This window comes from Tympanuchus pallidicinctus, unplaced genomic scaffold (assembly GCF_026119805.1).
Source record: "Tympanuchus pallidicinctus isolate F22 unplaced genomic scaffold, pur_lepc_1.0 scaffold20, whole genome shotgun sequence".
In the NCBI taxonomy this organism is placed as follows: Eukaryota; Metazoa; Chordata; class Aves; order Galliformes; family Phasianidae; genus Tympanuchus; species Tympanuchus pallidicinctus.
The window spans coordinates 13590584-13876138 of NW_026294722.1; the positions used below are offsets into that span (position 1 = coordinate 13590584).

General features: G+C 51.3%; 3 protein-coding genes across 11 annotated transcripts; all 3 read right to left on the minus strand.

The window, feature by feature from the left end:
- Positions 1–3848: 3848 nt before the first annotated feature.
- On the minus strand, positions 3849–158854 carry DLGAP4 (DLG associated protein 4). 5 transcript variants are annotated; one of them, XM_052683687.1, is made up of 15 exons: positions 158777–158854; positions 136298–136441; positions 74658–74751; positions 67367–68408; positions 65864–66034; positions 60428–60645; positions 57570–57684; positions 54724–54774; positions 53407–53650; positions 13053–13414; positions 11551–11642; positions 10702–11111; positions 8912–9003; positions 6415–6567; positions 3849–5651 (listed from the first exon to the last, which is right to left on the minus strand). In XM_052683687.1, exons 4-15 carry the CDS (start codon positions 68315–68317, stop codon positions 5436–5438), a joined length of 3075 nt encoding a protein of 1024 aa, XP_052539647.1. In that variant the 5' UTR covers positions 68318–68408; positions 74658–74751; positions 136298–136441; positions 158777–158854; the 3' UTR covers positions 3849–5435. The 5 variants fall into 5 exon arrangements, with proteins under 5 accessions (XP_052539647.1, XP_052539649.1, XP_052539648.1 ...); XM_052683689.1 differs by lacking the exon at positions 65864–66034 and adding an exon at positions 66719–66772 and having other exon boundaries at positions 158777–158853; XM_052683688.1 differs by lacking the exon at positions 54724–54774.
- Positions 158855–207177: 48323 nt separating this feature from the next.
- Positions 207178–213142, minus strand: AAR2 (AAR2 splicing factor). Its single transcript, XM_052683702.1, has 3 exons — positions 212330–213142; positions 211429–211658; positions 207178–208322 (listed from the first exon to the last, which is right to left on the minus strand). The coding sequence occupies exons 1-3, from the start codon at positions 213078–213080 to the stop codon at positions 208155–208157; spliced, it is 1149 nt and encodes a 382-aa protein (XP_052539662.1). The 5' UTR covers positions 213081–213142; the 3' UTR covers positions 207178–208154.
- Positions 213143–214016: 874 nt separating this feature from the next.
- Positions 214017–283217, minus strand: EPB41L1 (erythrocyte membrane protein band 4.1 like 1). 5 transcript variants are annotated; one of them, XM_052683693.1, is made up of 25 exons: positions 283110–283217; positions 273772–273821; positions 247015–247213; positions 246091–246255; positions 243204–243308; positions 243079–243121; positions 242010–242085; positions 241461–241679; positions 241277–241364; positions 240035–240187; positions 239097–239194; positions 238403–238578; positions 237830–237978; positions 237073–237108; positions 234823–235014; positions 233551–233649; positions 225513–225620; positions 223982–224380; positions 222488–222595; positions 222003–222083; positions 221753–221815; positions 221357–221452; positions 219472–219552; positions 218393–218509; positions 214017–217103 (listed from the first exon to the last, which is right to left on the minus strand). In XM_052683693.1, the coding sequence occupies exons 3-25, from the start codon at positions 247186–247188 to the stop codon at positions 217095–217097; spliced, it is 2835 nt and encodes a 944-aa protein (XP_052539653.1). In that variant the 5' UTR covers positions 247189–247213; positions 273772–273821; positions 283110–283217; the 3' UTR covers positions 214017–217094. The 5 variants fall into 5 exon arrangements, with proteins under 5 accessions (XP_052539653.1, XP_052539654.1, XP_052539655.1 ...); XM_052683694.1 differs by lacking the exon at positions 233551–233649; XM_052683695.1 differs by lacking the exons at positions 225513–225620; positions 233551–233649.
- Between the last annotated feature and the right edge of the window lie 2338 nt (positions 283218–285555).

The window sequence follows — 285555 nt, forward strand, 5'->3', positions numbered from 1 at the left end:
CGAGATCTGAGTCAGGCTGTGTTATGTCACACTTGCTCCTCCCTCACCTCATTACAAAACATGCTGACGCGCTGCAGTGCCAGCCCCCAGCTCCTGACACTCAGCCAAAGCAGCTTAAGAGGTCTAAGAACCACTGCTGGGTGAGGGAAAAAAGGGGCCTGTGCCTGGCACCAGCCTGCACCTACCCCATTTGGTCTGGCCATGAGCAGGCCATTACCTGCTCATTGCCACAGCACTGGGTCCTGATGTCTGCAAGCAGAGAGCACCCTCCTCTGCCTGGCCTGGATCAGAGAAGTTGGACAACAACACTGTTAGACCTTTACTGATGGGGAAAAAATGATAAACAGTTCATGTATTGACCCTGCCTGATGCTCAGGTGACATGCAAAGCTGACCCCAGTGCAGCAAGTCTTTCTCCTTCACGTGCAGCTGTGACACAGTCCCAAAGGTAGCAGCAGCAGCACCAGCAGCACCAGCAGCACCAGAACCACCGCCCTGGGCACTGGGACAGGGCTGAGTGCTGAGCAGAGCTTCCCAGCCTGGGGCAGATGGTGGTGGTGTGCACAGTGGTACTCCATCTGCCTCCAATGTTCACACCCTGCACCGCAGTCCTGATGGTTCCTGCTGCCCTATCCTGTGCCCCAGGCCCTAGGCAGGGCCATAGAAGGATGTAAGCCCCTAGTCCCCTTCAGAGCCTCACTCCTGCAGCTCCAAGGATGCCTTTTGGCAACTCTGGGGAAAGGAACAGCAATGATTGACCCCACCTTGTGCCTTCTGCTGCTGATTTCTGTTCTTGATGATGGGTGTGGGCTGGGGTACCCTGGAGGCAGGGAGGTAGCGAAGGACTGAGTGTCAACAGGGCCAACAGCCCAGCATAGGGAAAACTGTGCAGCAATGAGGACTGTGGCAGATTAAAACACAGCTGGTGCTCTCCCACTCAGCTCTGCCTGCCTCTCCAGCAGCCCCAAGAGACACCTCAGGCTCCCTGAGCCCCAAGCTGGGCTCTGGGCTCCCCTCACAGCTTGGGCAGGATTTGGGCAGAGCCTTGGGGACCTGCATTCAGCCCTGCTGGCATGGGGTCACCAGACTTCAGCAGAGCTTGGGCTCCTCAACACCTTCCCTGTAAAGAGACAATGGGAAGGTACAAGAGGCTGGGCACTGGGGCAGCAGAGGCTGTTATCTGCCTCTGAACACAGCCGCAGGGCTTGGCTCTGCTCTGCCACTGCCCGTCACCTGCTCTCCTATGCAGGAAGAGGAGGGCAAGAAGCCATGAAAATGAGCAGCAGAGATGGCAACAGCTCTCACCTCTGTCCTACGAGGCAAGAAGTGTGGATTTGTGCTCCTTGGAGGGGTCCTACCTCCCGGCCCCAGCCACGCTCTGTTCTCCATCTAGCTAAAAAAAGCCCCATTAACACAATGCTTTCATACCACATGTGACGTCACCACTACCCTGAGAAGATACGTGTGGTGGGGAGGCCAGGGCCAGGCTCCCAGGTGAACGCAGCCCCCATGGCTGGGGCAAAGGGGCAGAGCAAGGTGGCATGCTCCACAGCAGTGCAATCAGAGGGTCAAACTACAGGTGGTGTCACCATCTCGGCAGCACTGCAAACTGCTCCATTGCTGCTGTGCTGCTCTCACCGGCTCACCTCCCGGCACTCCCCCAGCTAGGAGCTGTGCACTGCCGCAGCGTCAGAGTTCTGCAGGGTGCTCGGTACGCTCGACTTATGCTAAGGGCACTGCTGGTGTCAGGGGAATCCCACAGCCATCCCAGCTGACACGCACGTTATTTACAGGAAAACTGACGCGGCAGAGCTGATTCCAAGTAAGTTTGACCAAAGCACAGCTGACACAAGGGCAGCCCTCATTTAAAACAACAGCCGCGGAGATTCGCACGAAGCCAGGAAAGAAAGGCGACCTTGCGCCCGGACGTGGGCACAACGTGCCCGTCCCGTGCTGCGGTGATGCACGAAGACTCTCGGCCGGCCGGGCGGCGCGCACCGCTCGGTCAGACGCGGGGCAGCAGCTGAGCGGGAGGCTCCGCCAGGCAGCACCCGGGCTGGGGAAGACGGCTGTGGGAGGAGGCTGAGGCCCCGGCAGGCGGGCACGTCTCCACCCGCGCCCCACGCTCCTGACCCTCAGTACCCCGTTCCCCAGTACGCGCCCCGGAGAAGCATCGACGCAGCGCTGCCGGCGGGGCTCGGACCCGGCCAACCTGAGGGAGCCGCCGCGCCGGGCCGGGACTGCCCGCGAGCACAGGGAGGAGCAGCGACTGCCGCACCGCCCTCAGCAGGCGGCGGAAGTCCCGCCTTTTCCAGCCGTCTCAGCGGCCACTTTTCCCGGAAGTTCCTCCCCGGTTTCCTTCATGTTGTCTGTTGTCATTGGCTGGCGGGTCCGGCGGCCTCTCATCAGCTTACCCGAAATTACACGGAGCACGGAAAACCCTCCCCCCTCATACACGGGAGCAGCCATTTTGTTTTGACCGCCATTTTATGGCGGGAGCAGCCATTTTGTTAAACGTCACACTGCTCTGTGATTGGCCGGCGGCCATTCTTCACACCCCATGCCCACGTGTTCTGAGGCAGCACTGTGATTGGCTGCGCTCCTTCTTCGCACCGTGAAGCGCTCGGACGCGAAGGTGGCTGCAGGTAAAGAAATAGTCGTACAGAAGCGTGTTTATGGACATGTATGAACGTCTTATTTATCTACTTTTCTCTATTTCTATGTACACGCATATAGCTTTACACAGATATGCATTTATCGAGCTGTAGAAATTAAGCGCAGAGCCCCCAGGCCCCGGGATGAGTGCAGTGCAAAGCACACAGCCTGATGTGCCTCCATGGCTGCCCGCACTGCACAGCACAGCACAGCACCACACAGCATTGCACAGCGCAGCACTGCACAGCACAGTGCAGTCCTGCACAGCACAGCACTGCACAGCACAGTGCAGCACTGCACAGCACAGTGCAGCACTGCACAGCAGAGCACAGCACAGCGCAGTGCAGCACTGCGCAGCACAGCGCAGCACAGCACTGCACAGCACAGCGCAGCACTGCACAGCACAGCACAGCACAGCACTGCACAGCACTTCTCAGCACAGCGCAGCACTGCACAGCAAAGCACTGCACAGCACAGTGCAGCACTGCACAGCACAGCACAGCACTGCACTGCACAGCACTTCACAGCACAGCGCAGCACTGCACAGCAAAGCACTGCACAGCACAGTGCAGCACTTCACAGCACAGCACAGCACTGCACAGCACAGCGCAGCGCAGCACGGCACACAGCACAGCAGGGCATGCAGTGAAGCACAGCACAGCACAGCCTCAGTGCAGCAGAGTGGCTGCACGGCTGACAGAGCTGCTACCACGTGTCTGCCTGCTGCGTGCCCAGGGGCGCCTCCCAGCAGTGAGTGCTGAGGCCCAGCTGTGGGCCTCTCTGGGGCAGCTGCAGCTGGCTATGCCCGGAGCCTGCAGGTACCTGCTGAGGGGCAGAGGAAGAAAGGCCGTCGCCTCGCAGGCAGACAGAGCGTTCGCAGCACGGTGCAGTTGCACGCCCACCCCGAGCAGCAGCCTCAGCACTCTTGAGAAGCGCTGTATCACACAAACGCCCTTCCCCTCACTTGTCTTCCCAATTTCAGTGCTAGAGATCTCAAAAAATGCAGAAGCTTCCCAGCCCGCCCCAGAAACCCAACGGTGTAATCGCCAAGTGAGTCTCTCTAGGCACAAAGTTGAGTATGTTACTTTACAGCCAAACTTTGATGGAAATATACTTCCGTTGTATGACTATGAAGGCATCTCCAAAAGCACACACATGCACCCCACTGGTCAGTACAGAATGCTGACTCACACATCGTTCAAGGTTTCACTTTTATTTATTTTTTTGCCTTCTGGATCACCAACACCCTCGCTGAAACTTCTTTGGGATTCCACCCCCACCCCCATGAAAGTAGCAGACCATCTCCCAACTCATTCAAGCAAGTGAACAACAACAACAAAAAAAGTCCCCAGCAAGATCACTCAGAATAGGACCAAATGCTTATTTTAAGGGGGTGGCAAAGAATTGGGTGGTGACAGCTCTGGCTTCAAGAAGCCAAACTGAAAAGGAGCCTACAAAGGGGAAAATGGGCTAAAAAATACTTAGCAATCCTTTCTCTACCCAAAGAGCAGGGAGATAAGGAAAAAATAGTCATCTGATTACACACAGGGTATATATTTTTACACACACTTTTACACACATCTAGATATAGTACATGTAAAAATATATGCTATACATATGCCCATCCTCTCAAAGGTGCTTCTAATCTGCACTGTGTATGGGCATGTATACGTGTGTATGAATTAAATGTACAGGTACTACTAAGTGTATATGTGCATATGTACACATACATACAGGCAGGCAGCCTTCCTTTAGCCACCCCTGCCTTCCTTTTTGTACAAAACCCAGTCCTTCCACCCTGAAACACCAGCACACACACCCAGCCCACTTTGAAACAGGTCCCTCAGTGTTTAGCAGCTTCTTTCTAACAAGCAACTCAGGGGATATAATTTTGGGGGTGGGGGGGGGCATAGAAATAAAACTCAAAGTGAAGCATGTGTGGATTGTGTCTGTAGTTGCTCTGTGGTCCTTCAGCTCCCCTCCTGTGCCTGGGGTAGGGCACTGCCAGCCAAGCACCATCACTGCCCCCTTTGCCAGCTTATTGCACGTTTGCTTTCAGGCTGCATTTCAGCAACTCTGCATTACATTCCACAGATCCTGTCATCCTCTCACTTCATTAAAACAGGAATACGAACCCAATGCCCTGTCCCTGCCCACCCATCCTCCCCCCACCCCCTATCCCCATCAAAAGGAGAACAAAAAAGAAAACCAAGAAAGGCTGCTTGCTAGCAGAGTGCAACAGTAGTACACACTGAATAGGTGTTCTCTTCAGGAGCTCTGTGGAAGAGAGGTTATTTCTAACACAGTAAACAAAGCCATGCAGAGGGAAGGAGAAAGGGTGCAGAAGGGGGAAAAATAAAGGATGAGAAGGAAGAACAGAACTAAGGAGGAAGAAAAACACAGCATGGCAAGTGCTCAAGGCTTCATGTTTTGTTGTCCTCTTCTTGTAAACAGGCTAATAATTCTCGTTAGTTAGAACAAGTAAAAAGATTGAAGTTCCAAGTTGAGGGGCTGGAGGTTCCAGGAGTCTGTTCAGTCCATTCAGCAACACCACAGCCAGTGAGAAAATGAGGGGTATTTTTTTTTCTTTTTTTTCTTTTTATGTTTAAAATCTTCATTACTTAAAGCTGAGAGAAAAAGCCAACTCAGGAGCCCTTTTCAAGGATGGCTCATTGTCTCTAGACTGAATAAATCACACTAGTTTAGAGAGAACCTTTTTTTTTTCTTTTCCCTTTTTAATGACTTATAAAAACCACACGGTTCCTTCCTCTGCCCCTTCGCTCAAAGGCGTGTCTGTGCCTCGGGGACGTAGATCTCGATGCTGTCTGCACTCTCCGTGGCCGAGTTCTGCCGCACAGAGGCAGCGCGCTTGGCTGCCATGAGACGCTTGCGAGCTTCCTGGCGCTGCTTGTCTGAATCAGAGGCTTTGTCCCGGTTCAGTTGGGATTTGGACTTTGCTGGCTTCTTTGGCACTGGAGGGGGTGGTTTCTTCTCTTCCTTTAGGGAGACAGTAAGGAAAAACCCAAACATAAAATAAAAATGCACATACAGAAGTTTGCTCCCTGCTATGGTGGGGACTCTCGAGGCCTGAAGAGCTAAGAAACAAGGTTATGAGTGACAAGTGCAAGAAGTAGGAACAGTTCCAGAGCAAGACATTCATGATAAAATAAGCTCTCTATTTTGCTTTTCATGATATGGACTGGGTTTCTTTTTTTCTAGCTGTATCTGCGGCCCAGTTGTAAATCAGAGCACAGCACAGCACAAAGACTGAACATCATCTAAACTGCAAAGCCCTAATACGCTGCGCTGCCCATAGCCATAGCATTCTTTCTTCCCCTCATATGTGGTCAGACAGGGTGGCCCTGAGCTGCAGCCTTCCCTGGATTTCCAAAGGCTCCAGCAGATGCTTTTTATACCACCCAGGCACCAGTACTTATGCAGTGCTTGTAACACTAGAGGCCTCTGCATCACTGCTTTGAGTGTACAACACTCTCCCCATCTTCCTCTTGTAAAAATTGCTTCCGCTATTACTCAAGAGGCATGAAAGCATGCACTGGGAGGATGGCTGATTAACAATACAATCTCATTACTGCAAGTGCCAGAACTATTATCACAGGCAGGTAGATTACATGGAGGGATTATGCTGCAGAAATAGAAGGTAGAGAACATCCTAGAGATCTTCTGTTTGCAGACAGGAGTAGATATCATACTGGAAGTATCTGTGAAGTGCTCTCACCGCTCTGAACTGCCCCACGCTCACCTTTCTCTCCGGTGTCTCTGCCAATTGCCAGCTGTTAGCTTTCAGGTGGTACAGCTCATCAAATTTCATGCTGATGTCTTCAATGGACAACTGCAGGAGGTCCCAAAACCCAGCTAGGTCCTGGGCTGTGGGTCTGGGATTGGCATTAGGGTTCTACAAGGGAAGGCATAAAAATACATCATAAAGAATATGCCTGTACAGCTTACATTTACTCTTTTCTAACGACTGAAGCCTCGAAAACCCCTTAAGAAACTTCAGCCCTAAGTAGGCACAAGCATGAGGCCATCATTTACAGACAGAAGTTTTTCTTGCAGCAATCAGGAAGAAAAGATCCTGACAGAATTTCTTATATTGGAGACTGAAAAATAATCCTAAAAGGTACTCTGCAGCAGAAGGCAACAGCACCTTTCTCCTCATGGCATCCCTGGTTAAGTCTAATCCCTCAGCAGCAACCTCCAACTGAAGATCTCTGGCATGCAATTCAGAACTACAACACTTTTTTTTTTTTTTTTTTTTTTTAAAGTACATAGATCATAACTTAAGGGAATGGAATAATAGGAACTGATACAGCACAATGCAAACCACAGCTGACAGCTGGAAAGCTTGCATGCCAGTGTTTTCACAGGCAAAACTACTTTGCTACACATCTGAAAGTATCAGTACAGTTAAGGGATGACATGCTGGAAAGAAGCTCTGTGGTGAAGGACCTGGGTGTTCTGATGGCCAGCACTTTGCCCATGAGCCAACAGTGTGCCCCGGTGGCCAAGAAGGCCAGTGGTATATTAGGGTGCACGGCCAACAGAGTGAGGGAGGTGGTTCTTCCCTCTGCCCTGCTGAGGCCAAATCTGAAGTTCTGTGTTGTTTTGGGTGCCTCAGTTCACAAAAGACAAGGATGTCCTAGAAAGAGTCCAGCAGGGGGCCATAAAGATCTCCAGGGCCTGAAGCATCCCTGTACGATGTATGAGGAAAGACTGAGATTGCTGGGGCTGTTCAGCCTGGGGAAGAGATAACTGAGACTGGGGGGGAGGCAGAAAATCTATGAGTATCTGAAGTGAGGAACTCAAATGGGGCCAGGCCCTTTCCGTGGTGCGCAGTGACAGAAGGGGCAACAGGTGGGAACTGGAGCACAGGAAGTTCTGTCTGAGCACAAGGAGGAATTTCTCTACAGCGAGGGTACCTGAGCCCTGGCACAGGCTGTGCACAGGAGGTGGCGCCTCCTTCTCTGGAGATATCCAAACCCACCCGGATGCTTTCCTGCATGACCTGCTCTAAGAGTGGGGTGGGACCAGGAAACTCCAGAGAAGCCTTCCAACCCCTTTGATTTTGTGATTTCTTAGACTTGCTTATAGGTTCATAGAATTGTAGAAGGGCTTGAGCTGGCAGGGACCCTACAATCCCCATCCCCACTCCTGCTGTGGGCTGGCTGCCCTACCTCAGCTCAGGCTGCCCAGGGCCCAGCCATGGCCTTGGGCACCCCCAGGGATGGAGCACCCACATTTTGCTGGGCAGCAGAACCAGCGCTTCATCACTGTAACTTCTGAAAAAATTTTAAAGGAGCTGAAGTAAATTTGCCACCATTAAAAACAGAAATTCCCTAATTCTCAGGCACCTAAACTGCCAATATAGGCCTTCACTGTCTCAGGAAAGCACAGGATTAAATCAAAGCAACTCAACACAATGTGTCAAAGGAAAATTTCAACACAGAATATTGCTGAAAGCCTGGCTGCTGGTGTTGCTGTTGCTCTTCTCTCAGCCATGTTCCAGGATCTGCAAGGGAACATTCACATCCTTCTTCTTCTCGAGTTTCTCTGAGTTTTTTGCAAGTAAAGGGGAATACTTCTCAAGAATTCTGCAAAACCCAAAACCTTGAGAGGAAAGAGACAACCCCCAAATCCTAGATTCCCACCCATCCTCAAGTTAACTCAGCAAGGGCAAACCTTCGCATTAATTTGAAGAGATCTGATTCAAGCCACGTTTTGTGATTAACCAGAGACAACTGTGTTGGGACAGCCCTACCATCCACATTATCTACATGCAAAGTAAGCATCTTTGGAAAACAACGTGCTTTTCAAACAACCCCCCATTTGGTAAAAATCTGTGTTTCACCTCAAAATGTCCTTTAGAAGCAACAAAGAAGTGGTTTCCAGGACACACAGCAGAACAGCTACATGACATCAGACCTACAGGAGACTCTGCAGGTGCCCTTTAGTGTGCCTGAATGGCAGTTGAAGAGAATTTCTGTGCCACACAAGCACGAAAACAAACTGCAAATATTCATCCCTGAGCAGAGCACAGCTAAGAAGTGCCTGTTCAGCCACCCACTGCTCACCTGCTATTTGGAAACAGCACGAATCCATCACAGCACAGCGGTCAGGTTGTAGGCTACAGCCGCTCTGGCTTTGCTCTGTACCGCTGTCAGCATAACAATATTCCTGTTGTGCTGCTGAAGCAGCTGTATTTCACTCCCAGAAAGAGGCAGGAATAAAACCAGACTCACCAAGTTTTGTTCACAGAGGCCATGGAATTGCTGGAACTTCTGTGACATTAGTAGCTGTGCACTGCCCACTGCACTCAGGACTTTTCCTAAGACTATTAGAGGGTGGAAAAGAAAAGAAAGGGCTTAATTGAGCAGTCCATAAGTGCAGCAACAAACTCAGGCATTCCTGGAGCAAGAAATAATCATTAGCAGTTACAGAGATCTGTTAAGAACTAACTACTCTCAGGCAACAAAGATGCACTGAAACTACAGTCTGTGGTTGTCTTTGCCATCCATCCTTGCTCCTTCTATCTAGAGCAGGTCAGAAGCAGGACAACAGAAGAAGATCATGGCAACAGAGCTTGCAGGAAGTACCCTGTGGCTCGTGTGATGGGCTGCAAGCCCAGCCAGAGGAGTTGAAGCTGGCACCTGCTCACAGATCATCATTGCCTGCTCTTCTGCCCATGGACAAAGGAAAAGCAGCAATGTCCCTTGCTTCTCCATAGAACAGTCTCCAATCTCTATTTACCGGAATGGATTAAAAGACTGTCAGGCAAGTGTTTTTAATCACAATGCTTCTAAAACCCAGGGCTTTATGCTGCTCTTAGTGGGCCTCCAAGGAGCCTCTGAGCATAGCAACATTCTTCTGGTTGATTATGGAAAAGTGCTAAATATGGGCTTTTCCCTTGCAAAGGCAGGGATGAGACTCACGGAGCACACAAATACGTAATGAGCACATGTGGAATGATCTGCTTCCTTCTCCCTAGCCTGATGCAGTTCTCCCAAATCAGTTTGAATCTTTATAGATCTGTGCTTGACCGGACAGACATAAGCAGGGCTTTTTTTTTTTTTTTTATACCCACCACATTCTTTGTTACAAAACCTACTAGGAGATTGCTCTTAAGGTCACAGATCTAACATCACATCAATCTGTGTCTCTTCATACCAAGGCAGTGTTGCCACAAGCAGAGCAAGAGCAACACGACATGCTCTGTCCCTCTGAAGCGTGCAGAGCCCCAGCACTGACTGTCCAGCTCAGGAGCCAGTGCAGCATCACAGTGTGATACAGTTAGAGATCAAATGCCCCCAGCAGTGACAGCAAGCTATAACTAAATCTCACCACCATTTCACCTTTCTTAGGTATAAACAGGCCTTGAAATTGTGCTCCTTGCAGCCCAGGTACTTGGTTCTGTCACTCAGTACACACCTAAGCATGATTACCATTGTAAGCAGCAGAGCTTTTGCCAATTCATTTGAAAATAATGGAACAAGTCCAGCTGTGACTGAGCCCAGTAAAATCAAGTGCCCTTGTGTTTCCTGTGTATGTGACTTTGGTATACTTCACAGGAATTCAGTGAGATGTTCCCCTACAAAGAAACCTACTCTTTGCCATGAAGACAAGCCAGATCACACAGGCACACAGTTATGGTGCCTTCCACTCCACCACCAGGTAAACTTTTACTTGTGCACTTAATCAAAACAGAGTGGCCAGGGAGAAAGCTCTCAGCCTCTCTGAAAACAACCTAGTCAAGCTTTTAGCTGCTTTGACTTCTTAATGGTGATGGCAGCTTCTGAAATCTTCTCAACTGCGTTATTTCTTACCCCATTTGCTAAAGCAAGTTGCCTTATCCTTCCTGTCCTTCCCAAGGACAAACTGTTCCTTGCTGCATACTCACCTCCAGGTTCCACTGTGACCCTGTGGGAGATCAGCAATTTAACCACAGAAAGCCAGCCCAGTACTCTGCTTTAATTCTTAAAGGAGGAGCTACTGGGCTGCTCCAGCATTGTGTCCAGAGGCTGGCAGCACCTACCTTCTTCAGAGAGATTGTTCTCTTTGGTCTCCTGGTCCATCTGGCGGCACCAGCCCTCTAACCGCTCTGTTTCTGCCTGCAGCAGCTTCAGAAACCAGAACCCATCCCGCCGGCAGGCTCCGGGCTGCGTGGGTTCCGATGGCGAGGCAGATGATGTCTCAAGCCAAGGGTCAGGAGGAGGGAGAGAGGAAGGCTCCAGGGCTGGGTCAGTGTTGTCTCCATAGGAGAGGTTTCTCTTAATCTGTGAGGGCTTGGCTGGTTGCCTGGCACTGGTATCAACACCAACAGAGTTGTTGTGTTGGGGGCACTCAGCAACGCTTCTCTCAGATGATTTACAGCTAGAGTTGTTGGGTTCCTGCGTGTCAGAGTCTGTATCCTGTTTGGAGGACATACTGCGAGAGTGGCTGTTTCTGGAGAGATCAAACCCAAACATATTAAATAGCAGAACTCAACCTGTCTGGTCGCACAACTAACCATTAAAGACATTTGCTTATTATGCCTGCAGTTGAGCCTCCTCTTCCCCTTCTCACACACAAACACAGTACACATTCGGACAGACAAAATCGTAAGGTTGCCTGCTTACTGCAATAGGCCATTCAGATGAGAGGACTGATGCACAATTCTAATTACATCTTGGACTATTTTATTTATTTCAACCTGCCACTGATTTGTCTGTTTGCAGACTAAGTGCTGTTTGCAGCAGGTGTGTGCTGGGGAGGAAAAGCTATCCACGGGCCCCCACTCAACACCATTCATATTAGAATAAGGGGAGAAGGTGATCTAAGAAATGGGAAAGAGCAATTTAGAAGAAAGGAGTAAGAATTACAAAAGCCCGAGTCTTTCACTTACCGCCACTCGTCTTCTACCTGAACCCCGATGGACTGGAATTTGGTGACTGGTGGAGGAGGCTCCTCTTTGACCACTGGCTGAAGGCAGTCAACCTTATTAAACAAAAGAAATACAGACAAAAACAGACACAAGAACTTGCTGCTGGAATTCACATTAGTAGACAGGAGGAGTCCACACACGCACACACAGCATGCAGACAGCACACACCAACTGCAGAGCTGTGTTAGGAGAGGTGCCAGGCTGCTGCATCAATTTGCCTCCACTTGAGCATCAGGGCTGTACCCCACTGGGCTGCTGCCAGGCACCTGCTCTGAGCGCACCCGGCTCTGCCATCTGCTGTTTGCATGGCACTGGCTGGGAAAGGGCTGCATGTCCCCAGGGGAGCAGCTGCACGTGGCACCTGACATGGGCAAAGGCCACGAGCTTCACAATCCAATTAAGACTGACAGCAAAGCCTAGCTTCCTCTTTTCCAGGGACTGACACTCTCCATAGCTCTGGATAAAAGGCTTAGAAGGTTTCAGGAAGGAAATCCAGGGAGTGGACAGGTGGCACAGGAACAAACTCAGGAAAGGAAGAGGAATGAAGTCAGCCTCTCCAACACAACTTTTCTTGCTCATGGCTGTTAACACATGCTTTGCCCCACCAGTCACACAGGGAAGCCTTTGCTGAGCTGCGTACCTAACTGGTCAGCAAATCCCAGTGTAAAGCCATGGAGAACTTGTTCAGTACACACATGGTGACCTGCAAAGCCCAGCTCCTGATCTGGACTTGCTGAAGTGCTCACATTCCTGTCTGCAGTCTATAACTTGCAACACTAAGCCAGCAGTTTGGGACAGAATTGCTGTTTGCAGGGACCAGCCACCTGTGCCCAGGAAATCTGCCCACAAGGAGTGCAATTGCAGGTGACAATATTAGCTGAATAAAGCACAGGTTTATGCTACTCAGTGGGTTCTCTTTTGCCTACAGAACAAACAACTTACTTCCATTAGTTTCCATAGAGTTAAATGCTTCCAGCAGGAACAGCAGCAACCTGCTGACACTGCCAGGCAGCCCAGGGGAGCAGAGGCCACCAAGAAGCACTCCCATCTGCCTAGAGCTCTGCACATCACACTGCAGCAGATGGCAAGTAGAGGGGCCCATCACTCCTAAGAAATTTGTCCCACGAACCACAAAGGACAAGGAACAGACTGGCACTAAGGAGTGGGAGCAGAGCACGGGATCAGTGCAGGTTTACTAGCACCAGAACGCCTCTCAGAGAGACCCACTCAGTTCATAGGGTCCCCCTGATTCATGAAATATTTCAAAGTGAAATAGCTTGTAAGTCTCTTATAAGGTCTGTTACAGAAAGCTTCTGCCCTACCTCCCCCAGGAACATGGAAGTTAGTATAACGAGCTATTCTGAGTGGGTTCAGATGCACACCTGGTCACACAAAACACACGTGCTAAATAGATGGGTTAAAGACATTTCTTAGGACACAAAGAAGAACAAACTGCTCCATACTTGTATTCCTATAGATGACAGTTTTCTTTTGGGGACGTTCTCCACTTTGGGCTCTTCACTCGTCAGAGTCCCTTTGTCGCTTTTCAAAGTTGCATTTTTCTGCGGTAGCTCTGGAGTGTCTCTCGCTGGAGTCACGATGCTGCCCCTCGTAACACTGGGTGTCCTGGTGCTGTCTAAGCTGTCTGAAGAATTGCTCAGTCCCGACTGGCTGGTCACCTCGCTCTTGTGGTCCTGGCTGTCCAGGTAGGTGTCCTGTGCCGATTCAGTGCTGCTCTGCACAGTGACAGAGATGAACGGCTTTGATGTGGTCCGAGGTGGGACAGGAGGTGGAGTCTTTTTATATGCCACTAGGCATGATGAACCTGCAGTGATGGAGGTGGGGAGAATGAAGAATAGAAGAGGCAGACAGATACAGTGAAAGAAAGAAAAAGCAGGTCAGTCACAACATCCAAGAGGAGTCTCCAACCAGAAGCTGAAGGCAGAAATGCAGACAGCCTACAGCCAGCAGCTCATACCGAGTAACCCAAACCAAAGCATAATGGGAAGCAGAAGGCAGAGCCAGAGCTAGCTTGCAAAAGAAGTTAAAAGAAATACCATGATGTGTGAAAGGCTAGTAGTAATGGAGAAGAGGTACAGAGAAGCCTCCCAAGACTGCTACAAGGTTTGGCAGGTGTAAGTCTCCAAGCTGAGGGAACTCTTTTTGGCTAAGCCCTATGTTTTAGTGTCCTAGTACAGCCAAGTGTCTCAGCTCTTTGTCCCATCAGTTGACAACTTTCAGTATCTGGACCAGGGTGGTGTTTTTTCCTATAAAAATGGAAAGAAGCCATAAAATTTATTAGATGTAAGAATATAAAAATCTAGCTGCTGTACATTACAGGAAAATACATCACACCAGATCTAATAGCCAGAGAGGTGAGGCTGTGCTGCTCCACACAGCAACGGAGATACACGCACAGCTGCAGACACATAGGCACACAATGTCAGACACACAGACCAGAAGAAAGTCCCCAAAAGACATCAGCACCAGCCTCATCAAGGAAGGTCCTCCAGCAGCTGAGCTGCCTCTGCCTGCCCACTGCCCGTCTGCACTGGGGGCTCCTCAGTCTGGGGACACAAGCCAAACGCTGAAGGCCCTGCAGACCCACTCGCCCTGCTCCCAGCCTGCATCCCCCACTCACCAGCTCAACCTTTCCCAGCAGTCACACAGTCATTGCCCCTGGACACGAGGACGCTGTGATCTGGCCTCGCTGCAGCCCCCTGCAGCCTCATCCCACGATGTGGGGAGCACAAAACCCTCACCCAAGTCAGGATTTTCATATGAACCGTACAGACCGTGCTGGGCAGGGCAGAGCTAGCAAGCATGACACGCACCTGGCCCCCGTCATCCCTTCACCCCTCTTTTCACCTTAGTTTTATTCCTCCCCCAGTCACCCAAACCCTGCCTTTGTTCCATCTCTGGTCTAGCAAGCCGTGTCATCCCAAACCATTCTTCCACTACACCTGAGTACCCATGTGGGAAGGGGTGTTTCAGGCAACCAAGTCCCACAGCTCCTCCTTTTTTCTACCTAGGAATGTCCCTGCATGCCACCCTGTGTGCCCCAGGCATGTGGCCATACCGCTTGCAGACAATTGCACAGCAATGCATTTTGCATCATGGGCTGTTTACACACTCCACAGGTACCTTTATTAATGGCTAGAAGCTCTATTTCAAAGGAGCTAAAAGAAAGGGGTTACAGAGGAGACCCATGCTCCCACAAGTGTTTGCACAGCTAATGGTCCCAACTGCTGCAGGAAAATGAAGCCCTAGAGGAGCTCAGAAAGGCAAATCAATACCAGTTCCCTCCTGCCCCAATGCACAGACTGAATACAGAGTGAGCAGTGACCTGGACGCCACCAGAGCTCTCCTGCCAGCTCACCCCAGCCCTCACACCCCTTTTGACACAGGTCCCTCCTGCAGCCACGAGGGCCATACAGTTGGGAAGCACACAGCTGAAAAATATTCAGACAAGCTACTTTGTATGGGCACTGGGCAGTTTTTCAGCTTGACCTGTTCCTGCTGCTATTCCTTACGGTGACACAAGCTGTGTAAACTGCTCAGGACAGCCCAAGCCTGGAGCTGCTGTACGTCCTGCCAGAACAGGAACATATTAGGCTCTTGAAAAGCCACCCACAGTGATTTCCTAAAAGGTCAGACAAGTGTAGCAACTTCTCACATTTACATGCCAAAACACAGCTACACACATCCTTCAGCCAGTTCTTGATTGGTCACATAAACAGTGCGCTGCTGTCCTGCCAGGGCACTGCCAGCTGCTGACTGTAATCATACCAGCATTTGCTTCCAGCTTGCCAGCCCCACACCACCCCCGTTCCTTTGCAGGGCACAAGCTCACGCACCAGGACAGCAGCAAGACATGAACAGATGCTCAAAGCAGCATCAGATCAGAACTGTTTAGCATCTCCAAGCAAGTCAACCTTGAACCCAGGATGCTGAGTTCAGCAGAGGTATCAGATTCAATGGCAGCACTTGCACAAGCGCAGGCTGAACTGCAGCATGGCCTCTGCCCACAGCAATGCTTCTCAGCACCGTGCAGACATACAAACCAGGAGGCCAAAGCACCAGACACTGCATAACTGCTGCCTCTCTCCCCAAGTTCCCTACTGCAAATCTCCTCGGGTGCACTACAGATCTGGCCACGTTAGAACTTCGCTTGTTACAGATGTTCACCTGCTCAAACCTCTCAGGACAGGTCTTGGCTACAACTATCTGGTCACAATGCTAGATGGGTGAAGCACTTCTCATGTGAGCATGGTCAGCAGCAGCTCTCCTGGGCAGGGAAAAGGGTGCCATGGAGCACCCCACAGGTAAGGACTCTGCCCAGGCACCTCAGCAAAGCTATCCTGATACAGGAACATCATAGATTGTTACACCAATTTCTGGGCCAAGTCTTACACCCAGCCTGTACAGTTCAATCCTGCAGAGCACTGTAGGACGATCAGACTGAATGAAGCAAGAGGAAAAGCCCCTTTACACAAAGTAGGCTACACCACCAAACACAGGATGCTCACAATGCCACATGTCACTGTACCAGGAACTGAGGCAGCTATTAACCAGGACAAGCCAAAACTACCCAAAAGGGCAGAAGAGAAAGCCTGCCTCCCATAGCCCTCTTCTCCTTACATCACACATCCTCTCAGTTCCTCCAACACTGTGCCCCCCTCCAGACAGCAGTGAGCCTTGGGCAGATCACACCACACAGGGCAGAGCTGATGGCACTGACTGCTTTGGCACTTCTGCTGCTGTGTTTTCAAGCAGCACAGCTTGGGTTTCCCAGCTGCTGTTTATGCCCACAGGGCAGTACTGTAATTAAGAGAATAAATCAGCTGCTATCTGATATCGAATACTGCAGCTAGGCAAAACAAGGGGAGGGCAGCACATCAGCAGAGACAAAAAAAGGGCAGATTTCTTAGGGAAGACAGGTGGTGTTTAGGGTCAGTTACACAAATTCAGCTTTCCACTCACTTATAAGCAATAATACTGTTTGCAATGCTGTGTACACAGAGCAAAGCAGCAACTTCTTGTTCCAGGAGATGCTCAGCTGAAGAGCACAGATTTTGCTAAAAAGGAACCCTACTGTGCAGCAACAAAATGCTCCACTGACTAATGCATGGTCAAAGAGCTGCCTGCGACTTCTTAAGAGCCTACAGCCCATGCAAGTGGAAGGAATGCATGAAGACCTGGAGCCTTGGAAAACTAAGAATGCTTCGATGAGTGCAGTTACAAATTAATCCCACTGAAACCCTCTGCAATCATAAGGCAGGGACTTTCCACTGCAAAGCCAGAAACCACAATGAACCTAAACCTAACCTAAAATGGGCTTCAAAAGCCATGCAGGATAAATCGACCTGCAACAAGCAGTCCTTCTCCCTCAACGCAAATACGAAATTTCAGTGTTTCTTGTGTCTGTGGGAAGAGTTAAGAAGCCCTGAGGAAGCCAAGTGCATTGTGCTATTTCTGCGGGGGAAACGTTATGAACCAACCAGGCAGCAGCATGCCTTGTGCCACTGGTCAGCCCCAGCAGTGAGCAGCTCCTGATTCAATGCAGGTCACAGCCTACTACATTGCTGTTTCAGTTTGTGATGCAAAACGGAGCTGCAGCCCAGGAGGGCAGTGGAGCAGGTACACATTTTACTCTGCTGTTTGTCAGCACCACTCAAATTTGTGAGTATCAACCAGCACTGCAAAAAGGCGCTGAAGAACAAGAGGAAGGGAAGCTTTGGTTAAGCCTCCAGCTCTGCAGCACCAGACCCTTTCCACCCATAGGATCTCCTACAGCTCATTTAAGGAAGTCATTAGAATTTACAACTGCCGTGGATGATTGATGGGCCAGGGGAGGGCTGTCTGTTTATAGCCTTCCTTGTGCAATTGTTTTTAGAAAGCAGCATGTTTCAAAATTAGCATCTTCCACATGGCATTACCTGCTGCTCGCAGGGCCTTGGGCAGCACCCACTGACTTCAGGCAAAAGAGCTTCAGATTCAGAGCGTTAACCTGGAGGGCTGCTCTGACCCTCAAAGCAGCTGGGCGTACTGGGATCCTCTCCTTCTGAACTGGGTAATTGCTTCTTGAAAGACCAAAGCACAGGAGTCAGAAAAGAATATTAAATCCACTGCAGCCTTGAGAGGCCCCTGTTCAAACACAAGCAAGCTGAACTTACCTGCTCAGTACCTGCAGCACTGCCAAGATCGTAGCCAAGGTATTTGGGTCTAGATTTAAACACTAATGCCGCTGGTGTGTGTCTGGCACAAAGTGCAATTACTTTGTTGCTCCGGTCGATTCAACATAGACCAGTGGTATTCCTTGTCAATCCCCATGGCTTTAAAGACCTAATCACACCATCCCCAATTTTACTGAACTAAAATCTCCAAGTCACAATCGGTTGTGAAGGTGAGGTGTATTAACAGAGCTCAAATTGCTAACCACTTTTGTGCCCTATGCATCCTCTTTCTCCATAGAAAGATCTGAAGAAATGACATCCCTTGCATAAGGCAACACACGTCAAAATAATCTCTCCCACTACAAGACAAACTCCTTTGCCTTTTAAATGAAGCTTCCCAATAATAATGCAGCAAACAAGAACAGCCCTAAGTTGCATTTTGGTCACGTCTCCAGACTTGTTTAAGGGGCATATTTACAGGTAGCTTTTAACAGCAAACAATACCAGAACAGTCACATTCCAAACAGCCTAACCTCTGATTTCCATGAACTTGCACAACACAAGACTGAAGCTATAGCGACCCACAGGATGCCTTGTTTGTAGGACGTCCAAGGAAAAATGATTCCCCCTAGCAATTGCTACTGGAAGCAATACAACTGGACAGACAGAAGGAACTTCTGTTTCCTCATGCCTACCTGTTAAGTGACCATCTTCATCAAGAATCAGTCCAGTGCTTTCTTTAGATCCCTTCTTGCTCTTGACATGTATAAAAGAGCCTTTTTCCTTTACAGTAAAAATTCTGAACTATTTCACCATCACCCCAGCCAAGACAGCCACCTGCTGTCACAGCTCCCACAAGGCATCCTCTGCTCTAAAACATGTCTAGGAAGGCACTTTTCCTAGCTGGCTCACTTGGTACTTGCAACACAAAGTTATGTTTCACATGCTCTAGGAACATCCCAGGCTTCTTAGTCACAGCAGTACAATATTCCCAGTTTAAGAAGTTAAAAGTCTCTTGTAAGGATGAAGGCAACCATTCCAGAAGTTTCCCCCAATTTAACTACAGAGTAGGTCATCCATGCCTGCTCTTGCTGCACTCCAGCCTGTGTTGCTTCCTTGGAAACTGAATGTGCCTATCAAGACCTGCGTTGTGACCAGCCCAGGCCCTCTGAAGCTCTCAGATAATCAAAACCAACACCTTCAGCACCAAGCCAGCCCCTCCAGCTTTGCTCACTGTAACTGTAGATGCCAGGAAGGAAGCACCACCAGTTGCACATGACACCTCCTGCTTGAGTCCATGGACTCTGGCTGCACGTAGGATTGTTCTGAAGGAGGTCAGAGAAATCCAAGCTCTCATTCCCCTCCTATCAACTTCCTCATCCTCAGCCCCCGGGCAAAGCACAGCTCTCCAAGTAGGGCAGCACACCGAGCAGCTTGCTTGCACACATGCAATGACAGCCACAAAAAAGCAGCCACTGCCCCACCGCTGGCTGGGTGCGATCGTTTCTCTCCCTACCAACTATACTGCCATTCTGAAGACAGATACTTGCTTTCAGGACAGACACAGTGATGTCTGGTGCTGGTGCCCACTGCCCCATCCCTCCCAAAGGCACGGGCACCCCCTCAAGCCAGCCCTGGGACACAGTGCCAGCTTCACCAGCACATCCAGCCAGATGTGGCAGCATCACAATGTCAGGGAACACAACTGAAGCAGGAACGGAGATGGAAGGCAGGTCTGCAGATATGGGAACTGACTATTTCCACCTTACATCAACAGCAGTAACTCACCTGTGAGATGAGCATGCCAAATGGACGTGCCCTTACTAACAGGGCCATTCTTCCCACACGTCACGCAGGCTTTCCCCAGGAGCACCCACCATCATACCAGACATACTTGATCCACACCACAGCCTCCTGCTGCCCAAGGGTACTACGGGGTAGTAGGCTTCTACATTTCAACAACCTGACATTTCTTTGCCAGAATAACTATCTACTTAGCTTTAAGGCAAGAGAAATATCCACTTCCTTAAAACCGAGCCAGCAGTCAGCCAAAGCAGCTAACACTTGTATCCTCCTCATCACGAAGAGTAAGTGCTGCCATGCTAATAAGTGCTACAACATTATGAAGTCACGTGCAAACACATCTTTGCTTCCTAGCTTGGAAAACAGTTGCTGGCCAAGCAAGCAGAGATCCAGCACCTGTTGCTTCTGGTTCACAGGACTTTCCACTTTTATTATAAAAATGTCTCTTGCAACCAAAAAAAAGGTCAGTACCCATCTTGGTCACAGCACTCTTGCAGATCTGCAGGGCTCAGCTGGCATATTTATTCATCTGCTGCCTGTTATTAAGACACAAGCAGCTGCCTTGCATTTACCTGTCCATTACTAGGTACATTAAGTTCCTAAATATTACGGAAACAAAAGAAATGAACATATCTGCAGGAAAAGGATCTTGAACGCAAGGGAGCAACTTCAAAGTAGAACAGCCACAGTAAGAGCTCCTCCCCACCATGCAAATACAAAACCCAAAGGCTGTCCTTGAGTATTAGCTATGTATTTCTTGACTAAAGGTACAACCTTCATCCAGAAGCTCACCACAAAATGGCCTGTTCTACCATCTGTACTCTGCTCATTTGTGACCGAGATGGTCCCAGGTGAGAAGTGAGTTAACAGTCAGGGGAAGCTGTGCTGCTGGGCCAGGGGCCACACAAGGTGAGGCATGGACAGGCAGGAGGGCACAGCACTGCCACTCAGGACTGCAAGGCACTTTAATGGCCACTTCTGACCGGATGTCCAGGCCCCAGTGCTCTGCAGAGGGAGATGGAAAACTCACCCAGGGAAAGAAAGGCTGAGGTTTGTGACCCCTTAAGGAGCTTCGGATTTTTCAACATACCAGGTTTGAGCACTTTGGAGATGCTCCTACTCAAACTTTGTAGCAACACTCAGAAGTTAAATAATAAGCACTTACATACCAAAACCTGCTACGATGGCAGGGCACAGCAGCTTTTTTTTCCTCCCCTTTCTTGCAAGGAAGCCTTTCAGAAGGTCACGGATTTAAGGAGAGGCAAGAGGCATCAGATGACACCACCCAAGAATGCTGGGGTTTAAAAATACAGCATCTCTCACAGTTGGGCTTCTGACCCATCTGGTCACCTCCTCCCTTCAGGGCACAGTTAATGTTACTGTGAGGACAACACATGCTGCAGAGAATGCAAGCCACAGACCTCCCAAACACATCTACAGCAACTGTTACTGGAGCTTCTATTTGTATTAGAAGCGACACTGTAACTTCTCCTCACCCTCCCTAAGTCATTTCAGCACAGGTTTTTTTAAAGCAAGAAAGAGCAGCTATATGCAACTCCACCCTGCTCCACAGCCCTGCATCAGCAAGCTCGCCATCTGTATTGTGGACTCAGGCAGCTCTCCAACTCAGCTGGCAGAGTAGCAATGTACAGGAATATTTTATGTTCAAGCTGTTAATTCACTAATAAGCAGCAAAAGTCTTAAAAACTGTCACTGGTGCCTAGATGAGCTCCTGGGCAGCAACATGGGGTGACTAAGTATCCATGCTGCCAGCTTGTCTGATACAGCTGGGCAGAGGGCACTCCATCCGATTCCTTCTGCTGCTCACTCTGCCCTGCAGTTCCCACTGCTGTGGCTCCACCTGCACAGCCCTCCCCTACCTGGAGTACTGTGACCAGTTCTGGGCTCCCCAGTACAAAAAAGACAGGAATTTCCTGGAAAGAGTTCAGCAGAGGGCCACAAAGAAGATGAAGGGCCTGGAGCACCATATCTGAAAACCCACCTTCCATCCCTGCTCCTGCTTCTGTTGTGCTTCCTGCCCACAGCACCATCACATTGCAGCCAACTGCCTGCCTGTGCAGAAGTCAACAAGCAGCTACAGAACAGCCAGCATCATCCTAGACCCACCAAACAACAACAAAAAAAAAATCAACCATGCTACAAGTGTGTGGAATCCCACAGGGACACAGGCTCAGCGTGGCTGTGAAGCCACACTCAGATGCACCGTTCTTCCTCTGCTTTTGCCCAGGGGATGCAGAAGCAGCTGAGAGCACACTGCCATGGAGGCACCTGGGGCTGGGAGAGCAGCAGTGCCACAGCACGGGGTTCACTGCATCACCCAGCGCAGCGTGGCTGCACACCCACCTCAGCGTGCCAGAGTGCCTGCCCCAAAAAGAACCTGGGCCGTGCCCACGCAGTGACCATCCGTGCAGAGCAGAAGCACACAGAGCTTAGCGCTGAGACCACCAGTCAGTCAGGAGATTAGAGACCACACTGATCTGCTGCAAAGCAGGAGAGAAAGTGACTGAAGACACCTGGAGCCCTATCTTCCATGGAATATGAGGACTGTCCCTCAGGAACAGTGCTTACTGCAGCCCCATCCCTCCTTTCTTGTACAGGAACACTGCAGTGATCCAGAAGTGATGATTCCTTCACTGAGGAGCTAGAAGAACATTAGTGCAGACCTCCCACTACAGCTTTTATCTGGGGCAGCTTTGACTCAGCAGCCCCAAATGCATTAGGGAGGCCTTGTGAAGAGTGAGAGTTGTGCAGGACCATCCCAGGCCACAGACAGAACAGCCAGAGGCACTTCAAAGAGTGCTGTTCTGAGCTGGCTGCTGTGATGTTACACAGAGCACTGACCATGTTGGAGCCTCTCTGTGTTCAGCATCACTACTGTAACTTTTATATAGAGAGACTAAGGCAGCACACATTAATTAGAGGCACAAATGTGAACCAGACACAAATTATTAGCCAGTGCCACAATGTTGCAGGCTGCTTCCCTTCTCCACTGGGGATGTTAACCTAGCACTGTCAACTTACCTACTGCTACAGGAGCAACTGATGCTCCACGAAGTGTCAAGCTGCACTAGTCAGGGTCAGGCTATTCTAAGAAGAAATCAGTGAGCACCCTCTGTTCATCCACTGCTATAGCCACTTGTAAGTGAAACAAGAGTAATAGCATTAATCTTCAGTGTTTAAGAAAGATTTTATTAGATTTTCCTCCAAGCTAGCAGTTTCTAGAATATCCTGCAGAAGTAGGTCCCACAAGCTGATTATGCATCATATCAAATATTCCTTTCCATTTGCCATCACTTTGCTTTAAGCGATAACACACCACTCTCAATCAGAGGATTGCATTGCAGATGCTTTCAACTATGCCACTGTAGGAATCCAGGGAATCTTAACACCTCCTCAAAGTCACACCCAGTCAAAAAACACATGGCTAAAAACCCATACGGGACTGCTTGTTAACCCAAGTCTGTTCCTGCCCATGTCAAAGCTCGACAATTCAGACTTATTTTAGCATCTGCTGACCTCTCAAGTACCAAAAAAAAAAAAAAAAAAAAAAATCTGAAGCATTTATTCCCATATCAAATGAGGAACACTGCAAGCTTTCAAAGTAGAGGCAGTAAGTTGAGCACCAAGTGCAACAACCCAACTGCTTGTCTGCTAGGAAAGAGGGATTCATCCACCTGGCACATTACCAATAGCTACTCTGCAGTACTTCCCATGTATCTCCTGTTTGGCTGAGTGAACATGCTCCAGTCCCACCATAAATCACAGAATTTCTAGAGCTGGAAGGGACCTTTAAAAGTCATCTAGCCCAGCTCCCCTGCAATGCACAAGGACACCACAGCTCCATCAGGTTTCCAAGGGCCTGATCCAGGCTCACCTTAAAGTCTCCAGGGATGAGGCATCCACATCTCTGTGCAACCTGTTCCAGTGCCTCACCACCCTCACTGCAGAAGACTCTTTACTTATATCTAACCTAAATCCATCCTCTTTGATCTTGAAACCCTTCCATCTTGTTCTGTCACCACAGATCCTGCTGAAGAGTCTGTCCTCTTCTTTCCTGTCGCTCCCCTTTAGATACTGACAGGCTGCTCTCAGGTCACCTCACAGCCTTCTCTCCATGCTGCACAGCCCCAGCTCTCTGTCTGTACTTACAGGCATTCTATCCTGGGATCATTTTTGTGGTTCTTCTCTGGATGCTCTCCAACAGCTCCATGTCTCTGCTGTGCTGAGGACTCCACATCTGAACACAGTACTCCAGGTGGGGTCTCACAGCACAGAGCAGCAGGATTCCCCCCCCTTGCCCTACTGCCCACACTTCTTCATCCATCCCACTTGTTGTCCAGGACTTTTTGCAGCTACAGGAGCATGGCAGAGCCACCCCTAGAGCTTCTGGGCACCCAAGCACATTGCCACTAGCTGGTGCAGGATGTTGGGGGAATTGCAGTCAAGTGTCCCCAGTGCAGCAGCTTTTACTGTACTGTCTTGGTCCCACCAGCAGACAGCTTTAGAATCAGTGGGGATGGGTTGCCATTACTTTAAGTGTGCCATTTAAATGCTGTTCACAGAAGAACCAGCTAAGAGGGTGCTTAGAGTGCTGATGGCAGCCAGCAGCAGCTTGTCAGCAGACTGCGATAACAGGAACAGGGCTGCACTGGTGACAGCAACATCTCAGTTCTTGTTTGCTCCCCTGGTATAAGTGGGACTCCTCAGGGATGGCTTCACTACCAGGAGCAGCAGTCCTCCAGCCTACCTCAGACAGCAGACAGAACAGGTAGAAATTGTCACTGATGCTGGCGAGAAACCTTGAAGCAAGAGGAGAAATCCTCTGTCACTTTATTCTGCCTCAAGATTTTCTCCACAGCATTCAGCTACTGGGTTCCAAATGTTATCCAGCCCCAGAAGGGGACTTGGTGGCATCTGCTCACACAAGATGAAATTCCAGCTGTTTTAGGCTATGGCAACTATTCAGTGATGCCACCAGAAAAGCAGCAGAGATGGTTTTGCCAGAACATTATGGAAAAAACTCCCCCCACACCCAGAGATGAGGAATTCTTTGTAAGCTCCAAACAAACCACACCCTGTACCCACAGGGGCAGGGAAAGCACATGTGTCAGCAGACAAGCAGAACAACAGCGCAACAGTCTCTGTGCAAGGGAGATGGGAAAGGCATCAGGCCTGGATACACTTCTCCCCATGTTTACCTACCCTGAGAAAGTCTAAACATTACTCAGGAGGGTCTTCTTGCTCAGAAATTTCCTGCCAGGCAGCCAGCACTCAAGATTTACATTGTCAAAGCTATAATCGTCTCAACAGGTTTTAATATTTAGATTCAATTGAAGCCATTTCCTGCCTTAAGAACGTACAAACCAAGATGTGGCAACATTATGCCACATTATTCTGAAGAATCAAAGTCAAAGTTGCTGGGAAACTTCTGTTAGCTGAAGCACAGGACAAGCTTTCCAGGTTGAGAAAACTATTCCATATTCTAATTCAGTCTAATACAGCATTAGTTGAAAGATACACAACATGAACATGCAGAAAAGGCCTCCTATAATCAGGCTCTCCTTCATCATTAGCATTAAATTTGACAGCAGTTAGCTGCTGCGCCAACCAGAACTGGCAATGCTGCGCACCCCTCATCTGATCTGAGGAGACAAAGTCAGTCCTCAGAGCCACAGCAGGCAATTAAGCAAATATTTCAACCTTCTAATCCTTTTGGATAAGCTATTAGAAAGCTTCTGAAAGCACAGCTGTTATCATCGCTTGGTTTTCAGCATACTCCTTTACGAACTAACCTATGTTCCAACAACGCTGCACTTCTTGAGCTCTAACATCCCTTCTCTCTGTCTAGGCACAGAGGAGGCAGACAGACAGCACAGACTGTCTCCAGTGACTTCGCTCACACCGCCCTCCTATAGGCCTAGAGTCCTCAACTGTGATTTCCTAGGAATTTCAAATATCACAAACACTCCCAGGAGAATGCTCTGTTCTCCCACCCTTCCAAAGGGAGGAGGTATCAGGACTAAACTTTCTGGAATGCTTTGTTTGGGAATCAAGGAGACAATGAGACAAAGAAACCACTGTTCCAGGCTCCAAAATGAAAGAGCACAACAAACCTCAGCCACCAACAGAGTCTTCTGCAAGCATACAGAGCTAACTCTGACCTGAACAGCTTCAAGCCATTAACAAGCTTTGCTTTTTACCAGGGGCTCCAAAACCCCAGGCTCCCATTGCACTGCCTTGAAGAGTCCCTGCAATCTTTCAATCTGAGCCCACACCACTGCATTTCAGCCACAAGTACAGGCAGCAGGAGAAAGGCCTGGAGTCATGCATGCAGTACCTGCTCACCCACACCCACGTCAGCCTGGTCCTCCAGCTTGCAGAACTCGCCAGGAAGCACTTTGAAGGCTTGTAACTAGAAAAAGGATGCAAAGGAGAGGCTAACAGTCCTACCACATCAATTTAACAGACTCAGTTACTAGGCAACAAGTCTGAACAACACTTAGTTATGCTGCTTCTCACGCCATCTTGTCTGCCATGGTGCGTTCAGGACTTTGCTCAGCTGCCCCACGCTGTTTTCCTGTCTTGAAAGCTACATGCTGCAAGACTTAAGGGCTTCATTTCCCTACATTGCTTTTCCCAGTTTGAGCCCTGTTTTCTGCTTGGGACTTTCTTCCAGTTGACAGACCACCAATTTCTCTCTGCACCCTTCAACCCACTTCTTGCACAGCTCCAACTACAAAGCAAACGCTGTCCAGATCACATTCTCAGGAATCTTAGGGCTGTTCCGTAGATTATTCAACATATTTGCTGCAGGGACTCCACCTGTAAGGCTGAAACATCAACTAGTAAACCAAGCAAGGTTTCCAGCATTGGTGCTTTGGTTTTCCTCATCTGTCTCACAGCACCAATGGAAGCTGTTAGTCTGGCCGGGTTGGAAGAAGGCAGCAAGCATTGGTTTAGAGTGGCTTAAGGAAGGTAAAGTGAATGAACTTGAGCCTGACAGTTGTGAAGTTGGTCCAGTGGAAGACAGTTTACCAGAAATGCTTTTGGAAGAAATCTCTCCTTACTCAGCCACAGCTATGCAATCTCACTGGCGTTCCCCTGACTGCCCAGGGCTGCATGAGCCTTCTGGGAAGGCACTGTAAAACCTCCTCCAGCTGCTCTGTCAGAAGAGTTGTAAACAGATGTCAGGAGCTTTCCAGGGAGACTCATTTAGAAGCATGGAACAGCCTCAAAAGTCTATCCAAAATGCTCCTCTTTCCTATTCGTCTTTAGCTTCCCCTTCCAGCATGTACATCAGTTTCATCAGGGCTGTCTCAGTCATCTGCACTTGTCCAAGCAGCACAAACATCAGCAGGTTTTTTTCTTCTTTGGTTGTGAAGCCCTGCTCTAAACAGATGCAGAAGCCCTTCTGTTAATTACAAAACCACCTAAGCAATAACAGGAGCAGTACAAAGGCAAAAACACAAGACCTGTGGTATTCAGTTTGACACAAGGCGCAAGTCACACACCAAAAATAAGGTAAACAGCTACGGCCCTGCTTCTCATACCAGGGATTTACCAAGTTTGAAGTTCTAGACAGCAGATACAGGTCTTTTTGCAGGGGTCTTCAGGGTCCCAATACGCCAAAGAGCTGTGCCACCAACCCCTTTGGAGATCACCACAGATACTGACAGGCAGGTCTTGGGACTTGTTCACAACCCTGTGATTCCAACTGGCAAAGCTGGAGCATTCAGACAGCTGCTGGAATACAAAGGTAGAGACAACATAAAAGTGTACAGGCCAAGGAGAGTCTTCCTGCAGGAGCTGAGCAAGCTGCACAAACTGCTCCTTGTGGAGACTTCCTCACAAATCAAGGATAAAGACGCTTGCAAGAAAACCACTGTGGATTTCCCTGGCTAAGGAGCTGGCCTTGCAGAAGCACTGGGTGTTGGCCTGACCTTGTCTCACACAGACACCAAAGGGAATGATGACCAGCTCAGTGAACAACGCCACCTCTCCAGCTCCCTGAAAAGCAGAGCCAGAGCAGACAGTCTGAGGACTGCCCAAGGTTGGAACTATTTCTCAGCTTGGCCATTTTCCCCACACTTGGCCAGGGAATAATTACAGCACTAGAGCACATCACTATCTGACCAGCCACTTCATGCCAATGGTCAAACACCAACGCTGGCTGTAGGATGAAATTCACAGTAGTAGCTGCTTACTCTTCCAAGTGAAATGCCAGTATTCTGACGCGAGCTTTCCCCTCAGCTCAGCCTTTGCCCTCTCTAGCTCAAAGGGATCTCTGAGCACAGAGCTATAACGTAGCTATTACAAGAAAATCCCCAGTATAGACTGGTACCAGGTCAGGTTCTCTGAGGTTAGTCCAGCAAGTGCTTTCATCTTGTGTCCTTAGAAAACAAGAATTGCTACACAAAAATAATCAAGCTGTCATCATGTAGCCATAGGCCTAGAACACCAGTTTTTAACTTGTAAGTTTGGGTCGAGGTGAGACACAAGAAGCACCTCTGTCAGAGATGGGCACAGCACAAGGGCAGAGGGAGGCCGTCATCATCTCAGGCTGAACCAGGAGCAAACCCCTGGCCAAGCCTTCAGCTCACACTGCAGCGCTCTGTGCCCCCAGCACTCTGACACCGCTGCCAGGGGATGGAACACTTGAGTAGCTCAGGTCACTTCTGAGGCCAGTGATATTGGACAGGGAAACATAAGAATCAGTTCTACATTTTCTTATAAAGCACCTCCAAGAAAACATTCAGATTGTTTAGAAAACAAAGCCACACTTTCAGAGGAACAGATACCAGACACGTTCCTTGCATCAAGGCTGCCAGAAGACCTGGGACATCTGTTAGATTATGACTCATGATACCAATTGTAAGCAACTGAAGACCATAGAGCTCCATCCCTTACAAGAAGGCTGCTCTGAAGTCTCAGTCAGGGTTTAGTTAAAGGTTGGTAAGAAAGGTGTAACTCCACCAGAAGCCCCTCCTCTGCAGGCATCAGTGAGAGAAATGCTGTCAAGAAGCTGAGGAACTGGAATGCTGGAACTGATCCTATAACAAGAAGTTACAGGCCTGGAGTGTATGCTGCAGAAATCAATTTTCATCCTCACATATACATATATAAAGAATTCACCATGCTGTCAGCACTGTCACCATACTTCAGTATGGGAAGAACATCATTTACTCCCTATCAGTCTTTCAAAGGCCAAAAACAACTACAGTGCTTCTGAAATTAATAGTCCTGTGATAAGTAAAGAGGTGGGAAAGCACCAAATTAGAGGTGGGAAAGCCCTTAGTTTTCAGGTGTCCTGTGTGAGCAGAAGATAGAAACCAATCTGATGACATGCTGGACACTTTCCCACTTGCTCAAGCTGTGGCTGTGATGTTAATCCCCAGCACGTGGGGTTGAGGTGTCTGTCAAATCAACAAGGGTCCAAAAAGCTGCTCCTCTTCAGCAATCAACACATGGGCAGCCTTGGGACCCACTTTCTCCCACTCCCACCACACACAGGACTGCTACGCTCTGCCTGTTTCATGGGGATCCCAGCACCCAGCTGCAGAGGAATCATCCTCCTGTTGACTGCCAGGGATGTACCAGCACACAGCCAGGAAAGCCCTTCCTGCACCACTGGCTATTCCCTGCTCATTAGGGCTGGTGACTTCAACACAACCAGACCAAGAGTGAATCCCAGCTTCAGGCAGTGCTGTAAAACCATCCAGTTTCTGGCCAGACTTGCAGAAGATGTAAGATGCCCATGAGCTGACAGCAGACAAGCTTCACCCCAACAAGCCCAAATCCCAAATTCCAAGAGACAGAAAACAACGCTGCATTGAAGCACTGATGGGTGAAAGTCCAACCCACCCCTTACAGCAACAGAGATTCAGTTCTTCTATTTTTTCATCTGTAACCAAGATGCACAGCACAGCTGTGGGAACAAAACAGTAACAAGTTATTTGGGATACCACTCTGTAAATAGATGCGTGGCCAGTTATCTAATTGTGGGAACATTGGAACGAGGTGGCTGCAACAGGGAGCAGCAGAGTACTTGTGGGGTTATTTAACTACAAGCTTCCAGCAGATTGCATCATCTTCATCAGTAGATTTCCACCACTGCAACATCAGCAACTTATGCTGCAAGACACCTGGAAGAGTTTGTGAAGTAATTCTGGGTGCCATAGGACTGTCCCCTCTAACTGTAAGCACAACCAGGAGGGCAGCTAGAGGAGATAATTCTACTGCAAACTGTTAATTACATTAATTGATTAGATATCTGACTCAACTGCTATCAAGTCCAGTGCAACCCGGGCCAGCTCCCTCATCTGGTTCCCATCACAGGGATGCCTTATCCTTGGGGAAAGGGTGTAACAACAGAAGTGAGTCACCTTACACAGCAGCCTTCATGCTGGGAGAATTTATGCCAGGACATGGTCTGATTTCAACATGATTTGCCTACCTTAGCAGACTTCTTACCAGAAAGTCATTATCTGAACACTTGAAAAAAGCTGTGAACTGCTCATATGGGCACCAAGAAAGTGAGCACCTGAGCAACATTAAAGAGAGTGTCTGCCATATAAATTCCCATAGCGAGCATCAGTGCATGTGAGATCTGCAAAAAGGCCAGGAACTGCACTTGTAAGATCCACATTAGCACTGCATTAGATAGGCAGCACAATAGAGAACATGAGCTCAGTCAAGCCACTCTGTCCACTGCAACAAGAGCAGCGTGGCTGCAGACCTAAGGGACAGCAGCCAGAGCTCCAGGCTGGAAGACAAGCAGGGCTATAAAAGCAGTCCAGAGGGTCAAAGCCCTTTCCTACCTACTGCCTCCTTATAGTTGCCACCTGTTCCCCATCATGCTGCATGTGACTCCAGTTACCTCTTAAAACATGTCTGCACATCACGTGGCCACAGCCAGCCATGTCACTGGTCTACAGGGATTAACACCAGGTAGAAAAAAAGGTAAATATCCACCTAATACGTGGCTTCTGTAGGCCAGAAAAGAAAGCAGACAGTAATTTGCAATACAATTATTAGCATTCTGTTAATTTAAGTACCACTTTTGCTGACAAAATCAAACATTTGAAAAATAGCACAGCCTCCAAAACCACAGTCCTGCAGGACACATCTCTGGTATGCTCAGTCTCTCCCCCAGGACTACTCTGTGTGACAGCTATAGAAACACTCCCTGTTTAAAGGAGAGAGTTCACATGCTGTGGCAGTGCAGAAGGAAATAACTAGATCCAGCCCTTCCACACATTTTGAATGAGCAGGAAGGTTTTGCACAAAAACATCATGCACTCAAGTTCTGGGGATGCTGAGCTGCCTAGGCATGTAGCACTATTTCTGGAAGATGCATTAAAAAAAAAAAACAAAACCAAATCTCCCTGGAAGGTCCAGTAGCATCACTCACCAAGCCAACAACTCCTGAATGGATAAACTGAAGTCTAAGGACCCTGACCTGTTCTCTCTTGGCTTGCTTCTGCAGCGATGTTCAAAGCCAGAGCAGGATTTAAGGAAAGTGTTTGACACGGTGACAATCTGCACAGTGACTGGATTTCTCACTTGATTAGAGTGCTACTTCTTTCCTCAGAAGCCACATTCCAGGACATTCCACCCTCTCCTTGTCCAGCCAGGTACCAGGAGCAGCCACCTCCCTGCACACACAGCACTCAGTACTGAGTAAGAGCACGGGAAGATGACAGCATTTAAAGCTAGAGATGAGCTTGGTTAGGCAAATTGTGCTATTCTCAAACCCAGAATGTTATTAGTGCAAACTCTCAGTAGTCTGACTAACTAGAAAATATATATATATTTTTTTAAATCAGAATGAGCAAACTTGCCTCAGGCTTCAGCTCTTGCGCATTAGAGGCAAAAAGCTTCGGGATATTAAAGCTTAAGTTCTGACACATCCTTTGATCTCACATGTAGAATATGTATGCTCTGTGCATTACTACTCATTTCTGTTAGGTACACATGTGAGAGCAATGACATGGAACAATTGCTTCTGAAATTTCAAAGCAAATGTGCAGTCTGACTTATCACCTCGGACAACCAACCCCCAGCTTATGAGGTCCCCTGCCATCCTGAACATTCAGACCTTTCACAGAAAGGGAAGCTGACCTGATGGCTCTCTGAAGGTGCCGGAGAAGGGAAAGGTGGCAAACAGAACTCAGGCGTGAAACAAAAAGCAAAGTGTGAAACTGGAGGGTGACACTTCAAAGAGCCCACAAACAAAGCTTCCCTATGAGATTACGGCCTCCCATTGACCCCTTTTCCATCCCAGTTGTACTTACAGCTGGTGGGTTCCACAGACAAGTCCACAAAGTGTAATACTATGGTGAGCAATGGGTGCAAGGTAAGAAATATGTGCACGGTAGGGAAACGGGGAGAATTCAGCTACCACAGCATAGAGCATGGGCACAGCTGGGACTGCAGCACTCAGAGCAGCCTGTACCAGGGGAAGAGCAGCCCCGCTTCCCATGCCTTAGTGCCTGCTGGATTAAGGAGTACCAGCCCCAGTGTATCAACAAGCATCCCACTTTCCTGAGTATTTAACAATGCCAGAGAAATCAGACCTAATCAGAGATTTCTTACCATGGAAAGAAAAAGAAATAATCACTCCTTTGTTCTGTCAGAGGGATTTTACCATAAAGCCAGTTACAAAAACTACTCATACATCTTATTTGGAAGAGGAAAAAATGTACTCTACCTTTAGTCTGTAATTAAAGACAGAACCAAGTACAAACTGTGCAGAGACAGAGCTCACATACGAACAAGCTGCACCGCTGAGCACACAAAGTTTTGTAGATCCTGCTGGACTACTTCCTTCCTACATTCGTGACTGTACATACATAGAAACCTTAGCTCTGACCCTCAGCACTGCACACCACAGGCTAACAGCACCAGCTCACCAGCACCCCTGGCCACAGACTGCCCAGCCCTGCCCGTGACACCAGGCACACTTCGCCAGCACGGCCAGAAGCTGTCACAGTCAATCAGATCAGAGCTGAGCCCAGCATGAATCAGCTGCTGCATGGATCAACAGGCTCAGAGAACCTCAGTGCTGGAGACCAAACAGCAGCCACAGGCCCTTCAAATTAAGGCTACTAATAGCTCAAAACAACTCTGTGCAGTAAGTAGACTAAATATACAACACAGGCATCTCCAGCATATATTCTCCAGGAAAATGACAAAGATACGGAAAATCTGGACAAAGACTCAACAAGAGTTTTGCAGCTTATGGGGACAGGTGATGCAGGAGGTTATGCTGCCTGCAGCCAGGCCTGCAGGTTTTCAGACTTGCTTCTTCCAGCCCCACAGAGGCTTTGGAACCAGGCAGGCTCATCAGCACTGTGGCAGACTGGCAGTTCAGCTTCCAGCAGCAGACCATACCACGCAGCAGAGCCAGCAGTACTGTTCACCCATTCTGTCCTAACCCTTATTCTGTATCCACCCCATCCTATCCTTACTCACCACTGCATTGTGGTTTGGGCAGCAAGTTTTTTTTTTTAAAAAAAAAAAAAAAAAAAAAAAAAATACCACTGATACAACTGATTCACATCCTTGAAGTGTGTCATTACTGGCTAGACCAGGAAAACTTCAAGATTGAAACAGCACAGTACTAACTACCCCTGCCTCCTTCATGCCTGCCCTGCACGTGACACCTTACTGTAAGCAGCGCTCAATGCAGGTAGAAAGATCCCAGGAAGAACAAACCTGGGCTCAGTAGTTATTTCCCCTTTGGTGAGGGACTGGAAAAGAGCAGGTAAGATTCTTTTACGATTCGCTTACAGGCAGAGGGAAGGACTTCATTCTCTCACGTCACTCACTGGCCAGCTGTTACCAAGCAGTGAAGAGACAACACAAAACCTAAGGCCTACCCTACCACTCTGAAGCATGGCGGCTTAACCTGGGACTTTCAGATGTGCTTAAATGACTCCCCTTTTAGCCATCTTCTGAACAACATCTGACAGCTCTGCATCATCTGCTTTTCTCTACAAGCTTGCTTTGAGCACAAATCCATACCTTGTTAACCTCCATCTCCATGGGATGTCTGCAGACACTCTGTTCAGCTTTGACCACTGCTGCTACAGATCAGGCAGCTCTAGTGCAGAAGACTTTATCAGAGATCGCACAAGATGACTTGATTCTCATCTCCAGGCCCTGGCTTGCAGCATGATCTGATGACTTGCAATCTGAACAAGCATTTGGTGTCACAACCCTTAACCAATCGCTGCTGAAAGAATGCCTGAAACTTCAGTGCTGGAAAGATGCCCAAACTTGTAGCAATTTTCACTATGCTGTCTTTCAGACAGGAACACTGTTTTCCTTAATACATGAGATACATTTTGCAGGGTCATCCTGCAAAAGATGCCAGTAGCCCACTATTCCCTCTTAAACCTGGAAACTGCTTACCATCCCATGGGCAATCATCTTGCCAAACGTCTTTTTAAACTTATCTGAGTGGCAGATACGTGCCCTTATGCCTGCATTTCAGGGAACACAGCAGAACACATCAACTTGCAGAATATTAACTCGTTTCTGGCCCTACCCTGAAGTGCTTAGGCAACCTTGGCTGGCATCTCAGTTTTTCCTCCTGCAGTACATCAGTCGGTTTACATGCCAGCCAATCCAGCCTGGCATGTAACATTTGAGAAAACTGCGAGTATACTGAGCAGAAAGGGTTTGGCACGGGGGAGGAAGAAATCACAGAAGGCAAAAACAAGTTAAAGTATCTGAAGTCCAAGGTGGGCAGCATAGACCTGCCACCAGGAACAGAGGAGAGGCTGGAGCACTGGTGTCTCTGCCTTTCCTGCCAGCCCCTTGCTCTCCAAAGCAGCACTATGCTGACCTAGTTTTCCTTTGGCTGTGTGACAGCAGCCATGGAGGAACCTATCACGAAGTATGCAACACAGATTTGTCACTCGTGAGAGCTGCTCCTCTTCTGTCTGTTCCAGAGCTGGATGAAGCTCTTTCCCACTGGCAGAAGTTACCTGTTGCATAGACAGGGAAAGAAGAGCTTCCAAGCTGCCTCTTCAAGGATCACAACATCAGTCAGGCACTTCATATTTTTGAAAGATGGGAATACAAAGCAGCCTCTATCACATATTCCAAGCTGACTACGTATAATGGATTACTGAGAACTCAGCAGTGGAAGTTATCTAGTGGTCAGATTATCTGATGTGTATTTGGTATTCAAGTGTGCCAGAAGTCATCGCTGGCATAGGAACAAAGCAGCTGAGAATATTAGATCATGGACTCATCCACAGGTAACTCCCTAGGGCAGAAACGGGTTTGGAGGATAAGGTACACCACGCATAGCCTTGTTCTGAAGGAACAGCCCATTTCTTAGCCACTCGATCACATAATAGAGGAATTTGCTGGGATAACTGCTCAGACAAGACCACATGTAATAAAAAAAAAAAAAAACCAACAAAAAAACCAGCCTTTAATGGAAATCTCTAAATACTTTGGTATTCGCTCTTTTGCTGTATATAAGGGAAACTGTCTTATCCTTCCCAGAGATGAGGTAGCTTTCCATTCCACACACACAACTGGATAAAAACAGACTCACAGACTAGGCATAATTACAGAAGAGCTATTAACATTTTTTTCCTGAATGACATCTGCCTGCAAACTTTGGTCTTGAACAATTTTAATCTTAGGTATTTTAGCATCCATTCCCTCCTAGTGCAACAGTTCCTCCAGATCAGTTTTTTTTTTAGTCAGGTATCCTCAGTAAAGCTGCTCACAGCCAGCAGGCCAGACCCAGCCTCTGTCAGGTGGGAACACCCCTACCCTTTTCAGCTTGTAACCAAGCTAGCCAGACAGCTAGCTGCAGAATGATCAACCACTACAAATTAACGTGACATCAAATGCATTTGGCCTATTGGCCACAGCCCCCCCTCCCTCCAGGCAGGGTTCTTACAAGGTTCCAGACAGACCCTGTGAAGGACATTGCCTTTGTGCTCTATAGCCTTTCATCTTAAAGGCCAGCAATTCAGAAAGTAAATGAGAAAAAGGCATCTGTCAGCAAAATGGTTGAAAAACAGTTTCGATCCCTTCAGGAAAACAGCCAGAAATTTCTCACTCTGAAAAAGTCAGCTTGTTTTAGTTTCCATCTTACATGAAATTGTATCCCTTTGGTCTAAACACAAGGCAGATTAAAACAAGCAAAGCACAAGGGAGAAGATGTACTACTGTGCTTGCCAAGCAAGTACCAGCCCTGAGTGCTTAAAGCCCAGAACAGCCCAAAGAACTGCTACAGCTGCAGTGCTCGAGGTCCCTGCGCACAGCAGATGAGCACCCCGGTCTCATCCCAGAGCTCCAGGCACAGCCCATGGACAGGGAAATCCACAACACAAGGAGAGAAGTTACTGGCAGCGTGCTTCTGTGGCAGCAGCGACGAGGCCCCTTTTCAACGACGAAAAATAAAAAAGTAGCTATCTGCTTGCCAGCTCAAGCACCAAAAATAGAGTCCTGCTTTCCGCTAGCCAAGAGGAGACTATTTAATATTTGAGGAGGCTCAAGACAGCGTACTGTGCCACGTGCTCAGACAGCCTGACAGCTTACAGCAAATGGATAAAGCTAGGGACAAACGCATGCAGGACTTTGTAGAAACCAGGACACATTCTCAAACATTGTCTTAGCAATGATGAGTCACGGCATTCCAGGAAATGAGATGCAAGTTCCCAGCATTTTGGCAAAAGACAGAATTAAGCTATGAAAGAAGCCCGATTCTCTCCTACACTGCCGTCTCCACTGAGCTCACGCAGGACATACAAGTCAAATCCTGCCGGCCTTCATGAGCTCACTGTGTAGCAGCACCCTGCTACCCCTCGGTGCACTGAAGTAATGCCACAACAGAAAGAAACTTCTGTCTCAGAAGTGCTGGAAAGCTACTGAGACCCCTAAAGAAGTCACTCTGACCGCCACACCAGCATTTTGGACTGACATCAGAGCTATGCAGACAAGCTCAGGGTACCTGTTACCCAGCCCAGACCCACCACAGCACCACTGGAATGCAGCCGAGTGGGTACTTGGGATTTGGCATCACAAACATTTGTTAACAGAGCTCGAGTGAAGTAGCACTGTGATAGCCGGAGATTTTGGGCTTCCTGCCATATCATTATTCTTCTTAAAGTATGCTCAACACAACAGACATACTGATGAACAACTTTTAGAAAGCAGTCATATTACCTCTTCCATCGTGTCTCTCTCAAAGCAACAGCAGCCCGGCCCTGTTTAAAAGCTGTGTATCATTCCCGAGTTCTATCCAGCTCTCCTCCCACCTATTGACTGCTGGGGCGAGGGTGAACATTAACAACTGCCTCCCAGCCACTTGTCAGTGATGCCATAGCATGTGACATCACGATCGTCTCCATGGCAACGGAGCAACACAACGGAATCAGAGCAGGAGGAGGCCAATTAGAACCAGAAAGCTCTTTTGTGGTTGGAGCCATAGTAATTGACAGAAATGAGAGAAGCTGTTAGAGAAAGCACGTCTCTCCAACAAAGAAAATCTTTCTTTTAGTTTGCCAGGTGAACCCAAAACCCCCCAACCAAGGCTATAAATAAGAAGTCCTTGTAGACTGGAAGATCCATGATATCATTAGCACCTTTCCCAGTTTTAAGAATGCTGAGCACAGCCTGGCTCAGAGATACCATTTTTCCCCTCTTCCCTCACACTGAGTTCCCCTTTCCATTGTAGCCTGCCCACACGCTTCGGAGGCTTCTCAGCCCATTATTCCTCAGCAAATCTTCTCAAGTGCCTTTCAGCTGGTTATAATTAGCACACACGTGGGGGCAACACAAAAGAAACCAACCCAAGGTTGCCAACCCATGCAGTGAATCACGACAGCTAAGACTAACTTCAAGGATGGCACAGCTCCGGGATTTGAAATGGCTGCGAAAGAGATTTGCACCTTCTAGGCATCTATGTTACACTGCTTTCAGCTTCCAAAGCAGTAAGAGACACACAGAACCAATCTCCACTACTGTAAGTGGACGCGCTCCCAGCAAAGCCAAAACAATTTAAGTCAGGGAAGATTCCCTAACTGACCTCCACTCCCTCTTACAGCATACGCTGACCAGGAAAAACTTATTGCTACTGGGGAGCCCTTGGGACAGAATGTCAGTTTGCAGTGTGCCACAGTTGGGCTTTAAGTCACAGGCTCCTCTACTTGTCTATAAATTCAGCCAGCCACATTTCTCAGGTAGCCCAAACACTGCAGCAAGTTACATGCTTGGTTTAGAGGCAGCAAGCTTGAAGGTGCAAGCTACAGGACAAAGGCTAGCTGGAGTGAGAACATCTGCACCCAACACAGCAGCTGGAGCACAGCAGTACTGACCATGTTCACCACCAGCAGTGGCTAAGCCTTCTAGGATAACACTGCACTGAGCAGACCTACTCTGTTCCTGTGTGATTCAGTGGGAAGGAGATGCCTGTCACCCTTGGCAGGAAAAACAGTGTGCAGTCCTAGCACAGGCTGACTTGTGGCATGCAGAGGCTGGGCAGTCATCAGGATGGCAGCTGTTTTGTGATAAGGCAAGCTGGCAAAAACTGAGTCAGTTCAAAGTGATGCTGAAAAATCATCACATCGTAAGAATTATAATAAAACACACTGAACAGGTACCCTTAACAACTACAGCAGAAGTATAAATCCACCACCCAAGCGAGCTGCTGTACACAACACTTACCAGCTCCTACCTCAGCTTGGTGACATCACTTCACATGAAGAAGCCCGAGTCAAGGCCTTAACAGCAACCCATGTCACTGACATTAAAACAAGCTGTCCTGTGATACTTCCAGGTCTTAGTCTGACACCTGCCACCTGCAGATACCATTGGCTCAAGCTGCAGAGGAACACAAACCTGCATGCTTCCACCTGCAGGATAGCCTCTGAGGGGCACCACATTTCATAAACCACTGCTTTACCCCTCCAGAACAGTTACTTCATTCTTCAGTATGGCTTCAGTGTTGCTGGCACACAAATTCACTCAGCAGAGCTGCGACCACATTTGCTGGCTGTGAGAACAACTGCCATCACCCATACCCAACCATGTTCGCTAGGAGATCAAGAGCTAGAAGAGAGCAGAACGTGTGATTTAGTGTGAGCCAGACCTTGCTGCAGTGCAAAGACATTACCAACAAAAGGGAAGAATCTGAGAGAAATGGAAACAATATTTGGAGATAACCAGTCTCTGAAGTTATTTTGAGAGCTGCCTCTCCCAGCAGCCTAAATATTCAAAGACCTTAAAAAACAGGGGAAAAAAAAATAAATCAAAGGTAAGCACACAAATAGCCAGAAGAAAGCAGACAGCATTTCAAAGTTTGCTGCTGTCACAACACCAGCAGCATAAATGGCTGGCCCCATTCTGTCCTAACAGGAGGAGAGAAGCTCAGCTCAAAGCACAGCACTCTGAAGAGGCAAGGCGACAGACACACATCTATGTCACCCTGGACAGGTAAGGAATGGGTTCCCCTGCGCAGCCAGCAGCCTTCTCTCCAGGTGAGCCAAATGACCCAAGCACAATAGCAGCAGGGTGAGGGCCAGGTTGTGGCTCCCACTGGTCAGGGGAGGCTGCCCCAGCTCCGCACCTTGCCCTGGGCCTCCTGCAAATGGGCTGCAGTCAGAAAGCCACATCCTGCTGCGGCAGGGAGCGTGCAGGGCAGCACTGTGCATCCCCACCTCCCCAGGGAGGGCCAATGCAGCAACCACTGATGCCCTCACACTGGCGCACCTGCTGGCAGCCACGAGCTGCTCCCAGGCAGTAGGGCCCCCAGCCCTCACACCATTACTGCTCAGCAGGCTGGATGCTTGCACTTAAAAATGACCTGGCTCCCTTTTTTTTTTTCTCCTAAATCTGATGCCTTGCTTTGATTCAAGGAATAACTTCTGCAAGAGTAGAACTGCACCAGCCTGCATCAGCAGCCTCCTCTCAGCAATACAGAGCTTTTTGGAGCACTTGTCTCTAGTATGCAAGTTAACAGAGAAGTGATAAAGGCTAAAGTATGGCATAACATCACTATTAGCAATGGCAGCCAACAGAACGCCCTAAAGGCTTGCCCTAAAAGATTTCCGTGTGTCAGTGAGATGCAAACACTGGAGCCTGGTGCCAACTGCAAATCCAAGGCCAACAGCAGCAGCACTGTGGCTGAGGCAATAGGCTGCAGGTTACACCTCTGCACTGCCTGCTACTTGGGATTTCCCACCTCAAGACCTTTCTCTTGGCACACTGCAAACTGAAAGATCAATAAAATTCAACGGTTTCAGATCCCAGCAGCTACTTTGTCCAACACCACAGCTCTGGATGCACAAGCACTGCCTGTCACTCTTCTCCCAAGTGACCAGGACAAGCAGCTGCTCAGGCACTCAGGGAAGAAGTTCCCTGCCCTGAGTCACCAGCACCAAAGCTGCCTTCTCCCAGGACAGTCACCCCACACACTCTATGGGGCTGGGCCATTACACCAGCTGCCAGGGAGCTCGCTTCGCTCTGACCAGCAGTGCTAAGAGGCATAAACCTGAGCCCAGGGTTGTTCCTAGAGTGGCAGGTCAAGCAAGAAAGCGCTGGTAGTCTTTCAATACAGAGCACAAAAACCTGGAAAAGTTCCTGGACAAAACCATTGTGACTCGAGACCCCACGTTTAGGCCAAACTGAGGGACTGAGAAAAGCCTCAGGGTTCAAACAAGAGAAGGTTTCCTAACAAAACAGGGACCAAAGCAACCTTCCAGGTGGCAGGGAGAGCAGCTGCACAGCAGTGTGCTGGCACCCAGGCTGCTCTGATGCACGCTGCCCTGGCAGAAGCAGACCCAGTAGCCAGGCAGCAGGGCAGCTCCTCACCAGCACCTTCAGAGGAGAGCTCACAAACCCCACAACTCTGCCATGCCTGGGACATTTCCTCAAGCTTCAGACATCAGTAGTTACCTTATTCATAAGGCTTAGGAGAGATGGAATATCCACGCTGTAATTTCTCACTTTTGAGTCTGAATGGAATGCAACCATAGATATTCCCACCCTGGCTAGGAAGTCTGGGATCATCTGCAGCTCAGTAACACCTCAGGTGGGCTACATTCAGTTAGAACCTCAATTGCTCCCAGAATATAAAAAATAATGCAAATAACTTCCTCAAAAGTTTGACTAACCTCAAGACAACAACTTCCATTGAAAATTCCCTTTTATCAATTTTTAAATACCTCTCAGCTTTCATTAAGTGTCACCTGCACTGTGACAGCATCAGTAGGAAGTCATACTCAACTTCTAGTCTTTGCTTTAATTTTACACTCTGACAGGCTCACACAACTAAGAATTTACCTTTGAAACACTCATCACTGGAGTTTCTTGGTCAGCCTCAAACTGGAGGCACAACACAGTAACTTAAGCTTTGATCTCTTACAATTAGGCTTAAAAGAAAAGATCACTGAAATGAAACCTGAACTTCTTAATGAAGAGTGTTAAATAGGACGTGCAAGACAGACAGTCAGCATGTCCTTCATGTAAATATTAGAGGTAATTTAAATTTATGTATCCTTATACTATTTCTCTTCAAGCACTGCTGTCTGATGGAGCAAGCTATGTCCCGTTTCTGTTAAGTCCACCGCAAAGAGACTTTAAAATCTTTGTTGGTGTTGCAAGAAGAGGTGACAAGCTTAACCCCTGGGACCCTGTATGCCAATGAGGAGCATCAAGTTCCTGCGTGCACCCTCTGCTTAGGGGGAGCAGCAGTGTGCAGGCTGCGGCACTTCAACTCATGCAGGTGTCAGGCGTCCCTCCTGCATCTGGTATGCTTACATGGGGATTTCACATTGTGAGACCAAGCAAAGGGCCTGGCAGGGCAGGAGGAAATCCAAACTTATCTTCCTCCAGAGTACCCAAACACTGCAAGGACAAATTCAGGGAGACCTGGCAGAAGGTAGCCAGAGTCTTATCTCCAACAGAAGTTGGAAGAACCTCCAGAAGGAATTTCACTTACTCTCCTGGGTAGAAAAAGGCATGTTGAGTGCACTTCCCTCTCCAGCCCTGTCCAGCAGTCACCTGCTCAAGTTTCAGACCTTCAGTGAAGACCAGCAGCTCAGAGAGCAACAACACAGTGCTGCATTCAAGTCCCTACATAAGCTCACTGTTAAACAGCGCTGGGTCAATCTGTCCTTCCCCCGCTCGCATGTTCCAGGTGACTATACCAGCATATCCTGAGATAAACTTCCCCACTGCATTCCTGCTTCAGTACCACCTGCAGGTGAGGACCATCACCCCAGGGCTGCTCCTCACCTACCCCAGACAGTGACTGTCAGCCCATCCTGCAGTACGGAACCACTGGTACTGCCCTATCCTGGGGCAGAGATGCAGAGGGCTGAGCTGAGGCCCAAACTTCAGTTCTGGAGTAATCGCTCCCTTCACCTACTGCTCCTCCAGGGAAGGAAAGGTTCGCTAGCATGCTCATCTGCACCAAGTGCCCAACAATTCATTAATGCTGCAAAAGGAATTGACACAGACAGCACCAGCATGCCTGCTCTCTCACCAACAAGCACAGCTGCAAATAGTTTTGACTTCCGCTTGGTTAAGGACAATTTACTTCCAACACTCCAGCATTGCTGTCCCCTCACTGCACCACGAGGTGCAGAGCAGGAGTGGAGGATCAGCACCTTCTGGGAGCTGTACCAGAGGGACCCAAGTTCACTGCTACTGTCCCAAGTCTCAGTACAGCCTTCACTTGATCCAATAGCCTGAACACTAATCTCCTTCCAAAGCAAGCCACAATTATACTTAGTATTTCTCCCCTTCCTTTCTAAATCTGCTCTGACAGAAAAAACAGTGACAACTTTCCACTGCAGATATTAAAGTGGATTTTTCTTGAACAAGGCCACCCGCCTGCACAGCCTTAATCCTTCCAGCTCACATATGTTACTGTAACTTGCACTGCGCTGAATCCAATTATGCCTCCTCAATCCATTAAAAACATTTGAGGCTGTTTTGCAGGTTGCACACAGCACCACTGAGGCCCTGCAAATGGACACAGAGAGCACCTCTAGGCCCAGCAAGTAGTTATCTTCCAGCCGCGAGGAGCTGGGCTCCAACAGCACACATCCATGCAGGACACAAATAATGAGTTGGTTCTTGTGAGTGCTCAGCAGTTATTAGTTCTCTATTAAAAGCACAAAGAGCTCAGAGCTCACGGAGCACCAGGTCTCCAGGCACAGCACAGCAGGTTGGAGCTTGGAGCAGCAGGTGAAAAACCCTGAGTTAAGCAGTCAGAAGAGCCCATGGACCTGATGTGCACATGCAGATCTGGCAGCTGAGCTCCCAACTGCTGACCCACCCACAGCTGCAAAGGCCAAGGCAGCTCAGCCAGCAGCTGACTGCCTGCTCCACAGCCGGGGCCACGCCACAGGCACAGCCCAGCGTGCCCTGCAGTGCGCCTGTTGGACCTGGAGCTGTGAGGGCTGCACGACTCCAACTCTCTCCCCCCATATTTTCACTACCCTCCAGACTGCAAATCCACAATGAGAACTCTGAGGCCCGCAGTGTGGACACATCTCTGCTACACAGAGAAGTCAGGTACCACCCTGAAGAGATCTACAGCACTGTAACTTAACAAAGAACGTGCTTCTAGGTTCTCCGTGCCTCCAACACCTGTCCAACACACGTCCTCCTGACTACCACTGCAGAATACACGCACACAAATTACCTTTTGGATGTGAGCCCTGGTTGCAGACACTTTCCCCACACGCTGACAGCAGCCTGACCTCCTCCCAGCACCCGCTGCAGGAACAGGCACCAAGCAGACCCCACAGAACCAAGTCTGCCGATTGGCACAAACTGGCAATCTGGCTCATTACCATTCCACATGGTTGGACTTATTTTTAGGATCCAATGCTACATGGAGTAGGATTTTTTTTTATTTTTATCTCTTAACTGGGGAGTTACAGCCTAGGAGCCAGAGATCCTGATTTCATTCCTGACTCAGACACACATTTCCCAGGGTCAAGGTCCATATTCTCACAGAATAAGTGAAATGGGTTCTGGAAACAATGCTCTTCTTCGAGCCTTTCAATAAAGGCTGCGGTAGAAACTAAGAGTTACAGTCACTCAGAACTCTAGATGTGAAACCCACCCAGCCTTGACACCACGCTGCCTCCAGAGCTATGTGTGCTGCTCTGTTGTGAAGCACCCAGCCTAAGGCAGGAGCCCTGGAGGAGGACACTGCACCAGGCAGCCCCAGCCGAGACCCGGCCTCGTCCCAGGCCAAAGCAGCACTTCCCAACAGAGAACGCCAGCCTGGCACACCGCTGAGCGTCAGCCTTTAGCAGCAACAGGCACGGAAAGCATCAGCCTTCGGCACCCAGACAATACCCTTCCTCAGCGGGAGGCAGAGCCCCACCGGCTCCCTGAAAAGGATCAGCAGCACATCAGGAAGCGCGCGATCCAGAAAAACGCTATTTCGTTTCCTTCGGCATCGAGGGGCCGCTCGACGGGCCTAAGCGGCGACCCGGGGCGGCCGGCCGCTGACCCCCCGCGACCCCGGCCGGCTGATGGGAGCGCGGCACAGCCCGACCGCCCGGCGCTGCCGTTCCTCCCCGCCCGCCGCAGTCCCGCTCCCGCGGGGAAGCTCAATAGCAAGCGAGACCCGGGGCCGCGCCTCCCGCTCCCACGAGAAGCGTCCCTCGCGCTCTGCCGAGCAGCGGCACGGCACGGCCGGGAGCGGAGCGAGACTCGGCCGGGAGCCCCGGAGCAGCGAAGAGCCAAGCGGGGGAGAAAGGAAGCGGGGAGGGCGAGGCGCGGGGGAGCCCCGGGGGCGGCGACCGGGGCAGGGAGCGGCGGCAAGCGGAGCAGGCGGGGAGCGGCGGCCGCCGCGGAGCCATGCAGGGCCCGGCCCGGCCCCCCGCCCGCCCGCCGCGCCCCGGGCACTCACATTGCTTCAGGAGCTCCAGACACAAAGCCATGGGAGACACAAAGGAGGGGCGGAGGGGACCGGAGAGACGGGGAGGCGCGGGGCGGGGGCGGTCGGCCCGGCCCCACCGAGCGGAGCCGCGGGGCCGCTCGGCGCGGAGAACCGGCCCGGCGGCAGGAGGAAGGGCGGGCGCCGGGCGGGCCGCAGGCTCGGGCCACGCTCGCTGCTCCTGCGGCCGGCGAGACAAGGGAGGAGACGCGCACCGCCAGCGCCGCACTCACCGCGCCCGCCCGCCGCTCCGGCTGCGCGCTGCGGGCGGGGCCGCGCCTTAAAGCCGCGGACCGCCCCGCGCGTCACCGCCCGCACCCCGCGCAGGCGCGGCGGACCCGGCGGCGGTGCCCCTGGCCCGGCCCGGCCCGGCCCCGCCCCGCCCCGCCCCGCCCCGCCCCGCCCCGCCCCGCCCGCTGCCCGCGGGACGTTCTCACGCCCGGTCCGGGGCCGTGCTGGCAGACGACTGGAGCGCCACGTGGAGGACGGCGGAGGGAAACCGGCGGGCGGGGGAAATAGAAACAGAAAGCGCCCGGGCCGGAGGTCGCGGCGCTGCGCTCGCCTCCCGCTGGCGGCCGCCAGAGCGGGGCTGGCGTTCCTGTTCCAGCCCCGCTGCCGAGCTTTGTCCTGGCCATCCCCAGCTCGGGGCCGCTCCCGTGCGGCCGGGAGCATTTAGCAAGGTGGGCTGCTCTTGGTGGTCCCGTTTCACCTTTGCATGCACACGGACACAACTACTGACTGCAGTCAGCAATAGTGGTACGCCGTGAGAAGGATGTGGCTTCTGAGCATGTTACTGAAAGGAAATGCTGGCAGCCGCCTTCCTTTCCTGCTTTGTGTACGGCCACTGCTGGGAGGTGGCTCGGACCACAGAGCCATGCTCACTTCTCATCGTTAAGGCTGAGCCACTTTTGCCTGCCCTGCATCTGCTGGCGCGTGTGCGGGGAGCACCAGGGGCAGCCTCACTGCTGCAGAGGACGGAGGTGCTTCGGTGTGGAGGTAACAGCAGGGTTATGGCCATGGAGCAACATCAGGGACTTCCTGGGAAGAGGGAGCAGCTTGGGCTTGGTTGTGGATTTTCCATAATAACGACGAAAAGAGATGAAAAATGAGAAGATGAGTATGGAGAGAAACAGTTGTTACAAATTTCTTTGTGTCTTATGGTCATATGAACAGATCACGGAACACTCATACCTTCCCTTATTCCTTACAAGCAGTCATGGAGCATATACCATAAATCTTCTCTGGTGTGCGCACATGCACAGACCACTCTCTCTCTAATCCCTTTCCTGCTGGTATGTCAGAGAAAGCTATTTCTGGAACGTGAAATCTAGGTCAAAAAGAAGGAGAAAATCTAAAAGCACTGATAACAGTCCCTCTCCTCAAAGACCATACAGGATGAGCCCTGGTCGACACAGTCAGCTGCTCAGCGCAGCCTTTCATGCCCTGCCTGCGCTGTGTCCTGGCTGCGCTGCGGTTCCCTTTGCAGCCACACCACAGGATTTTCTCCCGAAGAGGAGAGTGCTGTTCTCCAGCTCTGGGCATGCTGGTGGCCTCTGTTTGGCCAGCTGAGGGAGCACAGTGTGCCTGCCACCCTGAGAGCTGCAGAGGGGGAGGAAGGATGTTGGACCCTTCCTCCCATCCTATTGCTACATAATTTTCCTGGAAACTATGGTAACTCTTTCCTCAGCGAAGCAGCCTTTGTGGACCTGCTCAGCTGCACAGTGTGGGCATTTTCTCACTGTTCTCCTCCCTGCAAGAGCCTGCATGGGGATGCCTGTGCCGGGGCTGGGATCTGCCCCTCCCAGTGCACGGTTCTTGGTACAGCAGTGCTGCTGGGAACCATGTCACTAACTCAGAGATGAAGAAAACAAGCCAACAAGCAAAAAGCAATGCAAAGAGGTCAGAAGGGTGACTGTTCTGTCATGCGTTTGGGGGTTCTGTAAGCCAGATAGAGCTCTTGTGAACTTAGCAAAGCTGCAGCCTGCAGATAGGCACAAAGTGTGCACAACCCTGGTGGCTGCTGCAGGGACAAGGCTTGTGCCTGGTTCTGGGTGGGGGGAAGGACTGGCCTTCCCTTGGCTCCTTCAGCTCTGGGTATTGCCGTTCCCTTGCTGAGCTAGGCTCAAGGCTTGCACTCTCTGCTCCACCAGATCTGCTGCGTTGGGGCCAGCAGAGAGGAAGAACTGAAGGGCCGCTGCCCCTGGAGCTCACACACTATCAGGGATAGCTTTTGTCTCAGGGATCTGTAGCAAAGACAGGTCAACAGGAGAGGCAGATCTGCATACCCTGGCCTCCCTGAAAGAGCTGGGCACAGTGCAAGGAGATGGGAAACAAGACAGGCTGATGAATCCCAGGGCAGGGTGTCATCATGAGCAAGACTGATACTACAAAAAGGATTAGAGAAGAGCTCAAGTACGAACTGGCCTGGTACAAGACTTCCCTGCTGCCACTGTGTCATTGCTTGGAGGCTGGGATTGGGTCTTGCCCTATTTTGCTCTGCTTTGCTTTCTGCTTTCCCTTTTCCCCTGGACATCAAGTATCCAGGGCCCTTTGAGGGCAGCTCGGTATTACCAAGCAGTCTATTAATCATGCAATTCCTAGTGATACTTCTAATAGAAAGGCACTGGAGCTCTCCATAACGCACAGGGGTGAGAGGGCCGTCGGCAGAAAGCTGGCAATTAGTTGCATAGGTTTCACAGGGCTTCTGAGTCTCCTGCTTTGAGTCTCTTGCTTTTCTGAGTCTCAAAGCTTTGTTTAAGGCTGATCAAGGGCAGCTCATCATCTGTCTTGCTGGCTGTCAAATGGGAGCTAATTGCCCTGTAATGCACAAGTGACACCAGTTTGTGGGAGGCACGAGCAGCTTGTCAGAGGGGTAACAGCTGTCAGGCCTCTCCCACCCACCAAGCACATGCAGGCTGCAAACACCAGGCCTCCCAGTCCTCTGTGACATGGAGCTTGCTGCACGTCCTCAGCTGGGGGCTGAATCCTCACAACACTGCTTAACTGCTTTGATTCAAACCCTGCACATTCCTCAAAGACAGAGAAGTCTGTGGGAACTTTGGAGACCTGCTCTACAGCACAGCAGCCACCAGTCACAGCCTCACTGATACACATGGGTGTTTGCAGGAGGAACTGAGACCGGGTGACTGACTAAAGATATGACTGCTGGCCAGATATGCCTCCTGCCTTTCCTGTCATACATGCATACAAACACAGATGCCCCTCTGGTGGTGCTCCCCACCCCCTCCATCATATCTGCTTCCCCCTCGAAGTTCCTGTAGCTTATACAAAGGGATGGAGGATATTTTGGAAATTAGCAAGTTTCTGCTGCTTGTATCACATGCGCAAGGTGGCAACTAGTGCTTTGCTTGGCCTGATCATGTTTCCCAGCATTCACCTGGGCTTGTGGCAGAGCTGAGCCGTGCTGTTAGGAGGAGCAGGATGGGAATGGGCTGCACTTCTCGGCTGCTCGCACTCCCCTTTCCGCTCCTGCTTCTCCTGCCCACTGCTGGCAGAGTGGGCACGCTCTCTGCTCTCCAGTGCTCTGCCAGCTGTGTCTGCATGGAGTCTCCTCTGATGCTGCCCTATGCCCCTGCAGATGGGTGCTAGTCCCCCTTTTGCTGGGATCAGCCTGCCCAGCAGGACCTGTCTGGGTGTCCCTGTGGGTGACCGCTTGCTATTTGCCTTGTGTCTCCAGCAGCATGGCGCAGCCCTGGTGGGACATTGGCACCTGCTCCTCCTGCCTTCTCCAGGATGTGCCTGGAATCCCCATATCAAAGGCATCACCTTTTCTAACCTGTGTTCCCAAAATGTTTTAAATGTTTTCCAAGAGTTATGCAGCCTCCTTTCAGCCCACCACAGAGCTCTTGGCTCTAGCCAAAGCAACAAGCTGGATCTACAGCCTGAAACCACATGTCCTTAGCAGCCTGGCTGAGGACAGTGAGCTACTGCTGTAGTCCCAGACAGGTGACACAACAGAAAGAATGCAGCAGGTGTGTAGGGTGGGCAAGATGGGAGCCCTCAGCTTCACTGTTGTGGACAATCCTCACCTCCGAGCTGAGGCACTGACACCCAGAAAGGAGCTCAGAGGGACATGGCATGCCAGCTGAAAGGCTGCAGTGAGAACAGAGCTGCCCTTGCCCTGCAGCTTCATGCCATGATACCTGCTGGCTCTGCCTTTGGGAGCCATTAACAGAAGCACTGTTTCCAGAGCAGTGGCCCTTCCTGTCCCTCACTATCACATACAGAATCACAGAATTGTAGGGGTTGGAAGGCACCTCTAAAGACTGTCAAGTCCAACCCTCCTGCTAAAGTGAATTCCACACCACAGGTTGCACAGAAAAGAGTACAGGTGTGTCCTGAGTATCTCCAAAGAAGGAAACTCCACAGCCTGTCTGGACAGCCTGTTCCAGTGTTCCACCACTCTGACAGCAAAGAAGTTCTTCCTTGTGTTAGTATGGAACTTCCTCGGTTTCAGAACCCACTCACCTTTTGCAGGAGAAGAGTGGACCACTGGTAAGTGAATTTAAACTGCTGCTGCAGGCTGCATGAGGTTAACGCAGCCACCAATGTGTCCCTGGGCCAGGCTGTGCTGGTCTTGTAGCAGGGAGCCAGTACTTGCTTTAATCTGTGCCCTCCAAGGCTTTTGTGATGCCCAGTGCTACTGGGTCTGAGCTGCTCCCAGTATTCCTTTCTGGGTCAGGCTGGCAAGCCCAGTGCCCTGGCAAAGTGGCTGCCTCACTCCAGAGGTGGTGCTTGGGGCACAGTGTGGGGAGTCAGCTCCTGGAACTGCTCGACAAAGTGCTGCAGTGCTGGGAGAGGTGACACCGCTGGTCAGGAACAGCTGGAAGGAGAGGAAGGCATCCAGAGGGACCTGGAGAAGCTGGAGAAGTGGGCCCATGAGAACTTAATGAGGTTCAGCAAGGCCAAGTGCAAGGTGCTGCACTTGGGTCAGGGCAATCCCAGGTATTTATACAGACTGAGGAAAGGACCTGAAAGCAGCCCTGCGCAGAAGGACTTGGGGTCCTGTTAGATGAGAAGCTGGACATGAGGCAGCAGTGTGCGCCTGCAGCCCAGAAGGCCAGCTGTGTTCTGGGCTGCAAGAAAAAGGGGCAGCCAGCAGGAGAGGGAGGCGATCGTCCCCCTCTGCTCGGCTCTTGTGAGCCCCATCTGCAGCGCTGCGTCCAGGCCTGGGGCCCCCAGCACAGGAAGGACGTGGAGCTCTGGGAGCGGGTCCAGAGGAGGCACTGAGATGAGCAGAGGGCTGGAGCAGCTCTGCTGTGAGGAAAGGCTGAGGGAACTGGGCTTGTTGAGCTCGGAGAAGAGAAGGCTGCGGGGGGACCTCATGGTGGCCTTCCAGTGCTTGAAGGGAGCAGATAAACAGGAGGGGGAACGGCTGTTTACGAGGGTGGATGGTGATGGGACAAGGGGAAATGGATTTAAAGCGATACAAGAGAGTTTAGGTTGGATATTAGGAAGAAGTCTCTCACTCTGATGGTGGTGAGGCACTGGCACAGGTTGCCCAAGGAGGCTGTGGATGCCCCATCCCTGCAGGCATTCGAGGCCAGGCTGGATGTGGCTCTGGGCAGCCTGGTCTGCTGGTTGGTGACCTGCACACAGCAGGGGGCTGGAACTGGATGAGCTCTGTGATCCTTTGCAACCCAGGCCATTCTATGACCAGGGCTGCTCCAGCCTCTCCCCCGCCCCAGGGGATGGAGTTACTGTGGCATCTCCTCCAAATGAGAGGCCAGGCTTTTGTCCATTATAGTAATCACTAATTAAAGAGTGGGACCTGTCTGGAAAGAATAATGCTAGCAGAGGCATCTGGAACTGTGTATAGCACAGTCAATCAGGAATAAGAGCACACTGAGGTTGCAGGTTGCTGGGCACTGGACTCAAAAATGCTCCTTACTGCTATGAAATTCAGAGCAGATATGTTTGTACTTCCCACCAGAGATGCTGACTGGGGTGTCTAGGTAAGTACATTTGATGGGCAAGGGGCACATAGGACTAAATAACTATATGGCTGCTGCCATTCAGTGTGTCTCCAGGAGATAAGGCAATTGGAGCCAGTCCAGCCAAAGGATAAATTCCCAGCACCTCCTTGTATGAAGGTTTTGAAAGACCCACCTCCAGGCAGTACAATGCCAGCAACAGCCCAGTGATCTAAGTGATGGAACTCCTCCCCTGTGAGGGCGGGCTGAGAGGGCTGGGGCTGTGCAGCCTGGGGAAGAGAGGACTCTGGGGAGGGTTGAGATTGTCCTTGCAGTATCTAAAAGACAAGTATGAGAAAGAAGGGGACAAGCTCATTAGCAGGGTCTGTTGTGATAGGAAAGGTGGAAATGGTTTCAAACTAAAAGAGAGGAGATTTAGATTGGATATAATGAAAAAGATTTTTACAGTAAGAGCAGTGAGACACTGGCACAGGCTGCCCAGAGGAGTGGTGCATGCCTCATTCCCAGAGACACTCATAGTCAGACTCAGAGCATCTGATGGAGCTGTAGGTGTCCCTGTTCATTGCAGGGCAGTTGGAGTAGATGACCTTTAAGGGTCTCTTCCAACTCAAATGATTCTATGATTCTATGTCTTCTTCCCTGGCTACAGCACAGAGCAGTGCTGGGGCTGCATGGGAAGGTTCTGTCCTTCCTGTCTGTGACTGCTGGGCAAAATCACAGTCCGTGATAGTCTGAGTGGGGCAAAGTTGCAAAATACACACTTTTGTCCAGACCTATTTTTGGAGTATACTCTATGTGAGAATGTGCAAAGAAAACTTGTGAGGAGTGGCTAGGGCAATTGGGATTGTTTAGTCTTAGGAAAAAGAGGCTGAGGGGAGAGTTCCATCATATTTGGAAATATAGCTCTCAGGTGAAGTCTCCAAGACTGGAAGAAGAGAAACATCACTCCCATTTTTAAGAAGAGGAGAAAAGAAGACCCAGGAAACTACCTAATGAGGTTCAACAAGGCTAAGTGCAGGGTGTTGCACTTGGGCCAGGGCAATCCCAGATATATGCACAGACTGGGAGAAGAACTGCTTGAGAGCAGCCCTGCAGAGAAGGACTGGAGGGTCCTGATGGATGAAAAGCCAGCAGTGGACATGATGGACATGAGCCAGCGGGGTGTGTTTGCAGCTCATAAGGCCAACAGACTGCCCAGAAAAGCTGTGGATGTCCCTGGAAGTGCTATATGTGAGGCTGGATGGGGACATGTGCAAGCTGATCTAGTGCCTGATTTAGTGCTTGGCAACCCTGCCCATGGCAGATAGGTTGGAAGTAGATGATGTTCAAGGTCCTTTCCAAACTAAGCTATTCTTTAATTCTATGATTTCATTATTCTCTACAGCTACCTGAAAGGAGGTTTCAGTGAGGTACATGTCAGTCTCTTTTCTCAATTGATAAGTAATGTTGGAGGATATGAACAAATAGCCTCAAGTGTGTCAGGAGAGGTTTAGGTTAGAGGTTAGGAAGAGTCTTTTCATGGAAAGACTGGTTGGGCATTGGAACAAACTGTCCACAGAAGTGGTAGAGTCACCACCCCTGGAGATATTTGAAAGATGTGTGGATGTGGTACTTGGGCACGCGGTCTAGTGGTGGACTTGATAGCACTGGGTCATGTTTGGACTTGATGATCTAATGGGTCTTTTCCAACCTAGATGATTCTAGATTGATTCTATTCTAAAGGAGTTCACAGCTGTCATGGTTTTGTGATTTTTGGCTTTCGGTATTCCACATCATAACATCATGCGGGGCACTGGGACTTTAACTGTTAATGCTCAAGTCCTGGGTACCTGCCCAGAAGAGAAGAAGAACTGCATTCCCCAGGGGACCTTGCGCTCAGGGAGAGGAGGTTGAACTCCTGGCAAGGTCTCCTGATGCTCTTTCTCGCCTGCCCTTCGTCGTGGGCGCTGCTCCCGTCTCCCTGCTGCTTAACTGCACTGCGCATCTCACCTCAGCCTTGTGCTGAGGCCTATCCACCTTTTGGACATTCTCTCTCTCATTATATTTGATTTATTAGCTTCAATTCTGACTATATTGTATTATAGCGTGTTATCTTGCATTCCGATAATATATTTAGTAAATTAGTTTGTTTCTCCTCAGATCTGTGCTGCTGTTTTAATTATTTTGGGTTCCCCTGTTTCCTTTTTTCCTGAGGCGCGGATCTGCGGATCCCTCCGCCCTGCTCGTCACGGAACCGGGCCGAACCAGCCCGCAAACCATTGACAATAGCAAACTCCAAAACGTTGTCACTCCTCTATCACTAAGGGATGAAGGCAGATGCCTTCTGTCCTCCATCTGCCAGTCCCAATTTCTGCCTCTGACTGAAACAGCTGAAGTGACCAAGGTATGCTGAGACCCTGTGGAAATGAATGCCGAGTTCCTGACATACACTTCTGCTCCCAAGAGTTTCAGAGTGAGGTCAAAGCCCAGACTGGAGGAATGATAATGAGACACAAAGTGGAGAGCATGAGGAAGATGAAAGCTATCAGCAGCAGAGACCCTCTGCTGAAGCTTCCTGCTGCACCTGCAGTCCTTCAGTACTTCAGCCAGTGCTCCACCCCGCAGGAGGGCAAGGCAGGCATCCTGCTTCATCACTCCCAGCCAGATTTGTCTTCCCTGAGCAAAGCTGCTGAATTCTCCCTGACCTCTGCAGCCTGCACTAAATCTGCAACCAGAGCCCATCAGCTGTTTCAGCACCCATATCCAGAGACTTCAACTCAGCCATCCTGGCAGCATCCTTGCCCACCGACCAGAGCAAGGTCAGAGACGCTCCCCCACAGAAACCTTCAAGAGATACCCCACGAGATGTCTGAGGGCAACTGCCTGCACTCCGTGCACCCCCAGTCACTCACAGCCCTATTCCCACCATGGCTGCGCTGGCACTCACTGTTGGTGGGCAGGGTCCTGCTGCCGCTGAGGCTGCCTGCTGGCGGGGGGGAGATGGAGCGGACAGAGCTGGTGTCCTCATCCTGGGAGCAGCCCGCTTGGATGGCTCGGAGGTAGCTGTGGCTCCGGGAGCGGAAGTAACTGGGCAGGGGCAGGTCCAGCACCTCGGCGGCCGCTGACTCGGCCTCGCTGTAGGTAGAGTCGCAGACCGCCTCGTACTGCTCCCCCAGCTCCGGCTCTCTCGCCTGCATGAGAAGAGGGATAGAGCAATCACCCCCTGCCCAGGGCTGAGCCCCTTCCCCTCCCTCCTGCAGCCTTCTCCGCTCCCCTCCGTGCTGTGGCTCCCAAGAGGTTTTGATCAGACACAAGCAGAGCAAGAGGAGCAGTGCTGGCTGGCACAGGTCCTGGGCGAGGGAAGAGGGGACCCTCCTTCCACGTCAGAGGGTCCCTGTGGGAGCAGAGACACTTACCATCATAGCGCTGCAAAGCACTACCCTGTTTCTGATGGAAAGGCTGGGAGTACAGGAGGACAAAATCCCTTCCCAGCCACGAACAACTCGGTTTTCCGCTGCCATGTCCGGAGGACCACAAGCTCAGCTGTGAGACCCTACTGTGGCAGGTGTGCTCCCCAGTGGGGTGCTGTCCCAACCCTGCAGTGGGGCACAGGACTGGGGATGTGTCTCCATGCCTTGTGCCAGGCTGGCTGGCCCTGTGCTGGGCACGATGTTGCTGCAGCCCTGTTTTGAGTGTGAGAGGAGAGGGCCAGCTGTGTGGGCTGAGGCCCGGCATGGCCTGAGCAGGGGCAGCTCCACTGCCTGCTCCCTGCTCTCTTCTGCCTCTGCCTTCCCTGGCCCTTCCCTGTCCTCTGGGGACCGCAGTTAATTGAGTTTCAGCTCAGGACGTTCACCTGGGTTAAAACGAAGCCAGCCTGAAACAACAAGCATTTTGAAATACTGATGATGAGGGACACTGGCGATGGCTCTGTTGCCCACTTCCACCTCTCCGGGCCCTTATTTTGGCTTCAAGGACACTATTTATGCCTGCTGCTGGCATCTGTAGCCTTTTCTGGGCTCCACAGGGTTTGGCTGAAAAAGCTCTTCGCTTCCCCCTGGAACACCTCTAAACCCTCTGCTTAGCCTGGAGAAATCAAACTGCCCAGGTGTGCTGCAGTGCCCTGGGCTGGGCAACGCATCGTCCTCCTCATCCCCTGGCCTTGGGTGAGGGTACCCCACAGCTGCCTCACACCCTGCCGTGGGGGTCCAGGGAGACCCCAGAAAGCTCCATGGAGAAGGAAGAGGGAACGCCAGTGGGACGGTACCTGCTCTCCATGGGTAAATATCTGAGGGATAAGTGAGGGGGGTCCAAAGATCTGGAAGAAAGAGTTGAAGAAGGTTAAAAGCCCAGAAAGGGGTAGCCCTCACACAGACAGCCACTGCACAGGGACCACAGACGAGGGGAGTAGATGGCCCTTTCCTTGGGGCCTGCACTGCAGACACTTTGGTACAAACTTCAGAGCCCATAAGATGCCAAGCAAAATGCTGCCCCTTTGACAGTGGCACAAACATGGCACGGCAAAGCTCCACGGGACGCCTCTGAAACAGAGAAAAGCTGCTGATGCACTTAACCTGTTGTATGCATTGTATATTAATATACACAGGGCACGCTTGGACATTGACAGCAGGAACACAGTGCTGGGGTGCCCCAGGCACTCACACGGTGCCTGTGGCTGTGGGACCGGGCCGCTGTGGCTCCTGGTTTGTACCTCACGAAGCCCCAGAACCTCATGGTGTGGCCTGGAGCAACGACAGCCCTGCAGCTGCAGAGCTGGATGGATGGCAGGCTCTGTGTCGGGGAAACTGTACTTTGCCCTGCCTGGGGTCAGGCTGGCCACCTTGCTGCTGACTCCTCTCTCCCTGCAGCAGGAAGAAGCCCCATAGAATCCATGCTCTCTTCTTTCCATGCATAAGCCATGATATATAATACTTGCCATCAGGACAGACACCTGACAAATCATGCGCTGCCTCTGTGAGGAATCCCACCTTCCTATCTCCTGACAGCTCCCTACAACCCCAGTCTATAGAGCACATTCACCCCAGGTCTTTTTTGCACAGGCTGCTCAAGATGAGCGCTTCTGGGAAAAATCCGGGTTCAAGTGCCAAATGTACCCTTCTGTATAAGGCACAGCTTGAAGTGTGTTTCAGAAAAGTTGGGGGTCAGCAGCCACTGGTCTCCTCATGTTAGAGGTAGATAATGATGCTCTGAAGAACTCCAAATTTCCAGAGGCTTTCAAGGTGGAATTCAGCCAGCAGAAAACCAAGTGGAGTGGACTTTGAGAACTGGAGATGCTTCTGCACACTAGGTCTGACAGGGGAGGTGTTGGGGGGTCAAAATGAGGGCAGGGGAGGAGCTGCCTGCAGCACATACAAAAAGGCAGGTTGGACCTTACAGAGACTTGGGCTTCACGTGAGGTGTCTTTGCTAATTCCTCCCTGAATCAACAGTTATGCAGTTTGTGGGAGGACTTTAGATCCCAATTCATCTGCAATTGGATACTGGTTGATTTGGAGGAAGGCAGGCAAAGTGCAGTCAGTGACACCAGGCCCAGGCTCAAGCTGGTGCTACTTTATGCCTCTATGGGTCTGGATCTGGAAAGGGCACAATTGGGCAGCTCCTGGCACAGTGCAGGCTGCCCAGCCTCTTGAGACACCTCAGATGCCTTTTTAGGATACTGCTCTCAGCTGCTAAATGGTACATATGTGCTGGAAGAGAGCACAGACTCAGCCAGCCCCTGGCAGAGGCCCGAATTCAGACACGGGTTTCCTGCAAAGGACAGGAATACAGTGGCCCTGACCTCTTTCTGTGCTCATAAACACCCAGTATATTGTCTATGTACAAGAAACAAGACTGACCACAAGGAACACGTATGCCCGTGAGCAATGCTTTGCGTCTTTCCCCAAAGCTCTTCACAAATGGCTCCAGCCCTCTGCACTAGTAGCTGCATAAGTCAGCTATGGGGCCGAAGCAGCTGGGTAGAGATGAATGTGGGCTCAGAGCCCTGCACACCTGGAGCGAGTGCCAGCACACACCTCCAGCCCTCCTCTTCAGTCTCTGCTTCTCCGTGTCCAGCCTGCTTCCTTAACTGCTGCCTCATTCTGCCTTGATCAGTGAACACCAGCTGCGTGTGAGAGACAAGCTGCAGCAGCACAGAAAGGGCATGTGTGTGCACGTGTTCCCACGCAGACACACGTGAACAGAGACAGGACATGGCAGAAGCTCAGAGTGGCAGTGACACAACTGGGCAAAGCTCATGGAGCCATAGCTGTCCAAGGCACTTTCACTTGCATCCCAAAAGGAAGGGTCCCACCCTAGGGTGGAGATGAACACGAGACCTGTGCAAGCGCCTCATGTGGTATGAGTGATTTCCTGGCCCTGCAAGGCAGCTGCCTTATAGCCACACAGGCCCCAGGCCCCTCCAGCGCATCCCAAAGGGAGGCATAGTATAGGAGAGGGATTTAAGCCCAGAGGCTGTGGTCAGGGTTTGCCACCCACCATCAGTGCCTCCATGGCATCTTTGGCTCTGCCTGTCCTTCCTGGAGGCATGAGGACCAGGAATACTCAAGGGAGACACCCCTGGTTAGCGAGTCAGCTTCTTGAATCACAGGCACCTCCTTCCACTTCCCAAGGGATGGGGCACTCAGAGTATAGCAGGGCTGCTGCTCCCTCTGCAGGGTCCCTGGTAGCTGGCCACAGACCACGTGCCACCTTTTGCTGCAGTGAGGCTGGCCTGGGCCCTGTGCCCACCCAGTGAGCACATGTAGCTTGCAGCAGGAGTGGGCAGCCTTGCGGGCAGCTCCTGGGTGCTGTGCAGTGTGAGTCTGTACACAAAGCAGCCCTGAGCTCTGCCCACAGTTTTGAAGCATGCAGGGCTCCAGGTGGCCATACCCATGGCCATGGCTTCAGTGAGCAGCAGTGCTGAGAGGAGGTAAAAGCTAGAACAAAAGGAGTCCAATGTGAATAAAGAAGCTGGCTCTGACTCTTTGGTAAAGCTTCCAGAGAACAGCACATCTGCTGATAGAGTGTCTTGTTTTTAAGGGACCACCCCCTCTACCAGCCTCCATTCTTTTGAGCTGAGTATGCAATGGGACTTCAGTCTTTAGCACCTCACCTGGTTGATGCAACTGGAGTCATTGACACTGTCGGAGATCTGGTTGTATTCTTCCTCCCAGGTTGGGAACTTTGGAGGTAGGAGGATCTCAACAGAGTCCAGGCGGTCCAGGCTCCTGCCAGCAGAGAGAGAGGGTGTCAGAGGTGTCCCCAGGGAGCAGAAAACACTGGGGCTGTGCTGGAGCTGTCAGCCATCCAGACCACATTGCCAGACACAGGAACACATAGCAGCACATAGCTGGTGCTTGGTACCAGCTGGGTACACTGCTTGGCCCTGGCTGCAGCTGCTGCAGGAGATAGAAGTGCCTTCTCACCTAGGCGTCTCCTGGTTTAAGCTGGTACAGTGTACATACTAGGTTTGTTCAGCCCAGGGAGCACACAGGATCTGTGCCAGTCTGCAGAGTCACAGTCCCAGCTACAAATCAGCCCCAGCACAGACTGACATTGAGGGCTGTGGTCACAGAGCTTGCTACTCCCTGACTGGACTGGTAGAAAGGGGCAGGGGGAGAGAAATGATTTTTTTGTGATATTTTTATGGACTTCAGTGTTAGAAATATCTGCAGGGTTTCTTCTGTAAGTTCTTTACGGAGAGAGCGGTGAGGTGCTGGAACAGCTGCCCAGAGAGGCTGTGGATGCCCTGTCCATCCCTGGAGGTGTTCAAGGCCAGGTTGGATGGGGCCCTGGGCAGCCTGGGGTGGTATTAAATGGGGAGGTTGGTGGCCCTGCATGTGGCAGGGGTTGGATTCATGATCCTTGAGGGCCCTTCCAACCCTGGCCATTCTGCGATTCTGTGATTCTGTTTTTGTTTGTTTGCTTGTTTATACAGAGGAACCTGAAAGTTTATCTGGAAGAAGCCCAGGGGAAGCCAAGCCTGGACGGCAGTACTGCACCAGCAAAGGGGTTCAGTATTTCCAAAGTAGCTTTTGCTACAGGCTGTGAGGGAAAAATCGTCCCATTGCTGGGGCTCCTGCAGCAGCAGAAGCAGAAGAGCAGGGCTTTTGGTGAGCCCAACCCTGCTGAGACCAGGGTTACTGCAAGAACTGGGTGCATGGGGCTGGGAGTGATGAAGAGAGCGGGAGGCATGTGGGAGGGTATGGGAAGGACCTGGCTTTCCCACTCTTCACTACCACCATAAGACCCTGTGTGAAGCTGGAGTCCTTGTCACAGATCAGGTGGGTGTGTGACAGCCTTGCATATTAGCTCAGCGCCATCTCTGACGTGTGTGTGGTCTGTGTGGGCTGCCGGGGCTCTGGAGCATGCAGCAAGGCACAGGCAGGTGTGGTGAGGGGTGAACTGCAGCAACTCTGCCCTGTGAACCACCTGTGGTTCCCACAGAGCAGTGTGGGGGTAAGACCTGGGGGGCTGTGGGGCGCAGGAGGTCTGCCCTTTGCATCCAGGGAGCTTACAGGCTGTCTCCTGACTGGGCAGACCTGCAGGAAGGATGATGGCATCTCCTGAGCCTCCATTCAGGAGTGTGATGGACACAGGAGTTGCCTCTTCTCCCAGGTGATGGAGGAGACACCAGCCCTACAGGAAACTGCTGCTGAGCTCGACCACCCACTGAGCAACTTGTGCCTGGCTTCACCCTGATCCACCCTCATCAGCTGCCTGTGGAGAAACCGAGTCACAGAGCAGGCAGTGGGCCTTGGAGGAGCAGAAGTCTCCTTTCCAGGATGGGGCCCAGTGGCTCTAGCTGAGGAGACTGAGGCATGCGGCCACGATGGGGTGTGGGGCCACTGCTCTGCTCCAGCTTCTGTCCCACCAGTGTGGCTCTGCACCAACTTGCGTGGCCGCATCTCCAGAGAGCTTTCTGGGGGCGGGGGGAGGGCAGAGTGAAAGGCTGGTCAGCAGATGGCAGTCGTGCTTGCACTCCAGGCCAGCCGGGTGCTGGACCCCAGCAGTCCTGATGAAGTTTCACGCTCTGATAGGCACGACCTGAATGGACAATTAGCCCAAGACAGGAAGAACCTGAGTGTCAGTTATTTTTCATCACCGTCTACCACCAGAAAGCAGCATCTGGGCTCCAGCCTGATGGACCACAAAGGGTCTCCAGACTACCTGCTGCTGCCTTGCTTTTCTGGCTCCATCTGATGAACTGTGAGCAATTCAAGTACAGCTGCTCCTGCCTCCTGCCCCGGTGCTGCTCACATCTGATTGCAGCACAGAGGGACTCGCAGCCCATCACAGCCCCTAGATGCCTTGTCCTGGCGTCACACAAACCCCATTCTGGGAGGAACAGCCCCTCACTCAGTGTGCTTGCTGTGCTGCCTTTGCTCTGCTGTCTATCTGGCTCAAAATGCAGGGTCTTCCTCTCTCCATACCTGGACCCAGGGCTCTTAGCTCATCTCTCCCAACTTCAGGGGACTACTCAGTCTGGTGCACAAAACAGGCCCTTTCTGACTGGTCCCAGAGGCCTTGGGATGCTTGTGGAGCAAAGCAGATGGTACAGTTGCAGCACTGTGTGGCCTGTGTGTCACATGTCGTCAGCCATGCTGGCTAAGCATCTCCGTGTCTAGACAGCACCCTTGGGTTGTGATCTCCACACTTCCTTGGAGTAGCAGACCATCAGCCAGAGAAAACCCACACAGCACCACCAAAGGAGGGCCCTCCCTGTCACTGGGGGACCTGCAGAGGGCTGTTTGGAGTCACCAGGATGGCAAACTCTCTCCTTCCTCTGCCACATCTTCTCCTGTCATGCTCTGCCTGTCCCATGGCCAGCTGCAGCGCGTGTGAGGGAGCCCTGCTAGGCTCTGCTCCCCACATGGGGTCTCTGAGCAGTGCTGCTGACCAAATCCCAAGGATGGCTTCCAGCATGGCCCCCAGGGACACATGCAGAGCTCTCAGAGGAGCTCCAGTTACCTTTGGGTGGTGCTCTGCTCACTCAGGGACTGTTGGGTGGCCTTGAGGTAACTCTGCCTCCGAGCTGCAGTTTTTGGGGATGGTTTGGGGCTGCTTTCTGAGTCTTCACTATCATCATCCCCCATGGCTTTGATGTAACTCCCGCTCCGCATGCGCCGGCATGGGATCTCACTGTCTTTGTCCCGAGACAGCGTGTTGTTCCACTCCCCCTGAGGCACCTGCAAGAGTAAAGGGAGCGTGAGCAGTGATGGACAGAATCTCTGGGACCAGAGGGACCCTGGGGACTCAGGGGATTGATGGCAAGGCCGACTGTAGTAGCCTCAGTTGGAGAATAGTGGGAATGGGCAACGCGATCCCTTTCCAACCCTCCCTTGCCAGCTCATGCCAGGCAGTCTTATGTTTGTTTGCCTCAATTTCAGCGCATGTACCCACATACGTTCACTCGATGACCACTGGACCATGCTTACACAGTTGATACAAGCTGCACAATGCCAGACACAATGAGAAGGGAAGAGCCTCACCAGATTTACGCTGCATGTTGGGACATGAGTGGCACACATTTGTTTAACACAAAGCCCATGCTTACTTAAAGTAAAGCATACACATTGTTCAGGCCAAAGCCAGTAACAGCTGCACAGATCAGAGCCTATGGACCAGAGTCCAATCCTCCCTCCAAGATTTGTAAGTTGAATGAGACTCTCAGTGTCTGAAATTCATTTTGGCAGCCAAGCCAGGCCCTCGCAAGCCCTGGAGCAGCTAGGGAATGTAAGCTTTGTGCTGGTCGCTGCACGGAGATGCGGAGTACCTTGCAACAAAAGCATTTCTAACCTTTCTAATTGTGGGAACTCTGTCATCAATTTAAGGCAGACACAGTCTCTAGTTCTCTCAGTAGAGATGGTCAAGCTAATGCATTCCACAAGGCCTGAAGTTCTGGTCAGATCAACTAATACCATTGCCTGTCTGCCCTGCAAAGGATTTGCGGTTTGCATAGGTTGCCAGTGGCACAGGCAGGGCTCTGGACCAGCAGAAGAGCCAGATGTTAGCCCAAGGCTGAACAAGGCAAGACCACACGCAGACAGGCCAAGAGAAAGATGGGGCAACTGGAGCTGACAGGAGCAAGTCCTGTTTTTGTGGCTAGCTTGGTTTCTGGTTGGCCCTTGAACAGTCCTTAGGATAAGAAGAGGGGGATGAAGAAAGGACTGAAGCAATTGTTCTTACAGGGTTCTCTCACCAGCAGTTCTGCAGTTTTTGCCTACTGGGGGTACAACAGTATGGGCTGTCTGCACAAGAGAAGGGCAGGCGAGCCTGAGGACAGCAAGAGCATTCCTCAGCACAGGATAGCTGTGGCTATCGGTACATCTAGCACCCTGCAGAACTGCCCACTGCACTGCCTGCAGCTGTAACAGATCCAGAGACGGGTGGTGAGGGAAAGCCAGAGACTGCAGGCTCAGAAAGAGATCCTCACTTAGGAGCGTGTGAGACCAGGGCAACCTGAGGCTGCCCAGCCTGCTGCAGGCAGCTGCTGGTTGCGGAGCACCAGAGGGGAGCAGCTGTGTGCCGAGCCAGCTTGTGCTGGTGAGAGCATCCACATTTACTTTGCTGACAGAGCTGTTGGATTTACCCAACTCCCTGAGGGGCTGTAGGATTAATCAGCCAGTTTTTATCTAGTGCTCTGGGAATGCAGCTAACTGTGATCAGCTGGAGATGCTAAGTACCACTCTGTTCCTGTTCCCCTCCTTATTTGCAGCGGGCTGGTTTGTGTGCGCTGCCTGCAGCTGCTGGGATGCAGTGTCATCCTGGGGCTGCAGAGCTGCAGGTAGAGGCAGGGTGTCAAGATGTGGGCTCAGACATTCATAGCAGCCTTTCTCACTCTGCCCTAATGAAGTTGGGAGTTCAGTCCCTACTCCACAACCGGGTGCTTGCTGTGTCTGTGCAGAACTCTCACAACCTGTCGGATCCCACTGGTGATACAATCCTATAACTCCTAAGGGGTTCCCCCATCAGCAGTCTGTTCTGCTGGTTTTTTATGCATCCAGAGAGTGCACCAGTGTGGGCTGGCTGTGCAAGAGAAAGGCAGGAAGGGTACCCTTGAGCCAGGAATGGTTTTAATGGGGAGACACAGTGCAGAGAGCCAGAGGCATTGCACTGCTGGTGGTGGAGCTCTAGGTGGGGACCAACGTAGTGCAGGTCCCATATGTGAGACACAGACCTTGCCAGGCCCCCCTGCTGCAGCAGGGTCGTACAGCTCTTTCCCACTCTGCCTCCTGCAATCTTCCTGTTCAGAGTGGCTTCTGGTCTGGCTGCTTGTGAGCTCTGGAGCTTACAGGGGTATAACCCACAGGCTTCTACAAAGTAAGAGAAGATTCCTTTCTCTCCTGGGTGTGAGAGCTCTCTGCCCAAGCATAGCTGTCTGCAAGGAGTGGCCCCAAGGCTAGCCAGGAGGGGCCTGCTGGATGAGTCCTTGCTGTGCAATAGAAGTCCCTGGCCGACCTGCATCACAGCGGCCCTGGGAAGTGCCCCTGTGCCGACTGAACTGCCTTGGTGTCGGGCCTGACTTGAGACTGGATTGTGCTGCCTGAGGATGGGTCACACATTCCTGCCATCAGAGCTCCTGGGCCGGTGTAAGCTGAGCATCCCAGAGCAGTGCATGCCCCTAGCAGAGCTAGGACACAGGCCTCTCCTCGAGACAGCCCGAAGCAGCTTCCCTGTGAGGACAGCCGTCTGGTCCTAACTCAGCTGCCTTGTTTCTCCTTTCCCTCACCTTGTCAAGGCAGCAAGCTTGGTGCCAGAAACAAAGAAGCTCCCAAGGTGCTCCACATTTCAGTTTCCAAGGGAAAGGACGATGCTTGGCAGGACACCCTTCGACTCTAGTGCCCCAGTTTGGAGTTCGTCCCACATATGGCATGAAGAGAGAATGGGGCCTCCCACTGTTCTTACTGCCCACAGGCCAGAGTGCAGAACAAACATTTCAAGCAGGTGTCCTTGGGGATCTTCAGAAGTGGAGCAGGTATTAGAGGTGCTCATTCTGCATCCTGCTGGGTGCTTTTCTGCATCTTCAGGCACCTGAGGGCTTGAAGAGCCTGTCTCAGACTCTTAAGTAATAGGGGATGGAGAGCCGAGAGCATTTCCTGTTATCCAGGGACAGACCTTGACAGTGACTGACAGCAGGATCTCTCGTCCACAGGACAAAGATGAAACGAGAGCTGATATGTTACACTTAAACCTGGCATGGAGAAACTTGGGGTTCCCTGTTGGCTGGTTTCTCCTGCTGTTTTTCCAAATGTAGACTTTGTTGTGCCTGTGGTGGTTTGGTTGCTGTGAAAGGTGTGGGAGCACGAGAGTGCCCAGGTCCACAGCCCTTGCAAGTGGCCACTGGCCACAGGGGCTTGGGATCCACCCTGCCCAGACAGCTGCATGGGGGGAAGAATGGACAGCGAGGATCTGCCAGGCTCTGGGTGCAGATTCCTCTCTGTCTGGTTTGCACAGTGCCCCTTAGCACAGCCACTTTTCTGTCCCTGAGAGCTGCGCTCCTTTGATATTCTGTGCAGTGCTGCATGTTGTAAAACAGCAGTGCCTTCTGGTTAATCTGTCCCTAGTATCATGAGCTAAGTGTGGAGGGGACACGAAAGAAGGTGCCACACAGGGATTTTTCCCTAAAAGAGCTTTAGTAGAAGGGAGCACGCAGCAAAGAAAAAAATTCCACCTCCAAGGTGGGAGTGAAAGAGCTGTGCTGTTCCTATAACTTTGGTGGGAATGGGGTAGAGAGACCTACAGAGCAAGCAGTGTTCCCATTCACATATAAGCCAGCTCAAACATGCAGCCCCATCCCAGGACACGTGGACATGCACCCAAGGTGAGCACACCCGCCGAGACCCTGCAGAGCTGGGCACAGTGTGCAGGGATGCATGTGCCATGCAGCCAGGCTGCAATGCAAGAAGGAGCTCGCTGAGGGCACAGTGCTGCTCCCTCTGGAGCTGGTCCTCATGGTGTCCTGAGGGCTACGTGTAGCATCAGACATGTCTCCAAGAAAGAAAGCTGGAGCCCAGGCTACCTGTGTCCTACCTGGCCTCTAGGGAGGAGCACTTTGGGGACAACCTGGACTGGACTTCCTTCCCTCTGGAAGCTCTCATGGCAGTGACTGGCACTCAGTGGGCTGCCCACCCTGTCTTGCCAATTCATATTTGGGGCCACTGGGGAGTTGTGGAAGCTTTGATGGGGCTGGAGAGGCATATCTGAATGAAGCTCCAGGCTAACAGTGCTGGTGGTGTGGCCCTGTCCCGTGGGAGCACCAGAGAGGCAGGGGCTGTGCCGCTGGTGCTGTGACCATGGCTCCCTTTCCACAGCTGAGAACAGCCACGATGCAGCCACCTCACTATTTATTTTGGGAGACAACTGTGAGAGAAAAATGACCCAAGGCCTGGACATGGCTGCAGCATCCCTGTGTGTCCCCTGGCTGCACTGAGGGTCACAGAGGTGCCCGGGCAGCATGGATCCTTCCCTTGCTCAGAAGTGGGCTGTCTGCAGCTGAGAGCACTGCCCAGATGAGGCTGAACTGTGTGCGGGGCAGAGGTTGCTCAGCTCTTCCTGCTCCTGCCTGCCGATGGCCCAGGCCATCTCTGGCTCCAGAGACCTCCTTGGGCTCTGGCTGCCAGCAGTCACGCACAAGTCCCACAGAGAAGACAGGAGCTCAAACTCTATCTCTTCAGAGCTGTGCTCCAGTCATTCTCCAAGGTCTTCGCCTTGAGTTTTGCACCACATAACCCCCCCTCTGAGGCACCTGGCTAGACCTGAGTGGAGCTGAGCAATCACCCATTCTTAGGTCTCACAACTGGCTTTTGGAATAGGACTTGAACAATCACAAAGAGTCCTAGTTGTCCCTGATGAGCCCCAAGCCTTCCAGAGCCTACAACTGGTACAGGAAAAGTGAAAAACCTTGGAGTCTTACCCCAGTTTGGGGGCTGGGGGATCTGTTTGTCCCCAACCTACTTTTCGCGTACTTGGGGGAAAAGGGCATTTCCGCAGCAGCAGAGCTGGCTGCCCTGCACTTCCCGTGTGTGGGACCTGCAAGCAGGTAGAAGCATCTGTCTTGTCGCCACTGCAGGAATGGGAGCTGTCAGGGCACCTGTCCTCTTGCAGAGGAACATTTCCTACACGCTGTCTACCAAATGCTGGTGGTGACTTCTCCACATCTGGCTTAGATCCCTTCCCAGATGAGCAGCTGGCTGTAACTGCCATAACCGCCCCAGGCTGCAGTCCTTTGCCCCGCCTGCTGAGTCCCGCATTGCTCTTGATCTTCCTGGGCTTGGTGCCTGGTGCGGCGCCTCTGTGCCCTGCCCGGCCTTGTGGTAGGGGCTGCTGGCCCCATCCGATGGTTCCAGGAGGGTCAGGGAGGGGAGGGAGCTGGGCAAAAGCTTTCCCTCAGAACAAGTTCCCTACCTGGCCGCTGCCTGCGTCGGTCGGCCCGGGGCTGAGGGGCTGGTCCCACCTCCGTGGGGGCTCGCTCGGCGGCAGTGGGGCGGCACCCGTGTCCTCCCAGCCGAGCGGTGGGGCTGCCCAGCTGCTGGCCGGGCTCACGCCACCCAGCTGTGCCCACAGCCCTCCGTCAGGCTGTCAAGAAACGGAGGCTCATTACATGGGTGGGGAACAAACCAGCAGGGCTGTCTCATACTGGGCCTGGCCCCACTGGGGGAGTGAGCACTGCACGGTGGCTGTGGGGTCTCCTATGCCAGCCCTGCTGCCACACACAGAGGGGCTCTGCAGCTCTTAATGCTCCTGGCTGAAAGGAGGGGACAAAGAAAAAAAACCAGGCCAAGGACGTGTCTCCGACGACATTTCTGATACAGCAAGTCTCTCCATAATTTGATTTGCAGCAATAACCACCCAGATATGAGCAGCAGTTTGTGCTTCAATAATTCATGGCTCTTTACAGCTTGTAAGCCCGCTGGCTGCAGCCAGGAGAGCCGATTACACCTTTGCATTAGAAAAGAACGCTAGAGATTTACATCAGGTAGCCCACCTGATCATCCCACCCCCTGCTTTCCCCATCCAGGCCTGGCTTATTTGTCTTCATTCCTCTCTCCTAGGCACAGCCAGGTTTATATTCTTCAGGTGCAGCTTTATAAACCCCGGCGACGTGGCGCTCCCCATGACGGGCATTCAAACCTGCAGCCCGCAGCACTAGCCATGCAGGCCCTGCCATGCAAGCCAGGCGGCTGGCACTGCTCTCCTTGCCGTGCAGCCCCAAGGAGGAGCAGCAGTGGGAGCCGAGCCCCGCTGAGCTGCAGGTCCTACCAGCACTCCAGGGAAGCTCTGCGGAGTGGGGCTGACAGGGCGTGCTGGCACATCCTTGCAACACATGGATATAAGGGATTAACATCAGTTATTACTGGCGTCCTTTGGGCTGTGGGATGATGGCAGCGCTCGGCCAGAGGCCAGGAGCCATCCTGCGCTGGTGGGATGCAGCCAGCTGCCTGGGCACCCAGCAGAAGCTGTGCTTGAGTGTTGGATTTGCCCTGGCCACGGTGGCTGCAGGGTCTGCAAGGGCAGTGGGACGTGTTTGGCATGTGGGGATCCCCCAGCAAACTTTGGTCACAGCAGCAGGTGCTGTAGCTGCTGTGAAGTGGGGAGCAGGGGGCTGGATGTTGCCCTTGTCATGGGCACCACATCTCCCACTGGCACTGCACAGGGCCTGGGGGAGCTTGCTGCAGCCCGACCCCATCAGCGCCACGTCTCTGCGCGTCTGTCCCTGAGCACAGCTGGGGTCTGGGGGATTTACACTTGTGTCCCCCCAGCCCAATGTTGGCAATGTGACTTGGGGTGGCTGCTGAAACATCAGTCTGGTGCTGTTTGATAAGGCCTGCTGGGCAATAGGGTGCCCACCCAGAGGGTGCTTTCTTGTTTTCCTGCATGAAGCAAACCGTAACCCCTCTCTGCACCCACCTGCAGGTAGTGGTAGGCCAAGTCTTGATGGCAGGACTTGGATTTCAGCAAGGCTTTGTCGATTGTGGCTGAGGCCTTCTGGCACACTTCCCGAGCGTGGCTGAGTGTCAGCGTGGACCAGGAGCCCCTCTTAATGTAGTTGGAGTCATTGTTAATGGGGATATTGGTGCAAGGGGTGACCTTGAGGTCGTTATTGCTCTTGGAGGATTTCAGCATGTGCTCGCTGATGGTGTTGTAAGCATGCATGAAGTACTTCGGCTGGCTGTGGTCCGGCTGCCGGCCCAGTGTCATGAGGCCCATTGGGTTGCGGTAGCTGCAGGTGTCACTGTCTAAGTTGTCGTCTGAGCTCCACCAGCCTGATATGTTGGATCTGGTCCTGCGCTTGGGCTCGGAAGTCTTTGCTCGGTCTTTGCTCTTGCTCCTTCGGTTCTGCTTGGGGTCATCAGCCCCTTTCTTACCGTTCACATTGCCTTTGGTGGGGCCCTCCAGAGACTGCGACTTGGCAAATAGTTTCTGGACGGAGTGGACAAGGTGCCGGATCCGCCCAGGGCTTTCACTCCGGTGTTTTGCATCGCTCCTCTGAAACTGGAGGGTGCTGAAGCCATCTCTGTGGATGGGCAGCTGTTTCTCAAACTGGTCAAGGAGGTTTGCAGGCAAGCGGTTGATTTTGGTGGCTTGGGCATGGCTTGGAAAAGGGCTCTCATCTGGGACCTCAAAGTGGGAGTTGTAATGGATGCGGGGGAAAGTGCTGCTATTGGAGATCTGGTTGTTGAGTGGAAGGAGACAGTCACCATGGAGGGTGTTCTGGGCTGGGAATCGAGGGTCCATGGTGAAGGAGTCAGTGGGGCTGAGGAGGTATGGGTTCCTGTCCTGGGGGGCATAAAGAGAGTCTTGAGGGGAGTCCAGGTTATCAGAGAGGTGGCGGCTTCTGTTGTCTCCTAAGCCCTTCATGGTCCCACTGTTTTCTAGAGCATCGCTCACGGATGGTGCAAGCAGAGCCTTTGTGTGAGTGCCAACCCTGTTCCCCCACACTTCTCTGCACCTGGAGAAAGAAGAGAAATGCTCAGAGTGTGCTGAAGAGCTCCTTGGCAGCCCATTCCTTACTGTGGCAACCTCACAAGGGCTGTCCCAGCTCTAAAAACAAATGTCCCAAGGTCAAGGGTTGGAAGAGAAAAACAGGACATGAGAGAGATTGTACAGCAGGAGGGGAGGAGAAGCGATGTGAGAACCAAGGACTGGAGATTACAGGGCACAGAAGTAGAGGATATGTTTATTTTAATGGTGTGCCTTCCTCAGCCAGCATAACAAATGATAGCAGAGCTACTGCCAGCAAATCACTGCTCCTGTCCCATTTGTTCAGGGGGCTGAAGAAAAACCTGCTGTCAGATACTACACATGGGCCTTGCACGAGCCAAGGGAAGCGAGGCGCTGAACGTCCAGTCCTGCTGCATTATGTTTTGTGTTTCTGTGGTTACTGGATCTCCGAGGGGAGCTGGCAGCCCTGCTCTGTGTTGCTTGCAGCTGCGCTAATGCAATATGATGTCAAACGTCTCCTCTCTGACAAGCACTGGGGTTTATGGCATGTTTTACCCCGAAGGAAAATGTTTCAGTAGCTCAGATGAGAGCAGAGGTGTTTTTAAGCTCTCAGAGCCTGACCTGAGAAGCTGCTTTCTGCTCAGTTGATCTTTTCTGCCCTGCTGCATTGCTCCTGGTGGAGCTGTGCTGTCCTGGCTGTCTCTTGCTATGGTGCTCCTCCGTCACCGTAGCACGCAGCAGGTACAGGCATCCCTGCGCGCTGGTGGAGGGGACAGGCTCTGAGATTTGGCTGTGACTAATCTGCATAGCAGAAGGGTGCACCAGGGTGCACTGACCCCATCCTGCTTGTCTCTGATTGACTCCCATCTGTGCGGGGCTATACAGGGGGATAAGACCAACTCTTCTGGGGTAGCTTAAAGAAAATCAGTGATTAGATTTCCCATACTTAAAACCTCACTGAAATCATGTAGTGTATAAACTAAGTTGTTTTTCCTTTGACCTTTTAGTTTAGTTTCTTATTTTCAACTGAGTGTAGTTTGAAGGCAACTAGAAAACACTGAAGCATACTACAGGTGTAAAAATCCCGAGGGCTCTAGCCACGTTTGCCCAAGCTGTGGAAAGCAAAGGTAAGAAATTTGAGGAGGAAGACCTGGCTGCTGCAGGTGAAGATCAAGTTTGAGACCATCTAAGGAACCTGAAGGAGCACGAGTCCGTGTGACCAGACAAGATCCATCCACAGGTTCTGAGGGAACTGGTAGATGAGGTTGCCAAGCTGCTATCATATTTGAGAGGTTGTGGCAGCCTGGTGAAGTTCACACTGATTGGAAAAGGGGAAACATAACCCCCATTTTCTAGAAGGAAAAAAAAGAAGGAAGGGAGGGGAGGGGAGGGAAAAGGAAAAGGAATAGGAAAAGGGATAGGAAAAGGGAAAGGGAAAGGGAAAGGAAAAGGAAAAGGAAAAGGAAAAGGAAAAGGAAAAGGAAAAGGAAAAGGAAAAGGAAAAGGAAAAGGAAAGAAGAAGAAAAGAGCCTGGTTTGCAAGGGAAAAGGAGCCAGGGGGCAGCTTGGCTTGGGGAAGGCTCAGGGAGCAGAGAGACAGGGAGGTAAATCTGAGGGACTGTGGGGACGAATGGACAGGGAGGAAACGAGAAGTTTGTATGAGGGGCTGGAAGGATGAAAACAAAAGGGATGGGGGGCCAGGGAGCAGGGGAGGCCAGGGAGCACCCTTACTCCTACTGTTATTGCTGAGTGTGGACAGTCACTTCTATATGGCAGAGAGTTCAACTTCCTCCTTCAAATTCCTGCAAGGTGAACAGCCAATCTGATTCTGTCCTGCTTGCCTCGGGCATCCCTTCACCTGTTGTCAGCTGCTCAGTGGGGCACAGCTTCCAGGCTGGGCGTGCGTGGGTCAGGACACGGGTCTGCTGGAGTGGTTGTGGCTCCCCATCTGCTGGAGCCCACTCTGCTGTGGCTGCTGCTGCATCCCCTGTGAGCTGATTTCCCTTTAAGATGGATTAAACTGTTTTCATTGCATTTCAATTACTCTCTGCAACTCTTGGCACTTCATCGAGACATGAGGTGGGGGAAGAAAAAGCTCAACAAGCCTCTCTCCCACCTTTTTTCTTTTCTTTTTTCTTTTTTTAATTTGGAAGGATAATAAAGCTGGAAATTAAATCTCCAAATCCATGACCCTGCAGCTCACAAACTGAGCAAGGGCAGTCTGCCAGGACAGCTGCCTGGTCCCTGCTACATCCCACCACACCCTCAGCACAGTCTGACAGGGGAAGGCCCTACTTACGAGATGCTCATAACAGCTGTGTGGAGAAGATGCATCCCTGAGCCCAGGGGAAGCAGCGTGGCCCATTACCTTCCTTCCCCTCAGCCTATTTCTTTGTGTTCCCCTTCCCTTTCCCACTACTTTTGCTGATGCTCGGAGGTCTCTGATGTGCAGCAGATGACCTGACGTGTCCTGTGTGTCCCAAAGGGGTCTACTTTGTCTTGGGCACGATTTGCAACATTAGCACTACAGTCCCTGTTTGCAGCATCCCAACTGCAGCTCCCAAGAGTGAATAGTAGATGAGATTTCAAATAAGGCAGGTGATAGCCTTGCCTGAAGAAGCTTCCTGCTCAGCAGGGAGTCCTCTCCTCCCCTGGCAGAGCAATGCCAACTGCTCCCTCCTGTAGGGCCCATGACTGCTGTGCCCCTCTGCCATGCTGGGAGATGGGGCTAGGCTGGGGGCTGCTGGAGCTGGTGGGAGATGGTTTGCTCTGCTCCAGGAAGACTGAATCACATCTTCCCTGTGAGCTGAAAAGCCTCTGCTGTTGTAAGAGATCCTTCACTGAGTGCAAATATTTGCTTGCCAGTCTCTTTTTAACAGCAAAGAGATTAGGCTGGCCTGAGCTCCGGACAGAGCAGGGGATAAACAAAAGCGAGCAGATGGAGAAGAGGAGCCGAGTGCAGTGTGCATCCCAGCTAAGCACGCTTTCCCTAGCTTTCTTTCCTGCCCTCGCTCCCACACGCCTGCCCAGCTTCTGGCTGCTCATCCACCCAGCAGCCAGGCTGTGCTTGCTGAATTACTGTGACGTGAGTCCTTGCAATTATGGTTCGTAACTCCTGGCAGAAAGTTACAGAGAGGGAAAATGTCAAAATGTCACCTCAGAAAGAAGCCCAAAGAGCTGCCCTGGAGATAGCTGTCTATCTTTGCAATCCTCTAACACCTCTGAAGTTACTGCTATCCAGCCAGGATGCCTCTGGTGGCAGCTCCAGCTTGTGATGTCTTGTCCTGCCTGCCCTCCTCACGGAGCAGACACCTTCCTGCCCCTCATCTCTGGAGATGAGCTCCATGTCCTTCTGGAGGTGTGCCCCCAGACTGTATGCCATATCTTCAGAAGGACAGCTGCCCAGTGGACACAGGTTCATTTCCATCTCCCCATAGAAATTACTCCTGGTTTGCCCTGGCAAGGAGATGGCAGCAGAAGGTTCTCACTGACCACTGGAGACTACACGCAGGCTGTTACTTGCCCGTCGCTCACATCATACCAGCCATGTTTGGAACCACTGGTCTAATCAGCCTCTCTGCTGGGACTCTGTGCTGCAATAGACTTTGAAGAACCAGCTGTTCCTTCCCACCATGCCTCCACACGGTGGGAATTACAGCAGCAGGGCTTTCCAACAGTTTCCAGACTTGTTCCCTATGGAAACACCAAAGCTGTACCCTGCATGTCAGCCCAGGAGCTTCATCCTTGCTGAAGAGCAGAAGGAAGCTGCTGTGGTGGGCGGCTCCTGGGACAGCTTGGCTCTGCCACGTTAACCAGTCACATCCTGACTTTAAACATAACGTACCACCAAATAAATGCATCAGACACCCAACAACCAGACCTTGGCCCAGGTGATGTCCGCAAGCAGTCGGAGACTAGGCTTCCTGGCTGGCATACAGTGAAAACCATAGACTCATTTAGGTCAGGAACTTCTTGCCATCATAACCTTTGAGGAAAGCTTGGCTGCTGAGGCAGGGCTGGCCATGAAGGATTGCTCAGGCACAAGTCCTGCCCAGGAACCAACCCCTGGTGGGCTGCAGGCACTCCAGAGCTGCCTTGTCGTGCCCTCTGCCCATCAGCTCTGCCATGGCCCCACACGCCGTCATCTCCCACGTAAACCTCAGCTCAGCCATTCTAGCTGGCTGTGAACACAGGGGTGGCTTTTATATATAGAAACCTGGCAGCGTGCTAATAGCTAGCTAGATGAGGAAGAAGTGATTCGCAACCTGCACAAGAAAAACGACTCCCCTCACCCTGCCTCTAGAAGCTTAAAAAATTGTATACTGTGCTGTAGGTGACGTAGGTCTGCCTACACGCCTGATTTCAAATGTTCCCCGAATTAGCAGGAACACTTCATGTGGCATTCAGCAAGGGGGGCTGCCGGCCTCCAGGGCGTTGCATTAATGATGATTCAAAGAGTTCAGAATCTAATCGCAAGGCATAAAAATAGCCGACTTCTACTCGGAACGATTCATTGCACAACAGACCTTCCTCCATCCTCCTGCCTCTTGTTCCTCCCCGGGAGCTTCCCCCGGTGCTGCAGCTGAGCAGTGCTGCTTGCCGTGGGCCACCACGAGGGGCTGAAGCCGTGGCAGAGCCCTGGGGGCTGTGGGCTCTGTGCTCTCGAGCCGAAGGGGTGTCAGTGCTGGGGCTGGCACTGGATGCCCACTGTGGTGATGGGGAGGGGTAGGGTCTGGGTAGAGCTTTCACAAAACAAGAAATAACTTTTTCCTTGTATGCTGCACACACTTTGTTTTTTCCATTTTTTTCTCATTTTTCAATTTTTTTTTTCTTTTCTTGTGTCAGAGCAACCAATTTCTGTGAAAATCAGTGATTGCAGTATGGCAGATTTTTGACTTAAGGTGTTGACTAATTTGGAGAGGCAGATGAGAGGGGGAAGCTGTTGTCATGCAAATACCCCTGGTAACATAACCAACTCTCAAGGGAAAGAAATTTTAGAACCTATTTGATTGTCCCTAAATAGACATTTTCAAAGTTCTCCAGAAGAAGCGATCTGCTCTGAAAAAGGAAATGCAAAACATTAAGGAAGTCAAATGAGACAAACAAAGGGAAGTTAAGAAAGGGAGAGTTTTCAGGAAGAAAGCTGATGAAGGGAAGTGGAAGGACCAGGGAAGCAAGCAAAGAGTGCTGCGGTTTGAAACCTCACTGCAGCTCTGTGCTCCCTTACAAGGCTCTCTGTGCACGTGCTGGTGGTGCTGCATGCTCCAGCGTGTCTGCAAGAGCAGCTAATAAGACAGCTTGGGAAAAAATATCATTTCTTCTGCTCAGTGCTGTCCAAGCGGCCAGGTGGAGTGTGTGTGCATTTGCAAAGCCCTCGATGGAGCAGGCAGAGCGCTCCATGTCTGCCCTCCGTCTAATAGTGCATGCTGTGACTCCCAGCGATGGAGATTTTCCACGCTTGCAGCGAGCATTTGTGGCACAGCACAAGGCAGGCCGCTCTGCATGGCTGTCTGTGCCACTGCTCCACTGCAATCTTCTGGCCACATCCTCCTGCCTCACCGTGCTGCCAAAACCAGCAGCAGCCTGGTGCTGGTGCACCGAGGTGATGGTGAGGTAGGGATCGCTGGCAGGACAAGGACAGACAACATTATTTACGACACAGCAGTTATGGGGTGCACTGCGTGGCAATGACTGCTGCTGCTGTGCCACCAGATCTCTGCAGCTTACAGAGATCTTGCTTTGTACCAGAGCAGGTGCTCCTGCTGCCTTCATGTCTGGATGGAGCTTGGTGGGGCCCCAGCTGCGTTCAGGATGTGGGATGAAGGCGCTCCCTGGCAGTGGCTTTGCTTTGTGCCTGAGACAAAGCAGCTCACGGTGCATGAGGGCCTGTGGGGCAAAGGGGTGCAGGTGGGGAAAAGTCAGCAGCTCCCTCTGCCATTCTTTCTGGAGAACAGACCAAAACTAGTCTGCAGCCTCCTGCATGCTCAGAGCTGCGGGAACACTTCCTTTGTCTCAAACTAGGTCAGTGCAGAGGCGTGATGTTACTATAGCAATTGGTATTAGATTTCATAACTTTATTTAGTGATGGGCGTGATGCAGGATTCACTACGAGATGGAGGGAGGGTTGTCATTGAAACGCCCTTGGCAGCTCTCCTGCCTCGGCCTCCCCCTGCCACCACCCCTCCAACCACACGCACACAGCTGTCCCCCCCGGCAGAGATGAAGAGCCCCAGAGGCTGCCCCGGGCTGTGCCGTACCTCTCACAGCTTGCTGGGTTGCAGGACTAGGCCAGATTCAGCATCCCGTGCACTGCGTTTCTCTCTGGGCTCCAGAGTCGCCCCTCATGAAGACCTGCCAGGCAAAGAGAAAAGGGAAAATGTCCTCAGGTCACAAAGCACCACGGACTCTCCGTGCCGAATGTCCCAGCCCAAAACCTGGTTATGTAAAGTCACTGCAACTCCGACTGACACCCGGGTCGTCATCATTAATTCCTAGCAAAGGCACCAGGGAAGTGCTAGAAGGCATCTCGCTAGGGAGGCAACGGTGATACCTGTGTGGGAGGTGTGGAGGTGGCTTTCCTGTCCCTCAGCATCACAAACGGACTGTTGGACTAGAAATCATCTGGGTGGGGAGGAGACTATGCAAAATGCCTGGGCTTCCTGCCTGGAGGCACAGGGCTGGGGACAGCCCCTTTGTGGGGCTTTTCCTTCCCCACACCTTTATCTTAAAACAATCCTTCAAGGACTCCCCTTGTTGCCCACATCTCTGCCTGTGTTTCTAATCCATTCCAGGACAGCAGGGATGGTTCTGCAACCCTTTGTGCCTCAGCCTTTGCGCTCCTCACTGTGCTCAGCGTCCTGGGAGAACAGAGCCTGGAAAGGAGGGAAGGACAGATGTGGGGATGAACACCTGCTCTGTGATGGCAGCTACCTCTGATGCATTTAGCCATATACCTGCTGAAATCAGCATCTTATTCTCACCTATTACACTTGTGCTCAAGCAGACCATGCTAATTTGTTCCCATCTGGTCACTAGGTGCTACTGTATTATAGCTAAAATATTGTGATTCCTTCCTTACTGTCATTCATCATCAGCCACATTGCAACTGGCTGAAAAATAAATACTTCCTGTAAGAAAAGTAAATGAATACATGGAAAAATAACAGTGCTTCTTAGTGTTCTCTAAAACCTATGCATTAAACACAGGTGGCGTTATTTTATCAGTGAGAGTAAAGGTTATTTGGAGTTTTCATCAGTTAATTTCCAAAGTGGGCTTGTGTGCATGTGTTTTCTGTCCCGCACCGAGAAGATGCAGGCACAGTGCCAGGGCAGCCTGGGGCGTTCAGCCTTTCCCTGCTGATCAACAAGGGGCAGGAACAGCATGGGAACCCAGACAAGGAGACAGCCTTCCTGTGCTGGCGTTTCTTCTCACTCCTAGCTGGAGTGCTCCTAACACAGGAGGCACTTGGGTCTCAAGAAGCTGGATATGATGGACCGACAGAGTGCAGGTAGAAGGATAAGAATATTTGGTATTCCAGAGGCACTGGGAAAGTCCTAATGGATATCCCAACAGAGAAAAGAATTTTCCTAGAAAAATCAGATCCTCCTAATCTGGTACAAATCCTCTTCCTCTTCCCACTAGTTCTGCACCACTTGAGTCCACAAAAATGCAGAGGAAACGGCTGTAGGAAAGGCAGCTGTCTTGGGAGAGCCAAGAAGGAGACGGCTGTTATTTGTCATGCCCATCCCCAAAGGTCACCAGCCTTCTACACCAAAGTGCCTGTTCTGAGTTCCTAGCTGCTAGTGGGTACTCAGCTGTGAAACCCAGAGACAGAAGTTCTATCCGGGAGCCTCAGCAAACATGCTCCTGTCCAACCAAGGAGACCTTCGTTGTAGAGGCATTGGCTCTTGAAGACAAGGCACAATTCCATACCCAAAGCGCACACAATCCCGAGATGTGAATGAGGTTTCAAGTTGCTGCCAGCTGGCCACCGCCTAGTACTAAATATAAAGCTGTGTGCATGCAATAAAACTAGGTGTGACAAGTCTGCACAGTTCAGGTGGCCGTGCAGCAGTAATTGCATTGACACTAACTTTTTCAAAACTCTCCCCTCACAAGTAATCTCCAGTTACTGGTGAGTTGGATTAGGTTTGAGACAGTAATCTAGACATACAGAACCTGCAGTTGCCATTAGAACAGCCAATATCTGTGCCTGGTGCCACCCACATCCATTCACAGCATCAGTATCTGTGCGACCAGTATCCAGCAGCAGTTATTGCTCTCCAGCTCTAGTGCCACCAGTACTGTTACAAAGGGTGACACTGTATGTCACTAGAGCCACCAGTGTCCATCATTAAAGTAACCAGCATATGGTAGCAATGTTATAATCATCCCCCACTGCACAAATAGGCACCACTGCTGCCCAGCATCCTGTATCACTGCATACTTGTGCTGCAAGCATCTGTTCCCAGGGCTACCATTCCCCCCTGGTGTCTGTCACCAGCACTCTCAGAGTATCCCACTGTACACATAGGAACGGTGCTGACCCTGGGACCCAGGGCACATAGGGGCTGTGATGGGCAGCAGGAGCAGAACCCATGCTGCCGCCATGTACCTTGCGGGTTTCTCAAAACAAAAGGAGAAAGTAGACTTCTTTTTTTTTTCTGCAACACTGCTTTGTCTTTGCATGTTACTATTAGACCAAACAAGCAGTGCTATAATTACCTTTAATTAATAACAGCATCGACACCCCAAGGAAAAGCGAATGAACAATTGTGCCGCCAGCACAATAACGTTACATTAGCTACATCCACCTAAACCGTCCCCCTCCTTACTGCATTCTCAGGAGCAGCTTGCTCATATCGTGGCTGCTCTTGGAGGGAGCAGAACTGAAGAGGCCTTATGGAAGGAGACTTCTGTGGTGGTGGTACCACAGGCAAGAGGTCTCCAGACCGAGGGGGAATGCAAGGGCAGGCTGGATCCCAGAGCTCCTGTTCTGCTGTTTGCTGAGATCTGTCCTGCTGATGAACAGATCTTCTTTCCCCACAGGGTTCAAGACAGTTTTGGTGACCTAAGGCCTCAAGCATTCTGTGGTCAAACCTTCCTGGAGAAATCTGGTCACCTCCTGGTCTTTGCTTGGCCTCACTCCTTCTGCCAGCCCCCTTCAGGGCTGCTCTCACTTTATCTCATCCAGAGCCACCCCACATCTTTGCTGTCACCTAAATAGAGCAAATAAGCCTGCTGTCATCCAGAGCCTTGAGAGCGCCTCTTCAGCATCCTCACGATCATCAACCCGGTCCCGTCAGGACTGGAGAAACCGATCTGCTTGTGTTTGAGGCCGCATCGTGTCGGCAGGGTGACGGCTGAGGACACACCTCTCTCCGCAGGCCCAGGCCGAGGTCCCGCCCTCCACAGCTCTCACGGGGCTGAGGGCTCCGCCGCCCGCCGCCTGTCCCTCTGCAGCACCACGGAGAGCGGCACGGGAGGGCAGCACCGCGCAGCGCATCTCCTGCCGGCTGCCGGCGCGGCGCTCCGCTCCTCCGCTGTCACCCCAGCACGTAAACGGCTCTCTCCGGCTCCGAGAGCGGCGGACCGCAAGTTCGGGCACCGTCCTTACACGCCTCTGGCCTGCTCTCCTTTACAAGATAGACTGCAGTGTCTCTCTGCGCGATTTCAGGAGCAGAAATGAAAACAAATGCCTGTGTGTTCTTGTACCTTAATCCTAGAACCACTTATCTGAATAAAACAAATAGATTGAACTCCTTTGCGTCTCTGAGAAAGAACTAAATTTCATACAGAGGATGCTTGAGGCCTGACTTGAGAGCTGTCACTTCCTTGCAGGCAAGGGAAAAAAGAGTGGAAAAATGGTGCTGTGTAGGGAGCAGAGAGTGCGCATGAGATATGGGTGTTCATAAAGGAAGAGATCTGTAGCCAGTACTAAGGTGGGTCTGAGGGAGGTGAGAATGGAAAAATCTCTGTGTTAAAGCACCAGAGAAAACAACAGAGCAAGGGTGGGAAGAGTGACAACGTCCTGCTGAGCCACAGGGAGCACAGAGCGTTCCTTGCTCCAAACCCAGACGGCTGTGCTCTGCAAAGCTCCCCACACAGATGACTTGTCAGCAGAAGAGTTGTGTTCGGGTCATAGGAGGAGGGAAACAAGGTTACAGCACATACAGCGTGCTCTTCCTGCTCTCCTAACAGGAAGATACCCTAAACAAGGACACAAAGACAATGAGCACCGATCGTGCCTAAGATTTATGGCAATCAAAGGAAGCAAGATGCTGTAGCAGAACACCCACCCATAATGACCATCATTCCTGAAAGGGCCTAAAAGTCTGGCCCCAAATCCCCATCAGTGTTAATCAAGAGGAACCTAAGAGACGTAGTAGAGACTCAGCAGCAATTTTCCTCTCCTGTCTTTTTGTACAGAAAAACTTTCTGTTACTGGCAAAGAACTGTATAAGTGGTTTGGAGCTTGTGAGGATGCAGCTGAGAAAAAGGAGAGAAAGAGTCTGAGTGACTAAAATCTGTCTGACTTGAAAGATATATCACCCTCCCTTCCAGTAAGTTTCTCCATTGAATTTTGTTTAATGAATTTACTAAATTACCACATAACTGGGGTCTGCTCTGCCTGGCTGGAGAGAAGCCTGGGCAAGCCAGCAACCAGAGAGAAGAGGCCATGATTTCCTGTGGGTGGAGGGGATCAATTCTTGGCACGGAAGCAGCTCAGAGGTTCCTGGCGGCAACATGGCAGATGGAGCAAAACTGAGGCACCCAGCAGGAAAATGGATACTCCCACAGAGGGACCCCAACCACCAGAGGCTGGGCAGCCATGACAGAGGGATTCCCTGACCTGCAGTACTGAGGCATCTCCCAGGCAGTTGCTGCTGCAATGGTAGGGCATGCAGGGGAAGCTGCCCTGGGGAGTCTTCATGTCTCTGCAGGCACCCAGCAGGAAGCATGAGGGAGGGAGATGGGGCTGCTGTGATGCGGCAGACCAGGAGATGCTGCTCACGACGGGAGATCTTCCTCTGAGGGGCTGGGAATCAAAGAGGGAGCAGGACAGACTCAGCGCAGGGTATGAAGCAGAGAAGAAGGGAATTAGGAGGGAATTCTTCAGAGTGACATGACGTTGATAAGCAAATAAGTTCCAGACAGCAAGAAACTTGAAGGAATTCTGTAACTGCTGTCACACTGAGGACAAGGAGCTTAGATAATACACTCTGATGTCAGATGGGCACAAATTTGACCTAGTTGTGCTCCTGAAGTCTGGCTAGGACAGTCGCACAATTGGAGTGCTAAAATCAGCAAATGTTAAAGAAGTCAACACCTTTAGGAATGAATAAGGGTGCAAAGAGGGATGTTGAATGTCACGGTGCTGGTAAAGGGCAAGGTCAGCATTCTGAGTCATACCTATCTGTAAAGCACACGCTTACAAATGCTCACAGATGTGTCCTAGCAGAAAAAGCAGGACGTGGCAAACATACAGAGCCTTCCACAACCCACCGGCTCACCTTGGTGTGCCCGGCTGCATGGAGGTGCATGGAAAAGAGGCTCCCTTGCTATGAGGAACTTAACTGAAGTGAGCTGTGCTGAGAACTGCACAACTCCCTAGATGGAGTTTTATTTTTAAAAAACAAGAGTGCCTGAGTGTCACAAGGACCACTGAGTGCAGCAGTGCATTCTCCACCATGGGCAATAGTTCAAGTTACCCGGAAGGTTTTTGCCACAATATTTAGTTCAAACACAGTTCCAAGACCTGAAGGATAGATGACTTCAGGGATTTTTACCTCAGCTGCTATTACCCCTTTGGAAAAGAGGCTGCATTTTTGGGTTAAGGCACTGCAACAAATGGGGGAGTTACAGGAGCTCAGGACATCTGACTTCGTGCCTGATGTCTTCCAGGAGACAAACTAGACTTAAGATATATTTTCTTTTCTTAAATGAAAAGTATCACAGATGCAGAATAGCGTCAGATGGAATAGTCATCCTGGTACTGATTAGTCCCTTGGCTAGGACGGGACAAATGCCAGATCCTCTAACCAAACAGGAAAGGCAGTGGGGAACTCCAGTTCCAGCTTTGTTTTGTGGAGAGGTTGGGGATCTCCTGCTCAGTGATTCCAGTCTCTTGCAGTCTGCAGGAACACTCATTCCTGGGTCCTGTGGGAGAGGACAAAGCCACACCAGCGGTGCCCTGTGGGTGTATGAAATTTTGGGAGCCTCCCTTCTCCCATGTACTGCAAGATCTGAGTTTGAGATGTGAACCTACGGCCAGCAGTGGTTTCCCTGCTTGGAGATACAGCCAGCAGTGTGAGAGACAGCCTTGCTTCCCATGGAAGGCTGGGAAATGCAAGGATGCAGGTACAGTACCTGTGCGACCTGCTATAGGGAACCTGCTTTGGCAGGGGGGTTGGACTCGATGATCTCTGGAGGTCCCTTCCAACCCCTACAATTCTGTGATTCTGTGATACAGTTCAGCTCAGGGGATGGAAGGAGAAATACCAGGCTGCATTTGCTCAGCCTGTTAGTCTCTCTCCTAGAAGCCTGGCACAGGTTACAGACACGGCGCTGGCTCAGGTCGCCATCCTACAGACAGAACCTCGGTGCCAGCAGGATGCTCGCAGCATCCTTTCCCATGCAGTGAATACTTTTCTCTGGCATTTTCTAGCAGGCTTCTCTCTCCCCTAATTCCTGAGATGAATCCAAGAGAAAGTGTGTCCCATCCATAAGAGTGCACTACTGAGTGCTCTGTCACTCAGACATCACCTCTTGCAAGAATCCATGTTCCTTCCCAGACACCTCTCTGCTCACATCCAAGGAAAGCATGAATGCTGCCAGAAGTGACACCAGACACACAGGGAAAAGGAACATCCGCCTGCAGCCTCTGCATCAGCTGGAACAAGGGCTGCAAAGCAGAGAATGGCCAGCTCAGGAGAGGAAACATGCACATGTGTGTGCATGGCTGCAAATGTCCTCTGTGTGGGTGTGAGCAGCACGGCAGCATCTCCTCACACCTGGAAAGCAGCTCTGCCCTTCGCTAGTGGCTGCTGTGTGGCCTTGCAGTGCACAGGGGTGGTTTGGCCACCCGAGGGGCAGTGAGACTTCAACAGCCCATGAGCAGCGCCAGAGAGAGCAGAAAGCCTTGTGGGGGGGGATCATGTGCACACTGGGATGGGAAAGTCCTGTGGGTGCCCCATGAAGATGATGCCTCAGACATCACCTTTTATCAGAGGTCCCAGGGACTGCTTTTTCCCCTCATGTGGGCAGAAACATCCGCATCTATTTCAATCTTCTTTTTTTCCTTTTGTAACTTTCTTACGTTTGTCCTTGTGATGTCTACGTCGTGGCAGTGGAGACATCAATGTCTCTGCACTGCTGCCCCTGCCCTCCACACACTGCCTGAGGACTGCTACAGCTCTAAAAGATGCTGCCAGCTCTGACTACATCTGTTGCAGTGGCTGTGTCACCTCTGCTCTGGCCTAACGTCCTGCAACCACCGGCTGCCCTGGGGAGCTGTCACCCCAGGAAACACGATGTTCAGAGAAAGGGACAGAGGCATTCCAAGAAGTAATGATACGTTGGGTGAAGGGAATGAATCACATGTGGCCAAGTGCTGCGGGAATCATTCCTTTGCCACCTCCATCTGCGGCTAAGCCACAGCCCTGTGTCCACGCATATCCTGCTGGCAGGGCGCGCGCGGCCGTGTGGGATCCAGCAACAGACGGAATCATGCAGCCTTGGGAAAGCTATGGAAAAAGAAAATGGGGGCGGCAGGGAGATGCGTGCTCCCTGTGGGGGAGAGCAGCAGACCTCAAGGTGTGCGTGGCACCGCCGCCCGGCACAGGGCAGGGTCTGCCTGTCACAAATGCTCCGTGGAGGAGCACAAGATGTCCACAGCTGAGCACGGAAGGGCAAACCACAGGCGTGCAGCTCCCAGAGACTGGGTGGGGGAACTGCACACACAAATTTAGGAAAAATGTGCTTCTTGCAGGTTCTCCTACCATTATACCTTCAATTGGTTTTCTGAAGCAACTGGCACCAGAGAAGTGCTTTGGGATCCCCCTCTTGTTCCCCCCAGGTGTGGAGCTCCCCCAGGCTGCACATTTCCCCCACAGACGGCCCACCTCCACGGTGGTCCCTCACGTGGGCGCACAGTGGTGCCCTCAGCTGTCACATTTTTTCCTCTGTGGTTCACAAGTATGATTTCCCTGTGCTCACAGACAGAAGTTATGTGTTTTGGTGCTGATGGCTGTTAGCTCTCCAGCACCAGCTTCAATGCAAATACACAGGTGCTACTTCTGCACCTCCCCTCACCTCTGCGTCACCACACTCCAGATACCACCTTCCATCATATTCAACATCCAACCGTCCGGGTTGGGTGCTGCCAGCCCTAAACCAGAGGTTTTGCTCTCATGATGGCTTGGTTGAAGGAGATGTGCCAACCTCAGGCTGCAGTTCCTCTGGGGAGACTTTCTCCTCCTGCTCCTCACTCCCACCCTCTCCCAGGGATGGCTGCTCGCCCGCCCTCTGTGAGTCACCCGCAAGTCTCCGCTTCCTTCTGCAGGGCCCTGGAACCAGAACCCTAATTACAGGGCACAACTAGCGGAAACAAGCTTATTATTTACAAGGCTAATGAAAATTAATCATGCCTCCCCCTCCCTTTCTTGTGGGAACAGTCATCCTGAAGAAAGCAGATTATAAAAGCATTAGCAGCAACTGCTGTGTCGTTTTGGGGCACTAACCAGGCGACGGTGTGTGGGCTGGGACTTTGTTTGCTGGCCACCTGAAACACAAGGGTTAAGAGTACCCCAAAGCCTGACTGACACTTATTGTCTCCCTTCCCAGGCTGCTGGCCGAGGCTGCTGGTTGAGCAGGGAGTAGATGGAGCCTATGGCCCTCAGTGCTAAGATCTGCTGTAAAGCCCTTTAAAGCCCTTTGGTCCTGTTCCAGGCAGCTGCTGCTTCCTTGCATTCCTTGGAAGTATCCTTCCACTTGCAGACAGAGAGCAGTGTGGGAGCAGAGTTAGTCCCATCACACACCCAGCCCTGAAGAGAGGCAGATGTCCATGCAGTGTCCCATAGGCTCCACATAGGCAAGTAGGTCTCAGGGCTCCACTGTCCCCACACTCCAGCCTGCTGTTTTACACAGACAGAAACACTGTGTGCAAAGCCAAGGGAGGAAAACATGTCAAGAGGCAGTTCATGCTGCACAGGCTTGGAAAAACAGGGCATCCTCTACCAGCTGGAGCCACTGGTTCTGGAGTGAGCGCTGCTGACCTCTTCTGTGGCACACAGGTAAACCTTGTTAAGTGCCCAAATCATCATCATACTTAAACCTTCACCAGAACTCAGGAGAAACTAAGGCACGGGACAGGGAAGGTTTGCCACAGAAGCAGCAAAAGAACCCATTTCTCCTGAGCTCTGCCAGTCACTGAGGACACAGCTGCAGCGGATGTAGCGTTGAATGCCCTGAGCACTGCGGTGACTGCAGAGCTGCACTTTCTGCCCCCTGTGCAAATCGCGTTCCTGCTTTTCAGGCTGTGAGATCACCTTGGCTGTGAACAGCCTGCCTTTCCCTGGGGATGCCTAGGCTGGGGATCAGGAGGAAGACAAGGCAGAGGCACTGGAAAACCACCCCAGGCTGTCCCCAGCCATCCTCAGGCCTGACCACCTGGTTCAGGGTCTGCAATGGAGAGATGAGGCCCAACTTCTGTGAGCCCTGTGTGGACAAGCCAGTCCCATAGCTTCTGCTGCAATAATTAATTGCTGCTTTGGAGAAGAGAGAAAATGAGCCAGAGGTCAATTTTCAATTTCCCAGCTGTGTATAACCAGTTTCTAGCAAGAAGCTGGAAAATAAATCTCCATCAGCCTAGTTACCACTTAATTAACATCACTAGCTGCAACATGTATTCCCGCACAAAACACAAAACTGTAGCTCATCACCTATTGATGTACAACCAGATGGAGCCAGGACCAGGGCACGATGGCTGGGAATTCTCTAGCCTGAAATTTAAGCCCAATGTGCTGAACTTGTCCAACTCAGGCAGGAAAACTCTGCCTCATCTTCCCCTAAAGGGCACTGGGATGAGGATGTCTGCTGTGCTCCTAAGAGCTGGATGCTTTTGGGGTCTTTTTGCATAAATGACCAAAAGAAATTTGGTGAAACAAGTAGAGTCTGTCTTCTTTTTGCTTATTTTGGAATAAATAAGGAAATGGGGCCACGTCGGTGAAATTCATTCTTTCATTGCCACTCAGCACAAGAACATCTCATCCTTTCCATGATGCTCAGTTGTCCACGAGGAAGTGTGGTGTTGGTGAGTGAAGGGCACTGGCCTCACAGAAAGAGATGCTGACAGTAAACATCCTGGACCTGTCATGAAAAGCGGCCAGTGATTCCAAAATCACAGTTTTAATAAGACCCAAATTTCAGCAACTGAAGTCTCAGCGCTCACTTGTCCTGGTTTGGGCTGGGGCAGTTAATTTTCTTCCTAGAGGCTCATAAGATGCGGTGTGTTGCACTTTTGATGAAAATAATGTTAATAACACAGACATGTTCCAGCTGCTGCAGAGCAGTGCTTACACTGAGTCAAGGACATTTCAGCTTCTCATGTTGCCCTACCAGCAGGGAGCTGGAGGTGCATGAGAAGCTGGAGCAGGCAGAACCAAGACAGCTGACCCAAAGTGGCCAAAGGGATGTCCTGTGGCCATTTGGCATCATGCTGAACAATAAAACCGAGGGAAAGAAGGAGGAGGGGGCAACGGGGCTTGTCTTCCTGAGAAACCACTAAAAGTGATGAACCCTGCTTTCCTGGAAATGGCTGAACACCTGCCAGCAGACGGAAGTAGGGAACAAATTCCTTGTTTTGCTTTTCATGTGCATCAGCTTTTACTTTACCTCGTATCTCTCCATCTCAACCCCTGAGTTCTTGAACCTTTCCCTTTCCATTCTGTCCTTCCTCCCACCTAGCGACAGCAAGAGAGCCGCTGCAGGGTGCTGAGCTGCCTGCTACAGTTAAACCGCAACCCCGATGAAGGTGGGATGGCAAAGCAGGGCAACAACAGCACATGGCTGCTGGGTGCTGGTGCTGCTGCCCGCCTGTCCCTGGGACCTGGGCTAAGTGAGCAGTGCAGGTGCCATCCCACTGCCCCGGCTTGGGCAGCTGCCCAGCAGCAGCCCTGGGCTCATAGCACAGCCAGGCCAGCCGCTCTGAGCACATACTCAGGAGGTTCCTTCCTCCCAACACATGCACCTGCATGGTGTGAAGAAGTCCAGGCGCTAACTTGCACAGCAATGAGCTTTAAGGTTCCTTCCAAGCCATTCTATGACTTTATGAGTTCTCTTGGGGTGGTTTAGGCTCTGGCTGCTTCCCAGAAATATCTGTCCCATGAGTACCTTTCCATCCTTATTCACCTCTGCTTGCTGCTCTATCAGGCCCAAACCCTGTGAGGAGTGGGAGACCAGAGAACAGTGCTGTCCTACCATTTGGGCATGTCTTATCTCTAGCTCTTGGGAAGGGATCTGCTTGGCAGAAGTACCCTGGATCAGCTCTCCATATGTGCCAGTTAAGTCCTTTTTTCACATCTCTGTACACACATGGGGCTTATAAGAAAAGTAGAATTAAACCAAAACCTTCTGAGGCAGAAGCCAAGAACAAGAGTCAGGAGACCAAACTGACCATCAAAGCTGGGATGTGGCAGCACCGCCCGGCCGGCGGTAAGAGCAGCATCAGGACAGGGCCACTTTGGATGGGATAGTCATACTGGGAAAAGAAAGGCCTGTTCCTAGGTGGGGATGATGGTGGGTTTTGAGAGGTCACGTGAGGTCCGGCACCAGCCTCACACCAGTAAGACGTCATCCCCTCTTCTGCCCAAGAGATGTCCAATGCCATTCCAGCCTCAGACATACAGGGAGGGTTCACCTTTCCTCCTCTGTGCAAAGGTAGATGTTTCACCGAGCTGCTAAAGAGCAAATTTGCCCACTGTGCATGAGTTGGGCCATGTCCAGAAGGCAGGGCTGCCATCCCCCCTCCATCCTGCTGCATAGCTCTTGCTCAGTGAATCAGTGGGCAGCGGATGGAGCTGTGGGACACAGCTCACTGCTTGGGCCATGCTGGGACCTGCATGCAGCCATGCAGGTTTCCTGGGCAAAACTGGGACAGGAAAATGGAGCTGCAGTTGGTGAGGCGTTCACAGCAGCTGATGATCTCGGGAACAGCGTGTTGAGCTTATTGTTCCCCTGGTCTCTTTGCCTGGTGTCTGGGACTCGGACTTCTAACCAGGGTCCCCATGATCTTTGCACCCTAAGCACTCCTTTAATTCTTCTGTCCATTTCCCAGCTGCCGTTTTGGCAGCAGACTTGTAGGGGAGCTGAACCCAGTGCTTTCTCCAGCTGTCCACCTCCTTCTTCTTTTATTCACTCCTCACTGCTAATTCCTGCCCAAACGCTGTCTCTTCACCCTGATCTGCCACATAAGGCAACACTATCCCCACCCGGTGCCCTAGCAAAGGAAGAACGTGTTGGCTGTTAGCATCAGCCCGAGTGAAAAAAGGAAGGAGACAAGATGAAAGAATCCATTTGCGCTCCTGTCATCATCCCGCTTGGCACTTATCTTCAAAGCACTGTACAAACATTAACTAATTAATCCTCCTAACACTCCTGGGAGGAAGGGACATATTAACATGACTCTTATTTTAGATGCCTGATAAACATAAAGGATGGGCCAACAGATACCAGACAGGCGAAACGGGCAGGTCATGCCAGCTACCCCACTCTTCCTGTTGAACACTGCAGGCTTCGTGAGTCAGTGGAGATGTGTTCCAGGCAATGAGCTGGAGTGCTCACACATTGGAGGGTGGACAGAGAGTGGAGGAGCTGGAGCAGAGGGCAGAACAGGCAGTGTTGCAGAAATGTATGAGAGTAATTCTGAAGCAGAAAGAGAGGAAGAAGAAGAGCCTTGTCGTCTGCACAGACTGCCATGATGGAACATGATGGAAGATGAAGACCAGCTCCTCTGTGAGAAGAATCACAGAATAACAGAATCGTAAGGGTTGGAAAGGACCTCTGGAGCTCCCCAGTCCCATCTCCCTAAATCAGGTTACCCAGAACAGGTCAAACAAGAAAGCATCCAGGTGGGTTTGGATATCTCCAGAGAAGGAGAACCCAGCACCTCTCTGCACAGCCTGTGCCAGGACTTGGGCACTCACTACAGAGAAGTTCTTCCTTGTGTTCAGATGGAACTTCCCGTGTTCCAGTTTGTGCCCATTGCCCCTTGTCCTGTCTCTGAGCATCGCTAAGCAGAGCCTGGCCCCATCTGTTTGCCTCCCACCTTATGGATACTGATAAGCATTGATCAGATCCCCCCTCAACCTTCTCTTCCCAGGGCTGAACAGCCCCCAGGCTCCCAGCCTTCCCTCACACAGGAGATGCTCCAGGCCCTCCATCATTTTTCTGGTCCTCCACTGGGAGATCCCTGTTATTTTTGAACTGGGGAGCCCAGAACTGGGCACAGTGCTCCAGATGTGGCCTCCCAGGGTAGAGCACAGAGGGAGGACCACCTCCCCCCCCTTCTGGCCAGGCTCTTTGTAATGTACCGCTGGCCTTCTTGGCCACCACGGCCCACTGCTGGCTCTGTTATCCACAGGACACCCGGGCCTTCTCTGCAGAGCTGCTCTCCAGCTGCTCAGCCCCAACCTGCACTGGTACACGTGGTGATTCCTCTCCCAGTGCAGGATCCTACACCTGCCCTTGCAGAACCTCAGCAGGTTCCTCCCTGCCCAACTCAGTCTGCCCAGCTCTCGCTGCATGGCAGCACGGCCTTCTGGTGCACCAGGCACTCCTCCCAGCTCCGTATCCCCAGCAGACTTGCTGAGGGTGGACTTTATGTCTTCATACAGGTCACTGATGAAGAAACTGAATGAGGCTGGACCCAGCACCGATCCCTGGCAAACACCTGTAATTACAGCCTCCAACCAGACTGTGCCACTGATCACAGCACTGCACTGCAGTGGGCGCAGCGGCCCTTTTGTCTGTCTGCTGGAAGGACCCCCCTAGAGTTTGCTGCAGAGGGTCTGGCATCCCTAGTGGCTTTTCCCACAGTGGGAGAGGTCCAGAGGTCATGGACACACCAACAAGCTGGGAAAAAGTAATGCAGAGCTCAGTAGCACTAAAATTAGCATTCCTTTTCCCCAGTCAGTTGGAAAGTGAAAAAAAACCCAACACATTAATTTGGGATGAAGTAAAGGTTTTCACTGCCAGCTTCGATGAAATTTTATAAATATCGTAACATTAGACTAAAATGAAAGGAAGCTGGCAGTGCTGCTGAGGCATCCTGGAGGAAAGTATTGACATAAAGCATTTGGCCTTCAAACGACAGCAGTATCGACCTGCTCAGTGTGGCAGGTGAGCTCCTCAAATGGTCTTAAAAATAGAGTCGTGTTTTTTTATTCTTACTTTAAAAAAAAAAAGGCTGAAAAACTCCACTTCTCCCAGCTCTCCTGCTGGCGTCACACAAAGGCATCCTCCAGTCCCTCCTGAACGGCGTGGTGCAGCAAGGCTCACAGGCCTGCAGGCTGGCGTTGGGTTTTGAGTTGAGAAGAAGAGGTGAGGCATTGCTTCCCCAGCCAGCAGCAAGCATGGGAGGGGGGAGACAGGCACAAGTAGACGACAAGGCAGGGCTGAGTCTCAGATTCCTGTGTGCATGCCACGGGGAGCCTGCCTCGATACCCTCTCCTTGCCTGATGAGTGCCAAATGGAAAATTGCAGTCCTTTCTGTCTCCTCTGTCATGTATGGCTTCACATGAACCCCCCCACGCCATCGGCACTGCCTCTTCTGTAACAAACATTCTAATTGTAGCACAATAGTTCTAATTGCAATTACCTCTCCTTATTGCTGAAATTTATTCCTGCTGAAGCACGATCATCCTGGCGCTATGAATTCACAAAGCAACAACACAATATGGCCTCAGTGTTCAAGGGAGAACGGCACAGTTTTCTGCAGCCCCTCTTGAGGTCAGTGGGTCGGTGGCCGCCATGCTTTCTGCCTCACGAGTGCTCGTGCTGCCCAGGGCACCCTCACAGTGTTATATGCTACAGCCTGACCCCATTCTTGGCAAGAGTTTCTCCTCTTGCCCAGCAGAGGAGGTGCTCATCTTGCATCTTCAGACCCAGAGGATTCGCAGCCTTTGGAATTCATTCTAACAAACGAAGTGCAGCTGTGGCTGTTGCATACCTACTGGCCCTTGGTTTACAAAAAAGGCACAAACCCGGAACGGCATGATAAGCTGTGCTGGGAGCTCCATGAGTTCTTCTCAGCCTTGGAGTCTTCAGGGAGAAGAGAGACCATTTCTGCTCCCACAGCAGGCCCTGTGGGAGGATGCCACCCAGGCACACTTGTGACAAGCCCACATCCTGAGCTGGGCCAAGATGTTATCTAAGGAGCCCATCCTACTTGCAGCTGTGACCATGGCTTCACCTTCTAACCCCCACTTTCTGGCAGTCCTCTGCCAGTGGTCCCAAGCTATGCAGACCAAATAGCTTGGCTGTGTTCTTGTAATTTGTGATGACATGCTTTATCCTGCCTGGAATAAAATATATGGGTAAAATATCTCAGTGCTTGTTGTTTTGAAAGGCATTTTCTGTCTCCAGTTTCTTAATGTTCTATCTGAAACCCAGAAAGAAACGCAGCCCACAGAGATTTTAAAGAGCCTAATAAAGGAAGGGATTCGTTTCTCCATTTCCATTACACCTCACAGAGAAGAGATGAAAGCAGCCCCTGGGTTTAACAGCCCTGCTCCCTCTACAAGGAGTTGCAGCACTGTGCTCACCTGTGCTTCTGTATTACTTCCCAACTTAAAAATCTCCAAACGTTGCACCATTTCTTTTGACCTTTAGTTGAATTCTTTCTTCTTTACTGTTTACCCTACAAAGCATCAGCAGACACTGCTGCATCTCCTTTCTTTCAGCAGCATAAAAAGCCTGGCATCCTTGGGATTTGTATGTTGATACTACTCTTCTTAGGATTGGCCTCACTGGGAGTTTGTGTACAATACTTCCTCTACCTTGACCCCCAGATCCTTCTCAGGATCACTGCATGCCAGAATCCCAATAAATGGTCCTGTAAGGTGTGACTTATACTCAGTACTCCTTGCAGACAGCTGTCAGAAAGGACACTGGCTGCAGTGAAGCCTCTGTGCCAAACGACACGCATCTATCTGCAGAACCATGCTGTGTTTGCCTCTGGAGCTGGTGGGGGCCAGGCTACTTGGGGGCAGCTGGTGTTGCTCCTTGTCCTCTGTGTCTCATCTCCTGGACTTCTCCAAGCTTACAATTTCAGTGTAACCCGAGGGGTCTGGGATAGCTGAAGTCAAGCCTTTCTGATTTCACAGGGGATGTGCTCAGTTGGACTGGTCTGACTGCATCACTGTCTGCTCTGCCTAAAATTATAGCTGCTATTTTTTTATACATGGTAGCATTCAAAGGCCAAAAACAGAGATTAGAGGATCTTCCCACTTGTCTGCCCACAGGTCTGGAAAGACAATCCAATTGCATAAGATCTTACAGTCCTTTCGCAGAATTGTTCTGAAGATGGCTATGTCTAGTTCTGGGAGGTTTGCCTGGATAAGGCTGGAAAAAGCCTGCTACAGTTTTTGAAGATGGCCCGGACCCATCTCACACAGACACAAATGCACGTGATAGAAAACTGGTTTTTTTTTGTGGTTCTCCTGCATATAGAGATGGATTCCAGTACACTCAGTTCTTGTTCCTTCAGGATGCACCAATCACACACTAATTCAAGGTGTCAGCTCAGCTGACAGCAGCCCAGAGATAGCTTGCTATTTCTTCTACTATTTATCCTATAATATCCCCTCCTGTGAGATGAATCCCAGCACCAAATGCATCCAGCCCTGCCTTCAGAGCTGTGCTCCATCAAGAGACCGTGCAAACATTCAGCAGCTGAGAGAAGGACTGTAGCCACGGGATCTCAGTGCCTTGTTTTGCCTTCACCTCTGCTGAGCCAGTGACAGAGCTGGGCTCTTCATCACTCAAAGAGGCAGAGGATGAGAAAGGGAAGGAAGTAACCCTTAGGGGATGGGACTGACTGCCCTCACCGCGTTGAGCTGACGGCTCAGAGCTGACCCAAAGTTCAAAGACCAAAGCAATGGGTCAGAAGGACACTGCTCAGCTGGGACAGGCAGGGAGCTTGAAGAAATCTAGTGGTCCTGGAGGGCACATTTGGGGTTGGAAATATCCAGATGGAGACGGCCAGATTGGATAGCTGGACCATATGCACTGTTTGGGGATAACCTGAACCTCTGAGAGGAAACTCCCCATGGCCACTCCCCATAGCCCGGCTCTAGGAGCTTGCTATCTGATGAATGACCCACATTTGAACTGGGCAAAGAATCTGCAGGGCCTAGTGAAAGATAAGGCCTGTTGCCCCTAAGCAATGGTACAAAGCATCAACAGCCAGTGCAAGTGTCCTCCTGGTAGAAATGTTCGTCAATTATGCAATGGCCCCAGAGCAACACCGAGTAGTTGCTAGACTTCACTTACTGCTTGCTTGCACTGGCCTTTCTTCATGTTCCATCCCCTTTGCTTTGCGGATCCCCATGTAATGGGGGTGGGAGAAAAGGGACGAGCAGACTGAGCACTGCTAACCCCCACAGCTCTGCCTGAGTTGCCAGGTGCCAGCAGCAGCCTGCTGCAACTGCATACCTCCCCCGTCCCCTGCCCTCCTGCAGGTGGATCACCCCCAGCTATGCTTTCTCCCCATGACCTCTGCATCTGTACTCTCTGGCTGTGGCAACCCAGGCACTTGATTTGCACACAATGTTCATATGTTAAATCAAAAAACCAGCATTTCTGGCCATGATGCAGGGGACTACATGCTACCTGCCTCGGAGGCACATCAGCTGCCTGTTGGTGCAAGCTGCAGCTCTGCTTCCAGCTCCCTGTGCTCATTCAGCTGATTGCAATACAAGATGAGGCAGTGGCATTTTGGGGTGATGCTGTAGGGCTACACTATATATCAGCGCAAGCAGCAGCAGAGCTCTGTCCTGTGCGTGAGTCTTGTGCTCTGCAGAGTGGCACAAAATTCCCCCCAACGGCACTGAGAGGTTTCCCTAGCTGTGCACAAAGGTTATTGCTTCCCTTCCATCCCTATAGCTACCACCCAGCACTTGGACTTTAGTCAGACCCGTGTGCCCTTCCCTTGCTCCCTGTGAGCATAATGGCTTCAGCTCCAGAGATGCCCCTACCTGAGGGCGGAGGTGTGAATGAGATGTACATGGAGAGGGTTTTGGAGAAACACCAAATGGCTGAACTTAAACTACCACTGTAGAGTGCTCCAGTCTGCGTTCAACATGTTCAGCCATGGTACAAGGAAGGAGAGGCAATCAAACAAAGCACATAAAAATTGACCAGCAGCAAAAAAATAATAATAACAAGAGCAGAGACAAATCACAGAGATTTCTCTCTATGACTCACACTCAAACTGAGAATGAAATGGGTCAAAGTCCAACAATTTCGGCGCTACACCAGGAGAGCACCTGGGGTGGGATCACAGACCTCATCGGACTGTGGACTCCCCATGCTTTGAGAACATCACGGCCCTGGGACAAGTGCTGCCTCCCAGCCCCAAGCTCTCCAGTAGCAGGATGCTCCGTCCCACTGGCAGGCTGTCGGCATGCTTCGGTGCTGTGGGCTCCACACTGTGCTTCGACAGCAGTAGTGCAGAGGGCAAATGCAGTCTTACCCAGCAGGTACCACTGGAGTAGTGCCTGTGGGAATGCTGTCATGCCCAACTGCAGATGTCCTCAAAAAGGACCTCATCTGACACCGTCTCCCTTCAGCATTAAAAATCTCATTCTCGGTCATTTGTGTCCTCGTTTCTGAGACGTAAAACAAGATGGGACAGGCAGGCAGCTGCGCTGGACTGGTGTGCCCCGCAGACATCTGTGAGCAAGGCCAGCACAGTTTGCACCAGCTGACCGCCCTCTGTAAAAGCATCACCTCTCCCCCACCAGCTCCCAGGGATAAGGCCCTGTGAGGGCTGACAAGCCCTTATGAGATGCATCCTGCCAGGAGCAGGGGCAGGCTGACACCACGGCTGTGCCAGAGGGCTTTCCTTCACGAGGACTTTCCTTCTCCTCTGGGCAATGGGGAACTGGCTGAGCCAAAGCTCAGAGAACGTGGGAGTGGGAGGCAGGAGGAAAACTCAGCTGTCTGGCCCCATGTGCTGATCCATTTGGGCAGCTGGTTCTCAAACACTGCGGCAGTGATGGCTGCAGTCCTGGGCACAGTTCCCCGTGCAGCCTTGGGCAGCTCTTGTTGTGAAAATCACAACGGAGGGCAGTCAACCTCTGCCTCAGGAACTGGGTGAGCTGACATCTCTCTGGGTGCCTGGGAGCAGTCCCGGCAGCGTGGCTGTTGCACTGAGTTTGTCATGTCTAGATCTGAGCATTTTGCATCCATCCAGGAGCTCGTGGCAGGGCTGTTCTCCTCCACTCAGGCATATCTGCCCCTGCGTCTGAGGCCTCAGCCTTACCCCAGTGCGGAGCATCCTGACATCCCACTCTTAGGGCACAGCACTTCTGCTCCTGAGCACAACAATACCTGAATCATGTTCCTGCAGCCCTGATAATGATCTCTGTGGGGCAGGAGATCAGCCAGGTATTAAGTGAGGCTCTCAGCCATACCAGAGAACAACTCCAGAAGAATTTAAGATTTACGTATTTAATATTTATGGAGAGCCACTAAGACAAACATTTGCTTGGTCCCAAAGAAACACAGATCAAACAAGACTGAAAGGGATTATCAGAAGCAATCCTGGGCTTCCTGCAAACATGGGAGGGGCAATGGATGCTCTCTGAGACAAACCTGAGACATGAAATCCTCGTAGGGAAAGGAGATTATAAGCCACCAAGGCCCTTTTGTCCAAACACTGCAGCAGATGTATTGAAAATCCGCCCAGCACCACGTGCACAACTGGGATTCACAACTACTTGCTCCTGTAAGCAATCCAAATCCTGAGCCATCCCAGCACCTCCTTTCACCACTACTGCTAAAGCTCCTTATATCTTTCCTCCAGAAAAAATAAGGACTTCTACAGGAAATTTACAAAGTTTTTTTCCTGGTTTAGGTGGCAGCAGCTGATTTATTCATTCACAAATGCAGGAAGAACCTGACCAGTGTGTGTGAACTTCCCAGCCCACAGTACCAGTGTGGGCTCCAATTGCTGCCACTCCAGGGCAACAGGCCCATGTGAAAACCCAGCTTGATTTTCTGTATTTTAAGTAACAAAGCCACGGTCTTCTGATTGCAGTGGCATGACAGCATGCCAAACAGCCTGTAAAATCAGGGAGAAGCAAAAAGAACTCAGCATATAGTGCTTTCAGAATCATCAGACTCTGTCTAGAAAGCCAAATGTGATGTCCGGGCATCTGACTTTGACTTTCCTGGTCTCTTATGTATGCAGACACAAGTTGTTTCCTAAACGCCTTCAAAGCTTTCTGCAGACCTTCTCCAAAGTCTGACAAAACCCACGGCGCCTGGGTCCACCCGCAGGATGACGAAGCCTGCCCATGTCAGAGAAAGGAGGAAGCCAGGACTAACTCTGGTCTCCCACCTAAGGTGCCAGCATGACAGATCTCTTGAGGAATGCAGCTCCCAGGGGTACCGGGGAGCTTCACACCTCCCATGCCAACCGCCCGCACAGGTCTCAGCCCGGCCAGCTGTGAGCATGGGCAGCCCTCGCCACCAGCAGCCCTCCTTCAGCTCACCTCCCCTTCATGCACTGCACACACACATGCACACATGGAAGTTCACATCCCTGCTCCCCGTGTCCTCATCCAAACCCCACACACTGTCAGCAGCAGCACCAGCAAGGTAGCAGGCTGGACTGCCCGCGCTATGGGACTATCCCTTCCCTTCTGAACACACACACATGCATACATGCGTGTGCACACGTGCTGACATGTACACATATATGCAAGCAAGCACAGCCCAGCTACTGACACAATTCCTCAGGCTGCAACGCAATGTGCTAGAGACACTGAAAGAACCCATAAGAAGGAAAAGCAAAAAAGTGGGAGATAAATAAGTTGAGAAAGCCCTACGAGTGCCTAGGTGACAGCTGCAAGCAGGGGAGAATCAGCACTGCACAACCAACCTCTGCAAGAATTTCCCTTCCACGTGTGCCAATGTGCAATATGGGCTGCTTTGACAAATTTCATTCACGCTGGCAGATTAGCTACTTTTCTAACTTTGACATCAGTTCCCTGCAAAAATTAGCAGTGTCCTGTGTGCTGGTCCAGGTGGCCTCTGTGCAGCCTGCCTGGAGCGGGGCAGCCCGTGCACACAGGAATGGAGCACAGCTCCCTGCAGGGCTGCCTCCATCCCACCGATCTCATGCAGCGAGGGGGATGTGGGGACACACTGGAGCTGGGTTGGCAGTGTGAATGCCAATCCCATTGGTTCTGGGCCCAGTTTGTGCCACCAACTGCTTTGGATGAGGTGCATATTGAGTGGTTATACCTACTTCCAGGGAATGCTCTGGTGCTGGCGAGCCTCCCTTCCAAAACCCAGTTAAGTCATTTCGACCTTTTGGTGCCTCAATTCCCTGCCTGCAAAGCAAGGCTTATAATATTTCTTCTATCTGACTTACTAGGATAGCTCACAAGCCATTTGGGACTGAAAGAGTCTCTGAATATGAATTTATGACTTGCACAGCAGGGCCTTGGGCTCTCTAGGGGCTAATGTGATCATTTGTGCTGCGTCTAGTGAGGAGAAATGCAATGCTGAAGGTATTATTCCCGTATTCAGAGACAGGAATTCAGTAGGGGTGACATAAGGCACACTCCCAAGTCTGCTGCGTCATTCCAAACCCGTCCTATTTAACGAGCACAGTGGTCTCAGCTTAGGCATCTGCAAACACTGTTTTCCCTCCCACTGATTTCTCAATACAGACTTTGCCAAAAGGTCACAAAGACAAGACTACTGTGATGCCTGCATATTCCCGCATATTTACACACCTCTGCACCCCAAACCATCCCAGTAGTGCAATCAGTCCTTTGCTGCAGTGACAAACCTTGCCTGGGCCTTTCTGTGGAACATGTAGGGGAAGTGTGTGGACTGAAGGAGACAACCCAGAGATTGCACAAGATCTGTTACGGTGATACAGTCTGTTTAGCAGCGGGGATCGATACGTATTATTTTAAGGACCAACATATTAGCTTAGCAAAAGGAATTGATGTCTGCTAGTTCAATAAAATTCTCCAGTTTGGCTTTGCTTGGTGTGTGAAGGCCCAACAGTCTTATTCTGTGCTTCACTGGCACCAAAAAGACCACTTCTGATCTGCACAGTATGTACTGGGAGCCGCCAGGTGCGAGGACTCTTCTTGGGTTTCACGTAAATTGTTTTGAGTTATAGTGAACCAAGATAAAAAGTTGCTCATTATGGTGTAACAAGCAATGGAAATTTACCAAACTGGGGAAAAACAGCTGAAAGTTGCCCAAGGGTCACTATGAAGAAGCTGAAGCTGAAATAAAGGGGATGAAGTAGGGGGTTGAAAAGCCACCAAAGGCCTGCATCACGCATGTTTGAAGGATTTTAGCATATATTAATGAGTTACTGAAAAGTAATGAATATGTTTCTGTTTCTGGGAAACGTATTGCATATGTATGTCTTAACTGTATGAGTGTGGCACCTGGACTCTGAGAAGGCGCGCTTGATTTTTCACGTCGCCCAGTAAGTACCATAAACACCACACTGCAGTTTTCTTCACAGACTTTCTAATGACAGTGGGATGATTCACAGAAGGGTCACTGGCAGGGAAAGGGAGGGACACACGTTGATCACATGGGAACAACCACAAAGTCTGCCCTTTCTTTTGTTTTTCCTGTGCATTGCATCCTTTTGTGTGCATGTGATCCAGATCCAGACTGACCAGCCAGAGAGTGAACCAACAGTGCTGGGGCCAGATCCCGGAGGGCATGGAAGCCGGGTACCAAAGATGCTCAGGGAGGGTACCAAGGATGCTCTGAGCCTCAGAAGTAGGATGGGGTTGTTCGTGCACCCATAACCCCACAGCTATCCACACAGGAACTGCCCTCACATGCTTGGTGGTGCCTGTAGGCCATGTCTGGCTCAGCCTTGCTGATAACAATGGTAGGAAGCGACTCCTCACCTTGACCAGCCCCAGACTGGAATCCATAGGACCTTTAATCCCTGGTCTTGAGCTAATCTGAGGAGTCATTGAGCAGGAATAACATTTGGGCCAGGCTGGGCTGAGAATCCCATTAATAGCTTTGCTCTGTGGTTTGTTCACATGCTGCACCTGAGTGAGTACAGCTCAAAAGCATCATTGACAAAGCTGCAGCTGGGATGCAGGTCTGACATAGAAGCCCTGAAAGTGTGCCAGGAGAGCTGCTCTTTTGGCACCTAAAGCTCTGTGTTAATAGCAAGATGATGATATATTGAGCCCTCTGCACTCTTGCCTTTGAAACTATTTATCATCAGGGCATCTTACGCTGCAAACCGTTAAATGCAATGTACTGCCAGGCAGAATGAGCCGACATATCAGCAGAAGCATCTCCAAAGAGAAGACAACATTGGGATGCTATGGAGCCCTGACATCTGAGTATCCCTGTAACCACCTCTCACCTGCAGCTCTTTGCACACAGCGCTGTCCCTCTAGGAGCTGAAATGGCCACCCTGCTGTGGCTGATTATCCTGTAGTTTTTGGAAGATCTTTCATTTCTCATTCTGTCATGGGACAGGATGTCCCATCCTTGCCTTGCAAAGCTTTAGAACTAAGTGCCTCATTCAGGATTCAAGAAGCATTCAATGGACCTGGAGGGCAAATCCATGCCCTCATATCCAAATCCATGCCCTCACACCCAAGTCCCTCCCCTCACCAGCCTGTAGGGCTGCCCTTTTCCAGGGCCAGCACCCCACAGAGGCTGGCTCAGCCTTCTCCCACCCCATTCTGTGCTGTCAGGTGAGAGCTAGTAGCACAGCTCTGCACTCCTCTGCGTGCCCTTTGAAAGGGTCCTGGGCATCGGTGCGTGTTGACTTGCATCCACCAGCTGCTCAGATAAAGCCAATCTCTGAACAGCTGTTTATGCATACGGCATGAGAAGCCAGAGCACTGCCATACGGGCGACAACTAGACACAGAGGTCAGGCTGCTGGTGCTATGCTGAGTGGCTGTCAGGGTCTGGGCTGGCACAACAGCCAGCCAATGCTCAGAGGGTCTGCAGAGGACATTTTGCTTAAGTGTGAAGCAACAGAATGAATGGAAATAGACTTGGCACATTACACATGTGGCTCCAGCCCTCACCTGCTCTGCAGCATCAGCCCTGACCTGCTAATCACACAGGTCTTCCTGATCCACAGATCTCAAAGTCCTTTTGAGCCCTTGAGAAGGGACACCAGGACAGGATGCCTCACTCTTTCCTAGCCACCTGTAGCATAGGCTGCTGCTGGAAACTCTTTGTGATCAGCACAAACACTGCACCATCAGTGAGCACCAGACCCACCGCACTCCAGCTGCTTAGGGACACACGTCTGTCTGCAGGATAGGGGTCAGTCTGTGCTCGCCCTGTTCACACCATGGCTGCATCTCAGTCCGTATAAGCTGGCCTAGCTATGCCCTCAAAATGGCACAGTCAGCTTAAAGACTGTACATAAAACCACAGAATTTGAAACCTCCTTTATGCCTGTTCTTTGGCCCACTGGAAGGCACGTTTGGAAGCATATTTTATTGCCACCAAGAGGAAAAAATCCTCATTTAGGAAAGGGGACGACTGAAATCCTCACCCTACTCCTGGTGCTGGGGCTTCCAGAGAAACCTGCTGTGCATGGTAGGCCACGTTCCCATCAGAACTGCCCAGTGGTAGCACCTGAGCAGAACCAGACAGGGGAAGGAAAAGAGACGACGTGTTTATTCTGCCAGCTGCCTTGACGTCCCATGCACCTGTGATTATCTAACAACAGCTGCTAATGTCATGCATGGTCAAAAAAGGGAGTCAGAAGTACAAGGAGTGTGGAAGAGGGGGAGAGGAAAAGACGTGCCTCTGCTCACTGTTGTGGCAGCGGCAGCTCAGCCACAGCACTCCCCAGTATGTCCTTCCCAACTTCAGGGACCACTGCTGGAAGCTGCTGCATTCTCCATCAGCCAAAAGGATTTTAAAGATGCCAGTATTGGAAGTGGTGACAGTGAAGTGACACGGGTGAGGAGACCAAGCCCAGTGAAAACTCATGAGCATCTTTCCAGAGTGGGAATCACTTTCTCCCTCTGCAATCCCGGTGCTGTGTGGGTGCAGTGCTGGTGGGGGTGCTGAGGATCTGTTTAGGATCCCCCCCACTCCAGTGTGACACTGGCACCAGCTTGAACCTGGTGAGCTGCGGCCCAGAAGAGCTTTGCTAGCTCCAGGCTTGGTGGCATCGTGATCCAGGAGTGACTGCAACCCAGGTTAGTACATTCAGCTTTCCTTAGCTCAGGGGTCTTTCTCCATGAACAGTAGTTAGGAAGTGGATCAGTCGTTCTCTGCATATACCCCCTGCTCTGAGCTGTTGTGTCTACTAAGCCTCTGCATTCATGGGGAGCTGAAACATTCAGTATCCTTCAGGACGTGTCCTGAACTCTCTTCTACAGCTCATGATTGCAGGGAGCAGGGCTTGAAACAGCACACCTGGCACCCTGCAGATAGGAGCATGGCTGCTCCCACAGACGAACTTCTGCAGGGCTCTGAGGGTGAAATCTCTTATGCCTATGTAGCATCAGAAGAGGAAGGAGGCTGTGTGCTTCAGGGCAGGAGAAATCCGGGCATGTGGTCCATGAGAGTGAAGGCCCCCACAAATAACTGCAACGCCCCAAGAGCCTGGCACTTTTCTTATCCATGGAAAGCAACCCCAAGGAAAGCACCCAGCCTAAACAGGGTTTGCTGTTGACAGTCTGGCGTGTAATTACATTCCCAGCTACCTGCCTTGTCATTAGGGCCCCATGCACACGCTGCATTGTGGTGCTAACAGAAATGCGCTCATTTATATTCACCAAAGAAGCACGCGCACCCTGTGCTGTCTCCGCACTCACCCAGCACAGCACTGCTCCTGTGCCCCTCTCTGCAAAGTCTCACTTGATGGCACTCAGTGTCCCGTATTTCCCCGGACACAGCGCCTAGGAAGGTGGCTCTCTGAGGCCACAACGGAACCCACAGCCCTGCCACCAGCCTTGACCCTGCCTGCAGCCCAGAAGGATGATGGTGAAAGATTAAATAAGAAAATAAAGGCGGGAAGCAACAACAGGATCCTCCAAATGCCACGACAGATGTCCTTCAGGACAACCTGAATCCTCGGTGCAACTGGGTCAACCACTGTTCCTGACGCATCGCGTCCTGAATCTGAGGAGGCATATTTGCTGCATCGCCTCCTCCTCCTTCCTCCCATGTCCTCTTTGCTGTGACAGAACTGCTCCTTTACCTGCTGGCACATAAGACAGGCTGTGGTGCAGGGTGCCTGTAGCTGTGCTGCTCTGCAAACACCACGGCTCATTTCCCTGTCTCCAGCTCAGCAGCACTGTGTTTGCCTGTACGCTCAGGGACTTTTTACCTTTGGTTTGGTAGAACTTCTCTGAGAAGTGAGGTGAGCACAAGTCCCCTGGAAGCAGAATGTGAATTCAGTACAATAGCACACTCATTCCAGCAGCCTTGAAGATGGTCTAAACCTGAAGACAGCACACAAGACACACTCCCTGAAGCCACATTATACTCTGCACAGTTTTTTCTTGGACTGTAACACTTATAGTGTAACAACACAGTGGGCCTATGTGGGGATAGGAATTAAGTCCATGCTGTCTGACTCGCAGCAACAACTGCAGGAAGAGCACAGTCAGGCCCTCAGGTACTGCGAGCTGCAGAGAATAATGACACGCTTGTTTGCTTTCTACAAGGCAGCCTGCAAATGCTTTTGGGGAGCCTATCAATTATGTCAGAAGGGGAAAGGAACTGCAGGGAGGAAAGGAAAAGTACGTGCAGAGAGAGAGCACGTGAAGGACTCCCAGAGATGGATGTGGTCCAGAGGCTGGCACCCAACTACTGTTGGGTCCACAAGAACATACAACCTTAGGGTTACAAGGCAGCAGCATCACTGCCGTTCAGTTACATAACATGGAAGGATGTGTGTATTACATGCAAACCAAGACTATGGGTTACACACACATCTGATGACTGCAGGAACCCCTGAAAAACTTTGTCAGTATAAAAGGCGTTGGCGCATCACTATGACCCTCCACGATCTACAACGACCCTGTTGGGTCTCCAGCTAGAGAACCTCAAGTGTGAACTACTGACTGCAGTGCAAACACTGATTTGATACAAAGAGCTTGAATCTACTAACAATGACAGTGCCGTTAATAAGGGGTGAGCTAATAACTAGTGGTTGTGATCTGCATGCTCCTCAGCTCAGACCCCTGACTATAAAAAGACAATCAACACCACTGGCAAGATAGGGCAGGGCCAGCTCCCAGCTGACGTCTACTGATGGGAGTGAGAAAGGCTTTGCACCATGCTTAGAGACTGGGGAATGCAAAGCCATGTCGCCTCGCACAGAGCATGGCAACTAGCAGCCAGAAGAGAGGTCAAAGCAGGGCTGGAGAATCATCCGCAAGTGTGAGAAAGATGCCCTGGGAGTCTCCTGAAGCCCCAGAGATGATCATACTCCTGATGGCCCCTCGGCTGAGGTTCCCCAGCCCCCGCAGGTGGCTGTCAGCTCCAGTTCACTGCTTGGCTGCATTTGGGACTGACTGTGTCCAACTTGAGGGGCCTGTCTGCTGAGCTGCACCAGGTTGCCACATTTGTTCTGGACTGCGCCATGGGCCAAAGCACGTTCAGTCACCTTCTCGAGATGTTCTTGGACTGACCGAGCTGTACAGCCATATACTCTGCAGATCTAGAATTAAGAACTGCCGAAGGCCTTGCAAACTTCTGATCGGGTCCTAGGAGCAGCTCCAGGGACATTCAGCTGACTTTCAGAGCCATGGGCTCAGATGCACAAAGTCCAAATTTGCATAGGCTTTGCAGTGGGGAGCTCAGAGACTTCTGTTTATTTTTGCAAACGTGAAGAAAAATAAGCTGATTTAGCTGAAGCCTTTCCACATTCACACCGGTGGCCAAACAACCACCTTGCTCCTTGGCTAGGAACCTACCTGGCTGGTTTAGAATGTATCCCTGGTTGTTTCATTAAGAGCCAGTCTCCCTGCCAGTTTCAGCAGGAAGAGAAGCGAGCATGGTGCTGGATGTCAGCTGCCTGGCGTGCTGCATGCGTTTGCAAGCAGGCAGAAACTCCGAGGTTCTGGGGCGTCCGGCTCTGCGCTCTGCCCTCTTTGGCAACCAACATTCTGCCAGAAGGGAGGACGCTGCCCTAAGTAACAGTGCAGCATAGAGGTTCTACGGTTGCAGCTCCGCAGACCTAAAAATAACTGCTGCTCCCGTCCGGCAGCGCAAGCCAGGCACCTTTTCATAGCGCCAGACCTGCTAATTGCTCGAAGTCAAAAGGCTCCGAAGAGGAGACAGCAAACAGGTGTAAATTCCCAGTAATGAAGATTAAGCTGCAGAGCCTGGGGCCCTCGTAGAAGCCTGGTGTTTTGTTTGTGAAGAAATGCTGCCTGCATAAAGCTTAAGCCCTAGCAAATTGTTTTTCAAGCTTTGACAATGCTTTTGCCAACAGCCAACAAGACTCGGGGGTACCCCCAGAGCAACATGAACGCCTCCAGGACCCTCCTTCCCATGCAGCTGGATCTTTGCTCAGCCTCTTGACCTCCCTCCTAAGAGCCCCAGCTAACAACACTGCCGTCAGCCCCCAGCCCCACGCCAAGCTGCTGACAAGGAGAGCAGAGGCTGCTTGTGCCCAGGAGCCAACCTGTTCTCCAGACCCAGCTGCCAGATGCAGTTGGTCCCTGGCTGCCTGGGTGGCTGCAGGCAGGGCACAGAGCTGTCGTGGCACAGCGGGCCCCGCACTCTGCCTGCCCTGCTGCAGGTGCTGGAATGATGGATAGTGTGTGATATTCATTGTTTTTGCCATTAGGACACTGTCGTGTTAGAATAAATTGAGTGCGCTGTTCTTGTAGATAACTGTGGCATGATATTGCACAGCTAATCGACTCCTGTTCCAACAACTCAGAAAATGTACTATTTTTTTCTTGCTGTCTATGGGTAGGAATTTGTGATGATTCCTCCCAGTGTTTGCCTCCTCAGCTCTACAACGTGAACCCACCTGGCTATCGTGTCAGCAGGAGCCAGTGAGCTTCCTGGCCATAGGCCCTCCTGCAGCAGCTCACTCAGCCTTTGCCCTGGGCTGTGTATACGTCAGCTGCAGCAAAGGAGACAATTATTAAGGAGGAAGGGGCTGCTGTGGATTGTACTTTCTTACAACACTTTCCCCTGAAATGGGATGAAGGACAAGAGCATCATGTGGAAGCTCTCAGGAAAATAGGGAAACCGTCATCTACAACCTTTGTAAGATCTCTTTCCTCAGCTCATTCTTCCTTGCTATATGCCATAAAACATAAATACTAACAGAGAAATGAAAGAGGCCTGGCAACACGAGCAAATAATTATTTTCTAGTGAACATGTCAAACTGATTCATCCAAGCACTCTGGGCATTGCCTAGCCATAGCCTGGGAGTAACTGAACTTTGCTGCTTCACTGACTTGCCCTTGAATGGGAGCAAAGTGGCCTCGAGCGCCTGACTGGGTGCCCACATGCTGCCTGCACCCCACGGGGCAGCTCTGAGCACCCGGCTGCTGTGGCTGACTCTCCATCAGGAGTGAAAATATGCTCCTCATCGCAAGAAATGTTCTGTCAGTAACTCCTAACAAGTTGCTGCAGCTGCTGGCAGAAGCAAGGTGGCACAGGCAGGCATGGGGAAAGGCACTGACTGCTTGTTCTCACTAAGATTCTGCATACCCTGGGGGCACTGCAGCACTTGGGCCCATTACAGCACTCAGAAGTGGACTGAAATTTTGGCAGGCAAAGGGGCAATATCTCAAGCTTGAGTTGAAGGCTCCCTCCTCCTCTGACTAATGGCAGAATTTGGATTATTTGGTGCTACCAAATTTACAGTTTGCAATTTTTATAATTGGCTTTGCTACAATATATAAGATAGATCTTCAAAATCTGCCTCTCGCCTTCTGTTTGTGTGTCCCAGACATTGGGAATTTAAATTCAGCCACCTGAAGCAGGCATCTTCTCCTTAACAGGCCCTACTTCCAAACTGGGGTGCCTTCCTCCCATCTGCATGCTTTAGCATCTCTGCAGTTTGTTTCAGAAACAATACAGCCAGCCCCGGTTTGCCACCCCATTTGGACTTCTAAGCCATTGGGGTGGGATGAATGTGGTGGGATGAATACCTGTGGGCCTGCGGTAATGGTTACACAACCACTGCTCTTTTGCCAAAAACTGTAATGCAGAGGGGCAGAGACAAGATGCAAGAAGGCTGTGGTCACTGTGTGAGCCCCTTGCAAGGTTCAAATTTCTACAGAGAAAAGGTAGAGGGAACAGACAGTCATCTGTAAAAAAAAAATAGCCATTTCCTATAACTGCAGCTTAAAACCAACATGGTGCTTTACGATGAAAAGCAACAGCACATTCTTCAATGCCTGGCATGGACCAGGCACCTGGAGCCTTTTTCAGGCTGCAGTTTGATTCATTCAGTGAAAGGCTGCTCCTGGATGCCGCTGAGTTCCCAGACTCCCTGGGACCGGTGAGGCTATCAGCATCTCAGCACTGCTCAGCATCTGGCACGGGGGAAGGTCTCAAAATTAGCTTGTGGTCAGACACGCTTTGCGCTGTCCTGTGCATTATTAAGATGATGTTCTTCCAGAGCACTGTCATGACTCATGGTGCTAAACACATTTATATACATAAATTTGGAATCAAAGACCCATCAAGCCATTCAAAATCTGCTTTCCTGCATGACCATGTTTGTGAGTGCTCCTGCTGCTCTCACGTGTGCACTGCAGAGCAGAAGTGTTGCCCCAGCCCTGCTTTGCCAACACTGAAGGAGAAAGGCTGAGATTTCCAAGGAGGATGATAAATTCTCGAAAATTTCTGCTATCCTGGGAACAGCACAGTACTCAAGGACCTTCTGTAGGATGGCTGCTGCAGATGACCTGGATGAGATGAAAGGAGGCTATGGAGACTGAGCAATGCAGGCTGGGTGCCCTCCCACTGCTGAGGTGTGAATGGGCACCTCCTCCCTCTCAGGACACAGCCTGAAAATCAGCATCGTACCAAGCCTGTAAGCTCACCTCCACCCCGACCAGACATCCTGTTTGCAACCGTGAGGAGTCCACCGTGCAGCTTGAAAATGAGTTTTCGATCTCAGTGTCACCCCAGGAGCATCCCTCGGAGATACTCTTTTGCTTCTCTGTTCTGAATTGTGCCTAGGGGTTGTCGAGTGTCACACGCAGTGCAAGCGAGTGAACATGTTCCAGAGTGGCCACTTTATCTGAAGGGTTAATAGACCAGTGAACTTCCAAGGCCTCGGGAGCAGCCTGCTGGACCCCAGCACCCTTTCCTTAGGACAGACCAGGTCTTTCTGAACCTCTATTCTGCTCTTATCACCACTCAAACTGCTAAATACACCTAGGAAGGTCCTGAGTCATTCCCGCATTTTCACTCTTCTACCAAAGGAAAAATAATTGTATAAAAAATACACTTTTTTCTTCTGCTAATGGGGTGTCCCATCAGAACAACAGAAATGTCAGCAGCCTTTCTGGTCCCTTAAGATCTTACAGGGACCCCTTAAGGAGAGGTAGATGCCAGCTGAGATGACCTCAGTCCCGCTGTGCCAGGTGCCAAGCCTGGTGGGCCCTCAGGATCCGCTCCCAACAGAAAAGCATCGCCTGCTTGTTGGCTGATCTCTGCCTGGGTTTAACAACCCGGGGATATAATCTTTGCCCACTGAAAGGAGCAGTTCCATTTGATCACTCCATTTTGAAGATGAAACACTTCAGCCAAACCCTCCCATTCCGATCTTTAATCAAACTGTATATATACAGTCTTCATAGACCCTTGGATATATTTTTCAGTGGATGGTCCTGCATGCTTTGTAGCCTTTTTGGGACATGAGGTTTTCTGAAGTGATAAACAACGTGAAAAGAGGAAAAGAAAGAAGGAAAAAGGAAAAAATCATAGTGATAGGAAGCCTGTGTTCAAGTTATGCATAATATATTTTTCTGCCAGACACAATTTATCTTTTGACAGATAACTCTGTAGCATATGGCTTGTGTATAAAAGAGGGAAATGCAGAATTAGGAAAAGGCTGAGTGACCCCTTCTGATGTGGTGTTATTATTTAATTACTGGATGGGCTGCAGATCCACCTACATCACGACTTTGAAAGAACTTCTCTTTGTCACTGCATTACACAAACAGGTCCAGAAGCACTTCTGCTCCAGGTGACTCCTGACTACGGCAGTTCAGGACACGCAGCCCTGCTTGGGCAAAAGCCCCTTTTCTTCTCCAGCACCCAAAATGCTAAGCATGTAGCTAGCTTTAAATGGGCTCAATTTATTTTGGAGCTTAAGAATATATTTAAAACGATGTACTTGTTTACGTGCTTTGCTGGCAATGACCTGCAGAAGGAAGGGGCTAACTGCTACAGCGGGCAGAGGTGGCGAGGGAGAGGCCTGGAGTCGTACTGGCATTGCTGTGTAACTGATGGGGCTCCAACAGTCCATTCAAACAGAAATACCAACTAAATGAAAAGGAGCAAAACTCAATAAAAAACCCAACTGTTAGCACTCTGTAACTTTAATGCTAAATAAGCTGAGCTTCTTCTAACTAGTGACACGTGTGCTTGGCAAACTGTGTCCTTGTGGACATCTCCGATAGGTGGATGAGAACTTAGTCCCTCTGGGATGATGCAGTGCACACACCCTCAGCTACCCACATTGCTCTCCACAGACGTGCAGCACACACCCTCAGTGCTGCCGTCCCATGCCTTCCGCTTTCACTCCATCATTTTGCAGAGGCTGTTTTTTGGTGGATCATGGAGGTACCCCAGGCTTCCTAAGGGGGCTCTGACATGAGAATCTCCGGAGCACTGTTCTCATGGCCCCTTCCTTGGTTCATGGCTCAGCTCCTGACACTGCTGGGATTACCATCATGAGGTTGTTTGTTCCTCAGCGCGCTATTCACTGACTTTATTTTCCAACCAGGAGAGCTTTGCAAATAATAATGAGGGGATGAACGGGACGGTATGGGATGATTAACCAGGATTTTCAGAGGTGGGCCAGAAATCCAGATTGCTGAGCACCAAAATCACCTCACAAACACCTGACTGGGCACATCCTGTCCTGTACGGAGAGGGGGAACTTCCTGCAGCCATCTGCCCTTAACTGGATCAGTCAACAATAATTACCTACACTACTGAACAGAACAGTGAAGCTGTGTTGTCACAGTCTCTCCTTTTTTTTTCTTTCTGTCAGGTTTCTGATCTCCTTACAGTAGAAACTCTCAGATTTATTCCTTCTCTGTGCATGCACTGCCACAACAGTTGGGATTTGATGCTGCTATAATCTTTCTGGACTATAAAAAACAAGTAATGTCTTTCCATAGCATATGGTTCTCCCATTACAACAACAGACACCAGAACTTTCAATTAAGTTTCTGGAAGCAGAGTTGAAATACACATGACTCATTTCAAAAGTGCACTAACAAGTGAAATGATCCCATTTTTTGCCAGATCTCTGCTCATCAGGAAACAAACAGTATCTGATGTCTTTCTTTCTTTATACGTTGACGAAAAAAACCCACCGTTCTCCCATCAACACTGAGCTTAGTAGAAATTGTCCAGTTAAATATTATAATATTTGATAATAGCACTGCCAGCACGGAGCTGACTCATTTAATGTAATGTGCTGCTCCCTGAAGATTGCCTTTCAGCACAGCAAACAATTAGCTAGTTCATTCATCTCAGCTTGAGAATGGTAGATAGTTACAGGACCACGGTCCTTTCCTCACTGGAGCTGATTTATCAACAGTCACAGTTGTTCTTCCTGTAATTCATCCCATGCTATTTACACACACACACACACACACACACACACACACACTTTCTGGCCCCCCATGTGTCTCTCTGACATGCTGCCTGCATGGAAATCCCCACACGACTGCCTCCCCCTCTCTCCCTCCGCTGTGGGATCTCTGTGGCTGACATTTCAGTAGGGCTGTGTCTCCCCTCCCAGCCTCGCTCCTCCAGCCTTCCCATCCCACCAGGAGGAGATCCTCCCTCACCCCAGCCTGGATTTGCCCCCAGCTATTTGTTCTTGTGACAGCATGGTCTGTCAGCTTCAGATCTCCTCATCCTCTGGCCCTTACCCCAGTGGATTTATGGCCAGAGCTCTGTCTGGGGTTGGCTCTGTGGGCCACTGCAAGCCACGGCCCCACTGCCAGCTTGGCGTTCACTGGGGACTCTGTGGTGGCACTGCGCACATGTGCAGCCCCGCAGCCCTTGCTGTGCAGCCGTTGTGCCACAGTGTGCCCAGGGACGGACCTGTGCCAGCCTTCACTGCCTGCTCCTGATAAGGATGAAACCTGCAGCAACCCACAAAGATCATCTGGGATTCCTATAAGGGGGCTTTAAGAGCTGGGGGTGGGCAGCAAGGCTCCATCTCCACAGCATCCCTGCCCTGTGCAGCTCTCGCTACTCAAAGCTGTCGCTTTTCAGATTCAGCAATGCCGTAGAGCAGCTGAGGTCATTGGCAGGGCTGCCCCCAGGCACCCAGCACCCTGCCCAGGGCTGTGCCTTGCAGCACTGTGACCCCAGCTGCCACGCTGCACTGCTGCACTCAGATGCTGCTCGGCAGCGCGCTGCATTAGATGCTTATGCTCTCCAGATCACAGGGAGAAAATGGCAGATCCCTGGCAGTGAGCATTTCTTTATCTCACATTCTTGCAAGAGAGAGAGCTCCTGAGATTATTTTTTTTTTCCTATAAACCTAGGCTTCAACTAGAGATTTATTATTGTATGTTCACAGCCATAATTATTGCTAGTTGAAGATGGTGACCTCGGCACCCAGACTGAATATAGCAGTGAGTTCATCCGCAACATCTTTATAATTACTGCCCAAACGTGTGCCATGGAAACCAGGAGAAGTGGGGAGACCCAGGTATGAAGAGGAAGGAATAAGGGGAGGACAAATACACCCACACAGTTTCCATTACTGCGTTTGAGATTTGAGAGGGAATGAAAGAGCCCAGTGCAAAGTGCTGGACTCAACAACGGACGTGCTGCACTGCATGAGGGACAGAGCAGGGACACCTCAGTGTCACATCCCTCTGGCCACTGTGAGGCTGGCAGCAGTGGGACATGCACCTGCATATCCATCTCTATAGCCCCAGGCTGTGAGAGACGCCTTGAGGAGACAGCTGGAGATTTGCCCAGGATGTGAGAGATCTGCTTTGGCTGTAGGTCACTTCACAGATGGCTCTGGCTCGCTGCCTGTTCCTGCCCTGGTTTCCCTGGAGCAGCTCCACAAGCCCCTCTTTGCAAGGGCAGATGCCCATACTTGGCCATGGCGAACCCACGCTGGACACAGCTGCCCTCAGGAGCAGTTACGTGGCCTAACTGTCCCAGTTTGCTGTGAAAGCACTGTGCAGGGGTTTCTGACATGTCCCAGTACTGATTGTACCCTTTTAACAACAGCAGTGAGCTTCAGGGAACAGGAATTAGAAAGTTACCAACAGTTTGTGCTTCTGTATTCCCCATTCTGCCACTTCCCTTGGTCTGGGCATCAGTGTGCTGTGGCCTTGGTGCTCAGTGCTATTGGTCCCAGGACATGAGCACAGACACCTCACCTTGGGATTTTCTGGGCAGTTTTCTAGTTGTTGATGCCAACCTGGCCTGTATCAGTGATCCAGTCCTGAAAACAGAGTATAGAACCATAGAATCATAAAGGTTGGAAAAGACATCTAAGATCACCTGGTCCAACCATCAACCCATTACTGCCATGCCCACTAAACCAGGTCCCTCAGGGCCACATCTTGAACACCTCCAGGGATGATGACAGCACCTCCCTGGGCAGCCTGTTCCATTTCCTGGCTACTCTTTCTGAGAAGAAACTCTTAATATCCAATCTCTCTCCCCTGGTCCTATCACAAGTCACCTGGGAGCAGAGGCTGACACCCACCTCACTACAACCTCCTTTCAGTCTCCCCTGAGCCTCCTCTTCTCCAGACTGAACAATCCCACTTCCCTCAGCCGTTCCTCGTAACACTTGTGTTCAAGACCCTTCACAGCTTCACTGCTCACCACTCCAGGGCCCCAGCGTTCTTCTTGTAGTGAGGGGTCCAAAACAACACAGCACCTGAGGTTCAGCCTTACCAGAGCTGAGTACAAAGGGATGATCACCTCACCGGTCATAGGAGATTAGGTTGGTCAAGGACTTACCTTTCAGCAACCCAGGTTGACCAGCCTGGATCCCGTGGTTATCCCACAGCGTTGTCCCACTTTGTTACTTCTTTGTAAGAGACAGGGAGACTTAATGTAAGAGATGCCCGCAGGGACCAGGAAAGTTCCTGCTGCATCAGGCTTGGGCTCCCTCCACTCAGACTCAGCCTGACTCTCCTGGAGCTCAGTAATAGGGCCAAGGACCTTCTGCCTGCCCCACTGGCTACCCTCCTTTCTCCCTCAGGCTCCCAGTATTTCTGTAAGTGTCTCTGTAAGAGATGACACCACTGTGGTCAAAGTGAGAAAACGTCTTTCTACAGATTGCCTGAACCAAGGGACAGCTGCTGCTGAGAGACTAAATCTAGTTGTTAACTTAAACAACGGGTGAAGAGCTTTGGCAAAAAATGAGGGTAGAGATGTCGATTTGAAAAGTGTTTTGAAGAGCACTTGTTTTGTTTTTAAGGGGCGACTTTTGCATCAGGTGTGCAGGAACAGCTGCTTTTTGTCTTTCCAGCATTAAATGGGTCAGTTGGAAAACATCAGGACTCCATAAATTATTAGAGAAAGTACAAATCCAGCAGGATCAGATGGAGCATGAGGGTCTTCAGTTTGTATTAGATTAAACACTTAAAGATGTTTCAGAGCTTGATCGAGAAGCATCACTATTTTCTGTTTTGGTCCACACCAATGGATTCCTTCCCAGCATTTCAGAACTGCTCTCATCTCAACATCTGCCAAGAACAGACCGTTCACCTACACTGATGCAAGAGGATCCTCCGGAATGTGCTTAATTTAAACCCTTGGACCAAATTCAGTATGACTGTCATATCTTTTCATAAGCACGTTTCTGGATTCACACTGTGAAATGTTCTGTGTCTCCAGACAGGAAAGGAACATGCCTGATTTGCTGGAAGGTCAGCATCTCCCAGAATGTTAACTGGGCTGCTCAGCTACTTCGGCAGGGGCAGTGGTTAAGAGCTCTGCTGGGCCAGGCTGAGCTCCCAGCAGGGTCTGAGGCTCAGCGCCTGGCCAGCACGGATCCCCAGCCCAGGGCAGAGCATCCATCTGGCTGCTCGTGCCTACACAAAAGCTGGCCGTTGAGTAAACCTGCAAAATCCCGCTCACCCTATGCTGCACGTTAGAAATATTGACCATTTGTGCTGGATAAATGGGAGGGAATTGATATCAGCTCAGAGACAATCCCCAGACCAGAGGAGAGACAGAATTAACCAGCTTATTATTATTATTTAATGCTCATATTGTGAGAACAGACGAATAATGCATTTGCTAGGATCTGCAAGCAAAGCTGTTACGAAGCTTAATTCATTAGCACTTGTAAAGTGACTTGAACTTGTGAGATGAAAGGTGTCCTCAGAGTGCCAAGTACTATTATGGCTCCAGTACTGTGGATCTTTAATAAGGATACTGAATGACTCCTGTGAGCCAGCACATTGCTTTTAACTTCCTGGTGGCTGTTTTTGTAAGCACTATCTTAGAGATACAAAAAAATGAAGAGTTACAAGAAAAAAAATACGATAACAGAGCACACACTTGCCTGTTCCCTACCTGGCAGGGAGCAAAGCACAGCCACAGGCACTGCAGCCAATGAGCCAAGTGACACCTCACCACTGCCTGGCTCACCACTGCCTGGCTCACAGCTGTCCAGCAGATGGATGCAGTTACAAAACTGCACTTTTGGACTGACATTAGCTACCAGGAAAATGGCTGCCCACAGATGCCCCTACCTTCTGTCTCATGGGTCTACCACCAACTGCAACTGAGAGCTGTGCCTGCTCTGGGGGAACCATGATTCTGAGGGAGAGGGAGCAAGCTGGCTTCATGGGAAGAAGAACAAGTGATAGGATTTAAAATGCATCAGGAAAGGCTTAGTTTGGACATTAGGAGGAATTTCTTCATGGAGAGGACAACTGAGCATTGGAGAAGGCACCTGAAGAAGTGGGGGAGTCCTCATCCCTGGAGGTATTTAAGATATGTGTGGATGTGGCACTAATGGACATAGTTTAGTGATGGGACTCACTAGGTCAGGCTGATGGTTGAACTTTTTGATCTTGAAGGTCTGTTCCAACACAGATGATTTTCTGATACTAAGAAACATTCCTGTGAGAGTTGGGGACTGCTTGGGTTTTCTGCTTGCATGCAGGTTCCTGCCCAGGCTGACTAAGCTGCCATATGGCTGAGTTTGGCCAATACAAGGGGAGGAAACACTGGGAGCACATCTCCTGAAGTCCCTCTCCACCATCTACCCATCCCTTACAGCCTTACTCTTGCCTGCTCTGATAAGCTGACAGTGGGGTGAATGAAGAGGTTTGATGCGTTGTGTGGACAAGCAGTGCCACCTGCCATGGCAGGAGACGTGTCTGTACAACCAATCCCTCATCTCAGCTCTGCCTGGCCCTGTAAGCCCATGCAGGGCCCCAGTGGAGGTGGTTTGAACCACAGAGGTGGTGATGGAGATGGGATCTTACAAGGCTCCCTGGCAACAGCCATCTAGCCATCTCCCGCAGGCCTCAAAAGCACAAGTCAGAGAGCTGTTTCACAGCAGAAACCACAGCAGTAACAACTCAGTTTGTTTCCTCCAGACCCCTCCCGGCTTGCTTTTTGCCAATGCAAGCACTGTCAGCCCTCTTGCTCCCACTGGTGAGCAGATTTATCTTAGCTGACAGGCTTTCCTTCCCAGTGCACTGAGTGGACTTTCATGGACTCCCTCTGCTGAGATTTTACAACAACATCATTTCTTTGCTCTGTGCAGCCACTTGCTCCATGACAAAGCCATTATAACTCGGCCAAGGTCTATCAAGCCCAGGCAGACAAAGCTGCACTCACCCTCCTTTGAAAGCCTGCTTCCCCCACATTCATCTTCCTGCAGCTACTGTTGATCATTCATCAGTCAAGAAGCCATGACCAGGAATGTACAGAAAACTCTTTCCTGCCTTAGCAAGTTGAGAACATCTTTTCCTGCCTGTAGTGCAACCTATGGCACTCCTAATTGCTGCTGCATTTCCTATAAATTGTGATGGGTCTTGAAAAGATGCTTTTTAAAATTTCCTCACTCCGAGGACAGCAGAAAGTGTTAATGAAGCGTGCCAACACAGCATGCCATCATATCGCAAGTACAATCTCTAAATGACCAGGAAAGCAACAGCTTTTTTCAATGAGGGAAAAATGAACCCTCTAAAGAGAAAGCAGTGACCTTCTCATCGCCTTTCTCTCTTCCTTCTTCAAATGTTGCTGCAACCAGCAAAACTTGCTCATTACCTACAGAGGCAGTTTTCACAAATTGCTCAATAAGGCACACAGTGCAGAAAGCATCTGGCTGGATCTGCTGCACTGCTGTGCGGTGGGGCATGCTGGGCAGCATGGGGCTGGGCTGAGCTTTGGTGCCTCTGTTTGGCTGAAGTGGAGTAAAGGACTCATTGTTCTCTTTAATTATTCCAAAGCCTGTTTACTTGGAAGAAAATAAAATATTTATCAGAGACTGTGGCTTTGGCAAAGGAGATTAAACTCGGATTAAAATTTTAAATGCCTGTAAAATTTAATTGGCATTAGAGTAGGATAGTTTATATCTCTGAAAACTAAAAAGGACTTTCCAGCTTGACCTTTGGTGAGCTGCCCCTTTCTGGTGTCCTCAGGGTTGCCTGAGGACAGAACCAGCCTGGCCTGGAGCCCCTGTGCCATCAGGCTCCCATCCCAGCCTGCCAGTACCAACCAGCTTTTGTCTAGCAATGCTGCAGGCAGAGATGGAGCCCTTTTACTATGCCCTAAAAGAACTTGGCAACTGTGATACAGGTGGGCACCAAGGAAGAGACAATAGATTCTGGGAGAAGATGGAACAGGTGGGTAGTGATGGGTTATGCTTGGGCTGGGTGCCTGTCTCCAGCAGGTCTAGGATTCAGGCCCAGCCATAAAGCCCATCTCTAGATCTGCTTCTGGTACCTGACAGCACCTCACAGCTGCTCAGTACTTGCCTCAGAAGAAGCCTTGTCCAAGTGGATGTCTCTAACTTCCCCGACAGAGGATCATATTAGATCCATTCTGTCCCCAAGTCTGGTCTATCCTCAGCCCCTGCCTTGGCAGTTTCTTTCCTCAACAAGGTGCCTGGCGCTGTCTACACCCCAGGGTAGATGAGATACCTTCATGTAACCCCTCCCCATCATATTTCCACAGCCATTCTGCCACACTGGTTGCTGCTGCTTTGGCCCAGTGTCATGGGGCGGGCTGAAAGGAGGCATTGAAAACCAGAGGAAGCCTTTGAATGCTGGGCTCACACACGGCTAGGAAGGACATCAAGGTGAAGCTCTCCTGCAGCTCTTGACCCTGCTGGGATCAGCCAGATACAAAGCACGGAAGCTGCAGGGTAAACCTCTGAAGCTCCTGAACCAGAGTATGTGAAACTCTGTGTCTTGCACAGCTCTTCCCACTCTTTGTGCCCAAGTAACTTGCTCAGGACGTGCTCAGAGCAGAATGTGGGCACAGTGTGCTGTGCTGGGAGTAGGGAAAGCAGCTCCACAGAACGGCGACAGGCTCTCAGTGCTGCAGAGTGGCTCTGACCTGTGGAGGTCCCACCATGCCATGGTCCGAGACTTTCTGTCCACTCTTCTGGTCATCCTCCTAACAGCTTGGAATCAAAGCACGCGAGGACAGTGTGTACATGCTGAGGAGACAAGCAAGGCACACCCACAGCAACCGTACACATTGGGGAGAAAGTGGTGGGCACATATCAAACTACAGTGGCTAAATGGCTAATTATGCTTCACCAGTCTTGCAGAAAATCTGTTCTCTCTGCCCCATTGACACACAGCAGCATGCACTCTACTCGCTCACTTTTTAAAGTGATGCACTATGTCGGAATAAAACAGGGGACGGTCAAACGGTGTTATTCAAATGGATGAAGACCAATTGTCCTGCTCAGGGATTTTACCTTCAGGCAGCAGTTTTGTCAGTGTTGTTGTCTGGCTGCGCTCAGCCCACATTCTGGGCTCAGTTCACCCTGCCTATATGTTCTAGTACTCAGCACAGGCAGGAGCTACCCAGGCTTCTGCTATTTACTCTTACTCTACGCTGTATTTTTCCTGCTGATGCTGACAGCTTTGCAGGAGCTGAAACAAGACTTTATTTTGCTCTTATCCCTGGAGAAGAAAGTCAGAAACAGCAGGGAAAAAAAAGCTAGGTCTGGCATGGCAAGAACAACCTAGCAGCCTTACTTCCAAGAGGAACTCTTGTCACTGAGATGAGAATCCATCCAATGAGTTTTAAAACACATCATGTCTCCTCCTTGCTCTCCTCTGCTCCTCTACCTGCTCTTACGTTTCCAAATCTACACACGCTACTCCAATTCTCTGTTTTCCCCAGAGCATCAGTAATTTAATGGTTTCCTTTTTTTGGCCACCTTTGTCAATGCAAACAGAGGGTTTTTCATTTCAGGATTAATTTCCCCAACTCCATTCTTCCCAAAGGCTTACACAGACATTAAAGAGATCACTCTTTGTTTTTCAGCAGGCAAAAAGCCTCTCCAGAGCCACCTGACTGAATTAAACAGAGACATCAAAAGAACCTGTCAAATTTGATGTGACCAGACAGTGAGAGGAAGTCAGAGCAGCACCAAGGCAGAGCAAAGAATCGGGATGCTGCTGTGGCAGATTTAAAAAGGGACAAATTCTGTGGAGATTTTCCCCTTCAAGAGAAAAGAGGATGAAAGCAGAAGTGTTCAAACAGTCCTGAATGTGCAGGCTGGCACAGTGCAAGAGCAAGGCAGATCTGTGTGGCCAATAGCCCCTAGGAAGGCACTTGCTGCCCAGATCCTGACCACAGCTCAGCTCCCACTGGAGGCATCCAAATTGCTTCACCACCTAACACGATAGATTCCTGCTGGGCCCAGAGGGTCAGTACTGGTGCAGAAGAGGAGTCGTGATGTGTTTGGTCCCTTGGACGAGAGCTGCCCATAGGGATGGGTGCTGTGGGGCTCCCTGGCACCCTTGGAATGCTGTGCTTGCTGTGGCTGCACCACAGATCCACTCCTACTAAGCCCAGCAAGGGCTCCAATTCCATTTGGTCAATACAATTTCTAAATTATAAACACACTCTCAATTCCTTTCCTGGATCGAGGCTGCCCTCCTTGCCCACAGACAGGTTAGAGATACAACATGAAGCTACCGTGAATCCGTAAGGCAGACAGCTTTGCTGTAAAATGTGACTTATGTTAATATTAATCAGGCAGGCTCTGATGTACAAGGTTGCTATGACAGAGATACTTCAGAGTGTTTCAATTAATTAGTACTTAATTAACTTCAATGCCCTAAAGAAGTCTACAAGCCATGCAAGTTGGTCTGTATGTTGACACTCCTAGGTCCCCACTGTTTAGGCAGCTTGCCCCAGCCGCTCTTGCTTAAAAGGAAGCTGCAAAGCACAATGCATTATTAACTCAACCTGTGTCGTCTTCTCATCATGTCTCATGAGATGATTTTTAATATCAAGCCTTCTAGTTTTAGACATAGGGAGATGCCAAGGATGAAAGCAAGACTGTAACACGGTGGTGTTTCAAGCGACTCTCTGAATGCCTGAGATCACTGACAGCTGGTGAAAGCTGGAAAAGCCAAGGTGTGAGGGGGGTGGAACAGCTGTGAGAGCTGAGGGCAGTGTGGGAGGCTTGGGTTTGAGCAGTGGAAGCCAACCCCTTCCTACAGGCTGCTCCGGATGTCCAACTGCAACTGGGTAGGTGCAGACAGGATGCTGGTGCTCGTCACTGGACAGTCTGAGCCTTCTCAGAGCAATGACACTGAAGCAGAACTTGTAATGAGGTCTAAGTCCTGGCTGAGGTCTCCCTCCTTTACGGGAACTGCAGGAATCTCAGGAAAGCAGGGTAGATCCTAACCAGAGCTTGAAAGTGTGAAGCCTTGACTTCTTGTCCCTGGATAGCAGGAGGGGCCAGAGTCTGCAGCACCTGTGCAGAGCCAGGACCAGCCTGGCACAACCAGAGGCATTTAGTGCTGCACTGACAACCCACCAAACCTTGGCTTCCTAGTGAAGTGATTGATGCTCCATGCCTGTGCTTGATGGGCATTTGGACAATCCTTTGTTACCTGCTTTAACTTCTGGTTAGCCCTCAGGTGGTCAGGCAGATGGACCATGTGGCCTTTGAAGGTTCCTTGCAACTGAACTGTTCTGTTCATTTCTGTGCTACACTATTTGTCATTATGCAGATCCGTGACACCATCACCCCGGCTGATATCCCAATGCAACAAGAAAGAAGCCCAAGTTGCCATGCTGTGAGAGCAGTGGCGGAGTTTCTAATCCTGTGGCCCAGCCTTTGCTGCTCATCCTCTTATATTTGCTTTTGCTCAGGGCTGCAGTAGTTTGGGGAAGGGCAGCTTTTGAACCTCACGCACATCTCTGAGAGAAAGGGGCACCAGCCCAAGAGGCAAATAACTTGGTAAGAGCACGTGTGGGAATACAAGGCAGGCACCAGCCCACCTCCAAGAGATCACAGGGTAAGAACAAGACCCTTCAGGGGTGCAAGCCTGACAAAATGTAAGAACAGACTTCAGGCGTGGCAGTAGGAATTACAGAAAGTCTTTTTGTTGATGGGAACTCCCAAATTTACAGAGTTTTCTCCCAAGAGGCTTCTCTATAACTGCATGGGGCTCACTGGCAGACAGGAAGAGGCAGTGAGAGCCAGGCAGTCTGCTAGACAGGCATGAAAACCCTGCCAGCATTGCTCTGGGGCACCCCATTATCACACATCACTCAGTTAACTTTATATTGAATGTAAAAAAGAAGCAACAGCTGGAGATGAAATCTAATTTTCTGAGGGAAATATGAGTAAAATAGAATGTAGCTGCTGTGTGAATTAATTTATCCTCTGTTAAGCGTTTGTTACTGCTCTGGCATGGCCTCTGTCGCACTATGATGATAGGCAATGAGGCAATGTTAACATAATTTCCTCCCTGTTCGTTTTGCCACAGCCATGTCTGCAGCACAAAACAGCACTGAGTTTTGCTGCCATTGCTGTGGACTTGCATATGTAGAGAGAGTGAGTATTTAGAACCATGAAATGGCTTAGGTTGGAAGGGACCTTAAAGCTCATCCAGTTCCAGCTCCCCTGCTGTGGACAAGGTTGTCACCCACCAGATCAGGCTGCCCAGGACCCTGTCCAACGTGCCCATGAATGTCTCCAGAGATGGGGCACAGTCACTTCCAGTAACTGACTCATTTATGGGCAAAGGACAAACAAATGCTCCTTTGGCTTCTTGCAACCATGTCTCTGGGAATTGCTGCAAGCTGTCTTCCCCATATGTTTTCAGGAAAGCTGCTTTCCACTTCCATGCTCAAAACACAAAGGTTTTTCTTGCTGTCCTCTCCAGTGGGACCCCTGCATCCTCTCAGGGACCAGGCAGATGTGCCCCCAATCAGCAAGGAACTGGGACGAGCCCACCTTCCCTACACTTCCCAAAGTGCCCTTCAGTCCCTAAGCCACACGTACCCAGCAGAATGGTGAAGACCCTGCTTTGATCATCACAGAAGATGTTCAGGACACTGGGCACAGCCAAGCTGCCTGCAGTGGAAGCACCAGGCACACAAGCTGGCTGAGTGCCTGGATGAGAGGCTACCAAACACTGGAGAGCATCCAGGGAGGTCCACCTGGATCTCCCTATTGTTCCTATGAATTCACACCAAAAATGGCACAGTGGGTTCACCTTGAGACTCTCCAAGCTGGGAAAAGGACAAGCTGAGAAGTGAGTGCATGGCCAGCTTCAGAGCAATCATGGACCAGAGATCTGTAAGTGCTTGGGTGTGGATGCAAGATGGAGCCTGATGAAAACAGTGTTTGATTGCAGTTGTGACCCCAATGGACAAAACAGGTCCTAATCCTATTTTTAACACTGTGATTTTAAATGTGCCCTACAATACCCAGGGTAGCTTTTACAAGGAGAGAGACATTACACATAGAAAGGGTAAAAAAACATTCAGTACAGAAGCCAAATTGATACAAGGACTGGAGAGGATGACTTGCAGGCAGAGACTAAGGGAATTTAATTTGTATAGCCTAGAAAGATGATGCCTGAGGGGGAACATTATAACACTATATAAATATCTAAAGGGCAGTTGTATGAAGAAGGGGAAAAAAAGTGACGCATGCACCAGCCGTGGGAGTGATGTGATGGACCGAAGAAGGGAACAGTTTCCCAAGGGAGCACAGTGGGCTGTTACAGCCTGGTGGGCAGAGAGCAGCACAGCATGCCTGGAGCCTGCACGTGGTTCCGGCAGTGGCCACAGTTAGGGCTGGGAGGACTAGGAAGGAGCAGCCTGGTACAAGCAGCAAGGGAAGTGCTCATGGGATGGTCAAGGCTGCCCCGGCTGGGGGTAGCAGGGTGGCATCTCCCCTGCAAATACCAGGTGACCGTGCATGCTGGACCTGTGTCAGCACAGAGTGCATCAGAAGGAGTGCTTTTCCTGTGGGCTCAGGGCCACTCTCTTGGCAGCATCCCCCTCCTGCTCTCTTTGCTATCCCTGCTATCACAAAGGGAAGCAGGCACAACGAAGCACCCAGATCCTCAGTGCTTTTTAGCACTGCACAGCAGAGCCTCTTCACAAAATGCCATCATTGGGATAAGCTCCTTCTGCCTAGCCATTAGGAAACTCACCCAGGCAGCCTCAGGTTTGGGGCTCTTTCTGGGTGTCCCTGGAGCAGACGATGCAGACACCCCATGCCTTGCTGCCTGAGAAGAGCACAGCAACTGCAGTGGTCCCAAGATGAAGAAAGCAGCAAGGCATATTGAATGCCTGTGTTCCTGCCCCTTTTCTCTTTTTTCCTTGCAAATGCAAGTTGCTTTTTACAATCCCATTTGCTTCTTCAGAAAACAGAAGAAAGAAAAAAGATCTTCTCTCTGCCGTTGCCATGTGAAAAACCCACACAAACAACAGGAAAAACTGGCTACCTCTATGCAGAACTCAGCACAGTGACTGCAAAGCGACTGTCACAGAGGCAGCAGCCTAAAAAAACAGAGAGAAAAATAGATTTTTTCCTTCAGCCCTTTCAGACACATGACTTAGAGACTCATTATAGTAATAACAAGCCAAAGATTTTTCCAGGAAAGGCCAGTCTCCATGCATTTCTTCCTTACTTTGATGAACTCCCTTCACCAATTTAAATAGGGCAGGTTCTGCTTTCAACTGCCCTCGTTAGAGCTCAGCAGCCACTCATCAACAAACTTCTCTAGCACCAGGAATCCCTCAGACTTTGGTCCTTGCAGAGAGGGAAGCCCACGCCGCGGGGCAGAGCCTTTGCAAGATGGTGTTCAGTTGAACCTGCCATTAATTGCGCTCTACCTATTACAGCTAATTTGCTTGGCTCAGAGCCCAGAGCATTCTTTGCAAACCACTAGTTTACCAACAACCCGATGTGAAACACAAAAGTCGTGTGTGCTGGCAGCGGTGCCTCTCCTCCTCCTGCAAGCTGCTGGAGAACAAACAGGCGAGGCCTCGCCATTCATCTCTGCTCTGAGCGGAAGGGAAGCGGCCACGGCGCTGCAGGAAGGCAGGAGCTCGAGGGAGGGATAAGCCCTTTGGATTATGATCCTTGTATTCGTTTATCTCCAAAAGGCTTAAAATGTGAGCATGTTTGGATCTGCACATTTTCAAGTGCATCTGTAATTAGCTAAGTTACGAGCTGTAGATGAATCTGAGACAGACACTCAATTGAAGCACAGTGCCCTTTAATTCCTGCCCAGCCAGCTGTGGGTTGTCATGGAGACTACATCTGTCACCAGGCCTTTTAAATAACCCACGCTACCCAGACCTTTCCTGTTCTGGTATGACCACCCTGGATTCATACCAATAGCATTGTTGGTAAATTTGGATTTCCACCCTAAAGTCAGGAGCAGATCTATGCCAAGCACTGCTAACGTAGGCGCTAAAGTTGTTCTGGGCTAGGCTTTTCCATCTGAGACTCAACGTGATGGTCTTTGCAAGGATTGTCCCTACATCTTCCACCGGGAGTTCAACAAATACAAACCACAGGCTCCTTCTCCATGCTGTCAGTTGTGCAAACATCTGACAGGATCCCCAGTGAAATGAGAGGTGGCTGGAGAAGCAAGGAGGGTAGATGGGCAGTGATTAGGAGGGATGTTCATCTTGGGAGACCCTGGAGAAAAGAAGGCTGCAGGGTGACGTCACTGCAACCTTTCAGTACCTAAAGGGAGCCTACAAACAGGAGGGGAGTCAACTCAAGGGTAGATAACTGCAGCACAAGGGGAAATGGTTTCAAGTTGAGGGAGGGAAGATTGAGGTTGGATGTCAGGGGGAAGTTCTTTACTATGAGAGCGGTGAGGTGCTGAAACAGCTGCCCAGAGAGGCTGTGGATGCCCCGTCCATCCATGGAGGTGTTCAAGGCCAGGTTGGATGGGGCCCTGGGCAGCCTGGGCTGGTATTAAATGGGGAGGTTGGAGGCCCTGCACGTGGCAGGGGGATTCAAGATTCACGATCCTTGAGGTCCCTTCCAACCCTGGCCATTCTGTGACTCTGTGATTCTGTGACCCAGCAAGAAATGCTCTATTCATTGCTGTGGTCCTGTCTCGCAGGCTCCAGCCTACTTATTTTAGAATCGTAGAATCATAGAATCATTTCAGTTGGAAGGGTCATTTAGTCCAGGTCCTCTGCAATGAACGGGGACACCTACAGAACCACCAGGTGCTCAGAGCCCCATCCAGCCTGGCTATGAGTGTCTCTGGGGATGAGGAATCCACCACCTCTCTGGGCAACCGGAAGCCAATGCTTCATCACCCTTATTGTAAAAAAACTTTCTTCTATCCAATCTAAATCTGCTCTCTTTTAGTTTGAAACCATTTTTACTTTTCCTAACAACAGATCCTGCTAAAGAGTCTGTTACCTTTTTTCTTATAGGCCTCCTTTAGATACTGCAGGCTGCTCTCAGCTCTCCCCGCAGCCTTCTCCTCTCCATGCTGCACAGCCCCAGTTCTCTCAGCCTGTCATAGGAGAGGTGTTCCATCCCTTGGATCATTTTTGTGGCCCTTCTCTGGACACACTCCATGTCTCTGTTGTGCTGAGGATTCCACATCTGGATGCAATGCTCCAGGTGAAGCCTCACCAGCACCGAGAGAGTGGCAGAAGCACCTCCTTCACCCTGCTGGCTGTACTTCTTTTGATGCAGCCCAGGATATGGTTGGCTGTCTGAGATGTGAAGGCACACTGTTGGCTCATCCCAAGTACTCCCAAGCCCCTTCTGACAGGGCTGTACTTTCATGCTGCAGCTTGTATTGATAGTGGGGTTGCTGTCACCCAAGCGCCAGACCTTGCACTCGGCTTTGCTGAACCCCACAAGGTTCTTGTGGACCCACAGCTGGAGCCTCCTTAGGCCTCACTGGATGGCACCCTGTCCCTTGAATGTGTCTGCTCTACTCACCTTGGTGTCACACACAAGCTTGCTGTCAGTCCCACTACCAATGTCATTAATGAAAACATTAAAGAACACTGGTCCCACTACTGACCCTTGAAGGACATCACTTGTCTCTAATCTCCACCTGGACGTTAAGCCATTGAGTCTGTGGGTACGATCTTGCAACTGTTTCTTTGTGCATCAAACAATCCACCCATCAAATCTATATCTTTCTATTTCGGAGAGAAGGATGTTGTGGGGGACCATGTCAAAGGCCTTACTGAAGTCCAGACAGATGACATTGGTGGCTCTTCCTTGTCCCCTGATGCAATTACGCCATCATAGAAGTCCACTAGGTGTGTCAGGCAGGACCTGCCCTTGGTGAAGCCAAGGTTGTCCTATATCACATCTGTCTCTTTCATGTGCCTTAGCACAGTTTCCAGGAGGATCTGCTCCATGGGTCTTGAATATAACCAGAGAAGGAGACTCCACAACCCCCTGGGCAGCTTGTTCCAGTGTTCAGTCACCCTTACTGTAAAGAAAATCTTCTGCATGTCAGTACCGAACTTCCTGTGTTGAAGTTTTACTCCTTGTCCTATTGCTACACACCACCGAGAAGAGTCTGACCTCATCCATTTACATCCCACCTCCCTTTAGATATTTATAAACATTTATCAAATCCTCTCTCAGTCTCCTCACTACAGAGGGTAGCCCTCTAGGACTTTCCTTTCGGTTTACATACCTGTCGAAGCCTTTCTTGTTCTTTACATCTCTTGCCAAACCCAGTTCCAGTTCCAGTTCGGCCTTGGCCTTCCTGACCCCATCCCTACACAGCCTACCAGTGTTCCTATACTTCCCCCAGGTTACCTGTCCATGCTTCCACTGTCTGTGAATTTTCTTCTTGCGCTCCGCTTTGACCACCAGATCCCAGTTCAACCATGTTGGTTTCTTGTCTTCCTTTTCTGACTTCCTACAACCTGTGGGTGAAGATCTCTTGTGCTCTAAAGAAAGCTTCCTTAAAGATCTGCCAGCTCTGCTCCTTCATACCGGAGGACAGATTCCTACGGGGTTTCATTGACAAACTCCCTGAAGAGATGGAAATTGGCTTTTCTAAAATTTATCGTCCTGATTTTACTCTTTGCCTGTCCAGTATCCCTGAGGAGCGTGACCTCTGCCATTGCATGGTCACTACAGCCCAGAAGCCTCCAATCCTGATGTTATCTGGCAGTGAGTTAGAAGACTTTCTCAAGCTCTTGACTACCTCAGCCTTGTCATTACAACCAGAGGCAGAGTACGGCGGCTTCTGAGGTACTGGTTCTCCCTGGCTCACAGAGTGCTCCTTCACATGGGGTGCAAATAGTGTCATCACAACCCCAAAGACAGCAGGTCCGGGAGGCTGTGTGTGGGTAGGGTTGGCCACATGCATGCGTCTCTCACAGGGACACGCTGGGGTCAGCAGAGGTGGCATTTGTGATGCCTCTTGAGAGCAGCAGCCCCACAAGGCAGAGGATGCCCGGTGCTCTGCAGTCAGGGCCGGCTGAGAGGGCCGTCCTTTCCCTTAGCCACTGACTCGGTGCATGAACACCAGTTGGCCTCAGCCGTCCCCACTTCCCCTGCATTGGCTCCTGCTGGTCCTGCTGCACTGGCCTGCAGTAGCACTGCCAAGCTTGCTTTGCTCACGGCCTCCGAAGGCCTGGTGCAGCAGGGGCTGTGAGGTAGTGCACACTGTGTTCTGCTGAACAGCAGCCTCAGGCTGGCTCTATTTCCAGCACTCAGGGAATGGGGAGAGCATTTCAATGCCTGGGCAAGGCAGAGAATTTATAGCCTAATGCTAAAAAGAACAACAGAGACAACAGAGAGACACCAGGGCAAGTTTCACTCTTCATTTAATCCTAATGGATCTGTTGTATAAAAGCAGTGGCTAGCACAAGCTCTGAACACACGTACATTTCCCCAGGCCACCCTCAGACACCTTATGTCTTTTTGTTCGGGACTGCACAGAATCACAGGCTGCTTTTGTACTGAAGGCACCTGGAGGTCCTCTGGTGCCAGCCCTTCCCCAGCAGTGCCACCCAGAGCAAAGCGCACAGGATGCGGCACTTGCTGTCCTTCCCACCCAGCCTGAGCAGGACCCCAGGGGGCGATAGCTGCTGCCACGCTTCCGTGGGGCCCACCTTGCCAGTGAGGGAACAGCCCTCTCTCAGTGCCCCAGGTGTGAGCCCAAGGGCCTCCCCTCCAGCCAGGCTTCTCAGCTCCCACTGAGGACAGGGAGCCACGGGCAGATCAGTGGGACTGGAGCATGCGTGAGCTCACACCCCTCTGCCAAAATGAACCTGCACCCATTTGGCACGCTTCCTTGAGGACTGCTTAAGGGCTCATGGACTCAACGAAACCAGTGAATGCTTTTGAAAGTTTTTTCAGGAAGGCTCAAGCTGGCACAGCTTCCTCCTGGAATGACAACCATACCTTTCACTGAGCAACACGTGGAGACCAGCAGTGGCTGAACCAAAAGCTGGACCTGCAACTCTTTTCCTGGTAGGCCACAAAACCTTCCACAACTCATTATCCATAGCAACACTGCTTTCTTTTAACACACATCCCAGAACTTTGATTTTAGCTCTTTCAGTTAAACTGAAAGAGAAGAGAGGTGTTGACCACAGGTGATGGCAGTCCCTCCTGCTGCCCGGCTGGTTCTGAGGACCATGGCTGCCACCATGCTGCTGGAGCACTGTCTCTGGCAGGCTGTGCGGTCACAGTGAAGCAGGCACAGGGTGAAGAGGGCAGGGAAGGCTCCAGGCAGGGGACACATGGTGGTCGTGAAGTAGATCTATACAACAGCAAGATACTTGGAATTGTTTCACCTTTACTACAGTGGGGACAGAAATGCATCATCTCTGACTGCAGAAGACAGATGCTGGAACTGAGGAAGGGTGAAGGCAGCAGAGGAGCCCTTCCAGGGAGACAAAGGTGTAGACAAAGTCCTTTGTCCAGGCAGTGTGCAGGGACAGGACAGGGCTCTGCCCAGGTATCTCCCTGTCAGTAAATTTTAAACCTGTTCTCAAGCCCTCAAGTCTGTCCTGAGGCACAGCTCAGACAAAGGCTTTGGTGTGCACGGCAGAGGCCACAGCTCACAAGGCTGGAACAGCTTGGGGAACACAAAGCTGGCCAAGAGCAGAATCTTCCCCATTCCAGCCCACGCTAGCTTAGGCACATTGGCACTCGTTACGTATCTCCTGGCGTTCTTCTACCTGAACACATCAAGGCTACTTGCGGGGGAATGCTGGCTCCTGTCCAAGGGTCAGTAGAGACTGCCACCATATTCTGAGCTTTGGCCAGTGCCATTGTCACTGCATATCACTGCAGAGCAAACAGGGTCAAGGAGAGAGTCCAGTGAAGAACATCCTGCATGTCTGCCCTACCACAGCCCTGCACAGTGGGGAACAGGAGTGCAGCTCGCACCCACACGTCCCCACAGTCCTTCATCGCTCAGCCTGGACAGAAGGAAACATCAAGTCCCACTTCCTACCTGATACCTGCTGAGATCTGCCCATTTTCTATCTTCCCTTCACTCCTTCCATGGCTCCAGGACCCTCTGCCAGCTGAGTGCTAATCACAACACATCCTGCCCCTTTCTGTCTCCAGGTCTAACCCAGATCGTGTGGTTGAGTATGGAGAAGAGAGTTGTGAAGGCAGGCAGACATCTGCAGAGCCGTGGCCAGGAAGGTCTATTTGAACATACGATTAGATGACAGCAAACCTCCCACATGGTGAAGCTACAGCCCTGTCACCATCCTCCCAAGATCCATGTCCATGCCAGGATTGCTGTCTGATTCTTCTGATCTACATAATTTGTCATAATCTTTAGAACTGACTCAAGCAATGAGGTTCACTGCACAGCTCACTGGATTTAATCCACCACTCCAGTGGTGCTAACAAAGCTAATGGCATAAGCAAGGAAAGAACACATGTATAGCTAGGAGGCAGAGAAAAACCATTAATCCGACCATATGCTTTCAACTCTACTCTTCCAACCTCACCCCAATGTACTTTTGCAGCACTGGGGGACAGTAAACCTGGCTGGAAGAAAGAGCAAGGGAGGAACAATGTCACCTTGACCGTGTGGCTGTGTGCTCACACCTCTGTGCACAATCAGCCCACAGAGCTGAGGGCAGAGCAGGGCCAGAGAGATCAAGGGGAGCACTGAATGGAGATTTTGTGCAAGAGGAGGGAACAGCTCCCGGCTGGAGACATGGCACTTGCTTTCCTTTGAAGATAAAGCCCAGCTACCTGAACTTGAGATGCCTTGTATGCAGTGTTCCCAGTAGCACCCATGTAGCACTGTCCCTTACTGTCACCACTGGTGATGTTTGTGAATTGTGTATCCCAGCCCAGAGGCATAGGCTCCCTTGTGAGCAGCAAGCAGCTGCAAGCAGGAAGGAAAAGAGCAGGACATGAAGAGCAAAGCTCACCTGGCCTGGAGAGAGCAGAGATACATCTGCAGGATGGGAACAGTCCCCCATAAGGAGAGAGCTCCAGGCTGGGAGTTTGCTCTGCAGTCAGGAGACCTCCAAGGCAGAGATGCTGATTCTAGTGGCTATAGGGACTGTTTTTTCCTGAAGCAGGACTGTGCTGCCAATGCTGACCTCCTTCCTGGAGATGGAACTTGTCCTATTTGCCCGTGAAGCCTGGCTAGTGCCTGCCCAGTACTGGTGGCAGGAAGGAACCCCTGACACTGCTGCATTTAGAATCTGTCAGCATGGAAAGGTGCTCTGCAGAGGCAAAGGCATTCAGAGCCCAAATTAGCCGTACTGGGCTCAATCTGAAATTCTGACAGCAGATGCCAAATTTATTTCCAAGCGCACACTAGAAATGTCACCGGGCTGGTCGGAAGGAATTGGGTACATGCTCCCTTTTAAATAGAACCAAACATATGGGAGGAGGATGATTAGATTGCTTCCAAGCTGCCAAATTTCTTTGCTGCAGCTAAAAATCTTCCCCAAAATGTCCCAGCCCACAGTGTTTCTGAGTGCTGAAGTCTCTACTGAGACTTTTCCATTGACAGTTGTGCTCCAAGCAAGAAAACACCTCCCGCCAGTGAGGTTCCAGGTGATCTCAGCTCTCAAAAGGCTTGGGGTCTCTTGCAAACCAGAGCAACTCTAACCCATGCTTCTCTCTTTTGCTCCAATGAAAAGCAAATCTCAGATTATCCCCTCTTTGTAGCATCTGCCTGACCATGGTAAAGCCTCTCAAGGAGGAGCCACGTCTCTGTCAGTCTTTGCTTTCCTCAAATTGGACCTTGCTGGCTCTGCTGTGCCCGGCCCCCACATCCCTGAAGCTCTTGGCAGGGGTTTTCAGCTTCCCCCTTCCCAGTGCCCCAGCTGCTTGGACCACAAGGGACTGAGGGCCACATCCTGACTCTTCAAGGCAACAGTGTTACTGCTTGGGAATGGGCTTCCCAGTGCCCAGAGGTGGGATTCAGACAGGTGAGGTGAAAATGGGGCTGGGAGGAGAAAAGGGGTTGGGTGCTGGGGCTCATAAGTCAGCAGTGGAGTAGAGATGGCTCTCCCACCTGGGCTCATGGGCACCCTGAGCCAAGCAACAACAGCATCCTACCTGAGGTTCCCCTCAGTTTTGGGTAAAGTAATGTAAGACACCGTGCCCACTTTTCCAGGATGGAAGCAGGATCAGCAGCCCAAAGAGCAAAGTAGCAGCAGCGTGCCGTCCATTATCACAGGACGATCTTGGGATCCCCCAAACCTTCCTTGCCCAACTGAGAGACTGAAAAGCGCACAGATAATGTTCCAGTGCCTGGCAGGGAGCTCCCTTCTCTCTGTAGGTAACACTGAAGGGGATATAATGCAATGGCTTTCCAGGTCTGGGGCTGAGGCCCTGTCACACCTGGCCTGCTTAAAACTCTGCCAGTCTAGAGTGGGGGACAGCCATGACCAAGCACACACTGATCCTTCAAAACCAGCTTCCACCAGCCATCCTCATTTTCTCAGCAAGAAAGGCTCAGTCCTGAGAGAACCAGGAGTAGAATCCTTATTTCTGGTGCTGGACTAACCTGTAGTCCCTCTAGGCTCCCTCTGCAATGCCCCATTACCAAAGGATCCCCTTACTTCCTCTGCTAACACACTGATCTGCTGGATCACAGACAAAAAATTTATGGTCTTTTATCTGCTTTTATCCCCTCTACAGCATTTTTCATGCCCAAGACTCCAAGCACAGGGCGTAGCCAGCAGTACTGTCTCTGTTCAAGAGACTGGGAAAATAAGGCATGTTGCAAGGAAGTAGCAGGCCCAAACCTGAGGGCATCATCTCGATGGTCCACAGGCAACACTCCAATCTCCAAGGCACGCTACGTCAGAGGGCTGCAGTAAGACTGTCATAAGTCCACCTGCAGTTTCCAGAGCCACAAACTGACCGAGAAATTGCTGTAAAGTGGCCAAGCCTGGAGGGTATGGGCAGGAGGACTGTCGAGCTCAAGCAGATAAAGCAAAGTGGCGCAGCTGCTCCCGGCTCTGCTCAGCCCACACGCTGCTGAGTGGCAGGTGGGAGGTTTTTCTCTGCATTGCAAATCCCTGCTTATTTAAGTGCTGCAGTGCTGCTTGGAAGGAAAACAACCACAATGGAGAGCAAAGGGGTCTGGGATATCATGGGCACTTTTCTCTTGTGAGCAGGAGCTACCCATCCCATTTTCCCATCCTCAGGTGCTCACTGCCGTGTTTGGGCTCTTTCTTCAAACCTGGAAAGCTGGAGGAAGAGAGGAGAAGACAGAGGGAAAGGCTTCCAGGTCTGCAGAGGCTGGCTGGCAGCAGAATAAGAGCTGTGAGAAATGGTGGGAGTTACATGGCCAAGTGCTCACGGTGCTTGGCTGCAACCCTTAGGCAGCCTGGCTCAGATAGCTTCTGGATAGGGTGATGCCATACAGATGTACAGGTAGTGTGCAGCCCCTCTGCCAGAGCACCTGGAGGTCCCAGGCTGGGAGAAAGCTGGACTCAGGACCAGCTTTCCTTTCTGCCCTTTGGCATGTGAAGTTGGGCAAGCTGTTCATTTCTGGCTGGTCTGTATGACAGGCTGTGCCCTAAGTCCCAGGACTATGGGTACTCCTCTCCCAGTGAAGGATTGTATGCTGCAAACTGAAGAGGTTTACAGAGAATAACAGAGAACAGATCCACGGTCCTTACCCAGAAATGCATGGAAGTGATCATTTCCAACAGTTACTTTCAAAAGGAAGTTCTCAGGCTGGGCATATAGCACTACTTGTCCATAAAGATTTCTAGGGAATCCACAGCAAAAAAAAATCCCTTGTGCTTGCTAGTGCATAAATTCCTCCGCTGCCTAGTTTTGGAGAGCCAGCTGACTCAATACATGCCACCAATATCCAAGCAGAGAGAAGTTGGTTTTGTACTCCTTAACACAGGTGCTGAGGGACTGAAAGCTTGGAAATTCAGGGAAAAGTATCTGCAGACTCTTTGCAGGTGACAAGCCTTTGGGGAATTCAGCGGCACTATGGCACTGAGATTCAGTAAATGTGCAGGTGGCTTTCTACAGAGAACCATGGACCTTCTAACGAGGAAAGATGAGGTCCTGGATTTGTGCACCAAGGCTTCTGAGAAGAAGCACAGCCAGGATGTGCAGGTGCAGGATGTGCCCAAACCATCTGCCATTGCCCAAGTGGTACAGATCTGCCTGTCCACTCCATTCCCTCTCACCACAGCCAGATACCTCTTCACCACTCAGAATTTTGTTTGTCCTTATAAAAACAAACCACTCACTCACCCATGGTCTGCATGTCCATCTGTCTTGTATTTTTTTCCTCTGCACACATCTCAAATTGATTAGCTGTCTGGATGCTGGTTATCAAGCAAGACAGCCAAGCAATTATTAGGATCCTCGCATATTAGCTGCAGGAAGTGTCTGCATTTCTTTACAAAGAAGAAAGTGTGCTCTACTTCTGGACGAACAGGAAGGTGGGATGTGCAGAGGAGAGGACTCAGCACTGCTGGAGGACACCACACTGATCACACGTGGGCTGTGGCAACACTCATAGACCCAGCACGGCTCAGACAGAAGGGCCCCCCTGCCTCACCCTGCTGTCCAGGCTGCTCCCCAGCTCAGGCTGCTGAGCGCCCAGCTGTCGCCTCGGGCGCCTGCAGCTCTGGGCAGCAGTGCCGGGCCGCAGCGCCTCTGTGTAGAGAACTTCCTCCTCGCATCTGGCCTAAATCTCCCCTTTTTTAGTTTAAAGCCATTCCCCCTTGTCCTGTCACCATCTGCCCGTGTAAAAAGTCAGTCACCAAGCTTTGCTTTGACAAGTCTTTAAGTTAGCAAGTTCCCAGAAGGAGTCTCCACCAGTGGCCTTCAGAGTGTGAAAAACAGGACAATCTCTGTAGTGGAATTCCAAGGTCACAGCTTGAACAGATACATGGGCAGCGAGCGCCTGGCCTGGGGGCATCCCGTCTCCCGACGCTTCTGAGAGCGCGTGTGCAAACCTCGTCTGTGTGGGTCCCCCTTCCCCCTGCCTTCTCCAGCCCAGTCAGTACGCAGGCTGTATTCCTCAGCTCACCCCTCTCTCCAAACTGTTACCGGCAGGGGTGAGTTAATTTCTCTTTGATATCTTTTCCTATAGCACCTATTTCTCAAATAAAGGCTCTGCCATCGCCTTTCTTTGCTCTACAATCTCGAAGACTCTTAATGTTTAAATGTAGAAGCTGACTTTCCGGGCAGCCCAAAACATTCCCACTTCAAGCTTGAGTCTGCAAGTCAGGAGTTAGTTTTCATGGCCTCATTTATTTGCCTTGTCTTACAACATTTCTTCAGGCTAAACATCAGCTCAGAGGACTTCTCTCCAGCGAACCCTCACCACCTGAGAAACACCACTGCTCCAGCCCGTGCCAGCCCTTTGGAAAGGATGAGTCCTTGGCCACGGGTGCTCAGGGACACATTTCTTTCTCAAGAGGAAACCTGGCGAGTATGAAGCAGGTGTTGGGCTCAACAATGCAAAAGCTCACTATCCTGCCCTCCTTCACCTGCCTTCTACTGCATTTAAGAAAGCAAGACTGCAGACCCCTTAGGCCCTCCCTTCCAGACAGACTGGTGTTGACCAAGGCTTAGGCCAATCCTGCTCTCATTTGTGGGCTCTGTATGGTGTGTGTGCCAACAAGCGAAGCCGGAGGCTCAGATTAAACTTTTCTTGAAGATACTAAAAAAGGCCATTAGCAGTAGGAAGCTGCCTCTTCTCAATGCTCTAGGATCTTAATCAGTCTTACTTCTTAGTTTTTAATTTCAGATTCTCCCCACAACGTACAATGGCTCTGCATGGCTTTCCCTGCAGACCAGCAGCTCTTTCCGGCCTCACACGCTGCACGGCAGACGTGCCACCTCGTGCAGCCTGGCTGTGTTAGCACCTCCAGATCCAAAGGGAGAGCAAGGAGTGATGTGTGCAATTGAGCAGAACAGACAGCAACTGTCCCAGGGGCCTCTGTGCACACACATGAGGCAGCAAAGGGATGGAGGTTTGTAGTGCAATACTTTTCCCTTTCAATTAATATAAGTCATTTTTTCTCACAATCAATAACAGAGGGTCACAGTGCAGCCACTGCCATGTCCCCAATGGCAGGAGCTGTTTTGGTTCAAAATTCCCTGCATGGAACCTCAAATGTAGGGTGAGAAAAGAGCTGTAGTGAAACATGGCAAGACAAAGGCCTTAACATGTGCATTTTCTGGTACTTTCTGAAAGAACCATAAAAGCAGAAAACTCTTTTCTAAAGAAATGGAATGTGAGCAATCAGAGCAGAATTGCAAGAAAGTCCTTGCTTAAGCCATGACAAAAGTACAGCAGAAGGACTCATCTGCTCCCAGACCACTTCTGCTCCCAGACCGGTGCAACGAGGGGTTTGGCCTCCTTGGCAGAAAGAGCAGAGGAAGAAGAGCAGCTCCAGGTCCAGCTCTGTGACTCCATCTTCAGGGAGACAGAAAGGAAGATGGGCTGGCAGTGGGCACATACCTGATCTGGCTTGTGCACAAGTAGCAGAAAAAAAGGAACTGCAAACACAACTGGCTTGATGGGAACGCTTGTGTGCCAGGGAGATGTGCAAGGAGAGGCTGGGCCTTTGTTTCCATTGCCATACAACACGTGAGGACAGAGGCACCCAGAGGTGGCTGTACCAATGGAGCACTGTGCATGCCACACTGTGCTGTGTGCCTCTGCCATGTGTCCTTCCCTGTGGGAAGGGCAACTCTAGCAAGAGAGAAATGCTGACTGCTCCATCCTTCTGAGCACCACCAAACCACCACCCTTGGTGCACAGCTTCTGCTTGATCACACCATAAAGCACAAAGGAAGCCAACACAGCAGTGCCCAGAGTCAGGCTGCCCCAAGATCACTGCTGCATCCAGCAGTCCACAATGCTCTGCCTGTTCCATGGAGCCAGGGAGCAGAGGTAGACATGGCTTTATGACAGGAGCTGGAAATGGCTTTGAGCCATCCAGCAATGCCTCGTGTCCTTGCTGAGCAAGCAAGTGTAGAAGGTGTGGAGCATTTTTGCAGGCTCTTGGTAAGGGAAAATGCCATAGTAAACATCTTTCAGTCACCCAGGCAGGGCAGGAGTACACCCTGTGCACACATCCTTCGTCCCCACCCTAGAGCAAAACTCCGGGGCTTCCATCCTCTCTCATGCCCAGGTCAGAGAGGAGGAGATGGCCCTGTCTCTGATAATGATGCTGCTTCTCTAGCCTGCCAGGCATGACTGCAGTGACCAGTGAATGGTGGCCACAGCTGACAGCTCCTCCTTCAGCAATGCCCTGCGTTGGAACACCTGTCACCTGGCCTGTGCCTCCAGCAGCTCCCAGCAGTGCTTTTGGCACCAGTCATTTGCCTCCCAGGTTCTGAGGAGCCACAGCATGCCATCAGCCTCCTGGGAGAAATATTACTCCCATTGCTGCTCCTTAGTGCCAGAGCAATAGGACTGTCTGGGGCCAGGAGATGGGCTGGATGTATATGGACTTTTTAATCCCTCTCCTTCCAGTACTGAGGAGAGATAAAAAGAAGGAAAAAATAGCAAAATAAAGCAAACCCAACAACTCCAATTTCTACCTTAATGAATAAATGAAATGCATCCCAAGAGGTAATTAAGTGCTTTGAACAAAACGTGTCACCTACATAAATAAAAGAGAACCCGGGGAGAAATCAAGCAACAGCAATTAAGGGAAAGTGGTAGATAGGTGATTACCAGGAGGTTTGGAAGCAGGAAAGGCCCTGCTCCCATTGAACAGAACTCCTCCTGCCAGGGACCAGGGCCAATGCTGCCACTGTGCCATGGCAGAGAGGCAGTCCCAGCCATGTGCCCAGTGTGGAGGACTCCCAGCGCCTAGAGGCAATCCCAGAGTTTTCTCCTACCTTGAGGATGTCATTCTTCCCCCATCAACCCATCTGCCTCTGTGACCCATAAGAACTGTGACTATTTGCTCTCAGGTCTCTACTGTAGACTTGCCTTTCTTACTTCCTTGGTGTTCCCCTGGCAATTCAGAGAATCACAGAATCGTAGGGGTTGGAAGGGACCTCTGGAAGTCCCCCAGCCCCAAACCCTAAAGCAGGTTCCCCAGAGCAGGTCGCACAGGAAGGCATCCAGGTGGGTTTGGATATCTCTCTGCACAGCCTGTGCCAGGGCTCGGGCACTCTCACTGCAGAGAAGTTCTTCCTCGTGTTCAGACAGAACTTCCTGTGTTCCAGTTTGTGTCCATTGCCCCTTGTCCTATTGCTGTACCCCACTGAAAAGAGCCTGGTCCCATCCCACTTGATTCCTGCCGTTAGATATTTAAAAGCGTTGATCAGACCCATTGCTGTGTCTCAGTCATTGCTACACGCTTGCTTTGTTGGATGGGTTTTGTTTGTGCTTGTGCTATGCAGTAGGAATTTTTCAGATGGTCTTTTCTGCTGCACAGAAAGGAATAAGGCTGTGCATGATCTGTTCCTCAGCCCAACACAGCAGCCTTATTGGGTGCACAATCCATCCCTCAGGTACACGTGCCCAACCTCACCCTCAAAACTCCCTGAGGTCTCTGCAGTGCCAGTCAAAAACCTGATACGAAACAGAAATCTCCACGTACCCTCAATTTAAGCCTGCAGGAAATCACACGCCTCTTCTTTCTGAATGATCCCAGAAGGCTACAAAGACACTACTTTACTGGCCTAGATGATGGGCAAAAAGATCTGCTATCATGATGATTACTGGATTTTATGGCCACCTTCCTTTGGGAGACCAAATTAAGACCTTTTGAATACCGAGCTGCTGCTGGAGCTGGTGTCACATCCCAGGATGCAGCAGCAGATTGCTCCTGATGCAGGGGAGGCACGTGATTAATCCTCCATAGGACTACCCTGTCTATTTACTATTTCTCAAGTGTCTGCTACTTTCAGAACAGCTTCCTTCCCAATGGACCTTAGCAGCTGCAAAAACATTCCTTGAATCCAGAGCCCTGTCCTCGGCACAAGTTCATCTTTCTCCTTAGGGGAGAAATATAGGCTCTCCCACAGGGAGGGCTGCAGAATTGGACAATCTCGCTCAGAAAATGTGAAACGGTGCTTTGCAGCAATGCAAATGCGCAGATGTGCAGAGCACCTTCCACGTGTCAAGGCAGTCCTTGGAGGCAGCCTCAGTCTTTCCTTGCAGCAGCTTCCTTCTCTGCCTGAGCAGATTCCATTGCGGCTCTCCTTGCTCCAGCACACCAACCAGAGTCCTTGAGCCACCCATCTGCTCAGGCCATCTGTTTCCCCCAGCCACTGAGGCCACACCAGCACCTTGCATGTCGGATTGTACCCAGGTGCCCCCTTACCCTGCCAGCAGCAACCTTCCTCTATCCCTGCTGCCTTGTGCCCAGGCTCTCCTCTTTCCTCATAGGGCACCCGCAACACGAGCAAAGAGAACTCCACAGCTTCCCCAGACCCACAAGCTCCTTTTGCCTTTCACCCCAAGGACATCTGCGGAATGAGACCCTGACCACAGGGTTCTGCCTTGCCCGTGGTTCCCAGAGCACTCACAGTCTGAACGCTGCTCTCCGAGGTGCCTCTTCTGCCAGGATGCTGTCAGGCGTGATCTGGGGGACGTTGCTGGTCCATGCACTGGCTGCACAGCTGGAAGAGCTGGGTGGCAGATGTGAGACCGTGCCCACCACTCTCCTTGGGCTGAGGAGGGTCAAAAGACTGGAGTTATCCACTGTTCCTTCCCCACTGCAAGAGAATCACCCTCCCCCCTTTCCCACACCCTGGGTCTCTTCAGGCCCACAAGGAGAGGGAAGCACCCAGCTAAGACACTTCTCAGACCAAAGATGCATCACCACTTTTCAGGTTCAGTGCACACTTACAGCCACACACTCCTCTCCATCCCTTCCCAGCTTCCCCATGCACCCCTGCCTTTCCTGGGAGCACACTCAGCAGACACGACCCACAGGGCACTCAAGGATGGGCTGGGAGAGCACTCACAGGTCGCTCCCCAGGCAGAGGAATGATCTCAGCTCCTGGTCCTTCAGCAGAGCAAAAAGCAGAGGCAAGGAAGAAACATGGCAGGGATGGGAGCCCATCTCTAACTTCTCCAGCCTTGCTCCAAGCATGGCCATGGACTCGTGAACTCACTGAGAAAAAACAGCCCACCAAGGCAGTCCTACTGTTGAGGTCAAGTTCTCATTTGTCACCTGAGCCCTTGCTCTGAGGTGTGAACCCTCAGGGTTTTACTGAAATGGCCAGCACCATTACCCCGACTCCAGGGTCTCCATGGCTGCCAGAGACCAAAGGTTGGACGTCAGCTTTATCAGCGTGTCTGAGAAAGTCAACAGACTCCACAACCCCACTCCAAAGCAACCCTTCTTCCTTTAAGGCTGCTGGTGCGCTCAGACATTTCAAAACCGTCTACAGGAGAGATGGAGTTCAAGCCATGAAAACAGCCACATGTGCCACCAAGGCAAAGAGCAGGGCACCCTCCTGCTGCTTTCTGTCAGCCCAGCTCACCGTACCAGTGACATGCACATCTGTCCTCCCCGTACACTATGAAAAGAGCAGCTTATACTCTGATCGGATTAGTGCAAGAAAACTGCATTGCATTAAATCCAAGGAGGGGACTGACTGCTTGGGCTTTAATCTGAGGGAGCCTTCAAGATAAGAGTATTAAGAAGGGGAGATAAGGCAGCCTTGGTGCAGAAATGGTACGAACTGGTCCCTTGCCTAGGAAGTAGCACGGCAGAATTACCTACGGGGTTCCTCTGGCACCCGAGGGCAGCTCATCATATGCTTTCAAGCAAGACCTGTCTCCCCATGCCTGCAGCCCCCTCAGTGCGTGAGATGGAGGAGCACTACAGAGGGCAGGCCGCAGGAGAGAGGGTTGCTCCTAGAGCCCATATTTCATGCCTGGATCCTGAAATGCCAAGTGGGAAAAAGGATGGCACTGTCCCTATCAGGAGATCATGAAGTGGGGAGGATCTCTGCCCACAGTCCCTCATTCCAGAAAGGAGACTTTTTCTGCCTTCTCTTCTTCAGAGGCATTCATATCCAGAGTCACCGTCACCTGAGTGGCTTCCAAACACCAGCACATGTTGTGTGGACCAGATAGGACCTTGACAGCTGCTAAAGCAGAACACACAAGCTATTTGCTTTCTACCTTGCTCCTCCTTTGGTGAAAGCAAAGCACCTTTTCTTCCTTTAGCTTTGAAACATAACCCTGCATCTGCACCAGTTCAGAGAGAAGGAATAAAAAAACAGCAGCCTATATGAAGGCAGAGGTGGGCAATCAGCACCCAACTCTCTGCAGGACACAGATGGGCAGAAGAAGCCACCTGTGACATGATCAGCAGTGGAAGTGCAGGGTGAAGGCGCCCCTTGTGCTAGGGCAACCCTGATGGCACCCAGGGCTGACACCCATGGGGCAGAGGGGTCCTCCTGCTGCAGGTTCTCGTGAATTCAGTTTGTGAAGCTCCAGCTGAGTGCTGCAGCTGGGTGTAAGTAATTGAGGAAAGAACATTTGTAAGGCAGGAGACAGCTGGATTAAAAAGGTGAAGCCCAAAAAGCAAATGAAAAGAGAATCATCAGTGATGGATGGGAAAGCAGTACCTGAGTTCAGCGCTTTCCTGGATGTACTCTTGAACAGCAGCGAGACAAGGAGAACTGAGATCAAATACTGACAAAGCCTGGGCAGCCACAGGCACTTGCAGGACCTATTGCAGCTCAGGAGGCACAGCTGGCTGCTGAGCTACACTTTACCTAGCCTTGTTGAGAGACCCTGCAACCAGCACTGGTCCTGCAGCCCACACCTGGTTCTTCATCTCCGGTGCTGCAATCAAAGAGGTCTGCTCCAAGCACAGAGACCAGGCTCTCTGGAGGCAGTGAGCTGCCTGCCCAGAACAGCCCCTGCTGAGTATCTCCTCTTGTGTGGGGCCACATCCTGGCCCTGCCTCCCCAAAGCAGAAATCCCCAAAGACTTGGCACGTGCTTCTTGAGGGGATTCAGAGAGGCTGTACACAGCACACTACAGAGTCATTACAGCAGTTTGCTTTGCTAATTGCTGCTGATCTGCTAGTTGCAATTCCCTTTCTTGGGAAGGGGAGAGAAAGACATTTCAATGAAAAAAAAGCAAAACCAAATTGCGTTTGTAAGGCAGGAGAGAATTCGGAAGTCATCTCTTTGCTCCAGGAGCCAGCAGAAATGGGCCATCCCTGCAAAGAGGAGCTGTGGCCAGCAGGCAGATTGCTTGGGAGCCTTGAAAGAAATCCCACCATTGTGGGGGGGAGTGGAGCTGCTGCCCCACGGCTGCTGCAGGCCAACAGACTTGCTAAGCACAGAGCAGAGGGTTCTTGCCACAGTGGTACAGACAGGAAGGTCACAGTTCCATCTCCCCCAGCATCCCTCTCCTGTCACTTTCTACATCCTCGCTTCACCACCGCAGTTATTTGCCCCCAGGCCATCAAACTGCTGCAGCAGCCTCCCCATCTGGCATTCAGCCGCCTTCACTCCACCTTTGCAGCCTCCCAGCACAGCCCAAGGAAAGTCTCCCCACGCTCCACCTCTGCTTTTGCCAGGACCAAGACAGTGCCCAAGAGATTTCAATTCTTCTTCTCTCAGTACGAAGCACTAACCAGAGCACTGCTGTCTGCTGCTTCCCAAGGCATTCCGTTCTCCACCAGTTCTATAAGCAGCTGGGATGTGAGCAGATGTGACTGTCCTATCCCAAGCAGGCCACCTGCTGCAGCGCAAAGCACAGATCTGCCCTGCAGCCTTGGTTTTCTTCAAAAGCCAGTTTACTCCAGTGTTCTGGACAACCTCAAGTATCTGCATGCCCCTGAGGGAGTCTCAAACCCAGAAGCATTTTCCAGATAGGAAGGGGTTTCCCAGAGAAGCTCAAGAAGACGGATTCATCCCAGCCCCATCACTTCCCAGTAGCTGGGGATCAGTGGCACAAGGCTGCTCCACAACTCTACAAAGATGGATGGTACACCCCTGCTGTAAATGCTCACCATTCTACAGCTCCCACCACTATATGTCTAGTAAAAAGTCCCTCCCCAGTGCATCTCATGAGCCCTATATCTGTCTTGCAGCAAGGTACCGTGATGCACAGGGGGGTAACAACTTGCCCAAGAGATCACAACAGGGGACCAACAGAAGACCCAGGAATGGAGTTTGCGTCTCCCAGCTCTGAGAATATTAACCTCTTTATTCAGCATACAATCAGGTTGGGAGCCAGAGCAGCCTCAAAGGCATCCATCTCAGAGGGATGGGAGTTCTGATTAAGAATGTGCTCAATCTGTGCAGCACCATTCCCTGAAAAACACTCTGGTTCATCAACAGCACACTCTGGGCAGCAGGATGTACTCAACAGAGAACTACCAGATCTAGCCAACGAGTAGAGCTGCTGGGACCACTATGGCCAGGAGCTATACCCTGTGAATTGCTGACATCTGCCAAAAAGGACTAAAAATCCATGCTGGAATAATAATGCTGGAGCTCAGTCCTCCAGCATGCAAATCCAGCAGGACCTGCACAGCGGGAACTTGTGCTGAACTCGTGCTGGTGCAGCCAGTGCCTCCACTCCCAGGCAGATCTCCATGAGCCCACTGAGGGCCTTACATTCATCATCCCTAATCACAGGGCAACCCCCCACTCAGGGACAAAACCCATTAGAGATTTAAGTAATGAGAAGATTCAGGCACAAGCAGCTCTCACTGCGCTTGGAGGAGCTCTGTGAGTCAGGCAGCTCCAAACTTAAGGAGCAAAATGCATGGGAATAACCAAGGTGAGATCAGAGCTGCCTCTAGCAGAAGCAGGTCCCCTCCTGCTGGCTGAGATCTGGGCGTGAAGGCACCCCCAGTGCTGGGGGCTCGCAGGAACACTGCCAGAAGGGCTGCTCGTGCTACAAAGAGCCTTAAACCATCTACAGGGAAGTACGAAGGCAGAACTCAAAGCAAGGCTCTTCCACTTCTCTGCCCTGCTGGAGGGGTTTATTCTAAAGCAGTCCCCTGAGAGAGGCACCACTGCTCCCTTCAAGTACCTGGCTGGATCTGGGGGTTAATGAGCTTGAAAGGACAGGGGAGATGTACTTCAGCAATGCTTGAACTCCAGAGGTACTTCAGCATCACACTGCAAAGTAAATACCCCATAAAACGTTCCATCTGGCCGCTGTACTATAGAGCATGGGTTCATCCATTTCTGTTCCCAGCACACTCCTTTGAGATCAGGAATAATCGTTCACACTGCTGAGGTTTATGATGGAAGCATCCAGCAAATCCTCACCTCTCTAAACACCAACGGGAGGTGAGCAGCCCTGGAATCCCCATCCCAGGCCGCCTGGGGGCTGCAGCAGTGCCGTGGGCCCATGGCCAGGGAGTCTAGGGTGAGCAAAGCAATAGGGCAGCCAAAGGGGGAAAAGAAAGGCACGAGCCATGCCTCCTCATTTTCCCCAGCATGCAGCTGTGAGTTGGGGAGGAAATCCCTAAGCACCGGGCATAGATCTGTCCCCCAGCTCACACCCCATCATTCACAGCCCGCCAGGCCATGGCCAGGATCCCCACTGGGCCAGAGCTGCACATGCTGGTGTGGGGAAGATGTGGCTGAGGGGGCTGCTGCGAAGCAGCTGCTGTGAGCTTTTGCTGCAGGGCACTGTCATGGCTTGCCCGACTTGCCAGGCTGTTTCCTCCATCTGCTGAACCCAGCACGTTTATTTTTGTGTTTCGTGTTTCCAAGTTTGATCAGATCGACTCTTCCACTTTCCCCTAATGAGTGCACTGAGCTGAAACAAACACAATCTGTCCATGGAGGACTGGGGAAGGATATCTGGGGGCATTGCAGAAGCCCCACAGGGAGCTACCCTGGTGCAGGACCAAGATGCTGTTCTGGCAGCTTACACAACCTGAGCTCTCCTCCCTTGCTCACCCACACGGCCTCCCCATCCACCTCAAGTCTGAAAACCCAAGGATGAGGACTCTCTGGAGAGAATTTCCTCCTCTGCTCCGATCTGGTCATAATTCTGTGGCTTCACTCCTTGCCATGCCCACTGCCCACGTGCATGGAGCATCTTTCCAGCTGATTGCCCTGCAGCATTGTGGGCATGAGCCACAGGGCAGCAGACATCTGCTCCAGCTCCCAGGTGTGACCTTGGGCATCCCAAGGACAGTGGGAGCCTGTTCACCTTCCTGGCTCCTCTGAGGCAGATGAGAGGTTCCAGAAGGAGGGATGTGTACGTCCTGCCTTATGTGCTTGTCTTATCCATGCGCTTTGCTGCTCCTCCAGAGCAATGCTGGAAGCTGGCCCTGCTGCATGCTGTGCTGGGGCACACCTGCTCCCCTGCAGGATATATCCTTGGCTTGGAAGCTTTTCTCCTGACTGTTTTTCATACCTTGCAGTGAAATGGGTTAGCTTGCATTCCTGCATGGTGTGTGCAGACGGAGTTCAGCATTGCTGCTTTGGTGTGGAGAGCATCAGAGACCTAGGGCTGAATGGGGGGTCCCTTAGGAAACAATGTGGCTTGTTTGCCCCACTGCCACTGAGCTGCAGGCAGGAGGCAGGTGGGCTCCTCCTGGCACCCAGCAGGCCCAGGAAGGCCAGCTCTAGCAAGGAGAGGGCTCGGTGAGTGTGGGGCATGCAGGCGAGGAGCCAGTTGTCCACTCCAGCCAGGCAAGGCTGGGTGCGCTCAGGGACTCCCAGCAGGCTGTAACCCCAGGAGCTGGGCACAGTCGGGCCACTGCCTGCACAGATTCGCTTCCAGGTACCTCGTGGCTCTGCTGCCTCCTACACCATTCCTTGGCTGCCAAAGGCTCAGCCGTGCTGCAGGCTCCCGTAGAACTTTGGGAAGTGCCCCCTTCTGCCTCAAGAGCCTCACTCTTGCCAACTGCAGTGCCTCATACAGGCAGGCTGTGCATGTACCCAGCTGGCAGGTGGGCCTGGGGCACGGCAGGTTTGTTGCACCAGGCACATGGGCTGCACATGCATGCAGTGTTAGCACTGAAACGTTTTCTGCATCTCCCACTGTGGCTGAGTGCGCCTGCCGCTCACCTCTTGACCTCACACACCTGCTCACCTCACTGCAGGGGTTGTCAGGTTGTGCAGGCATGAGCTCGGTGTGGGTGCCCAGACCACCTCTAAGCCACGAGCTCAGCTTAATGCGAGCCCCAGGGAAGTTGAAAGCGTTCATGTCAAAGTTGTACTAAGGCAGGAGACAGGTTTCCTTTAGCCTCCTTCCCAAACAAAACCCCCAGCTCTCTGCTGTTACCACATTTAGAGATTCCTTCTCTCTAAAATAACAGCTCAGCGCGTGCTGTGAGAGGCTCTTTTTCACCCTGCTTTAATAAAGATGGAAGATGAAAAGGCCAGGAGAAAATTTGTTTTTGCATCTCCTTGCTGTCATTCCCAGTTCTGTGCTCTCTGTCCTTATTTCTCATTCTCCTTTCCAGGAGCTGTCTTTAACTCTTTGATAATAACCTCGTCTCCCCCAAAAGCAGGCAGTGTCCTTTCTTGACTGCACAGCCAGAAAAATGCCACGCTTTCCCTTTGATGTCAAGACAATGCGTTGATGTAACACTGTGTGCATGTGTGACAAATGCAAACAGCCAGCTTTCTGGCCCAGATTTGGAAACTTAGGGAGAAAAAGGAAAAGCTAGGGAAAAAAAAAATCTTGAAAAGAATTCTTCAATCCACTTCATTCTCCTATAAATATTTCTGTTTGTTCCCTTCTTGGTACGAAGGTCTGAGGTGAGCTCGCTGTCCTTCACATGTGCACAGAGCTGTGCCTGGGGGCTCCGCTGGGCTCAGGACAGGCACAGGGCAGTGCCCTTTTTCGCCCCACAGATGCGAGAGCCGTGTCCTTCCCTTCCCAGGACTGGCTCTGTGGGTGTGCAGAGCAGAGCTGAGACCTTCCAGCTTGGGGAGGCTGCAGGGCAGCCATGAAGGACTCTGTTACAGCAGGAGAAGCAGCTCAAAGCACGAAGTTTTGCCAAAAGAAGTTTGGAAATAGTTTGCATCTGCGGGAATGGCTTCTCCCTGGTAGCCCGGGCAGAGGACTGACCCCAGAAGCCCGGCAGCCCGGCTCCCATCTGGCAGAGCCCCAGCAGAGCTCTGCTCAGGAGCTATGCTCAGCAAGAGGCAATGGCTCCTTGGAGCTGCTCCCCAGGGTGGGTCAGCAAGGTCCCCACACTGCTCCCTTCTTCCCAGACCTCCAGAAGAGTGCCCCTGGTCCTCATGAAGGGGACATGGTTTGGACACAGGAGACCCCTCTGGCACTGCTTGTGCAGAGCCTCTCCAGCCCCATGCACCCATCTGTTGCTTGCACGGATCCTGGGTTCAGTTTGGAGCACAGGCAGGAACCATCTGAGGAGGCAGTCTGGGTGGGGATGGAGCATACCTGCAGGCATAGGGCCTTTCTTTGGCTCTCCATTTCAGTGTAGAGCTCACCCGTCCACCTCCATTCCTGAGCCCCCCCCCCATTGCATGCACTTCAGCATCAGCTGCAGGAGAGGAACCCATGCAGCCACACCAGGGGCCCTGCACACGAGCCAGACCTGCATGTGCTGCAGGCACATGAAAGTAAGGAGTTTTGACTCCACTGTCCAACCAGTGCCAGTGCAGATGTTGGCCCTTCATGCAGAATGGTTTTATTCAGAGCTGCTCCAAAACCAGGGTGTGAGACTTCTGAAGCCTCAGCACATCTGCCTAGCCCTCCTGCCAAACCACTTTGCTTCTCCTCTTGCCTCTTGCCCTTATGCAGACCCTCAGCATCACAGTGGGGTAAGAAGATGCTTTCCTCCATATGCTCACCTCCTGCCCTCTCTGAATGCCCCAGATCACCCTCCCCTATTACGGGAAATATGAGAGAAGAATTGAGTTTATTTAAGCCAGAATCGCTCAGAGCACTGGAAGTGGAAACCAGAGCTCAGAACACTGCTCAGTCATTAACTGGTGAGTAAAGAGCACTCAGTGAGTCATCGGTGCTATTATAAACACTTTTTTCTAAAGGCTATAGAAATGCAGTAGGGAAGTGGTGTTCCTTGAAGTCACTGGCAGGAACTGTTTTCCTCTAGCAAGATCCCTGCTCTGCTCCTGGGACGGCTCTGTCCCCTGCTCTGCAGGCACTGCACCCGCACTGCTCCCTCAGCCCATCCCCTGCTTTGTGGCTGCTCCTTGTGTTAAGTCATTTCTAAATGTGAATGCATTCAGGGTAGATCTGCTTTGCCCAGATAAACTGATGCTAAAGGCTCCAAGAGAAAGGAGTGGCTCAATGCCACCCATAAGGTGGTCAGCGCTGTGTGACCTCCACCCACGGCGCCAACCACTCTTCGGCCCCTCCGCCTGCACATAGCACTGCTCCTGCTTGGCACTGTGTCCCCAGAGTTCCCAGAGCTGCTGCTGGGACTGCCACGCAAATTGCTTCATGCAGAGAGAAATGAAAGCTCCGAAATTCGGGAGAGGGAGGAGGAAGGTGTTTTGCACCACAGATGCAGGAGACAGCCATTCTTGTGCAGCTGAAGGGGCTGCAGAAAGCCCTTCTGCTTTATCCTCTCGGCCCTGTCTGCTGGGGCAACCTCTGCGCCCTTCTGCCCTTCCCATGTCCTCCCCGGGCTCCAGTGCTAGACACTAAGATCTCCCTATTCAAAAGGATTACAAATTACTGTCTGATCCACTAATTAGGAGAGGAAGATGAGCTTCCAACCGTGATGCTCAGCAGCCATTTAGAAATTGCTCTGAAGGCATGGAGCTGCTGGGAGCACACAGCAGCATGGAGCTGCATCTGTTCGGTGCCAGCAAGGCCAGCCCACCCCACTGGCCCGCTGCCTCACCCTGGCCCTTCCACAGAGCTCATCTGTCTCTCCAGGATATCTCCAGGCTGTTCGGCTCCTATCCTCATTGCCATTACTTTATGTTCATTTAACAAAGTTAAAATCTGTTTAGTGGGGCCCTCATTGAAGACAGAGGAAACAAACTGAATCTTCATGCTACTCTCGGAGCAGGTCAGGCTGGTGTCAGGCTGGAGCCACCTGCACAAGGAGGATGCAGAACCCCCTGCCCTCCTGCTGCTAAGTCACGCTGGGGTACCAGGCATCTGCTCCCAGTGGCACAGCAAGTTCCTCAGGCTGCTAATGTCATTTCCTGGGGATCCCACCTTGTTTCCTTCCTGACGTGACTGCTGGTGGCAGGAAGGTGTCTTTGACTGAGGGAGAACTGCAAGGGGAAAGCCCAGCCTGGTCCTTCTGCAGTGTGCAGGGATTTCTTGAGAGCAATGGGGCAACACAGTACTTGTGTGTGCAGCCAGGCCTGGCCATGCTACCGAGAAGACAACCCAGCCCTGAGGCTGCAGGCGGGGCTTGAGGGCAGGCAGCCCACATGCATCTGTCTTGGGTGATGCTCTTAACGTGCGTGAAGACTTCTCTGAAGGCTTCCTCCAGACAGTGGCTAAAGTCCAGACACAACTCCCAGCCGAGTGAGGACAGCAGAGATGACCCTGGTCCCCTGCGAGCCTCTGCTGTCCCCAGTCAGGATCTCTGAGTCCTCGTTTTCCATGTAGCTCCTTATGGAACCAAGCCCCTTTCTCTTGGGCGAGAAACTTGCTCCAGGGCAAAAAGCAGATCAGCTGGGTCTAGGAACATCTCAGGAGATGCTCTAAAACTCTTGCCTTCCCAAAAGCTACACAGTGCTGATCTCCATTCCCCAGCATTGCATCATTTCTAAAACCCAGACCACCAATGAGTACACCACTACCAACTCAGCTACCTCCAAAAGAGCTCCAAGCTGCAGGCAAAGACTTTCACAGGAGAGAGAGAGCAGTCGCACCTCAAAAGCAAGACCCACATGCACCAAGCACAATGGTGGAGATAGCTTCCCCTCCACCCTGGTACGACCCTAATGCAACTCGATGACCCCACGGCCCAGCCTGGTGCTGCCCCAGGGAGGTCTCCCATCCCACAAGGCCCATACTGTCTGCTGCCACTGACCCTTGGTCCTAATCAAGCCCTCTGGTATAACCTGACTCTGCAACATCCAACACCAAGAAGTTAATGCCATGTGAAGGCAGGGTAAGGAGATGAGGAGCCCCAAAGAGGATGAGACAGGTTCTGTCCAAGCTGATGGGAGATCAAGCAAGTCAGATCACCTCTCCTTCCTGCAGCATCTGGGTGAGAGCCCCGACACCCACAGAGGGGCAGCACCAGTGAAGAGATGAAGCTGGACAGCTTAAGGTATTGCTAGGTTGAGTGACGGAAGTGTCCAGCTCTTGTAGCTTTCTGCCATGCTCCTGTGCAGGAGGTGTCTTTGTGAGGTCCTCATGCTCAGGGGACAGCACGCCATGCTCCTGCTCTGGTTCAGCAGTGGGATACTTTGAGTCTTCTTTCTCACTGAAGTCCTGATAATCTCAGATTTTCTCGAGAAATGATGCACTACCCCATCAATCCATTTGGCTGGCTGGTCTGCAGCCTCCTAGGAGGCCCCTGTCTGCTTTGCCAGCAGAGGTTTTTTTCCGTGCTTCCAGTTACTATCAGAGCGGGGTCTGGGAGGCCTGGGTGGACTTACTGACTCCTTCCCAGGCTTGCCCTTTCCCACCACTAAAGAGAACAGGAGTCACAGACTACTTCTGACACTCCTCCATGACACTCCTGAAATCCACAGGTTCAGACATTCTCCTCCCACCTCACTGCGGATCGTGTGAAACTGCTGTGCCAGCTGAGTTCAAGGTGCCAGAGGATGCCACGGTGCCTGGGGAAGCAGTGCCTCGGCTAGGACAAACAGAGCTATCCTACTCAAACACGTTGAGATCACCAGAAAGCCATCCTCTCACATCTGCAGGAAGAGAGAAAACCAGGAATGGTCCTGGCAACTCAAATATGTCCATGAAAATGACATTATTCCCAGGTGATGTGTGCTGGGCCTGAGCGTTTCGTTCAGAGCCAGGAACAGCACTGAGCCTCGGACAGGGATGCAGCTGCAGCCCCCCTTGGCTGGCCCACCACCCGGGTGCTGTGGACCACTGCAGACCTCCTTGAAGTGGTGCTCAGGCTGGGTCTCTAATCATTTTGGTTTTCCAAACAGAAACGCCTTCTCCCTCCAGCCGTACCTATCCTGAGGGCAGCACAAGGCCAGATCACGTCATGGGAACCACCAACAGTACAACAGCCTGGTGGGGCTGGGAAAACCTAGCATTTCTTAATGCTCCTTCTGCTCTGGGGTCCCATCACAGGCTACTACAAACCATGCTCAAATGTGACTCTGTGTCAGTACTGAGCAGAAGGGCCCTGCCTGCACCAGCCTCACCCAACACACCCTGCTTGCGTGCACCTCTAAGGGCAGAGACGACCACGGACCTCTCCTTGCACTATCCTGAGGGTCCCTGAAGGCCACGATGCTCTGTGACTTATCATGGAAAACTGCCCCATGCATCCCTGCATGGCTGGAAAATGTCAAAACAATGCCTTTCTCACTCGTCTTTCCTTCTGCTGATTATGTCACTCTGGGCTTGGAGACAGCATGCACAAAAGCCCCAGCCATGGTCAACATCGTCTGCTGCAGCTTTTGGCAGTGGCACTGCTTATCTCCCACCAACCCTGAGCCCAGACACCACACTGAATCGGCATACCCACAGCACAGGGACCCTGGCAGAGCTGATGGGTGCTGGATCTGAGCCGATCCCTGATCGCTGTGAGAGAACTGAAAGAAGCTAGAAGTGTCTGTGTTGTGGGGAAGCCACACGACTTCCCTGCAGCAGGGCAAATGTGGCTGGATTTGATCACTCTAAAATCAAAACCTCAAAGTAGGAGTTCCCAAATAGCAACTGCTCATCTTTTTTTTGCCATGGCCAATCCAGGAGAAACAACTGATCAGAATGTGGATGTGCAGTACACTCCAGGGCACAAATCAATAGCTGGGCACTTAGTGCCTCTGTTGTGGTCATTGCTCAATCAACATGCGAACAGTCAGAGACCAGAGGACTCTGAGCAGGAGTGAACCAGGGTGAACCACAGCAGCCCTTGGCTTCCTCTCCCCCGACATGAAATGCTATGGGAACACAAGAGAGCTAAATGTCAGCAGGGGAACTGGGGAGATGCATGCTACCAGGAGTGTGCACTTCTGGAGCTACCCTGGCAGGACTTCCTGCACATTTTCAGTTACAAAGCATTCCAGGGGCAATGCAGATGCAGTTTGGGATGTGCAGTTTGGGAAGGGTCCACCTGGCCCACCCATACAGTTCTGGATCACAGTGGCTAGGCTGGTGTTCTGCAGCCTGTTCAGAGCCAGGCACTGAATTTGGCCACAGGTGCCAGCCTGCATCACCTCCCCAACCTCTTTTTTGGGTCAGCAGAGTTCTCCAAGCTCAACAGCCCCAAAGCAGTGGAGAGGACATGGCTGTCTGGACTGGGCAGTGCTTCTCAGAGCAGCACTGGCAGCAAACTGGCTGAGACTCGCTGCCAGGAGGCGGCTCACCTTCACTGGGACAAGCGGGCACTGAAGTAGGGCTGCCTGGCTCCCCTGGGCGGCGGTGGCACAGAACCTTCCTCAGCACAGAACAGTGCGTGTCAGCTAATTATACCAGCTCTGTCCCACAAAGAGGATCTGGGAGACAGGGCGTCCTATTTAAGTGGCCCCCAGCCTGTTCATTGCCCACAGTGGCCCCACGTCCTGCAGTCCCACCAGCCAGAGAAGGGGAGCCGCGAGGCACAGCCTGCTCCCTGGCCCGGTTGTTGACTGGTTTGGAGGGAGGCAAACAGCTGCATGGAACTGGAACAGAATTCCACGACCAGCAACCTGCTCCCGTACAACCCTAAAGCCCAGGACTGGCTAACACAGGACCAGGAGCAATCTTGCAAGGATGCAGAGATCTGAGTGTCACATGGGGCATTCAGGGAAAGAATCCTGAGCAGTCCTGCAGGGTGAATTTAACAGTGTGATAGTGCTCGTGGCCCGGCAGATGTGTCCACACTGTACCACCCTGCACGTGCTGCCTGCAGCCACACGCTCGCCTCCTGGTCCCAGCAGGCCAGGCTGTGGCAGTCCCCTCCCCACGGAGCACTTGTCTCCCTGTCAGCTCAGATCTGCTCCAAGAGGTCTTGTCACTGGCAACCCCAACTAGGCCAATGTCCCAAGCCAGAGCACTTGAGGTTTGGCTGGAACCATAGGAGGAATGTGACATCTCAGTGAAGCATAGGGCTAAGCCACAAGCACGAGCAGGGGAGGCAAACACCTCCCTGTCCTTGACTGAAGCTGAAGGAGAACACCAGCTCCTGGGGTTACTGCCGCCCTTTGAGAACGCCAGGCCGCAGGACACGGCATAGCCAAAGGGACTCAGGACTGGTTCTGAAGCAGTGCAGCAGAGGAGGACATCCCAGCAGGTTAGGTGATCCCATCCAAATCCTCTGGGGTCACCTCCCAGAAACTTCACTGTGCTCTGGAGGTCCTGGCCACCAGCCACACGAAGAGCTTCTGGGTGCTCCGGATGGTCAGCAGCCTACCCTCGTGGTGAGGAATCCCAGCCCCACTGTGTCTGCTGACAGCTGTGACTTTCCCAGGAGCTGGTCTTCAGGGACTCTTCTGCTGGGCTGCCCACTGTATGTGCATTGCATTGCTGAGCTGTGGTGAGACGTGCAGGGAAGGGCTCCCTGCCAATCTCATTCCAGGGCAGGACAAGAACTGGGCTTGGGCTGGGGGTTGCTGGTCACTGCCACCAACCTGATGGAGGGACTGTGGGCCGAGAGCAGCTGGGGAAGCACTCCTCACCTGACGTTATTTTGGTTGCTAGGTGATTAAATCATCCATCTGCTTATGACAGCACGGGAGAGCAGTGAGTCAGTCCGCTTCGTAGAAGACAACAAAAGGTTTTTCAACTCCAGCCCACCTCCAGCCTGCCCCCAGCCCAGCCCTGCTCGCAGGATGCTCAGATGGACACACAGCCCAGCAGGGCACAGCCTCTGGTGCGGCACCGTGGGCACTGAGGCAGCTGCTGAGGACAGCCAGCTGTCACAGGGCTGTGGGCATCTTCAGATGTGCTCCTACTGTGCAGGTCCTCCACGGTACCTGACGAACATGGCTGGATGATGGCAGGAGGGTTCTCCATAATTACATCTAGAACCACTGAAAGGGGGCAGATCAGCCCAGTGAAAGCAGAGGGAGGTGTGCTGTGAGCTTGGAGGGCAGCCCAGATCCTGGCAGCACAGCGCAGCTTCCCCAGCACCTTCCCCTGCTGCAGACTCAGCAATGTCCACAGTGGGGATGTTGCTAACATCACACATGTGGAACAGCTGTGATTGCCCACTTTGGGGAGCAGAACCTGGGGAAAGGCAGTGGGCTGCTTGGGGAGAATAATGAAGAAAGGCAACAGTTTGGGTGAGAAAAAATCATTTTCATAAAATGCTTGAAGTCTTTTGGAGGAGGAAGATGGGGAGGGAGAGAAAGAAGAGCCACTGTTTGTGTGTACGCATATAAGAGAAAGAGAACCTCCCTCCATGCTGAGTAGAAACCGTCCCCATTTCTCAGGTTTTGGAGAATGTTGAGACATGGAGAAATTAAAGCATTGCCTACAAAATGTGTGTTGCAAATCCATTTTTCATTAAGAGATCTCTGAACCACATGTAGCTGCTGCATGACTGTCCTGCTGCCACTGAGCTGGGCACCAGCTGCTGGTTGAGGGGCTGCAGGCTGCCTGGCCCTCAGAGCCCATTGGGCCTGAAGGCTACCAGGGGCAGTGAATGACCCCTAGGAAAGGCAGGGCCTTTGCGTCGCAGCTTCAGTGGCCACACAGGGCTTTGCAGTGGGGATGGAGCTGGGAATGCATCCTGCAAGTTCCCTGCCCGAAAGAGCCTGAAGAAGCCCTAAAGCAGGGTGAGGAGTTATGTGCACAACAGGGATGGTGCAAAACCACAGTGGCGCAGCTGTGAGCTGCCCATTGCAGGATAACAACCTCCTGCAGCTGCAGGTGAGCTAATCAAAACAGTCTGCCCACAGCCTGGCTCAGCATCCACAGCATCCAGCACCTTGGAGCCCGGGCTGTTGGGAGCTGGATTGGCAGCTCCCCCACCACTGTCCTCCATGCAGCCTGTCCCCCCAGGTCCCCCAGCAGCTGTCACAACTTCTTAGAGCAAAGAAACTCATTAATAAAGTGGAAAAGGAGGAGGAAGAGCAAGCTGAATAGTCTGTCCTAGGAGACAGCAAGGAGGAGGAGGAGAGTGCTCAGCGCTTGATCTCAGGATAGGCAGCTACCAAGGAATGACCATCCAGAAAATAACTGGGAGGAAAGGATGAGATGTCATTGGGCAGGAAGCCTGCCAAGGGGGGGCTGCCAAGCAAAGGTGGAGGCCAAAGGAGGTAGGCAGGAAGAGGGCAGGGAGGAGAAGCACCCTCTAGAGCAGCACAGCCACCACCAATGCCCCATCTACAACAACCTCCACCAGGAGGCAGAGGGAGGCCTGCAGAGCCCAAGTGCCTCTCCCAGGGGATGCCTATGGCTGTCTGCTCCCTGCCCTTGCACTTGGCTCTCTGCTTCCTGCAGGCATCATGCCTTGCCAGCTGCCCTGGATTGGAGTGCCTGCTTCTTTATTGCATTGTTCCTAGTTTCCAATCCGCCTCTGCAAGGGTCTGGCTGCTGTCAGCAGCACTGTGGGGAGGCTGGGGTGAGGGGCACGGTGCTCAGCAGCTCTGGCCACCAGGCACTGGCCACCAGCCCCTGCCTTAAGGGCAGCGCCAGAGGCTGGGAGTGATGAGAAGGCAAGGTTTCCATCTCCATCTTGTAGCTCCAAGCAGAGGAGAAGAGAGATCAAGATCTCAAGAGGCTGCACGTCCACTGACAACATAAGAGCTGCTCCTCCAAGTGTCCCAAGCGAAGGCCAAGCCTTAGTGAGCCCTGGTGCCCGGAAGCCTCCCATTCCCATGTTGCATACAGCCCCTGCTGGGATGTGGCTCCCTATGGCTCAAAGCCTACAACCTTCGGGCAGCCACAGCCACCTCTGATTCTGAGCTGGAGGACAGCAAGTGCTCTGCTGCTGTCTCTTCAGCACATTGCTTCAGGGCTCAAACAGGCAGACCTCTGGGACGAGGACAACAGAACATGAACTCCAGCACTTGGCCAAGCCCACAGATGGCTGAGTTCAGGTGTCCTATTCCATCAGGAGTTCAGGTGTCCTATTCCTGCCCAGCCTGGCCCCCACACACCTCACTGTGGAGGGCACGCAGACCTACAGTGAGCATCACTATCACTGTGACGGGGACCAGTCCATAAAAGCCCACCAGTGGCCCCCGGCAGGAGGAGGGAAGGGGCCCTCTTCTGCTCAGCTGTGGGGGAAAACTGTTGTGCCGTGGTAGGGCTGTCTGTCTGTGCACCTCGAGTCACCAACACATGCAGAATGCTGCCCAGGAAGCACAACTCAGACTTACACCCAGCATGGAAATGGCTTTCCCACACTGGAGGCTTTTACTTGCAGGACACAGGAACTAGATAGGAAATAGCATAAATGTTTATGAACCTAATGGCTGAAAACTCCTTTGTGCTTTAGCCTGCTGAAACACTTCCTTGCAACGCTGCCGAAATGATTCACCCAACTTATGCTTATTTCAAAACCAGCAGCAGCGTCTAGCTGAGAGAAAAGGAGAGTGTTTTATGCAGAAAATGCCAAACTGACCCTTTTTGATCATGTGGAAGATTTCCTTACTGCTCAGAACATAAAAATCTCTGGGAAAGAACCTTGTCTTTTCAAGTGCACCGTCAGCCTTAGTACCCAGGGCAGTGCCATGGCAGAGCAGATGCAGGAGGGGCTTTCCAGCCAACCTGGGTGCTCCCCAGGGCCTTGCATGGATCCTGGAGGGACTGTCGTCCCCGCAGCTGGACCTGCCTGCAGCACGGTGCGGCGGCACTGCACCAGCGCTGAGCAACACGTGCCTGCACTGCCTGCCTTGAGGACTTGCCTGAGTTCACCAAGGCCTCTGTGGCAGGGGATGGTGCTGAGCCACATGAGAGCCACTCAGGGAACTGTCCCCTCACCGCCGCTCGGCGTGGAAAGGATTAATCGGATGAGGGAAACGGTGAGGGAATATCAACTTCATTCCTGCAGTGAAGAAACTGTGCCATTAAAATCCTCTCTTCTATGACACACACTGAGCCTATTTCAGTAATAGTTTGGCAGGGGAATAACATTACAGAGCCTATAAATATCTCGTGGGGTGCTGCTCTGCTGATGGAGCAGCAGGATGTGGCCCCTGCCCAGCGGGGTGCTGGTCCTGGCTGCCTCCCAGGGAAGGCACAGCCATCGCAGAGCTGGTGGCCACACAGTCCTGTCTCGAGGGTGAAGGATGGCAGGAGACCAGGACAGAAGGATGCGTCACCGGGGCAGCTGGGCACATCCCATTTGCAGCCCCAGAGGAGGGATGGGGCTGGGTGAGATATGTGGTGATGGGAATGGGGCATGGGCTGTATGGGCCCCGGACATGCTGGAGGAGACAGCTGGATTGAGCGAAAGAGGGAGGTAAGAATACAGTGGAAAGCATTAGCACCCAGAAGGGGCTTGAAAAGCAAACCACAAGGCTCCCTGTGTCTGCAGCTGAGGACTTTCGGATGACTTAGATAAGCATGATAGGGGCAGTCAGCCCTTCCCTGTCATCCTGAGCAGCAGAGGAGCTTCTCGCAGCAGTGGAGGCAGCAGCTGAGGCACCTCAGGCACAAGTAATTCCCCTGAAATATCCCAGGGGCATCCGTCACATGTTTTTACCAGTGACAGTAACTCACCTCCACTGCTCATTCCCCTACCGAGGCCCTGAGATGACAAGGATCAAGTAAACACTCTGACATGTCTGAGAGGCTGACAAGAGGGGAAGAAGCTCAGCAGGGTCCAGGCACCCTGCCCGTGCCAGGCAGCCGTGCAGTGCAGGCAATGGCTGCGCCGCTGCTCTGCCACGCACTTGTCATCTTGCAAGGAAATTGTGCAGCTGGCCGCTGTCCTGCCAGGCACATTGCGACAAGTGGCTGAGGGATTTGGTTATTACATCCTTGATGTATAGGAACTCTCACGGCAGTCATCGTAGGTCTCATATTCCTCTTCCTGAGAGCAGGGTTAACTCAATGCTGAGTAGCTTCAATACTCCTTGCATGTTTCATGCACACACAGGCTGCTAGCTGCCTTCCCTGCCCGCAGATCTCTGCCCGCCTCCAAGTGTCAGCATCAGGCACCAGCACTCCTGGGTCCCTCCCAGAGAGTTCCCCTGCTCCTCAGGCAAGAGCAGTTGATGGGCCTGAAGGGAATGGGGTGCCTCAAAGTGAGGGCTGCCCAAGGGAAGGGTCCGTGCTCCCCAGGGAGTGCAAGAGTCAGACCCAGGGGACATGCCTCAACCGCCCTGCAGCCAGCAGAGCATTGGTTTGTGCCTGAGCATCACACATCCCCTCTGTCCTCAAAAGGCATAAAAGTTCTGGAACTGCAAAGATTGCCGTAGCAGCCCTAGAAGTTGTAATGTACATCCTTCAAGCTGCTGGAAAGCTTTGCACAGAGCTGCAGCGAGCCAGGCCTCATTCAGGGAAAGCTCTCAAGAAAGGTAATTTTCCTGACAGCCCATGATCCAAACCCACCAAACATCCATTAGGGCCAGGAAAGGCTGACATCCATGAGAGTCTGAGCAAAAATAGGGCTGGCAGCTCAGTCTGGCCTTGTGGGAACTTCCCCTGCACAGTGCCTCTGTGAGCAAGAAGGGGCTTGAGATTCCCTTTTTCTGGAGCACATAAAGCGCAATCACGCAAGGAGTCCACTGGAAACTGCTGGCATTTGCAGAGCTCTTGTATCCAGAGATGAAATCCACAGGGGGACCCAGCTAAGCCCCCAGAAAAGACATGGAATGCAGTTAGTTACAAGGTGTAAAATATGGATGTATTCTGCAATAACCATTTTTATGCCACAGATAATGGGACACACCATCAAGTGCAAGACAAAAAAGATTGGTACAAATTGCAGCCTTGCTGTCACATAACCAGCTTCCAGCAGCACGAAGCACCTTCAATAGCTCCTTGTGCCAAGGGCCTCCCCAGTGTCCCCACCCCACCCCTAAGCAGAGGAGCTGAATCTTCACATTCTTCTGCATAAACCTAAAACACCCCCCAAATTAAGAAAAATCAAACTGACTCCCTGATCAAAAGAACACCCTATGATTGTCCCAGCTTCCTCCAGGTATGGCCAATGGCACACCTCAACCTTTCTGCCTTCAGTAGGCGTGGGTGAGAATCCCCTCTCCAAATGCAGTGCCTCAAAGATGGATGCTCAGCCTGACCCAGCCTGCCAGCTGCAGCCTCAGCCCCGGTGTGAGGATCCGGGCTGGAAGATGTTAAGGAGAACAGCAACACCGAGCTCAGAGCTCAAAATCAGCACCTTGAATCATGTCCAAAAGCAAATTGGAAGTCGGCACAGCTTCTGGCAAACAGGTGCTGCCTCGTCTGTGGTTGATGCTGCTCAGCTGATGGCTTTAGCTCCAGTCATGGGCACCAAAAGTGGGGACAGGGGCAGCTGCAGGCACTATGGTCCTCCTGGGGACATTTCCCCACGCCCCGCTCCCCTCCTCTGTGGATGGCAAACGGATGTTGTGGTACTGAGGCAAGCAGGCTGCCATCTGGATCCAGGACTGTTCATCTCTGATGACTGCAGCAACAGCTCAGTGCTTGGGTGAAGGCTGATTGTGGACAGATTACAGGGGACACAGCGTGTTCACTTCTACCCATGCTGCGCTGCTATTACCCAGACTGAAAATAAAGCCTCATTTTTCATGCAAAGATGCACAGTGGTTAACATGAGCAAAGCTTGCCTGCGAGGTATGCAGGTATCAAATCAATTTCAAAATGGGTCTCCAATTACTACTGATGATTTGATTTTTATTTTTTTCTGGCTTGCCAGATGTTTATGCTACGAGCATGAAATTCAGACCAGTGCCACCAGTGGTGTGAGGCTTGTAAGAAGGCATGAAGGTCTCCTGCTACAGAATGGCACATTTCCCTTGAATTGCTCTATTCCTTCACCACTCAGAGCTGTGCTTCAAACTGTACGGGTACGTCATGTACACAAAGAGGAGTGAGTGAGGGAGCTGAGTCTCTGCACAGATCAGACCCAGGCTTGCATGCAAGAGCTGCAGAGCCCCGGGCTGAAGAAGCCCTGTGCTCCTGCTGCTGTGAGTGGCCTCAGGAGCAGGAGGGCACCCCAGGCCAGGCGATAGCCTCCCACAGGAAGCCTCTGGGCTGCCTCTGCCTCATGCTTCATCCAAGGAACAGCAGTCGGAGGATTCATGAGCCTGTGAGAGTCCATTTTGGAGGTGGCACTCTGAGGCCCTGCAGGCTGCCAGGCCCTGCGCACCACTGTGGGCTCACAGGGCCCAGCCAAATGTTAGAGAGGGGGCTGGGAGGGTCACTGAGCCATAGCTCCTGCCAACCTCTGATTGAAATGATGGCAACGGGGCTCCAACCTCACTCCTGCCCGGCCCCTGCCCTGGAGTGGTTATTCAAAAACTGCGACATGGCAAAGGCCCATGAGGGAGCTTGTTCAGTGGCACCTCTCCGTTGATGGAAGGACCAGCCTGTGTGGGGGCACCCTTGTCTGCCTCCCAAAGACCAGGGCACATGCCGTGCTGGGGGATGCTCAGGCCCGTCTACCAGCTGCGTGCTGCTGGAGCAGGGGGACAGCCCTGACAGCCCGGCTGCTCACTAACGGACGGATTCCTGTCTCTGCAGCCCCTCCGCACCTCATCCAGTGTCAAGCAGGAGCACCTCAGCCAGCACAGGCAAAATCTAACAGGCAGCAGAGGGTGAGGCTCGCCTGCCTGCCCAGCAGCACGGCACAGTGCGCCAGGCTCTGCCCCCGTCCCTGGAATAGCGCAGGGGACAGCTGGGGCTGCCAGGGGAGGGAGGGTTCAGTTTGGCCTCTCCGATCCGCAGGAGGCATGCAGGCCTCCGGCAGCCACGCGGTACAATGGGCCATGGGCTGGGCAAGTCCAAAGCCCAGGCACCTCCGTCCCCAACCCAGGAGGCAGCCCTGGCACACGGACACTCAGACTGCTCTCACCACCCCTGCTCTCCCCATGCCTGCCTGCTCTCTCCGTCATGCTTGTGTGCTCCCCTGCACCCACCTGCAGCCTCCAGCACGCATCGACACACACCCTTACAGCACACACACCCCAATCTATGCACAGCACGACTAGTACACACGTGTGCATGCAGCGCACGCCCATAGAGTGGTGCACACGCATGCAACCAGCATGCGCTCACATGCACACAAACACTTGGGCTGGTGCTGCTCCCACACACGGGCTCAATGCGGTCTGCATGCGCGCGGAAACGAGGACACGCTCAGCTCTGCGTCTCGCACACATCCAGGCTTGTTGTGGAGCTCACACCCCAGCACAACCGCACACAGTGGCTCCGCAGTGGCTCCCACACGCATGCACACACACACACAAACACAGCCCGGGGCTCTCGCGCACACACACGCGCACACGTAGGTGCAGTGTGGCTCCCAGGGCCGCAGTGACAGGGCCACGCTTTGCAGCGGCTCGTGCACACCCCTGTGCAGCCGCGGAGCCCCGGCACGCCGCACCCGGCGCCTGCACAGCTCGGCCTTCCCGCGGCCCCTTGCTCGCCCTTCACTGACACCCGTGGGGTGCCGAGGGCCACGCCTCCGCGGGTACGGGATCACACACACACACACACACACGAAACCCGTTTGCTCCGCAGACGCTTAACTCCTTGTTGGCCTGTTCCCGGCACCATCAAGACCAGCTCAGCACCATCCGGCTGCATACCGGCACCGTCGGCTCGGCGCCTCGCACACCCACCCGCCCGGCGTCGTCCGGCCCGGCCTCTGCACCACCCAGCCCCGCGCCCGCACCGTCCGGCCCGGCTCACGCCCGGCTCCACTCGCTCCCTGTGCTCCGCACCCGCCCCGTCGGGCCGGCCCGGCGCCCCCGACCCGCTACCGCGTTCCGCCGCCCGGCCCCGGTCCCGCCGCCCGCCCCGTCGGCCCGGCACCGCCGCAGCCCCCGCCGCCCCCTCCGCCCGCTCACCTCGATCCGCGGCGGTGGGACGCGGCGCCCGGGCCGGAGCGATCCCGCAGCGGGGCAGCGCTCGCTCCGCGCAGCGCTCCGGCGGCGGGGGGCCCGGCGGGGGGCCCGGCTCGGCTCGGCCCGGCCCGGCCCGGCCCCGGCTCCTGGCCGGCCGCCGCTTCCCCCCTGTCCGCGGCGCGGTCCGGCCGCCTCTCCCCTATGCGGAGGCTCCAGCAGCACCGAGGCGATGCCCATTCATTCAGCTTGTCCCCCGCAGCCCTCCCCTTCCGCCCCGCGCTCCCAGCCTCCTGGATGGAGGTAGCTGGTGATGCTGCAGCGGTACCCAGAGCCCCCGGAGAGTACAGTGCAGAGATGAGGGAGGGAGAGGAGGAGGAAGGAGAGCAGAAGGAGGGAAGAGGAAAGAGAGAGAGGGAGCGGGAGAGAGCGAGAGATGGCTGCCCCCAAAACCAGAGCTGGATCTCGACGAGACTCTGGGATTTCCACAAGGAAATCAGGGCAGGGAGCAGAGCTGGGCCGGCACAGCCCCCTTCCGCTGGACGAGCACGGCGACGGTGCGGTGACCGGGGATGCTGTGACGGCAAGGACAGGCGACAGCTCGGTAATGCGGGCAGCGGGCGAGGCCCTGTGCGGGGCCGGGACAGGGTTCCCCACGAAATGGAAGTAGCCTCCTCTGAGACTGCTCTGACCCCAGCCCGGCTGCCTGGCCAGGAGCTTCAAGAGTGCCAACCCTGAGGGGCACCCACCCTTTCCTGCACTGCCAGCCCAGTGTGCTGATAAGCAGGGAGGCCACGTGCCTGGTCCCGCAGCTGCCATTGCTTTGCCACCCCTTGCCAGGGCCCCACCACCCCCTCGCTGGGAGCCCCTTGGAAAGCAATGGTGTCCACGTGTCCCAAGCCTCAGCACCACGTCCTGCGCCCCACATCGAAGTTTCTCAGTTTTTCCTAATCTGGGGCCTGCTTAGCCCTCTCAGCATCTGCCACAGCACTGCACAGATTGGGCTCAGCTCTTCCCTTGCTTGTTTTCTGCCCGTGGCTTTGTTCTCTCCATTACATGTATGCTAGCTATGGTTTTGGAAGTGAGTGCTAACTCAGGAAGTGTGGGAGACCTGACCAGGCTGTCCCATGTGAGAGCCGGGTGTTTGCAGATCACCCGGCCACCAATCCTGTAGCTGCTATGCACCTCAAAATCTTCAGCATTGGGCCTGGGTGGTTGTGTGGTACAAGGCTCGTGGTTATTTTCTCGTCACTTCACCCTTAGTGTCTTTGAAAATGGGGAGCTTGGCTTTCTGGGGAAAAAGGCTTCATTCTCTAAGGAAAACAGAAATATACAATTTTTTTTTTCCTTCCTGCAGCAGATTCAGCAAAAGTGCAGCTGCCTTCTCAGCCCTGAATACAGAATTCTGTTCATCCCTAAGGGGAAATGGCCAAGTTGAGAGGAACAGCAAGCCCCACAGCACTCTCTATACCGTCCAAAGGCTTTCTCAGCCCAGGTGGTTTCCTCTCCCAAGTTCCAGAGGTGTCTGGCTCCCTTTGCAGAGCAAAGAAGGTTTGCACGCTCTGTGCACACCTACCAGCTTCATAATGTTGTTTTTCTTCCAAAAGAGAAGTTTGGGATGTTATTGGTCAGTAATGGAGACTGGGGCCCAGACAGTGGGGGAGAAGAGAGAACAGAGAAGAGAAAGCAGATGCTGAGGGAAGGGCTGACTTCAAAGAGCACCATACTGCTGCGGAGGGAGAACACATTTAATCTCTGTCAAAGGCAAGAATGCTTCCAGATCATAGCAGGACTGCTCAGTGTGGAACATTTCAGCTTTGTGGGGCAACACCATTTCCATCATCCTGCCTGTTCTGCAGTCCTCCCAAGCCACATCTCAGCCCCAAATGTCCAAGAGAAAGTAACAATCAAGCCATGAATAGTTCTATTTATTATTGTTTTCACCAGGGTTTTTGTGCACTTCTCAAAAAGAAGCGAACACCACTCTGTGTCCTGAGGAATTCCCAGCCATGTGCTATGCCCAGAGTGATGGAGAGCAGCCCTGGCAGGTTGGCATGCCCCTGCAGCCTGGCGGGGAGGAGGATATGGTAGGATAAGGAAGGAGGCTGGGAATGTAGTGGAGCTGGGGGGAGAGTACAGAGAGGAATATCTAGAAAACAGACCCAAACCTCATTTCTCAGGAACTGTGAGGGAACTTGGACTCTAACAAGAAAACTGTGGCTGTAGAGGCTTTTCTGAATGGAGACAAGCAGCTCATATTCCTGCTGGTAAAGGAAAGATTAGCGAGGAGGGCATAGAAACAGGGGATACAGAGCCAGGCAGAGGGGAAGCAGCCTTTACAGGAAGGAGCTCACGAGCCCGTGGTCAGGCTAGAGTAAGGAGTGTGCTGGGAATCAAGCTGCAATATTCTCGAGTCCAGACAAGAATTCTAGCTGGAGGGATTAACATGGAAGGCTTAATCTGGAAGCACTCTGGAGAGAATGTGCAGGATTTAGGCAGAGCTGGAACAGGGGGTGTCCGAGGGTGCAGGGCACAGGGCGCATGGCCTCATCTGCTTGGTGAGGGCTGCAGTGAGAGGTGCCGAGCTCTGCTTTCCCTGTGCCAAAAATGGGGTGATGGGCTGAGCCCCCACCAGGAAATGTCAGCCAGGCTGGCTGGTTTTTTGGAAAGAAAATGACAAGTCTGGCACAGCACATTAGATCTGAGAATCACCATAGAGATAGTGGTTGGAGTTAGTGGGTGGTGGAGATTACCCGGAGCTAATGTGTGAAAGGAGAACAGAAAGGGCTGGAGAATGGGATGCTGTGGGCATCCAGGAGAAGAGGGAGACAGGTGTAAGGAAGAGGCAGAGAAGCGGGGATGAGAAAGGAAGGCAGAAAACCAGGGCAGGACATCAGAGAACCCCAGAAGGATCAGATTTCTTAGCCAGCATGGCTAGGTGTGGAGGCCAGGAGAAAGAGCAAAGATGAGGAGTGAGCATAGCTTAGAGACCACCAAGGGAAGCCTGCACACAGAGCCCCATGCTGAGTGAGGGGGACAGAAGACATAGACAGTGTGACTGCAGGGTGAGAAGGAGGCCTGCAGGAGCGGGGATGGTGATCTGAGGGCATTTCCCGTGGCACTGAGATGTGTGCACTGCAAACATGATGGGCTTCAGCACTGCAAGAGTTTAGGGGGCAAGCAGGGCAGAGGAGGGATAGGGTGTGAGGAGGCTGTCCCTGCAGAGGGGACAGGAAGGGATTGCTGGAAGAAACAGGGGGCTCCAGAAGAATCTCACCAAGGCAGCAGGGAGATTTGTTCCACCGTAGGGAGGAGGAGGACAGGGCTGGCCAAAAAGGGTCTCTTACATCCTCATGGAGGTAACAGCAGGGTGCTGTGTGGGAAGTCAGTCTGCTGAGAGGAGCAGAGTCATTTAGGGAGGAGAAGACAGAACCAAAGCCAGCAGGAACTGGTTTAATTCTCTTTGAGGACTCAATGAGTCTTGCACTGTGAGCAATGGACACTTGGACTTAACAAGGATGGAGAATGTGAGAGCAAAAGCCACCTTAGTGACACAAAAGGCCTTTCTGTTTCAAGTGTTACACTTTTGGAAGTTTAGATAGGGAATGGCTTTGCAACTCACACTACGGTCAGCGCTCTGCTGTTAAACAGAAACAATCCCTCTGGCACTTCAGTCTCTAAGGGTGACATAATTCATCAAAGATGTTGCTCAGTGTTTCAGTCATAGTGGACACACATTCACTGCCAACAGAAGAAATGACCCAGGTTGGCCCTGCACGGGGAGCAACTGACATGGGGAGGGATGAGAGCAAGGTCAGAGGAGTGAGGTGGCTGCGTGGACTGATGAATGTGCTGCTGAGCATGCACAAAGCAATGCTGGAGCTGTTGAGTCTGTAGGACGGTGAGAATAACAGCCAGAACTGCTTAGGAGCTAAGGAATACAGGAGGGGCATCTCATGAACCTGACCAGGCACAGCAAGGAAGAAGCAGGTCCTGTTCGGGTCCAGGTGCCATGCTCTCAGACACAGGGAAGGACAGAAAAGGGGATGTACACTGAACACAGGGCAGATGGACACTCCTCAAGCACAGGAGAGAGATGTGGTTCTTCCCCGAAGAACCTGCAGCCTGCTGTAAGCACAGGCACCTCAGGAGAACACTGAGGGGTGGGCTGTGAAAGTTCAGAGGCATGCACACAGCTGGGTTCGGTGCAGCCCTCCTGCGCCTCCCAGCTAGGCTGAACGCAGGCCTGTTTTGCTTGGATCTTCTATCAATGAATCACTAAGAAATTAACTCTTCTCCTCTCTGCTCCTTGCTGAGCAAAAATGCTGGTGAGTAGCAGCCTAGCTGCAATACCTCTACAGCTGAAAGCTAGAATGTGTGACCCAGACATTGCCAAAACTGGCACTGACCCATGAGGGTCCCCCTTTAATGTTCAGTCTAATATGAGAAGTCTCTAGGCAGAAGCAGTCTTATTTTCTGGGAGACAGAAACTAATTGCAGGGAGTGTAAAACTAACAGCCACCAGTGCTGCTGGCCTGGCTGAGGGGCAAGCCCACATAATGTGCACTTCTGACTTAAGCACGAAGAAGTTACAGCAGCGTTGTGTGGAGCAGACGCACACTCCCAAAACTCCGCCCGTGTCTTTATATGCTCTCACAGAAATTATCTCCTTGCCCTGGCCTGCAATGGCAGCAGTTCTCAGAGCGTGCTCCCATCTAGGAGGAATGGGCCCTCAGAGCAGCCTCTGCTGCTCCTTGACACAGAATCCCCCCAACCGGGGAATGGTTAATTCCCCCAGATGTGACTTAGCTGGGGGCCTGGAGGTGGCATTCTCTCCAAGGAAGGATGGAGCAGTTACTTCATGGGCATCTACAACCAGATTAAGGATCTCTCCCACTACTTGGAAAGCCAGAGGCCATCAGCACCCCTGAGGAGAGGCAGATTCTACAGAGACCACATGCATCGCCAATTGCTGAGGTTTATAAACCCTTCCTCAGAGAACATGCAAGAGAGGGCACACCAAGAGCTGGGGGCTCGGGAGGGTGGAATAATGAAGTGGACAAAACTCAGTCACATTCTATCATTTGTAACACTCCAAGTCAATTAATGATAAGACAAGCCATGAGCACAGTTGGGCTGAGTGTATAAGGCCATATGTCATTATCTGAAGGGATGTCAGGGAGGAAGACTGAGGAGTAATGGGATAAAACTGAAGGAAAGAGCTCAGAAATAAAGCTTTGTCACTTACAGAGAAGAGGAGCATCTGCAGTCCCGTTAAGCCAGATAGGGAAGAGAATGAGGGACAGCCGATCTCCTGCTGTGGAACAGAAGCTGCTGAAGATTGGGATCAGGGGCATCTCCCCACCGGAAGGACTGCAGCCTAAAGTGCATTATCAGCATTTAATGACATCCTCAGGAACATTTGCTGTGAGCCACTTCGGGACAGAATGTGCCACAGCAGACATGCTATCAGTCTACTCCTGTGCATTTCTAGTGCAGGAAGTCATGGCTTGGGCACTAGGAAATGACAACACTGTTACTCTCTTCCACAAGAGGTATTTTGTCTCTGCAAAGGTGAGTAATTGTGTTTGAGCAATGAGTCTGTACTGAGAAAGGAAGAGAGAAACAAATAAGGCAGTCCTGGCCTGTCTTCCTTCTGCTCAGGTGCCCATCCTGGCCACAGCCTGCGGGCAGCTCTGCCTCTGTGGAAGGGGAGGGTGGGGGGACAGGCAGTGGGCGGCAGGCTGGCTCTGTGGGTCTTTGCTCCTGGAGGCTGCTCCTGCTGCTGCCCTCCGCTGCCAGCCAGGCTCTGAGCTCTATGGGAGGTGCTGCACAGAATGCTGCTTTGCACAGAGCGAGGTGAGTCAGTCAGATAATTTGAAAGAATCTCTTCCAAAAAGGAAGGATGAGGCAAGGCCGGGGCGTCTGGAGGGCAGCGCCAGCACTGCTGTGCAAGCATCTCTCCATGCTGTCTCCTGCTCCATTTTGCTTGCATGGGCTCTGAACTGCAGCTGCTCCTACTCGTTGGCAGAGTCTGGAGCAAGTCCTCAGGCCTGGCCCATAGAGAGCAGCCAGGGCTGTGCTGCCGGGGCTCAGAGCACGGATTTGAGCACCATGCGGACCCTCACACCAAATTTAACTCCCACTTCACCGCACTGCTACTCCAGCAGTGCTGGGGCACGGTGGGATCCCAGATCAGCTGCTCTGCTGTGGTTCTCACCTGGTTTAATTGCTAACGACCGCTGATGAATGCCTGTACAACAAACAGTGAGGTGGCCCTTCCCAAGGCTTTAAACACAGCGATGAATATTGGATGGACGCTGGGTACCTACATATCACAACTGAGATCATTTTCTAGATGCTTGTTGCTTGGCAGCCAAAGGCTTAGAAATGTCAATTTCTAATTAAAACCATGCACCTAAAATCCACACACCCTCCCCAAAACTCAGTATTTTTATACACTGTTCTCAGCTCCAGTGGGCATGGTAGTAGTTCTCAGCATGCAAACGATCAGGATCAGCAAGCCACGTTTCTGCCAGGGAGGAGGCAGGTGAGTTATGTGCACCAGCTCAGCAGAAGAGTATTCGATTAAAAAAATAAATGTAACCTGGTAAGAAAGGATATTTAGGATGTGACCTAGAAATAAAAATGAGGAAGCCTTCACTGTAACACACAACAGGAGCAGAAAACCCAGTGTCCTAGCCTCACAGACGATGGCAGTGCGATGTCAGTCAGAGATTTCCATGCTGGGATGGGCTGCATGGAAGTGCTGGCAGCTTGGATTTATGGGGTTGGCATCTGCATCCCTTGCTCCTGGGTACTGAAATCATCCCCTGTGACCCTGTGCTGCTGACTCAGCCGTGGCTGAGAACTGGCTTTCTGGTAGGAAGCAGAGACTAAAAGCAGAGCTGTTGGGTGCACTGCCCAGCTCAAGGGGTGCATAGGAACGGGTAGGGTGCTGCAGGAGCCTGCTGGGGGCAGCAGGACTGGGGAGAGCAGGAACTGCCAGAGCGCTCCACTCCGTGGAAAATTTATTTTATTTTTGGACGAGAGCTTGAAGAACGGCTTTTTAGCATTTTTTTCTCACAGAATAATTCTGGGTTTCTACTTCTAACTGACATTTGATTTCAACATCTGAGCTAGGGATAAAATGAATATTTTTACAACCTGACTGAATTCAAACCAACATGCTTTGAAACGACGAAACTGTCATCTGCAGAGCAAAGCAGATGTGGGCAGGCAGCCACAGCCATGTTGAGTGCTGTAGGTTTTGCTGGTCTGGGTCAGGCTGGAGAAACCTCTCCAGCCCCATCCCGTCCCTCTCACCTCAGGCCATGGCAGGCTTTGCCCCGGAGGACTTGCTCTGTGCACCGGGCTCAGCACACACCTGCTGGGCAGCGGCTCTTGCTATTTTGAGGATGTTTCACCATGATGAACGGGCCTCAGTACTAGGCTTGTCTTTTTCATCATGTTCCTTGCCTCTCCTCATGCTATATTCAGCTGATCTTGTAAGACGTTTGATTGGCAGCCCATACCTAACACATTTAACTTTTACAGTTACTTGCAAAATACGCTCTTAAAAGGACTCTGGAACCTTACTTTATTTCCTTTGAGTGGAGTAAGTGACCCTTCAATGGAGGGCAGCATGTGATGTTTCCTCTCATAGACGCACTCCAGAGAACACTTCTCTTGTTTTTCTGAGGGTTAGGTTGGGACGGAATGTCACCTATGCCATAAAATCATCCTCTCTGTTGCTTCCCCTCTAGTGAGGCAAACACATCCAACGGTTAAGGGAGGGTCTCTTTTAATTTCACATGGTTAATAATCAAGCCTAGTAAGTCGTCACAGAAAGACTGAAATCCCCTTTTTCTGGTTCAAATACACCTCTGCTTTACAAATAACTTCGCAGCAGCACATCAGCAGACACATCCTTCTCTCTCCATCTCTTAGCACAGGAAGGCCCCGGCGGTGGCACAGTGCTGTTGGTGAGCAGGAGGCCGCTGGCACACACGGTCACTGCTGCTGTGCGGGCACTGCTGGCACTGAGGGCAGCCCAGAGGAGCTCCTGCTGCTGCCTCCGCTGTGCTGGCATGGCCCTGGCCTGGGTTTGCTCCATTCTCATAGTCTGGCGTCTTTGGGCCTTGCTAAAATACCCAGATCCCTTTGGATCCCATCTCCAGATACTGATTCTCCAGATTCTGGGTCAAAGCAATAATAAAGCAGTCTTGTATCAGTTCCCCTTTTGCAGGATGCTTATTTTGGGAAATGCAGCTGGGGAAAGAACCAGCTTTCACTTAGAGACAAGAGAAATACAACTTCCAGATTAGTGTCAGGTTTGAGTTCCCAAAAGAAAAAGTAGGATTTCCAGGGACTGAACATCTGCAAATCCAACAAGTGGGATCACTGAGCCGTCACAGAGCAATTATCTTAACACTGGCATAGGGGAAAGTCAAGAATCACTGGGAAGAATTTTCTTTCAGTAGATGGAAAAGTGTGCTTTGGATGGGGGTGCTCGATATGGCTACTTTTGAGGTGCAGCATCAAATCCCATAGGCTGGGGCCAACAGCTAATCATCCAAAAAAGGCAACTATAAGCTTCATAAAAACCTATCAGAAGTCTTTACAAAGGCCTAATAGAAATAGAAATAGCTGTGCTTTGTTTTTAAAATCACTTACAGCATGGATCATTATTAGTCTTAATTACCTCCCTGCAGCGTGGAGATACCACTTTTTCACCCCCTCCCTGTATTTTCCAGACGCAGAAAGCACACAAGGCACATTTTAGAGGCGAAATAAAAAGGCCTTTGTAAAGTGCAGGGGAGGCTGCTGTGCCTCGGGAGCTGCCAGCCTCCGTGCTCCTCCAGCAGGCACACGGCCTGGGCCGCAGGGCACTGCTGCCTTCCTCGCTTCAGCTCTGCACCCAGGGGTACCTCTGTAGCGCTGTGCTGGGGACTGCAGGACTTTGGGTGCAAGCCCAGCTCTCCTCCCTCTATCATCCCTTCCTTTCCTGCTGAGGAACTTGCTGCTTTTGGGAGAGGACAGGCACAGCCGGCATGGTTCTGTGATGTGCTTGGAGTATCATTTGCCTTCGGGTACTGAGCATGGCCATGTTGGTGCCGGGATCTGCTCTGGCGCTGCAGTGCACCCAGTCCCACAGGCCGAGGAGGAAGGAGATGGCAGAGGTACCAGGCAAGACAAAACCCACCATTCTTTCACCTCCTGAGCACCCTTTGTGGTTCTGCTCCCCCAAGCGCACAAAGCAATAGAAATGAAGAGAGCTCTCAGAGTCTTAATTGAAGTCTTACCCACTTTTTGCATGAGCAGATGATGACAGGACGAGGGGGAATGGTTTAAACTGCAAGGGGAGATTTAGGTCAGATGGGAGGAGGAGATTCTTTACCCAGAGGCAGAGAGGCTCCAATGCTTTTCATCTCAGCCATGCTGTGGTTTGTGATTCTATGAAATGAAATAGAAGGCAGCAAGGCAAGATCAGAAGGGAGTTTTGGGATAGGGGGTGCCTGCGGTACTCCTTGCTGCAGGATTCTGCAGATGAGAGTATATGAGAACAGGATGAAACCAGAGAGCTGCTTGAGAGAGAAACCTGTGAGGGTTCAGCCATAATAAGTGCTACTGTAAATGTAAAAAAAAAAAAAAAAAAAGAAATTCACACGAAGGTTACTAATATTCAGAAATCAGTTCTGGCTTGTGGAAATACTGCAGGCAGTGGTAGGGCTAGCAGACAGTAGTCTGGGCAGCCAGAGCAGCAAGGACTGGATTGATGCTATGCGGTTCATCAGCTGCCTGCTGCTCCTTCACAGCACGTGGAGTGGGGAACACATCCTCTATCCAACATGGTGACAGTGTGCAACGCATCAGACAGGTCAGCTCTGCTCTCAGGGAGCTCAGGATGTGCCTATGGTGACACTGCAGCCTCTCCTGAGGCAGCTGGGCCTCTCCACGTGTGAACCAGGAGCAGAATGAGGGCTGAGAGGGAAATCCAGAGGCTGACAATAATTCTCTCAGATGCTGTTTTCTAAAGATACCATCAGGCCATGGAGGATCCCAGTGCTCCCTACAGATCGCTCACCCTGCAGTGCTGCATGGATCCTGTGCTGGTGGGGGATCGGTGGGGACCAGCAGCCGCCACTCTGTCCGCATCAGCCTGAACCCACGCAGAGAGCATCGGCACCAAAGGAGGGAAGGGTGCAGCAGCCTGTGTCCCTGCTGCAGCAGCGCAGGGTGTGGAGTGGTGGCTGCAGCAGGCAGCGGGCTGTCGGCACGGTGCTGCCATGTGTGCTGGCAGGAGCCCCACACACACCACCATGGGCGGCAAGGGGCAGAATGAGGCGCTATGAGCCATGCATGCCACACACCAAAACCTGATGCCTTTGCTCAACGTGCAATTGTCGTGTTCAAAAACCTGTTTAATGCCAGCTCAGGAGAAAAACCGTGCTGGAAAGTGAGCGGTTCTGGAGCAAATGCAGTTTCAAAGACCAAGGAGCAAATGGTGTTTCAAAGTAAGAACGTTTGTTTCCTCCTGCTTTCTCATTTTGTTTTACCTGTTGTTCCCAGGGATACAAATTGCATTTCTTTACATGTCTATCACTCGAGGTGTGTGAGCAGCAGTACTGTGCAGTATGCATTGGACTCACGCTGGGGCAGAGGAGTCTGGCTCTTCTGCTCTCTCATTTAAATCGCTGTATTTGTTTTATATCGTTCTGTATGACTTTAGTTTAGCTTTGATTGAAACATCTTATTTTCCAGATCAAAGTCTTTCTTTGTGTTCTAATGAAATACTTTGACACGACAGCTTTGTGTTAGTTTAAAGTCATTATTTAATATACTGAAAACCGCTGTCCTCTAATTAGCACGCCGTGTGCTGCTCTTCCGATCTCGTTCAAAGTGTCAAAACATTTCACCACAAAACAGTTCTGTTAGGATACATCAGCAGTGATTGTATGTGAAGTGATGCGGCTCTTGATGATGCGATAAGTGTGCTGGACTACCACCCAAAGCAGTAAGTGATGCAGAACGCAGGGTTAGAGTAATTCTGCATGTAAATATTGTTTCTCAAGTGAAATTTGGAAAAATATCAGGACTTGGTAGGATTTGGTGGTGGGTCTGAACACCACCTACCTCCTGCTCATCTCTAAGAATGGATGAAAAACATGCAGTTCTCAGGTGCAAGGAAGTTCACTGCATAGGAATGCTCTAGGAGTGCTCCATTTTCCATTCTGTTCCTCCCCTCTTCTGTCTTCATCTGCCCATTTTCAAAGTGATCTTTCCTTCTCTTCTTGCTTTGACATCTGTATGCATCTCTTTTTCCTTCTCACCTACACATGCAATGAAATAGGGAGATGCCAGTCTCCTTAACTTCCTTGTCTATGAATGCAAGCATGATCCTGTTTTCACCATAGATTTGCAAATTATTTTAATTAAAATGGCCCATTTCTCTACTTACTAGGGAAATTTAAGAAGTATGTATATATTCATAGAATCATAGAATGGCCTGCGTTGAAAAGGACCTCCTTTCAACCCCTTTGCTATGTGCAGCATTGCCAATCACCAGATTAGGCTGCCAAAAGTCAGATCCAGCCTGGCCTTGATATTAAAAATACTCAAAAAATTAGGAGTGGTTCTGGTGGCTCTTGGCATGGAAATTGTGTGAATCTCAGGGAGAAGGCTAAATTTTAAGAAAGAAAATCTCAGAAGCGAAAAGAACTGTGAACAGAAACCTCTGTCCCTGCAGCTGAGATCCTCCTTCCTTCTGCACATCTCAGCTCACAGTTCAATACGATCGAGTCTGGAAGATTAGGAGCCGAAAGTCATTGGCTGTGCTGACCAGGGACCACCTCATCCCTCTGCATGGCTCACACCAAAGGCGCATCACTCACATTCCTGCAGATTGCGTGTGCGCTCTCAGTGACTTATTTATTGCACTATCGATGAAGCATGAAAGCATCTCTAATGCTTTTCCACCTACTGATCAGCTACCGTACCCGCTCCCTTCTCTGTTTATCTAGCCATGTGCTTGCCTGGCAGTTGTCTGCCTGAATCTGTCTAGCAAGTGATTCACCTTCTTGTCAGCACACTCGGAGGTGTGCTTGTGTCGCAGCCTCTCGCCTATCAAGTAACAGGAGATTGCTGTACTGCGTATATGAGCATGTGTATGAGAGACACAGCTAATGGATAAAAACACTCCATTTTATTATTCATCTCTTTTTTTTGTCTACAATCATATTCCTGGATAAGTCTGCAGCAGGAAGACATCTGTAAGTGGCTCTGACAGTCTCAGAATTAACAGCTGGGAGGGACACAGCCATTTTGTGCTCAGCCCAGGCTCCTCATCTCACGTACAGCTTGCTTAATTTCTACCAATTCAGACGGGTTTTGTCTAGCCAGCTGCTGTACAATCCAGGGCTGGACTTCCTGGAGCCAAAGGAGGAGCAGATCACGAGAGAAGAGGTCGCTGGCACGGAGCGGTTGCAGGGAAGGACAGGGCACCTCCTGGGACCCAGGAAGAGAAAGCCATGGAAATGCAGCCTGCTGCTTGGCTCAGGCCAACGGCAGCAGGACTGTACACTGGTCTTGTGCACTTCTTCCTCTTCGGAGTTTCAGGGGTACAAAAGACTTTGGTCTGAGAAAGAAAACACACTGAATGGAAGTGTACCATCAGAAATGTCAAATGCCCCCCCGTGGCCGGGCCTGCTCCTGTAGGGACTGTGGGGCATGCATGGGGAGGTGTGGGCAGGAACACAGCAGAGACAGTTATTCACTCTTCCTCACAACGCAGGAGATGAGCCAGCAAAGAGGCTGTCATGCATAAGTATAAAATATGGAAAAGCCTGTCCTTACAAAGGTGCAAGCAAGCTATGGACTCCGCAGGGTGTCACACTGGCAAAGAGGGACTAAAGCTGGAGCAGGTCTAAAACAACAGTCTGAGATGATGGTGTGCGCATAACCTCAGAACACACCACTGTGGGGTGGCTGGGAAGGGCAGCTGGGACTCATCAGCTCCTTGCGCTTCTCCCTGCAAGCGTCCTCGCTGGCTGCAGCCCATTCGCAGCAAAGCTTGGAGATTTTTTCTTCCTTCCTGGATTCCTTCCTCGATTCCTTACATAAGGAATCGAGGAAGGAAGCACATTTTTCTGCTTCTCTCTTCTGAGTAAAAACTGCTCTTTTAATATAGAGACATTCAGCAAATTACAGTGCCTATGTCTGGGGGGACGTTGGACACTGGGTGACTGCCCTGCAGGGATGGCCGTGCTGCTTGTGTGCCTCCCTCAGCTGCAGGGAACAGCCAAATGCACAAAGCCATGATTTATTCACATGGTTTATTATGTAAAGCGAGGTTTTGGCTCATTTCTGCATTTATTCATATACCACAGGTCAAAGGAGCTTAGTCCTTCTTGTGTCACACTGCATGGCAGTGCCTGTTGGTGTGTGGCAGGGGCCGGCTGGGGGGCACCTGGGGCAAGGCTGCCCACTCCCACACACCAACATGAGAGCACACATCAGGAAACACTGCTTCAAAGAGCCAGATACCCAGTGTGAAAGACCAAGAAATGCCATGCTGGGCTGCACAGGCATTCCCCAGCAGCTGACCTGTGACAAATTGAGTCCGTAGTAGTAGGACAGGGAGTAACAGGTTTAAACTAAAAGGGAGTAAATTTTAGACTAAGCATGGTAGGGAAGGAACACAGAAAGGATGCGGCACGAGGAAGCAAGGCTGCAGCAGGTAGAGGCTGAAGCTGCAGTGTGAGGGGAGAAGGGTGGGTTGGTTCTCCTCCAGCACTGAGCCCCAGCAGCAGCTGTGCAGGTGAGCACTGCAGGGTCACCCATCCTCCTGCTGAGCCACAGAAACGTGCTGCTGCCTCTCTAACCAAGCCTTGCCATCTCCCCTTCTTACCCATAGGATTTCGGTGCTACGACATTTTCCCTTCTCCCCTTTCTGATAACAGCAGCTTTTGGCAGAGCACATCATCCTGCTGCCAGACAGCCTTGGAAGCTGACACATCCTTCATGCGAAACTGCCTCAGCAAACTGACAGCCCATTGGTAACCGTGGGGACCAACCACAGCTCTGGTACTGGGACAAGAAAATCCCCAAACGGGTGTTTGTAAGAAACCTTGTGGCACAGAACAGCACTGCAAATGGTGGATGCCATGTGTTGGCAATGCCCAGAGCCCAGGGTCAGCGGCCCCAGCTTCTTCCTGGCCTCTCTGACTCCTTCGCCTCTGCTTTGTTAAGCCTTTACTTAAGCACCAGCCAGGACTGTCCTAGGAAATTCTGCCCCAGTGGAACAGAGCCAGAGCACAGTCCTGCACTGCCCTTGTTTTCTCAGGGGAATACATGCAGACTGAGAGCTGGCCCTGGGTCTGATTGCTCTGTGCACCAGGAGCCGTGTTACCGCCTTCCATGTGGGAAACCAGGCATCTCCAGATTTGTGGCTCTTCATGCCTACACCAACACAGCAAAGCCTCACCTGTGGGTGCCTCTCTGCAGAGTGGTTGCACTTCACCTTTGGCAGCAGAAGCCCATCCCAGGCCCTCTTCCTCTCTGGGGCAGTGCCAAGCCCCCAGCCTTGCATCCCCAGGGTGAGCTTCTACCTCAAGGGTGCAAAGCTACAGGAAAGCTTGTGGTGACAGCAGGAGAGAGCACAGCTGCTGCTGCTCAGGTCTGTTTGGTGTTCCTGGGGCTTTGGAAGACATTAGTCAACTTCCCACAGCTGCCAACTGGGCCAGGTCTTCCTCCTGCCTCTGCAGTTGATGTTTTCCAACAGTCTCCCACAGCCAAGTCTGGCACCTTACAGTGTTCATCACTGTTCCAGACTTGTTATTTACAGAGTATTTAGTTTTCATTAGTTTAGTTCATTAGTCCTCACTTTTCACAAAACTTCTCCCAGGTCTGGTCAAGGTTTCTGATGGTTTCTGTTAGATCATGGTGTTCAACCTTTTGGCTTGCCTGGGAGCATTGAGTGAAGAGGCATTGCCTTGGGCCACATATACGTAGGCTGCTCCAAAAGCATTGCCACCTATTTATTTCCATGGTACAATGAGCACAGTACCACAGCTAGTGCAAGTTCTCAGCTGCATAACACCCTTTTTCAATATAGTCACCACCATTAGCTGTGCATTTTCACCAGTGATGAACAAGTGCCTGCATGCTGTGCTTGTAGACATCTGCACCAGCAGAGCTGCCCCACTGCCACTGTTGCCACTGCTGAAACCCATTGCTGCACTGTGCCAGCATCCACCGTTTGGTCTCCATAAACACTCAGCAAGCATTGATGAATGTCACTGCGTGCCATTTTTTCCACATGGAGGAATTAAATCCCACAACTTTGCTCCATACTCACTCCCTTGTCAGATGCCACGCTGTCAGACTGCCCCTCTGCTGCCATCTGTCACGTGGCACAAAGCATAACGGGACATTGGTGGGAAGGTCCAGCGTCTGCTGCCGTACCACCAGCATCCACCTCTGAACTGTGGGCCAACAGCATAAAATAGCAGGCATTACTTTTGGAGCCACCCTCATATAATATAAAACATAGTTAATGTATATAAATATCAAAATATTTTAATTTTTTTTTTTTAGAATATAAAAAGCAGAGCAACAAAGCCATAAAACCAGTGGGGTATGCAACCTGTTTTTTGTGAAACTTGCACATCAGCCTGGTTCCGTGGTGGTGGCTGCAGTTCTGGGGGAGTTCTCGGAAATTTGTCAGTGATTTTTGATGGAATTTTATTTTTCCTGTGCTTCATCCTTGAGAATAGTTATTTACAAACGTACGTCCTGCCAAAAAGCAATGACAGGAATAAGGCACGGCTGTGAAGTGAGGGATATTTCCCTCTGCTAAGATAGGGCTTGTGAAAGTTCAGGAACGAGAGATGATTGAAGGTTTGAGTTGAATGCCTGATTGCAACTCTATACATTTCATTTGACAATTTTCAGGTCATGTATTTATTCTGACTGAAAATCGAGTCACAAATATACTGAAAACTTTATTATTTCTCCGCAATCTTGAAACCTACTCTCACATTCCTCCACCACAGTGGAAAGCAAGGTGAGTATTTTTTGCTGTCCGTAGGACTGCGTTCAGCAAGCATATGAAAATGCTTAACATTATTTGCCATCACTTGAGCTGGTGCTGCACGGTGCTGCCCTGTGCCGTGTGCCATCCCCAGGGGCATTGGGTCGGTGCTGCGCAGGGAGAGCCAGGCTGCTGCACGGTGTGCACTGCAGCACTTCTCCTTTCCCTGCACGCTGAAGCAGCTTCTTCTCATCCCACCTGAGGCAACTCCATACAGATGGAGGTCACCTGTTTCATAGAATCATAGAATCACCAAGGTTGGAAAAGACCTAAAAGCTCACCCAGTCCAACCGTTCACCTATTCCCAATAGCTCCCACTAAACCATGTCCCTCAACACAACATCCAGCCTTTCCTTGAACACCCCCAGGGTCGGTGACTCCACCACCTCCCTGGGCATCCGTTCCAGTGCCTGACCACCCTTTCTGAGAAGTAATACTTCCTCATGTCCAGCCTGAATCTCCCCTGCCGTAGCTTGAAGCCGTTCCCCTTGGTCCTTTCCCTTCACAGCTGTTTCCCACTGGTCACTTTTCTCAAGTGCCCGTGGAGGTGAACGCTGCTCTGTGTAAGCTCTGAGCCAGGGTGTCACGGAATCACGGGATCACAGATTTGTAGGGATCGGAAGGGTCCAACCCTGTGATGATCATATCCACCATCAGGTCAACAGTGCCAGGACAACCTGGACATATTCTTTGGTGAGCAAATTCTAGTTGCTTTGCAGTTAATTGTGTTAGGTTTTTTTTTTGTTTGTGTTTTTTTTTTTCTGGTGACTTTGTGAGCTTTTTCTGCTGTATCTGAATCACTACAAGATCTCATCTCCTGTTGGGGATCCACTACCCTTCCAATACTGCTGCCTTTGATTTATAAGAGCCATGAACTCTTCTGTGTTCTGTTGATTTCTGTGCCTCATTCAGAGTCGCCTCTCAGCTGCTCAGGTTCTGTGTGGGGAGCGCAACTTCTCAATTTTCTGTAATACCCTGTGATAGTTAGCTTCCTCTGCATGACTTAATTGAGAGTATTAAAAACATTGTGTGCTTCAGAGCAGACTGCAAGGAGTTAAGCTGCCTTCTGACAGTCTTCCTCCTCCAGTTCATCCACGATTTCAAGAGAAACAAGAAAGCACCATTAGAATTATCCCTCCCATCTTTGCAAGACACCCTGTCCTGTGGCAGACTTCTAGTAGGTCTGTGTTTGCCCTGGAGGTGCAGAACACCTTGCTCTTGGGGTGGGTGGAGTCTGCCTTTACATCCAGGGCTGGGAGACTCTGACTTGCTATTGGTGTGGCTGGAGGAGATGTGTGACTGTCTTATATATCCTCACCTGGTGCCCTGATGAGCCATGGATAGGGAGTGTCCAGGGTGTGCAAGGCTCACAGCAGTGCATGTGCTGTGAATAACTGAGGACTGGTGAAGAAACACATAGAGCCCCTGTCACTGAAACCATTACTGACCTGCAGCCCAGTGCTACATGCAGCAAGCACAACACAAGAGGGCTGAAATCCACTGTAAACTACCATGGCTGAAGCTGAACCTGGAAAGCCTCCACCCTTACTCTGCTCATGGAAGATCTCAGACCCCCACAGTTTGTAGCAAGAGGCATATGCTGTCTTTTGCTTATCCACCAGGACTCAGTAACCCTATAGTCACTAGAAATGGTGACTTGTGATTGGTTGTCTCATGGTGTCACCACCAGCACAGACTCCTCTCCTCCTTGCCCCCAGGGATGAAGCACAACAAGGAGCACACCTCTACTTCTTTCCACCAGCAGTGCTGAGGGAGGAAGATGAGGTCCCGCTGGGGCACAGCGCTCACCTCATTCTGCCATTAAAAATCAAGTCAGCTCAGTGACTAGCTGTTCTTAGCACATGCTGGCATGCTGGGGCACTGCAGAAGAGCAAAACTTGCTGCACAGGGCACTGCACTCGCACCTACACAAAGGACATAAAACACAGAGGATTGCACAGCAACCTGGAAGAGGTGTAAAGGTCCGAGGTAGCTGGAGGTTTTGGAGCTGTGTGGCTTTTCCCTACCTTGTTTGCTACAGGAGAGAATTGTGGTTCCCAGTTCTGTCAGTCCTGTTTTCAAGCTTCACTGGAGAGAGATGGAAGCACTATGAGCAGAGGGGTGATTGCCATTGCTCAGAGGGAGTAGAGAAGGGTGGTGGTTTCCAGAAGGGCAGGAGGTCTAGACCTGAACAGCCAGCAGAAAACACAAAACCTCACATCAGCCTCTCTCTCACTGTGTTTTAGTGTCACAAAGTCTGGAAATTAAATCTATGTTCACCTCTACTACAACTCTTTTTGCAAACGATGCTGAGCAGCAGATGAGTATAAAGGATGCTTTCAGCTGGGACTGGATGGGAACTGCCAGGTGTACATCTGGGAGAAGAATCATAGAATCACAGAATTCTTAGAGTTGGAAGGGACCTCTGAGGGCCATCTAGCCCACTCCCCTGCAATGGGGACACAACAGCTCCATCAGGTTGCTCAGGGCCTGGTCCAGCCTGGCCTTGAAAGTCTCCAGGACATCCACATCTCTGTGCAACCTGTTCCAGTACCTCACCACCTTCACTGTAAAAGATTTTTTCCTTGTATCTAATCTAAATCTCCCTTCCCTAACCTTGAAGCCATTTCCCCTTGTTTTATCACACAGAAGAGTCTGTCCTCTTCTTTCCTATTGCTCCCTTTTACATACGGCAGGGGTGCCCTCAGGTCACCTCACAGCCTTCTCCTCTCCATGCTGCACAGCCCCAGCTCTCTCAGCCTGTCCTCACAGGAGAGATGTTCCATCCCTGGGATCGCTTTTGTGGCCCTCCTCTGGACACACTCCAACAGCTCCATGTCTCTGCTGTACTGAGGACTCCACATCTGGATGCAGTACTCCAGGTGGGGTCTCGCAGAGCAGAGGGGCAGATCCCCTCCCTTGCCCTGCTGGCCGTGCTTCTTTTGATGCAGCTCGGGATACAGCTGGCTTTCTGGGCTGAGGGCACATTGCTGGCTCATGTCCAGCTTCCCACCCACCCCAAATCTTTTTTAGCAGGGCTGCTCTCAATCCTTTCATCTCCCAGCTTGTATTGGAAGTGGGGTTGCCTTGAGTCAGGTGCAAGACCTTGCACTTGCATTTGTTGAACTTCATGAGGTTCACCTGGGCTCACTGCTCAGCCTGCCCAGGTCCCTTGGAATCGCATCCCATCCTTCTGGTATCTCAACTGCACCCCACAGCTCGGTGTCATCAGCAAATTTGCTGAGGGACCACATTGCTCTCTGGAAAAGCTCTCTGGACGTGTCCAGAGGAAATTCCTTTTCATTCACAACAAGAATATGCTGATCTTGATCTAAATTGGAGCCTTGAGGACTTGAGTGGCCTTTAACCTGTCTCTGAAAGCTCTAAGGGGTTGTTCTTTCTTTTAAAAAAAAGCAAGAAAGTGACTGTCCCAGGAGAACTCATATCCAATCTCGCTTGATTCTAACAGCAAGCAGCTTGGGAAATTAAAAAGCTGGTACCAGTCACAGACAAGAACTGTAGCAGCAAGTAATCAGAAAGGCCAGGGAGACATAAAGTAGGCTGCAAGTGGCCAAGCATGTCCCTGGTGTAACATGGCTCCAGCAGGGAGTGCATGTCTTGCAGTGTTGTAGGTTGCAAACACAGCTCGTCCTTGGCAAGCAGCAGGCAGAAAATTAATCTGCTCATTTCTGCTAAGGCAACCTCTTGTTCCCTGTTGAAAGTATGATGGGGTGACACTGCTCTCCATCCCCATCTTCCTTGGGGAGCAGAATGCTTTGAGTTGCACTTATTTTCTTCCATGCATAACGAGTTTTCATCCAGGATATTTTGTCTCAGCTACTAGGGACAGAACTGCTCTTGCTCTGTGCCTGCTGTTGTGGTGGCAGGAATGCCCTGTGGTCACACTGCCAGTCTGTTCCAGGACCCTGCAGCAGTGACTTGATGGCTTGGGGGAGCACTGCCCCATGCTGTGCTTGGCTGATGCCCCTTCAGTCTCAGCCTGAGATCTCCAGCCAAAAAAGACCTTTGATCACCCGCTCTTTGTCCCTGCTTTTTTGACCTAGGAAAGACAGGCAAGCAGTGCCACGTCCAGGCAGGGCTGGAGATTGTGCTCCAGGGCTGGAAGCTGCTGTCTACTGCAAGCAGGTAGAGAAATGAACGTGGGCTGTGAGCATTAGTTGTGTTACACTGCAGGCCTGAATGATTCAAGAACCTGAAGTAGGCTTGTTGGAATTAAAAAAGAGACAGGACCTTGGTTCCTGAGCTGCACTTCTCATACAGGTGTTCTTGGCCACCTTCCAATGGTCATGCCCCTGCCTCTTCCCTTCCTCTTCCCCTCACCCATCACCTGTGCCAAAGCCTGTACCAGGACAGCAGAAAATAGGAGAACTGCCTGTGTAGAACTCCCAGCTTGTGCCTTCAAAGTCCTGTCAGTGCAGACAGTGCTGCTGATAAAGGAACGAATCAGCACAGGGTTGTATCCTGCTCTTGCCCTTGCTGCAACACTAAAGGGAGACGGGAGGCGACTGTGGCCAGCAAAGGATGCAGAGAAGTCGGGGTAGGGTACATCTATTCTGCCCAATAGCCCAGGGGTTGCGTGGCTGAGGCATACAGCAAAGGGCCCTGCACGGCGTGGCAACGGTTGCAAAGGAGGCTGGAGCCAGCTGGCTGGGACTGTGCTGAATAATGGCACAGACTTCCTGAGTGATTGCAGGGCAAACTCGTACACCATACAGAAACCAGCCAGATCTGATTCACATATTGGGTTAGTGGAGAAGAGATAAGACAATCCACTTAGTGGTTTTGTTGAGCTGCGTTCAGCTAAACCAGATTAGGGGCAGATGCTCAGCTGGTGTAACGTGGCATGGTGCTGTGGGAGCCCATCTTAAAGCCCCAGTGTGCTTCTCTCCTGGTAATCTCAAGTCTCTAGGGGCAGTGCAACGTGAGTGCAAGAGCTGTAAAGTGACGTTAATACTGAGGGATGGATTTAATGGGAGATTCGGTGGCAGCATTATGCATGAATTTCTGCTTTGTCTCACTCCGGGCATATCACACTAGACCATCTAGAAAAAGGTGATGCACAAAATGCTGAAGCCCTTTTACAAATGCTGCCTCTGGCTTTGCTGAGGCCCTTTGCTCCCGGTGTTTACTTGGGCTATTCTCACCCCCAAAGCCCACACTTTCTTCCAGTGCTGAAATTCTACGTCCGTCTCCCAGCTGGCTCCTCACCCACGGCTTCCGATCTCTCTCCTGAAACACTTTGCAACCTCATTTGTTTCTGTATTAGCAATCTCATGTCTTCCAGAAGAACAGGACACAGCTAGTACTGATTGGCTGAGTGCGCTGAGCTCTGCCTTGGAAAAGCCCACCGTTTGGCTCTCAGACTGGTTCTTGGCTTATGAATATCCCACAGGCACCACAGGTATCCATTTTCCAGCTGAATATACCAAGAACATCATTTTGATCCATGATCCAGATTTTATTAGGCTGTGCCTCTTATGGATGAGGAAACTGAGACTGAAAGCATAATTTAATAAGGACGTGACATGGTCAGCTAGAGAAGTGTAATATAACAGCCATGAGACCCTGAACCAAACACCTCTTTGCTGCACAGCTGTGAGTGCATCCCTTGCCCACGTGTGTTCACCCTTGATCTGCACAGCAGCAGTGGGGCATGGGGCACAAAGCAGCGCCCATGCTGTGGGAACATGGCTCTGCGAGGTGCAAGCAGTGCTGCCTTTTTCCTTCCTTCGGCCCCTGGGACTGTGGAGGCTGAGCCTGAGGGAGTGGGAAGAGACACTGATGCCAAAACAATCCACCTTGGAATTTTTTATTTTATTTTAATTTTTTTTTCATAAATATTTAGTGAATAGAACTGTTTCATCCCAGTTTTCAAACAAGCTTTTTCATGTCATTAAGATACTGCTAATTCACAGACACAAAGGGAACTGGGCAATCTGTATCATTTCTGTACTAAAGCTCCTTTTAGAAACCTCAATATCATCACCAAGGTCATTTTCTTTCAACTTTGTCATAGAGTCATTTTGCCGGTAACCTGAAAATGGAAGAGTAAACCAAATCCCAACAAGCGGCAGCACAAATGGTGGGCGGCACGCTTCCTTCCCTCATTCATGGCTGCACGGAGCAGCACAGCGGCGGAGGGACCCCAGGCACTGAGAGCCAGGCTGGGCCTTGCTTCCCAGCACTGCCTCTTGGAGCTGTGCTCACAGTGCAGGACCTGCACAAACAGAACACGTTGGTAGGTTTTGAGGAAAGAAACCACAGCTGACCTTCACTGCTGTTAATACACAGCTGAGATCAGGGACCCTTGTTTTGTGCTTTGGGCAGATGGTCACAGCCAAGACAGGACTAAATCAGGGAGAAGTGCTGACAGCACCTTCCCAGAGAAAGAGCTGCTTGTCCCCCAGCGGCAGCTGGGCACTGTGAGAAAACATGTTGTGCACCCCATGCTAACCGTGTTTTCCCAAACATCTCATGAGTTTTTCTCTGGATACTGAATTCATAGAATCACAGAATGGTTTGGGTTAGGGTTAGGTCCCCTCGTTCCACAACCCTGCCATGAGCAGGTACATCTCCCTCTAGACCAAATGCCCCAGAGCCCCATCCAACCTGCCCTGGAATGCTCCTGGGATGGGGCACCCCCTGCTCCGGGCGGGCCGCACTGCCTCTGAGCAAAGAACTTCCTCCTCACATCTGACCTCGTTCTCCCTTCTTTCAGTTTTAAACCATTTCCCTTTGTTAGTAAAGCGTCTCATCTTTCTGGTAGGTTCCCTGTAAGTACTGGAAGGCCGCACGGTGGTCTTCCCAGAGCCCTCTCCTCTCCAGGCAAACACCCCCAGCTCCCTCAGCCTCTCCATAGCAGAGGTGCTCCAGCCTCTGAGCACCTCTGTGGCCTCCTCAGGACCTGCTCCAGAGCTCTGCGTCCTTCTTGTAACGGCAGCCCCAGGGCTGGATGCAGTGCTGCAGTGGGGTCTCACAGCAGCAGAGCAGTGGGGACAGCCTCCTCCCTCAACATTCACCCAGAAGGATGTAGGATAGGATGAAACCTTGATGGTTCTGATTGAACAAGGCTAGGTCATGAGGAGACACTGAGAAGATCCTATCTGCGCACAAGTTCCAAACAGAGTGGAGTTGTCCTCAACCACCTCTGGGCCCCATAGGGGACCCTGGCAAAGGCATCCAACCTCCACCTCTCGATCTCATGATTCCCCCTGGGCTGGGCAGCCTCCTTTCCTCTTCCTTCAGACAACCAACCGTGCCAGCATCCCACGGCCCCACACTGCATTACACCACGCTGCTGTGTGTAGCCAGGCAGCCCATGTCGGGGCCACCCATTCCCAGTGATCTGCCAGCATGGCAGGGGGCTGCCAGCACTGCCGGCAGCAGGCACACAGCTCTCACTGGGCTGGGGGGCAGCTCTGGGAGCAGCGCCCTGAGCACTGCCCTGCTCAGCGGCACCCGGCAGAGGCTGCTGCAGTCGCGGCTGCCCGCTCTGAGCGGGGTTTGCTTCGGTGAATGAACGAGGCAGCTGATGAATATTCAAAATTGGCAAAGCAGATCGCTTTCAGCTAAATTTGATCACAATATGGGATAAATTAAGCCACGGGATGAATGCATTTGAAATGAAGATTAAAAGAACGCGCTGTACAAAGTCAGGAAAGTAGGTTTAGCCAAAATCTGACAATGTACACAAACAGATGAAAATAAAGTTCCTTTCACTGAGCAAATAATGAGGTCGGAATCAGCTTCTCACCAAAGTTCCTATGGAAACGTCTTTTTTTTTTTTTTTAAAATCCTTTTTAATTTAAAAATAAAGAGGGAGAGGAGAGGAGAATGCCTGGGAAACAAAAGATGCTCGAAAGGTCCAAGAATAGAGGGAGGTGCTCAACATGGGTAATAACTACTGAGAAACACAGCCTGATACCTGGGAGCCTGAGGGAGAGGGAAGGCACAATAGGGTGCTGGGAAGGGCCTCGCCAGAACCCCAGGGGTTGCTCAGCACCAGCCCCCACTGCCCAGCCTGGCCCAGGAAATTCTGGTGCCCATCTCCAGCTCTTTGCAGGTCCTGGTCAGGATGCCAGCCTCCTCCAGTAGCTGGGAGAAGGGTATGGGGAGGGGAAACATTTGGGCTTGTTGCGGGGCAGTGGGCAGAACAGACTCCAAGCAGAACAAATGACAAATGGAGGTTCATGTCCCATGCCTGCCTTTCTGAAAGTTCTTGGTTATTGAAGGCCCCTAAAACAAAGCAAAGGAGAGCATGAGAACTGCCTTGGCTTGGGGATCTGTGGAACTGAATGCAGAGGGATACAGAGAGCTCTCTGCTCCCCAGCAAGCAGCTTCCTCCAGGGGATGGCTTCAGCCCCCTGCAGGCCTAAGGAGAGAAGGGGAAAAACCCTGTGGGCAGCAGCAGGCAGGAAAGGCAAAGGTCATCTGGAGCTTCCCAGGCCTAAACTTGACATTTCCTGCCTTCACCCTTTTGTGGCCCCCTTGTCCCTACCTGGGCTACTGCAGCCCTGCTGCCTGCAGGGACCTGCAGCATGTGGTGCTGCAGCAGCCAAGTGCTCAGCTGGCCTGGGCTGTGTCCAGACTCACCCTGCTGCTCACAGAGCCATTTTAAGGAGCGAAGACAGAGAAGGTTTAGGGGAGCCATGAGCAACAGCTCCAGAGCACGTCTCTATCCAGCTCAGAAGACCTAGTGCAGGACAGTGCAGCACCTGCTGCTGAAGGCCAGCAACCCCTGGGATGTATTGGGTGCAGCAGCGTGGGGCAGGGACCTGGGGCCACTGGCCCCAAACCATGGTTTGGCTCCCTTCACTCAGGGCTCCAAATGGTTTGGAAACACACCGGGCCACGAGACATCCTCTGGCAGATGACCTCCTTCTCCTGGACCACACAGTTTGCAGGAGGAGAAAGTTAAAGGGCTGTCTGTCAGGCTGACATGAAGCAGCCCCTGGCAGGTGAGAGGAAAGCATTAGCATATGGAAAACGGGGGAGGAAAGGCAGCATGTCTGGGACTGTTATGACTGAGCAGGCAGGTGAAATCAGGCAGGTTATTAATAAATCCCCTGCACACACCCCCAGCCGTACTTGTGTGATGTCTCAGAAGACAGGGCTGATCTCAGGTGCCGCGAGAGCACCTGAGCCCAATGCTGCACAGCAGAGCTGGGCGCAGAGTGCTGAGCAGGAGCCCAGGCCACAGGGTTGGGTCGGGTTGGGTTGGGGGCAGCCATGGCAGAAAGGATGATGGAACGGCCCGGCCATCTGTTCTGTCTGAGGAGCTTGAGGGTGGGGGCAATGCAGTTCCATCTCTGTCCTCCCAATGCAGTTCCATCCTCTGTGCACCCAAGAGGGTATTTATTGCGACATCGCTACCCCTGGCTAAGAGCACTCTGTGAGTGACATCAGAAAGCCAGCAGCACTGCAGCCTGCAGGAGATGCACTGGGAGGGACCCTGGGCCAGACCTTAGGGGGAGGGCAGAGATGGAAGGAGGCAGAGGTTCCTACCTTCAGGTGAGGGTTTTGAGGAAGAGACTTTGAAATGGAGATGGATACTTGCATGCCAGTGAGAGTTAGGGCTCTGTAACACAGCCCTCAAGAAGGCGTATGGGCCACTGGATGCCACTCTAACCAAAGGAGAAAGGGCTGTGCAGATTTCCCTGTATATCTGAGCCCATAGCAAGGAGTGCTATGGTGGAGTGGTGGGGGCACACAGCACTCTCACCCCTCCTTGCCTCACTCAGAGCATCCTTAAGGATGCATCTGCAGGGTCAGGGGACAGTTGAGCTCCCAGTGCAATACAGGATGCCAACCCTGAGTGCCCTTGCTGTTCTCGGTGCCACTGTCCCAGGAGCTGGGGGCACAGTAGCACCGTGCAGTGTGCCCAGCCAGTGGTATGCTGGACAAGATTTTATGTTAGTAGCTGCAAAGCCACCCAGCAGGATTTCCTTCTGAGTTCTGACTACAGCAGCGAGCACCAAGCAGGAGCCGTGTGCCAGGCTGCTTTCCCTCTCACCCTGTGAACCAAAGCTTCAGCCTGCAGTTCAGTTCCTGTGACCAACACCAGGTTATCCCAGAGGAACCCCACCAGCAGAGACCTCTCCAGAGGTCACTTCCAACCCCTGTGATTCTGTGAAAGGCTATGGATAAAAGACCATGCGGACCAAAGGTTAGGCATGCTGAAGAGATTGCCACCGGGCTGCCTTCCACAGCTGCAGTGGTCCTACAATATAAAATTGTCTTCCCATGACATCTGATGAGTTGGACTGGAGAGAAACCTGTTCATGCCAAGCGCTGCTCGTACGTCGCAGTGGGGGTGCAACCTGCAGGAGGGATCCTTGGTACAATCCAACTGTTACAGAAATGGGGGTGACCTGGTGCATCACTGAGAGCAGGATGGAAACCAGGTGTCCTGCTCTCTTTCGTCATATGTCAAAATGAGCAGTCGTGGATCATCTGCCATTGCAGTGTCATGCAGATGCTGCATTTTCTGCTTTTGCAGTTAATGGCAGACATTAAAACAAGTACTACACCAATTATTGCTGAATTGCAGCTCAAATTCCAAGTTCATCACTTAGCAGAACTCAAACGCCATTGGTTGGACTTGATGATCTTTAAGATCTTTTCCAACCTGAGTAACTTTATATGATTCTATGATTCAGTTGATTCCCACTCCTGGGAAATTCCCAAAGCCCCCACACTGAAATGGAAATGTGTGGCAGTGTGGGCACTGACCTGGCTGCGCCAACTGCTCCTTACTGGGACCTGGCAGTGTGAATGCAAAGCAGGCTCTGGAAGATGACCAAAAGCAACCTCTTGGCCAGGGGTGATGCTGCTGTCTGCAGTACCTGCCACTTGGACCATTTGCCACAGGCCACTGCACACACAGAAGGCTTCTCCTCTCTGTGTCTCTTTCCCACTCCATCTATAACGCTGTGCCCTGGGACGGAGTCCAGCATGTCACAGCTCTGTTAGGAAAAGCACAGTGGTCCTGTTGCTGTACAGCAATGCATCATTCACTGTCAGCTAGGCTTTCTGTACTTAAATCCTCCTTTCCCAAGGAATGCCACCGTACCGGGTATTTTGCCTGAGGCTAACGATTTGGAGGAATGCAGCGTTTGGTTCTGTTTGAGTGTAAGGCTGGCAGTGTCCATGGGGCCTGTGAAGCCAAAAGTGAAGTTTGGACAAGTCATGCACCCTTTCAGCTTTTGATCTCTCCTAGAAGCAAGTTTACAGACCCTGGTGGGCGTGCACAATAAAACCTCTCCTTTGCTGTAAGCTTTGATCTCTTCAGCTTCACTGAATTGACGGTTATTGACAGACTGAGGCAGTTTCTTTGACGTTGCCCATAGTGGCTGAACAGCAGCAAGCAGCAGCCAATGCCTACCACACTCTTGTTCCTATTTTCATCTGCTGCTGTGAGCTGCAGTGGGACCAGGAGTACAAGTCTCCTTTATATTCTTTTCATTCTATACCCTCGCTTGTAGAGGAATAAAAGGGTCATCTTGGGTCAGAGTTTCTACAGTCTTCAGCAACAAGCAGCTACTTCCCAAATCCATGCCCCCAAAATCAAATAGATGCTTCAGACATCAGTGTTGCTTTGGCAGAGTAATTAGAGGTCCACCACAGGTCACTTCTCAGCCTGAAATCATTCTGGTCTGGTTCCACTCTAATTCTTCTTGGCTGCCTGGCCTGGCTTAGATTTCTTCCTGCATCCTTCTCAAGACCTCTTTAAGCACTCTGCCCAGCCTTACTAAAATGCAGTAGTACAATACAAGATTTTCATAACGCCAATCTTCTGGGAGAAGTTTAATGATATTTAATTGTATGGTGCCTGAACTTCACAGCAGAGCTCTTCTCCAGAGTCCCTGTTGGAAGCAGTGTGGAAGAGCTTATCTCCACTGCATCTACTTCCCTCGACTTGTCGGCACCGAGAGTCAGCTGCTGTGAGCCATGTGGCGTTTTGCTTATGAGAGAGCAAACATCAATAAGCTATGGATATTTTGTGTAAATGAGTGGCCAAAATACACACCTTTGATGCACTAAACCCCAAAACCATGGGGCTTTATTTGAATGAAGATAGGCAGGTTCAGACAGCAAACAGTCTTACAAACACTCAGGACATCCGGAAGCAGCAGGGCCAAACAGGCCAATAGAACTGAACAGGACGTGGACTCAAGGGGGTTTGGCAACAGCCTCTGTGAGTGTATGCGTGAAAGAGCAAACAATTGCATCTCTATTATGGATTTACTGAGCACCTTTGGGATCTGCCGAATAGAGTTTCCATATTTGCTTATATTTTCATTCTGTAGCCCATCCTGAAGCCAAAGGCATCAAGTTGCTTGAGTCTTTGAAAGGGGTTTAAGTCCTTAATTGAGCCACTTTATATCAACTCCATGTCAAGTATCAGAAGCTCCATCGGTAATGCTCCATAAAAATCCAAAGACTGCTCCTAAGATATTTATAATGCTTTTGGAGATTACCCTCAAAATACTAATCTGAAGGCTAGATTGCTCTGTTGACTAACACCCATGGAAGGCTCTCACTTTGATAGGCTCTAAAGAGCCAAGTCTTTCTGGGCATCACTGTTTGAGATATGGTAGGTATCGTTCTGACACCTGAGAGCCAAATGGGGTCTCAGACATTGCATATTTAGGAGCTCAGAGGTACTTTTTCAATGACTTTGAAGATGTAAACACCTCGTGCCAGCATTACATCAGTTGGCTAGGAACCTGTCCAGTGATCACAACATGGACAGGAGATATTTTTTGTACAGCTCCACCCCATACAAAACATTAGAATGATCACCCTGAAACACTGTGGTTTCAAAGAGACATCTTCCAAGCCTCTTCCGTTCTTTGCAATTGACAAGACTGCAAAGTGGCAGAGAAACACCTGGCACAAGCAGGTAAAACAGGGTATGTCTTTCCGCTTTGATAACAAATACCAACTACCCAGGGCTCTGGTATGATATCAGGCTCATTATCATAGAGTCATGGAATATTCCAGGTTGGAAGGGACCCAAATCTTAATCAAGCACAACTCAGTTATTTGTACAATTCTGATTGACCAACGGATAACAACGCAGTGGGGAAGGACCAAGCCAGTCATCTCCCTCCTACAGCTGAAATCACAGCCCAAGCTGTGGAAGAAACCCAAAGATCACTGTGTGAGTGGTCAATACCTAACTGCAGACAGCTTTATGCACAAAGGGGCTAATAAATTAGCAGCTAATCATGGGCTTAACTCCTTAGCAGAAAGATAGAAGGATGGTTGTCATGCCCCAGTGTAACTGGGGAAGCGAATAAACAAAATATCTTAATGAAGTTATAAATTCTGAATTCAGAGTTCTTGGCTATGAAAGATAAATAATGAGTGTCTTTGGGCCAAAAGGCATTATTGAGAAATGTACAAGACAAAGAATCAGCGAGACACCCCTTTGTCAAGGACAGTCATCCCTAGGACTTCTTCCTCATCTCCAAGACCGAAGCTGCTCAAAGGGTGCAGCTTCCAGCCTCAGCCAGAGACAGACATAGGAATTTCAAGCTGGAGAAAGATCAATTCTTTGGATGCTTCACCCGGTGCCACTCAGAGGGCCGGGTCCATGAGGCCCATGTTACAGTAATTGCTTCTTGACTCCAGGAGGCCAAGTTCACCCCTGTAGCAGCTCTGTCCTACCTCCAGTACTGCACCCATGGGGATCCATCAGATCCACTGACCTGACAGTCAGGAGCTGGCAGCAAATGTCTGAGCCTTACATTGCTATTCAGAGAGGTGAAAGGAGGCTTTCAGACACCACTCAATTCAAGAACACTGAGAGCTACAGGTCCACCCTGTGCTACATACAGAGGCACAACACCATCTGGTCATTGAGGATTGACAATCTGCTGCCTCTCTTCAGCAATAGCACCTCTTTTCCAGGAGATTGCTGTGAAAGGTCTGCAGGTAGAAGGCACTCAGCCAACAGCTCAGTGGAGAAGTGTGCTCAGCACCCAGGCCTGTGCTGCCTGTTCCTCTACTCTGGGGGGATCACTTCCAGCTGGACGGTGCAGAGCCCTGGAGAACACAGCAGTGCTCAGGGATGGGGCGGCAGCTTGCCCTTTCCTGGGAACACTGGGCACTCCTGTCAGAGAGCTAGATCCTGGCAGCACACAGCAGCTCCAAGAACAGTTGTCAGCAGCTTGGACAGCCCTGGGCACTTGCACAGACACAGTGCTGGCCAGGACATCAGGTCTCTCTTCCTCTGTTAACTGAAAGCGCTATGGGAGTCCTGGCATCCACCTGGACTGCAGTGAGAAAAATTCTCATCAAGACAGGGTTCTGCTGCTCAGTGTTTGCTTCTGGGAGGCTTTGCCTTCGACTCATTTCCCCTTGAGATAGCAAGCCTGTTATTTTCAATCTCTTCATGCTTGTGGGGAGAGCAGATGACTTTCAGGCGTGGACTGCTCCCAGGGAAGTTCATTTGCACACTTTACCTTGGCTCATGCGGGCTGAGGCACTGACAGTTTGGACCACAGAGGACAAAGTCTAGCAGCAACAACAGGGGCAAGAAGGCACAATAAGGAGCACTCAGGACAGCCTAACACTGCTGAGCCCTCCCAGACAGCACCTTTGTGTCCCACTCTAATGCTGTTCGCAAACACTACATGCCCACCTAACTCTCGTCACATTTCTTAGTCTGCAAAGCATCAGCTCTGAAAGCTACTGGACTGCTGGCATGCCAGTTCCTCTGCCAAGATGCACCATGGACAAATAGAGCTGTAACTAATAGCAGCAGTGCCAGGAGGGGCAAGCAGGAACATGGTGAGCAAGAGCAGTGTTTTCTGCTTGCAAAGAAAGCAACCTTCCTCCCATAGTAGAGGGCACTACTGGGGCAGGAACAACTACAAACACATCAGCACAACTCCCTCTGCTCTGGAGACCCACAAACAGGACTGTGCATTTGTACTGCATGGCACAAAGCTGTCAATATGTCTCACAGAAACGGTGTAGAGGACACACGATGGAAAGAAACCCACTCTGGAACAGCAGCAGCACAACTGAATGCCAGCCCCAGCCCCCCAGCCCAGCGCCTCTCTGGGTGGATGCTGTGGTAGTGCTGGAGGTGGGCACCCCATCACCGCCAACTTGCGCCCTTGCTGCTGCCTGTGTACCACTGCTGGTGTTGCATCCCCATGGGGCATTCAGCACCTGCAGACAGCACCTCCTCAAAGCTGCTGTTAGTGAGCATCAGGGCACAGCTGCACAGGGCTGTGACTGCAGGAAGAGAAGCATGACCTTGTCCTATATTTTAAAGGCCACTTTTCATCTACAGAATCAGCCAAATGAGGGCAGCAGCAGGGAGGAGGAGAGATGAGCAATGCAATGCAGCCGCTGGGCAGAGGCAATGCCTTCCAGATCAGCAGTGCCTTCCTCTCCGTGGTGAGAAAGGGAATGCCTGGCTGGCCCTCTCTGTGCTCTCTTCCTCACTGCCCTGCTCTATCGTGGGGAACTGGAGTTGTGGGGCGGGGAGAAGGGCAGCAGGGTGGTGCCCAAAGAGGCAGAGAGGAGAGGGAGCCTTTGGGCACAGCCACATAACTCTGAGTCAAGGCTTCTGAGGATCTGAGCTTGGTCTTGTTGCAGCTGCCAGCATCCCAGTGGCTCCCTCAGTCCTGCCCCAGTCTGCCAGCCCTGCATGGCGTCTCCAACACTGAGGGAGCTCCAGAAATCACCAGGCACCCAGTGTGGGAGCTGCAACCTGAATGTCCCATTAATGCTCTGTTCTGGATGGCATGCAATAGTCTTCGTTTTTGCCCTGAAAGATTAAGCACCACTGTTAGATCACCAGGTTAGGCCGTTCAGTCCAAGTGCGCCCACCTTGGCTTTGAACTTCAGGAAGCAAATGAAGAAATTCAAGTCCATGCTTTGCAAAGGAAACACAAAACAGACTGAAACCTGTAGGCACTTCTCCACACACCTCCAGGGACGTTGCCTGCCTCTGCAAGAAGCCTGAGCCACTGGGAAGGCCAGGCTTTGGCCGTGGAGAGACAGAGACTGGAGAGGAGCATATTGGCTGTAGATCCATAGCTGCAGAGCTGGGGTAGGAGAGCTTCTCCAGGAACCTGATGGCCCTCAGCCTTGTTCCACGGTTGTGAGAATTCACTCCAGGCTCTGGAATTAAAGATATTCTTAAGCATTTTCCTGCTTCAGAGCTCTAACGACAGTGCATCATTTGGTTGGCAGAAGCTGAGAGTTTGTTTCCCCCCCCCTCACCAGTCACCAAGGAAGAGAAAGGAAGGCTGCACTATGAATTGATGTTCTCTGTTCACCCTCCCATTTTCTAAGAGGAAAAACTGCTCAGATGCAGACACTCCAGCCCCAAAACTAGGCTTGCTCAGATTTACACAGGTGTACAATCAATGAATGTACAGATGCCATAGTTACAAGTTGTACCAGAGAGCTTGGCTATGCAGCTATTACACCACAGCAGAAAAGATAGTATGCTTGCTCATATCCTGGGCTCACTTACAAAACTCCAGTGGAGTGGACCTCCAGAAGAGATCCCTCCCCACTGGTAATCAGCTCTTAAATGGGTCTGGGAGAGGTGCAGCCAGGCTCCATCCCTTCAGGCAGGACAGGAGAATTGCCTTCACCTGTGCTCCCAGGGCTGACGCATTGCTGGCCTCAGGTGATCAATCTGAGGTTCAGGCCGTGATTCAGCAGTTCCCATACACACAGTTCAAGAGTTTCTGGGGGAAAAAAGGCTATGCTGTCTGCTTAGATGGAAGAACATGGGAGGTCAGAGCAGGAGTGCTGAGGTACCACAGCTTCTTCACTTTTAATCCTAACAGAGGCAAGCGCTGCCATGAGCACAGGGACCTGCTAGCACCTGGCTTTGTGTCCTGCAGACCTCTCTGTGAGCCCTTCCAGCTCTTTGTATGTAGACACAAGAATATGCTGCAAGAGGTGTTTGAGCCTTATCCCTAGCTGGCCACTCTCCTCTGGGGTGTGAAGGCTGGCGGAAAAGTGGATATTGCATTATCGTTTCCCCAGTTCCTGTTTCCTTCCACACTGCCACCCTCAGCTAAATTCTGATAGTGCCACAACTTGAGAAGCCTTCGCCAGGTGCCCTTGTCACTGGGGATGGAGGAGTCAGAACTGGGTGATGGCGCTCGACAGGGGGAGGATGAAACAATGAGGTGACACATGAGGCTACAGCAGGTCCACGGATCAGGCTCCAGAGATGCTCTCCAAGAAGCTTTTGTCTCTAGAAGCCGCCCAAATTAGAAGCAATTTCCAAAAGGATATTGTCCCCTCAGAGCCATAACCACCAGGGTCAGGCTTGGGCTCCACTTCCATTGGGATGGATGTATGGCAGCAATTCATGAAGCAAGGGCCTGAACATAGCTGAAAGTGGGAATGGAGGTTTGTCGCATAAGGTATCGGCTCACTCCTAATGCCACTGCCTGCACCAATTCGTACGTGGTATCTACCAGCCAAACAAATTCCATTTGAATGGCAGCTACAAAGTGATAGACAGCTGTCAAATGGCACTGGGTGGGAGAGAGGCATGAGGATCAGTGAGGCCCGAGATGGTAAAATTAAATAAAAAGAGAGAGAAAAGAAACTTTGCTACAAAGCGAAATCTTCTCCGTGTTTGGAAGGAGAGGAAGGGCGAGGAGTCCCGAGGGCTGTGCTGATCCTCAGAGATATAGGACAAGACCAGCTCCTCAATGGCCCCACAGAACAGCATGGAGCTTTTAAAAGCTGTCTTTCTTTCCTCATTCCTGCCCTCTGAGTGAGAGGCTGAGAACCAGAGTGAGTGGCAGCATGGGGCAGAGGAAGAAAAGCCCTACTGCTGCCACTGGAAGAATGAGACATCTATGTAGCTGCAAAGGCAGTTTTGTTGCTAATTGTTTTTACAAGGGGTTAGGCTAGGTTGAACATTAATATTAAAGTCTCAGTAAATTATGCATATTATGCATTTGCATGAGGCATTCCCCAGTGATGCTTCGTGCAGCTCCCTGCATCATTAGCCAGCTTCCCCCTCAGCACACCAGTCCCTGCAGCAGCCTGCTCACAGAATTGGTGGCTGCATGTCCAATTAAGAAAACAAAATCAGAAGCAAAAATTAGAAAAGCCTGGGGAGTTGATCCCTTTCTGCCAACAGAATGCAGATTCCAGATGAGGGGCAGAAAAACAAACATCACCACCTTCCAGCAAAGGTGACACTGTAGCCCAAAGGCAGAATCCCTCTGACAGGTGGAGGGGAAAGGAAAAGGCCATCTTCTGCCCAGCCATCCTCCTCCTCAGGACAGGCAGATCCTCAGCCCTAACCCAAGTACATCTTCTCCATTGCAGACTACACCTACTTTTCCTTACTTCCTTCCCACATCTCCTTCTCTCCCAGTCTTCTCACTGGATGCTTGGCTCCTTGTATTCTGCTCCCATCTCTTGTTACTGCTTGTATAAGCCAAAACTGTACCATCGTATCATTATCAAGCTATGCACCTGATTTTCTGGTACACTGTGTCCTCACTGGAAGGCAGCTCCTTGCAGCTTAGTGCTGCGTTCAGTACAAGCCAGGCAAATTCTGTTGTGATGAGTAAAGCAGCGCTAACTCTTACCTGTCATCTGCCATGTGCTTCCATACCCTGCCCATCATCCCATGCATGACCCCCAAGCAGCTGCTTTGAGCCCCAGCCCCTGCAGCTGGGTGCAATCTCCAGGCCTGTGTGTCTGTGATAAGACACTGCTGAAGATGCTGTGCCTAGTTTGCCTGGCTGTGTTGAGGAGTTCACCAGCTGCTCCTTCCCCTTCCAGTCACGGCTGTGATCGCTCCATGGCTGTGGCAGGAGCTTGGCTTGTTGTGCCTTCACTGCGATAGAGAGCCCATTGGCTGCTGTCTGGAGCTCCCCCAGCAGTTGCACATTTTTATATGAGTAGAAGAAACAGCAGAGGCTTCCAGATGCTTTACAGAGAAGGAGATTCTCTGAAGGCTACCACGATGTAATTAAGTACGAGAAAATGAAGAGAGGACAGAACCCTGCGGGAGTGACAAATCTAGAAGAACCTGTTTAGTTCAAGGCAAACAAACCAGGTTCAAGAAACAGCCCTCCTTTTCTGCCAGCTCCCATGAGCACAGCTAGTAGTTTGGGAAAACTGCACAACCTCCACTCTTCCAGAGCCCTATTCCCTTTCCTGATCAACCAGATTTAGGTCATTTTCTGAGCCAAAGGTTGCAGATACATTATTTTTATCCCACTGCGTTTCAAATCTCTTTTCATACTTCTAATCTTTACAACATCCTGCGACAAATCACTCTCCAGTTAAATCAGTTGTTGGGTGGAAGAATGCTTTCAAGGTCACCAAGCACTTCCAGCAGCTCTATCTGCCCCAGATCCATCTCTTCCCCCGTGCCTTTCTGGTTCCCCAGACCTGGTGCTACCTGAGACTCAGACACACCTCACCAGCCACGGTGAGCCCTGTCAATGTCTTGTCACTGCAGAGAAGATGCATGGTCAGTAACACCCACTGAGGGCCCTGGGATCATAAGGAGGTTCTGTCTGAGTGGGAGACAGATGGACAGTGCAGAGACAGGGAGCACTGGCAAGGCCATATGAACTGCGCTGGGCAGTGTGTAGCCAGCTGAAGTCACAGGAGCTACTGGAGGCAGCTGAGGATTAGAGACACCCATAACTAAAATCCTCCAAAGAGGATCCTGCTGAGAATGGCTGTGCCAGTTGCCCAGCCTGGCACAGAGATGAGAGGGGGAGGAGAGCCTTAGTCCTGCCCCATGGTGGAAGGAGGTGTTGTGCCCCAGCAGGAGGCTCCAACTGTCTGACCATGGTCAGTAGAAGGGAAAGGATCAGTCGATGCATGAAGGCCACCTGTGCGTGGTGTGGGTGGAAAAGTGCAGCTATTTCTTCCCTGGGAGATTATACTCTCTGCAAAAACCCTTCTTACTTCTTTCTTTTTATAGAGCACAGCAATTAGGCACTCCTCAACACTTTTGCACCTGGGGCTATCACACATAGGAAGGGCACATTTGTTGTTTCCCACTATGCCAGTCAGGAGAGCCTGACTGCTAAAACCACACAGAGCCACGGCTGAGAGCTTCTCCTACAGTGGGAGTCAAAGTTTCCACAGAGGTGCTTGGGCACCATGCCTGCCTGGACTGAGGGGTGAGGTGGACATGAAGCCTTGAGCACCCAGCCTCAGCCCTCAGCCTCAGCCTGCTCCTACCTGCACGGCAGTGCCACGCGGGGCTGTGTGTGTGTGGGTACACTCACCACACTGTGCCGCGTTCCTTAGCACTACCAGCCATCCAGAGGACAGACAACTTTGCTGCATGGATACACGCTGCCTTGGCTGGGGCATGCAGCTGTAAAGAAGCAGGAGAAGCCGAGCACAGAGATGAAGTGGGAAGGTAGCTGCCAACTCAGAGGGACACTTCCCACAGAATGCTAGCCCCTGCCCAGCCCCTGCACCATGCCAGGGCACTGACAGAAGAGAGCAGTCAGTGGGAGGTAACCTGCCCTGTGCTGCTGACAGGATGATCTCCCTTGGAGCAGAACACAGCAGCTGGGGAAGGGCAGATGGGTGCTCTAGAGTCTTACTCATGAGCGAGGGTAAGGGTTATAGCACAGCATTGTACTGAACATCATCTGATGTGGTCAACAGCATGAGGCTTACAGCACATTCTATCACCTCCATGCTCCTCTTTCATTAACATGCTTGTCAGGTGCAGTGGCAGTACTTAGATGTGAAAGCATCTACCAGAGCAGTGCAGGGACAGTATGTTCAGCTCAGCATTGCCTCCTCGCCCGACCACACTGGCTACCACAGCCCCTTCCTCCAAGCATGTAACTCTCACTTTGAAGCTGTCAACTTCTGTGATGCCATACAATCTCTCAAGGCCCCTCTCAGTGCCAGGCAAAGGCAGAAATTCTTCAAGAAAGCAATATAAAAAACCCTGACGTGCAGCCAGATGTTTTGCTGGAATTGCTACTGAGAGCAAGAACATTCTTTGCATTCCTCTGCAAGCCACTGCTCTGGAGTCTGTCACTGCAACTTGAACCTCCGCTCTCATCCAGGCTTGGGATAGAGGACTCCCTTTGGCTGTTAAGGACACAGGAAGTACAAAGACTTTTCCAAAGACAGAGCTGTTGCAGTCTCTGCCAGTGGGATGCACAAAGCCATACACAAACCTGCCCTCATCAGCCTGTGCCACATCAGTCAGAGGGACACTGAGAACCTCAGTCTTACCATGGGGAGCTGCTATACCAGATGCCAGCAGATGCGCCAGTCTGAAGATGCTTGGTAGCATTTTTATCTCTGCATGGCAACATCAATTTAGGCCTGTTCATCTGGTGCTAAGGTTTAGAGATTCAGCAAAGCTGTTATCACAGCCTGATCTGTCATGCCTACAGTGCCAGAGCTTTTTCCTAAGCTGCAGCCTCCCAGCCCCAGGCAGGATAGGGGTAACATTCTGCATACACACAGCACCTAGCACAGCAATGGCCTGGGGGAGGCACAGTCCAGAGACACTTATAACCTGAGGAAAAACACACAGCTTGGAGGAAAAAGCCGTAAAACATAGCCAGCTTTCTTCTTCTCACTGAGACACTAGGTCCAGGACAAGTGAAAGGAATTTACACAGAAATGGCCATGTCTTTCTGCAGCTAGGGTACAAACAACCTGAAAAGGCTCCAAGAAGACAGAGATATCTGGTGACATCCACACACACTGCTCCTCCCACCCACTTCATCCCAATTGCCAGCCCTGTAGCTGCTGCATCTGAGGGTTGCTGGTTTCAACAGGCTTCATCTAGAGAAGTGAAATCCCAGAGACTATGCAAACTCAGCCAGCTGGGGTCTGGCAATATGGGACCCCTGCACAGAGGGCCGAGGGAGCAGTGCTCTAGCAGCAAGCCATGGGCAGTGTGTGTGGGACATGTGGTGCATGTGCACAGAGCAGCTGGGCTCTGCTGTCAGTGCTAATGAGATGTGTGCCCTCATGAGCCTGACCTTTCTGTGAGCAGCTTGTCATTTGCCTGCGACAAAATAAATGCCCAGAGAGAAAAATCTGTGGGAGAAAGAACATGCAGAGAGAAGAAACAAGCTGGGGGTCACTGGCTCCTATCCTCGGACAGAACAGATCCTCACTCCAAGGTCAGAACGAATTGGAGAAAGGTCGGACCCTCCTGCCTCCAGCTGCAGCGAGCTGGTCTGATCTCCAGGCTGCCTGCTGCAGCCAAACCACTACACACCATGAGATGCTGACAGGGCACAGCACCGCACCCCGCTGCCTGTGCAGGCACAGCCTCAGCAAGACCCTGCCACAGGTAGGGACGTGTTCCCTTCCCAGGCCAGGTGCACGGGGCACTGGAACGTGGCTGCAGTTACATATCTGATCCCGACACTGACCAAAGCCCTGTTTCTCAGACTTATTGGGGCCTTCCTATGATTGCATCCTGAACTCCTGATGACAGACAGCCCTGTGGTGCCCACCACCCCTTCTGCATGGAGGGGAGGCTCAATGGGGATGTTTCAAGAATGCTGGGTCTGCTCACATCTGTCACTCTGTCGCTGCAAGTCAAGACCATGCCACCACGTATCCTCAGGAGAGCGCAGCTCTGACTGTAGACAAATGCTTGGACTGCTTCAAAACATTGTCCAGCTACAGCTGTGAACACAGACCGTCCAGGCAGGCGGTCACATGCACTGCACTCGTGCCAGCTCAGGGACCTGCGCCTGGCCTGTAACAGGAGCAGTCTCCCCAGGCCCACAGCCTTCAGCCACACAGTGGTGGCTGCCGGCTTCCTCCCAGCTCCACCAGGCCTCAGTGTGCTGGGTGCTGCCTTGCCCAGTGCCAGGCTTCAGAGGCAAAAGGATAAACTTGTGCTTTTAGCCTCTTTTCTTCCATTGCAGGAGTAGAGCGCTTGCTTCCCCTTGGCAGGGCTTTGCGGAGCGGCACTGTTCACTGGCTTTGCTGTGAGGGGGACAAGGCCAAGGACAGAATCCAGCTCATTCAGTAGCCTATGATGCCCCACTAAAATATGACAGCTGTCCTCAATAAGCATTATGGCAAGGGAGCACAGCCAGCAAGCATCTTCACCTGTCTCTGCTGCAAGAGTACAGAAAACTTGACAGATGTTTTTCAAGCAGGATCAGAAGGAAAGCAGAACCCTTCCAGGAAAGGTCACCTCTGCAACAAGCTCCTCCTCTGGTCCTTCACATTAGGTCCCCTTGCTTACAAGGACACAGGGTGACAGATTATTTCCCGAAGCCTCCATTACCAATGTGCTAGCACATGGCAGCTGCAGGGGAGCCACTGTGCAGAGAACAAGCCTGGGGCAGCACTATTGGCACTGAAGAGGTCTTTGCCACTCAGAAAAGGGGTGATTCAGCTGGCAGAAGGACACATGGAAGCATTGTTCAGCACCCATGGGCAGCTCAGCTTCGCTGCATGGCTTTCTCATTCCCCTTTTGCGAAGGATGAGGAGAAAATACAATGAAAAAATTCATGGGTTAAGACAAGAACAGGGAGATCACTCAGCAGTTACCATCAAAGGCAAAAAAACTCAACAATAAGGGTGAATAATATAATTTACTGCCTACTGATAATAGACTAAATCAGTGAGAACTAAAAGCAAAATAAAACCACCTTCCTCCCATCTGCCCTCTTCTAACTCCTCCTGAAGGGAATGGGAGTTGCAGTCAGTCCAGAACACTCCATCATCTGTTGCTCTTTTATCCTCAGCGTCTTCCCCTGCTCCAGCTGTTTCCCTCCCATGGATGCTGCCCTTCCTGAACTGATCCCACTTGGGCTTCCCATGGGCTGCAGCTCTCCAAGCATTGCTCTGCTGTGGCTCCATACCACGGGGCCCATCCTTTAGGCACTGCTCCAGCTCCCCCAGACCCTCTGCTCCCTCCAGCTCTTCCCCACGGGCTGCAGCTCCATCCCAGGCCCTGCGGGGCTCCGTGGGCTGCACCTTCTTCAGTCCACGTCCACTGCTGCACCGCAGGTTCCCCCACGGCTGCAAGGGGAGATCTGCTCCGTGCGGTGCCGTGGGCAGCAGGGGGATGGCCTGCTCCACCGTGGGCCTCTCCTGGGCTGCAGGGAGCTGCCGCTCTGTGCCCGGGGCACCTGACCTCCTTCTGCACTGACCTTGGTGGCCGTAGGGCTGCTTCCCTCTCATGTCTCACTCCTCTCTCCCAGCAGCATTTTTTTCCCTTCTCACATCTGCTCTCACAGGGGCACTCGGCACCACTCATGGCTCAGGTCTGGCCAGCAGCAGGTTCCTTTTGGAGCTGTCAGGAGCTGGTTCTGATCTGACATAAGGCAGCTGCTGGACTTTTTTCACAGAGTCCACCCCTGCAGCCCCCTGCTACCAAAACCTTACCACATAAACCCTGAGCAGCCTCCTGTTTCGCTGCTAACAGAAGGTGTTCACTTCATGGAAGACTGCATACATCAGGGCAAACAGACTTCAGCCTGCAAGACAGATGGGGTTTTCTTGCTTTTACATCCATCTCCGCTGCAGTAGTCAAGGAAGGAGTCAGAACGTTTGACTTCAAACTGCTAGAAATACAGAGCTGCTTGGTGCTGCACCTCGGACAGGTTGCTCTCTAGGTATATGCTATTATGCAACTAGGTAGCTCATCAAGCTGCAGTGGTTGGTAGAAGGCCCAAAAGTCATTTTCTCACCAGTATATTTCCAGTTGATGTAAAGTAGTAACTGCCAGATTCCAATCAGGTCCTTTACTGCATAACTAGGACCTGCCACAGACACCCACGTCCCCAGCTATGCTCAAGCCACAGAACCCAATCCTCCCCCTTGTCCCAGCCTGGCTGCACTGCACCAAGGGAAGTGCTGCTGGAAGGATATTGCTTGCAGCCCCAGCTCTGCTCCCAGGGGCTGCTTGGAGGGCCACGCTACTCTCCTCCACAGCTGCCAGCCAGAAAGCTGTACAGCCCAGGGCCACCAACAGCCACGGGCTTGTGTTGCTCATGCCAGGGAGCTGTAGCCCAGCTGATTAGCAGGGAGGAAGAAATGCAGCGATGGGGACAGAGCTCTGCTTCATCCTGGCCCCATGTCCCCAGCCCTGCAGCTCTTTCAGAGTTTGTTGTTCTTCCACATCACAACAGACACAACCAGTCTCACTTCCCGCAGACTGAATGGTCAGCCGCCCATCGTGCTCACAGAACACCTCATCTCAATCAAACACCTCCCCAAACTATGTTCTTAGTCTCTTCCTGGCAAATCGGAGCATTCACATTTTCATATCCTAAATCCCACTATTGACTCATCTCCTGGAGACACAGATGGACATCCATGCAGGGGAAGGTCTTCAGAGCAAAACACTGTTCTCCTCCTTAAATGTGCAGAGGTTCAGCTAACACAGAGCTCTCATGGAGGTCCTACCATGCACCTTCTTGGACCCATCAGGACTGATGCTGTGCATGGGATCCAAAGACAGGAGAGGAGGGAGGGGGATATTTCCAAGCGCTGTCTCCACTGAGGCCATGGCTTCTGCAGCCCTCAGCCTTATACGCCTCAGCCCGACCCATAGCCTCCTCAACCTTTGCAGACCTGCTTCACACCTTCGAGGAGCTACGTTTTGCCAGATCTGAGAAGCATCCTAGTCATCGGTGAAGAAGCCCAGGCATAGCCTCTGCTCCTACCTTGTATCACACTGGTTCTGCAAAGAAGAACTATTCTGCCACAGGCTTCATCCTTGTGAAAGCAGTACCACCAGCCTGAGCTTCTACTGTCTCATCTGAAGTCCACTTGTACAGATGAACCAGTGAGTTCGGGAAAGACTGTGACAAATCACTTGTAAAGCCTGGCAAGTCGGGACCTAGAGGAATGCAAGCCCACTGGGCAGAGAAGTCACATGGATTTGCTTAGATGCCATTCCTATACTTGAGGCCAACGTAAAAAAAAAAAAAACAACAACAAAAAGAAGTCACAGAAGAGATGCATGTGATGGTCCTAAGTCAGAACAGAGAGCATCTTCCAAATAGAGTAGCCTAGTCAGTGCTGACAAAACTAGTACTGGGCAATCAGAGCAAAGCAGTACTTTTGCATGTCAGCTATAGTAGAGCAAATGCCCGGAGCACCAATCTCCCATATCTCCTACTCAGTGATTTGTCCTGTTTCCATTCCTCTGTGAAAGAGACCAGGTCAGAGGGGCAGGAAAGGCATGCAGAACTCTCCTCCTTCATGTTTTTCCAGCAAGTCAGCAGAACTGAGAGAGGCAAGGATAAGAAGCAGAGGGAAAAAGAAATGGAGTGGAGGAAAAACAGCTTTGTGCACAAACATGATATAGGTGAAGAAGAGTGGTCAGGCAGCAGCTGAGCAGGAGATTCCGTTCCTCAGCTCCACTAACTACAGAGCAGGCATAAAGATGCTGCTGCTTAATGTGCATGGACCAAAGAAGTCAAAGCTCACAGGTCACTTCCCAGACACAGCCTGTGCTTGGATGCAGTAACCCTCTGCTCACATGTTAGATAGAATGATTTCACTTGCTTGGAAATGGTGCTTTCATTACTGTGACATCTTGAGAGCATTTGAGGCCTCAGCTGCCCTTGCCCTTTATTCTGCTGAATATTTCACACCTGCTTTGTGCTGGTGCTTAACAGCACCCTCAGTGCACATTCAGAGAACAGAAGGCTGGCTGCAGATGCTGGGCTCTTGCAGGCCATGGGCCTTGCACGGTGGCACATCAGAACCAGCTCAGAGTTGCTTTTACTGAGCATGAGAGGAACATGGGAAAAAAAAAAATTATTACTGGCAGAAGACAAAAGCTGCAGCTTTGGTACTGAAGCACAGAGGTGACAGATAGAATCAGTCGTGTTAGAACTGGACTATGACTCCTGACATGGCAGGAAAATCTGGACGTTCTTTTGAAGCATGGATGAGTGCTTTGATATTGAAGGAGCAAAGGAAGAGGGAGAAAATGTAAATTAAAGATACATTTTCTTCACAAGTACAAAAAAAAAATACTTGCAGGGAACAGTGAATATTAAGGAAGGTGGAGTATCTTGCTAATGCAGAGAGCTCCTGACCTCACAGAGAAGAAACGGGTCTTCTGAGGAATAAAGTGTATGAGAGCCCCCAAAGGAACATTAGACCAAACTGGTTACTGGCCTTATTAAGAAACTGAGTCCATTAAATGAACACACTTAGCGTGGACTTCCAGTAATGCATACATGCACAGCCCTCCCCAGTGACCTCCTCCTAATGAAATAAAGCCACAAGAGGCCCCAAGTGGTCACACACCACAGCTGGGTGGTTGTTTAACAGGTCCTTGCTGGATTGCAGACAGAAGGTCTCTCACAAGTTTGGGAGCCTCTCAGCAACGATCAGCAGAATCTCAAGCGGCTCAAGGCTGTGCTCAGCACAACTGGAAGGATTCCCAGCCCTGGTGATGAGACGGCCACCAGCCCACCCCAGCTGTGCACAGGCCAACAGGCAGTGATGGGCAGCAAGATCTGGATCGTCCCTGTCCCCTCGCGCAGCTCTGGGCTCAAATCACATGCCAGCCAAGCTTCTGCAAGGTCAGTGAGGCTGCAAGGTGAGCTCTGCCTCCTACTGAGTGCTGAGCAGGATGCTTTCATCACCAGATGGGAACCACACCATTTCCACACACATGTGGATTTAGTCTGGTGGCAAAATTATTCAGCTCAAGAAATAAAAGGCATTTGCTCGTAAAGTAGTCACATTATCTGGAGATATTCTACCTGGCCCAAAAGCAATGTGTCACAGTGATCCTAACTCATTTTCTCACCAGAGATGATGCCTGGCACTGTCCGCAAACTCCTCCTCTCCATTTCCTTGCCACTCCCTGACCCTCCGTGCTGCAACAGAGGGTTTTTCCAGGTGGTCCCCACAGCAGGTACCCTCGGGGGACAGCCTGGGGGACACAGGGGATTGCATGGAACAGTAGGAGGCACTGGCTATTCATTAATGTGAACACATTGATGTAATTAGATAAAATCCCAGAGAAAACCATATTAAAGGAATCATTCTCCTTCCTGTGACTAAGAACAGTCACCTCTGCTTGGAGATGTCACGGTGCAAAGTCTGTCTTGTTGCTCTGCAGAGGCAGCGATGCTGGGCACGAGAGCAGGCAACCCCTTCAGGACCAGCACGTGAAGGCCCCAGGGGGAGGTGAGCCTCTGCCTCCTTGGCAGGGAGCCTGGCACAAAGAAAGCTCTCTCTTAGCATCTTTGCTATGGTGAAAGGCTGGGGGAGCTGGGTTCATTCAGCCTGGTGAAGAGAAGACTCCAGGAGACCTCACTGAGGACCGAAAGCAGGCACGACTTCTGGGCTGGTCAGAAACTGGGATGTTCAGAGGTGTGGAGTCAACACTGCTGGAGAACACGGACTTTGAGTACACGTGGTCTGCGACAATACTCATGGTATCCCAGCACGGCTTGGACAGAAGGGCCCCCAGCCCTGCTGGGTGCTGGCTGCTCCCCAGCTCAGGCTGCCCAGTGCCCAGCCATGGTCTCGGGCACCTGCAGGGATGGGGTACCCACAGCTCTGGGCAGCAGTGCTGGGGCTGCACCGCCTCTGGTAGAGAACTTCCATTCACACCTGACCTAAGCCTCCTCTTTCAGTTTAAAGTCACTTTTCTTTGCCCTGTCACCTGGCTCATGTAAAAAGTTGCTCTCCCTCCTGTTCAGAAGCTTCAAGTACCAGATGATGAGCAATTTTGGCAAATAGACAGGAAACGTGCGGAGACACAGCAGGATTAGGGCAGAGTTCTAGTGAGTGCTCACCAGCAGGTGGGGAAAACATGCAAGCATTAAGGCTTTGAGAATGTGAAATTTGGGAAACTTCTCAGTGCTTCAGATACACGTCCTGTTTGACCAAGGAGGCGCAGGACAAGAAAATGGCCAGACAGACCCCCAGCACAGCCATCACGATGTCTGTAAAGGGGCCTGAACTAAAAATTAGGATCACAGCACATCCTCACATTGGTTCCTTCTTACCCTCATTCCTTGCCTGCCCAAAGGTGACACCAAACAGCCCAAGCCCAGCACAGCCTTCTCAACCAGCTCCTGGGGGCAGTGCGTGCAGCAGGGCAAGCCAGCAGAACCCCACAGGCAGCAAGGCACGGCCACAGCATGGCCACACAACCCAGTACTGCAACAGCAGATAGGAGCACCTTCCCTGTGGAACTGCAAAGCGCTCAGCCAGCTGAGACACACCCAACAACTCCAAAGCAGTGGCTCTGATATTCTGTGTAAAAGGATTTTTTCTCATATTGATTAACCCATTTAGATTTAGTTTATTTATTTGCAGTTAGGCTGCCTTGCAACTCATTTATGCTCTTAATGCAGCCTCTGCAGAATCAACGCCTCCCCTGCATTAATTACAGGCTCCAGCACAGCCGTGCTGCTTGGAGCATTCTCCCAGCTGTGCTTCAGCTCCACTCTGTGGCTTGTACAGCACTTGCCTCAGCAGGATGGCTCTGGACTACCCCCAGCATGAATGCAGGAAGCTTCACGTTCTCTGAGGAGCAGAAATAGCTATAGAGTAGGTGACCACATCATGAAGGAACAAACATTCACAGTACATCTCTTTCATAGCAACAGGGCTGCACTGTCAGCTTTGCTGGACAACAAACAGCAGGATCCAAGGGAAGTTATTTCCTTTTTCAGAGGAAGGAATCAAGATGTTCTGCTTCATCTTTGTCCATTTTGCAGAAGCTTAGTGCTAAGGGCTCCATCCACAGCACTGGCATTATTCGGCCAGCTGACAAAGGTGCACCTTAGCAATAGCAGAAATGAATACTTCTCCAAGCAGAGGAGCCTTCTGTCAACAGACTCCTGTTAATTGCTACAAGCTTAAGCAAGTATTTCACATTTGTCACTTCTGGAATAGAAAATAAGGGTATAGGAGTAACAAACAGACTTGAGCTGAAACAAGACAGACACAGAAGGATTAGGGCTGCTGCAAGAGACCATGCAGAAAATAACAAAAATTCAACTCACCATTAAGTGGTGCAAAGCAGAAGCATGGAGCAGTCGAGCAGTGAGAACCCCTCCATGTGCCTGCATGGCATTAACACTACACGACCTCGGTGCTCTTCAAGGACTCTACGCATTGCTGTCATGGGAGTTAAAATAAGTAAAGTCAATTGGATATGCAAAACTACACTCTGGATATTCACTGGCGACACAATGAAGCCATCAGCAGAAATCCCCCTGGAATCAGATGGACACAGTCCACCTGCCCTTCTGACAGTGAGAGAGAAGGAGGTGGAAATTAAACCGGAGGCTGCATGAGCTGGCAGGGAAGGATGTTCTATTTCTCTTCCCAATGAAAGGTGTGCCCTGTCACTGGGATGGAAGGACAGCTTTGTACAACCCGTTTCACATCTTCTCATTTGCCAGATCGATGAAACTCTTGAAGCTACTCTTTTCAGGGTGGTGCAGAACAACAGAGGCCATCATACAAAATATGTATCATCAAGACTCAGCTCTGGTTTGCCTAATGTTAAGAGCCAATGAAGGAATGAAAATTGAATGGTGGCTCCCAAGGTTGAATATAATCACACTGGGCTTTGCACTGTAGATGCCATCTGCAGTGCATCTCTCAGGTACCCATTGGTCAGCTCATGCCATTGTTGATCCTTAATTGACGACCTTCACCCAGGACTGAGCAGAATCTACATTCCAACACAATTTGCATTGAAAGCACGTATCAGAGGACAAGAACAATACCACTTTGCCTCACTGCAGCTGGACAACTCTCCATATATACACAAAGCCAACATACCTCATGCATCAGTGCCATTTCATAATGCATGCTGCGTTTTTGCCTGACTCTAATTCATTGCTGAATCAATGCTGCAAACACATCACCTATTACACTTCATTAGCGTGCAGTAATCTGTATTTACACACACACAAATCTCTCTTGCTTTCCGATTATCATACCAGATTATCCAGCTGTTTTAGCTGGAAGCAAGGGGTAGTGTTATCACAGCCATAGGTGGCCTCAGGCTATACAAAGGCAAGAAAATATGTCCACCACGACATGCTACAGCTTTCCATTTATGCCCTGCTGACTTCAACAAGAGTAACAGCCCTCATCTCCTTCCCCTCCCAGATTTATGACCATCTCCCCTTGCAAACATTCAATGTGTGCTGCTTCATGTGTGCCAACTTCCCTCTCCTTAAGCGTGCAATTGATTCACAGAGTTGAACTCCAAGCACTCAACCTCAATCTCTATTTATCTGAAAGTTCCTTGCTTCTGTTTCACATGTAGCAAACAGATGATGCCCCCAAAGGCCTACTTCTTTCCCACCTCCTTTGTGGGTCTAATTAGAGACATCTATTACAACCTCACCAAAAGCATGATGGAACAATAATTACATTTTCTGTTCTCGGTTGTTAAAACTGCTGTTTATTATGGGAATCTGGCTGCTACACCTGTTAAATCTCAAAAACAAAACCTGATGATTAACTTCCAAAGACACACTGAAAGTAACCTATCCATCCAAGAAGCAGGAGCACTGCCACGAGTCTGCAAAGCATTGACACTGTTGGGCCAAACTGGTTTTCAGCCAGGACAAGCACCAAGCACTATTCATCTTTTCACCTTCCAGACAGGATGGTCCCCAGTCTCCACACTACCTGTGTTGCTTAGTTACATCAGTAACTGGTGTTCTGCTCTAAAGCAACAGAATCAGTCATGGAGTTGGTGCAAAGAGCCAACAAACCAAACAGGCACCTTTCATCAAATCTGGGAACGCCCGCTACAATTTGTCCAAATGGCAACTGCAAAGACAGCACTCCCTGTGGATGTAGGCAAGCAAAGAGCAAGACGACGAGAGTGTAAAAGATCTCAAGGATGTTAAGGCCAAGAAAGCATGTAAAGATAAAGTTAAGAACACAACACTCACCAAACTGCAGGGACCTCTCCTAAGGGCTCATGTTCAGTACTCAGCCTGTTGAAAACGGTCAAACCAAGACACCAGAGTAAGGGAGTTTAAAGCCCTTGAAGAAAGTGAAGAAACAGCATGAAGGCAGCAGCATGAGGGCTTCTGGCAGCTGATTCCTGCAGTAGGTTACTGATGATTTGGAAACACACCACCACATACTCTCCAGAACATGCTGCATTTGTGCCTGCCAGGTACTGCTCATTATGAGTTGAACTTAGATGTAACAGAAAGCACTGTGATGTTACTTTTGGGGACACTGGACATCCCAAACAGACAGGCCAGCCACACAGCACCATAAACTTCAGCTATACAATATATATATATATAAAATAACAAAATTGTACAGATGTTTTCTGTAGACAAGACCAAGATAAGCAGATTTGTTTTAACTACAAAAGACTGACAAGCAGTGTTATCTTGTTCAATATGCACACAGACAAACATTTGAAGAAGTCTACCAGAGGAGAAGGTTAATGAGCGGACTGCAGGCCTAAAGAGCCCCACAGTTTTCCTACAACCCACCTTAGGGAAGATGGGGAGAAAGAAGAGACCATCTTTTGTGAAAGGTTTCTGATTACAACAAAACAGAAGGGTACAGTTCATGTAAAAGTCTGACACACACCTCAAGCTAGTTCTCCTCTGCTTCAAAACCTGGGTGACTATTGTCCAGTAATGAATGTTATCAAACTGTTAACATTCTTTTATTTCGTGCTAAACAGAGTGTCAGCAGTAAGTACAAAAGGTTTCAACAGAATTAGAGGAAAAGATATTTCAGTATTAGTGGTATAAAATGGGATGAATTCTGTTGCAGCTTTGAGCACTCCTCCACAACATAGCAATAAATCATAATTAAGCAGCTAAGGATCTGGCACAGTTTTGTAATGCTTCTGGTTACATTCCTGTAATTTGAGCCTAGGAAGAGTAGAAGTTCTCCATTCAGAGCCTGGGTTCAGGCTGCAGAAGGCTATAACCAGTCATGTGAGCTTACCCTCCTCACTCCAGAGGCATCAAACAGGAGCAGCACAGGCTTCAGGTGTGAGATGCATCACCTCCAGCCAGATAACACCAGAGCAAGGAGCTGCTCAGTACAGAATGAGAAGGTATTGCAGAAGGGCTAGAAGAAAAACAAGGTGTCCAAAGCCATGTGGCTGTGTTCAAACAGCTCCAACAGTTCCGGTCTTCTCACGTGGTGAGGAATCCTTCTGGTTTTTCCAAATCTGTCTTTAGAGCAGCAAGAGAAAATGACTTGGAAGCTGGAAAAGTTAAGAAGGGTGTGGAGTAAAAGTGATTTTTAAAAAGCTGCTTGTTTCTATGCGAGCACCTGGCTTAGTCTGTGAGCACACCCTCAGGAAGCTCTACCACCACTGGAGCACAGTCGTCAGGCTCTGCGTCAAAGTCCCACTTAAACTTCTTCGTTAGGTGAGCTTTGAATTTTTCAGCTTTTTTCCGTAAGGCCCCATCAACTGCAGCATTACACGTGTAGGAAAAAAACACCTGAAAGAACAAAGCAGATGTCAGTGAGGTTTGTGGCACATGCTGTGCATCATCAACAGGATGTGGCAGGGAACGCTGCAAGATAGGTTCACCAGGAAAGGATGAGACTTCCGGGGAACCAGACCTGTTTGGGCCGGCCTAAGCAGAGCCTGCACTCTCATCCCACATTCCCCTCTCATCCTACAGTCATCCCGCCTCCAGCTGGCGCTACAAACATTACAGCCATAACTTTGTTTGAAGTAGCAGCATACATGCGATTAGACACGTAATACAGAATTCTGAAATATGCTCTTTGCTCAGCTGTGAGTAAAAGATCCCCGTGTGAGCAGGAGGGAAAGAAAAGCACAGAATTCACCTGCCGTGTGGGCAGCTTCACACCATGAGCTGGCAAAGCCAACAGGTGGCTACACCCATGGGTTTCCACAGCTGGATGGAGTGATCATGAAACCTCCCAAAGCAGTTCTGTAATACAGTATCACCAACACCTATTTATTTCATCTATCTTTTTTTTTCCCCCTTTAAACACTGTCAGGGTTGCATATTCAATGAAGGACACAGCATACTGTCCTGATATTCAATGAAGGACACAGCATTCTATCCTGCCTTAGATCAAATTCCCCAGAACAGAACTGCTGAACTCAAAGCTGAACGCTCGGACCATGCATTCCCCTCCATCCCACTGCACACTTGCAGTCCACCTGCACATATCCAGTGCTAAAAGTCCCAGAGGTCCCCTGCACTATTTCAGCACATCAGGGGAACCCCACAGGAGCTAAGAACTGCAGAACCCCTCACAGGAGAGGCTCTGTTTGACCGAAAGGCAAATTTCTTCTTTTCTACCAGAAAAGTGGTAACTGCTGCCAGGGGCTAACAGTAATCACTGAAGGCAACACAGCCACGCTAAGGGCATCCGCTTCATCAGCCAACATAAAAAACAAAAGCAGATGAAATCCAAGGGCACAAAAGACTCAGGTGCCCCTGAACTGGGAGGATAACCAGCAAGACAGAGTGCTTGCAGAACTCCCACTGCATGGAAGGAACAGCTGGCTGCTGCATTCTTTGTGCTGCTCTCATTTCACAGGGTTAGTGAATGAGTTGCTCTGTGAGTGTGCTGTAGATAGAAGCAGATTTTCCAGTCACCTAAAGGAATGGTAAAAGAAAATAAAACAATAATAATAAAGACTTTTATGCACCTAAATTCTTAAAAATTTCAGTGGGGGCAAATAAAATCAATTGCTTGATTAAAACAATGCTTCTCATATCATTTCATCCAGCAAGTTAAAAACAAACACCTCAAAAAACAAAGAGGAGCACAGCAAGAACCCGGAGTGCCCAGCAGAGAAATGGGGCCATTCCCTGAGAAAGGGAAGGCACTGCTCACTTATATTGAACACCTCTGACACTCCAGGCACACAGCTGCTCCTGCTGGGACTGAGCTTCTGTTGCTGGGATTTACTGGCATATTTGCTTATGGTTTTTTATTTTTAAAATCACGTTTTCCTTAGATTTAAAGTTTCAGTCTACTGCTGATCTGCTAGCAGTTACAGTGACTGGGAGTAACTAGTTTTACTACTGCTGAAGTACAGATTTGCCCACGCCTGTCTCAGCACAAGCAGTGTGTTTCTGCAGGTAGGAAACCACAAATGCCCTATGAACAAGATCTTGATGATCATTAGGGTCTTTTCCATCCTGAGTGATTCTACAATTTCAGGAAATCTTCACTTTTGCATACAGCTGGCAGGAGCAGAAAGGCTTCTTAAATGCTATCTATGCCTTCAGCTCAATAAGGTTTCACTGCAACTTCTGTGCACACTGAGCACACCTTTCAGGCTGACCAAAAGCGAGAAGCTGGCCATGAGGCAGCAGTGTGCGCCTGCAGTCCAGAAGGCCAGCTGTGTTCTGGGCTGCATGAAAAAGGGGCAGCCAGCAGGAGAGGGAGGCGATCGTCCCCCTCTGCTTGGCTCTTGTGAGCCCCATCTGCAGCGCTGCGTCCAGGCCTGGGGCCCCCAGCACAGGAAGGACGTGGAGCTCTGGGAGCGGGTCCAGAGGAGGCACTGAGATGAGCAGAGGGCTGGAGCAGCTCTGTGTGAGGAAAGGCTGAGGGAACTGGGCTTGTTGAGCTCGGAGAAGAGAAGGCTGCGGGGGGACCTCATGGTGGCCTTCCAGTGCTTGAAGGGAGCAGATAAACAGGAGGGGGAACGGCTGTTTACGAGGGTGGATGGTGATGGGACAAGGGGAAATGGATTTAAAGCGAGACAAGAGAGTTTAGGTTGGATATTAGGAAGAAGTCTCTCACTCTGATGGTGGTGAGGCACTGGCACAGGTTGCCCAAGGAGGCTGTGGATGCCCCATCCCTGCAGGCATTCGAGGCCAGGCTGGATGTGGCTCTGGGCAGCCTGGTCTGCTGGTTGGTGACCTGCACACAGCAGGGGGCTGGAACTGGATGAGTGTTGTGGTCCTTTGCAACCCATGTTTCTATGATTCTACGAAAACCATCAGCACTCTTTTACGCCAAGCTACATATTTTTAAATGAATGGTATTTGGAAGGGAAAAAAATGATCAACAGACATCATTTTGCACATGCTCAGCCCCTCTCAGAGATGTTCAGCTTCACTGCTGAAAGCCCAAATCACTTTTAGGAAAAGCATGCTGGTTCCACACAGTCACGTCAGTTGTGCCACTCCAAAACTCCAAACCCGTGCAAATGTACCAGATCACTTTCAGTACTATTTTCAAGGAAAACATAATAAGGAAGACACAGTCCTCATTCTGTGCTGCAGAATAGCCTTTGATAGTCTCATCTCTCATTGCCTCACTTCACTGGTACGTGCATGTGGACTAACTCCAGTCCATAGTGCTTCAAATGCTTGATCTGCTAAAGGCAAAGCATTATAGCAGATCAAGCTCATAGATGACGAGCGAGGGCATTTCTGTGTGAGCAACATCACGAAAACGTAAAAGGAAATGTATGTGTCCTCAGAGGACACAGGCTTCCCTATCTCTGGCAGACTCAACAGCAGCTTACTTCCTCCTGAAGCTTCTCTCTGAATTTGTTTCAATGCCTTGCACGCCCTCTGCTCTGTTCAAGAGATAGCACAGCCATACCTGCAAGGTGCTGGTCAGAAAGTTGTCCTGGGAGACGATGTCCACAAAGAAATCAGACGGGATTTCATTCAGCTGGTGATACAGGACGAAGATGAGATTGGCATAAAGCTCTTTATACTTTGCAATGGCCTCTTCAGAACGGCATAGGATGTTTAACAGCCTTTTCCAGTGCTCAAATGCATCGTATACATTCCCAATCAGGAAGCAGATAAAAGCAAACTGCAACTCAGCTGCACGTATTAAAAAAAATAAAACAAAACACATAAACTGAAGTACAACCAAAGCACACATCCTCTAAAAAGCTCTGCAGATGACTGCACAAACTGTAGGTTTAGCTCAGGCATACAAACAACATTCTGTCCTCTGAGCTATTCTGCAAACGGCAATCGATGCTGCCAACACTGATTATTCCCTAATGCTCTGCTCTTCTCCCATCTGGAGAGAAAGCACAGCATAACCGGGCAGGGCTTTTAATTGTGACTGCCAGCTCTGCAGAGCGGCGCTGCCGGCACTCAGCGTGCGGAGCTACCGGAGCGCTTCTGCAGCCCTCAACGGCGCGCAGATCCCACAGACACTGCCGGCGCTCTGCAAGCGTGCATCCCCCGTGCCGGGCCGTGCAGACACCGGCCCCGAGCCGCAGGGATGGGAACACAGGAGGGAGTGAGCGCTGCACTCGTGTGCGCAGCAATTCCGACAAAGAATGAATCGTATAACACGACGGACGACGCGAAAAACAAAAGCTCGCTCTGCAGCCCAGCCGTGCTCCCGGCCCCTCCGCGCCGCACCGCGGCGCCCGGTCCCGTAGAGCCGACCGGCGCCCCGGGCAGCACCCTCCCACCCGCCCCCGGCACGACACGGCACGGCCGGAGCTCCGCGCGGGGCTCTCCTGCCGCGCACTCACCCAGCAGCTCCTGCGGCCGGCCAGCGTAGCGCCGCGCGATCACCTTCTCCAGGGCGTAGCTGAGGTCCATGCTGTGCCTGGTGATCTCCTCCGGGCTGGCGCCGTCGGGGTACGTCTGCCGCGGCAGCTCGGTGAAGCGGATCTCGGTGCCCGCTCTCGGCCGCATTTCGGGCAGCCGCGCCATGCCCTCGGCGTAACTCCCGCAGCCCGCGTCGTACGGGGGCAGCTTCTGCCCCGCGCGGTCCCGGCCGTGCCGCCCCGCCCGCACCGGCAGCACCTCCGAGAAGGCGGAGATCTGCCCGCTCTCCGGCCGCAGCCGCTCCACCGCCGCTTCGCCGACGAAGCCGCTGAGGGAGATCCACTTCTTCAGGGTCTCGTAGGGGTACGGCCCGAGGAACGCGTCCATCTCCCGCAGGTCCCGCCCGAGCGCTTCCTCCTCTTCCAACGCGGCCTCCCGCAGCTCCTCGCTGCCCGGCTCCCAGCGCAGCGCGCGCACCTGGCGCGGCCGCAGGCAGAGGAAGCGCCCCGCGCGCGGCCCCGTCTCAGCGCCGCCGCCGCTCCGGGCCGCGCTGCAGTGCACGAAGTGAACGCCCGGCGGGACCATCTTGACGCCGCGGAAGCGGGGGCCCGCGGTCCAGCTGTTGCAGTCGATGCCGAACTCGGTGCCCTCGGGCACGCCCAGGACGACGACGGCGGCGCCCTCGAAGAAGAGGCGCTTGGCCAGCTCGGGGTCGGCCCGCGGCCCCGCCATGACCAGCGGGAGCGGCGGCGCGCGGCCGCGGACGGAGAGGGCCGGAAACGCGCGGGCCGTGCTCCGCACTGCGCCGGGCCGCCCCCTGCGCCGCGCACGGCCGTTCCGGGCCGCTTCTCGCTCCGCCTCCGCGTCGTCCCCGAGCTGCGCTGCTCCCCCGGACCGAGGAGCCCAGCTGCTCGCCGCGCCGCCCTGACGGTCGTGCCTCTGTTCCCATCCGGTCTCCCCAGAGGCGTCGCCCCTCGCCCCCCGTGGCAGTAATTCTTAACGACGGGTAACCCTTAACGATTAAACACCGACGCGAAAGAGTGACCCTTAACCGGAACCCGAAAGGGTGCTCCGTAACGCCTAGCCGTGAACCAAAAGTGTAACCTTTAACAATAACTCAAATACTTAACCCTAACATAAGGGGTAACTGTTAATCCAAACTGGTAACCCCCAAACCGCTAGCCTTAACCCTGTATGGGTGAGCCTTCATCCTAACACGAGAGGAGAAACCTTAACGCGTAACCCTAACCCAAAAGGGTAACTGTATCCACAACCCAAAATATTAACCCATGCTCCTTAATTCTAACCAAAAAGGGTAATCTTCAACCATCTCCCAAAAGGGTAACCCCTAGGCCTTAATACTAACCCAAAGCTGTAGCCCTTAAACATATCCCAAAAGGTAACCCTTAACACCCAACCGTAACCTAAAAGGGTAACTTGGAAACCGAATGCAAAAATGGAGACCCACTTAACGCTGACACTGAATGGCAACCTCCAACCCCAAAGGATAACCCTACACCCCATGGCAGGCAGCCACGCAGCATCACCAACCAACAGCTACATACAGCACCTACAGGGGACAGCCTGCTATGCAGCCCCGGGCTGGAGCCCCCGCCCCGTCTGCCCATTCTCTTTGGTGGGAAAGAGTCTGAAAAGGTCACAGAGCTGGTTTAGCCTCAAACACATTTATTTCACTTTTATTGAATACAAGAACAGTGAGCACACACGCATACACCACCGAGCACTGAAAAGGAGCATGACTGGAGGGGGGAGAAGAAGAAAAAGGGAAAAGGGGAATTAGTGAAGGAACAACAGAGCACTGCAGTTGGCTGGTAAGGTGCTTTTCAAATATAAACATTGCTGTTATTGTTACTGTTATTATTACTCATGCAATTGCAGGCCAGGTTTGGAATAAATTTGTGGGATTGGGTAAAAACAGGCACTCATGTCTCCCGCCGCTTTCAGCAGAAAGGCCTCTGGAAGAAAACATGCGGTGCTGAGCTGCCCCAGCTCAGCAGTTTGGTTTCATCCTATTTGTTTGTTGGTGCTTTTTTCTAATTTAGTTTTTAAACATCGTCACCCTTAAAGAAGCTGCAGAAACCACAGAATGGGATCCACTCACTCCAAACATAACTCATCTGAGTCCATTCTAGAGTAGTCAAGTCAACTCTAACTGTATAAGGCCACTAGTTTGAGCAGTAACCTTTCTTTTGATAACTGTGCCAAAAAGGTGATGCCAAAAGCAGGTATCTTAGCTTCAGAGTAGCAGTGGGTGGCTGTAAGGGGTATGAAGGCCACGTGAGCTCCTCTGAGTATGAGCCATGGTATGCCAAAGAACAACGAGCGCAGTGTGTGGGCCATTGCTAATAGGCGAGAAGGGCTGGATGCCCTGCGCAGGCACTGAGAGCAAGTCTTCTACCACCCGGTGTCTCTGAAAGTGCAACTGCTACTGACAGCTGGCTTGGGTGCATTTAAAAAGCAAAGAGAAAAGCAGCCTCTTTGCAACTGCCTTCACTCTTTCTGGCTTGGGGGTCTCATCTCTAAAAGCAGCAGGTCACAAGCAGGTGACCACACTCGAACAGAAGCTGAGGGAGAGCCACCACCACCACCGACCTCTTCAGGAAAGTGACAGTACTGGCATCAGCCAGCAGTTGTCCCCTGCCCAAGCAGCTTGTGCTCAGGTCTTCCATGCTTGCAGGGGAAACTGATAAACCTGAAGGAGAACAGATTTCGTGGGGACATCATGACAAGCAGCTGGTAAACCAAGGCTGCCAGAGACCAGAAGACCTGAGTGTGGTCTGCCCACAGCACCCTAATGGCTCAGGCTCTTCCTTTTCACTGTCATCCTCAAATCCATGGCAGGACTTGTTAACCACACCTGTCTCTGGGCACAGTCTGTGTGAAGGGTGGGAGACTAAAGGCAAAATGGTGCAGAATTGCGGCCCCTTTTGTTTCTTCAGGAGATAGAATTTAAAATAATTAAAAAAAAAAGAAACCTGTTTATTTCCTTTCCTTTCTGGTTTTGGTTCCAAGTCTACCCTAACCACCTGGTTCACAGTGTGCAAGGCCCTGGGCTTAGCCTTGCTATCCCCTTCCAAAGGCAGCCACAGAGGAGGCCTGTCTCCAAAGGCCAAGCTGTCAGGCTGTGGGGCAGGCAGCATCACTGACACCACCTTGACAAGTGCCTCCTTACGTGCAGGACCTGGGCTCTGCTGCCCAGCCTTGTACACTTGGGATGCTCTTCATTGATGCGACCTCCTCACTCTATGCCTTTGGGCAGCACCTGGAGGCAAGGCTGGGGAAGAACTGCCATCGTCCTCCAGCACCATCACCAACCCGCCATGCCTCAGGCAGCCCTTCCATCACACCCAGGGCAGCAGGAATGGGGTCAAACAACTGCTCTGCCTTCAACCCTTCCTACTACAAAACTCGAGTAACTCCATTACTGGAAACAATCCAAAACAACCCAACTATCATCACAGCTCAGTGAGCCGGACAGGAGCAATGAACCCTGCAGCTGTCACCTTGTTTCCAGCTGATTCTGATGCTTTTGGTTGGTGGCCAGTGAGATGACCCTACCCAGGGCTGCAGGAGCAGCATGAGCCTCTTTCTGCGCCCTTCCAACTCACCACTGACAGACCACTTCCAAACAACCCATACCAAACAGCAAACCCAGAGCTCTTGCTGCCACGTGGATCAGTCAACAGGATGGCTCCAACCTCTCCCCCTCCCCTTCTCCCTCCAAACAGCAGTGGCTGATACCTTCCCCGTTCTCTTCTTGAAGGACAAGGAGTCCCATTGTGATCTAAGAGCCTCGAAGTACAACAACCACAGTCAAATAGTTAATAATTTAAAAATGTCATCATATTTACCAGCACTGTTGATTATTTCAGTATTCTTCCCCTCCCCCCTCCCCCTTGTTATATATAATAATATACATAACTTAAATGCACATCCATATGAAACCCCTACAGGCTGCATTTTTATAAATGAAAAACCATATACATGTCATTTGCTCTGTTTGAATTGAACTCCATCCTTAAATACCTTCAGAGAACAAGAGGTTAGACAAGTGCACAGAGAAGAAGATAAGGAACAGACGGGGAAGAGTTAACAGAACCACAAAAGATGCAAAAGAACCAGCATGGAACGAGGAGAAGGGTGAAACCACACTTCCAAATTGGAAAATAACTCTAAAGTAATAAACTCAATGTTTTTCTCTCTTCTTTCCAGAGTGGGGAATGGTTTTGCTTCTGCTTGTGTTTGTCTGATTTCAGTTTGCTTATTTCTTGCTTTGTTGCAAAGCAGTTTTTGTTTCATTCAATGTGCAACAAATGAACTCATGATTGTGTATCCTTTAATGTAACATGCAAGATGGTGGCTTATTGTATTATTGTTGTTATTATGATTTTTAAATCTTATTTTATCACCAATCCAGTAAATTCTTCAATTTTTTTTCTGCAAAGAGGGTTGTATTTTTTTGTTGGTGTGTTGCTTGCTATTCATTTCCAGCATATAGCAGCAGTGCAAGGATGCGTTTTGTTTCCTGTTTTTATATATATATATATATATATGTACGTATGTATATATATATATATTTGCTATTCCTTTTTTAAAAACTTTTTGTCTCTAGCCATGAACATTGCAGCCAGGATGTCTATGTTTTGCTGACAAATCCAGCATGAAGGCTCCTTCTTCACTGTCCTCCGGGTCCAAATACCGATGCTGACTTCATGAACATGTTGGTCAGGATTCCTGTACAAGGCAAATGGAAATGACTGGTCACGGGGTGCAGTAACCTTCTGACTATAACAGGGTTCCTGTTTGTTGAGAGCAGTGGACAGTAAACTTGCAAACTCTCCAGGCCACAGTTTGTATTTCTTTACCAGAACCTCTGGCCATTAGCTGGACCTCTCAGTCCACTGAGCTGATGTTGGTGTTTGAGGAGATACCAGCAGATCACTGCTAAAGGCTTCTTTTATTTAAGCCATCACTTAAAATCAGGTGGCTCCCTAAGAAATACAGAAACATCTGGACTCTTCATATTGTGCTAAAGGAGGTGAGAGTAGACAGATGCAGTAGCCTCTCTGACCTTCCATTGTGCAACAGAGCCAGTTACTTATCCAAGCTTAGAAGTTGCCTTTCAAAATCTTCATAGAGAGAGACGGACCTCTCTTCAGGGAGATAAACACCAAATCCATTTCCAAGATGCCTCTCAAAATGCACCTACGGTCTGGCAGGCTAAGGAGCTTCTCATACACGCAGTGCAGCTGCCTTTCAAACCTCCTTTCCCTTTTTCAGCATGCTCCTCTGCCTCTTAGCTGCTCTGATACAAAAGCGTTTTGGGCTGTGCCACAGCTCCGCTGCAGAAGAGCTGAGACAATCTCTTATGGGGGAGCAAAGGGGTCAGAGTAAGGGGGTAAGAGTGGGGCAGGACTCCTCAAGCCAGCTTTGCTCTGGAAAAGAGGACGTGTAGAGCTGTGTCTGCTTTGAGGCCTGTGTGGGAAGGTGCAAATCCTGGGTGGGAATGGGTTTGCAGAACCTGCAGCCAAGCTTCTCATTATGGGTATCACTTTTCTCACTCCCTGCACAGGGGGACAAGCAAGTCCTTCCTCTTCACATGCAAATGATTCTGACTGCTTTGCCAAGTAGGACATCTGCAGCACTGCTTTTGGTGACTGTGGTGCTGGCTTTCTAACAACAACCACATGGCCGTGCCTGCAGTCAGTCACACTGGAAGCACTGGCCAAGAGCTGCCACTCCTATGCAGTTGGTGGAGTCAGTCCCAAACATCAGTCATGGCCAGCTGTGGAAATGTGCCCCGGCCGTTTTGAGTAGGAACGTGAGCAAAGCCCGTGCGGTGTGGAAATGCATGCTCTGCCTGTGCAGTCACATGGGGGACTGGGCCAGTGAAGAACCTTTGCAAGGGACTCCGCTGTCTTTTCCACACCATATGGAGAAAGGGACATGCTGTGGCACTTGTACAGTTACATACACCTTGTACACAGCAAATATAAATTGCACCTGATAACTTCTCCACCTACCTGAGGTTTCTTGTCCCTTTCCTCTGGAAAAGGTTCTGTTTCTCTGTATACCACAGCTTTGGTTACCAGCATGTCAGGATGCTGTAGTTTTGCCTCTTTGATTGCTAAAGCCAGTGCCTAGAAACCAGAATGATGAAAGCATTCATTGCCACTTTCCTGAAGTTTGGTATGAATACTGCTCTCAGCCAGTGGATAGAAAGCAGCTGGAGTCGAATGGGATTCTAGCAGACACAGATGCAGAGATTCAAAATGCAACCTACATGTAATGGCCTGGCAGAAAAGACTGGAGCTCACTACTGACCACAAGTTCATACAGCAGTGGGAGGCCATGTGCTCCCCCCTTTACTTGCTGTCTTTCTGTAGAGATATGCAATGTCCCAAGCTCCCTACTGAAACCCAAGCAAAGGAACAGCAGATATTCTCTGCAGAAAAACTCTACTAAAAAAACCAAAAACAAACAAACAAACAAACAAACAAAAACCCTAAGATAGTTTTCTTATATTTATTACTATAGTTCTAAAAAATTTAAGAATTACTTTAGAGCTTGCTCAAGATCATTTTGAAATACTTTAGAGCTTCAATTTTGTTTTCAAGCAACAAATTCTAAAGGATTAGGTCCCAGGAAAATGACCCTGCAACCTGAGAGATCTGTACCAATATCTGATATTTCATTACAGAAGTTTGTCGCTTTTTGTTCCTCTGTCAAGGAGGTAAGATGCAAAACAAGGTTTCCTGGAGTGCATCAACCCTGAGTGAGACTGTGCAGGAAAGAAAGGGAGAACCTGGGCCACTTCACAATATTTCAACGGGGAAAAGGCAACTGGAAATGTATTTTAAGGAAATTAAAAGGTGAGCTCATAGCTGGGTTCTGTGCTGAAATACAATCTTTACTGCTGCTTCATTTCTGCAGCAGGTACTGATGGGGGCTGGGCTGGGAGCTCTTGGTTGATAAAAGCCAAACATTCCTGCTATTTGACAAGCCAAGTGCATGCTGACTGACATCCCTCATTCTGAGATGGAACTGGGGTTTTCTGTGAGCACCACCGCATGGTCCTGGGGACACAGACAACTGCTCCTACCTGGTCCTGGTCCACGTCTTCATCTCCCGTGATAATTATGCGCTTCTCTATCCTGGTCTCTGAAAATCCTCCTTTCACAGTCTGTGCAACAAGAAGAAACAGCACTCATTTGCACCCCCCAGGACCTGCCTCATCCCCACACCTTGCAGGCTACAGGTTTCTGGGGCAAAAAGCCTAATTCAAGGCCTTGCCTGCAGCATGTGGTCACAGGACAGATAATAAAACTCATAAGCCATGAGTGCTGCCTATGCATGTGAGGGAGAGGAGGCCAAAAAGGCCAATGGCTTACTGGGGTGCATTAAAAAGAGCATGTTCAGCAGGTCGAAGGAGGTGATCCTCCCCCTCTACTCTGCCCTGGTAAGACCTCATCTGGAGTACTGTGTCCAGTTCTGGGCTCCCCAGTACAAAAAAGACAAGGATCTCTTGGAAAGAGTCCAGCGGAGGGCCACGAAGATGGTGAAGGGCCTGGAGCATCTCTGCTATGAGGAAAGGCTGAGTGATCTGGGTCTGTTCAGCCTTGAGAAAAGGAGACTGAGAGGGGACCTGATCCAGGTCTATAAATATCTAAGGTGTGGGGGGCAGAATGGCGAGGCCAGACTGTTTTCAGTGGTGAGTGGAGACAGGACAAGGGGAAACGGCTGGAAACTGCAGCATAGGAAGTTCCGCACAAACATGCGCAAGAACTTCTTTACAGTGAGGTGACGGAGCACTGGAACAGGCTGCCCAGGGAGGTGGTGGAGTCTCCTTCTCTGCAGATGTTCAAGACCTGCCTGGATGCCTACCTGTGCGACCTGCTGTAGGGAACCTGCTTTGGCAGGGGGGTTGGACTCGATGATCTCTGGAGGTCCCTTCCAACCCCTACAATTCTGTGATTCTGTGATTCTGTGAGACAGATGGCACCCAGCAAGTTGTTTCTGGAAGACATAGCTGCCCACCAGAGAAGAGACAATGCCAACATAATCTTAGGATCTCCTTGCATTATTTCCTGTATGTCCCACTAAACCTGATGTAGTGCATGGTTAGAGCTAGCATGACACAGGTAGGGCAGAAGTGGGCAGGAGCACGAATGTGAGATGTGTAAGGAAAAGGGCCAGCAGCAGGTACTGAGCACCTCTCTTGCTTGCTCAAATCTCTTGCTGGATTATTTCATTTATGTGTACTTTATTTGGGAATGAAGTGGCCATAGGCGAGATCCACTGATGCAACTACCCCTCCTTAGTTTTCTGTCATCTATTCCCCCCCCTTCCCCCCCCCAACTTAAGCTGCTCCAGCTGTAATAAATCAGACATAGTTGAGATAAGGTGAGGTGCTCCGGCACTGATGTGAATTACCTGGCAGCTGTGCTGTGGGATTTCTAGGCAGGGGGCATCTGGGCCCTGGCTCTAGGTATGTCTGGATTCACACACACCAGCTACGTGGACAAGGGAGTGGCGCACATACTGGTGGCAGTCTACTACAGTCACTTCCATCTCTGCTGATGCCTTCAGGGCACAGAGCTTCAGAAACACTGAGTTCCTTTTCTACCTAATGACTCCCTTCCTTCCCAATATACCAAGGCACACAGGTGGGCATGGCACTCGGGCACAGTCCATGTGGATGGTATGCAGGTGATGAGCACCTGATGCCTGTCAAACACAGGCCATCCTTGTCTGAAGTCCCCTGCAGTTGCATCTGGCTGAATGGGATGGGTAGCACAGCTAGGCTGAGCAGGGCCAGGGCACTGTGCCAGCTGATGACTTCCAACAGGTCAGCACACACTTTTTCAGCTTGTAAGGAGGAGAAAGGCATCTTCCTCTGTACTAGGCACAGCATGAATCCACCTTCCTCAAATTCCAGTGGCTTTCATCAGACCCTCCCCAGCTGCCCTGTTTGAAGATGCTCTTACCTTGGTAACATGGGTAGTGGTAGAAGTAGAGAGGGTTTCTGCAGTGGCACTGAATATGCTGGTGAGCACTTCCTTCCCAGCAGAGCTGCTGCTGATCTGCATGACAGAGAGAAGCAGCTAGTCCCCAGGCCCTAAACTTCCAGTACCTCTCCACTGGCACAGAGCTACAAAGGTGAGCATGTTAGCATGTTTCTGCCTTGCACAATAGAGAGCACAGCAAGGAAGAAGGTGCTGCAGATTCCAACTGGGTACCTGCTATTCCAGGGCTGGCGATAACTATCCCAAGCCCAGACATACAGAAAAGCTCTCTCTGCAGTGGGGAGATGATCTGACCATCTTGCCCAGCCCTGACTGCCAGCCCCGGCCCAGGGTTGACTCCCTCCAGTGCTCACTCACCGGTGACACGGAGCAAAGCTCTGACGTAGGACCAGCCCCTTTCCCAGGCTTGGTGGCATTATCCTGAAATCAGACCACACAGGCATGTGAGCTTGAACACAACACACAGGTGAGCAGAGCAGGTCACCCTGGAGCCTTCACGTCCCCTCCCCACCCCAGCAACAGATCTACTCTGGTCTCCCTCCGCACAGTAGGAGGCCCCTGTGGGATGGTGGCAGGTGTGGGACCCCGAGGGGCCAGTCCCACTTACTGAGGTTGTTGGTGTGGTCTCTGTGGTGACAGCACGAACAGAGGCTGATACATCTCCGCTGCCAGGCATGCCTCCTTCCACCTGCCAGAGGCAAAGGAAGGCCAATGAGTTTGGAAGTGCCTGTGAAGGGGTGACATCTGCAGGCACGGTGCTTTACATCCTTGCTGCCAGAGAAGCGACACACATGGGCCCATCGCCCTCTGGAGACATCCCCACGTGCTGTCACATGGCAGATGGGGTAAGGGAATCGGGTGCAGAGGCTGGGTTCAATGGTGCCTGCATGAAAAAGTAAACGCAGGATATGTTTGGACAAGATTTGATGTTTTGGGGACTCTGGCAAGACAAGTGCAAGAATAGAACCCCAGTGGCCTCTCTCAGCCACTGGCCCTCACAGTAATGCTGCATGCAGACAGGTTTTGCTAAACCGAGGCTCTGCAGAACCATTGGGAGAAGGGGCCATGAGAGGATGGACGCAGCTGCATCACCTGGGCTGCTTCTGGGGTGCTGATCTGGTGGGCAGTGGAGGCATCTTCGGTCTTCTTTGTGTCTGGCCCCAGGCTGACTGTTAAAGCATCCGTTTTTGGGGCTGGTGACTGCAGAAAAAGCACAGCAAGTCAGTCACTGCTCCAAACCACCCTGCTTCCCAGGGTGCAATGAGATACAGCTCTGCATGGGGGACACTTCAGTGCTCCTCCTGAATCAGCCTGCATGAGCAGTTCCCCTGGAATCTTCTGCAAGTGCCACCTGCATGTGATATCCTGCAAGTGTCATGCTGAGCCTCACCTGAACAATGAGCAGAGCCCAGGCCACTATCCTAGGCTAATGGCTACCACACAAAGCACCCTGTATGACTGACATATTCTAAATTAGACCCAGTACTCCATCTCCAGGCTTTTATGGAATCTTTTTTTGATAGGTTCACAGATACCACTGATAAACTGGTTTTCAGAGCATGTGAGACCCAACAGACCTCGCTCTCTTATGACCTAAGGTATTTCTGTGTACTGCATCAGTCCCCGACATCTGTGGTGACAACTGCCTGTCAAATGGAGGCTAACTTGGAGAATGGAGACAAATTTCCAGCAAGTTCACAGCATTTCTGAGTCAGCTGTGCTCCCTGCCCAGCACTGGTCACACAGCACCATGGAGGCTATAAGCCAAGCCTGTGGCCCAGCAGCCCGCTGCACAGTGCCCCACAAAAGGCCTGGCTCAGAGAAAACTCACTTTCTTCTGCAGCTTTCTCCTGGATCCAGGGCAGGACTCATGCTGCAGGGGGCTCCAGGAGCACCCACCTGGCCGGGGCTGGGAGCTGCAGCCAGCGCTGACTGAGCCAAGCACACAGGAAACCCTGTGCCTGCACCAGAGGCCATGATAATTTTGTCTGTGGTGGGGTTGGCCCTACTGTCCTCTCTCAGAGGCACATGTTCCACTTCTGCTTGCAGTTTTCTTCTATGCCACATGCAGTTTCCTCAGCCCTGCTGATAAACACTCCACGACATTTGGGGCTGCTCCGGCAGGCTACTTTGTCAATCTCTCCAGGCACTACCAAACAGGTTAGTTAGCAGCACATTTCTCTTCACGCTCAAATTTCATGCAAAACACAGGGACAGGGCCAGTGGTTATAACACAGAACACACCCTTCCAGCTTCTGATGTGCCGCAGTGACGCAAGGGGCAGGGCAGGCAGCCAGACACAGCACATGAAGAGGTGAAGATGACTTTTCTGGTTATCAGAGTCACAAAACACAAGACAGTGCCATGCACCTGTCCAAACTGAGTGAACCATGCAAGACAGACAACAGCATGCATGACAGTAGAACAATTACATTGGACAGAAACCCAGGGCTGTATGAAAGCTAGCATGCTCTTCCAAACTGACGTGGGACTGCACACCAATGAGGCAATGCCAGGCACCAGTACAGAGAACATGGAGAGACGGTAGCACCAAGACAACGTTGGAGGAACAGCTTCCCTGTGTACCTCTAGCTGGGAGATGGCTGGGCTGGGCTGGGCAACCTTCTCCCTGGCTTTGCCATCCTCTTCCAATCCAGGAACTACTTTGAAAGTATGCTGGAAGGAAACCAGGCCTTCATCTTCCATCTCACTCTTGTCTTTATCTAGCTCAGGCAGGCTCCGGGAGATGTCCTCAAAGGCAGTCCCATGGAAGTCACCGATCACTGTGAAGTCCACCTCTGCTTCCAAGCTGGAGGTTGAACTGACCGTGATGCTGGAGCACTTGCGCTCGATGGCCAGGTGGTTGTCCTTCAGAAACACTGAGTCCTTCTCCTGGTCCTGTTCCTCATCGCCAGTGTCGCTCTCGGGAGCCCTGTGCCGAGGTGGCTTAGCTTTCTCCTCGGTGCCCTCCCTTAAGCCTGCTCTCTGAATGAGACACAACGGAGGAGAGAGACGGAGACTGAGCGCTGCACGGCACGGCAGCACTGGCTGTGCCGATGGAGGAGAGGGGAGGAAGAAGAGAAAAGGCAGCAGCAAACGTCACAGAGTAGAGTCAAACACAACTCAAGCACAGAAACCGAAACCTTTCTGACAGCAGCAACTTTGCAGGGGTTTGGGGAGAAGGATTATTCAATCCAGTTTTGCCAAAAGCCTACTGGTAATTAATCACTGAAAAAAAGGGTCAGTCACACAGAAAAGCTCGGCCAGCTTAGAGGCACATCACTGCACCTGGTGAAAGCAGATGTATGCAAAACAACAGTTCTGTTAATAGACATTCAGAAACAGCTCAGACGCCGATGCTATCATATGTCAGAAAAACTGAGCATGAGAAAAGTGTCCCATCAGCCAGGTAGGTTGGTGGAGAAGCGAAGGAGCGTGCCAATTGCACTGAGCTCAGCCCAAGTGGAGCATCACGTGTGGCTGGCGGGGCAGTACCCCGAGGAGAGCCAGGCACATCACACCCCCCCACACTTCCCAGTGCCCTCCAAAGGACTCGTGCAACCAGGGCTGGCTCCTAGGGATGCAGACTGTGTGTTCAGTCAGTGTAATTGACAGCACGATCAGAGCCAAGGGAAGACATCTCTCCACTAGCTCCTCCCCAGACGTGGACATATCTCTCAACTCTGCCATCAGAGGGTGCATTCCCTTCGCCATTTTGCTATGAAGTGATAGGAAATCGAGACCCATGCATTTACTTGCTTTTGATTCTCTTTAGGAGATCAGCTCCTTGTTAGCTTTAGAATTAGCTCTAAGCTGGCTGATGCAACAGAGGAAGCCCATCTCCCAGGCTACAGTCCAAGCATTTGCAGCTAGAGCCATCCCCTGACTCTGACAGCACAGGCACCTTTTGTTTGCGGTGCTGGGAGGTTGAGAGGTATGAGAAACAGGGTGACAAACAAACTCAAGAGAAACACGCCTGCGTACACTTGTGTGCGTGTACAAATACATTCATAACAGCTCTACAATGGGGAGAGGAGCTGGAAGCAAATAGTCCTCAGCTGCTTAAGGTGAGCTATCACACTATGGCAAGAAGCAGTTAGTAGAACAGCACTGAGACCTTTAAGACCACTGGAACAGCAGTCTTTAAATTCTCTTCTTTCAGGGTGGATTTTAATGACGGGTCAGATAAATCCTTTTCTTCCCCACTTGGTTCCTGAGATTTGCTCTGGATTAGAGAAAATGGTTAGTTTTAAGAAATTAACTCTAAAGAATCTGATCTAGTGCTTACAAGAGCAAAGTAAACTATTTCATCATCCAGCCACCAGCTTGCCAAAGACAGGGTAGGATGGGTAAGGCTGGCGAGCTAAGCAAGAAGGGATACCAACGTAAGAAATGCAAGGGTGAAGCTGGAAGCGTGGGCACTGCTGCTCAGTGTGTGCGCATTTGTGATGGACTCACAGCTTCTTAAGCCACCCCCCATCTCCCTTTCTTGTTCCTGGACATGAAGCTTGGGTGGCATTCTTGAAGTAGCCAAAATGTTGGGCGGAGGGGAGGTGTCACAAAACAAAAGCCAATGAACCAACTGGCCAGCGGGTCTGCATTCAGCAAATAAGCCTGATCACACACACATATACATAAAAGGACAGGGGATGCAAAGCAACTGTTCTCAGTCAATGGATGTGTGAGGTGCCACTGAACATGGTAAATAAAGAGCCACACAACATGCGCATGAACTTTCCATCCGGACAGTTCATTGGAAGAGTTACCACGGCTTCTGCCAGTGTGAGTTCACAGCCGGAGTCAGAGGAAGCCAGGTCAGCACTGCCTTCTCCTTCATGCTCCAGATCAACAGAAACATCTTCCTTCAGAGACAGGAGCTGGGAGGAGCCTCCTGGACCAGCTTGCTCTCGTCCTTCCTGGGCTGTCCTTTGTTCAGCTTCACTTTGCTCAAACATCTTAATCTTAGATGCCACTGAGGTTTTCTCGTAGCTCTCACTGTCCTGCCAGCTACCCAGGAGTGGGGCTTCAGTGACACCTCTGTGCTCCTGGCACACAGCTTCAGTTGCAGCAATACACATCAGTGGTTCAGACTCTCTCTTCTGTATTCCACTGCTCACTTGCACCTCTTCCCCATCTTCATACATAAAGGTTGAGAGCTGGTACAACTTGTTGCCTTGACACAAACCTGTTATAGGAGAGTGGGAATGCAAGACATCAGCATCTCCTGGAGACTGCAGTGGCTGCTCCAGAGCAAGGTCTCTAGCAGTTTCTCCTGCCATAGAGCTCCTGCCTTGCAGAGCTTGTCCTGCATTAAACTCCAAGTCACAGGCTGGCTCTTGTGCTTTGGTATCTGGAGGGAGTAGCCCTCCAGACTTAGGACCCTTTTGGGGCAGGTGTTCTATTATGATCTCAGCCTTTTGTTCTCGATCTTCTGCCTTGGAAAGCAGCTGTTCCGTGCCTTCCCCTCCCATCAGCTTTCCCAATTTGGGCCCTATGTTCTGGGAGAGCCCTTTCATCACAAGCTGTTCCTGCTGGAGTGCCTCTTCTGCAGCTCTCAGGGTTCCCTTTGCAGCAGAATGATCTGAGTTCTGGACCACTTCCCCTGTGGTGGGATCTCTGAGCAGGATTGTCTCCACTGCACTGCCTTTGCTATGGTGTGGTCCTCTTGCAATAGGATTTGCATCTTGGTATGTTTTCCTTGTAGCAAAGTGCATGTCATGTTTTTTTTCTATAGATTCAGGACTCACATCCCTGGGTATTACCACCTCTGTTACAGGGCTCATGTCCTCAAGTGCTTCTTTACCTACTGCAGGGCTTGCCTCCTTGCATGCCACCTCTGTTGAGGGGTTCATATCCTCAGGTGTGCCCACATCTCTTACAAGGCTGGCACTCTGGGACAGGTCTTTGCCCTCGGGTTTCATTTCCTGGGCTGGCTCTGCAGGGCTCATTTGCTGAGGAGGAGTGCCAGGGGTGGGAATGCTGGGTTCATTCTCCTCCGGCCCCACAGTGGCATGAGGGGAGCTCTGCTGAGGCACAGCTGATGGGGATAATTTTGTCTCTATCTCTTCCATCTGTAGAACCATTGTGAAGCTTTTCTCCTCCTCCCCATCAGGTAGGCTTCTTTCTGAGAGCCCCCACTCTTCTGTGGAGACATCCAAGCCCCACTGCTCTCCTGCAATTGGATTCTGTCCTGGGCTTTGTCTGGGGTCCTCAGCCCTCTTGAGAGTGCATGGCTTCAATCCTCTTACTGACTTTTGCAGATCCTTCTCATCTGACCCCACCTCTTGGGAAAATAACATGGTTTCATCTCCCTCCAGTGTTTTGCAGCTGGTCAGACTCACTGATGCTTGCTCTTGTTGCACTGTAAAACCTTCCTCCTGCTCTGAGGGAGGCTGTCTTGGCTGTCTTGCAGGGCTTGTCTCATCACAGTCTGTCTCAGGCTGGTCTGGCACTACAGAAGGTTTTTCTGACACTGCTTCCTGCTGTGTGTACGCTGAGGAATTGCACTGGGACCTTTCTCCCGGACATGCCATGGGCCTTGGTCCTTCCCCTGCCCTATTCACCATGGTTTCTTGCTTCACTGCTGAGCCAAGCTGTCCTCCTGCCTCTGTGAGCAGATGTGTTTTATTGTCCTCCTCTCCCTCCAGATCTCCTAAATAGATGATCCTCTGTGTAGCAGAAGTCTCTGTGTTGTCGTCACCGGATTTCACTTTAATTTTAATGACCTCTGTGATTGCAGTTGGTGCTCTGGCATCCTGCTTCCTAAAGGCTGCAGAAACGTGCTCCTCAGAGCCCATCTTGCTTTCCCCATGGACAGGGCCTAGCACCAAAGCCTCAGCCCTTTGTCTCTCTTCATGCTCCTGATGTGGCCTGGACAGACCCAGTTCACTCCTGGTTACCCCCTCAACCCTCTCTTTGGACTCCTCCTCTGCTCTCTCACATGTCAGGCACTTTGCCTCAGTGCTGGGCTCCTCCCCGGTTTCCTTCTCACAGGTCTCATCCTCCCAGACAGACTCAAAATCTTCAGGACTGGCAATCATTTTTGCTCTCTTCCAGGTATCCAGATGTGCATCTGCTGGTTCTTCCTGGCCTGCCACTTCCTTGGCTTTCCCTACTGCCATCTCCACTTTCGACATGCTCACACCCATTTTCACCTCTGAAGTACCTGCACGTCCTTCTTCTTTCTTGACTCTCAGAGCTTTCTTTAGAGCTACCTCTTCCAGCCTAGTGGTTTCTCTCTCTATAAATACCCAATGCTCCGAGCCCTGCATTGCAATTGGAGCAAGAAGAGTTAGCATCAAACATACTTTACCTAACAGCTGGTGATTGATTTCATGAGTCACAGACAGCTGACCTGCCTTAGATGGTCAATTACTATTATTATACATGCAAGGGTTGAGGCAGTCTCTATACGAAGAGCCTGGCAACTCACTAATGAAAGGAAAGGACTGAAAAAAAAAGGGGCTGGTGTCATGAAGATGATGGTGTTCCTCTATCCTCTACAGGGCCTGGGACCGCGTTCTGTTCTGGGCGATGATCTACTGACATGTCTGCAAAATCTGTGACTTTTTTGGAAATAAAGAAGTGGAAGCAATAAATGGAGAGCTGTTAGGACACTCTCTATGAGGCAAGAGAGCACAGTGAATTGAATCAAACTTTGACTCCCCATTTTAATACTGGCTCTAGCAGTTTCTGTGATAGCAAAGGGTGAGATTTTATTGTAAACAGTGGTCTTTATTTGACTAGCTTTACTTTCACTTTCATCCACATGCCCTAATACTGCATCAGACTGAGCAAGAAGTCGCATGAGCAAGAAGAGAAGCCACCTTAACAGTGAGTACGTGATACAACAAAATGCACTTGTGCTGCTGTGCAAGGGAGGATGCTAGATCTCTGTTTCTACACACACTCGGTATGCGCTGGTCCTGCAAGATACCTGAAGACAGCACAGGCTCCAAGGACAAAGCACTGTTAAAATTCAGCCACTTCTAGAACAGAAGGTTGAAAATAACCCAGAATAACAGAGCAGGAGGAAAACAGCAATGAGCATTTATACTGATGAGGAAACCCAGCAGCCTCCCCAGCCATTCTAGGGTACATGGCACACACATGAGGGGCAGAGCTGCAGGCACAGTACAGTACAGCAGAGCTCACCACAGGGCTCCTGTGGCTATCTTAGGCTGGCTCAGTCCACAGCATGGGATGCCCAAGGCACAGGCCTGCAGGACAGAGCCAGCATTGCTTCTGTGCAGTGAGAGAGACTGGCCTCCTGCATCATCGCTGTGTGCAGCAGCCCGAGGGGAGTGCAGCTGGCTGTGCTCTCCCTGCCCAAAGTAGGAAAAGTAAGCTGTGCCAAGGAGAGCTGGACTGCCAGTGCCCTATACAAGGGTGTCAGGTTGAATGTTTGGAGTCTTGCAGCTGAAGTGGAAACATAACTGATAATGAGCAAGGAGAAACAAAGGGCAGAGGGGAGCAGAGACAGAAAAGGTAAGACAAGATTAGAGGAGAGAAAGAAGGGAGGATAAACAATTGGTAATGAAAAGGCTTCCACAGGGAGAGGAATAAGAAATCCCTGAATCATTAAGTGATTCGAGTTGGAAAGGACATTAGGGACCCCTTAGTTCCAACCTGCTGCCATGGGTAGGCGCAGCTTTCACTAGATCAGATTGCCCAAAGCCCCATCCAAGCTGGCCTTGAATACTGCCAGTGATGGAATAATACACAGCCTCAGGGCAGCCTGTTCCAGTGCCTCACTGCCCTCACAGTAAATAATTTCCTAACTCTCACAGTTTAAATCTGGTGCCAAAGAAAGGCCTGTGGCTCCTGCATCTTTAGGTTGTGGCTCCAGCACCACCCAGGCCATCAATGGGCCTCACACTGGCTCCGTTCTCTCCCAGGCTGCGCTAAGAGCATATAGCTATTGCACAGCAGCCGTGAAAATCTGCCATGAGCACTGTCAGGAGCTGTGCCTCAGCTGGAAGCCCCACAGCACTGTGAGCAAACACAGCACCCAGCCTGCAACTCTGTCTCACTTGAGGCCACACGTACCCACCGCGGCAGGCACCTTCACAGAGATCCTGTGCCAGCTCTGCTGGCTGCATGCCCTGGGTGGGTTCCCTCCTGCCATAGCCAGCAGCCCTGCACAGAAGCACCAAAGGAGGCTGAGCCCTCAGGGGACCCATCCTCTGTCAGCTTCCCACACTAACGCTTGCAGAAGCCTCTCTGGTATCACTCCTGAGTGTAACTTCTTTTCCAAAACACTGTCTGCTCTCCAGGTCCTCTCCTCTACACCTGTGTCTCTCAGTGGGCTTCTCATGACGATTTTATTCCTTTTTAGATGCAGCACAGGTGGTCAGTGACTCCCCAGGAGCTGAGTGTTTAATGGGTGAGTTTGACCCCTGGAGCAACACTACCATTACCTCAATGGATGCCTCTGTCCTGCCAGGATGCCCACATCAGTTTCTCAACACTAGCAATGCTCACGGGTGAGTAAGCCAGAGGACTGCTTACTTCCCTGAGGGTACAGAAGCTTCTCTTCTACTGCTGTACTGAAGCCTCACTGCTCAACCCCCCCTTTTTTTTTATTTTATTTTATTTTATTTTTTTGCAACCAAGACATCAATGGATAAGGTATGAGCACAGGTACATATCTCTTCAGTCTTCTTCCCTTACTCTGGCTGAAAATCACAGTCCTTCAGAGGGGACTTTCTCCGGACAGAGATGATGAGCTTGATCAGGCTCCTGCTCTGAGTTAAGGCTCTAACACAAGTAGATATCAAAGATCCTTAAGTCTTCTGAAGCCTGAAACAGAGTGTTGATGCACAGCAGTACGTCATACCAGTAAGGAAAAACTGCAAATCTCTGGATTAATCTCCAAACCTGCTCCCTTATCAAATTTGTTGGGATGAGTATGACCCATTCCAGGGAAACAGTGATTGCTCTGTGGTATGCTTTGAACTCTCTGCTTCAGATGGCTCAAAGCCAGCTCTGGCCACAGCCCTGGTTCCACAGCTCTGGGCAGCTCTTGGGTCTCCAGAACTTGAGGACTCTTGGGCATGCTCAGAGCAAATAAGTGGATGGGTGGGCACGTCCTCCAGGAGAGCAGAGAACTTGGCAGGTCAGTGTGCCAAGGTAGAAGCTGAGCCTAAGAAGTGATGATGCTGGTCTGATAATAGAGCAACCTGGACATCCCCAAGGGATAATTTACTCTCAAATCTTCTTCTTCATCTATGCTAACACACTCCCTCCAGAGAACAGGAACAGCTAGGAACACAGTGGCCTGCACGTTACAAGAGAGGACAAACTGGGAGATAGGAAAGAAATGAAACAAGACAGAGCAGACAGCCTTCTACACCTGATAGCTGCAGGCAAAACTCAACCTTCGAGGAGCCCAGGGCAGACAGGTGGCTTTTTCCTTTAGCACTATTTGATGTACTTGCCTTTTTTTTTTTTTTTTTTTTTCCTCTCCCTCAGGGAGTCCTGGCTCACCAGAAAGGAACACATGAGCTTTACAATAAGGAGGAAAGAATGAATGAACCAAGATAAGCATGACACACCGTCTCCAAAGCTGCTCCAAAGCTGCCGGGACTCCATTCACCTTCTAATCCAGCACCCTTCCTCCAGCAGGACAAGAAAAATGGGGAGGGGGAAGAAGTGGCTGTGTGTAGGCAGTGGGTGACAGATAACCCAACCTCAGCAACTCTGAGGACACCAAGGGACTTTTGAGTTGAGCACGATGCCAACTTCGCAGATGTGCTGATTTTTGTGCAGTCACCCTCAAGGGACTCTGAATTCCTCATAGAGACCATCAGTCATGTGTGGGCAAGATCCCATACATCAGTGGAGAGAAGTCTCGGGTGAGACCAGCTGGCTGCCCACACTTCAGTGCAGCCCTGGCACCCTGAGGGCAGAAGACAGGAAGCCATGCATTAAGTGCTGCGTGCCCACCTCACTACTGCGACTTCTGTGCAAAGGCTGCAGGGTTCTGCTCTAGCAGAGACGGCATCTGACTTCTGTCCATCCTGCACAGACACAGTCTCCAGCCCACAGGGAGGGCTCTCGATCATCCTTCACACAGTGGCATTGCACCCTGAAGTGAGAGGCAGCGGCAGAGTGGAGCCAGCCTTGCACTGGCCCCATCCACCTGCCCCAGACTGAAGCTGCTCTTGCTCTGCTGCCTTTTCTGGATGCATTCAGGAAGGACATGCACTCCAGTGCTGCTGCGCACCACATTTGTTGTGGTTGGATCCAACTGCATCAGAGCCAAGTTTCTGAGACTAGTTTTCTTCTACTCAGTATTATCCAATTTCAGCTGTCTCAGGAAAGAACTGCTATCATGTGAGATAAAACTCTGTATACAAGCAGTGCTGAAAGGACTCACAGAAATAAGGACTTCAAAGTAGGGTGATGCTGCTTTGTACAGGCAAAAGTCTGATATTTTAGATGTATCCAGAGATGTCCTAATTCAAGGCACCTGGGCCTAAGCAACTGTAGCTGCAGCTGAAGGGAGAGGAAAACATAAGAGACTGCTAAAGACTATTTGTAGCTGGGCGTCTTGCACCTGGAGGAGATGTTTGCAGAGCAACAGTGCCAAGGGCCCCAGCTGTACCTCCTGGGACTCCTGGTACCAGCTCCAGCACAGACTCTCATGCAGAGCAGAGCCAACCCTGGGGGATGCCCTACCACCACTGACCATCAGGGCTTCACCAGCAGGTCTCCCAGGACCCTGTCACAGATCCAAAACACAGCAGGCACAGGAGCAGATTTCACCAACAGCCTTGACCCAGTCCTGGTCCCACCCAGAAGTGCCAGCAAACATCTTGAGCTCTGCTTGGAGAGCCTCTGAGAGGCACCATGGGGAGGGCAAACTGTGAGAATGAAGGGTGAGAAAAGAAAAGAAAAGAAAAGAAAAGAAAAGAAAAGAAAAGAAAAGAAAAGAAAAGAAAAGAAAAGAAAAGAAAAGAAAAGAAAAGAAAAGAAAAGAAAAGAAAAGAAAAGAAAAGAAAAGAAAAGAAAAGAAAAGAAAAGAAAAGAAAAGAAAAGAAAAGAAAAGAAAAGAAAAGAAAAGAAAAGAAAAGAAAAGAAAAGAAAAGAAAAGAAAGGAAAAGAAAAGAAAGGAAAAGAAAAGAAAAGAAAAGAAAAGGGATGGTGATAACCTCAGGAGAAGAGACAAGGCTTTTCTGCGTGAAAGACTCCATGCTTAGGGAAGCTCCATGCTCAGATGCAAAATCGTCTAGGGTGTCCTCTTCCATCCTCTGTGTCAACACGGAAACCCCAGCACCCATGGGGAAAGAGAGAGAGAGAGAGAGACAAACAGACAGAGAGCACATGAAAAGGAAGGATAGAACGAAGGGATGGATGGATGAACAGAGATCACAGCTATGACAACTCTAGATGCTCCATTTAGGTCTTTCTTTGCACATATATATATCTGCTTGTAAAACATATATAGTGCGGAAACCTTTCTTCCTCTTGCCATCTTAGTGCTTTGATGAGGGCTTGTGAGCTCTCTCAGATCGCCTCTGCCTGGGATGCTCTGCAACCCCAACACAGCCAGCCCCGCATCCCCACTTGTGTAGGCACCTCCTTGCAGTGCAGTGCTGTGTCCTCATTTTCTCAGTGAGACCATCTCAGGACAGAGCTGTGGCACAGGGGGCACCATGCGCATTGTTTGTGTGGGCTGCGCAGCTCTCATGGAGAAGAGAATGCCAATGTTTGGAGAACAAGCAGAGAGTGTCTGGTGCTCACAGCCCACGGATGCCCACACTATGTGCTGCCTGAGTTGAGCCAGATAGCCCAACCCCACACAGCACTCAGCTGCAGCGCATCCACTCCCCTCTAGCAGTGAGAGGGGTCTGCACAGCCCAGCCCTCCCACTCTGGGACCCGGGCACTTTCCATTCTCATTCAGGGCAGAAGTCCCACTGCAAAGCCAGAAGATAAAATGCCAGGAGGAAAGGACATGAGTGCAGGATCCCACAGTAGCACTGCTAATCCTCCTCCTGCTCCCATCAACCAGGTCTTGGCAACTGAGCGCAACATGGAGCACTTAAGCACAGGAGACCAGTCCCACACTCATGGGAACACCCCTTGGAATAGACCTGTAACAGGTGCTGACAAGCAGGAGCTCTGATAGGGTAAGGGGTGAAGAAGGCCCCATCTCATGGGCTAACAAAGCCTCAGCCCAACTCACAGCCCCCAGTAAAGGATACGTTTGAAACCATGCGGTGCCTGGGCACAAGGGGAGCTCACTACCAGCAGCATGAAAACAGTTAGCTCATTAACAAACTTAGAGACAATAACCTGACCAAGGGCCCCACCAAGCTTCCCTCAGGGCTACAGTGGAGACAGAGACCAGGAGCCCACCAACTGATGAACACCTGCCTGTGAACAGTCTGATCCCCTCCGTAACACAGCAGCAGAACAAACCTCGCTGGCCTTTTCTGGGGTTCCCTTCGGTGTCTCCTCCTCATGCTTGGGTGAGGAAGAGGCTGGTGAGGAAGGCAGCCTCCTGTCCCGGTCCCTGTGAACCAGCTTGCTGTTGGGCTCCTTCAGGGTCCGTTTCAGCTCATTGATGCTGGCCTGATGCTTTAGCAAAACATCTTCTGGTTTGTCTAAAAACTTGGGGAAGGAGAAAGGAATGTAACAATGATTAAAGCACTAGCCAAGGCCAAAAAGGCAAGCAGAGACACTGGAGCGAGTCAGCTTTATACTGGGGTTGAATTTAGGGTCTGAGGAGCCAAATGAAAAGCATATCTGAGCACCCTGGGCTGCAGTTCTCACTAAGACCATTGTAGGGAGCAACAATAAGGCAGGGAGTGGCAGAACATCCACAGTGAGCTTTCCTCAGTGAAGGGCACAACATGACCCTGGGGCATCTCCAGCATGGCCTTGTGAGGATGAGATAAACCATCTGGGGGAAGAGAAAGGGGTCTCCTTGGGGACCAGCACAAGAAATATCAGTAACCAAAACTCTGCTGCTCCCACGTGCAAGGCACAAAGGGACCAAGAGCCTCTGTCCCAGGAGGGCAGGAAACCATCATCTGAGCAAGAGCTTTCAGGAGTCACCCACTGGCATTTCTAATGGAGTGCCTTCAAAGTGGGTTTCTGCCAATGGGCAAGAGGTCAAAGGCTACCAACAAAGGTCAAGGACGACCAACATGGATCCAAGCCTGCAACAGCATGGACTAGCTTGAGCCCAGCAGCAGTCTGGGGTGGGGGTTGGGTCTGGCCTGCTGTAGAAAGAGGACAGCTCAGAGAATTCAAGTGCATGGTGAGGTTTAGGTGTTAAAGCATCCTTTGTTGATGTTACAGGCACCAGGATGGCTCCTTTTGTTCTGCCACAGAGGTGGGCAAACTAACTCAGAACAAGAACCTGGCTTTCACTTCAAACTCAAACCTGGTTTGAGGTTCGAAACGAGTCAACTGAATTATCTACCCTCTCCCATACTTCTCCTCAGCAAAATCCCAGAGACACAAAGGAGTCTCATACGGAAAGCCCAGATAAATTTCCAGATCCTGAAGACTCAGCAGAATTTATTTAAAGCTCCCTGATCCATCCGCATGTGCTTCACAGTTTGCCCACCTCTACAGGCTCAGGGTAGTGCCAGGCGCACGGGGCTGCAGGAGCAGCACATGCACATGCAGCAGGAGTAAGCAATGAGGCAGACAGTGGAGGGACTGTGCTCAGCACGGGGCTGCGGGGCAAGATGCCAGCCTGCTGCACCAGTAGGTTTTGCCCTGCTGTGCTGAGCAGGATGGCAATGGCTGTGTGCTTGAAGCACAGCAAGCCCTGGCTCACGGCCACACAGCTGAAGGTGCTAGCGCTTCCTTGGCCTCTGCTGACTGGTCCCGTGATGACCCAAACCCCAGTGTGAGTGGAGGGGGAAACCTTCAGAGCACAGCTCTGAACTTAAGGCTGGGATATAACAGCAGACTCAGGCTGAGGAGATCTCTGCTGGACATTTCTGAGGGGAAGGAGGCACTGCAGACACGGGCAATTTGTGCAAGAGGAGAGCACAGACTCTCTCCCACCTGTGAAAACACACCCTGGCCAGGCTAGCCACACTCAGATGGGGAGCTGCTCCATGGCACTCCACTGGGCTGGGTGTCAGGGTGTGCCCCTGATGGGCTCAGGGACTCATTTGCTTCTGGCAGGGCAGAAAGGCAGCAAGGAGCTTCATGAAAGCAGGGCACATGATGCAGTCCCCAGGCCAGGAAATGCAAAAGCAGAGAGCAAGCCAGGGCACAGGATCTCACAGGGAGGTGGAAGCGATAGGGCCAGCTTGCACCACGTCTGTCCCTTCAGCAGGAGGATTAAGGCCACGGGGTTGGACAAAGAGAAAACATGAGGAGAGGATATGGAGGAGTCAGTAACACGAGCAGAAGCCAGGTGTTCCCAACGGGCCAAGGACCCGGCATAGCGGCCTGGCCGATGTGCCTTGGGAGGGCTCTTGCTCACACATACAGTTAGGACTACCTTACTTAGTGGGATAGAAGATGCTGTGTGTGCTCTGGGGCAGATCCCCAGCTGTCTGCTCACTGGGAGTCTCTAGCAGGTCAAACTCCCCACCTCAGTGCATCTTGTATTCCAGTAAATAGGGTGACACACAGTGGTGCATTGAAAAGAATGGACAATATGATGCACCGATGAGAACTGATACTCCAGAGAGAGAATACCTCCTGCTTGTGCCTGGGGGTTGTTTCGTGCTCCGGCTGGCAGCAAAGAGAGGGTTAAAAGTAACCAGCAGAGTCAGTCGAGGGAAATTCTCATAAGCATCACAATTCAGTTGAATTTGGGCACGTACACAGACCCCTGCCCACAGCCAGGACTGGTAGCAGCACAAAAGGACTGAATCCTCTGCTCAGTGCAGGGCTGAATTGGACTAGGGTGCATCCCAAGCCAGTCCAGGAGTGGGCAGAGAGCAGAGGGGCACGGCTGCACACTGGCAGGGTGCGGGTATGGGCATGTAGCTATGGGCACCAATGGAACAGGGGCCCAGTATGCTCCCAGCAGCCAAGGATCTCTTTGCTTGCATGGTGGTGACTGTTGGCACACTTGGCCCTTCCTGGTCCTGCACGTCAGAGTGAGGCTGTCCCACAGCCAGCCCTGTCTGGTGACCAACCATGAGGCAACCTGGAGGGTGCTGGGAAAATTGTAGCTGCTTCTGGGTAGGGCATGATGGCTCCATGCCCACTGGTGAGGCCTAGAACCATGTCCCCAGACTAGATGGGTCATAGCAAGAACTGGGGCTTGTCTCATGGAGAAGGGGTTTCAGATGACCGTTCCCCAGTGCAGTCCTTCCCACCTGCAGCCCAGCCCCAAGAGAGGAAGACAGAGCCCTGATGCCTGTGTCCCATCCCCCTGCTTATCTGCTCTGGTTATGAGCCAGCCCACCCATCCACCTCCATGGTCTGCTGCCCATGAGGTCTGTACCTTCAGCTCCTTGATCTTCGTCGGGGTAGTCACCTCCTCATCCTCTGTCTCAGATCGTCTCCCGCTGCCAAACTCACCATCCTCCTCCTGTTTTTCACCCTCTGCTCCGGCATCGTGGTTCTCACTGACGGAGGCTGGGCGTGAGAACTCTGTGCATGCAGAAAGAGTCAGGTCACGAGCCGTGAGCCACCACCCCTGGCCCTGTCTACCCCAGCCCTCTACCCCCTGCCCCAGTCTGGCTTAGAGTCAGTGGCAGTGGAGCCCCAAAAGGACCTGCAGCAGGGAAGGGATTCTTGATGGTGATGATGACCCAAAGCTTAGTACTTTATCACTCCTTGCACCACCCAGGCCTTCATATCTGCCCTGTGACCAGGCAGCCGTAGCCAGCCATACCAGTGTCCCCGCTGCTCACACAGTCTGAGGTACCACTTGGGGGGCAGAAAGACCCTCTGCCAGGGAGATCTGGGTAGAGAGAGCCTCTGGAAGTAACCCTAGCTGCCCACCCCTCCAAAGCGGCCTTCTTGTTCCCACCAGCGGACCGATCTCACTCCCCCTGCCCTGTTTGGGGCATACCTCCATCAAGGCTGCGAGACATGGTGTACCGTTTGCTGGAGGAACGCTCGAAGAAGGGCGCTGGGCGGTCAATGAGGGCGCTGGCCTGCCGTGTCTGTGCCTGCGTCCTCCCGCTGTAGCGGAACTTAGAGCCCATCACCAAGAAGCCCTTCGGGGGCGGCTCTGGAGATACCAGCCTGGGGACAGAGAGATGAGGTGGTCAGTGAGTCCCAGCTGTGCCCCCGGCACCGGCCCCAGACACCAGTGTGCAGAGCAGAGCTGAGATCACAGTGAAGGAGTTGGGATGGCATCGGTGCAGGGCTAAAGAAGAGACAGAAGGAATTCAGCATTACAGGAAGTTCAGGGCTGAACCAGCAAGTGGTTCTTGGCAGTGGTGTGTGGTGGAGCCAATGGAGCAGATATGGCCTCGTATATGGGAAAGACAAACCCATGCCTAACATAATTGGGGTGCAGCAGGTCTGAGGCTGAGAGAGAAGCAGAACTCTTCCTTCCCTGCACACAAAAGGCAGAGTGGCTCAATGCAAGGGGCACGAGGCATGGGATGGATAGCCCCTGCTGCAGGTGAGAGGACAGCCAGCTCTTTCTCAGGCAGAGTGCAGGCACCCAGCACACTCCCCTGCTCCAAGTGAGCACGGTGGGACGGGCCAGAGACAGGAGCATGCCTGCCTCCAAGGCCTGGAAAAGGGCTCCTCACCTGAAGAAGGTGTGATGCTCTATGCAGACTTTCCAGAGACGCTTGGCAGAACGGTGATTAGGCAGCTTGAAGCCAATGGTGCTCTCAAACTGCTCATACTTGGGAGAGATAGAGACATGCAGTTACAGGCAGATCCTGCCCAAAGGCACACGATGGGATGGGGCCTGACATGCCAAGACCTTCAGGTTCCCCTGGCAGGAGCTATGGCCATACAAAACATCTTCTTCAAACCAGTGCTGGAAAGGCTCATGCCCAGCCCCAAAGGCTGGTGGAATTATGCCCTTACAATTTCGGCCTAAGCACCTTCCTCAATCCCGCATTTTCAGTGCAAGAGAAATTCCCTCAAGAAACAGAAAACCCTTACGGCTTATTTTGGTGTTTTATTTTGAGAATAAAACACCAAAACACTTATTTTGGGAATCTCTCACTCCATTTCAGATGCACTGTCTGCTGGGAAGAATATGGGTAGAAATGAATTCTCCCATCAGTACACGTAAAGGGAAAGAGAATGAAATTAAAGTCAGAAAGCACTGATACAAAACAAAAGAAAAAAACTCCTAACGTTTCAGGGTTTTTTTCGTGTGTTTTAAGTATGGAAAACAAGTTTTAAAAATGATTTTGCAACCCCATTCCTGGGACACCTCCCCATGTCAATAGGCTCACAAGTGTCTGGCTTATGGCAAAAGGATTATGATATGCTTTGAGATCTCTGAACTGCTGTGGCCAAAGACATGAAAGGCAATGAGAGCAAGAGTGCAAATGAGGAGACACTTGCTCAAAGCCTCCCTCACCACAGGAGCTGTGCTCTCTTGGCCAGCTGAGGCCATTACCTTGGGACTTAGAGGCTAAGAATGAAGCCAGATGAGGACCATGGTCCCACTCTGGCACAGCAGGCACCCTGCTGTGACCCTGGGTCATGCTGTACCCACGGCACCCACCTCACCAGGGCGGATTTTGATGTAGAAATTACTCCTCTTGTAGGAAATTTTGAGGATCTTGGGCCAGGCAAAACGGTTGATCCTCAGTCGGTCCCTGTAGATGAGGAGGCCATTGGCACAGACTCCCAGCATGATGTCAATACCCTCTGAGTCCTGGAGGAGACAAGAAGAAAAGGAAGAAACTGCTCAGCTGTCCAGTAAGAGTCAGTCCATCCAGGAGTACCATGCTCCCTCCTGCTCAGCACTCTGGCTACTTGCAACCAGCTGGCAGAGGTCACAGAATCACAGGACAGTTAAAGGTGGAAGGGACCTTTGGATCTGGTCCAACACCTCTGCTCAAGCAAGGCCACCAACAGTAGGTTGTGCAGGACTATATCCAGACAGATTTTGAAAATCTCCAAAGAGGAGACCCCACAAAATCTCCAAAGAAGAGACCTCTCTGAGCAACCCGTGCCATACAGCAGAAGTTCTTCCTGATGTTCAGAGGGAACTTTCTGTGTTTTAGTATCTGGCCATTGCCTCCGGTCTTGTGAGTGCGTGCCACTAAAAGGACTCTAGCTATACTCTCTTTGAATCTTTTCTTCAGGTCTTTATACACCTCACTGAGAACACCCTGAGCCTTTTCCAGGTTGAGAAGTCCCAGCTCCCTCATCCTTTCCTTATACAGGAGGTGCTTCAAACCCTTCATCATCCTCATGGTCCTTTGCTGCATTTTATCCAATAGTTCCATGCCCTTAGAATACTGAGGAGTCCAGAACTGAGCACAGCAGTCCAGGCATGGCCTCACCAGTGCAGAGTAGGGGGGAAGGATCACCACCCTCAGCATGCTGGCAATACTCTGCCCAATGCAGCCCAGGATAGCATTGGCAAAGCATTGCCACAAGGGCACATTATTGACTCATATTCAAGCTGCTGCCTGCCAGGAGTCCCTGGGTGTTATCTGCTAAGCTGCTTTCCAGCTGGATCTCCCCAGCATGTCCTGGTACCCAGGTTTTTTCTCACCCCATATACATGACTTTGCATGTACCCATGTTGAACTAGTAGTTTCAATTCTGTTCTGCTCTTCTGCCCAAGGGGCACCCCCAAAGGAACTCGGGCACACATCGGCCACACATCACTGAACCAACTGTAGGAAACAGAGCTGCACCTACAGCAAGCCCCTAGTTGCCAGTGGTATGCTGGCACAATGGCAGGATGAGACCCAGTGCTGGCCACCACTCCCACAGCTCCTCAGCGCAGTACCTTGGCATGGTGCAGGTCCACCCCATACATGGAGAGCTTCTTGGCATTCTCAAGGAAGTGGATCTCTGCTTCCCCAGGGGTCATGCCCCTGCAGAGAGACAGAGAAGGGGACACATGACCAGATGCCCAGTGGGGAAACAGGCCAGCTCCTCGGTGCCCTCCCTCATCGCCAGCTGGGGCTCACCGGTAGGTCTTGTGCAGCTCCATGATGCGCTCCTCCAGCTCCCGTGTCTGGTTGGGAGCAAAGCGGAGCTCACTGACATAGTTGCCTACATGTTCCTCAGCATCGTAGTCACCCAGTTCGGCCTGCACAGCATAGGAGCCCAGCAGGGCATGCGTGACGAAGGAGCAGGGCAGTCGCCCCGTGATGATATCTGCACGCAGCTGCAGGCACAAGTAGTATCTGCAAGAGGAAGCAGAGAGTAAGGGTGGGACAGAGGTGTGTGCTCTTAGAGCACTCTGTGACACTGCATGGAAAGGACACCCACACTGCTTGGCTCCCTGTGGGTGCTTCCACCTCCCACTGACACTTTCCCAGGCCCACTCTGCACAATTTAGAAGTGCCATGCACAGAGGCAGTGAGACGCTGACATCTATCCACCCTGTCCACCCAGCTGCTGCCCTGCCTGAGCACTGGCCCTCCACACACTCCTGCCCACTCCTCTGGAAGCTGCCTCAGCAGCTCTGCCCATCATGGACACACTGCCTGGGGGGCCCCAATAGCAAACCTCACCTTGTGATGTCCTCCGTGAGCTGAGCAGGGTCAGGAGGGTAAAACTTCACAGTGAAGGCAAAGTTCCAGGGCCCACCTAGCGAGGGAGCAGTAAGGGCAGGGCTTGTGATGGCTGCCAGCAGACTGCACAGAGCATCCAGGCATTTAAATAAAGTGTCCCAGGACTCCAAAAAAACCCAGTGCAGGGCAGGAACGAGGGAGCTCCAGAAGCCACAAGGAAGATGAACCCCTGAGAGTAGCTCCCAGCTGCTCTGGCCAGAAAGACTAATGTGATTTGGTCAAACAACCCAAACAGTTGAGGAGAGAGAAGCATCACAACCTTGGGAGTCATCATCTCAGATTGCTTCATGCCAAAATGCAAATCACAGCAAAAGTCATATACATCCCAGTGGGGTGACACCATGGGCACTGGCGCTTCTGCCTCACAAGTGCATGGTCTGGCAAGGCAGCATCATAAAGGCTCTCCTGTATCCTGGTACCCATCCAAGCAAGCTCACTCCATGCCTCCCACAGCCCCATCCTCCCCACTCAGGGCAGGAGGAAATGGCACAGACGGAGTGATGAGGTCTTAGCCACTCTCTCCCTGCTCTCCAATGCCACTTTGATGCTCACGCCTGTCACAAGCAGAAGGGGAGGCTGATAGGGCTAACACGCAGATGAATAAGCAATACCTCCAGGCCCCAGTCCTGCATCACACCTTGCAGGAACCTCCTATGTGCCTGTAGAGGGCACAGCGAGGACAGAGCAGTCAGGGGCATCACACTGGGGTCAGGGTGAAGGACAGATGTGGGAATGGGGAGAAAGTGAGTTTCCCTACTGCAGTGGCTGAATTCACACAGGGCCCAGTTTCCAGCCACTTCCAGCCCAGGCTTCCCATGCATGACATCCTGGAGCTTCAGGTGCCCAGCTGCATCCTGGCCTTGTCCCATGACCTGCCTGGAACCCATTGAAGGCAGAAAGTTACAAGCAGCAGCAAGGGCTCAACCATGAACACTACCTGGGGCCAAGCTACCTGGGAGACCTGTGGGCCCCAGCACTTGTAGGGAAGTTGCCCTCACCAATTACTTACTGCGGATCTGCTTCTTGATCTCCTTGGAGGGGTCCAGCCAGTTCTGAAAGGAGGAGACAGCATGTCAGATGGCAGGCTGCCCTGCTCAGCAGTGGGGTGGCTACAGAGGGGTCCCCCAGGCTCACCTTCTGGCTGTCGGAGTCGCAGAAGGTGAGGCCAAAGTAGTCCTTCTCCAGGAGGTTGAGGTGCTCACATACCATGTCAAAGAGAACCTGGCCTCGGGCATGCTTCTGCAGGAGATATGGAGATGCTCACAGGGAGCCAGAAGACAAAGGCATCAGGGGAGGGTGGTGCCAAGCCAGGGCGATTCAGCCAGCCCAGGCACCTCTGACCCATACCACAGGGCTGGCACAAACACACCCCAAACCTCTTGGGAGATGATGCTGCCTGAAGGACAAGCTCCTTCCCAACACCCTCCCCAGCTGCAAGTGGTGGCCAGATCCCAAGGCACAGCAGGACGAAAGAAAGGCATGAAAAGTCTGAGCCACATGCTGCGATGGAAGGGCCCTTGTTACCCAGCCCTTTGAACTTCCCTGCATATTTTTGCTTCATACTAGTGTCAGTGAGGCAATAAGGATCGCTTATGGAGATGCCCATGTGTTTATCCCACACTCACAGCCTTCTTGGCCCAGGAGACCCAGACCTCCTATCTCTGAGGCACCCATTCCTTCAAGTACCTCCACCAAGCAATCTGACACTGGAGCCAAGAGCACCACTCACACAGAAACTAGCACTGCTCCAGCATCCCACTGCTGACAGACTCCCAGCGTCGAATTCCTCCTGACCTCCAAATCTTTTTCATTTCACTCAGCAGTAACCACACCCTTTCTGTTATCCTCCCTTTCCTGCTGACCCAGACTTCCAAGGCAGGATTTCAGTGCATAGCATCTCAAGGGCTACCACATCAAATGGTTTGACCTCTCTTTTTGATTTTTACAGAATTAAATATTAACAATCCCTGTGTGCAGGCATGGCAGAACTATTTCTATGGAGCCTAGCAAAATGAAAGAAGAAATTCAGCACATATCTTTCTGCGCTAAACAATTTCTTCTCCTCTCCCCTATGCCCCAAATGACTTCTCCAGAGAGCAGAAGCTCCCTCTTTGCTGAGTCAACTCTATGCTTTGCACTGCAACAAAGAAGTCAACCTTACCATGAATAAAGTCCCGCATGCCCCAACACACTGCCAACATCAAGCACTGGGAACAAAAACAGACTAAAAACAAAGCTCAGCAGGAGCTGGGACTGTAAAGCTCTGCTTTTCCTAAGCTTGGCGAGAAGTATTGTTCTGATAATGAAGCAGCCAGCCACTGTACAACCCAGCTTTCTGTTTGCATGCAGGTTTTGCTTGGAAAACACAAATTGGGCCTGGAGAAGGATGACACCACCTCATGCTGTTTCAGGGCTGACCAAACTCTCTCCTTTGTCCCATGAGCCTACTGCAGTCATGGCAAGTGCTCTGCTCCAGTTCCTATTCGAGGGAGCTTACATTTTCATGAGGATCCATCTTGCCACAGTCACTAAGGCTTGCTGTGGCAGACCTTACCACTGAAATGACAGTCAGGGCTGCCGGAGCTGAGACACCAAGGCCATTATTGCCAGTGCTGCAGCACAAAGGCCAGCCCCCCAGCTCCCAGTAACTGCCTTGGGGCACTCACTTTTCCAGTGCAGCCACAGAGAGCAGGAAGCTACATTCATTAATCCTGCACAGTTGAGACCTCATAGAACCAGGACCTGCATACAGATGCAGGTCTGCTATGCGCAGCCAGACTCACAAGCTGCTGTCACCATGCTGGGAACAAGACGCCTTCACTCACTCATCAGCAGCAAGTGCAAAGGTCTCCCTGGCAAAGGCTTGAGGATTTCTGCTTCTGAACAGTCTCAGCATTTGCATTTTTCACATAAAGTTTCTCAGAAATGTCCCTCTCATCAGGAAGATGCTACATGTCAGAGAAGTGCTGTCCCCTCGATCCTGCAGGCAGGAGACAGCAGCACAAGTGAGGGACAGAAATGTGCTCTCCTAGCAAACACCCCTCCTCTGAGCAGGCTCAGAGCCTCCTCCCCAGACCCATACTGCAGGAACCAGTCCAAACTCTACCCTTGATTTAATGCTGGGTGTTTCCTCACTGCGCTGATAGCAGCTCAAGCAGCCCTGGAGTGTATCCCAGCATAAGGCTGCCTCTGGTGGGCACCAGTCCGTCTGTTCCTTCCTGCAGTGACAGCCACTACCAGACAATCATGTGCTCACACTACATGTGTGTGATGGTGCACAAATAGTGAGCAGACATGTGCCCAGAGCAGGGTGCCTGGCCCACTGCCCTGCCCGCACACACGACGCATCAACAGCACATATGAATCACTTTTGTTTACACACACACACACACACACACTACTGCCAGGCTTCAGCACACCTCCCAAACAGTCCCTGCGCTGCTAGCTCCATGGGGAGGAACAGAGAGGGATGAGAAGATGAAAACAGTGAGGATGGGGTAAGGTGCAGTTTGTAGCACTGCCAAACTGTGTGTGGGTCTGTGTGCACACACAAACCTGTCTGGGAGAGCCATGTGTGCCTGCACACGTTGGCCTCTTCACACAAACACACGCACACATATCCTTTGCCTTGGCATGCAGGACAGCAAACATGCTGCACTCCTGAGGTGTCAACAGATACACTGGCATATGTATGTGTCATGCACATATTTTCAGGCACATATTTGAAGGCAAAGCTTTTTCTCCAACTTCTGCTTCCTAGACACTGTTTTTGATAGCAACTAGCTAACAAATTTGGGCACTCTGGGCTGAAACTGCCTTCTAGGGTCTGTCTCCCCAGCCTTTTTCTTTGTTTTGAAATTCCAACTTGAACAGTTATTCCTGTGGATCATTTGTCTGTATAAGAAGTACTACAAAGCTGTCCTTGGAAGAACCATGACACTGGGGATTTGCTCAAGACCAGCCTTGGGCTGACACATCTCCTATTCAGTTCCAGCGTACCTTCCCCAAGCACACGACTCACCTCCACTTCACACTCATACTCAGAGGCATCGAGCAGGGTCACTCTGCAGAGAGCACTTTTGACTTTCTTGTTGATTTTCTGGGGTGACTTCTGGGTCTTGCTAGGCGTTGTTTTGTCAGATAGCCCATCTGTCTCGCTGTAGTCCTTCTCCTCCATGTCTGTGCCCTGGAGAGTGAGAGATGCACATGGTAACCTGGCATCACTGCAAGGATGGAAGCCTCTGCTTCCATCCCTTAGCAATGCAGTACTCCATGCTACAAGCAGTTCCCCCATCCCACGCTGTTTTGGTATAGTCATGGATGGACTCTGGAAAAAGTATGCCTGTGAGTCTGGTGCTGGTTCAGCAGTTGAGACCTCCCTGCTCGGGAAGCTGAGGCAGCTCTATGGCTGCTGGCAGCATTGGCAGCAGTGTGGAGCTGAGGCTCCCTGCCTGGTGGTGGCCATTGGGGTGTACCTGTTGCTCCCAGCCTTGCTGAAGTAGCTCAGTTTCTAGGATGCTTGGCCACCTGCTGCCTTCTGCCCTTAGTGCAAGCACGAAGCTCATCTGCTGACCTGCACAGGCTTCTCATGTGCATGCCCAGCCTGCAGTGCTCAGGACACAAATTGCTACTTGAGAAAGTGGCTGGGCAAAGCCCGCATCTTGCTTACAGTGCCCCTGCCCTGCAGCAGGGAGCATGCCCAACCTTCAGGGAAGGATAAGAGGCTGCAAAGTCACAGCACACCAGAAAACAGCACTTATAAAGGGTCTGGCATATAACAGCTAGGGCTCCCTCCTCCCTGCAGGCAGCAGTTTGTGGGCTGGGTATGCCAAGTGCCCTGTTCTGGTCTGACACCAAGAGCTGCTGGAAACAGCTGGAAGCTAAAGCTACCTTCAGTCACCCAGAGCCATCCTTTCCCTCCTGGGCTCCTCTCACTCTCACTCACCGGCTCTGTGTTCCGGCTGTCAGGTTGTGCTCCAGGCTTCTCACTGGCCTCGGCAATGCTGGCAATGCCAGCAGCTGTGGCAGCAGGGCCGTGTGTGGCTGCCTCCAGCTGCTGCTGCGGGGCCTCCTCCTGCACGTTCTTCACTTCTGAATCAGGGCCCATCTCTGTCGTCATGGCTGCTGGTCACTCTGCCCCAGCACTGTAAAAGAGCAAGACAGAACTCCTCACACCCACTGCACAGCCCTGCATGCACCATGGAGACGTGGGTATGGAGGATGCAGTTCAGGGTCCACTCTTAAATTCAGAAGAAAAAATATATTTATCATGGATACAATATCTATATTATATATGTAAGATATATTATGAAATTGACTAAAGGTTTTTTTCTGGGAGGAAAAAAAGTCAGGCTGTGAGTCAGGTCAAAACACTGCATTCACACAGGAAACTGCAAACGTGGACAGCTTCACACGCCGCATCTGGGATGGCTGTTTTTCCCTCTGGACTTCCCAGCCCGCTGTGTTCCCATGGCCGGCGTGGTCAAAGCCCACATGGCAGATGGGACCTCTGCCTCCAGCTCCTGGTCTGTACACCATGCAAATGCAAAGCTGGGGCCAGGAACACAGCAGAAAGCAGTTTCAGTGCTTACTGTCCTTCACTGGGGTGCTGAGTTACAGATTTTTGAAACCTTTATATTGTCCTCGTCCTTCCGATATTATACTTTGTAGCACAGTATCTCCGTCTCCCAGAAAAGCTGCAGCGAATGCAGGAAAGAGAAACAAAGAGAACAAACCCGCTCCACGCCATGGACACTGCTGCCCGGGGGATGGCAAAGTTGCTTGGTGACACTGCATCCCGCCACTGACAGCCCTGTGAGTCCCACCTAGCCACACGCTCTGCAGCATGTATGAGAGAGCAAGAGCCAGGTCAGAGCCACAACCCAGGATAGTCAGAAACAGACAGCTGCCTCTGTGCCGGGCCCAGCTGGGAGCTGGGACAGGGAAGGGGACAGGCAGGTCCTGTGGCAAGGGAGAGCTCTGATCCTGCTAACCCCGAGTGCTTGGCTGAGGGCAAGAGAAGGGCTCTGAAGGTCACTGCCAGTTTATTTTTTCCATGGAGGAAATGCAACAGAGGGCTGCTTTTCAACTTCAGATTAAAATTTACATGCTCTCTGTATGAATCACTTCAAAACACTTCTTTTAATTAATACGGGATCTCTACATGAAAGCAATCACTCGGGCCCCAAACCACCCTGAATTATTCACTGAAAGTTTCTAAATTTTCTTCCCCCCATGCCCACACATTGAGCCCCAAGGAACAGTCTCAGCTCTGGCACAGAGTTTGCCCAGGGGTGGCAGATGGGGCTGCACTGCCACTCTCCCGCTAGCACTGCTCTCCAATCTCCAGCTCAAAGCTTCTGGTTGAGGATGAGGAGGCTGAGCCAGGCTGGCTTGTGAGTGCCCACTCTGTGGGGCTCAGCCTGGCCCTGCCGCCCTATGCCATCCACACTTGGCCCCAGCAGCAGCGCTAGCCCCTGTCAGCACATGGGGCATCTGCTTGGAAGACTAGCTCTGGGGACCGTGCTTTTGGCTCTAAGTAGGAGGAGTTGCTGAGGCTGTTGAGAGCACGGATGCAGGAGTTCAGGGTGGCTGAGCCTACATGCAAAGTCACCAGTGCAAGGACAGTGTCCCTAGCCAGGTGTCTGATGTGGCCCCCAAACCCATCACTTCCTTCTTCTGCCATGGCCTGGCTGCTCCTTCCCACTTCCCTCCACCCTCTTCACTGGTCCCAGTGGGGGTGGGCTCATGCATTCCCCTCCAGCTCTGCTGGACACAGGTGCTACCCAGCTCCTTGGCATCATCAGACCACCAGCACCTGCTGCCCCTGCTGCAAGAGGGACCAAGGGCTCACAGTGTGTGAAAAGCAAACAGGGCCCTTTCCAGGGGGGCCCATCAGGTCCGTCCCTGAGTCTGTTCCCACCACAGCAGTGTGAGCACCCAGGAGGGACAGCAGAGCCCCACAGTGCTCCCAGGCTCAGGGCCCAACTGCAAAGCCCATAGAAGCTGCGGGCTTTTTGTTGCAGCTGCAGCTTGATGCTAGTGGAGCTTATATGGCTGTGGCAGGTTGGGACAGAGTTGCCACTTGGAAAAGCATCACAGTAAGCATGCCTGCACCACAGTCTGTAACTAATAAGTTCTGCGAACCAGTGCCTGGTGTGAGACCTCCCCATCTCGCACAGTGCCACATTTCAGCAGCCCCAATGAATAGAGCCCCATGGCTGCTGCCGAGCCCCAGAGGTCGTGGCACAGCAGAAGGGGCACATCTTGGGGGAAGGCAGGAGCAGGCACAAAGCCACTCAGCCTCTAAGGTTGATGTCTGCTTCATGCAGAACCCCCTCCACCATGCTTGTCCTGCACAGGATGGGAACCGCTGCCAGTGAAAGAGAGGGACAGAGCTATGGAGGAGCCCTGGAAGCACAACACCTCCCAGCTGAACCCTGCAGATGTGTCTGGCCCAGGCACAGCCAGCACAGGCCTAGATGGCCACACTGTCGCTGCCTCACTCCTGGGCACAGCCACAATGGATGCAGTGAGGACCCACAGGGAAGTTGGTGCCACATCCGCATAGACAGCACCAGGAACCAGCAAGGTGAGGGACGCCCAGGGCTGGCCAAGCTCTGGGGGTGAGTCTTGGCCTGGCTCCTCTTGTACCTGAGGATAGTAGAATCCAGCATGACACTGCCACCCTGCACCGTCTGCACTCTATCACACGGCCCATGCCTGCTGGAAGCCCAGCTATGGGAGGAGGCCTCCAATATAAGCAGGAGTGCCAGTGAACCAATCATTTCCACAGTGCTTGGATGTCCAGCATGCCAAGGCACCTTCAGAACTTAGTTACAGACGGGGGGAGCACCTGAGATGAGGCAGCTGCCCCAGCTCTGTCCTGCAGCCACATTACAGTTTGCCTTCCTGCCTGGCTTTCCCATCTCCCTCCATGTGTGTAAACATGGCCCTGGCTTCTAGCATATTGTTAGCAAGCAATTCCATTCCCTTCTTTCCCCAGGGAGCCCAATCAGTTCATTTTCCCCATGGTTTTTGCTGCAGTTCTCAGAAGCTTCAAAACCAGAGAGTGTTTATTACTGGAGCATCTCTGTGAATTAAGCAGGAATTGTCAATGTTTGAAAGACAGAGACGCTTCCAGATAGCAAGAGGCTGGCTGTGCAGAGCGCTTGCCACCTCACTGTACTTTTCAGACGCAAAAGCCAAGCTCCTACCACCTCCCCTTTGCAGAAAGCTCAGCGCTTCTGCAGAGACCACATATGGCGAATAATGGGTGGGAGAAAGGCCATAAGTCTCAGCAAACTGCCAAAGGGACAGCTTCATCGACACACCACAGAGTGACAGGAGAGGTTTAGATCCCAATCGCTGCCACACTGATTGAGATCAGTGGAAATGCTGTCCCACTTTGTTCCTAAACAATACCTAGAGCGGGACAGGACCCCAACCTGCAGGCAAACAGCCTCTGTGCCATCCCATCACTCTCATTCATTACACGGTACCTGGGATGAAGTTGTGCCATATGCAGAGCCCACTGCCATACTAGCCCACCACAAGCTGCCCTGTGATTTCCATTTCAGAAGAGGATCAAAGCACTTAGTGGTGGCTGTGCCAGCAGCTTCCACTGAGCTCTGCTTTGCACCAAGCTCTGCCAGGACTGCAGATCATGCTCCGGTGAGGGAACGTGCTGCCCCGTATGTGCCTGCTGCTCACTCTCCCACTCCAGCACCTTGCCCTGCCCTTCTCACACAGCCTGGCTGTGTTTGCTCCATGAATCCCCTTTCACTTGTCCCAGATGGCTAAAGGCTCTGCCCACCCCACGTGTTACTCCAGACCCCTTTGCTCTCCAGCTCTTGAGCCGAGCTGCTGAAACAGGCATGTTAGAACAACAACTGCAAAGAAACCTTCATGGGATCATATGCAGGCCTGCAGTGCCTATGTTCTCCCACCATCTCCCTGATTCTCTTTTCGTTGGTGTTTTCCTCTTCATCTCCATCAAGCTGGGTGTGGATTCACGGATTTCCCAGACACTCTGCCCCCACACTTCCACAGCGCATCACAGCTCAAGCCTCCGCAGTGTTCCCCTCCCAAAGTCTTCCCTTCCCTGCTGCCTCCAGACAAGCAGGGTTTCACCCAAGCCTGCTTTCTCCTTCTACTTCTCATTCACTCAGTGCTGCTCATTCACTCAGCTTTAAGGCTGAGCAATCCCCCTTGATCCTAGGCTCAGCTTTCCTCTCCTTGCTCCCCACTGACGATGCTGCTATGCAGCAGTAGGGACTGAAGAGATTTCTATGTTTCTGAAGCATCACACACAAGTATCCCTGCAAAGCCCCCTGTGCTGAATACCTGAATGCACCCCCCATCGGTGCAGCCAGGCTGGTCAGAGCTCCACATCAACCAAACCACATTTCGTGGTTCTCTCTCACCACTGTGTACAGCAGCTGCCAAGGGCTCCATGGGGCTGCCAGATAAAAACTACTGCCAAGCTGCAGGACAGACAGCAGCTGTGGGACAGGCAGCTGCTGTAAGAACAACTAGAGATGATGGCCACAGCAGCACTGGTGGGGGGAGCCTTGTCTCCTAGCACTGCAGGCAGCTGGGGACTCGCAGAGCCTGAAGCAGCCCCACTTGAACATGGCTAGCCTGCTGCACTGTGGTGGACAGCCCACAGCACCATACCTGCAGCAGTGAGCCGTCTGATGTGCAGTGCTGCTGCAGGACCTGCAGCGAGGCCAAAAAAATCCCAGTGGCTGCCTTGTTGACACTTGGGTGAGAAGGTCAGAAACACAGGGTGCTCCCAGCTCCTGTAGAGTGAATATCACTGCTCCCCATACAGGGTTGGCAAGAACAGAGATCTGCACTGTCCCAAATGGTTCCCTTGCTGGAAAACAGTCCCTCCCCCCCTGCCCAGGCTCTAGGACCTGCAACATACCCAGGCTCTGCTCTGCTAGGCAGGTGCTGCTGGTGAGAGCCCAGATGCTGCAGCTGCCCGGACCAGCTGGCCCCCCAAAAAGCCGCAGTGCTACAGAGCATCCTGAGTGGTTCCTACCTTGGTGAGAGCTCCTTGTCCTCATGCTGCCAGCACAGCTTCTCCACTGGGCTGATGCCACACACAGGGCAGTGCTTTCTGCAGAGCAGCCGCTTCCTCGACTCCAACACCCCCGCACATTGATTGATGTGTACTGCAGCCGCAGCAGAGCTGGGAACTGGGCTGCCTTCCTGCCTGCCCGCTGGCATCCCTCAGCTCCCCCCACAGTGCTCAGACTCCCACCTCACTGGGAGCTCTGTGCCTGAAACACAGCCTCTCACTGTGGCACAGACCCTGCGTGGAAGACTGTGCCAGCTCTATCTGCCTCCTGTTCAACACTCAGCCTCTCTGACCTGCAAACATCTGACTCATCCTGGTCCAGGTACCAGAGAACAAGCTGCAATTCTTCCGGCATCCTTCTCAAACACACCAGCAGGGAAGGCGCTTTGTCACTCAGCTGCAATGTGGGGTTTTCAGCAAGGAGCTAGATCCACTACATAGTTTCATCCTGAGTCAGTACAGCAATTCTCTGCATCATACAGGTCTCCTGAACAGTTCATAGGGCAGAAAACACACTTCCTCTGAAAGCCGAGCACCCCGCTTGCTCTAGTTCAGCAGTCAGCTTGGAGATGTACTGACAGCAAGAGCTGAACAGAAGCTCTTCCTCAACCCTGTCCACAGCAAAGAGCAGAGCGTGACATCCAGCACAGCTCCACTCATGACACATGTGGCTCCTTGTGTCACTCTGCGCATCAGGGAGGAACTTCAGCATGGAGTAAATACTGACAGCTGCACCACAGAGATGTACTGTATCTCATGGTTCTTGAAAGCACAAAGTGCCCAAGAGTATCCACAACTAACATTGTCACAGCAGAGGGATGGATCCTATCTTCAGTGAGTGGTGGGAAACCCTAGGGCACTGGTAGAGTTGCTGTGGAACATTCTGGGTATTGCCCAGCACCTCAGCCTGAGCAGCCCATGGCAGGCAGGCAGAGGGGGAGCTGCACTCAATCCCACATTGCCTGAAGCACTAAGTTTTGCAGAGAATGACTAGATCCAGGGTCAACCTGCAGCCCACCTGGGGCTGACTGGGGCTTACAGAGGTAACCAGCTCAGAGATGGGCAGCTTTCAGTGCCAGGCCACTGGGTGTTCTCATGCAGCATAGACTGCTGCAACAACAGAGATGTTTGTCAGGAGGAGCAGGGAGACACACAACTGCAAAATCACAGCCCATGGACCCAGCTTCCCCCAAATGATGCAGCAGTTGTGCATGCTCTTGCTCTTAGGGAGCATACCCACCAAAGGCAGAGGAAGAAACCCACTCTCAGCCCTGCTGCCCAGCTGCCCATCAGCATGAGCTCCAAAAACTGCCCACTGCTGACTTTGTGATACTCACAACTCTCTACTGTCAGGACCACACATTCCTCCCTTGCAAGCACCTGTACCCAGGGGAAACAGTAGAGCAGGGACCAGGCTGCAGCCCCAAGGGTAAGCCAGGCTGATGCTGATAGATCAAGCGATCACTCGTACAGGTGACAGTGAAGCCATCTGAAGGAAAGAATATGCCAAATGGTTTTGATGGGCCAAAGGTAACACTATCTGCCTGCAACATATCTCTGCCCTGAATCAGCACCATTCTATTTGTGCCAAAACAACCATAATGCCACAACACACACGTGGACATCTGTATTGTGTGGAGCACACAACACAAACATCTTTTATCTCTCCTGAAAAGACCAGTGAAAAAGGAGCTCAATTTTTGCCACAAATGATCCTGGTGAAGGAAATCACCTCTGCACTCTCCGACCAGGACCACAGCACAGCCCTGCAATGGGTTCCAAAATCTCCCTGCCCAGGTCTGCACAGGCCAAGCTGGCAGGTTGGCTGGACACAGACACCAGGCATACCAGCACAGCACGGCTTCACATCCCAGCAGTTGCCCTGCGTTGATCAGAGGTACACTGTGCAGGGGCTCCTCCACCTGGCCATCAGCACAAGACATCATAGACAGCAGGGACTTACCGCCCAAAGCAAGTAACACTGCCCAGGAGACTTGGCCACAAGGGCAGGTGGACCTAGCCCAAATCAAATGCTGAAGTCTGCAGTTAAAGAGCACGGTAGGTGCCACGTACACACATGAGGGTCTCAAACAGAACTACAGGGCCTGCTGCAGGATGGACGCCAGATGCGATGTGCACAGAGGATTCTGAAAAAGACGTTGGGACTTCAATGCCACACAGGTGGCAAGAGCATGGTTACAGCCAGGATCATACTGAAGGAAGCAGGAACCACTCAGAGCTTCTCAGCCAGCAAGAGATGTCAGGACAGAGCATGGACCAAGGCCTCGTCCCAAACTTCTCTGAATAGCAAGTCCATAATTAAAGGCACAGATAAGTGAGCATCTTCCCTGGTCACTTTGGAAATGTGGGCACACATCAGCCCCACAGCCCTGTGAGTGCCCCACTGCACTACCCGGGCAGGCTCTGAAAGCTGACCTGGTCTTTCCCCAGCAGCATATGCACTTGAGGATGTGACCCCTGTCAACCCAGCAGGATGGAGTCTCCCACCACAGCTAAGCAGCTCAGCTGGCAGGACATTGTTCCAACCCAGCCTGATCTAGTACCACTTATCTCCAAGCATTCGGTGGCAAAACCGCCTGGATGCTTGGGAGAAGCATCCCAATAAGATAATCCTGCCCACTCTCATGGGATAGCAGCCACTTCACAGCTCCCAAACAAAGGGGAAATGTGGAGGGCACAGATGATTCAGGTTCCTCAAGGCACAGAGCCAGAATCCTCCACCAGTGCCTATTATGGCCATAGATCTCCAGCACCAGCTGTGGGACCAGGTGCATGGTGGGGCTGCAGGCAAGAAGGAACAGGGAAGAAAGCAGGGGGACAAGTCAGGTCAGAGCTGAGAGGAAACAAAAGACAGACAGGAAGAGGAGGAGAAAAAGGGGAGATGGTGCAGACAAGGACCATGAGACCATAACCATCGCTCAGATAGGACTTGACACATGATGAGAAGGACCTAATTTATTATGCCACACACACCACCCAACACAACAGCTAAACCTCCTGGCCATTGGCAGTGCCGTCCACAGCAGAGAGCTGTACCAGGCACTGCCCCAGACCCACTCCTTGAACACCGAGCTGCTTGGTGCAGGCTAAGCAGTACCGTGTAACGCCTCCATCATCTGATCCACTCTTAATGGTGTGAAATGGTGCCAGCTCTCCAGGGCAGCTTGGGAAAAACAGCAAAATTACCTCAGTCCTTAGCAAGAAGCAATGCCCTCCAGCAGGGGCAGGAAGGCACCTGAGCCCCAGGGATGCCAGGCAGAAAGGGACCTGTAGAGCCTGGCATGCGCACGTGTCAGGCTGGACATGCAGAACTGCCACTAAGACGTGCCAAATCTTTCAGGAGATACACCCAGATCCCCCCCAATGCCTTCATTGGTAAGGAATGCCCAGGGAAGGCAAGGATGACTGCAGCCCTTTTCTCTGCAGACAGTAAAGGTCCTGCCAGCCCACTCTCAGGAAAATGCTCTTAATTCCATGGCTCCTGGAGGTGACTATGGGATACCGAGGGTGCTCACGGCCAGACCCATGAGGAGAAGGCAGCTCAGTGCTCTGAAAGTTTGTCCTCTCTGGGTTCAACACCAAGCAACAAGACATAGTCCCAACAGGAGGTGGGAGCAGCAGCATCCCTCCTACTGCACAAACATCTGAGCCAGCAAATACATGGACTGAGGCTTTACATCTTTCAGCTGCAAACATCCAGATACCTGCATGAAATCCCAAGCTGGGGAGGCAGAGGGAATGTAGGACAGAAGCGAGACACTGATAAAGCAACTGAATACAGACAGAACGAAGACACTGCACTGAATGGGGACAGGGCTGGGGTGCAAGGCCCAATGCATGTGGGCTATGTGGGAAGTGCAAGGCCATTGCTAGGGCAGCCACAGAGATGGCAGGTGCAGCTTTTACAACAGCTTGGGTGTTTTAGGCCATATCACCTCTTCTTGTGAGTCCTAGTCTTTCTGAATGCTGAAAGACATCAGCAGCAGGGCCAAGCAGTGCTGCATGCTGGCAGAGCAGGCACACAGCCCAACTATGTCACACCAACACAAGCTTGTAAGCACCCACTCAGCTCCAGCCTTTTTGAACGAGAACATGAACCATGCCCCCACTGCTGAGAACAGATCAAAGTAGGGTTAGGACTAAGAAATCCCAGAGCCAAATGAGTCTAAATGACAAGAGATGAGCATGCAAAACATGTTCTCCCCACCTATTAGCACTTGATGAGTCCCAAGCAGGCTCCCAGGAAGTCCAGAGCACAGCCAGCAGTGATCGTGAAGGGCCTGAGAAAAAGGGCAGGAGTAGCAGCAGCAGCCTGGCCACTGGTGAAGACTCACTGCACAAATGAGTAGATGTGCAAAAAAAGGAGGAATGTTGGCTTAAGCAGAACAAGGAAATATCCCAAGCTTCCCAGGCTGCTGCAGCAAAGGGGCCTCACAATCTCTGAATGTGCCCAGGCACAGAAGAAACAACCTTTTAGCAGGAGATTTGGCCTCCTTCCAAAGCAAGGATGGCTCTGAGGTCTTGGAGATGTTCAGGCTTTGCAGGCAATTATCAAAGATGAAAGACAAATATGTTAAAGAACAGATGGCTGAAAGGAGTGTAGAGAGAGAAAAGGAAAGGCAGCTTGGGACTGCAAGAGAGCAGCATACAGAATTCCTGCAGCTTACCTGCTCTGACCTGCACAGGGGACATAAGGGAACACTGCAGGGCCTCAGGGCACATAGGCAAATCCAGGGCTACTTTGGAAAACAGCTGGTGCGGAGGAGCCTCAGTCCTGCTCCTCTGTGCCACTGCCCTGGGGTGCCCCAACCCACACCACCCTTCGTGCTCAACATCATGGTGCCATGCAGCAGGCTCTGGGCTCTAGCCTGCCTCCTGCCACCCACCAAACGCTAGACATGCTCACTGTGCCCCAGGTACACAGGACAGTGCAGCCCAAGGGCCCCAGCGCTGGGGTCATCATAAGTGATGGATCTGTGCACAACCAGGTCACCAAGCAGCCCAAACTGAATCCTGAGCAGTGACAGCATTTCTGGCTGGCCTGATGACATTGCACAATCTGCCCTGTGTTGAGCTTGTGTGTTGTGGCAGCTGCAAGATGACAGGAACTTATGCCAGCCCCAAGGTTGCAAGGATGATCATCCCTCTCCTGTCTTCTTAGGGCAGCCTCCAGCCCTGCAGCCTCTGCTCCCCAACACACCAAGCAGCTCCCATTGGCCTGGGGAATCTCCTAGTGCCTTGTGCCAGGCTCACCCCTTCACTGTCTTAGATGGTGCCCCAGTGCCTGGGATCCCCAAAGATCCAGCAGGCCCCAAAGATCAGACCTGACAAAAAGCTCCCCAGGAGATCTGCTGGCTGGATTCGAGGTGCCTGCTGGGGGGAGAACTGTGGAGCCAATAGCTGAGACCCAGGCTTTGTTAGGCTTAGCATGGAGTGCCTCAGAGGTGACAACACAAGGGCTACCAGACCTCCTTTCCTAGCCCCAGAAGGGACAGCTCAGAGCACTGGGTAAGCTTTGGTGCACGGTCCAAGCACAGGGAGTAGGAGCAGGGTAGCAGCTCTCTGGACTGGAAACAGGACCCACTCAGCACTCCCACCTGTTCTCCATCACTTCCCCAGGGGACAAGGGTTCTGCTTTTAGAGGTGAGCCCAGCCCTGCACAAGGCAAGAAGTGTTCTTAGATGGGATAGCTGGTTTTCAGGAACAGATTTACCTTAATTCCCTCCCACCTTATACCCTTCATCCACCCCCAATTGTCTTTCAGGAACAATTAGTTCTGCCTGTTCTGCTTTTCATTTCTGCTTTATATTCAAGACAGAAAATAAAGCCACATTAATGCAGTGCCATAGCCACACAAACACAGTGACCACCAGGAATTCAGGTCTGATTCCCAAAGCCACCATAATGCTGGCCCCCAGCACGCCCACAGCGACCGGCACTGCAGTGCTCGCTTGTATTCTGGAGTCCCAAAATATACATGAGGCAGGGATGAATTACAGCAGCTGTGGGAAAAACTGTGACTTGGAAATTTCCATGCTCAACACCATTTAATGGATATGTGAAAGTAGGACCAACAAGGTGTCAAAGCAATGTGAACAGGTCACAGGACTGAGCAGCAGCCAGAAATAGTAACCAGGAGCCCGGCAATGTGAGCTGGGAAGGGACAAAAGTCAACTTCTGGAAATGGACGACAAGAGGCTCATGGAGTTGAACAACTTTTCTTATGTCACTCCGAGTCTTCTGTGCTAACAAAATCCTGTACTAGTCTCACTTCTTTTTGTAAGAATTTTTTGTATGTATTTGTAAGCAGCATTTGTCTCACCAGCCATCTGCCACAAAGCTACAGAGAATCTCTTCTCTGGCTTTTGAGAGGGCCCAGACACAGAATCTTAAACTGGAGACAAAAGGAAAATCCCTCAACAACTTGCAAAACAGTAGCAAACAAGTACTGCCACAAGTCTCCAGCTTGCTGCAGGACATCTGCACCTTGTCTACAAAGATCCCTTGGGTGTCCATAAATAAATCTCAAGCTGGCTATCATGAACTTGGACACACATGCATTGAAGACATGATACTCGAGGCTCTGACCTACAGCACCAAGGGCAGGGCTGAGCTTTCTGACAGGAATGGGCCTGTGGTGGTTCTGAAGATTCAAATCTCAAACTGAGGTTATCTGAGCCCAGAAAGGATGCAGAACAGTCCTGAGCAATTTTCTTTAAGCATGAAAATGATACTTGTTACCCACCTTTGAACTGATTCAGAATACCTCAATGCATTTAAAGGGATGTCCACACGTACTCAAAGATCACCTGCAAACTGCAGACGAGACTCCTAGCAGGACGGGCTGCTTCTTGCAGGGGCTGCCTGAAAAGAGGGGAGTGCCACCTCCTTTCTCATCCTCCGGCACACTATGGGATTACCTCCACTTGGTTTTCAAACCCATTCTGTCCACTCTCACCATTTCAATCACTTCAGAATGGGGCAGCAGCTTACAGCCACCAGCTCCTATATCCCAGGATCGACTTGTAATTTGAATTCCAGAACACGTGCACTCTGTGTAGATTCCAGGACTCCAGTTTAGGGGATTAGCGATGTCTCCCAGCACACACCCCACAAAGGAAGGACGCAATTGCATTTTCCACACTAGGGATGCATGTGACCATGGCCATATGCTGGCAGGCGCAGCCAAGCAGGGAGCTGTGCCCTCAGGCTGGGATGCCAGCAGCCAGATACCAGCTCCAGATCATTGAGGTGCCACAGCATGGAGCAGGGGAGGGCTGAGTTGCTCAGTGCTGGCATGCCTCACAACCAGGCTTGCTGAAAAAATGAGGGAAAACATCTTGTCTTCCTCTTCTCAAGATGCCCTTCTTCCAGACGATTGATTCCAGCCCTGTAGCAGCCCATGGTCTTGCAGCACCACTGTGACTCATCAGCACCCAAACTGCTGACTCACAGAGGTGAGGCTCCAGATGTCGCTGACGTAGAAGCTCTGATCTCTGCAGCCACCTGCACGCGTTCCCCTCAGCACTGCCCAGGCCCCGTGCTGCCTCCTCTGCAAGCCCCAGGGAGCTCACCACATCCTTTCATCAGCACTGCAAACACTGCAGCAAAGAGATGCTTCAAGTGGTCATTTAATCCCATTCAGCTCAATGCATAGAGCTGGTCCATCTATACCGGTCTGACAAGCCTTTAATAGTCTCCTGCAGTGAAAACACTTTTCCTTGCACATCAGCCTGCTTCAGGGCTTCATCCTCTGCACATTACACCCAAACCTCCTACCATGCAGTCCCTGTCCCCTGGCACCAGGGGAGAGCTCCTCTCTCCTTCTCACAATGTCTGGTCCTTCCAAGTATTGATGTGGAGGCCCTAAGAGAGCACAATGTCTGCAGAGCCCCTGAACCAAGTCACAGATAGCAGCTCAGGGAGTCTCTGGCCCCAGATGGGCTGCAGGACCTTGGAGCTCCTCTTTGCACAACTTTGTAAGAGCAGAAAACAACAGCAAAGACATGAGCAGTTGGGCACAGAGCACTGCTGTATCCAGATCGGGGAGCATTTGATTACTACTTCTGCCACTGGGGTCTTGGCCACACAGTGAGGGTCTGCTTCAAATGCCCCTCTATTCTTAGCTGGACAGACCGCATGCTTTAGACCTCCTCCTTGCCTGGCTTCTGCAGATTCTCCACCAGTCAGGATTGAAAGGCTCTGCTATTGCAGCACTGAGATTTACCTTTCAGTGTGTAACCACACATGCAGTACAGTAATGCTTTCTAAGACCTTTTATGCCCACACACTTGCCTTAAGTCCTCTGTTTCCCTCTATTTTCTGTCCTTCCTTCGGTTCAGTTACTGAGATGGATCCTCCTGTCTACAGGTAGCAAAGAGGAACAAAGGCATGAGCCTGGCACTACAGAAGATTGCCACAAACCAACCACAAGATGTTCCCAGTGTAACTGCAGAAAATGGTTTTCTTGGAGATCCTGCCTCACAAGCAATTAACAGATCTACCTCAAAGCCTGGCTGGTGATGGAGGGCAGCAGAGTCTCATCAAGGTTGTCTGGAATGTCCCCCATCTGAAGACAGGCGAAGTCTGCCTGCCCAGTTGGTTTAAATCAGCGTGACACTTTGCCAACTACTACAGACATGTAGGCTGGAGAAATGATTCCTTTCTAACATTGAGCACAGCCTGGCAAGCTTGGGCTGTTCAGCTGGCATACTCTGCAACCACTGACCTGATCCTGAGTTTCTGGGAACAATAAGGATGTCGGGCTGGTAAAAATATGTCAAACCAGGCCTGAAGAAGCAGCTGAGCACTGTGGTGAGCAGCAGATAGCAGCTTTTCATCCACAGGCCACATGACGGCCAAGCCTAGAGCTGCTGAGATATGCACTGGTCAAGTAGGACAAATACAAGGATGAGAATAGGAGGAAGGGATGATTCTGCAAAATCTCTACAAGCTTTTTGTCTCTGCCTTAGTGAGATGAGCACAGGGCCCTCCATGCAGACCAGCTATGGGGAAGCTGGCCCACTCCAGACTAAGAGCTCTCAGCCTTTTGGAATGAGGCTGGCAAGCTGCTCTCACGCAGTGAGATTAGACTGCATTGACACGTGTTGAAATTGTATTTGGACAATTATGTTTTGTATCATGTCAGCAATTGCAAAGAGCTGGGATATCTGCTTACTTGTCATGTGTTAGCCCAGCAGTGCAAACATTTGACCCTGGAACATGAAGCTGTGCTTTCCCAACACATCTTACAGACAGAAAAGCGCCTCCCCTGCACAAACAAACCACACCACTCCTCCAACGGCATTGCCTTCTGGAGACAGGCAGCAGCCTCCCATCACAACAACCCCTAGTTGCAGTGTCAATAAAACAGTCCATATGTATTTCACCAAGCTATCCTCAGAAAGCCTGGGTCAGCTCCCTCATGATGTGAAATCAATGGCATCGTGCCACACAGAAGTTGGGTCAAACATGAACAATGAGAAAGTTAGGGCCAAAAATGTGAAGTTAGGAAGTCACTGGGTTCACAGGGAGAGAGCAGGAATACAACACACTAGCCTTGAGTTAGGGCATGATGGCAGCTTGGCCACATTCCACAGTCCCTCTTCTGCCACCTGGCAGACTCTGCCTTGCTTTAAAAGAAAACAAAAACACACAGTCCTGCTGGCATCAGAAAACTAGGAAAGAACGCTGTGATCTGTGTCATGTTCCCAATGCTCCAGGAGGGCTCGGCAGCTCACCTGCCCAGCAGTACGTTCACCACCAGGCCGGTGGGACTGCACTGCTCTGAGCCCAAGCCTGTCTGAATGCAAGAGCATTATTTTCTCCTTCTTGCTGTCCAGCTCCCACCCACACACAGCAGTGAACAGCTGTTTCTCAAGACCCAAATCATTTTAAAACCAGGTTTCAGCCACCAGCTGAAACCCCCATCTTTTCAAGCGACACCTCCCAGCTGAATATCTAAATTCAGAAATAAACTGCTGTAACCCTTCCGGGTGGACAAGTCAAGAAGTCAAGAAATACCTTTCACACAGCACCATCAGCATGAAAATGAAGCTCTCTCAGCTGGTGGCTCAGGAGAGAGCATGATTCAGCTCTGCAAAACCACCACACATTTCTCCAGATTAAGGAGCTACTTGAGACATCTAACAGCAAACTGAAAAACTGGGCACAGATTGCAACTCGTGATGCCTGTGCCACATCCCATGTTGAGGTTTGCTTCCCTCCCTCTCTCATAAGGCCACCTAAGTTTGCCCAGTTCAGGGTTGGCTTCTACCCCAGCACCCAGTCCTACAGTTCGGGGCAGGACAAGAGCCCACTCCATGTCCAGCTCACTGCTAGACAAGCACCCCTGCAGCTGCTCTGCTGCTGGCAAATTCCTTATTTCCATGTTCCTCCTGCAGCCCATGAAGCTTCTGGTAGCAGTGACAAGCAGAGCTGGCCACACGTCCAGTCAGCGCATGCTGACTGTTGGCATGGGACACCATCCCATGGCCACAGCAAGCCACATCATCCCTAACAGCCTGAATGTCACAGCGCTGTGTACTGTGCAGGTCACCAACAGCCTGCTCAGTACCTGTAGCATAACTTCGTCTTCCACTGCACCCACAGATCCCATTGTCCCCTCCAAATCCCATACTCCCAACCCTCTGCAGAACCTTTTACAGCTTGGCCAGGGCAGTAGCAGTGATGTCAGAGGCATACAGCTGCTGCCGCCACAGCAGGGGTTGATGCTATTCCAGAGAACTCCGGTTTTACTGTTTCCCTCAGGCTTCGGCTCCCCTCCCCCCGACGCCAGCAGCTCGTTAGCAAGTCGAAATGCCTGACTGTCATCAGCCTGCTGGAAAACCCCATTCGCTGCAAGGCAAGGCACTACGCAGCTTCCTTCCTCCCTCTGCCACTACATTCTGTGGAGCTATCCCAGCCCCCTGGGTGTCAGAGCACTTCGGCAGGCTGCCTGTCCTGCCGACTCTCTGGCCAGAGAGTTAGCACCCACGAACAGGAGTCTGGGGAGTCCACTCCAATAGCCAAGCAGCTGGCAGCTGGTTTTCCGCAGCAGAGCAGCTCATGGCATATGTTGGCTCTCCAGTACCCGTTCCCCTCCCACATGTGGATGGCCATGCTGCTGCATCAGCACAAAGGTTTCTGGAGGGATCCTGGGACATCTGTGGCCTTCAGAACCCCACTGCAACACACTGGCTAGTTCAGCCAATCTTCACCACTCCCCACGCACCACTTTTAGGAATGCTGCCCACACCTTCCAGTGCTCCATACCTGGCTCTGAGGACAGATGAGGCACTGACCACCTGCACTGTGGAGCCAAGGGCTTTCTGTCCTGCACCTTTATGGGGACCCTGCAGGTCACAGCTTCACACCTGGACTGGAGCACAGCCCCGCACAGCTCAGCTGCTCAGCAGCACAGCACAGACACACCTAGTGCAGCAGTCCTGCATGCACCAGAGCCAGCAGAGAGATGTGCACCACCACCAAACCCTGCATGTGATCCCTGCCTGCTGGCTGCCTGCATCCTGTCCTCTGTTTCAGGGGAGTGCAGAGAGAGCTAAGTTTAATAAGGCTTTTTGCAGTACATATGGGAATCAAATGTTGTTTCTGCACTGGAATTAGATAAGAATTTTTTATTTCATTGTCTCTGTTGCCATCGTTCATTTTGGGAGTCTTACTACTTTAGTTGGGAAGGGGTCTCTGATAGTTTGCATTACTTGTCCTCTAGATGAACCCTCTCCCAGGAATACATGCTCAGTATATAGGTGTGTATATGTATATTTTGTCACACACATTGCAAGAATATCCTGCACAAGACTTATCAAACCAGAGAACAAGACATGGCATGCCCAAGGAAACACCTGAAGAGACGCTGGGAAGGCCTAGCATCACCTCCTCCCCCTGGTGCTCTTTGTTTAATGAAGACTTTGAAGAAAATCACCATATTGATATGACAAGAAGAGCACTGAGACATCTTGGAAACAACAGGATGCCTGCTGACTGATGCCAGATAACACACAAACTAACAACTGTAAACCTGTAAAACTGTAAAACTGTAAACTGTGAGCCTGGAGTATCCAGCCAATGGGAAAACAGGGCAGGGGAGGAGGGATGGGGGGAAACAAGATAAAAAGCTGTCATATTGTGTCCATAAGTGCGCTCTCCTGCTTGTGGGACGTCTGCCACTGCAATTGTGAATAAAATCTGCTTTTATCTGAGATATCATCCTGACAAAATTACTTGGATACTTCCAACAAATACAGTATTGCACAGTTTGCCTCCTCTAACATGTCAGGCAGCTCTGCAGAGCCAGGAATGTGCCTCTTCCAGGCAAGCAAGTACCTTCCACAACACACATCTGCAGAGTCAGCAGAGTGCAGAGGAGACTCTAGGAGCAGGGATAAGATGGTATTATGATATGGTGGTGCACCCTGGACATTCAACACTCAGCAAAGATCCAGCAAGATGCTCCAGCTGTGGGCAGGGACCTCACAAGTGCTAGGGAAAAGGGCAAAGGAGAAAATAGATTGCTTAACTTTCAGCATGCAAAATCCCGGTTGAATCCACTGGTTGAAGCATCAGGATGCTTTGAAATAAAAAGTTTAAGCCACCGCCCAGAGTAACCTCCCTTTACTCCAGCCCTGGGGCAACTACAGGCACAGGTTCTTGCTGCATTTCAGGATCTCATTTAATCCAAAGATTTTGTTGTTTCCAAGAAAGAATTCCCCAAGTGTCCTATAAAGATCTGGGCTTGGGAATAAACTGTAAGGAAGAGAGACCCACAGGAGTAACTTACCCAGACAAGCTTGCAATTGCTCAGGGAGACAGCCTGCAGTACTGGCATCTGCGCAAGGCAGTTGCTGGTGCCTACACAGGTTATCTGTACTGCTGTAGCACCCAGCCTTTCCTTTGCACACGTTTTGACTCAGCCACAACCTAAAGAGGGCCAAGGAGACTTCCTCCCCAGTGTCCTGCAGTCAGTACCATCCTGACCAAAGGTGTGCTGCCTGAACTGCTGAGGTCTTGCAGCTCTCAACTCTTCTTGTTTAGGTGGAAGCTCCAAACAATAAAGCCATCATAGCTCCAAAACAACTTCCCATCTTCACAGTGAGGGCATCAACAATCTCAGTCTGAGAAGCCTTTGATAGTAATGCCCAGCTACACTGGAGTACCCCAGCTCCCCCTCCAGAGCAGGGCAGCCAGCAGCACTTCCCAGAGTATGCAGGATAGGATGCAGGCAGGGCAGAAGCAGCCTGCAGCAGCTTCCCAACCTGCAAAGCTCCACCTCTGAGGTTGCCTAGCAACCAGCATCCCGCAGGAGCCATCCTGCAGCAGCCACCTGCCTGCACACACTGGCTCTGCTGCTGTAGCTCCAGCAGCAGGGGTGGGACCGGAAAACCCTGCATCTCATTCACCTGGCATCTGCTGTCACCTCTCCCTGATGCCCAACCATGTGCCCCACATCATGTGCTGTATCCAAGGTCTAGAGGAAAAGGAACAATGCTTTTAGACAAGCTTGACCTCCCACTTTACCTCCTACTCCAAGTCTAATTGCTGTCTTCACAAGTTGATTAATGCTGGATTCCAAAAGGGAAAAAACAAACCTAAACCACTCTGCTCCATCTCAAGAAGCCAGCCTGGCTACTGGGAACCAGCACTTCCCATGGCACCACACAATCTGTGCTCCCAAGGACACCAATCATCTGAGCTCCTCATACGCTGCGTCCAGCATTACCCTTTACAGCTTGGCTTCTCTGTCCCAGGTCCCAAAGCTACAAACAGTGGGGAAACAACCAGGCGTGGCCAACTCTCATGCATTCACAAGCTCTGCCCAGAAACTTGCTCCCTTTTACTGAATACCAGCTCTCAGCTGTGCCACCACAGTAGGATTCACAATCTACCAGGTTGCCTCCATCCTTCACCATACCATGCCCTCATTTGCTGCTCAACACATCACCTCAGACCTTATCCCAGTCTCAGTCAAGTTTTAATCATAACAAGCCCAGAAGTGCAGCACACTTCTCCACCTCTGTTACATGCCAACCCACAGGGAGAGAGCCTTGCAAGCAGAAGAGGGGAATGCTTTGCTCCAAGAGCAAATCACAACCCTCAGCATCACTGCTACCTCCCAAGCAATACAGACCCATGTTTTGGGCAAATTCCTCCAAATGTCACAAAATTACACTGCAGGGAAAAAAGTAACATAAGTTCAAAGGAAGAAAAGCAGCAATTCAGTAAGTGAAACAATAATCAGGAGTTGGAACTGGAGAATTGCTCTTGGAAACAGTTTTTGGATGGTACCTGCAATTCATGCTGCTGTTCAGCCTGTTTCTGAGCAAGGACAGATTAGCAGCTGGCTGGAAAGAGGAGCAGGAAATTGCTCTATTAACCATGGAAAATAAAGACAGGAAAAAAAAATTAAAAAAAAAATTTTAAAAGGCCCAGACTTCCTAGGTTTCCTTAAGCTGTTCCTAACATCAGTATCTGCAGCAGAGGTCTAGCCTCTCACAAGCACAGCCTACTCATCAAAGCCGTAGAGAAAACAAGCTTTTCCTTTGACTTGGCACATGGAAATGTGATTAATCTTCAGCTCTATGAGGAATGAGTGTAACTGCAAATGCTTTGCCCTAAAATTATTCTAAAAGAAATGAGAGGCTTTCAAGAGCTCTGGTTAACCCTGCAGTGACAGGCGACTTGCTGAGCTCAGGCTATTAGCAGGGCATGAGACAAAGGGCCCTTGAGTTGAAGGAGCCCAAGACACAGTGGGTGAGTCTCCAGAGGCTGCTCTCCTGGAGGACCTTCCCTTCCGCCACGTGCAGGGATGCACTGGACTGCAGGCATGCTGCTGCCAGCCCCTCACCAATAAAACATTCCACTGAAGCGATAAAGAGTATCTCCAGTTCATGACTTATTAACATGTGGGAAGAAGATGCTCCGTGAAACATGAATTATTACTAATATAGTTTTCTCAAAAATAATAATAAAAAAACCTTCCTTGAATGCAGGTTTAAGAAAAAGCCCACAGGCTTGCCCTGAGGCACCAGGAGGAGCATGGCGTGTGCCACAGCAGGGTGCTCTACTGCGGCCCATGCCGCACACCTTCACGCACCCAGCAGCTGCTACACACCACAGACTGCTTCAGGTAGAGACTAAGCTGCTGACACCTCCCCAATCACCGATTTAATCTTGACCTGTGACTGCAAGAAACGTTACTGCTGAGGACGATTCTGTGATTCATTCTGTTTGCTTTCTATTGTTCCCAAAATACGAAGCCTTAAATTTATTTATTTTTCCCTATTCAGCTGAAAGACAAAGTTCAACTTACCCTATGCCCAGGCAGGCTTCCCACAGCAGTCACTGCTGGTTGTGTACTCTTCTGCTGCCCTGCCCAGCTGCACCTGCAGAGTCCATGTAGGACACTAAGTTCACAACTTCACCATTTTCATTGCTAGCACCTCTTTTCTACCTTCCACACACGATCAGATGCCAACTCTTCCTAAGAAGCATTGACACCATTAAGTGAGGTTACAGCAAAAGCTGCCCCCATTGCAGGGGAGTTGCAGAGGGAAAGCTTGCACAGGAGTAGATGAGCATCCAGCTTCCAGAGTAAGGAGCGGAGGCTCCTTAAGTGAAGGGGGTATCAGTCACAAGACCATGCATAGATTCAGTCCTGACAAATAGCTGCACAAGCCCATGCCAAGACCAGAACTGGAAGGATGCACCAAGACCCTTGGTTCCCATTGCAGAATGCAGCAGCCTTGCTGCCCTCCCCAGCACCCTGCCAGACCCCAGTGAGGTCCCTTAGGAATGAGAGAGACAATTTTTGGTAAGCAAATATTGCTCGATTTCTCTTACTCTCTCCCAGCCCCTCTTGGACAATCTTTACTTCTTGGACAGTCTTTAGCAGTTGTTTTTCCACACAGTTTAATCAGTCTCTAGCTCCCAAAGGATGTATACTTAGTGATTGCAGATGCTCTTCTTGCTTTGATGTGTCTCGAATTCTCCCCCGAGGCAGGTAGCAGGCATTCAGGGAACTTCGGCAATTAAATGACAACAAAAGGAAGGACTGGAGAGGTTAAAAAAAAAAAAAGAAAAAAAGAAAAAAAGAAAAAAAAAGGCGGAGGCAGGGGGAACCGAATTAAGCCTCTCTCCACCACACCCAAGGGCAGAGACTCATCAAAGGCAGAGCTCTTAGTGAAAGGGCTACCAGTGCTTCCTGCTGTCACACAGCAGTGGAAGGAAAGTCCCAATGCACAGCGCGGGCACTGAACCACCCACCCGGCAGGCAGATGTGAACTGGGGAAGCAGGACCTGGCTGCCTGAGCCTGGGGTTGCAGCTGAGCACGCCCTGCTGCAGGGAAGCACCACACACTGAGAAATTAATGTTTTACCACTGAAGCAATTAACAAAAGATTAAAGTTTACACAGTGCAGGAAGAACCTGAGTCAAGAAATGGGGAAAATTTATTCCCCTGATCTGGCAAGTAGAGAATTATTTTCAAAATAGGGCAGAGGTCTCAAGACTTGTAAGGTCCAGACACAAGCTATGCAGAACTAAGGCGGGCTCTCGTCTGCACCCGGCGCCCAGAACAGCCCAATCACAGAACATACTTTTTGCAGTCCAGGCACAACGTGCTGCCAGGAACAGCAGCACTCCGGCACTGCAGCTGGACTGCGAGGATGGCTCATGCCAAACAGAGCAGACTCAGGCTGGCAGGTCTCTCATCCTTCAGCTCAGCCGGGCGCTGCTGCAGTGAAGACAAGGGGAGCAAAGGCAACAACAGCTCCCTCGGGGACCTGCATTGCCCCAGGCTGCAGACAAGCAGCCTCAGCCAGGTCCAGCCCAGCCCTTCTGTCCCATGCAGCCCAGCCTGGCTGGCAGGAGGCCTCCACAGGCTGTGGACACCAATCAGCCCTTGGTGGAGCAGGGCCCAGCCTGCTGCAGAGTCACCCTCCAGGGGTTTCTGTCACCAGCACTCCAGGACCTTCTGTGGGAAGACGTGGGCACACACACTGCCCGAGGTGTCCTCTGTGACGGCTCTGGGAGCAGCACCCGGGCTGTCACCAGCAGGCAGACCATGACAACCCCCTCTCACCACCCACACGCAGTGCTGCAGTGCCAGCACCATCTCCATCTCCCCAGAGGCCGAACCCTCTGTTTCCGTGGCAACTCCAGACACAGCCCCCTGGCACTCACAGCTGAGCTGCCCTGTGCTGGAGGCAGCAGTGTGCACCTGTAACAGGATGCCGGCAGCCCTCTCCCTTGCTCTCTTCATCCCAAAGGTAGTGTTTAATCATAACCTCGTGGTGAGGAACAAGCACTGTCCCACTACCTGCCCACAGGGCCCGCTGCATTTCCTGGGCATTCAGCTGGAAGAAGCAGAGCCTGCACAGCAGCTGCTCAATGGACGTGTGTCCATGGCGAGGAGGATGGCACCAGCTCCACTGAACAACCCTTGGGCCACCACATGCATGTGGGAGCAGGACAAGTGCCCTTGTGTGACATTGCTGGGGAGGAGACCCGATGTTTCTTTCCAAACCACGTGCTTGGCCACCTCTCTGGTTCTGAAAGCGTCTCACCACAACATAACCTCCCGCCAGTGCACTGCCAACTTCCCCACTGCCACAGCATGTATCCTGCCGCTACAGCAGGTGGCAAAGGACACAAGCCAAGAACAGAGCACCAGGGTGCCCTATGGCTCAATGGTGAGCTGGCCTTTTCCAAACCCACTAAGGACCCTCCCAGAAGGCTGAGAAGAGTCTCAAAAGCCCTCAGCTATTACGGAAGGAGCATCTCCCAGGTTGGCAGAGAGGAGGTAGTGGGATGCAGGTGACCCCAGCATCCCCAGCCTGCAGCAAGCCTGCAGCTGAGCCCAGAAAACTCAGATAAGCACATCAGCCCCAAGCAACTCCTTCAGAGCCCACTGGCCTCACTTCGAGCAGCTTCAGCAACCTGATTTCTAGTAGTATCCATTCCTGGGAGCAAGTCCTATAGATCCAAACACGACAGTGTTTTATCCCCACGTCCTGCTGTGCTAAGCACACTGCCAAAACTCAGCCACAGGTGATGAATCCTCCTCTGGAGGGATTTAGGAATGGAAAGCTCTTTCCTTCAGTGCAGTGCTGGTGGAATCATCAGTGCAACAGGGTGGAAGCCCGTCCTAGCCCTTCACACTCATGGCCAAAGGCAGTAATGAAGGTACTACATAGATCAGGAGTTGAGAGCTCTCAGACAGTCACCCCAAGACCTGCCAGGACTTCAGGGGCAAGCAGCAAAGCTGCAACTTTGAAGGAAAGCCACAGCTCCTGACACTCAAGCAGGCCTCACTGAATGTACACCCAAAGGTGGGGTAAGATTACAGCTCCAGTACACATCTTAGAGAAGCCTTCAAGAGCTGAGCAGAGACAGAGATCGGCAGTGGGTGTTCACCGCAGATGCATGGCAACAGGGCGGAAGCTGGACTCCTAACTGAGATAATACAGAAGAGGTTAGAAGTTTCAGTCAAAGCAAGCAGAGTGCTGAGCCAGCAGCCATCATTTCCCAAGATGAGTTTGAGGGAGCTGGCAACATTCTCACCAGCCTTCAGGGCACACACTGCCACATACCACAAACCAATTTGCTCAGACAACACCAAAGCAGTTGGGATGACACAGAGTAATCTTCATTGACTAAGGCATGTATCCCTGGGAGTATGGACTCCAAATCAAGAGGAAAATGCACCAGCAGCCCTGAGCCAAGATGGTGGAGCAGGCACAGTGCTGCCCCAGCTCCACTGCCCAGCAGTGAAGGATCCCGCAGTCTGCACGTCACAGCCCTGGCCAGCATCCCATCACTGCATGAGGTAAAGACTAGGGAAGAACGAGCAGCTTTATCTTCCTGCCTACTCTGGAAAGCAGACCTACAGCAAATCACAGGCAAAAGGTGGGAAGTGCAACATCCTGAACCAATTCTTGCAGTAAGGAGCTGATCCTGCCTGGGGCACTGAGAAGGGAACTCAGCAGCTACTCTATGCTCATCTGTGATTGGCTGCCACTATAAAACTGCCTGCAATCAGAATTATGGGGCTAAATCATCCCTGTGATGATCATCACGACAGCATAGAAGGCTCTGCTTTGAAGATAGTCTCAGCCCTTCTGACTGGCTGCCTGGAAGCACTTCTTTACCACGTGGGTGACAGAGCACTTGCACAGTTTGCTCAGAGAGGTGGTAGAGTCTCTTCCTTTGACACCTTCAAAAGCAACCTGGACATGGTGCTGGCTACCCTGCTCTGGGTGGCCCTGATGGAGCAGAGTGGGATTAGGTGGAACCAGAGATCTCTTCCAACCGTAACCATTCTGTGACTATGTTTTGCATCTCCAAAAGAGCCCTGTATCCACTGCTTTAGACCTGGACCAGAATTCTATTTTCTCCACTCGTATCTTGTGCATCACTTCCTAGGAGGGAGGCCATTCCCTTATAGCAAGCACCCAAGAAAGCTTTTCCTCTTCACTCTGCCTGACGAAATCTATCAGTAAGCCCTTTGTGATATTCAAGAGTTAGGATCAGCTGCAAAGGAACTGCAGAAACACACAGAAATTAGAGGCTTACTCCTAGGATGACAATCATGCCAAGTGAGGAGCATCACCAACCCTCCCAGAAGTGTGGGGATGCCTTCCCCAACACAAGAACACCAGCAGGTTGGGCCACACCTCCTCCAACATGGCTCCACATGCCCAGACTCATCAGGACAGTAGGACCCATGGGCTCCATGCTATTGCTCCAGTGCATGGCTCAGCAAGTCTCCCCAGAGCTGCTACAAGAGCACAGCAGCAGATCAGTTCTGCTTTAATGTACATTTTCTCCAAGCCACTGGTGGAACAATGCCTTGCACAGCTAACCAGGACATCTGTTAACAAAGCACAATTGAAAAAGGGGAAACAAGAAACACAGCTTACCCAGACCCGGGCCACCAATCTCCTGCTGCACCTGGGACACCAAGCAAACGTATTAGCAAAGGCATCACTGGGTGTCAGGAGTCACCACAGGGCTCTCTTGCAGCTCCTGGTGTGCCACCCCGTGCAGAGAAGCAGCAGAGGGTTTTTTTCTCCTGCTTCCCATGCCCAACACCCCATCCAGTCCACCTTATCTGGCACCCCCAGGCTTGGAGCAGCTAGTTAGTTTTTATGAGCAGTTCCTCCCAGTAAAGCTAAGAGACTGTCTGGATATTGGAATATCAGTTTTGTAATGAGAGGGGTAGAAATGCAGTCCCAACTTGAGTGCTTGTTTGCATGTGACTCTGTATCATCACATGCCTCAGTTTCCTTCAGAAATGGGGTGGGTGCTAGGCTCGTAGGCCATGGCTGACACAGGAACATTTGGCTGCTGCATGATGCCTGCCAGGAAGATTTGCTCCCACACTGCAGAGGTGAGTCCCTGCCTGTATGATAAGGCTGCTGGGGGTCACCAGCAGAGCCATTCCCTCATTGCTATGATAATTTTTTCTCCCCTTCCTCAGGAGAATAGTATTCCTTTCCCATTCTGAGCAGTTTGTGTCTGCTCTGCACAGCACCTTCTGCTTTGGCTCTGTTTTTAAGGCTGTCCCTGAGAAATGCCAGGGAGCCACATGGACATCCCTTCTCACTGCACTTCTACCCCTCTACTTCCAAAACCAATATTTCCAACAGCCAAATGGCTCTTCTGCACACAGAATCCCTGTCCTTCTTGCCTTCTCTTTAGACATGCACCCCCAGATCTTGAGTAGGTCTGGACCTTCAAAGAAATTCTGCAGAAGGATAGTCTCTTAGCTCATAAAAACTAATGAACAGCTCTGCTCAGAGCCAGGGACATCTCCAGCCCCAAGGAGCACACCTGAGGCTCTCGGCAAGGATGTGGATCACCTACCCACATCCTGAGTATTTCTTGCTTCAGGTGGACAGGAGCCAAATCCAAGGGGCCTGATGCCCTCTTGGAGAAGGCCTGAGCCATGAGGGCTCCACTCTTCCAGGAGTCTCAAAAATAATTCTACGACTCAGATCTATCTCTGGTCCTCTCTCATCTTCCACTCCAAGCTGGCTCATTGGGAGACACTTCATGACAGCCAAGCCCAGTCCTCCTGAAGGCCTGGGACCTATGCTTGGACCTCAGATGCCCATTTCACAAAACTCAGTGGCACATTTTATGGTTTGCGAACACACCGGCTTCTCCAGAAGACTGGGCAAGAAAAAAACAAAATCACACATATGGAAACTTAGTGTGCGATTCCCCCAAAACAGTTTCGTCAGCAAGCAAAGAGTCAGACAGCTGGTAGGAACCCTTCTGTTAGCAAAGGGGCTGTTGCCTAACACCTAAAATAGGAAAAATCCCAACACATTAGGAAAGCCATAGGAATCCAAGTTACAACAGTTCTGCATTTCAGCAGTAGCAGACCAGATTTCCACTTATCACAAGGGGGTTTCTAGCAAAGAATCAGCTACCATACAAGACTCTTTCATACTGCGGCATGACCTCTGATCTTCCACCATCAGCTACTGCAACCCATTCTGTGCTACAAAACCCTGCTCAGCCTTACATGGGATCTAGAAAGGAGAATAAAGGCTTTCAGGATAAACTCACGCTGCTTCCAGGGGCTGATCTCAGCGCTCTGTTCAGGCACAATTCAGAATCTGCAAAGAAGAAATTGGATTTGGTTAGAAATAATAAAAATAATAATCTTCCCAGGAATGATGACAAGCACACGGATGGACAGCAGTGTGTTTCTTCACAAGACAGCACCGAACTGCTTAAGCACTGCATTTAGACTCCATACAAATCCACTTGCTGGATATTTTCTGCTACAGATTATTTTATGTGCAGCTTTACTCTCAAAGAGATCAATGTGAAAACAGTACCTTCAAAAGCAGCAGGTCTGTTCACTGCATGTGTTCAGAGCCAGCTCTGCCAATTCTGAGCGATAAAAGCAAATATTTACTACGGGCAGTACTGCAGTACCTCTGAGAAGTGAAACTATCATAGACTCTTGGCTTGCACAGACAATTGCTACCCAAGTTCTCATTTCAGGGCCATCTGTGCCACATTGTCTTCTGTCCCTCTGTGTCACCTGCACGGCCCCTCTGATGATAGCCCTCACTGGTGGCAGCAAGGGCAACATCTGGTCGGCAGGACCTTTATCCCAGGCAGTGACACACACGACAGGAGGAGCCAGCCTGGCTCACCCATCCATGGGGAAGCAGGTTTGGCACACACATAGTAAAATGAGCAGTTTTAAAAGGAAATGATCTCTGGATCCTATAACAGAATTTCCAGATCCACTTTTTAGATGGCAACTTTATACAATGAAGGGGGGGGAAAAAAAAAAAAAAAAAAAAAGCCTTCATGTGCCCAGGGAACAACTGCAGTCCAACGAGTGCTACAGTTACGTGAAAGAGGAAGCAAAGTCCTATAGCCCAACAAGGATATTTCCAACCTTTTTTTTTTTTTAAACAAGAGTTAACTTATACATTCAGCACACACAGGCAATCCTCTCACAAGGACAAACGCAAAGCAGGCAGGATAGCCTGCTTATGTGAAAGTCAATCACTCCATAAACATAAACAACGTAAATCAAAACCAAAAGTCCCTTGAACATTCAGTATCAAGGACTCACAGCTCACTAACTTCACATTTCACATGGATGCAGTGAAACTCTTTCACTTCCCACAAGCAAACATCAGCTGTGCATAGCCCTACACAGCTTGCCCTGCATGGAGATGCTAAGAACAGGCTTTGGCTCCACAGGAGTGACACAGATCCACAGCAACTTTCTCAAAAGCTTGCTCAGGGCACAAAAGCTGTTCCGCTTCCATTTGGATGGAGTCCCCAAGCAGCACAGCAACATGAGGTGACACACAGCAATGACAGCATCTCTTTTCACACTGTCAATCTGTAGCAGCCAGGCCAGAAACTGCAGTTGGCTCAGGCCCATGCCCTCGCCAACAAGGACAGGACTTTCTGTCATCCATCAGCCCCAATGCAGTAAGCTAGGAGCATCATCAACTCCAGGGTAACAACGAAATGCCTTTAGGTTGGGAAAAAACGATGCCCCAAGATGATTTGCACAAGAGCTACGAGGAAAAGAAAGAGAGAGTTTCAGCCCACCCCTGTAATGCTGCGTCCCTTCCCCAGCTCTCTGCCATTGTCCTCACAGTGGAAAGCACAGGCTCCCGTGGTCGAGGGCTCTTGTGCTGATGCTACCACGCTCCACATGCCCTGCCCTCTAGGAAAGTGCTGCTGCAGCCCTGCACGGCCCGCTTTTCTCACTGGGCTGTCTCTCTGCACTGGGAGCAGAGCTGGGACGCAGCACAGAGCACGGCTGCTTCAGCTACAGGCCCTGCCCTCCCTGCCCTCCATAAGCAACGGCAGCCGTGGCCTAGCCACACGCTGCATCACACACAGGCTCACCGTGAGTCACAGCGCCAGCTCATGCTGCTATGCTCCAACATCACCGCCTGCATACAGTTCACCTTTCCCAGACCCCAGGGCAGTACCTCCCTGACCACACGCCCCACACTCCTTGCTCCCGTATCTGCGGGCCAGGGGTTGCCACTGGTGTGCCAAGGCCACTGCCACGTGTGTCATTACACACCTCAATCCCACATCCTACACCCACCTCCTCAGGCAGACACTGCCTATGCCAGCAGGCCGGATGGAGGAGCTGAGAGCAGAAGTGCTGTCCCGTCCTCTGCCAGCAGCTGGACACAGCAAGCTGGGCCGAGCAGCTGAGCAGGCTCGAAGTCCGCAGCTCGTGCTCCTGCCCCGAGAAGGTCATACAAACACACGGGGATTCCTCCCAGTCACTGCCCTCACAGGGGTGAGCTCCCAAGGCCCTGATCCTCTTCTGCTGAGCCCAAAGATTTTTGTGGGGCTCCCGACACTGCTCCTGACTTCATGCACTTGGCTTTCTCCAACCCAGCTCAAGAGATAAGAGCAGAGGCAGGCAGGCAGACAGACACATGGAAGTGGCCTGATTTTGTCCAGCCTGAGGAATGAGCATCCATCAGCAGTCTGTGATGCAGGGCTCACCACGGCTGCGCCACGTCCCTGCAGAAGGGAGGATGGAGGAGGTGGTCACTGAGCACAGGGCAGCGACACTCAGCACTCCTCCCCTACCTGCCTGTGTTGCAGCACCAGTACACACTGCCAGACAAAGCCACCATGCTCTGGAGCAAACACAGACCGTCCTTTCTTCCTGTCTGCTGCTGCTGCAAGGAGCGGCTTTCACCAAAGCCGGCTGCATTTCAGCAAGGAGACACTTTGGAATTGGAGCTACTGCATCAATTAACATCATATTAATGACGTGCTCTGAGAATGCAGGCATCTGGGAGCAAGACCCTCCCCCATCCCTGCTAGCTTCCAGCTTCTCCACTACTGCTAGCAAAAATGCATGCTAGATTGCACTGCAAGCTTCTGCCATGCAGCTGTCCTCAGCACAAGGCTGATGTGTACACCATCTCAGCCACAGACAAGTGCTTCAGGCTGAAAACATTCCACAATGACCCACATCGTCACAACCCCACAGCAATTATCCAGTCTGACCCTGACAGGGCAAGCACAAGTACTGGTTGTCAAAGCAGGTGCTGGGGACATCAACCACAGGCAGTCACTCAGACAAAAACTACAGCCCTTGCAAGGGGCAGATCTGAGCCAGCAATGCTGGCAGGCACATCTATTCACAGGGGCTAGGAGAAAGCTGTTTGTCAAGCCCAGCTTGCTCGAATCTAGGCCAATGCATTGCAAGAACCCTGATCAGTCCAACAAAGGTCAAGAAAGGGGACAAGGATTCATGCTGTTCCTTTTGCTTGTCCAGGAACATAAGTAGGGCAGAGCAGCACAGCAACCCCAGGGCAGCTTACTGAAGAATGAAGACCCGAGTAGAGGTCCAGCCATGCGCAGCTCATGGGTAACATCTCCCAACTCTTGGGTAACATCGGCTCTGGTGCACAAGAGGAAACAGCCTAACCAGTTCTCAGCAGATGACTGGACCACACCACCACAGCCATGTTGTCCTGCCCGTGCATGCTAAGCTGCATCTGGCAGGGGGTGAGGCTGAGCTTCAAAGCTCTTGCACCAAAGTAGAAGGGGCAGGGAGGGTTATAGCTACAGTAGAAATTGCCATCAAAACACAGCAGTGGCAGCTGCATTTTCTCTACCTTTACCTCCTTTGTTTATCTCTGGCTGTCATCCTAAAGCCAGCTGTGGTTCTTACAGACATATGATGCACTACCATACATGTCCAACCCACTAGTTTCATAGTTCTGTTGCCTTCTTTTACATTTAAATTATATATATATATATACATAAGAAGTTTTGTTACTTACATACAAAAGATATGCAATAGTTAACGTATGTGGCCCAAGACAACTTCCCTTCACTTAGTGTGTTCCAGACAAGCCAAAGGGTTGAGCACCCATGATAGACCAGGGTAACCAACAAGGACATCCTCATCTTTTGGTTCCCTGAAGAAAAGTCCCAGTGAATTTGCAGAGGTAACAGCCCCTGATTCACATAGGAACGCATATATCCAGAGACAGATTAAACATCAAAGGGTATTTTTGTTGCTCTACCATTACTCTGCAGGAGCATCACACACAAGGACTTGCAATAAATCTCTCTTCAAAGGCAGCACTTCAATTCAGGTTGGAAGTTTCCTACCCCAAAGCTGAGCATTAACACTGGGTTTGTATTCCTGATAAAAAATTCTGTGGTTCCATAGCAAACGACAGACCTAGCAGGCCTTTGCACAGGATCATTAACCCACTTTGAGAATTTTGCCACTTCCCTCTGGTCCCTGGCAAAGAGGAGATCCAATATTTCATCAGGTACCACGCCATCTAATGCTCAGCAGGAGCCCCTGCCAGCAGAGACACAGCCAAATCAATAGTCCATCTAATAAGATTTAATTGCTTCTCTGAAACACAGGGATACTGCATCCCTGCCAGGACTGCTAGGGAGAAACACTTGCAGGACTTCTCCCAGGGCTGCAGCCCTTCATGTTTGCCCCCATGGATGATAGTTCTGAAGTGCTCCCGGGTGACTGAGCATGGGAACGGTGAGCTGGGCAGCCCCCCCAGCAGCAGCCTGGCAGGGCATGCACCTAGCTGCCTCCAGGCTCACCAGTGCAAGCGCAACGACAAGCACAATGAGCTGATTACAAAGGGAAAATGTCATTTAAAAAACACAATCAGATTCCAGTCTCTTCTGCCCATAACAAAATGCCTCATGAAATGGCTCATTCTGCTCTGCCATAGAAATGTGTTTCCCTTCAGAAGCCTGATATGAGCGGAAAAGAAAGAAAAAAAATGCAAATCTAAAAATATCTTCTGAAAGATACCATGACATCAACAGATTCACAGGAAAATGAGGTGGGAAGAGGGCTACGAATGTGATAAAATTCTATTTAATTTCCCCCAGCCACCTAAAAATCCACCAAAGGCAGAAATGATACTTTCTCCTTTGTGCAAAAGAAGACTCCACCCTGTGTTTTCCTCTCCATCTGATACATAGCAAAGGATACCAACACACATTTCTGCTCTGTCACCAGTCAGCAAGCGGGGCGCAGGCAGTGAGATAGCTGGAAGGAGTCAGGTGGGTGGAACCTGGCAGAAATGCCATACTGTAAATCCCCATTCACTATCTGCTCACACATGGGATGCATTTTACACTAACATCTGGCACAAGATTTGACTGTGTCTCTGATAGCCTGGATGGAAAGCAGTGTCTGTCTTTTGGACCAGACTGGGAAACTGGCAAGATGAAGCTCAACATGATTACCATTGGGTCCAATTACAGCTGGTGGGCAGAGGCCTGACTTCTGAAATGGGATCAGATCCGATACTAAAGCAGTACCACATTTCATCTCCACAAAAAGGCCAAGTGCCCAAATGAAACTGCTGACCTTCTGGAAACTGCAGATCTGCAGATTCAGCCTCATTTGTCTCGTGGTTTGAGCACAATGGTGTCAGCACAGACTCCTCTGTGATCACAGAAGACCCATTGGCTACTGCATGGGGCAGATCCAGTCTGAGACACTGCTGAGCCCACACGGCAGTGTAGTGCCCTTTGGAGGACAAAACACAGACCATCAGTAAAAGATGGAAGGGAACTGCTCTTCCAAAGCACTGTTTTCTGGGTTTTAAGGCTCTGCCTGTTACCCCCACCTTCTCAGATAGCAAATCTGTGAGGTGTGCACGAGTATGTAGATGTACATGCATACACTATGTGCAAGGCACTAACTGCTTCTCAGCTTCAATTCAAAGCACCTTCTGCATCTTCAAAGCTCTGTACTGGGGCAAGAGGGCAAAACCACCCAAGAGGGCTCCAAGATGACACTTCTTTTTCATACAATCCCACATTGCTCTGTCTGGTGCAAGGAAAGCAAGCCTTAGCTTCTGCCCCAATTGTATAACAGCTGGGCCCAATAGCTCTTGGCACAGCCATTCACCTCCTTGGAGAAAAGAAGGGGAGGGCGGAGCAACTGCCATCCAAGATGGGGGACGCCCACACGACCTGGGACAGGAAAGCTGCAATAGATACAACTGCCCAAATCTATTTCTTTGATGCTCAGGGGGCTGAAAGACCTCTTCTACAAAGACAGGCTGAGGGAGCTGGCCTTGTTCAGTCTGGAGAAGAAAAGGCTGTGGGGAAAACATTATGATAGCCTTCAGTATTTAAAGAAAGGTTCTGAACAGGAGGGAGAGTGACCTTTTACACAGACAATTGGTGACAGGGGAAGGGGAGCAGCTTAAAACTGAAAGAGGGGAGATTTAGACCAGATACGAGGAGGAAGTTCTTTACTCAGAAGTGGTGCAGTCCGGCACTGCTGCCCAGAGCTGTGGGTGCCCCGTCCCTGCAGGTGCCCGAGGCTATGGCTGGGCCCTAGGCAGCCTGAGCTGGGGAGCTGCCAGCACAGCAGGGCTGGGGGGCCCTCCCATCCCAGGCATGTTGGATCCTGTGAATTAATGCTCACTGAGATCTTAAACCATCGGCTTCCACCCAAGGGCTGAGATGAAAGATGGATCTGGAGACATGGAAATACTGCAACACGTGCTCACCAAAGACAACCTCTTCCCAATGTTGTTCCCATCTCCTGTAATCTGGACAAAATGACACGCGAGAGAAAGCGTTCATTCTGCAGGCTATGCCACTGTGAGTTACTGGCATTCAAATTAGAAGAACCAAATGACACAAAGCAGACGAATTCCAAATAACAGAGTGTGGTCTCAAGGCCTATTAGTCCCTACCAATGCCACCACTTCATCCAAACTCAAAGGAGCGCACAAGCCAGCAGCAGGCCTGAGTCCAAGCTCAAACCCTGGTGTGGCTGCAGCACAGGTCAGTCCCTTCACCTCACACCACCAAACCTCACGGGTCTTCCAGCACAATCACCACAGCTGTGACAAATCCAAACCTGCTGACTCAGTGCCATCTGACTTCTCTAGTGAGAACAATAAACCACACAGCCATCACTGTCACAGCCCCGGTGCAAGCACATTTTACATGCTGTATGAGAGTCACCTATCTGTAACTGCACAAGTCTTTCCATGCAGGAGCTTCCAAGCACCAAGCTTGGGAATCTCCACTGTTTTGTGTTTCACTTTTTTTTGCATATACTCTCAAAACGGAGCTTCAGAATAGTCTCAGGCCTCCAAGTGACAGGCACCGCATTAAAGTCTACGATATAGCTAAACACAGGCCTTCCAGACGCCCACATTGATCTGCCACCGAGCCTAAGCTCATACTCAACCAATCTCCTCACACACGCTGCACCATCAGTATCCCAGCTGTCACTCAGGCAGCGTATCACTGTGCCCAAAGCAGTGGGGAAATATAATTTCCTAGCTGAACAAAATTAAGGCAAGAGACACTCATGCAGAGCCTGTGAAAACAGACAGGAAACCCAGAGCAATCCTGAACACAGCCAAGCCCACCTCCTGCACTTTAACCAGCAGGCCATTCTCCATTGACTTCCATCATTTAGAAATCATGATTATTTACAGGACACTTTTTTTAGGAACAGAATTAGCCAGAAACCGGACTAGTTTGTCTGTCTATGAAAACCTCCTCTAGCAATGCATGACTATTCTGCAGTGCTAGTGCAAGGGACATCTCAGTCATTTACAGGACTGCTAGAAGCAGAAAGAAGAAAAGGTTACTGTATAAATAAGGTGATCTCCTCATTCGGATCACAGTCATTGCTCAGAGAAAAGAGAAATCAGCTGCCTTGGGGAGGAAAACTGATTCTGAAAAATTTCTCCATTCCATATCGCAGCAATACCACAACTTTCTTCAGCCAACCCAGACTCCCTCCTGACTGTCCATCACACTTGAGCCCCTCACAAGGCTGTTGTCACAACCAGGGCTCTGCTACATGCAGCAGTGTCTACTTCAATGGCTCCACTACCATCTGAAGTTGCTGTTAAAGCAATAAACATGGCACAAGGGTTGTGAGGAGATGCTCACTGCTCCCAGGAATGGCTGCAAGCAGAGGAGGCAGCTCACATCCCCTGGGGACACATATATGCTGATTATTCAACAGTCAATTTGGGGATTGTACTCGCATAAGGGATAAGGGAGAAAGAGGGTGATTCTAGACCTTCCGTGTGCTACAATAACTAGAGTCTGGCACACTCACAGAACACACCCTATGAGCCTGTGGTCCTCGCTAACAGCAGGGCTCTGAGCACCCAGGGAGACCTGCAGACAGGCTCCAGGTTGCCAAACCAGAAGCCAAAAAACACAATTAAACAGTAATTGTCTTTTTGTCAGGATCACCACTCAAACCATGCCTTCCCTAAGCTCCAAACTTCCTTGAAGGCAACACGGGCAGGCAGGCTGCTGAAGGCCATGAGTGCAGATCCCCAGCCATGGCAGCCAAAGGACATCCGCAAACGTGCAGTGGGCAGCGGAGGAGGCAGAGAGCTGCAAGGCATCCCTGAGAGGCAGCCCTTGGTCACAACACGCTTCCCACGTCTCCGTTTGTTTGGATGCAAGAGCCCCTTTGTACAAGGCCAACGTGAGATGACCACAGGGGGAAGGAACTGATGAGCAGGCCGGTCTCTAGGTGTGCTGAGAAAGCCACACCTCTCAGGGCATGTCAGCAAGGAGAGGGCTCATCAGGAGTCACCTCACACAGCCTGCAGCCCAATAACAGAGCTCTTCCACCGCCCGCTCCTGCAGCGCTGCAAATACTCCATAACACGTCCCCGACCATTGTTTGTCCGCAGAAGGGTCCCCACCGCCACGCATGGCTAGGCACGGAGCAGAACAATACTACTGCAGAAGCAGCAGTAGGAAGAGTACTTCATACGGAAAGCATTGACAGAGGGGACCCGCGTAGCCCTAATACGATCACCCAGGTAACGGTCTGTGGAGAAAACGCTGAGCTCGAGGATACCTCCAGAGCCCACCTCCTGCCATATGACGATACTCCAAAAATAACCACAGAAATATGCGAGGACCCGGTCCAAGTTGTTCCTGGCTCTCCTTCTAATGTAAATCGTCCCTCTGAAATCACAGCCCCGCGGTTAAACGCAGTTACCGCAATCCGCAGCGCCGGGCGGGCTGCGGGGCCGGCGGATCCCCGGGCTCTGCTGGGCTGTGCTGGGCTGCGTCGGTCCGGCTGCACGGCCGGGCTGCTGCTTCACCGCGCCCTGCTCGCCCCTCTGCGGCCGGGAACGCGGCGCTCCGGGCCCCGCGCCTAGAAACGGCGGCGATGAGAAGCGCTGCTCGCCGCTCCAGGCTCACCGAGGAAGGGAGACCGGGCGGGGAGAGCCGCAGTCGCTTCTCTGCGGCCCGGCGAGGCGGCCCTGCCCAGCCCCGCCCCGCCCCGCCCCGCCCGCCGCTCTCCGCGGCCAAACGCACCTGGGGCCGCCGCGCTCCGGCCGTGCCCCGCGTCGCTGCTCCGCGCGGGCCCTCACCTGGGCCCGGTCCGCCACCGACTTCCTCCGGGGCGCGGCCCCGCGCCGCAGCGACTGCCGCCAGCCGCCAGCCCGCCGTACGGCGGGAGTGCAGCGCGGGGCGGGCCGCGGCGCTGCGGAGGGAACGGCCCCGCGCCGCCGCACTCCCGCCCCCGCCCCACCCACTGGGAGCCGCCCCCGGCCGGGCCGCTCGGCTCCGCTCTGCGGAAGCTCCGCACGGGCGGGCGGCTACGTGGTGCGGAGCTCGGCCCCGCCTGGAGTCCGCCGCCTCGAACAGAACTGCCGTTGGGATCGCGCGGGAGGAGCCGCGCTCTCGAACGAGCCCCGGCGGCCGCCGCTGCGCTGCCTTAACCCCTCCCGGTGCGGCTCAGCCTGCGCGGCTGCGGCACCCCGCTCCCCCGCGTCCCTTCGGGATCCTCCGCAAACCGCCGGGGGCCGCAGCTGGGAGCTACGCGTCCCCGCTCGGCGGAGGAGCTCAGCCTCCGTCGGGCAGGAAGTCTGCGGCGAGCGCTGCGGCTCCCAGAGGCGTGGCCGCTCCCGGAGCGCTCTGCGGGGCCTGGCACGGCCCGGACGCTGCTCCTAGCGCGGGCAGCGCTCGTACAGAGCGCGGTGCGGCTGCGGGTTGGCCCGGTGTCCGCCGGAACCCCGTGCCGGGGTGTCCGCCGAGCGGCGCCCTCCGGGAGGTGCGGCCCCGTAAAGCTGGGTAAATAGCGAGAACCCCTCGGGGATAAGCCGCCGCGCTAGGGCCGAGAGAGAGGCGGTGGCATTCGCTTACAAACAGAAGGCGTGTCCTCTGGTTGCACGGATTCCCTTTACGGAGTTTTTGCCTTTGGCCGTCTGTCGTCGTGCCGTGCTGCTGAGTGGGTGCCACACCTTGCCGCTGCGCTGCAGGATTTCTGGGGAACGGTCGAAAGAAAAAGATTTGTACAGCTGTGTTGCTAAAAAGATGTGGTCTGGGTGCAGTCTTGAGTCCTTGATTTGCTGCCTGTTTTTACCTTTCAGTGGAAGAATTGCTGTTCAGTGCGTCAGGTTCTCTCATACCCTAACAGGAAATTTAAATGTTAAAAATGAATTTGGGTCAAAAATTTGGTGGGTGACCACATGCATTCAAAGTATGGTTTCATAGTGCATGGCTGAGAGCGTTCCCCCTGAGGAGCTGAGGAGCAGAGCAGGAATGTGCAGGACAAATCCCTGCTGGTGCTGAACAAACGGCCTTGAGCTGTCTGCCAGCTGCCAGGAAGCTCAATCCCTCCTTTTCAGCTAAAACTGAAAATCCTCAACAGCACTGAAGATGTGGAAAATCCATTCTATATGGAGATTTGGCCATACTGCCCTTTGCCCCTAAAATGAGGAAAAGAGCTTAATTTGCAAAATACTGACCATCATCACGTGATGGGCCCTCTTCTGTTTATTTAATAACACAGAAGCTTTTTTTGCATCTTTGTCAAGTCTCGCTCCATGGTGGCAGTGATGGAGATACCTGCTCAGGTGTCCCATATAATAGATAGCGCAGGGGGAAGGGACAGTAAACCAAAACAAGAAAATAGAGAAATTCAGAGCAACCAGCACTTTTTGGGTTACTCACATAAACAAACATCTCCAGAGGTTAGCTTTTTCATCAGGAAGTGTTGTTACAGCAAGCAGCCAGTACTCAGCCAGGTGGAACTGCATGTTGGCTGCTGGACAGCTTGGCTGCCCAGTGTCTCGTATGTGACATGATGTGGAGGAAGGAGCTTGAGTGCACCACTCCCTACCTGGGCAGCAGCTCCATGGGAAAGCCACCAGGCAGTCAGATCGTGCTTTGTCACCAAAGGGAGATCTGGTGGCACATCCTCATGGTCTGGCAGAATCAGCTTGGAACAACGGTGCCAATGCAAAGAAATGAGGGATGGCACAAATTGAAAGGGCTTGCAGACATGTGATGGTTCTGTGTTAGGACAGATTTGGTCACTAGGCCTCCTTGAGAACCTGTGTGTTTTTTTTGCTGTCATGTCTTTGTTCGGTTGTTATTCCAGCAAGTTTTCTTATTACAGCTTACTACACCTTCAAGGAATCCGGTCTGCCTCTATTGAATAGAAAGCAAAGAGGGTTATCGCATGTGTCAGTTCTTCCCCTTGAGGGTACTTCTATGCTCTTTGTTGCAACATTGTTTTCAATGATTCCTATTTTAGTCAGGGTTGGTGTCCCTGACAGAAACAGTAGCTGTTAACACTTCACGCCTTCCATGCGCAGCACCAACTACGAATTAGTGAAGTGCTCTTCTGGTTATTAATAATCACTGCAAAGTATTCATCGTCAGATCTGCAGCAGAAGCTGAAGTGAGATTGTGTTTGCCCTCACTTCCAAGATGAAGTGAGCTTAGGGAGTCCCGGCCTGAGCTGCTGCTGGAACTGATGCTCTTCGATAACAGCATTTCGCCGCCCTGGCTTGTTTATGCGGGGTGTGA

What these genes read in the sequence shown, in the direction of transcription:
- DLGAP4 (XM_052683687.1), bottom strand. Translation starts at nt 68,317, where the DNA reads ATGAAGGGCTTAGGAGACAACAGAAGCCGCCACCTCTCTGATAACCTG. An exon ending in TGGCCTACCACTACCTGCAG is followed by an intron (nt 66,035 to 67,366) that starts GTGGGTGCAGAG and finishes GTTTCTTGACAG; the next exon opens with CCTGACGGAGGGCTGTGGGC. An exon ending in TATTTACCCATGGAGAGCAG is followed by an intron (nt 53,651 to 54,723) that starts GTACCGTCCCAC and finishes CTTCTCATGCAG; the next exon opens with GCGAGAGAGCCGGAGCTGGG.
- AAR2 (XM_052683702.1), bottom strand. Translation starts at nt 213,080, where the DNA reads ATGGCGGGGCCGCGGGCCGACCCCGAGCTGGCCAAGCGCCTCTTCTTC. An exon ending in CCGGCCGCAGGAGCTGCTGG is followed by an intron (nt 211,659 to 212,329) that starts GTGAGTGCGCGG and finishes TAATACGTGCAG; the next exon opens with CTGAGTTGCAGTTTGCTTTT. An exon ending in TTCTGACCAGCACCTTGCAG is followed by an intron (nt 208,323 to 211,428) that starts GTATGGCTGTGC and finishes TTGTTCTTTCAG; the next exon opens with GTGTTTTTTTCCTACACGTG.
- EPB41L1 (XM_052683693.1), bottom strand. Translation starts at nt 247,188, where the DNA reads ATGACGACAGAGATGGGCCCTGATTCAGAAGTGAAGAACGTGCAGGAG. An exon ending in ACAGCCGGAACACAGAGCCG is followed by an intron (nt 246,256 to 247,014) that starts GTGAGTGAGAGT and finishes CTCACTCTCCAG; the next exon opens with GGCACAGACATGGAGGAGAA. An exon ending in CGAAGATCAAGGAGCTGAAG is followed by an intron (nt 237,109 to 237,829) that starts GTACAGACCTCA and finishes CTTTGCTGCCAG; the next exon opens with CCGGAGCACGAAACAACCCC.